The sequence below is a fragment of the Polypterus senegalus genome, chromosome 4 (assembly GCF_016835505.1).
Source record: "Polypterus senegalus isolate Bchr_013 chromosome 4, ASM1683550v1, whole genome shotgun sequence".
Classification (NCBI taxonomy): Eukaryota; Metazoa; Chordata; class Cladistia; order Polypteriformes; family Polypteridae; genus Polypterus; species Polypterus senegalus.
In genome coordinates, this window is record NC_053157.1 from 1,860,655 (window position 1) to 2,149,012 (window position 288,358).

At 42.5% G+C, this 288,358-nt stretch overlaps 3 protein-coding genes across 9 annotated transcripts; 2 read left to right on the top strand and 1 right to left on the bottom strand.

Moving 5' to 3' along the window:
- The first annotated feature begins 20,208 nt into the window (after window positions 1-20,208).
- On the top strand, window positions 20,209-52,799 carry LOC120527078. Of its 2 annotated transcripts, none has more exons than XM_039750135.1 (15): window positions 20,209-20,468; window positions 26,671-26,740; window positions 32,040-32,090; window positions 32,540-32,593; window positions 32,681-32,719; window positions 33,946-34,008; window positions 35,848-36,627; window positions 41,683-41,997; window positions 42,075-42,183; window positions 43,763-43,884; window positions 44,521-44,641; window positions 45,694-45,830; window positions 49,781-49,929; window positions 50,801-50,949; window positions 51,572-52,799. In XM_039750135.1, exons 2-15 carry the CDS (start codon window positions 26,687-26,689, stop codon window positions 51,589-51,591), a joined length of 2,163 nt encoding a protein of 720 aa, XP_039606069.1. In that variant the 5' UTR covers window positions 20,209-20,468; window positions 26,671-26,686; the 3' UTR covers window positions 51,592-52,799. The 2 variants fall into 2 exon arrangements, with proteins under 2 accessions (XP_039606069.1, XP_039606068.1); XM_039750134.1 differs by having other exon boundaries at window positions 20,209-20,446.
- Window positions 52,800-65,037: 12,238 nt separating this feature from the next.
- uso1 (USO1 vesicle transport factor) lies at window positions 65,038-193,189 on the bottom strand. Of its 4 annotated transcripts, XM_039750136.1 has the most exons (26): window positions 192,982-193,189; window positions 167,089-167,175; window positions 159,738-159,802; window positions 157,692-157,771; window positions 157,237-157,248; window positions 145,569-145,669; window positions 142,852-142,954; window positions 140,891-140,946; window positions 137,593-137,713; window positions 127,882-128,060; window positions 121,212-121,352; window positions 120,856-120,944; window positions 115,741-115,895; window positions 114,704-114,909; window positions 106,989-107,009; window positions 100,594-100,704; window positions 97,949-98,067; window positions 95,988-96,169; window positions 91,468-91,589; window positions 87,547-87,685; window positions 82,711-82,874; window positions 77,725-77,793; window positions 77,029-77,127; window positions 71,714-71,815; window positions 68,549-68,764; window positions 65,038-66,026 (listed from the first exon to the last, which is right to left on the bottom strand). In XM_039750136.1, the coding sequence occupies exons 1-26, from the start codon at window positions 193,045-193,047 to the stop codon at window positions 65,904-65,906; spliced, it is 2,928 nt and encodes a 975-aa protein (XP_039606070.1). In that variant the 5' UTR covers window positions 193,048-193,189; the 3' UTR covers window positions 65,038-65,903. The 4 variants fall into 4 exon arrangements, with proteins under 4 accessions (XP_039606070.1, XP_039606071.1, XP_039606072.1 ...); XM_039750137.1 differs by lacking the exon at window positions 157,237-157,248; XM_039750138.1 differs by lacking the exon at window positions 106,989-107,009.
- Window positions 193,190-204,146: 10,957 nt separating this feature from the next.
- On the top strand, window positions 204,147-257,682 carry g3bp2a (G3BP stress granule assembly factor 2a). 3 transcript variants are annotated; one of them, XM_039750140.1, is made up of 12 exons: window positions 204,149-204,414; window positions 227,554-227,672; window positions 229,806-229,887; window positions 233,788-233,961; window positions 236,479-236,569; window positions 236,921-237,023; window positions 243,472-243,649; window positions 244,408-244,509; window positions 245,275-245,401; window positions 250,675-250,803; window positions 254,105-254,223; window positions 254,441-257,682. In XM_039750140.1, exons 2-12 carry the CDS (start codon window positions 227,578-227,580, stop codon window positions 254,714-254,716), a joined length of 1,476 nt encoding a protein of 491 aa, XP_039606074.1. In that variant the 5' UTR covers window positions 204,149-204,414; window positions 227,554-227,577; the 3' UTR covers window positions 254,717-257,682. The 3 variants fall into 3 exon arrangements, with proteins under 3 accessions (XP_039606076.1, XP_039606074.1, XP_039606075.1); XM_039750141.1 differs by having other exon boundaries at window positions 245,275-245,377; XM_039750142.1 differs by lacking the exon at window positions 244,408-244,509 and having other exon boundaries at window positions 204,147-204,414; window positions 245,275-245,377.
- The last annotated feature ends 30,676 nt before the right edge of the window (window positions 257,683-288,358 follow it).

Genomic DNA, 288,358 nt, shown 5'->3' on the forward strand with positions numbered 1-288,358 from the left:
AAGAAAAGAGATCTCAGCCTGGCCGCCCTGTATGTGAATCAAGTGGCAAATGCCATAGGGAGGATATATGATAGACTAACGTTTAATTATTATTATTTTTTAATGCAACGCGATCTACCTGCACTACCTTTGCGATCTACCGCCTAAAGATGGAAAAACTCACATTGTATAGAACAATACAAGCACATTAGTGGGTCTTCATTGTTTGTTCGTTTATTTTTAAAGCTGTTTTTTTTAATATATTCTTCTAAAAAAAAAAAAAAACTATTTTATTTTCCTCCCGGGAAACGCCGGGTATTTCAGCTAGTAATAAATGAACAGAATCACATTAATAGAGAATACCAAATAGCACAAAGAATAAACAGATTAAATAGTGATTTTTGAAAACATTTTACTAATTTTATTAAAATCAAATTACATTCCATACAAGCAAGTCAAGTTTAACAAAACTCGGTTCAAAACAAATTGAATCTTAATGATATCAAGAGAAACGGATGGAACCAACGTCCTATGATGGCGTCCTGACTCGGCAGGAAAGCAGGTAACTCGTTTTTTGAGTAAACCGGGAGATGCAAGTGAAAGGCTGAACAATCAAAAATAAAAATACAATAAAGTGACGGAAACTCAGACGAGAGGTAAAAAAAAAAATTTTTAAAAATCACAGTCAAATAACAGGAAATGAGACAAAATGCAGAAAAAGTCAACAGACCAGAAGTCAAAAATGCAAATAGAGTTTAACCTGCAGATCAGAGGAGGCTGACCTTTATCTAGTCAGCTGATTAAGTCAAGGTCATGACCCCAGAGACCACACCTCCTAGAAATGTAGGCCTTGACCCTGACAACGGTAAACAAAATGGCTTCCATAACAGGAAAAGGCTACAAAATGTCAGTTTTCACCCTGAATGGAAAAATGAACAACAAGAATTGAAAAAAAAGAAATTAAACATAACATTGGTTCCAAACTCGAGGAGCAGGCAAAATAAACCACGAAAAGGGAGAGGAGAAATGCTGGAACCCCTGGCCCAAACGGCAAAACAAAATTAATTTAAATAAAATATTTCCTTAACAAAATATAAAATTTCAGCAAAATCGGTTCACTGAAAGCCGACTTGTTTCAATCAGCCAGACACGACAACAACAGTAAGTGCTTTTCTCATTATATGCATAACACAAGTAAAGAATTCACAGAACCCTAATTTGCACAAAACAAGAGCTGAACAAGAGAGTGAGTGGCCAGCTCATGGCCTGTGAGTCTATTAAATAGGATGGGGGGGAGAGGGGGGGTCCTACAAATGTGATGTCATGGGGCCCCGCCCCCTTTGGTTCCTTCCAAATAACACAAAGAACAAATACATTCAACAACTTAATCAAGACATACATTATATTTAATAAACAAAATAATACGCATCAAACAATAATCAAATACAAACTGAAAGGAAATGCAAAAATAATTTGTGACGGACAACAAAAAGATAGTCATGCTAGCAAACTAGAGAGGTATGTGAGAGGGAACCAGGAGATAAAGGGTTAAACACGATTAAGAACAAAAGGGTAAAACCAGAAGATGAAACTGCATGCGCATCAAAGCCAAACTGAGAGAGAAAGTCCAAAACCTGAAGGTCTGTCCTGGACTAGGGGTCCCAAAGTGCAGAAACACAAATCCAATTCCAAAAACGTCCACTAGCAGGGGATAAAACTCTCAAACCCCAGCTAGCAAGAAGGGCAAACACCAAATCTTACAGAAGGAAAACTTTTATTTCCACAAAAATGTTCCAAAACAAAAGCCAGCTCTGTAGCCTGACACCTTATATTCCAAATCGTAACCTTAGATCTTCAAATGAGTGTCTCCTTATAATTCCAAAAGCTAAACTTAAAAGAAGTGGTGAGGCGGCCTTCTGCTGTTATGCACCCAAAATCTGGAATAGCCTGCCAATAGGAATTCGCCAGGCAAATACAGTAGAGCAGTTTAAAACACTGCTGAAAACACATGACTTTAACATGGCCTTTCTATAACTTCACCTTCATTTAATCCTGATACTCTGTATGTTCAATTCTTCATAATAACTATTCATGGTGGCTCTAAAATCCGTACTGACCCCAACTCTCTCTTCTGTTTCTTTGTCCAGTGGCCTGCGCCACCACCACCTACTCAAAGCATCCTGATGCACCAACATTGATGGACTGAAAGCCAGAAGTCTACGTGACCATCATCATCAGGTCCTTCCATGAAAACCCTAAATACAAAGAGGACTGTTTGATTTATGTTAGGTAGAATGCCCAGAGGGGACTGGGCGGTCTCTTGGTCTGGAACCCCTGCAGATTTTATTTTTTCTCCAGCCTTTGGAGTTTTTTTTTGTTTTTTCTGTCCACCCTGGCCATCGGACCTTACTCTTATTCTATGTTAATTAATGTTGGCTTATGTTTATTTATTTTTATTGTGTCTTCTATTTTTCTATTCATTTTGTAAAGCACTTTGAGCTACATTTTTTTTGTATGAATATGTGCTATATAAATAAATGTTGATTGATTGATTGATAGAGCATAACAAGCAAAATGGAGCTGCCTTAAACAGGAAGCCCCCCGGGCGAACGAGGGCCCAATTCAGAAATCCAGCACAAGGTCAAAATCGAGAAATTCACAAAGCAGGCAAACTCACCGGCTCTTCAAAATGAACCACCAGGAACAGTGGGAGACCCCCCAGATTTACAGGACAGGTTCTGGTGGTGACTGGCAGGTGGTCCTGCGTTTTTGAGGACCACCGACACAACACATGAAACATAACAAAGACACTCTATATACAGGGGCGGCACGGTGGGTAGCACTGCTGCCTCACAGTTAGGAGACCCGGGTTCACTTCCTGCATAGAGTTGGCATGTTCTCCCCGTGTCTGCATGAGTTTCCTCTCACAGTCCAAAGACAATGCAGGTCAGCTGGATTGGCGATCCTAAATTGTCCCTGGTGTGTGGTTGGTGTGTGTGTGTGTGTTGGCTGGGATTGGCTCCAGCAGACCCCCATGACCCTGTAGTTAGGATATAGGGGGTTGGATGATGGATGGATGGACTTTATATACATTGACAAAACCAAAAATAAAGAATGATGCATAAATTAAAGAATCAAAAATGAACAAAAACGGGACATAAAACCCTGAATGATCTTGGATAAGGAGGTGGTTACCTGGATGACCCTTTAACCTGAAGGTCATGACCCATGAGGACACGCCCCTGACCAGGCGGGACTAACAGAGAGGACAGCAGGACAAAGAGAGGAGTCTTCATGCACATACTCTGATAGAGGAGAAATGTCTGTGCCACCTGAAATATGGGCACGCTTATGACTTCACATGTGCCACACTTCTCTGAGGATTCTGGGATGGGATCTCCATGGAAACATATGATGCTGAAGCTCTGGAATGGAGGTGTTCAAGTCAAATTAGAGATGGCTTACTGGATAGCAGTGATCATTTTCAACTGTTTAAACATCACACTCAAATGGAAGAGCCTCGGCCTTAGACCCCCAGTTAGACACATACATTGTTCACATATGTCCAAGGGAGCCAACAAAAAATGAATGAAAAGCTCAGATCATAACACATCTGATGACCCTGACCAGTCAGGAAATGCATTAATGCATGAATAACATCTTTCCCTTTGCAAATGGACCATAACTGTTGTATGCGAGTGGGCCTTGTGACAGACTGACACCCCACCCAGGGTTCCCACCAGTGCTGTCACACCTGAGGATAAGGAGTGATCACTGAGAGATCACCGAACAGACCAACAAAGCTCGCCAGTCCTAGTTGTCGTCTTCTTCTTCTTCTTCTTCTTTCAGCTGCTCCCGTTAGGTGTTGCCACAGCAGATCATCTTCTTCCATCTCTTCCTGTCCTTGTCATCTTGTTCTGTTACACTCATCACCTGCATGTCCCCTCTTACCACATCAATAAACCTCCTCTTAGTTTTTCCAAAATAACATCAAGTTGAGTTTTGAAGGTCCCTACCGTGTCACTCTCTGCCACTCTCCTCCTGTCAACGTGTCTGTGTTTTTCTACTCAAAGAAGGTTTATGCCTCCATAATGTCGTTAACAACTGGGATTCACTGGGCTAAATCCCTTCATAGCCTTCAACGCTTCAATCACGTCACCTCTTAATCTCCATTTGCTTCTTAGTCTCCTTCAGTCTCTCCTTATAGCTTAGACCTCTCAGTCCTGAATCAGCTCTCCTCTGGACCACCTCTAGCGCTGCTATGTCTGGTTTTAGTAATATGGAGACCAAACCTGAATGCAGTACTGGCAGGCGAGGCCTCACTAGTGCGTTAAGCATAACCTCCATTAACTTGTACTCCATGACAGACCTCTGAGGAACCCGCACAGGTGAAATCTTCATAAGGAGTGTGGAGCTTCGAGTGCTGAGTGACACAAAAAGGGGACAGCAAAGCTGCCTGGTGGACTCCCAGCCCACCTCCACCCTTTTAAGAAGGTCTAGCAAGGGAAAGACTGCATGACTGGGAACTGCACTGCTGGGACAACACCTCCTGCCTGAAGACTTTGACTAGCTGAGGTGTTGTCTTCCTTGGACATACACAGGAGAATCGAGATGGCAAATTAACATCTACAGCAGGACACACAGCGACCTTTGACAATTCCTGGTGTCCCTTCTGCTCTTCTTACCTTTGTGTTGTCACAGTTTCAATGAATTCAGAAACTCCTTCATCTTCTGCACACGTTACCGTCGTTCTTAAAGTGATCAATTTACAACTTTGGTCCATCAATCTCTAGACTACAACCCATAATGACCAAATGAAATCCGGTTTTCAAAAAGGATTGCAAAATTATTAAAAACCTAAAAATGGGAATCCCTCATTCCTACAACTGTTCATACCTTTTGCTGTGGAACCTCAGGTGCTCCTTGTCGGCTTTAATTCCCCTTGAGATGTTTCCAGAACTTGACTGGAGTCCACCTGTGGCAAATCCAATTGAAAGGCTGATGTGTAGGTGTGTGTAGAAGGTCCCACAACTCACAACCAGCCATGAAAGTCCAAGGAACTCTCTGCAGACCTCCACCACAATCAAACTGTGGTGAGAAGTAGACCATGACAAGGGGCACAGACCATTTGTATAGCTCGGAGTGTTCCCAGGAGCCCTTTAGCCTCAAAAACTGTAAAACAGAAGACGTTTGGAACCATCAGGATTCATCCAAGAGTTAGCCATCCAGGCAAACTGAGTAACCGGAAAAGAAGGGTCTTGGTCAGGGAGGTGACCAATAAAGTTAATGATCACTCTAACAGACTTTTAGAGTGTCCTGTGCTGAGATGGGAGACCCTGTTGGAAAGACGACCATCTCAGCCAGATTCCACCAATCGGGTGTTAGAGGGGCGAGACGGAAGCCACTCTTGATTGTCAGGCATTTAAAGTGACTCTGAGGACATGACAAGAAACGTCTCTGGTCTGATGAGACAAAAAACTGAGCTCTTTGTGCCCACCTCCGAGCACTTTGTCTGGCAAAGACCAGTCACTGATCGTCACCTGCCTAATATTATCATGGCAGTGAAGAGTGGTGGTGGTGGCGGCATCATCATGCTATGGGGACAGGGACACTGGACAAGTGCAACCCAATACAGAGACGTCCATCAAACAAAAACCTGAAGGCACATACCCTCAGACAGGGCTGTGAGGAGAAAAAAGTCAAGATGACGCTGGAACGGCTTTGTGACTTTGTGTCCTTGAGTGGCCCAGACTCAAACCCCAGAGAACATGTGAGGAATGATCTGAAGATGGCACCTTACAGATGCTTCCCATCCAGTCTCATGGAGTTTGAGAGGATCTGCCAGGAAGAATGGGATCAGCCACCCACATCCAGGTGTGCAAAGCCTGTAGAGACCAAGTTAAGAAGACCAGGAGCAGGAACTGCTGCAGTAAGGGTCTGAATGTGTTTATGAACGAGAGAGTTCAGTTTTTGATTTGTAATAAATCTGCAAACCTTTCTGGTCACGTGATCTTCACTTTGTGATTATGGGTTATTGGGTGGAGATTGATGGTCAAAAATGGCAAATGTATCCATTTCACACAATGAAAAGTGCAGACAGTGAAGGGGTCCAAAGAATCCTCAGTACATTCTATTAATGGCGTATGACCACCGGATGGAGTCCTCCTCTGACTCTGAGGTCCTTCTCATGAGATCTTCTCAGACCTCCCATTTTTACATGTGATACGTTACAATTACTGACATTCTTCTTCTTCTTTTGGCTGCTCCCATTAGTCGTTGCCACAGCGGATCATCCAAAATTGTTGTCCGCATATTGATTTGGCAAAATTTTACACCGGATGCCCTTCTTGACGTAACGTTACAAATGCTGACATTACATCCCATACATCAATGAGCCGTGCTTGTCCTACTGTAAGACTCCAGCTGATTGCCCTTTATCTGCCCTTCCACCTCCTCTGGTGTCACCAGAGGAGGCCAGCTTATTGTCCATGCTCCCATCAAAACCAGTTCCATATATTACTGTAAAAAGAGCAGCAGCTCCAGCACTGCCACCTGCTGGACACCACTGCTAACACTACTCAATTCTGATGAACTCCTTCTCACCATTACCAACCATTGTTGTGAGGTTAAGCCAATGTCGCTCCTTCTCTTGGCATGTCAGAGGACTGGGACGTAGTGAAGTGTGGCTTGTCTCACTTGCAGAGACACAGTCTGGGGGTTAGTGGCTGGGAGGGGACCGGCCATGGCTTGGAGAGAAAGCGAGCGATGCTATTTCTATTTTATCCCTTATACCCCAAGAACCGTTAGTGACAACATAACAAAACGCTTCATAGCTGCGTCACTTGGCAATAATATGAAATCTAAGTCAAAGCTATCATGCGTATGGAATGTCAAAGGTCTCAATCATGAATTAAAGAGAAAGAAAGCACTCTCGCACCTAACAAGTCTAAATGCCAAGAGAGTATTTTTATTGGAGACTCGCTTATTAAGCAAACATCAGTTTCGAATGCATAGACAGGGGTCTGGTCACTCCAGCTATACAAAGAAAACCAGGGGTGTGGGAATCTTAATACACAGAACAATCCATTTGTAGTGTCAGATGTAATATCGGATTGTGAAAGGGTGATATGTCACAATGTGTGTGTGTGTGTGGAGACAGTTGAGGAGCAGTGGAACAGGTTTAAAAATGTGTAACATGTAATGCAGGACTGGAATTAATAGGAAATAAAAAAAAACTCCACGGTGGATTAATAAAGATTGAAAAAAGAAGTTACAAGGGAAAAAACAAACAAATAAGGCGTATAAGACTAACGACTACAAGTGAATCGTAGAGCGTATGAGAACATGAGGGCAACCATTAAGAAGGATATCAGGGAGGCTAAAAGACAGCTGGAGAGGAATAGCAGATAAGGCGAGAGACGACCATAAGAGACTCTTTAAATAGTAAAAGAGGAGGTGAAGAGCATCAGGAATAGTAAAAGGGAATTAAAAGACACAGACAGTGAAATAGTGGAGGAGTTAAACTTCACAAGTGAGCAAGTGGATAACCTCAGAGTGGTAACAGGGACTACTAAGGAGGTGCTGAGGGATTTGGAAATGTAGAGAGAGAAGAGCTGTGATGATTAAATAAGATGAGATCAAACAAATCACCAGGAGAAGATCATATTTATCACAGAGTTCTTAAGGAGGCTGGCAAGTTCAGATATAAACCCTGGACACATATTTTTAGGAAGTCACTGTGCACTGGAGAGATTCTGTAGGACTGGAAAATGGCAAATATCATCATGTTATATAAAAATGGTAGAAGGGCAGATCCGAGCAACTATAGGCCAGTAAGCCTAATGGGCATCACAGGAAAATGAATGGAAGGAATTATTAAGGAGAAGATTGAGCAACACCTGGCAAGGTCAGGACAGTCAGTGTGGGGTCAGAAGAGGGAGGTCGTATTTTACTAACAGGGCTGGAATTTTATGAGGAGGAAACAAAAGGATACGACCAGAGTGGAGCAGATGAGATGATTTGTGAAAGCATTTGATGAGGTGCCACATGAGAGGGTGGGCATCAAATTAAAAGAAGTGGCAGTTCAGGGTGATGTTTTTAGCTGCAGAATTGGCTCACACACAGGAAGCAGAGGGTGATGGTGCGAGGAACCTCATCAGAATTGGCCAATGTTAAGAGTGGTGACCAGCAGGGGGCAGTGAGGGGGCCGCTGCTATGTTTAATATATAGAAATGATTTAGATAGGAATATAAAGAACAAGCTGGTTAGGTTTCCAGATGGTACCAGGATAGGTGGATTAGCAGATCATTTGGAGTCTGTTATATCATCACAGAAGGACTTGGACAGCAGACAGGCTTGGGCAGATTTGTGGATGATGAAATTTAATGTCAGTAAATGTAAAGAATTATACATAAGAAGTAAAAATATGAGGTTTGAATACACAATGGGTGGTCTGAACATCGAGAGTCCACCTCATGAGAAGATTTAAGAGTCACAGTGGACTCTAAGCTATTGACTTCCCGACAAGCTATTGAGAAGGCTAACAGAATGTCAGGTTATATAGCGCCTTGATGTGTGGAGTACAAGTCACAGGAGGGTCTGCTCAACCTTTATAACACACTGGTGAGGCCTCATCTGGGGTCCTGGGTGCAGTTTGGGTCTCCTTAAAGACACAGCAGCACAAGAGAAGGTCCAGAGAAGAGCAATGAGGCTGATTGAGGGCTACAGGGGAGGAGTGATGAGGAAAGATGAAAAGAGCTGAGCCTTTAGGGAGATGAAGAGGAAACCCGATTGAAGTGTTTAAAATGACGAAGTGAATTAGTCCAGTGGATCAAGACGGTGACTTTAAAATGAGTTCATCAAGAACATGGGGACACCTTTAGAAACTTGTTAAGCGTAAATTTCACACAAACATTAGGAAGTTTTTCTTTACATAAAGAACGACAGACACTTGGAATAAGCGACCAAGTAGTGTGGTGGACAGTAAGACGTTAGGGACTTTCAAAACTCGACTTGATGTAAATAAGTGGACAGGACTGGCGAGCTTTGTTGGGCTGAATGGCCTGTTCTCGTCTAAATTGTTCTAATGGTGATGTTCAATCTGCCAATGTTGTGCCCACCTACTCACAGCACCCTGAATGCCCACCTCTGTTCATCTGACCACTTACCATTTTTATCAAATGCCTTCTGAAGGTCATGCGCACCTCCTCTCTCTTCTGCTTTTGCTTCCTCCTCGTAGAACTCCACCATATTAGTGATACGCAGTCTCTCCTCTGACCCCATGCTGATGCTCTCTAAGGCTCCTTTTCTTGCACTGTGATGCTCGATCATTTCCTTAATAATTTCACCCATTAATTTTTCCTATTAAGTTTATCATCCCATAGTTTCTTGGATCTCCTATTTTACACACTGGAATGGCACCAGAAGTCCACACGTGTGCACTTACAGATCCCCCCTCTGACACCAAGTGCCACCCCAGACAAGCTGATTCTCCTTCCTGCCCAGCCACAGCATCCCATTGTAACTACTTTTAAATCCAAATTAAGACACATCTCTTTAAGCTTTTTATGTCTGATATAAACTTTAGTTGACGTATTTAATTTTAATCAACTGGTTTAATTTTGTATCTAGTCTATATTGTGACTATTGCTATTAATGTGTTTTTAAGGTGTCTGAGTGCCTTTAAAGGTGCCTGTAAATAAGAAAGGTGCCTGTAAATAAAATAATAATAAATAAATAATTCTAATAATAATATTAATACGCCGAGATCTCTGAACAATGCGCCTCAACACGCGCTCTGCCATTTTACAGACGGACCGTGACGTCACTTTGGCTCCGGCAGCTTTTCGTTTGATGCTAAAATGCAATGCGAAGGCCATTGTTGCCCCCTAGTGGCAAAAACTATTTTCGGTTTAAATCTGAGGAATGGGACGAGGAATTCCCAGGCTGTTGTTCAAGTTTTGCTTTAGTTTAGTGGTGGCCGTCGTCGGATTGTCCCAATGCAATGAAACTGTGACTTTCATGTCCGACCAACATGCAGCACATCTCTGCTCTCCAGGAATGTGTTATATTTTCGTTTCTATTTTCTTGCTTATCAGATGCATTTATCCAAAGCAACTTACAAAACAGGACAACATAATGAAGTGAACACCACTCTGGGTGACTGTTTGGGAACAAGTGTGACAGGACAAGGTGACTAAATTGATCGTCACAAGTGAAGGGCTCAGAACCAAATGGCAGCTCGCTACGCTTCCTTGGCGACACAAGGACCAACAGAAGCATCATGAGCTGGACAGGAATTGAGCAAACCAGAGAGTCCGCCATCCATCCATCCATTTTTTTCTGCTTATCCGAGGTCGGGTTGCGGGGGCAGCAGCTTGAGCAGAGATGCCCAGACTTCCCTCCCCCCGGCCACTTCTTCCAGCTCTTCCGGGAGAATCCCGAGGCGTTCCCAGGCCAGCCGAGAGACATAGTCCCTCCAGCGTGTCCTGGGTCTTCCCCGGGGCCTCCTCCCGGTTGGACGTGCCCGGAACACCTCACCAGGGAGGCGTCCAGGAGGCATCCTGATCAGATGCCCGAGCCACCTCATCTGACTCCTCTCTCTACTCTGAGCCCCTCCCGGATGACTGAGCTTCTCACCCTATCTTTAAGGGAAAGCCCAGACACCCTGCGGAGGAAACTCATTTCAGCCGCTTGTATTCGCGATCTCGTTCTTTCGGTCACTACCCATAGCTCATGACCATAGGTGAGGGTAGGAGCGTAGATCGACTGGTAAATTGAGAGCTTTGCCTTACGGCTCAGCTCCTTTTTCACCACGACAGACCGATGCAGAGCCCGCATCACTGCGGATGCCGCACCGATCCGCCTGTCGATCTCACGCTCCATTCTTCCCTCACTCGTGAACAAGACCCCGAGATACTTGAACTCCTCCACTTGGGGCAGGATCTCTCCCCCAACCCTGAGAGGGCACTCCACCCTTTTCCGGCTGAGGACCATGCTCTCGGATTTGGAGGTGCTGATTCTCATCCCAGCCGCTTCACACTCAGCTGCGAACCGATCCAGAGAGAGCTGAAGATCACGGCCTGATGAAGCAAACAGGACAACATCATCTGCAAAAAGCAGTGACCCAATCCTGAGTCCACCAAACCGGACCCCTTCAACACCCTGGCCCTGCCTAGAAATTCTGTCCATAAAAGTTATGAACAGAATCGGTGACAAAGGGCAGCCCTGGCGGAGTCCAACTCTCACTGGAAACGGGCTCGACTTACTGCGGCAATGCGGACCAAGCTCTGACACGGTTGTACAGAGACCGAACAGCTCTTATCAGGGGTCCGTACCCCATACTCCCGAGCACCCCCACAGGATTCCCGAGGGACACGGTCAATGCCTTTTCCAAGTCCACAAAACACATGTAGACCGGTCGGGCAAACTCCCATGCACCCTCCAGGACTCTGCTAAGGGTGAAGAGCTGGTCCACTGTTCCGACCAGGACAAAACCACACTGTTCCTCCTGAATCCGAGGTTCGACTATCCGACGGACCCTCCTCTCCAGAACCCCGAATAGACTTTTCCAGGGAGGCTGAGGAGTGTGATCCCTCTATAGTTGGAACACACCCTCCGGTCCCCTTTTTAAAGAGGGGGACCACCACCCCGGTCTGCCAATCCAGAGGCACTGTCCCGATGTCCATGCGATGTTGCAGAGGCGTGTCAACCAAGACAGTCCTACAACATCCAGAGCCTTAAGGAACTCCGGTATCTCATCCACCCCGGGCCCTGCCACCAAGGAGTTTTTGACCACCTCGGTGACTTCAGTCCCAGAGATGGGAGAGCCCACCTCAGAGTCCCCAGGCTCTGCTTCCTCATTGGAAGGCATGTTAGTGGGATTGAGGAGGTCTTCGAAGTACTCCTCCCACCGACCCACAACGTCCGAGTGAGGTCAGCAGCGCACCATCCCCACTATATACGGTGTTGACACTGCACTGCTTCCCCCTCCTGAGACGCCGGACGGTGGACCAGAATCTCCTCGAAGCCGTCCAAAGTCGTTCTCCATGGCCTCTCCAAACTCCTCCCATGCCCGAGTTTTGCCTCAGCAACAACCGGCCGCGTTCCGCTTGGCCTGCGGTACCTATCAGCTGCCTCCAGAGACCCACAGGACAAAAAGTCCTATAGGACTCCTTCTTCAGCTTGACGGCATCCCTCACCGCCGGTGTCCACCAACGGGTTCGGGGATTGCCGCCACGACAGGCACCGACCACCTTGCGGCCACAGCTCCGGTCAGCCGCCTCAACAATAGAGGCACGGAACATGGCCCATTTGGACTCAATGTCCCCACCTCCCTCGGGGCGTGGTTGAAGTTCTGCGGAGGTGGGAGTTGAAGCTACTTCTGACAGGGGACTCTGTCAGCCGTTCCCAGCAGACCCTCACAACACGTTTGGGCCTACCAGGTCTGACCGGCATCTTCCCCCACCATTGAAGCCAACTCACCACCAGGTGGTGATCAGTTGACAGCTCCGCCCCTCTCTTCACCCGAGTGTCCAAGACATATGGCCGCAAGTCCGACGACACGACCACAAAGTCGATCATCGACCTGAGGCCTAGGGTGTCCTGGTGCCAAGTGCACATATGAACACCCTTATGCTTGAACATGGTGTTCGTTATGGACAATCCGTGACGAGCACAGAAGTCCAATAACAAAACACCGCTCGGGTTCAGATCGGGGGGGCCATTCCTCCCAATCACGCCCTTCCAGGTCTCACTGTCATTGCCCACGAGCATTGAAGTCTCCCAGCAAAACGAGGGAATCCCCAGAAGGTATGCCCTCTAGCAAACCCTCCAGAGACTCCAAAAAGGGTGGGTACTCCAAAGTGCTGTTCGGCGCATACGCACAAACAACAGTCAGGACCCTTCCCCCCAATGCACAGGCTCCAGGTCGAGGGGCAATAAGTATGCCCACACCAAACAAACAGTACTGGAGGGAGAACAGACCCCCTAACATGATAACAGACTCTGACGTTGAGCTGTGAAATACGACGGCCCCCTTCACATCTTCATGACAGTCAACACTACTCCACAGTGGTGAATGCATCAATGCAGGGCTTCTTAAATCCCCCAATTATGCCCTTCTTGGTGTCATCGAGACCCTGTGTATGATGGCTGACAGGCAGGGGGGGGAGGTCCCATACTTGAGTAATGTTGATTGGTTACACACATCGGTGGTAACCCATTGTGAGAGACGTTCCCAATTTCTTCCCATTAATTATAAAATGGTGCCTCATGACCCAAAATGTGGCAACCTGCAACCCCACCCCATAATTTAAGAAACTGTGTACTAAGGATTAATTGTGCAAATAACACCTGAAGAATTTCATAAATATACCACACTGTGGCGGCCGGCCGGGACGACCCCGAGATGGATGGCAGTTTTTCCAGGACTGCCTCCCCCAAAATGGTAGATGGCAGCTCCCCTGGAGTGCAGTGGTGCCCGGATTCCCACAGGGCATCCTGGGACTTGGAGTCCGGTTTCTCAGCCCTGTTGGGTACCGCCAGGGGTAGGTTTTGTGAACGGAACCCGGGCACAGACAGGCAGACATGTTGTAATTCCACCACCACACGTTTATTTATAATATATTTACAGTTATTAAAGTGCTCACAAACCCCACAAGTCCCCAACGTCCAGGCCTCTCACACACACGTTGCCTTTCTTCGGGCCGCCTCCACTCTTGCTTCTCCTGCTTCGTCCTACTTCCACCCAACTCTAGCCTCAAATGAAGGGAGGCTGCCCCTTTTATTCACACCCGGATGTGCCCCAGGTGCTTCCCGGCAATCTCCCGCCAACACACCCCAGTGTGGCGGAAGTGCCGGCTGTACTCCCAGAAGCACTCCGGGCATCCCTGCTTCTCTTCCCCCCAGCACTTCCTGGTGTGGCGGAAGTGCTGAGGTCCAGGGCTCCCAAGGCATCGGGGCACCCCCTGGCGGTGACCACGGGCCCCTAGAGGGTTGGCCCCCAAAGCAACCAGGGTGGCGGCCCCCACGTGGTCTGAGGTGGGCACACGCCCTCTTCCAAATCTCCAAGGTGTCCCGACCAGGTCGTCGCCCCTGGCATTCCTGACAGTGTGAAAGCACCTGGGGAGTTGTGTCCCTTGTAGCCCAGAAGTGCTTGGAAGTCATGAGGACGGAAGCCCCAAAGTACTTCCGGGCTGATTAAAGACTTGGGATTCTCCAGCTGACCCGGAAGTGCTGGCAAGTCACGTGGAAGGAAGAACAGAAGCACTTCCGGGTCAGGAGTGTAGGAGGCCCAGCAAGCGAGCCGGAGTTGGGGGGTAGTAGGACAGAGCTTGCTGGGAGGAGTGGAGGAGAATTGGAATTAATTTATTGGTGTATAGTGGCTGTAGTGCTTAAATTAAAAAATAAGTAAAAGATCTTCTTTGTGCTTTTACTCTGTGTCAGCGTATCTGTCTGTTGGGATTAACAGAGCAACAGCGACCCCTGGTGTTCACAGCACAAACCCTAACCCTGAAGTTAACCCCCTCAACATACGTAACAAGCACGTCACTTGGCACTCTGGCTTGGCTCTTATGGGACACGCAGGGTGCCTGCCCAGGTTGGTTCTTCTTTTTTTTTATTAAAGATAATATTTGAAGTTGTGTTATGTTGTTTGTTTGCTTTGTCTTGGCCGTGGTGTTTCTGTGGCCTGCCTCCTGCATGTGGAGCCTAAGGTGGCGGGGCCTCCTCAGTATGCAGCCGAGTTTCTGGCCCAGCGGCACTTCAGAGAGCCGCCCCTTCAGCAAAGCTCGCGCTTTTTGACTTTTCTCTGTGATTTTGCATTTATAGTTTTTGGATTTCTGGTTTTAACCGCTGCTATCATGTAAGGCACCAATTGGATGGGATTATTTTTTCTTTATGGATTTGCCTTTGACATTAAAGTATAAATGTTTCTCTTTTTATCTGGCCTCACCTTTAAATTCATTTTTTTGGTTAATTAAATTCTTTATTATCGTCTGATGCCGCACGCACCAAAGAGTTTTTTAAGCACATAGTCCCAAACACTTCCAATAATGCCCTCTAGAGGGGGATCTCATCATCAAACCCCAGCTAGTAATAAGAGCAAGCACTGAATCTTCATCAAGTAAAGGAATCACTCTTCAGAAAAAGGTTTAACAATCAAAATGAAGCTCAATGGAGCACAAATAGCTGAAACTTTACAAGGTCCCAGTAGAGAATCCCAACAGAGTGGACAAGAAAAGGGCCAGAGGGTCAAATTCCAAAGTATACAAACGGCACCGGCACAGCAACGCACACACACACACACACACACGACTCACCAATGTCTGAGCGACATCACAATGAACCACCAGGGTCTGCAAGTGGAAGACTCTTCTGGATTTATAGGACAGAGGAGGGCACTTCCTAGCAGGGATTGACATTTGGGAGGCGCCATCTGTTGGAATGAAAATGACATCGCAATCAAACAGACACACAGATGATATACTGGAGAGGGAGGCTGCATTGGAAGGGGGGCCCACAACAACCAGAGCAAGCACTGGAACTACAGTTCCCATGAGGCAGCAGGAGTGCACTGGGGCTAATGGGAGAACACCTTTACCGTTATATTATGGGCAGAGCGGTGGCTAAGGGGCTGTGCTGGTATCTCAAACATTGCCAGTTCAAACCCCATCACTGCCACAAGGGGTCCTTCTCCATTGGGCTCTCGAGGGAGGCCCTTAACCTAATAATTGCACTAGGGGCTCTCTGTGATTTGCTCAGTGTGTGCTCGGACCCCCAGTGGTCATGTGATAAGAACCAGAGATTAATAAAGCCTGTCAAATTCAAAACTTTGTACCACCCAAAGCAGGGTCTCCTCTGAGGCCACGGCTACACCATTTTTTTTTTCCCTCAACTAACAATTTCATGGGTGGCATGGTGGCGCAGTGGGTAGCTCTGCTGCCTCGCAGTTAGGAGACCCGTCTGGATTCGCTCCCCGGGTCCTCCCTGCGTGGAGTTTGCATGTTCTCCCCGTGTCTGCGTGGGTTTCCTCCCACAGTCCAAAGACATGCAGGTCAGGTGGATTGGCGATTCTAAATTGTCCTTAGTGTGTGCTTGGTGTGTGCCCTGTGGTGGGCTGGCGCCCTGCCCTGGGTTTGTTTCCTGCCTTGTGCCCTGTGTTGACTGGGACTGGCTCCAGCAGGCCCTCGTGACCCTGTAGTTGGGATATAGCGGGTTGGATGACGGATGGATGGATAACAATTTCATTGTGTCGCTGGCTTGCAGCTTTTATCCAACAGCACATTGGTTTGACTCATGGTGGGCCGGGACAGTTTTTCCCAGTTTATTTTCATGTGGACCCTTTAATAAGAAATAACATGGTGTATGGGGTTGACAGACCCTTAAGGAGAGACGTTTCTTTCAAACTGCAGAATATCATGCCAGCCAAATGAAGTTACGCATCCAAACCCAGGGGTGCAAAACTTGTAGAGACTCACCAGGAAGACTTGAGGCTGGCCCTGCTGCCAAAGGGGCTTCTGAGTTAAGGGTCTGAATGAGAGGTCTCTGATTTGGAAGTTTTCATGATGGATTATCGGGTGCAGGCTGATTGGTAAAAATGGCAAACTCCTCCACCTGGCACACAAGGAAGTGCGCAGAAAGTGACCTGAGCCCACTCTCATTCTACAAGTGCTGCGCTTTCCATCAAAAGAGCCCCCTCTGCTGGGCTCAGGGCTTTGGCTTTCTTTCCGCTCCCTCGTCTTTTCGGCTCAGGCAGCAATCAGCGCCTCTGCAGCCTCCTAATTACATGCGAGGCCTGAACTGACATAAACACTCGGTGAGCTCTTCAGCCCGCAGACATTTTTTGTTTCTCTTTTGACCCCGTTGAAATGAGACTGCGAGTCGCTGACGGCAGCAGAAAACAATGAGGATGAGCAGCCCACGCACCGAGCCGGCGACTCCTGGTCATTAAGAAAGCCGCTGACTCATACGGCGCTGCCAGGCACGTCGGGGCAATCAGAGCAGCGGGCAAACACCGGAGCGCCAGCTTGAGCGAGACACAAAGGAGAGCCAGTGGGAGACGGCAAGCTGGGGCCTGACTGGAGTGCCAGGAGGCATGGCGGACCGACAGGGGGCATTTCTGTTTGGTTCAGTTTGAGGCTGGGGAGCCTTCTGTGCGGACCCCCTCTGTCTTCTTTAAGGCATTTCAGTCGTCCAAGATGCCAGCTTCCAAATTACCCAAGTGTGTTAAAAAGGGTCCTGCAGAGCGCCATTCTGCTATTCAGTCTGGGTTGCTCCCTTGTGAATGGTCATAGCAGAATGGGCACCCTAAAGTGGCACCCTCAAGAAGCACTACGAAGTGGCACCTTAAAGCAACTTGAAAAAACACCCTGAAAAAGTACCCTCAAGAGGAACATTGCGCAGTCTAAAGTGCCACCCTAAAATGGCATCTTAAGGTACTTCAAGTGGCACACTTTGGAAGCACAACAGGGCACCCTGAATTGACCCTCTAAAGTACCCTCTAGAGGCACATTAAGCACACTGAAGCAGCACCCTAAGGCACCCTCCGGTAATAGAAATGACACCCTAAGGTACACTCAAGAGGCATATTAAGCATTATGAAGTGGTACCTTAAACTGGCACCCATAACTCTAGATGTAAAATAAGGCACCCTGTAAAAGGACCCATCCAGAGGCACATTAAGAACTCTAAAGTGCCACCCTAAAAATGCACACTAAGGCACCCTGAAGCAGCACCCTGAAGAGGCACAATGAGGCCCCCTCAATTGCACTGTACAAGTAAGGTACCCTGAAGTGTCACCCTATGGTACCCTCTAGAGGTACAATAAGCCCCTGAAGTGTCACCCTATATAAGGGGTCGTTCCTTGCCTCGGACTCCCTTGGTGACCCCTAAGTGACTCACTTCAGCTGCTGGAAGCAGGATGGCTGTAAATGTGGGGCAGCGTGAAGTGGCAGTGCCACAGAAGGATGAATTGGTCACCACTGCCACACAGTGTGACCCAGGGGGCACCCAGTCACCTTCCAGTTCTTTAATAATGTGCCTGTGAAATATTATGGGATGTCTTCCTAGTGAATAAGCGAGTCGAGTGTTCTGTCCATTAAGCTTCACTGGATGGCAATCACTTGTGGCAAAGGTACTACAGAAAGCAGCAAACTCAAGCCCAAAATGTGCCAGCCTTTGTGACCCCCTGAGGGGACTCCTCTTCAAATTGTAAAAAGCTGGAGTGCATTTGTAAAGCATCTTCATTAACAGATTCTTGGGTCGCCTCCTTGAAGTAATCAAAAGTGACCCGTGCAGCCAAGGAACTGCAGGAACACAAAAACCTGGCTGTGCCCATAAACGACTCGGGCTGCTTTTTAGCACAACGTGGCATTGTACGCTCTGTGCAGGGGACATGTGGTTGGAGTAAATCCTCATTGTTTGAACAGGACCACAAGCGCTGGCACCCTGGCCAGTGGTTGTTCCTGCCTTGTGCCCGATGCTTGTTAGGGTGGGCTTCAGCTTCCCAGCCTCCCTGCTCTGGCTTGAGAGTTGGGTTTAGAAAATGGACGGATGGCACTTCACCAATCTTCACCACTAGATGGCACCCTTTCATTCTTTTCTGGGAGGCAGTGTGACCAACTTGGTCACAACACGGATCCTTCTAGAAGACTGGCATGGCCCCTGAAGGCACAAAGGTGGGTTGGGTGGTAGGATGGGCAGCGCCTCGAGCATTTGTGCCCAGTGGTGTTTACTGAGCTGCTGCACGCTTGTCAACATTTGTGAAGCACTTTGAGCACGAGAAAGGCACTATATAAATAATTAAGAGGCATCACTATTAATATTATTATTAAAACTGAGCAGCGATGTGAATAAGCATTGCCCCCCCACCTTGCAACAATCCTGTGATTTTGCACGTTTTACACAATGAATGGTCGCAGACCCTTTAGACAAAACACAATATTAGAAAAGAGGAGCCTGAGGTTAGCTTATCTGTGTAAAAGTAATTGCCCCCCGTCGTCACCGTCCAGCACCAGACGTAGGGGGCCGCATGGCGTCCACAGAGCTCCACTTTTGATTCGTCTTTACACAGCACTTTAGTCCCAAAGTCTCGGGATCGACCGGATGTTTCACTCTTGGAGGGCAGAGCTTCTCCTTTTGCTCTTCTCCCATGAATCCCGTCACTTCCTGGTACTGTGGGATCTTGCACATTGACCTTGGCTGTGGTTGGGGTGGCCTTCAGGGGTCTTCGGAGGTCTTTGCTGGGATCCTCAGTAACCCCTCTTGAAGGAGTTGTGGCTGCACCCTTGGAGTCATTTTGGCCTTTCTTGGTCCGGAAGTCCCTCACTGTGGTGCCACTCTGGTGACAACGTCCACCCGATTGGGAAGTTTCCATAAGCTTTTGGCTCACGTCCTTGGGGTCTCTTGTTCTTCTTCTTGGTGAGGGTTGGTTTACGTTTAACAACACAGCCAGCCGAGTCAAGTTATAAATGAACTTTGAGTAGCTAAGGGGGCAATCACTTTTACACATGGATAACTTTCCTACCAATGGCACTTGACACGCATGCGTAATATAATGTAATGACCTGCCGGGCCGATGTGGGGGGTTTGGGCGCTCTTACCAACACTGCAGCACAGAGAGACCGCCCATTGAGGGTGCCTGACTCCGCCCCCTCCGGTCCCCTCACCACCACAATGCCAGATTCCCAGAAGGAGGCGCCATTTGCTAGATGGGGCTCCCCTTAAAGAGAATCATCCTGAGTAATTTACACCAATTTACGTAATTTACTTTTGTTTATTTGCCATTTGTAGTAAACAGGACCACCCGGTTGGCGCCACAAATTTTAAGTCTGTTGTTTCTGCCCCCCTGGCCACACGCTGTACTGTATGTTCACTCAGATTTCTTTTATCGTGTCTAAAGATCTGAAGCCATTCATTGTGACAAATATTTAGGATGTCAAGAAGGGGGGCAAATACTTTTTCACAGCACTATCACCACAGTGTTACTCGTTCACATTGTCATTTATCTCATACGGCATTGCCAGGCCCCTCCAATAAAATGCCAAGTCAAATCCCTTCTCGGCCTTTGCCAGTGGGTGTTTGTGTCCCCAGGGGGTCTGAAGTGACAGTGACAGTGACAGTTAAGTCACAGCAGACGCCTTCTGTTTAGGGGAGCTTAGCCCTGGAAGCCGACTGGGCCCGAAGCCCAACTTTCCCTCGGTGCGTCGGCAGTCAGCTATAATTAGCTCTAAACACCGGGTGCTCGGTTGGTGCAATCGAGGGAAACGCAACACCTTGTGACATCAGCCGGCCGTAATCGTCTGCCAGTCTGGAGCAGCGGAGAAGAAGGCGGAAAAAAAAAAACACAGACGGGAAAGATCAGCTGGAAGAAGAGGACGTGGTGGGAAAAAAACTCGTCTCACGGCCGTTCTTTTTGGAGCTACGGACCCCCAACGCTGCGGGGGGGAAGAGTCGCCCATCTTATCCAGTAAGTCAAAACGCTCGGTTAGGTAAGGAAACCGAGGGGAGTGAGAAGAGGCAGTGGGGGGGTCACCGGGGGTCTCGTACTACTGACATGAAGTCCACAATGGAGCGGGAGAAGGTGTGTGGGGAGTTAGAGAGGGGCAAGCGAAGGCACAGCCGGGCGACTCTGAGGGGCCGCGTCGCTTCAGTTCAATGGATTCTTGTATCGTATAAGCAGTGAGTGCAGCCAGCCAGCCAGCCAGCCGGGCGACCCACCTGAGGAGGACCCCACATGCCGAATACCCCACCTAACCTCCTCTCTGGTCAACCCACCGGGTGTGTGCGCTCAGCTGAGTATACAGAATACGGTGAAAGGCAGGGCAGGGGCACACTTGGACGGGTCATGGTGGGTTCATTGGTGTGTGTGTGTGTTTATGGAGGAAGGCTGGGGTACAGGCGGGCGTGGAGGGTCCTTGTGCCCACAGGGAGGGCCGAGTGAGTGTGCGTACATAAGAGCGCATGAGCAAACGGACAAGCGAGACGAGGGTGCCCTTTAAAGGGTGGCACTTTAGAGTTCTTAACGTGCTTCTTGAGTTATGGGTGCCAGTTTGGGGTGTCTTTGAGTGCGTAGATAAGAATGCAGAAGCAATTGGACAAGCGAGACAAGACCATCCGGTCCTTCAGTCACTCGGGTGTTTAACTCGCCCAACGCCTCCTCAGGGGCTCACAAGGTTTCATGAATGGGAAGTGTGTGTCAGATTGCCACAGCTCTTTATACCAGCGTACAGTCTGTGTCTGTGTGAATATGGCACACATGTACAACATTCTGGACATCATCCGGCTCAGCTGTGTGTGTGCCTGTGGGGCATCTGCAGGGCATCTGTACGAGAGGGCCGAGAGTCCATCTGGTGGGTAGGCAACGTGCTGTGCACATATGTGTGTGTGTGACGTGCTCTACAGGGTGGTCCACGGTGTGCATTTGTGTGCCACGCCTGTGGGGTGGACATTCTGCATGTGAGCTCACCTGTGAGGGCTGTCTGAATGCGTACAACGTGTAACGTATACCTGTGCGAGTGTAAGTGTGGGCATTGGGTCACAGATGCTACGGGTTAGCTGCAGTCCCGGATGGCATTAATGACTCCTTTAGAATACAAGGGCATGGGCAGCTCTGCCATCCCAGCCAGTTTGTTTGCTGCCATCTTTCCCAACCAGGAGGCCATGAGAGGGGATGGACACAGGGAGACGGCCATTTATTACTCCAGTACTCTAGGTGGCAGTACTCTCGTCATCGAGCATCCAGATGTACACCTGCAAGGCAGCATGGGAGCTGTAGTCCCGATAGGGCAGCCCTGTGGAGGGTACTTGGGGCTCCTGCTAAGAAAGAACTTCACATCATAAGGGAGGGTCCGCCTGACCCGGAAGTGCTTCCTGGCTGTTATGTTGTCACACCAGAGGGAGTCCCGGGTCTGACGTAAAAGGCGTCGCTTCAGCTCACCCAGGAGAGTCGGAGTCGAGAAGGAGGGGAAAAGAGAAAGAATTGGATTGCTGGGATGAGTTCATGGAAAAGACGCCTTGAGCACAGGAAAGGCGCTATATAAATACAATGCATTAATAACAGTCATAATAACAATAATATTATCGAGCCCATTGAAGGTTCTTGGTTTAATAAATGAACAGGGGACTTGTGTCTGGGGCGCTCCCTGGTGGCCACAACTGGCGGTACAGAGATGCCCGAGGTGAGAGTGCCTGTCTGCATGCGGCATTACGTGTGGTAACTGGCCTGGCAGAGCTGCCTTGTGTTCGGTCCGTCTGCTCTCCGTGTCTCTAGAGGGGCTGCAGAGCGCCGATTTGTGAGAGTTGCACTCACGTGTGTGTGTGTGGAGTTTTGGGGTTCGTCCCGTTGTGTTTGTACGCAGCACTGATGGGCAACGTGTAGAGGAGCTCTGCATGTGCGGCGAGTCTCTGCCTGTCATGTGCTCAGTGTGCCAGGTGAGGTGGGCACAGACGTGTGTGGATATCTGAGAGGTGCTGAGTGGACACGAGCAGGGAGGGCTTCGGTGTGTCAGCACTGAACGTGTTTGGCGTGAGTGTCGGCCATTTGTGTGTACAGTGGGGGTCTCGTTTAATGTCGGCTCCGACCGGGGGGTTCTTAAGCGACTTGACGTATATTAATGTTACGTCCCATTTGAAGTGGGAAGTCAAATGTTGGGCTGGTCTGTCAAGTCCGAGTTTGTCCGACGTCGGATGGTGACGTCATTCCAATATGGTGACTTTAGTGACAGCTGTAGTGTCACACCGTTGATTAGCCCGTCTGTGTCTGATTACCTCAGTGGTCCACACGGTGTGGTCTCTCTGTGGACACGTTGCTATGGTGTTTGGATACGTGAAATTCCGGGGAATGTGTTGCTGTCAACTGATATTTATTCCGATGGATCAAACACACCAAAGGATTCCCTGGGCGTCCATATTGTTTTTTCTGAATGTTTTACTGGAACGCGGTCAACTCGGGTGTGACGTCATTCGCAGCTCCGACTCGGGGGTAAATGGTGGGCGGGGTGGGGTGGGGGTGTGTCCCTGGGTCTGATGTCACCCTTGGCCCTGCCCTTTTTGGATATTATGTGCCACATCTGCGTCGCTGCATTCTGGGAGAGGCACACGGCCGCAGCACGCAGGATGGGCCTCATTGTCATTTATGTAGCGATGACACGTCAAGTACACGCCTGTCCTGACATGAAACACAAGACACGCAGAGCGTCACATAAGTTAATGTAATAATAATACATGAATAACAATATTAATACTGTAATTCAACTGCTTATGACGCCATTTCAAAGCCATTCCATTTCATTTGTTGTTTTGCTGTCGTTAAACATGTGATTTCGTTAGTCAGGACCCCAGCTACCAGAGTTGTGACTGTGTCCCTCTGTCACATCCGGCCTGTGTACTCTGTGCTCGTATGCACTGGTGGTGGTCCTTCCACATGCAGCACAATACTCAGTTATTCCTTCTCAAGAGACCCCCAGTAACCCCTTCATGTGCCCCCTTAGCGAGTGTGCTGGACCGCGTGCCAAGGTGGACGTGTCAAAGTGACAGAGAGTGCAGGAGTGTGACGTGTTGATCGACGCCTTTCACTGGGGTCTGTGCACGTGATAATACTGCATGTGACCAGCAGGGGGCCTCATGTGCTGCTGTGCCACCTCAAAGCCACAAAGGGAGCAAAATAACAACAACGACATCAACAACAACGACGACATCAACATCCCAAATCGCTCAACACACAAATAATCATTTAATACTTAACTCCGATGAAAGAATCTGCCAGCACACAAATCCACAGCCAAGTTCTGTCAGAAGACACCAAATTAAAGTCGACCAGGATGACACAGCAGCCACCAGAGGTCCTCTCTGTGCCCTGCCTGTCATGTTCTCTGGGTCCTGTGGTAGGGTACAGCAGTCTGGAGTGCCAAGTTACAGTGGGGCGCCATTTCAAAGTGCCAGGGCTAAGCAGATCAGCAGTTGTGGGGCCCAAGCACTAGTGGGGGTCTCAGAGGGCTCAGGGTGTGCCGACACTTTCTGTAACCTTAGGATGATATTGTCTTGGCACAATAAAGTATGCCAGTCCTTCAGATCGAGCCGTATGTAGTTATTAGTGTGTGTTATTGTATTGTTCTTAAACATCTTGAATACGGCAGGACCCTGTATCTGTGGGTGGAGTACTGCAGATAGACAGAATGAAAGGCACTATATAGATAGATAGATAGATAGATAGATAGATAGATAGATAGATAGAATGAAAGGCACTATATAGATAGATAGATAGATAGACAGATAGAATGAAAGGCACTATATAGATAGATAGATAGATAGATAGATAGATAGATAGATAGATAGATAGATAGATAGAATGAAAGGCACTATATAGATAGATAGATAGATACTTTTACATCTATCTATAAACTTGGGGGTTGGTGGCAGAACTGGCACTCCAGCCACCATACGAAACCTCACGCTGTTCCACTCAATCTGAACTGGTGTGGTGTTCAGGTGTCACCTGTTGCATGGCTGCACTCGGGTCCTAATCTGGATTCTGAGTTGGTTTGTCGTGTGGTGGGTGCAGCAATGCACTGCATCAGTGTGTGCTCCTAACCTCGTCCTCATCCTATATACTGGATTTTGTGGCCACCAGGGGGCGCCCTGAGACCCAAACAACAACTTTCGGTACAATAAAAGGCAGTTTCATGCTCTGTGATTTCTTTCCCGTGTTCAGTCAGTTCAGCACAAGAACAACACACAATTACTTACCTTTCTCTTCTTCCTCCATTACTGCACCACAAGTATCGGCTGCTGCCTCCCGACATGGACTCCTAGATAAGAGCAGAGTCCCTGTTGGCATTTACGGGATTCAAACTGGCAACCTGCTGATTGCCAGTGCAGATCTCTAGCCTCAGAGCCGCCACTCCACTATATAACAGCTATACGGGCAGGCTAAACGCTTTACAATAGACAGAGAGAGATGAAGGCATCATATGATAAATAGAAATGAAACGTACTAAACAGTTCAAATACAGACAGACCGACAGACCGACAGACCGATGCCAATGAAAGGCACTCCGTGGTTCTTTATTCTCACCAGTGTAAGGCATTCAAGGAACAGGCCCGTGGCTTTATTATATATTATTAATTAAATCTGGATGTCATTACCCCGTTAGGTTCATTTTATTTTTATTTTTTTCAATGTCTGACATGTGGTGTCCTTTTGACGTTCTCTCTGTGCGGCCCACTTGGCTTATTCACAGCTAAGAGCTGCGGCCCTCAGTAAAAACAATAAAAGGTTGAGAACACCTGCTGTAAATAAAGAAATGGGAAATGCAAACCTTCCTAAACAGGGTGCTGAGTCCTGAGGTGTGACTCAGTAGGTCATGGGGTCAAGGTCATCGTCGGGGTCTCTTTTGCTCAGTTTTGATTCTTTTTTCGTGTTCATGTTCACCTTCCTTTCTTCTCGGCCGTGTCTGTGGCCAGGATATACGCTGCCCTGCTTATGTGTTAAGTGTTCTGTGGGTGGTCCCCCTGAAATTCACTGCCAGGAACTCCACTCTACAAATTCGGGGGGTCTCCCACGGTTCATTGTGGATGCCTCATTTGTGTTTTGGCTGCGCTTGTGCCTTTCGTTGATCTTGGAATTCGCTCCAAGTGTCCCTCAGCCTCTGAATTTGTCAGCGAAGTGCGTTTTAATGGACTTTATGCAGAGTTCAGCCCACAAAATGCTCGGGACATCTTGAGGACGAGTGAACATCTTGCATCTTGAATTTTACTATTGGTTCTGCCACTGTATGGTAATTCATTAATATTCATGAGTGGGGCGGAGCCATCAATCAAATAACACAATGGCATGTTGTGAGGGATGGGATGTTGGCCAGAACTTCACTGAGAACTTTACTCAGCCATGGGTTTGGGGTGGGGGGACAGTTTGTACCCCCAGAACACTAGATGGCAGCCTCCCAGTGTTGCAGTGTCACCACGAATGGGCATCTGGTTAGCTGGCTGAATCGAAGAGCCGCCTCTTTGCCTCACGTTACTCGTGTCACTTAACCCGCTTGTCACTAAGCCAGTTGTACGCTCTGAATGTGCAGAACGGCTGCTTTTATTTTTTGCTAAAATAGTGATGAGCAGGGCACGTGAAACTGAAACTAAAGCTCCCTGGGAGTGGCTGTTTGAGTGGAAGGCCCGCCTCTTCCCATCATGCACTGGTCAAGAGTCCTGTCTTCAACTGAAAATCCCAAGAGTGACGGTGTGAGATTTTAGTGTTGTGCGCCAGTTATCACGACTTAACGGTACCGTAGCACGCGTGTTGAGCACACAACTGGCTTAGTGACCTGTGGATTACGTGACTTACGCGAGTCACTTGGGATTTTTTTTCGTGGGTGTTTGTCACATTGACGCCTATGATGTCACATTCCCTTTATTCTGCGTGAAAACATGAGATTCAATTTTTTTTCTCTGTCACCACTACAAGGTACACGGGGGTCTGTAACATTCTTTTTGGGTTCAGATTTCCTTTTAATGCGTAGAATAATAGCGACAGAGACAAAATCTAAGAAATATAAATAGAGAACAGCCGAGGAAGCTGAGGAAGAAGTGCACAGTTCACAAATGATGAAGACCAGCGGACGGCGCGTCAGGGCCTCTCATTTGTGTGGCGCCTCTCAAACGGAGCCCCCTTTCACTAACGGCCTCTTCCTTACATTTCAGGTTGACTCGCCGAAGGATGAAGGCCTTCGTCTCGTTCAGCATCCTCGTGTCGGCCTGTCTGTCCGCGGCGGTGAGTATGGAAACGTCTTTGATGAACAACACGACGGCTTCTTCTCATTGGTCCTTTTATCTGACTTGTCATCAGGGCTTATTGTTCCTTTGACTCCCCTAAGAGTGGTCAGCTTCATTTGAGACGGACCCCTTAAAGAGAAAAGCAAAATCCTATGACCTAAAAGAAAGAAAAAAGGATTTTGTTATTATTTTATATTCATTATTTATATTAATATTATTTTTATTAATACCCTCCATCGTTATTTTATCATTGACAGATATGGTGGACTCCCTTTATCCAAGGTGACTTACAACATTTATGACACAACGGGTTCCGTTTGTTCTTTTGCTTTTCCAATTGGAGCCCAGGCAGGTCAGGTGACTCGCTCAGGGCCACACCCACTGGTGTCAGTAGTGGGATTTGAACCCACAACCTCCCTTGGGCTTGAAGTCCAAAGGCTCAGCCGGCACACCACAAAGCCTGCCACACTTTATCAGAGCTTCATTCTGGATTTTCATTTTTATTTGTCCTCCCCTCATAAACAAGTCCTAAGAGCGCCTCCTGTTGGAAGTGAGGGCCATTAACACCAATGTACTGAACGCTCACCACTCACAATGGCCGGCTTTAACCGACTTTGGCTACGTCTGCACGACTTCATTCTCGTTTTAAAAATCAGACTGTAGTCTCCGCTTTCGGCTTTCATCCACGCTGCCCCAGCGTTTGTAACTGGGCCGGACCACCGGACCACCCACACCCCCACCTGAAGCTCAGCATGTGAATGAGAGACCATCTAGGACAGGGGTTCTTAACCTGAGGTCTGTGGACCCCTAAAGGAGGGTTTCAGGGGGTCCGTGAGGGTCTGGTAAAAATGAACATTTACATTCACTATACAGCACATATACTGTACAGGGCGAGTCACAATTATGTTCACAGGACTGGAATGGATGCTTTTCATCTCGACCACACCTTTCCAGGTCGACGGGCAGGTCGTGGAGGACCACTGCTATGATTTGACACCCTGTGATTCCTAGTTATGGGGTATGGGGTATGGGGTGTGGTGAAGGAGCGCGTGGATAGCAGGAAAGGACAGAATACGGACTGTGGTGTCATCAGTTCACGTGTGTCCCTGCTGCTCGTTAGTTGTGCTGTGTTGAACGTGATGGCGAACACCTTGAGACATTCCTGTAAATCATCTTGCACAGAGGATAGAATTTTGACTCACCCTGTGTGTGTGTGTGTGTTGTCACAAGAAGGAGACTTAGACATCCTGAAGGTTTGCGGTTATTTCTAACAGAGATGTTCACAGATTCGAGTCCAAAACAGAACTGATTGTATTGAGGTAAAATGGTGGCTTTAAAGGCCACTAAAGGAAATGATGTCATTGGGGCCGTTGTCGGGGACCGGAAGTGACGTCATCATCTGCACCGGAACTGGAAGTGGCCGTTGTCTGTGACCGGAAGTGACATCATCATCTGCACCGGAACTGGAAGTGGCCTTGTCTGTGACCGGAAGTGGCGTCATCATCTGCGCGGAACCGGAAGTGACCTTGTCGGGGACCGGAAGTGATGTCATCAGTGGTGCCGGTACCCTGCAGGATTTCACGTGGATGGTCAGCAAGAGATTGAGAGAGACACCACCCTCTGGTCTGGCGTGGAGTTTCTATCATTTAGGCCCTTCAGCTGTCTCCCAATCGCACGTGTGTGACACATGAAGTTATGGGAAAGAGTAGTGGAAGGTCAGCTAAGAAGCGAGGCGATGATCAGTGAGCAGCAGGATGGTTTCATGCCATGAAAGAGCACCACAGATGAGATGTTTGCTCTGAGGGTGTTGATGGAGAAGCAGAGAGAAGAACAGGAGTCGCCGCATTGTGTGTTTGTGGACCTGAAGAAAGCACATGAGAGGGTGACTGAGAGGAGCTGTGGTATTGGATGAGGAAGTCGGGAGTGGCAGACAAGTACATAAGAGTGGCACAGGATATAAACGAGGGCAGTGTGACTGTGGTGAGGTCTGCAGTAGGAGTGACGGAGGTGGGATTACATCAGGGATCGGCTCTGAGCCCCTGTCTTATTGTCAATGGTGATGGACAGGCTGACAGACCAGATCAGACAGGAGTACCCGTGGACTGTGATGTTTGCTGATGACTTTGTGATCTGCAGGTTGAGGAGACCCTGGAGAGATGGAGATATGAGAGGAGAGGAATGAAGGTCAGTAGGACCACCAGGACAGAATACATGTGTGTGAATAAGAGGGAGGTCAGTGGAATGGAGAGGATGAGGGGAGGTGAAAGAGTTGAAATACTTTGGGTCAACAGTACAGAGTGACGAGGAGTGTGGAAGAGAAGTGAAGAAGAGAGTGCAGTCAGGATGGAGTGGCTGGAGAAGAGTGTCAGGAGTGATTATGACAGACGGGTATCAACAAGAGTGACAGGGAAGGTCTACAGGATGGTAGTGACACCAGCTGTGTTATATGGGCTGGAGACGGTGGCACAGGAGACAGAGCTGGAGGTGGCAGAGTTAAAGATGGTAAGATTGGCATTGGGTGTGACGAGGATGGACAGGATTAGAAATGAGGACATTAGAGGGTCAGCTCAGGTGGGACGGTTGGGTGACAAAGTCAGAGAGGCGAGATGTGCAGAGGAGAGATGAGGGGAGAAGGATGCTAAGGGTAGAGCTGCCTGGTAGGAGGAGAAGAGGAAGGTCTAAGCGAAGGTTTATGGGTGTGGTGAGAGAGGACATGCAGGTGACGGGGGTGACAGAGCAAGATGACGAGGACAGGAAGATATGGAAACCGATGATCTGCTGTGGTGAACCCTAACGGGAGCAGCCGAAAGAAGAGGAAGAAGATCCGACTATACAGCCCGGTCCCGATGATTTTTGCCTCTCACCGTTATTCTTCTCGTGTATTATTTTTCTCGTAGGTATTTATCTCACCTAAGCTGAATGCGTGAGTTTCATACTCGTGAGAAAAAGAAAGGCCAAGAAAAATGTTGCACAAGAAAAATAAAATCGGCCACCATACAGATGTAGGAGACGATCAAAACTCGATAAAGAAAGCACTATTTCTGCTGAAGGGGGTCCATAGCTTTCATCAGATTCTTCAAAGGGTCCGCGACTCAAAAAAAGGTTTAGAATCAGTGATCTCAGAAAAGCTTGGGTTACTTTTGGTGAGGCCAGTAGGGGGCGCTCACCCTGTGGTCTGTGCGTCGATCTCGATGGCCCAGTGCAGTGACAGGGACACCATGCTACAAATCTGAGGTCCCAACTCTCTGTGGTGATTAAAGATCTCAGGGCATCTTCCAAAAAGAGCAGAGTGTACCGCGATGTCCTGGATTAGTTGCCCACCATGACCTTGTCGATTCTGAACCCCTTAATTGTCACCTTGTCCCTTTTGAGCTGACAATCTCACCTCTTCACCAACTAATAGCTGAGGTGTGGCGAGCGTTCAGGTGCCAGAGTGGCTGCCGTCACATCGCCCAGGTGGGTGCAGCACAAAGGTGACGGCTGAAGTGGCTCCCCACCATTGACGTAAAATCAAGACTTCATTTGTATTTAATGTTTCAGCATTGAGGAACGACAGGCTCGCCATTTTTGAGATTAGGTATTAGGATATAGCGGGTTGGATGATGGAAGGATGGATCCGCCCGTTTCTGGCTTACCTTCTGGCCGGTCGTTCTCTGCCATTTTTCAACAAAACATCCCACATACAAATCAAAGGAAGGAATTTTTGGGAAGCCCTCACAAAACTATAACAATGCGTGCTGGTGATTTGAAACAAACTACAAAGTCACTGAGTTTTTAAAAGTGGAACAAATCAGGGGTGTGGCTTTGGGTGGGTGGAGTCATCTGTCCACCCAATGAAAATCCTTGGGGGTGAGGGGGCGCTCTTTACGTTATTTTTGCATTGAGTTGCCCTCCCTAAACATTCAGATGCCCACCTCATTGCAGTCAGCTCACCTCAAACTGGCCAAAGTGGTGTGAGACCCCCAAGAGCACCAGGGGGATCAGGCGAGAATCCCAGAGTGACTTGCCAGTGAGGGAATACCCAAAGGCAGCCTGAGCTCCTACTCCAGTGGCTGGCTTCACCTTACATCGTGCTAAGAGCTCAAATTATAAGTCGAGTTTACAGAATAAAGTCAAAGCCCTACAAGAGGGTGGATAACTGTAAACCTCTGGCTTGTGAATGAAAGGGCAAACAAAAAAATCTTTTTAGAAATATATACATATATTTTTTTATTTGGCCTTTTCCCCATGGCCTTTGCAGGTCAGAGCACAGGTCAGCCATCATACAGCACCCCTGGAGCAATTTTCAGGGTCTTGCTCAAGGGGGACCCCTTCTGACAACAATAGGATTTGAACCAGCAACCTTCTAGATGCCAGTGCAGATCTTCAACCACAGAGCCACCATAAACCAGAAGGTTTATTACAAAAAGGGACAATAAAGAACAAAACCTCACAAGAGCCAAAGAGGCAAAAAGGAGTTGCCTACAAGACAATCCACGGTAACCGAGTCCCAGTATGAAAAACAGAAGAAGAAATCCTTGAGCAGGGCCAAAACACGACCAAAAGCCACAAAATCCAAAGAGCTTCAACCAACACGAAGAGGGGAACTCAGCAACTCCAAGTGCATACAATGTACCGCGGGGGACTGCAACTCCCATGAGCCTTCAGGAGGCAGTGAGCAGTCCCTCAGAGGAGACTGACGGGTGGCGCCACCTGTTGATGAACCACCCCCAAAATACAGGAAACAAGGAAGAACAAACAGGAAACTCTAAAATAAAAAAAAAAAAAAGATAAATATGCATAATTAGAAAAATAATAAACACAAATAACCTCAATGATGATAAAGAAAGAAAAATGAAAACAAGGATTTTGAACATAAACCACATAAATCAGGGTACTGAGCCCACCATAAACAGAACATACCACTACCAGCACTGGGGCAAAGTAGTTATTAGCTACACCATCAAGTGCAAATCAGCCGAATACGCGAAGCTTCTTGTGTTCTTAAAAGATGAAAACGGAATTCTGAGCAGACGTGAAGTACAAAAGACAAATAGGAAAGAATTCTTAATGTCCACCACCTCACTAAGGCCATATTGGTAACTTGTGGGGACTTTAACACTGACGAGAGCACAAGAGGTCACCGGTGCTTTACCACCTCACAGTTTATCCTGAGGAGATATGCCAGGCACCCACTTGTGTAATACCACGACTGTCCTGAAGGGGGACAAACTGAACTGAGGGACTCGTCAGCCTGGGAAGACAGAAACATCAGAAAGCTCTAAACGGCGCGTTTCCCTTCTTGTTCTTTCTTCCAGACGTCGTCCTACAGGGCGAGATCTCAGAGTTCAGTGAGCGACGAAAATGCGGTAAGTCACACTGCTGCCATTTTGAATTTCTTTACTTACCTTGACAAGGGAAAAATAAAGACAGACAGATAGGAAAGGCACTATATGATAGATAGATAGATAGATAATGAAAGACACTATATAATAGATAGATAGATAGATAGAGTGAAAGGCGCTATATAATAGATAGATAGATAGATAGATAGATAGGTGTGAATGGCGCTATATAATAGATAGATAGATAGATAATGAAAGGCACTATATGATAGATAGATAGATAGATAGAGTGAAAGGCGCTATATAATAGATAGATAGATAGATAGATAGATAGATAGATAGATAGATAGGTGTGAATGGCGCTATATAATAGATAGATAGATAGATTTCTGCTGTTCCCCTAATGATCCACTGGTGGGATTGGCCCACTTTGACGTCCCCGATGCCAACACATTTTTGAACTTTTTCGACAGGTGGTCTTCACCTACGGACGTCTGTTGTACAGTAAGAGCAGGCAAAGGCCACAGGTAAGTGGAGATCTTTTAAAATGACGACGTGGTGGACACTCCTGCCCAGTCAGATGCCCCTCTTAAATTGTGATTTTATTTTTTTAGATTCGATACAACAATCCTGCAGTGCAAGGAGAACATCAGGTAAACGACACGTCTGCAGGTTTTTTTTTTTTTATCAGCTTTGAATCGGATTGTCGCAGCAGTCATGGCTGTCCATCCATTTGTCCATCACTTCCCTCCTGTGTGTCCCCTGCCAGGCAGACGGGTAGAAAGAGGTGTCTGCACAAAGGAGATGTGAGGCGGCACAATCTTCTTCCACTTCCCTCCCCTCCCTGTTGGCGGTCCATGTGTGTGTGGCATGATGTGGGACGACAGGAAGTGACATCACTTTGGCTGGCCCTCGTTGGGTTAGGGTTAAGTCAATCTTAGTCAGGGCCTCGCCTCTGAAATGTGGCCATGGGTGGTCCTACCATGGAGCCCACAACTCCAGACGGCATCGCTGAGGAGATCGCCGATCACACAAACCCCTCTGCCACGTGAAGACGTTTCGCAGTATCTGCGTATTTGGAGGAGCGGGGATCAGTCCAAGGGTTCCTCATTCACTCCACAAGCCATTTCTTTGACCTAAGCTCACTCTTTACATCTCACTTTGTAATTTTTCCGGCAGATTTTTTTCTCAGTTCTAAAGTTCTCGTCCTGCCCAGCTGGCACTGAATCGGTTACTCACCACTCAGTCTCGCCGAAGGCAGAAGTACAACACACACACAGAAACCACCAGGAGCGAAGTGTCCTGAAAACAATGAGACGGCTCACCGAGTGTCACTTTTCAAAACCAATCGCGTCTCGTGAAGGCGCCTCTGAATTTGGGGGCGGAGCTTCTTTTAAAGTACAAAGAGCAGCGGCGATCTCGTTAGTCTGAGACCTCTGAATACGATGAACCATCAAAAACTCTTCAGACACATAACACCTCAATGTGCATCACGAGTACAGAGAGAAGAAAACAAAACCTGATGAAGGGGAAAACCGATCTGTAACATCAAAGTGGCATCAGTGGACGAGTGGTAAACGTGAACGACGACGTGTCACTGTTTGAAAAATCGAGTCTCATGCAGTGAAAGAGTTAAACTGAAAGGCAGCAGAAATGTCAGACGAGAGAAGGCAAGGCCTACAGTCGCAGCAAGGAGTAGCGCGGGTGCGTCAGACAAGTCAGACCTCATGGTTGGCATCTTAAGAGACCACAGAAAGTCCGCCCATACGGCGCCTGGCACATGCTTCGAGACGTGACATTACCACAATAACTCATAAAAAGTGACAAACAACACGAATGATAACGACTAACAAGTGTGTCCCTTCTGCTTCCCTCGTAGATGACAACGAATTTGTACGGGTGGAACGAGGCTCACTACTGGCTGAGATTCTGGCACCCCACGGTAAGTGAAGAGAAGACGTCGTGCCACCGATCAGCGACTTTGACAGTTTTAATGAGTTATTTTAACGCTTACTTTACATGTTAAACAGAGATACTGTACGATACGACCGCGCCTGAGCTAATTACACGTTTTAGGTGGGATTTTGGGTCTGTGTTGGTTCATTTTTTATTTCGTTCTTTTCTTGAACCTCCGTATTCCCAGCTGGTTTTACTTATTCTCCTGATGACTCCATTCCACCGTTTCCAGATTTTAGGCTGATTTTTGCCCAGCGACACTCGTATTGAAATTCACCAGCACCGTTGCACTTTCTCGCCTCTTCTCTAAACTCTGCCGTTGTCTCCTCACTTGCCACAGTTCTACTTCAGTTTCAAACTACTAAAGGTCCAAACGTGAGTGGTGCCAATGGCAGTGGGTGTCGAGTATCACCGTGGATTCTGTTCATCTTGGAGATGGTGGCTTTGATTTTCTTTAAATCAAAGTGTGCAGTAATGTCCACTAAAATAAAAAAATAAAAAAAAAGCGACCAGAGCTCAATATGTCAATCAAAAATTTATAACTGAGGTATCAATTTCTTTAAAAATGACATTGACTAACACCATAAAATATTTTTGAGAATCCGGAAACTTGGACAGATTCGAAGTGCAGAATGTGGTCTCCGTGGTCAGTTTACGCGTCTCACAACTGTTGTGATGTCATTTTGGTTTTCATTTTTATATTCTTGAATTTTGTTACAAATTAGCTTATTCATTTTTGTGTATTCTTTACTATTCATTGTGAGCATTTTGGTTTTTTTACAGCTTTCTGGAGCCCTACATTCACAATCTCTTCTCGATTGAAAGCCCACTTTAGTTGCTGGGAATCATTTTTGCGCTGCCATTTTGGTTATCCTGTCATTAGGAGAGCTCCGTGATATCAGAGTCACAAACCGCCGTCAATAACGAGATCAGTTGAAACTTCCGCATCCGAGTTTACGGATTTCACAACCTGTTTTGGTTTAAGACAAACCTTCGCCTAAATTACGTTTTCTGCCCTCGACTTGTGCCTGAATGTTCTGGTTCTCTTAGCGGTGTGTCGGACTTCTCGGCTTTGACTTCATTCGTCTTTTCTCTTGATCTCCAATTTAAACTGAGCTGGCATAATGAGCACACGATTCGTCTGCAAGTTTATTGTTCTGAATTCTGCGGATTTCAAATTTTAGACGTTTTTTGCTTTCACAATATATTTAACGTTATTATAAATACTTTTGTGTGTTTGACGCCATATTTGTTTGTCTTGGGCCGTTCCATTTTCACACTTTTGTCGTCAGCAAAGCCACGTGTTTAACGGTCAGTACCAGCGACACGTCTCTATCCGAGATCACAGATAAGTCCTAGTAAACTAACTTTGCGTGTTTTTCTTGATTCCGTTCTCTCTGACTACGAGTGTTGGGGTTTGCTTTGGATTTGCTGAAAAATCGGACGTCGTGGTAATCGAACGACAAGCTCTACAGAAGTTTCAACTGAGGCTCATCTCCTGTTCCGTCTCATTAAGTTTGCTGTCTCCTCTCCATGACAGTACGGTGACATCTGATAGTCACGGCGTAGCAACACACAACAAATATGTACAAAATAGTGGCGCCCATAGGAAGCAAAGATGGTGGCGGGAAGGGAATGTTAAAATAAAAGCACCAGTCCAAAGCGTCCTTCAATGGAGACAAAGCTGAAATATTCTGATTCTCAACAGCACACAAAACCCCAAAGGACGTTAAGTGCTCTGAAAATGTCACCAAAGTCAATCATGACAGGTCACCTCTGCCTTGTCCTTTCAGTGTAGTAACGTTACGTTTTGTTCAACATGCAGCTAAACAGAAGGCCAACATCAACCATGGCAGCAGCAAAGACTACAGCGAGACCTGGAGTCGTCACACACCGAGGGGACACCAGCTTTTGGGAAACACGGCCGAATGTGACAAATAAGCAAGCATCAAACGGAAAAGAAAATGCCATAAGAACGACGACGACAATCCGGACAGCAACGATGACATCAGGCCTCCCAGAGAAAAGAGGAGACAACATAATGGGGGCCAACACACCGGCGCCGAACCAAAACCCGCACTGGACCGGTCAGTGGTCTGTTCTGAAGGTGGACGTGGTGACTAAAACAAGAGAGGCACACACCCCAGGGTCGAGGTCCGAGACGGAAAATCCCGGGAAAAGTCGCACGAAAACACAAACACAGAGAACGTGGCCAGCGGAGACGAGGAACGGCATGAAGCCTGATGGGAGCCCATCGACTGCTATGGCAACACTGGGCAGGGCATACGACTTTACCCAGAATTCCACTGGCGTTATTCCCACCGAGATGTCACAGACAATGCAAACAGCAGACCTCACGTTACTCTTCACTGCTGTGCCTTTCACCACAAAGTTCAGGTCCACTTTGGCCCACAGAGGAAGAGGAGGAGGAGGAGGAAGTTCACATCATGGAGGTCCCGCTAGCAGCAGGGAACCCCAAATCAGAGGAGATAACTACCTTCCCCTGAGCTACAGGAGTATGGCTGGTGACCCCGGAGAAGTGACCACTAACTGGACCGATGGACTTCAGTCTGCCACCGCATCCCAGCCTGGAAGGTCCCCAAAGGTATGTGCATGAGGGTTGGTGGCAGTTACTGTACAGGAAATGGGGGGTGGGGGTGAGAGCAGGGATGTGGAGGGAGTCACCGGACTGTCACCAAGTCTGACTACAGTGGTGTCCACTTTAAGGTCACTTAGTGGTTGTGCTCAAGTGCAGCATGGGGAACACATGTAGGTGTGTAGAAAGATTCATGTAGGAGGATCCTTTGGGTGCCCTCATCCAGAAAAGAGGGGATTAAAAAAAAAAGAAGAGTTTTAATTAGGATGAATAATGCAGGAGAGAAGGAAGATCTCATGGAGAAACAGAAATACCTTAGTAAAGTAGATTTACTTATAAGATCCTGGAATACCTTGGTCATTAAAGATAAAGATAACCCCACACCATCATCATCATCATCATCATCTTGCTCCTTGGACCACCTCCCAATACTGCTGCTCCTGTCCTGATCTTCCCCAGCTTCTTAAAACAAAGTTCCACACCTTCTCACGCGCCTCGTCCACTGCCTGCACATTCACTTGGGGTCACAGGTAACACCGTGTGCTTCACTTCTGCCAATTCCAAGCCAGGAACTTTAAGGGAACTCCCTGGAGGACGTGGATCTCCTCAGTCCTTGCAGGAAACTCCTGTTTATCGGAGGCTCCCTTCCAACTCCTGTCATGGCCAACGATTCTGCTATGTCCGATCCTGCAGATTCTACTCTCGTTATTATCTGTATTTTAGTTCCTAAAGATTAAGTATCCATGACATACGGGGCAAATTACAGTTATTGCTTTATAAAAATACTAAAATAACTCGCTCACACGTCAAATAACTGAAGTGTTTGTGTTTAATAACGGCCTTCTACAGTACGCTGGATATCAATGGCAGGATGATGGTCATTCTCGTTGAAAAGTTGCAGTTATGAAAACCCAAAGGCGATCTGCTGGACAAGCAGCACAGGCGACTCCAACTTGTTTAATTTGAGACGACTTGCCTGAACTGTAAAGCGAATGCGAGTCGACACGAGAGACAGCGGTGATAACTGGTCCAGGAGTCAAACGTGCATTCAAGAAACGAGAGGGGCCGCGGCCACAACCCGGCGAGATCAACCCAGATGGAGGTCGAAACGAGCATTGCTGGCAGTCGTCAACTAGAAGGTGCATCGTCAACAAATCCAAGATGGCAAAGGGTTGAGACGGGGAACCAAAAAGATATAAAATACTAACTGAAGTTGCTCACGAGATGAATCCGTAAACCAGAGGAGCACAAAACTCTGATCAGAGCCAAAATGAGAGCTAGCAGAAGGTGACAACCAGAAGGTGAGACACCACAAAAATGTAGACTCGAAACAGGGGTCTCTAACTCCGGTCCTGGAGGGCCGCAGGTTTTCATTCAACCCTTTTTGTAATTGGTGAGCGGTTTTTGCTGCTAATTAACTCTTTTTCCTTTCATTTTAATTGACTTGTTCAATTGCTTCATTTCTTTCCTTAAATGGCACCCAAACAGAAATGAAATGTGAAGTGAGGGAGCCAACAGAAGACCAACTAAGTCAGGGCCTCAAACTCCAACCGGTTCCTTAATTAGGCGCCGATTCTTGTCGTTAATTAAACTCGTTGCTTGTTGCTGTTCTCATTGTGCAATAGCAAACATGTCCGAGATTGTGGATTTTCTCTTTTCTAAGAGCACTGGGGACCTGAGCAGATCAACATTCCTGAGACCCCCATCTTTCTTTATTTTCAGATATTGTATGATGGGCACCAGCTGTTTTAGCTCATTTTGTATCTCGTTATTGTTTGGTTGCTAATTAAGGAATAAAAAACAATTAAGGGATCCGAGTCTTCAAGAACAAGTCAATTAAAATGGATTTAAAAGAAGTTAATTAGCAGCAGGAACAGGTCACTAACTAAGGAAAGGGTGAGAATGAAAACCTGCAGCCACTGCGGCCCTCAAGGACCAGAGCTGGGGATCCCTTCTGTAAAGGTGAGCAGTCGTCAAAATCTTAACTCGTAAACTTATGAAAATCTGAAGTCAAGCGGAAACCAAACTGATGACTTGAAACCGTACTGTGACCTGAAGGTGACCTGTCACCCAATTCCGGAACGGAAAACCTAAAGGCAAACTGTCACCAAAATTTGGACTGGAAACTGAACCAAAATTTGAAGACAAGCTGTCATCAAAAGCCTTGAAACCACACTGTGACCTGAAGGCGGACTCTCACCAAGCTCTACACTCGAAAACTGCACAAAAACCTAAAGGCAGGCTGCCGTCCAAATCGAGACTTGAGAACATCCAAAAAACCTGAAGGCGAGCTGTCGCTGAACTTCTGATGCGAAAATGTACCAGCAAAAAAACTTCTTTATAAAGCATAGAAGACTAACGACTGCAAAGTGAATCGTAGAGCGTATGAGAACATGAGGGCAACCATTAAGAAGGATATCAGGGAGGCTAAAAGACAGTTGGAGAGGAATAGCAGATAAGGCGAGAGACGACCATAAGAGACTCTTTAAATAGTAAGAGAAGAGTCAAGGAGGAGGCGAAGAGCATCAGGAAGAGTAAAGGGGATTAAAAGACACAGACAGTGAAATAGCGGATGAGTTAAACTTCACAAGTGAGCCAGTGGATAACCTCAGAGTGGTAACAGGGACTACTAAGGAGGTGCTGAGGGATTTGGAAATGTAGAGAGAGAAGAGCTGTGATGATTAAATAAGATGAAATCAAACAAATCACCAGGAGCAGATCAGATTTATCACAGAGTTCTTACGGAGGTCAGTGAGTTCAGATATAAACCCTGGACACATATTTTTAGGAAGTCACTGTGCACTGGAGAGATTCTGAAGGACTGGAAAATGGAAAATATCATCCCATTATATAAAAAGGGTGAGCGGGCAGATCAGAGCAACTAGAGGCCAGTAAGCTTAACATGAAACATCACAGGAAAATTAATGGAAGGAATTATTAAGGAGAAGATTGAGCAACACATGACAAGGACAGGACAGTCAGCGTGGGGTCAGAAGAGGGAGGTCGTGTTTTACTGACAGGCTGTTATTGATGTGGACTTTCAGAAAGCATTTGATGAGGTGCCACATGAGAGGGTGGGCATCAAATTAAAAGAAGTGGGAGTTCAGGGTGATGTTTTTAGATGGGTGCAGAATTGGCTCAGACACAGGAAGCAGAGGGTGATGGTGTGAGGAACCTCCTCAGAACTGGGTGATGTTAAGAGTGGTGACCAGCAGGGGGCAGTGTGGGGGCTCTGCTATGTTTAATATCTATAAATGATTTAGATAGGAAGATAAGGAACAAGCTGGTGAAGTTTACAGATGATACCAAGATAGGTGGATCAGCAGATAATTTGGAGTCTGTTATATCATCACAGAAGGATTTGGATAGCAGACAGGCGTGGGCAGATTTGTGGCAGATGAAATTTAATGTCAGTAAATGTAAAGAATGACACATAGGAAGTCAAAATGTGAGGTTTGAATACACAATGGTGGTCTGAAAATCAAGAGTCCACCTTATGAGAAGGATTTAGGAGTCATAGTGGACTCTAAGCTATCAACTTCCTGACAGTGTTCAGAAGCCATGAAGAAGGCTAACAGAATGTCAGGTTATATAGCGCCTTGATGTGTGGAGTACAAGTCACAGGAGGTTCGGCTCAACCTTTATAACCCACTGGTGAGACCTCATCTGGAGTCCTGGGTGCAGTTTTGGTCTCCATAAAGACACAGCAGCACAAGAGAAGGTCCAGAGAAGAGCAACCAGGCTGATTCAGGGCTACAGGGGAGGAGTTATGAGGAAAGATTAAAAGAGCTGAGCCTTTACAGTACATTAGGAGGAGACCTGACTGAAGTGTTTAAAATGATGGAGTTAGTCCAGTGGATCGAGACGGTGACTTTAAAATGAGTTCATCAAGAACACGGGGACACAGCTGGAAACTTGTGAAGGGGACATTTCATTCAAACATTAGGAAGTTTTTCTTTACACAAAGAACGACAGACACTTGGAATAAGCGACCAAATAGTGTGGTGGACAGTAAGACGTTAGGGACTTTCAAAACTCGACTTGATGTAAATAAGTGCACAGGACTGGCGAGATTTCTTAGGCCGAATGGCTCGTCCTCATCCCAGTTGTTCTAATCTGAAGACAAGCTGTCATCAAAATCTTCACTCAAAACAAACTGTGACCTGAAGGTGAGGGACCTTCCAAAAACAGACTTGGAAAAAACGCACCAAATTCTGAAGGTGAGGACTCACCAAGCTCTACACTTGAAACCGCACAACGACCTGAAGTCGAGGGGTCTTCCAAATCCCAGACACAGGACCGTCATTAAGATGAAACACAAATTGCCACGTGACCCTGTAGTTAGGATATAGCGGGTTGGATAATGGATGGATGCAAAATCAAAAGCCGCACAACGCCTAAAGACTTGTGTTGAAGTTGTTTGGCTGTTGGATCCGTAATCCCGGATGCTGCACTGAATGCCAAACACGGCTGTGACGCCGCACATTGCGCCTTTTGGCCATTTGGTGCAGCGCGTCCCACCAACCCAATCGCTAATTGTTGAGAAACGACAACCTTAAAAATAAACAATTCAAGAATTTCCACCACTTTGTAACTAAATTATTACTGGAATGCGCTGGCACTTTAATGTACCCCTGAGGTTGAACAATACAGAAATACATTTTTATTCTCTCAGAACCCCAAATTTAACAAGCTGTCCCGAGTCTTCAGAATTGCGGATCGCGAGTTTGCTCAGCGCCTGGCAGGCCATTCTAAAGGCTGCTGCTGCTGCTTGACGTTGCACGTTTTAGGCTAATTTCATCTTAAAGGGGTTTCTTGCCCAGAGGATTCGGTAAGCGAGGCGTTGCCGTATTTTAGTCATTCTGACCTTAGTTATTTTTATTTTTGTCCGCCGGTAGCACAAACGACCACATTTATACAAAATGATGAACTGAAAAAGAGGAAAGACCACCGTCAACTTCACGTCATCATTCATCTAAGGATGTGGCGGATTAAACAACATGAAACGTATTAAACTGCAGCTTTAGAAGTAGCCATTAACGAGAAACTCTTGTTTTATTGCAGCTCACGTTTGAAAAACAAGCAATTAACCGTTTCACCGGGAGCACCCGCAAGGGCACACGTAAAAAACGCAATACGAGCGGGAACAACGTCGAGAAACTGGGCGGGCTGCCCTCCCTGAAGGAGCTCTTAAAGGGGCGATCGCTTCGAGGCGACTCGGAGAGCGTGGAAGACGGGGGAGTCCTCCAGCGAAGACGAAGAGGCCTCGCTCCGTCACTCCGACCCGAAATCCAAAGACGGGAATTTATGAACAGAAATGGAGATCTCATCGATTTGCTGAAGACGGCCGAATCGCTCGAAATTGCAAAGATTAAAGTGGTGAGCATCTGTCGCGTCAATAGATGTTTGAGCTGGACGGGCCACGACGTTTATTTTCTACTCCTTCTGTTAAACAGGACCAGGACTTCAAAATGGACAGTAACCCCCCAGAGTACGACGCCGCCGGCGACTCCTGGGAACAGTATTTTAATGACAACAATGAGTATCAAGTCGACGAGTTTATCAGTAAGTAGTGTCCCCTAACTTCAGAGCAATGCCGTGAAGGCCAAACGGATCACACATGACACGATAAATACACAGGAAACGAGGGGCGGGGCCCAAAAATCCTTAAGAAGCGCTTGTAACGATTTTAACGACTATTCAACTTTACACCAATTCCATTGTAGTCAATGGCAACCTGCTCTCCTTGGGAGGCGATCCACTCGTCCCAGCGCTTCTTCCATTCCTGAGAACATTTTCCGTGCTCGTCTTTTGTTACCGTGTCCAGAGCCTCCTGGGATTTTTTTTTTTCTGGATTTTATAACATGGTAGTAAATCGTCTTCTTTTTCGTCTCAGTTTTAATTTTGGGAACAAAAGAAAGTCGCAGGGTGCAGAAATCGGACGAATATGGGAGGTGAGACGTTAACAACCAAAGTGTTTCTGGTCAAAAGCGCGGCGTGTGCAGTTGCTGAATGTAAGGTAGGGGGCGCCGATGCTCAGGACGTTCATTTGTCTGACGCTTTCCCCCACAGACACCTCAGCAGTTCCGTGTCATTTGGTTGATAATCAGTCTGTTCATTCGGAAAAATGCGATTATTGTCATCTTGATGCTCGATATGATCAGCTTGTAGAAAAATAAATTGCCGTTAGTCCTGTGCACGATTGTATAGGGTGGTCCAGATCTAATTATGCAATTTTCATTACGCTATAACTTATTACGTTTATTACATAGAAAATCACCCGGACCATTGAGACGTGTGCGGACTGACGACATGAAGAATCGTCCCCACATAAATCAAAGCCATCCAGACGATGTGGAACTGCATAATTAGATCTGGACCACCCTGTACAATAAATGCCATGCATGCACGACTCGATCAACTCGGCACAATGCCACTCAGCAGACTGTGGGCATGGGATTGCAAGCGGTATCGTCAAGAACTACATCCCCTCCCGTGCTATCGGCCGATTTTTGTGTCCTTCCTAACACAGGGTGAGTCACAATTATGTTAACACTGGCGGATTCTTTTTATCTCGACTACCCCTTTCCAGGTCGATGGGTAGGTCATGGTGAACCATTGCCATGATTTGATACCCTGTGATTTCTGGTTAAGGGGTATGGGGTGTGGTGAAGGAGTGCGTGGTAAAACTGGAACGTTCGTGATATCAGTGACCTGAAGGACAGAACACGGACTGCGGGATCATCCGAGAGTCCGGGCTTTAAATGGTGCGGCGGTCGTTGGCTCTTCTGCGTTGAACAGGCTGGCAAACAGGTTGAGACGTTCCTGTAAACCATCCTGCATATATGAAGTATGTTTTGTGAATAAACAGGTTCCGCCATTCAAATGTTAACCTAATTTTGACTCACACTGTGTACGGGAAGAACACAAATGACAAACGAACAGAAACAAAATAAAACCTGCCAGCACAAGGGGGTGACTCAAAGTTACACTCCTCACTCCCTTCCTCGTCTCCCGTCTCTATTGACCCCCATCCTCTACCTCCCAGTAATGAGACGCCGCCACTCCATTCCACTCCACTCCACTCCACTCCGGTCGTCAGCCTTTTGTTGTTGTTGTTGTTTGTTTCTTTTCTTCGTTTCAGACCCCTGTGAAAACTACCACTGCCCACGAGGGAAGGTGTGTGCGGTCAGCAAAGACAACAAACCGAAGTGCATCTGCCAGGACCCCTCGACGTGTCTACAGCCCGCCGCTCAAGCTGAGCTTGTGAGTTTCGGTAAAGCGCTGGTCAATTTCAGTGTTTGGTCAGAAAGAGGACCCCCCCCCTCCCCTTTGGTATTCAGAAGACCCCTAACTCAGCATTGCTGGTCTCCTTCTTCCTCGCAGTGAGGAGATCATTGATTCGCGTCTCGAGTTATCCCCGAGTGGAGCACAAACCGCTGTGTAAGAATTGTGTCAAGAATTATTGTTAATATTATTAATGACCTCAGAGTAGAGCCACTGCTCCTCAGGAACTAGTTGGGGAATCAGGTGAAGATCACCTGTGGCCCTTAGTGAGTTTCTCATGAGAGTTCCAGTGCTAGTCTTGTTTCGTTGGCTTTAACTATCTCTGGCTTCAGTTTCCAAGTTTGTTTTGCTCCTTGAACCCGTTTCTCATTCTCGATGCGTCTCTGGTACTTTCTGACCCTTGCTACTCCTTTTGACCCTAATTTCTTGCCTTCCTTTCCACCTCCTGGTGACCTCTAACTCACAGTGAACTTTGGGCACTCTGTGTGTCCTTAGCAGCTCCTCATGAACGCCTACAGAGTGGTCATCATGGACCAAGTGTGCCTGCCCCAAAGAGTTACGATCGTCCGCCATCATTACGGACCGACAGTCCAGCTGATTGCCTTTTCCTTTCAGGTGTGTGGCACAGACAACCGAACCTATGAAAGCTCCTGTCATCTCTTCACCGCCAAGTGCTTCAGTGAAGGAGCTCAGAGAAGACCAGGCCTTCATCTCGACTACCTCGGAGCTTGTCGGTGTAAGTTCTCGAAATTCCTGCACTAACTGGACGAGAAAAATGGAATTCTACAATTGAGTCATTGGGGCAGGCACTGTCGGTGAAGTGCCAGGGGGGTTCACACTTGTTAATTTGGGTTCGATTTCATTTTGAGGATGGGTGAAAGGCAACGGTTATTAAAATGAAGACGTAGAAGCATTAGAGCTTTCCTAATATTCCTCCTGCACAGTTCACGTTGGTTTCCGTTTTAGGGCATTCACAGTAGGGTGGCATGAGGCCTGACAAATCGATTGTCTCACACTTTGATTTATCCAAAGCTGGAGTCCATCCAGTGTTCCTTTTGAATGACACTCCCCAATTGTAGACATTTTCACAGATAGTTCATCAGTCTTGGGTACAAGAAGGCCGGGACAACCCTTAAGTACACACAGAACAATTTGGAGGCACCAGTTATCTAACACCAGGGATGAACTGGGCATTGGGGTCTACTGGGATGAATCTCAGTGGGCTGCTCTGTCTCACTCTCTTTGTGGTCCAAACTGTTGGGTCATGATCTGCGAGAGAGAGAGCGCGTGATTGGCCCACTCTGCATCCTCTCCAGTCACATGATCAGATGAACCATGACAACATGAGACACAAATGACAGGAGAGGAGATGTCAGGAGGAAATCTGAGAAGAAAATAAGGAAGAATTCCAAAGATTAACAACTTATTTGGACTTCTCCGGAGTGAGGGACAGCCACGGGGTCAACAGGGACAAGTGGTCAGTTTAACAGCCGGTTTTTGATACCACACAAGGCAAAATGATTTCATGACAGCACTCAAAATAAATACATTTAAAATGGTTTATTTATTTATTTATTTTTTAAACTAGAGAGCGCAGTGGCGAGCAGGTAGGGAAGGTCAGGGGCTTTCATACGGCTGCCCATCTTACTTCTCACATCTTCATCTGATTGAACAGCTTGGGAAGGTCACAGTAGGCTGCGGTTGATGCTTTCAAAAGAAAGGAGGCTGCCGACTTGCTGGCTGTGCACTTCATTGCGTGTCTTGGTCTCTTCTCGTCCTTCCTTGCAGACATCGCCCCATGCCAGGATCACGAGCTGGCACAGTTCTCCCTGCACATTAAGAACTGGCTGAAAGAAGTCCTGGTGCACCTCTACGAGTACGACCTGAAAAACCCGGGATTCCTGACGAAGAAGCAAAGGATCATTGTGAGTGCCGATTAGGATTACGATAAAGTAGAACGATCAGGGCGCAGTGTGGCGTCACTCCAACCTCTCCATGCCTACGTAACTGGAATGGAGATGGACGTAAACGTTTGTTAACATTGTTACAGTCTGTGTAAGTCTCTACTCATGTGTGTTTTCTGTTTATCAAGTTTTATTTGTTTGTAATTACCGTATATACTCACGTATATGTTGTAAAAATCAATCAGAAAATCAGATCCCGACTTATACGCCCGTTCAAAAACACGACACTTCGTTTTTTTTGGTTACATTTTCTTGCCTCCTCCAGTCTCTCATCAGTTTCTCAGACACATCGAATTTTGTTTGCCGTTACCAATTTCTTTTGCTACTTCAACGACTTTTAATTTAAAACCAGTTTCATATTTTCTTCTGATCGAATGCTCCATCGTAGATAAGGGATGCTCTTACGATAAAGGAATATGTGGGTGTGAGATACAAAAAAAAACACAAAACAGTGCAAACGTCACTCCGGAATAGTTTGGGTTTTACTGTGTGGTCACGTAGGCACAATACACAGAAAAAAAAAGGCCGGTGACTCCCTCAGGTGGGCGTTAGCATATCAGAATCTCTTGGACCAATAGTGCGAGTTCTCCGCATTCAACTTATACGACCGACATTAATACGTAAAATCACGTCCTGACTTATCCATGAGTATCTTTAAATGCTGTTCATTGTGCTTTGTGGGTGGAGCTCACAGGAGGCGGGGCCAGCATGGCATCACCATTGAGCGGAGAAGGCTCAGGAGCAGGAGATCATTCATTTACGGTGGACTTCCCGAGCAGTGCTATTTTCCTTCCATCTCTTACTGTTTTGATGACCGTTTCAGGGTTACGACTTCTCGACTGTGTCCTAGGACTTTTATTTTGGGCTCTTTTCAACATTTTCTTGCAATTGTCTCATTTCTATTTCATAAGTAGAGCTAGGCAATCTGTTAGGTGACATAGGCACCCACCTGGCGTGATGTCATCTGAGGAGTGCCATTGATGAAAGTTGAGGGGCGCGTGCTCCCGGGACACCAAGGACACAGAGGGCACCCACCCCGGTCATCAAACTTTGATGATACAAAATGGGTGCTGATTATGAAACTAAAAATACACACACTCCTTAAAGTCTGCAGCACACACATAAAGGGGCGCTTACTCTGGATACCGAGGGTGACCCTAAAACCACCCCCGTCATAGGTTGTCAAATTCAAATGATACCAACTACCTGCGATAGTCAACTAGGGGCAACGTCCATTCACCCAGCCTAGGGGTCCAAAGGGGCTTTGACCAAAACGGTTCAGAAGTCCTAATTCGTTGTTTGCCCTTTTGTACATAAGCCAGGGGTTTATGGTGATCCCCCTTCCTGAGTGAGCCTCTTTTAGGCTGGCCAGTGAAGTCTCTGGCGTGTTTTCCGAGTTGTGTTTGGAGGCCTCAACCCTAGTTGGCCAAATTTAAGACTCCATTTCATAACTGATCGGATTGGGAGACCCCAAAAGCAGTTCTGAGAACACTTCTAAAAATACCTGTTAAAGGGGGAACCCAGTCAAAAACCCTGGCTAGATACAACTTCAATCTTTAATAAAATTGAACATTAATTATCCCAAAGATGCTCTGTAAGTACTTGAAGCGGGGCGTCACAGTGGCACAGTGGGTAGCGCTGCTGCCTCGCAGTAAGGAGACCCTTAAGAGTTCGCTTCCCGGGTCCTCCCTGTGTGGAGTTTGCATGTTCTCCCCGTGTCTGCGTGGGTTTCCTCCCACAGTCCAAAGACATGCAGGTTAGGTGCATTGGCAATCCTAAATTGTGTGTGTGCGCCCTGTGGTGGGCTGGCGCCCTGCCCAGGGTTTGTTTCCTGCCTTGCACCATCTGTTGGCTGGGATTGGCTCCGGCAGAACCCCTTGACCCTGTAGTTAGGATATAGTGGGTTTGATAATGGATGGATGGAAGTACTTGAAGCTCCACAGAGCACATCAGGCAAAAAAGGGGTTGCCAGCAAGAACAATCCAGTGGCAAAGTCAAAATGGTCACAAATCCAATGAATCGAAAATAGCAGAGCACAGCAAAAACACAAGCAACACACACCCACTCCCTAGAGCATTCAAAATGAACGCCAGGACCCTCTGGATTTATATGAGGGTGGGCAGTCTCTAACAGTGATGGAAAAAAAAAAAGTACTGGGAAGCCCTGAGCCATTCGAAGTAGCATGAAGCTACAAGCAAGTCTTATAAATGGCCTTCTACACAACTCCCATTTAAGTGTCACAAAGCCACACCCACTTTCAAGTAGCCATAAAGGTTAAACCCACTTATTTAAATAGCCAGAAGTCCACACCCCATTTTAAAGTTGACATGCGTCAAAAAGCCACACCCCATTTTAAAGTAATCATAATAAAGCCACCCACCTTTATAAAATACACATGTATATGACTATACGTATGCTTAGTGACCATTAAACCGCGCCCCATTTTTTACTTCATCATCATAAAACCCCGCCTCATTTAAAAATAATCATATTAAGCCACGCCCCATTTTAAACTTAAATGTGGTCACCTTGTAGCATAGTGATAAAGCCACACCCCATTTTAATGTAATTATAATAAAACCCACACTTAGTGTCACAAACCCACACCCAGTTTAAAAATGATCATTATTAAGCCACAGCCCATTTTAAAATAAACTTGTAGCTTTAGTGTCACAAAGTCAAACCACTGACCATACACATGCTTAGAGTCAAAGCGCCATACCATATTTTAAAACAGGAGCTTTCACAAGGCCACAATCCGTTTTTAAATAATCTTAATAAGGCCACATATCTTTTCATATAATGCACATGTGGCAGTGTTCATGCTTAGTGTAACAGAGCCATGGCCCATTTTAAATTGGCATGTGCCCATACTTTAGCATATTATCAAAAGACCACACCCCACTTTTAAACGATAATCATAAAAGTTACATCCCCTATTAAAACAGACTTGTGGCCACAGCCATGCTTTCTTTCACAAAGTCTCACCCCTTTTAAAATGGACTTGTGGTCACCAACGCTTAGTGTCACAAAGCCATGCCTCCTTTGTAAAGCCACACCCCATTTTAAAATATACATGCTGTCTCACCCATGCTTAGGTTCACAAAGCCACACCCCACTTTGACACCACAGCCCCTATTAAAATAGGCTTGATTAGTTCAGTCTCACAAAGCCACACCCCATTTTAAATATTCATCATAAAGTCACTTCAATTTCCTAAATAAAGAATGAAGCCACGCCCCACTTTCTGAGCAGGTATGAAGCCACAGCCCACTTTTCAATGATCACAAAGCCCCGCCCCATTTTCTTACTTTCCTCTCACAAACGTCGGACAGGTAAAGCTGCAGTCATGGAGGGTTCACTGACCGCCCCAAACTCTCAGCGCTTCCCCCACTTTAAGTGACAGAGAGCTGGACCCCATTTTAGGACCACTTAGCACAAAGCAGGAGCACAGCTTGAGATGCCCCTCTCAAACACACAAACTTTCACACTGGGTGAAGCTACGGGATAACCTGCGCATGTTTGGAGTGGACAGTAGGAACAGGAAGGCCACATTCACATAGGAAGAACATGCAAACTACACACAGATGTTCAGATTTCAAGCCAGGACTGTGGAGCTCCAAGGAGGCTGCAGTGTCGCCCTCTAGTGTTTGAGCACTAAGATTACGGTAGTCTATCTGTGCTCTGACCAATCAGGGGCTGAGATTCACGTACAGGCGGGATTCTGTTGAATTCTGAAAGTGCCAAGTAGCCAGTGGGGGTCCACTTGAGAGAGTGAGCCCACCGTACTTCCGTAGGGTTTACGTAGTTTGTGAAAAATTAAAGATGCCGAAAAAGTCAAAGATGTGAATTTCCCCTTGGGATTAAAAAAACTTTACTTAATCTAACAAAAAGCGGCATTTAATTCCTAGGTTAAAAAAATCTATGACCTCCAGAGGCAGCTCAAAGTGGGCGCGTACACCTCCAGCTGGCGACGGAGCACCTTTGAGACCAATTACCTGATGCACGTCTATCCAGTCCACTGGCAGTTTGGACAACTCGACCAGAAGCCTGCTGATGGGTAAGAAAGAGAATGGGGACGTGAGAAACCATCGGGTGTGCCACTTTCATGATTAAGAGTGCAAACGGAGTACTGCGTGGCACAGTTGGGCACTGGCCTTTAGGAGATCAGAATACTCAAGTGGTCATCAGCACTGGTGGGTACCATGCCAGGGCGGGTCACATTTTCTTTTAACCCAGTTGGTGCTTATCAGTATTTTTAGATGTTCGTGCCCATAACATGGAGACAGGTGTCCTCATGCCAACAGGGACATGACGCGGGGACAGCAAGCAGTCCGAGTTCTGCCCAGACTCTCTGGAGGTGGTGGTGGGAATGCGAAGGTGATGTGGATCTGCTCCACATTTGAACTTTGCATCGGGGGGTCCCCATTTTGGTACAATGGCCCCTATAAATCATCGTGGTTATGTCAGATGCCACGTTTGTGTTGTATTTACAGCACAAAAACCCTAAAAATGAAAAATGAGTGAGTTGTCCAAATACACCTGACTCCACAGTCCCACCGCAAAAACCAGCCTGGCATTTGTCCAAATCGGTTTCCACCACTAAATCCAGCCCGTCCCACTGGGGCACAAGCCACATGCCACACATAAATGTTCTCCTCCACTGATTCTGCTCAGACTGACATGCCAATGCAGTTCTGGGGTTGGAGGAGCCAACAGGGATGGTTTAGTCCCCACATGGAGCGGCTCTACCTTCAGAAGGTGGATACTTGAGACCCCAAATTATGGAAAGGGAAGGACTGGAATAAGCGGGGCTGTGCCCAAGAAACCGCCCTCCCTTCCTATCCCCAGTTTTTGATGCCCTCACTCAATTCCTGAAGTTCCGTGAGCTCCAAACTGACCAAACATCTTGAAATTGGCTCCCCTCACAGCTACCTGAGTCACTCTGAGCTGGCCCCCCTTCGCACCTCGCTGATACCCATGGACCACTGCACCTCCCGCTTCTTCAGAGAGTGTGACCTGAACCGGGACAGACGGGTGTCTCTCAAGGAGTGGTGCTCCTGTTTTGGCACAAGGAATGGTAAGCTAAAAAAGTTATTTTACTCTGGCATGTTAAAATGTGGGGGCGGCACGGTGGCGCAGTGGTAGCGCTGCTGCCTCGCAGTTAGGAGACCCAGGTTCGCTTCCCGGGTCCTCCCTGCGTGGAGTTTGCATGTTCTCCCCGTGTCTGCGTGGGTTTCCTCCGGGCGCTCCGGTTTCCTCCCACAGTCCAAAGACATGCCGGTTAGGTGGATTGGTGATTCTAAAATTGGCCCGGGTGTGTTTGTGTGTGTCCTGCGGTGGGTTGGCACCCTGCCCAGGATTGGTTCCTGCCTTGTGCCCCCGTGACCCTGTATTCGGATTCAGCGGGTTAGAAAATGGATGGATGGATGTTAAAATGTGGGTTTGGTCGGGAGCAGACTGGCATCTGAGCGGGTACTAAAGGACACTAGAATAGTCCTGTCACAGCCCACCAACGTTAGAAAGGACAATTAAAAATGAAGGAAGACAACTAGATTGGTGGCAGAAGTGGGATTCTCTCTTTAAAACCCGAGCAGAGGACTCGCAGTCTTTGGAAAGTTGATGTTAAAAAACGACGAGTGAATTACACAGCAGGATGAAAATTTCAAACTTGACATCAATTTGTGCTTCTCAATCCCCAGAAATTGACCTTCTGTTTTAACTGCTGACCAGAGTTGCTGGTGTTGTGGAGACAATCAGCATCCAACAAAGAAGAAGAAGAAGAAGAGCTGAGGACTACTGAGCGGGTGGGGGGTGTGGGGGTCCTTCTTTTCTTTGTTGTTGTGACCTTTCAGCTCTAACTCACTACACACACAGTTTCACCATCTCCTCGATGTGGAGGTCCCCTGATGTTCTGGCCACATTATCACCCATCATTTGCACGAACGTTCTTTTCCCATTTTCAAAATGAATTTCACGCCCATCTGTGGTGGACTGGCGTCCCTTCCAGGGTGGTACCCCCTTGCCTTGTGTGTCTGCTATTACTGGGCTTCAGCACCATGAGACCCTGAACTGGACTGAGCTGAGCTGGCATGGCTGCATTTCCCTGCTTGACCACAGGTGTCGCTATTTCCCAGTTTCTCCAAAATGTTGTGTGTCAGAGTTGCCATAAACCAGACACGTTCCCCCGTGTTTTATAAATCCTGATATCTGCGTACATAAGCTTTATAAATGGATTAACACTGGGGGTCCCATTTTGGTATTAGACTGCAGAAGCGGGGTCTGGGATTTGAGGTCCATGTCTGACAGCATGCAGAGCCACACCAAGATGTCCATCGAAATGCAGCCTGTCCTGGTAACGTCTCGTACATAAAGTAACGCGGACCCTCAGAGAAGCAGCTCAACTTCAAGTCAACACCAACACGGCCCCTCACAGATCCTCACAGGACCAGACTGGCTTGGAGGGGTGGCAGTGCCAGTGCTCATCCGCTGCTCCAAAAATCCATCAATATCGATGTCCCGTAAACTGACTCTGTGCATAATGGCGACTGCTGCTCTGGAATCCAAACATACAGACGCCTCACCCTCACTGCAGAGTGACAAAGTGAAAGGGGACACTTCAGACACCTTCGCAAATTTCTAACAAACAAAGACATTGAAATATCACACTGATGAAAGCTTTCAGACCCTCCACTCTGGCTCAGGAGCATCCCGTTCTATTGAGATTTTCCTTGAGCAATGGATGAAAGTGGGAGGTGGGACTTCAGAGCTCTTAACCAAAGAATGAAGGTCTCGAGTAGAAATGCTTGAACCCTGGTCAGTTTACCAGAAGTAGTGTCTGCGCACCTGTGTGTCCATTCAGCTGCTACGTCTCTGTCATTCCAACAAACATCTACAGTAATAAAAGGCATTGCATTTGTCATTCCAACATCAAACATTTGCAGTAATGCAGTTAATCACAATCGAATGTTTGTGATGCACCACCTGTTGGAATGAAAAATACAATGCATCTTATTATGACATGCACTATAGGTGGGACACTGCAAACGTTAATGCTGAACGTGTCCCACAGAGCAGGGGCCGCCAACTCCAGTCCTGGAGGACCACCGTGGCTGCAGGTTTCCAATTCTAATCCTTTTTTAAATGAGTGCCCTGTTTGTGCTGCTAATTAACTTTCAATTTTAATTGAATTGCTTTTTTAAGATTTGTTCCCCTGAATTTCTTCCCTTAAATGGCATCCAAATAGAGAAGAAATGTGAAGTGAGGGAGCCAACAGAAGACCACCTAAGTCAGGGCCTCAAACTCCAAATAATTTCACTCCAACCAGCTGCTTAATTAGGCGCCGACTCTTGTCGTTCATTAAACGCGTTCTTTAATTCCGTGGCTTGTTGCTGCTCTCGTGGTGCATTAGCAGACATTTCCGAAATTGTGGATTTTCTCTTTTCTAAGAGCACTGGGGACCTGAGGAGATCGACCTTCATCTTCGTTTATTTTCAGATCTTGTGTGATGGACACCAGTTGTTTTGGCTCATTTTGTATCTCGTTATTGTTTGGCTTCTAATTAAGAAAAAAAGAAACCATTAAAGGGTTCGAGTCTTCAGGAGCAAATCAATGACAATGAATTCAGAAGAAGTTAATTAACAGCAAAAACAGGTCGCTCATTAAGACAAGGGTTAGAATGAAAACTTGCCACTAGCCACGGTGGTCCTCCAGGACTGGAGTCGGCGACCTCTGCCACACAGAGTAACTTGCCAGACTTTGACTCCTTTGACGGGTAGCACCACAAGTGTATCATCCTTTTATTAAAGGGTATATAAAATACACAAGTGTATGTGTGTCCATCTGGTTGCTGATGGCACATCACACATCAAATGGCATAACACAGAGATGTACGCATTGCATTTGTTATTCTAACAGATGGCACATCACAAATATTAACCCCACTTTTATCAATTCCATATTAAATGTCACAACAGACACATACATTGCATCTGTCATTCCAACAGATGGTGCATCACAAAAATTTGTAGTAACACATTTTTTATTCCACAAATACATGTGATGCACCGTCTGTTGGAATGACAGATGCACTTCATTTCATTACTACATGCACTACAGGGCACACTGACCCCTGCGGTGATTACTTCGATTTCAAATCAGTCTTAAATGGTTAGCACAGCTAGTTTGTACATAAACACACACGGCACACAAAGTCCAAATTCTACTCAGAAATGAAAAGTTTGGGAGTTTTGTTTTTAGAATTTAAAGATCAGAATTAGAACCTTCAGCTTGTCCCACAGACGGCCATTCTGTCATTGGACCCACTTTTTCCTGTAACTGTCAACTTGGGTTTGGCAGCATCAGTTATGTGGCAGGACCCAGCTGTTGGAGAGGACGCCAGTGTGCCACTGGCCAAATGGTGATAAATGCCCATCGAGCTGCCCACTGCTGCATGAGAACAGCTAAATAGCTGGGACTGCTCTGCAGCGCCACCTCCTGCCCACTTCTCTCTTAGCAGTTCCCAATAAAAGCAGAGCCAGCTTTGAACGAAATATACAAGAAATGCAAACAAAACATTATATACAAATATAAATATATATTAATAAATAAACACACCTCTCAGAGAGAGACCAACTTGGCAAGTCCTCTAATGTCTCGACTGAATCCTGGAGTTTAACATTCTGCACCCTCTCCTGTCACCCTGCTTAATGTATTCACGGCGTAATCTTCTTAAATTGTGTATAAAAAGTCAAAGAGGCTGCGGTCTGCAGATCATCACTTATTGACATTATTTGGATGATTCCCTACTTGTGCACTTTATTCCACATTTAATTTATTCATGCATAATTTATAAGTACTACATGACAAATCACTTGTGTATTTGAATATATTAAGTAATATTTATCATTGACTTTTTCCAGCTTTTTAAACATCGCCAGCCTTTCCTGTACATAGCTCATCAACCTTTTTTTTTTTTTTGTACTGATTTTGATATAAAAATTCAAGCCTACTGCAAACTGCCTGTTATGACAAACTGAATAAACGCATTCACTCAAAGCAGCCGTGGCGCCCGGCGGTGTCTTTGGTTTTCAGTTTGTGTGATGTGGTGGCTCAGAGCATCGGCTTCAAGTCCTGGCCTGGCCTGACCATTCATTGTGTCTCTAAAGGTTGTGCAGCCAAATATTCGGTGAAGGGTCCCATCATTTGTGTTTGTGTTGTCATCTGAAATATTCTGTTGAATGCAAACTCAAAAGCAAAGTCTGATTTTTGTTAAATGCAGGAATAAACAATGATGGCTGCCAATGACGATGGTCAGTTTTAAGTTATTTCAGAGGCAATTGTGGGGTCTTTGTTTTTCATGAGGGGGGCACCAACACGTTTGTCCACATCAAAGTCAAAATGAGCGCAACAACCAAACCATTAAAAGAATACAAACAAGTCAAAGCGGACATTCATCGGAGTGAATCCATGAGACCAGCGTCACACACAGCGGCCGTTACAGCAGGTACGACGACTGAGATGTTCACCCAGAAGGTCGCAGAATCCCAGGGAATGACGAGCGCACTGCCAGTGGTGTTTTGTGGACTGCATATCATGGGGTGTTTACTGCTGTGGCGGGCGGCCGGGATGCCCCCTCTACTTATGTTCCGGGAGAGCAACAATGGGCATCTCAGTACCTCACCCAGGACACTTGGTGGCAGCCTCCCTGGCTGACGATGGCACCTCAGTTTCCCGCAGGGTTCCATGGGAGAGCCCTGTGGGGATCTAGGGTGGCCACCAGGGGGTGCTGCATGGGTCCCTGAGCCAACCTGGACATCTCTACAGTGCCGCCCGGAAGTGCAACTAGCAACAGGTGATCAAGCACCTGGTGGGCTATAAAAAGGGCAGCCGCCACCACCACTCAGTGGCCAGAGTTGGGAGGAGAGGATGAGGCTTCAAGGGAGGAGTGGTGGTGCCAGTAGGGCGTGTTGTGTGTTACTGGTGCTTACCAGCACTTCATTTGGGACTGTGTACTGCCTGTGGGTCACGGGGAAGAAAATGAAAACAGTTTTGTGTTATTTTATACGTGCCTCCGCGTCAGTCTGGGTTGGGTCGGCGCCAATATAGCGCCTCTGTTACACTGTGTAATAAAATCGGAACGTTATCAGAAATGTTTTCTTTTGTAAGGATTTGTTTTTCACAGTCGCCAGTTTCCAAAAGGTCTCACGTATTCAGATTCCCATGATTTCCCATGAAAGCTGAGAATGGACGTCATTAATGTTGTACCTGCGACCAAAAACGACGACATGCAGGTGTGTCTGAATAAATTAGAATGTCATCGAAATGTGAATTTATTTCAGTAATTCAATTTAAAAAGTGAAACTCCTACATTATACAGATTGACTTGGGGGCTTCGATCATCCCCCCCGGGTTTAGTTAACTGGATATACAATTTAAAGAGATATTTATTTTATGCATTATTTATGCATTATATACTTTTACTTTAAAACTTTAGTAAGAACAATATTTGAAATGAACTTGTCTTCAAGATAGTATTAAATTTTGATTCCGTGTTTGGACTTTCATCGTGACAACTGTCACAAGAATGAGACACACTTTGTTTGGGGCAGCCACCCGTATAATCTGGTATCCTGGCTGCAAAATCGTTTTATAGAAATACAGAGCACTGAAGTGCATACAACCGAGTCCAAGACAAGACTGAGGGAAAAGGGGAAAAAGGGCAGGCTTTTAAAGGGGAAGACAGGAAGTGAGGTCATAAGGATCGGCACGTGTTCATCACTCATGGGATCAAGCCCGGACATGACATCAGAGGGGCCGGAGCTGGTAAGGTCTGTTTCCATTGGCTCGGTCCCGGAAGTGACGTCAAGAGAGCCAGGCGGAATCTCCCAGGAATGGTCTACAGAGAAGTGAGATAAAGAGTCAGTGCACTCTGCCACATCCCAGCATGCCTCAGAACTGCCTTCACTCAAGCCCTTTAGCTGCCTCCCATGCGCACGTGTGTGACACAACGCAACGTATAACTGCCCGTGAGTGAATATCGTTTCTTTATCTCTCATCAATAAACCGACTTTCTCGAATGTTTGTCCCTGCTCTTTCTTCTTCACTTAGTCGTTGACGTGTCATCAAGAACGTAGAAAATGATTGTCCTGATAAAAGAGCTGAGAGCGCAGGAAGCGTGTCTGACAAAAGCATTCACACGACTGAGAGGGTAGATGACCGCAGTCTTGTTTGAAAATAGTTGTAATAATGGCGTGATGTGAAAGAATCTCGTGTTCAAAGTCTCCGTCTCACGGGACTTCATGCCATGCCAACGTTTTTGGAATCTTTGAATTCTCGCTGGCAACACGAATTAGACGATCGACAAGTCTACAACTTAAAAGTTCAAATCCGAACAATACAGTTAGGTCCATAAATATTTGGACAGAGACCACTTTTTTCTAATTTTGATTCTGTACATTAATCACCACAATGAATTTGAAATGAAACAACTCAGATGACGTTGAAGTGCAGACGTTCAGCTTTAATTCAGTGCGTTGAACAAAACGATTGCATAAAAATGTGAGGCAACTAAAGTATTTTATTAACACAATCCCTTCATTTCAGGGCTCAAAAGTAATTGGACAAATTAAATAACTGGAAATCAAATGTTCATTTCTAATACTTGGTTGAAAACCAATGCCAGCCTGAAGTCTTCAACTCCTGGACATCACCAGATGCTGGGTTTCCTCCTTTTTAATGCTCTGCCAGGCCTTTACTTTCACTTGTTTGTTTGTGAGCCTTTCTGTCTGAAGTTTAGTCTTCAACAAGTGAAATGCCTGCTCAGTTGGGTGAAGATCAGGTTACTGACTTACTAAATAAACTCCTGGGTTGCTTTGGCTGCATGTTTTGGGTCATTGTCCATCTGTATCATGAATCAATTTGACGTCATTTAGCTGGATTTGAGCAGACAGTACGTCTCTGAACACCTCAGAATTCATGCGGCTGCTTCTGTCCTGTGTCACCTCATCAATAAACACGAGTGTCCCAGTGCCACTGGCAGCCATCACACTGCCGGACTCCAGCGTGTTTTACAGATGATGTGCTATGCTTTGGATAATGAGCTGTTACACGCCAGCCTTCTCCATACTTTTTTCTTGCCTTTATCATTCTGGTGGAGGTTCATCTTGGTTTCATCTGTCCACAGAATGTTTTTCCAGAACTGTGCTGGCTTTTTTAGATGTTCTTTAGCAAAGTCCAATCTAGCCTTTCTACTCTTGAGGCTTATGAGTGGCTGGCACCTTGCAGTGGACCTTCTGGATTTCCTTTCATGCAGTCTTCTCTTTATGGCAGACTTGGATATCCATACGCCTACCAAGCCCTGGAGAAATTAGCATTAGGGTTAGTTAGTTAGTTAGGGTTCACTTGGCTGGCTGTTGTGAAGGGGTTTCTCTTCACCATGGAAATGATTCTGAGATTGTCCACCACTGTCTTTCGTGGACGTCCAGGTCTTTTTGCGTTGCTGAGTTCACCAGTGCTCTCTTTCTTTCTCACGATGTACCAAACTGGAGATTTTGCCACTCGTAATATTGTAGCCATTTCTCGGATGGTTTTTTTCCGTTTTCGCAGCTTAATGATGGCTTCTTTCACCTGCATGGAGAGCTCCTTACAGACCCTCCCAGGCAAAGCAGTGCACTGGGACCCCTACCTACACAACCACTCAGCAAGTCCCAACACACATAGATTAGCATGGGGCGCCCGGGCAACTGCCCAGTGTGCCCATGCGTTAAGACGGCCCCGAATCTACCTACCTATCGAGGGCGGCCTGCTGGCGCCTGGGACTCGACAGCCCAAGGTGTGCATCCTAAAGCACTTTTTTTGCCGAATTTCCCCCAAGGGACAAGTAAAAGTTCTGTCTACCTAGCGGAAGCATGTTGTATTAACAGGGACACAGTTTTGCAATGAATTAATTGTTGCGCTAACCATCATACAATACAGTTTATTTTTGTAGAGTCCAAAATCACACAGGAAGTGCCGCAATGGGCTTTCACATACCCTACCCCTTGACAGCGCCCCAGCCTTGACTCCCTAAGAAGATAAGGAAAAACTCCCAAAAAAAATCCTTGTAGGGAAAAATGGAAGAAACCTTGGGAAAGGCAAGTAGATTTTAACAGATTGAACACAGGATGGCGCTTTGTGGCTAAGGATCTGCGCTGGTATCTGGAAGGTGGCCAGTTAAACCATAAATCACCGGAACTGGCTATAGTCGGTTCCCAATTCAATTTGCCAGTACGCCTGAGCAGAGCATACTTGGCGATGCACATTCTGTGACATACATTCATTGAATGCCACAACCAGCTATAGTTGTTTCCCAGTGCAATTTGCCAGCATGCCGGAGCTGATCAGTCAGTGCCGTACACTTGATGAGCAGCCAGCTCGTGACCACTGGCGCCCCCTGCAGCACTACTGTCCCATCACGGTCCCTGGGATTCAGCCGCTGCACTAGACTAAACTGCCAGAGTCAGCGTTGGCTTCTGTGTGTTTGTGTGCAGCCAGCTCAAGCGCAGTTGGTTCGGTGATTTGCTGAATTTCATCAATGGAGTCAGTTGCACCTTCTACATACTACAGTAGTTTTTTTTTTAAATAGTTTTTACAGTTCATTGGCACTGTGTAAAATGATCAGTGTCACAGGAATTGTGATGCTCTTTGCATAGAAAAAAATGTGTTCTATTTAAATTTCACTTTTTCTTTGTGAATTGTGACGTTTACTTAAAAAGTGCAGCAAAAAAGTATTTGGTGTCCAGGGGTGCATTAACCCCCAAGAATGTGGCAGTTTAAGGGTTAAAATCCTGTTACTGCCAGAAGAGATCCTACTCTGTTGGGCCACTGAGAAAGGCCCTTAACCTGACCAATTGCTCCAGGGGTTCTGTACAATGGCTGACCCTGCACTCTGACCTCTGGCCTCCACAAGTCATGCAAAAAGACAATTTCCCCTCAAGGATTAACAAAGTATATCAAATCAAAATAAGCAGTTTAATGCTCATAACTAGATCTGCTCTCTTCTTTGAGCATTTCACTTAATAGCAGTTAATAAAATGTTTTATAATTAAAGCAGATTCTGCTTTTAAAGTTAATGTTTGTCACTAACACATGGACTGGACTAGACCAGCGCTTCCCAAACTCAGTCCCGAGGACCCCCGGTGGCTGCAGGTTTTTGTTCCAACCAGTTTCCTAATCCATGACAACACCTGATAGCACTGAGCTCATTGAATTAGCTGGGATTATTTTTCTTTTATTCTACATTCAGAAAACCATAGCAGGATGATTTTTACATTTATAAGACATTTAGAAATATTTCTGCTTTTGCTATCGATTTAAATGCTCAACTCTCTTTTGTTGATTTCTTTATATTTCACCCTTTCTCTGTGCAGTTTTTCCCCCTTCACTGCATCTTAATAATGACAATTTAAAACGAGCAAAGCAGACACCCAGGCGAGCAACACGGAATAATCAAAGGCTGCAACTACTTTAGAGTCAGAGCCACTAATTAGTAAATAATTTGTTAATTAAACAATTAGAACACCTTGAAAAAGTAGAAGGTCCTCCCTGCGTGGAGTTTGAATGTTCTCCCCGTGTCTGCGTGGGTTTCCTCCCACAGTCCAAAGACATGCAGGTGAGGTGCATTGGCGACCCCAACTTGTCCCTTGTGTGTGTGTGTGCCCTGCGGTGGGCTGGCGCCCTGCCCAGGTTTGTTTCCTGCCTTGCACGTGTTGGCTGGGATTGGCTCCAGCAGACCCCCGTGACCCTGTGTTAGGATATAGCGGGTTGGATAATGGATGGATGGATGAAAAGTAGAATGAAAATCAAGATGAAAATATTGCTAAAAAGAAAAACCTACATTATTTCCATATAACTGCTTGGTACATTTTAATATACATATATACTCAGCAAAAAAAGAAATGTCCTCTGACTTTCAACTGTTTTTACTTTCAGTAAACTTAATGTGTAAATATTTGTATGAACACTAAAAGAGTCAACACACTAAGACATAAACTAAAAATGTTTCACAATGTGTCCCTGAATGAAGGGAGGCTCAAAATCAAAAGTACCAGTCAGTCTGTGGTGTGGCCACCAGCTGCTTGAAGTACTGCAGTGCATCTCCTCCTCATGGACTGGACCAGATGTGTCAGTTCTTGCTGTGAGATGTTACCCCACTCTTCCACCAAGGTACCTGCAAGTTCCTGGACATTTCTGGGGGGAATGGCCCTAGCCCTCACCCTGCGATCCAGCAGGTCCCAGACGTGCTCAATTCCTTCGACGATAAACACGAATCCGTCCATCACCCCTGGTGAGACAAAACCGTGACTCATCAGTGAAGAGCACTTTTTGCCACTCCTGTCTGGTCCAGCGAAGGTGGGTTTGTGCCCATAGGCGGCGTTGTTGCTGGTGATGTCTGGTAAGGACCTGCCTTACAACAGGCCTACAAGCCCTCAGTCCAGCCTCTCTCAGCCTATTGCGGACAGTCTGAGCACTGATGGAGGGATTGTGTGTTCTTGGTGTGACTCGGGCAGTTGTTGTGGCCATCCTGTACCTGTCACGTAGGTGTGATATTCGGATGTACCGATCCTGTGCAGGTGTTGTTACACGTGGTCTTCCACTGTGAGGATGATCAGCTGTCCTCCGTGTCTCCCTGTAGCACTGTCTTAGGCGTCTCACAGTGCGGACATGGCAATTTATTCAGCAGTCCTCATGCCTCCCTGCAGCAGGCCTAATGCACGTTCACGCAGATGAGCAGGGACCCTGGGCATCTTTCACAGTCGGTAGACAAGTCTCTTTAGTGTCCTGCGTTTTTAGAACTGTGACCTTAAATGCCTACTTTCTGTAAGATGTTAAGGTCTTAACGACCATTCCACAGGTGCATGTTAATTCATTGATTATGGTTAATTGAACATGCATGGAAAACATTGTTTAAACCCTTTACAATGAAGATCTGGAAAGTTATTTGGATTTTTAAAACATTATTGTTGAAATACACAGTCCTGAAAAAGGGACGTTTCTTTTTTTGCTGAGTATATTTTATATATATATATATATATATATATATATATATATATATATATATATATATATATATACAGTGGTATGAAAAACTATTTGCCCCCTTCCTGATTTCTTATTCTTTTGCATGTTTGTCACACAAAATGTTTCTGATCATCAAACACATTTAACCATTAGTCAAATATAACACAAGTAAACAAAAAATGCAGTTTTTAAATGATGGTTTTATTATTTAGGAGAAAAAATCCAAACCTACATGGCCCTGTGTGAAAAAGTAATTGCCCCTTGTTAAAAATAACCTAACTGTGGTGTATCACACCTGAGTTCAATTTCCGTAGCCACCCCAGGCCTGATTACTGCCACACCTGTTTCAATCAAGAAATCACTTCAATAGGAGCTGCCTGACACAGAGAAGTAGACCAAAAGCACCTCAAAAGCTAGACATCATGCCAAGATCCAAAGAAATTCAGGAACAAATGAGAACAGAAGTAATTGAGATCTATCAGTCTGGTAAAGGTTATAAAGCCATTTCTAAAGCTTTGGGACTCCAGCGAACCACAGTGAGAGCCATTATCCACAAATGGCAAAGCATGGAACAGTGGTGAACCTTCCCAGGAGTGGCCGGCCGACCAAAATTACCCCAAGAGCGCAGAGACGACTCATCCGAGAGGTCACAAAGACCCCAGGACAACATCTAAAGAACTGCAGGCCTCACTTGCCTCAGTTAAGGTCAGTGTTCACGACTCCACCATAAGAAAGAGACTGGGCAAAAACGGCCTTCATGGCAGATTTCCAAGATGCAAACCACTGTTAAGCAAATGAACATTAGGGCTCGTCTCAATTTTGCTAAGAAACATCTCAATGATTGCCAAGACTTTTGGAAAAATACCTTGTGGACTGATGAGACAAAAGTTGAACTTTTTGGAAGGCAAATGTCCCGTTACATCTGGCATAAAAGGAACACAGCATTTCAGAAAAAGAACATCATACCAACAGTGAAATATGGTGGTGGTAGTGTGATGGTCTGGGGTTGTTTTGCTGCTTCAGGACCTGGAAGGCTTGCTGTGATAGATGAAACCATGAATTCTACTGTCTACCAAAAATCCTGAAGGAGAATGTCCGCCATCTGTTCGTCAACTCAAGCTGAAGCGATCTTGGGTGCTGCAACAGGACAATGACACAAAACACACCAGCAAATCCACCTCTGAATGGCTGAAGAAAAACAAAATGAAGACTTTGGAGTGGCCTAGTCAAAGTCCTGACCTGAATCCAATTGAGATGCTATGGCATGACCTTAAAAAGGCGGTTCATGCTAGAAAACCCTCAAATAAAGCTGAATTACAACAATTCTGCAAAGATGAGTGGGCCAAAATTCCTCCAGAGCTGTAAAAGACTCATTGCAAGTTATCGCAAACGCTTGATTGCAGTTATTGCTGCTAAGGGTGGCCCAACCAGTTATTAGGTTCAGGGGCAATTACTTTTTCACACAGGGCCATGTAGGTTTGGATTTTTTTTTCCCTAAATAATAAAACCATCATTTAAAAACTGCATTTTGTGTTTACTTGTGTTATATTTGACTAATGGTTAAATGTGTTTGATGATCAGAAACATTTTGTGTGACCAACATGCAAAAGAATAAGAAATCAGGATGGGGGCAAATAGTTTTTCATACCACTGTATATATATATATATATATATTTATATTTTTTTTGTGCCAAACTTAGTTTTCTGATTTCTATATTGTTCCCAAAACACATAACTTAGGGAATAACACATCACTTAATTAGCCCAGGAGTCCAATTAAAAAAAGAAGCTGGTTGGGACAAAAAACCTGCATCCACAGGGGGTCGGCCCCCAGGACTTGACTACCTGGGTTTAGTGTGGCATCTCCATTTTCTATATGGCTCATAGTATTCACTGCTATTAACAATTTGGTCCTCCACCATAAAAGTATGCTACCCCAGCTCTGTTTGAGCCACGTTTATTTGAGGACCGGTGGTCTGCATGCCTTCTAGTCTACAGATACAATTTAAATGGAGATCAAATCCTGGTATGTCCATATATGTTAAAAAATGAGGAGTGGTCCCCCCTGGACTTTCTTGTATACTCAGATATGGGGATGGATGTTTGAAGAGTAAACCACAAGACAATGAGCATATTTTTATATTATGTACATTACAAGAACCAGCAACAACAAATCAAACCAAATTAATAACATACTGAACAATTATTATAGAAGTAAATTTGAATAAATCAGACTCTGCTGCTGCATGAATAAAAACGTTCCACTTCTGGTTAGTAGAAATAGCCCAAACGTTGATAGAAATCAATATTTTCTACCTAATAGTCATATGATAAATTTCGTTGACCTAAGTGAAATATCATGTTTACAGACAGACATAATTCCAAAAATAGTATTTTCAGACTCAGGGAGGTCTAAAACGTCGAGATTCGTCAAAATCTCGAGATCACATTTTTGGACGATTACAATACTTTCCTTATGCTTTGTATATGAGAAAGTAAAAAAAGAAACACTTCATCGAATGTGCTTACTTTTTCAGATGACCGTACGTAAGGCAAGGAGCCGTCGTCCCGTGCTGAGGCTCCTGTTTAAGTCTAAGCTGCAGACCCCACAGCAGCCTCACCTTTAGCGTTCAGCCTGGTCAAGCCGGACGTGCCGCAGGACTTCAGCAATCCAACAAGTGATGAAGCTGCCATGTTCTCATCTCCTGGTGTTAATCTGCAGTACAACACAAACATACAGAGAAGGTTAGCTTAGCACTGCTGCAGAGGTTCCAGGTGCCCATCAACAATGGACGGCATGATAATTCTTAATAACGCCATACCTCTGGTGGTGGGTTGAGGGTCTGGGGGAGCTCAGGTGTTTGCCAACAGTTCTTCTTGCACAGAGACATCAAACTTGCAAAGCTGACAATTTAACCCAACTCTGTTTTATTAATTTGAAAACACCTTTTATCAAAAATCACATCTTGGGAATAAGCATTTCTAGAAGACGTAGAGCGGAATGTGCAGTAAGATGAAATGCCACCAGTGTGCGCCTCAGCGTTTCACAAACCACCATCAGAAACGTCCCATTACCCACAAGGCAAGAAAGCTCCATTTCAGACATTTGTCTAGATACAAGTGTTTCATCATTTATTCCTCTGGGCATACAAGCCATAAATTATATAATCAAACTTTTACGCTCAGTGATACAGCTGAGCCATTACAACAACTAGCAAAAAATACGGAAATCTTCTTTCATAGAATTCCAGCAAGGCGAGCCATTTTACAGTGTTAATTTCAGAATTTGGTTCATTTCCTGGTTTCGAGATATACAGCTTGAAAATGGAGAAGGCACCTTCATTTATATTTATTTGTCACGACTGGCGGCAGCTGTCCTTTAGACCTTCACTTCCAGAAGCTCATAACAGCTACAGATAAAAACAAAAAAGCACAGGACTTTTATTTTTGTCTTAATGCAGCAATGTGACAGAACTCATCTTTTTACAAACTACACTTGGAAATTTGCCTTTCTTCAGTGTTGCATGTAAATATATTTTAATAGATGGCAACATGCTAAAAGAGGACACTGCTTTACTAAGCAAAAAAAAAAAAATAATAATAATAATAATGTAGGTGAGTCAGAAATTAAAAAAAAAATCTTTAAAAATAATCTAAACAAATATTTTACATGAAGAACCGACATATTTAGGACATTATGAACAGCTGTCCTCCTTGTCATGGAGAGAGTTATCGTTCCATTAAACAAATAGTCAAATTCTGTTATTAAAATATATTCTAAAACAAAATAGTGTATTGGGTAAGAAACCAAGCTGAAGGAAGCTGCTTGACGTGTCCCACAACAGCTTGGCAGTTTTTAAGTCCAAGGCCGGTCGGTCCTCTTCTGGTCTACGCGCCGCCACACACCGTTCAGGTCCAGCACGGGTTTGCTTCTTCTCCTTGTGTCTGTGCAATCTACTTTGCTAGAGTACAAAATTAGGAGTCATCTTCATCCTCTTCTTCATCCTCTTCTTCTTCCTCATCATCATCTTCATCATCACCTTCATCATCATCATCATCATCTTGATCTTTAGAATCTAGATCATCTTCATCTTCAATCTGCACAAAACAAACATGAGCCATGTTACAAACAGCATAGAGTGGATTCAGAAATGTCCTCAGACCTGTTGTGTTAAAATCATTTCAAGGAATCTTTTCCTTAATCAAGCACTCAATAACTCACAATGACAAAGTGACAAGAGGATTTTAGGAATTTGTACAAAATGTATTAAAAAACAAAAGTGTTTAGACCCTTCAACTGAGACACTTGACATCTGGCTCAGGTGCAATCCCAGATGATTCTGCACTTATGGGGGTGCACTGATAAGGGGGATGAGACAATGGAGAGGAATCGGGGCGAGAACTGCTTACTGACATGTGACGCAGCAAAGATTTTCTATGTCTAAGTCACTATTCAGGTAGTGGATGTTGAGGTGGTCCACACTCCTACAAGTACTTGGGGGTCCACATCAATGACAGGTTGGACTGGTCTCATAACACAGAGGAACTACAGAAGGAATGGCAGAACTGACTTTTTTTTGTCCTTAGGAGACTGCGTTCCTTTAATGTGGGTAGGGACACCCTTCTACAACTCTGTGATGGGCTGGGTTGGTGACGTCACTTCAGGACCTCCAAATCAACAAGCTAATAAAATGGGCAGTCAGTTGTGGGACGTTCTCTGGACCCCCTGGAAGTAGTGGAGACAGAGGGAGAGGGGTTAGGAGCAGGTGCTGATACCCACCACCACCCAGATTAGGACCCGAGTGCAGCCATGCGATGGCCGATACCTCAGCACCGAGCAGTGTGAGGTTTTTTTTTAATGGAGGCTGAAGTGTCCCACTGTGTAGGCTGGCAGGCCTACATACAGGGCTGGATGCTGGATAACGTCATACCCGGGACGGAGTAATTGCAAGGGCCCAACGAAGTACAGTCACTTTTGGCATTTACGGGATTCAAACCAGCAACCTTCCGATTGCCAATGCAGATCCCTAGCCTCACAGCCACCATTCCACCCTAGTGGAGGAGAGAATTAAAACAAAACTGAGTGTCAAAATGAACAATGCTGGACATCCTCTCTCCGACACACCAACATTGAGGGCTTTCAGCCAACGTATTATTCAGCAGAAGTGTGTCAAGAAATGTGACTGGCGGTCCCTTACAGTGACAGCAATACACCTTTATAGCGCCTGGCCGTGAGTGCCAAGTCAAAACTGTTCATCCTGTGGTGTGTTCAGACCAAAGTGTGTGTGTGTATATTTATTTACCTACCTATCTATTACTTATTTAAATGGCTTCTGTAAAAAGCCAAATTTCCTTCCCGGGACAAACAAAGTTCTTTTTATCTATCTATTATATAGCACCTTTCCTATCTATCTATCTATTATAAAAGAAATTCAAAAGGTAATTTTACAAAGACATAAAGCTGAAGGTGGCACGGCACTACCTAACTTTCAATGTTATTACTGGATGACAAGTAAAGTTCCATCTACGGGGGTCCTCAGGTTACAACGTCTCGACATACGACGTATCGAGTTTACAAAGCTCATTTCCCATAAAAACTTAAAAAAAAAAATCAAGACACGAGTGCTTCGGCTTACGCCGTTAGCGTAGTACTTGCAGACTAAGTGGGTGAACTAGTTTGGTTGCGCGCAGCAGAAGAATACGCAGTAACACGGCGTATGAGGGAGGGAGTTGGCGAATGTTTGGTTGCGCGCGGAGGAAGTGTTCCGTTTGTGTTATTTTGTTTGCCGACTTTTTGTCCCTTATCATGGCTCCTAAATGAAAGTCAGAGTCTTCAGACGGCAGTGCTTCGAAGAAGGGGAAAGCCATCACGATGGAAGTGAAATTAGACATTGGAAAGTAATAAAAAGGTAAGGAATTTTTTTACACTCATTTTTTCTGTTACTACAGTACAGTATATTTATGTCCTTTTCCTTTTTCTGTAGCTTAGTTGTGTTTTTATGTTATAGATTATGATTTTAAATGTGTTAGGATAGGTAAGTGACCTAGGCTAGGGTGTGTTTCGACTTACACCAAAATTCGGGTTACAATCACTGTTGTAGGAATGGAAGTGTGTCGTAACCCGAGGACCCCTGTCTCTATCTATCTATCCATCCATCCATCCATCCATCCATCCATCCATCCATCCATACTCAGAAGTAACTTTACCAGCATATCACATGCTATACTGCACAGGCATGAATAACCCACTTACCGCTTTGGTCAGCCTTGATGTTGTTTTTAAAGTGTGTTATAAATAAATAAATAGATAAATAAACAAACAAACAAACCATAAATAAGACTAAAAGAAGCCTTTGTTAAGGTCTTGTTACCTAAGAGTAAATGAAGAATAGATGCATTTTGGCCGTACCTAAACCTAAAGTGTTACCAATAAGTTTATAGGAAAATTGTCCGACAGCCACAAACTGCCAGTTTCAGTTGTTCACAACACCACAGCCAGCAGCTCCACTCCATCTTGTTATTGAATAAAGCTGAAGTGTGTTCATGAACGTAAACCAGACTTAACACACACACACCCAGACCCCAACAAATCCACGATATACACAGGAAACGCATCCTACCGGTTCTCCTAAATCCTTTAACTTGTTCTTCAGTGAGGAGATTTTCTGGTCTTGGTCAGCAAGAAGCATCAAGAGGTCATCCTGCTCCTTTTTAGATTCCGCCACTTCTTTCTGAAGTTTACTTTTTTCATTCTGTAGAATGGCAGTGCTGGAATTTGCTGTATTTAGCTGTTGCTCCAGTTCTGCTTTTGCATTTGATAAGCTCTGTACTTCACTCTGAAAAGAAAAAAACAGAGAAAATGGAAATTTGAGACAAATCACACAGTAATGCTGAAATGGACACTACAGAAACCTGAACATTTATATAGAAATTGCGTGATGAAATTTATCAACATTTTCTTTGTGTTTTATTAACACAAATTCACCCTAACCTCATTTGTCACCGTTTCACACTCCATATTTTTCACCTACAATGTCAGTCATTATAGGTGTCACTCTAGTCACATGTACACTGAAATATGCATCTGCAGACCACCATTTCAAGTTCTGTCGCTCGAGTCAAAATTGTGGCTATTTAATGTCAACACCAGGAGATGGGCTGAAATCAAAAACTCATTTTGCCAACATTCTGTATTTTGTAGCAGGTCAGTCATTTCTCACTCCAATTTAAGGATGTTCGTGCATTAGTGGGGGACTTGTGGATCCATAATCTCATTAGGAAGCATAAATGTGAAGCATCCAGTGTTCACATCTGTCAGAGCACATGTGCATATGAAATAATCCCATTTAAAGCAACCAGCTGATCACCACACTCCCAGGTGAATGGAAAGTAATTACACGTTTATAGGGTCACTAGCTGTGACACCCATCTAAGGTCCGGTCAGGTTGGGGAGCACCCACTACACAATGAAACAGCCTGGGATCCTGGTTGGCATCCCCCCAGGCAGACACATGGACCCTCTATCTGCCGCAGCCAGGTGTTATGTGGGTGACCCCTTGGCCTGGTCCAGCCACTCAGGTCCTCAACAATGAGCCGGATCATTCTCAGGTAATTGCGCCACATGGCCATACTGCTGTAACTGACGCTCCCTCACAATGCAGGTCATGTGCCTCATTTGGGACTCCGTGAGCAACACAAAGTCAAACCAACGGTACCCAAGGATTTTCCAGAGAGACACACATGAAGGAGTCCAGTCTTCGTCTCGGGTCACTGGATAGCATCCATGTCTCGCAACCATATAGCAAGACAGTGAGCACCAGGACTCTAATGACTTGGACCTTCGCCCTTTTGTACAGATATCTGGAGCGCCATACACCTCTTTACAGGGACCTCATGACCCCCCATGCTCTCCTAATCCATCTACTGACTTCACAGGAAGAGTCACCAGAGCCACGAATGCCACCGTTGAGGTAAGTAAACCTCTCGATGACGAGGTCGACACTCTCTCTGCAGACAGACTCATTGCTGATGGCTGTGCCCAAGAGGTCACTGAAGGCCTGGATGTTGGTTTTTATCAGGACCCTCACAAGCCCAGACACTCAGACTCCTCGCTCAGTCACTCTTGACAGCCCCGATCAGAGCCTCCATTAAAGATCACAGCACCGTCAGCAATGTCAAGATCAGGGAATCTCTCTTCACCAACAGATGCCCAACTGTCGCTGGAGCCCACAACCTTGACCAGCACCCAGTCCATGCAACCATCTAAGACAGGTTGAAATTTAAGTAATCGACGTAGAGCTCAGCATTCAAGTTTACTGTGCCTCGTGCAATGCATACATCTCTGTTATATGCCATTGGGTATGTGTGATTTGTTAAAGCAGTGTTAATGTTTGTGATGCGCCATCTACTGGAATGACAAATGCAATGCATTTTATTACAAAAATGTTTGTGACGCAACATCTTTTGGAATGACTGAGACACAGCAGCCGGAAAGACGCACAAACACTTACCCTTTTACTGAGGTGGATTATACTTGTGTACAGAGAACAGTGACAGTTTTACTTGTAAGTGCTAATTAATACTCTCCAGTGCAAAAATTTGTGAATATAAAGATGATTAACCAGCCACATGAAGAGAAGCTAAAAGGTGGCTAAATATAAACACATAGAGAACCCATAGACGAGTCAGACAGATAAACATCTTGTGACGTCATACTCCACTAGATTATAAGATTTAGATGATGTTATAATTAGTCATGCCTCCTGTCAAAGACCAGAAACAGAATAATTTAAGAATATTGGCTATCTGCTGCCCATCTTGGACCTTCAACACCATTCCTTGGTATCTGAGTCTCTCTGGACAGGCGCTCTTCCTCTTGAGTGCATCCTCTTAAATACTTCTTCTCAGACTCTGTCATTATTTTCGAGGTGTTCTGCTCGCCTCCAGTCTGCTTTTATACATTCAGTCTTTGCAGGCAACTCTCTCATTGGGCCCTCCTATGCCTTTTCTCCTCCTTGTGTGTCTCACACACCTGCACTTCCTCTTTCAATTATGTTACCAAAGTGAAACTGACCAATCACACCGAAGCCAAACTGACCAATCAGATTACTCTGAGAGACAAGACACACGCAGACCTTAGTGTTTCATTAAACAGTAGATCAATAATCAGTCATTTTAATTGTGTCACGATTTATATATTAATCCGGCAGGGTTTGATGCTTGTGATGAATGTACGGTAGGGGCACCCACCAACTACTTCCATGTCACATTCACAGATACCTTTAAATCTGCCCATTTTCTTTGTGAATTGCACCCACATACCCTCTTTGTATCTGCCTATGTTTAAAGCAGCTTTATCTGATCTCACAGTTTAGTCACCAATCGAGCAGTGATGTGTGAAAACCCGGCCCCTCGCAATATATTGACATAATGAACTCAAGGAATAAGTTGCTTCGGCCTCCAAGTAGTTGACAAGAAACAATGACTCCAATAACAATCACATTCTGAATGGGCACAAGAAAGAAACACGTGTGAGACGCACACCGTCAACTGCTTACCGATCCCATAATAAGGGGTCAAATGTAACATACTGTATGTGAAATGTGCTTTACTCTTCATTAGAGCGACTCTGGCACATGCGCCATGATGTGATAAATTTCCAGTTATGTCAAGAAGGAAGGTAAAATACTCACAATTACATTTTGTACACAATATAAAAAGAGCATACACTAAGTTAAAATACTGAAAAGAACCCGCTTTAAGAGCAGAAATCTGTGTACACCAACCTTTAACTTTTCAGTCTCGCCTTGCATGGATGACAGTCTTTTCTCTAGCTCTGCAATTCGAGATCCTGTTGCATCTTCTGCACTTCCGACTGCTGCTACAAGCTGTTAAGAAAAGTGAAAATAATTTAAAAATATTGGGAGTGCTCTCCCCATGGAATTTCTCATATACGGGGATGGATATTTGAAGAGTAAACCGCAAGACAATGATTATATTTTTATATTATGTACATTAAAGAATCATCAACAACAAATCAAATCAATAATAAATTGAACAATTATTATAAAAGTTGAATAAATCACACTCTGCAGCTACATGAATAAAAGGTACAGTACCATTTCTTGTTAGTGGAAATAGCCCAAAGGTTAATAGAAATCTACGTTTTGTGCCTAATACTTGTAAGAAAAATTTGGTTGACTGAAGTAAAAGTGTACTCAAGTTATTGTGTTTACACAAACTCACACACACACACACACACACACAGACAGACAGACAGACAGACAGACAGAATTCCAAAAATGGTACTTTTGGGCTCGGGGAGGTCTAGAATATCGAGAATCATCAAAATCTCGAGGTTGAATTTTTGGATGATTACAATACTTAATATATGAAAAAGGAAAAGGAAAATAAAAGTCCGGAATCTCAGTCAGACTACTGTCTTCTCACTATTGGAACAAAGAATGCATTTAGAGTTACAATAGATTTTTCATGAAAATGATCTTATTTTCATTAGTGGTCAAAAGCTTTCTGGATCTTTTTCTATAATGCCACAGGAAAGCATACATTGTATGTTAACACACTTGTGTCAAACTTTATTTAGAATTCGAAAACAGCCTGAAAAACCTACATACGAAAATATATTAATAATAAATACAAATTGGGAATAAAGTAAATTTTGTCACAAGAGGGGGCACTGACACTAAATGTTTGGTCTTTATCTTCCTCCAAAGTGCAGAAAAGAAAGAAAAGAAAAAAAAAAAATACCCAATGAAGGCAACTGGTTCCGCCCTTCTGGTCCCTCAGCCATAAAAACACGACCACCCAGAAGGAGGCGTCACTTCTTACTCAAGCCACCAGAGTGCAAAGGAGCTTGTCAAGCTTTTGATGGTAGACAAAATGGCCGTTTTTATACTGGCCATGTTACTCTGGTGGCCATATTTTTGTTTCTTTATTACAGCAGAGAGTAGTAGTTGTTCATACTGTTAAGTAAATGGGGGACAGCCAGGTCGGCGCCCCAAAATATATTCTGCTGTGAGCCTGATGTTCCCTAAGACAACCACACGCCACACTACACAAATCATTGCAAACCCTGTTGTTAACACACATTCAATTAGGTTACTGAGCACACATTAGTATACAAATGATATACACCCTTGAACATTTTGCTCTCTTACAGAAGTATAAATAAATAAATATCCAACTCTAAAATGATTTTCACCACTTGGAAGTGTACCCCAAAGCAAAAAATCCACAAGTAAACCGGAATTTATTAAAAAAAACCTACCACAAAAAAGGATGAACAATGGAGGTATAGTAACATTACAAAAGCAGCATCAATTTCTGTTCGCCTACCTCCATAATACCTTTATATTATTCTATAAAATCCAACATCTCTCCGTCTGTCCACTTTTCACGAGAGACCTACTTAATGGATTTAAATCGTTTTTTTCTATAATTTGCTGATTTTGTGACTTCTCTCATCGTGCTAAGTATCATAGTTTGCTTGCGGTGCCGATTTATTTGAGCAAATCCGCGAGACATGCAGCAGGCCGAGGGGAGGGGGAAGCAGGCAGGGGCACCAGCCTCCGTTCGAGTCGCTCTGCCTCTTGCCACGTGTTGGACCTTGCTTCCACTTAGCTAGCGATACCTGTTTGTTTAGCAGACATTCTCATCTACAGACTGTTAAAGAGTAACGTTTGACGTTTTTGAACGAGAGATCATAGCTTTGTGTGTTTTGGAGGGTAGCTGCTGATTAGCAGAGATATCACGATCACCTGCTCTTCTCCCAACACTGTGGATGCTTTCCCGTCAGAGCTGAACACCATCAGATACAGTCGCAATGTTCGGCGTTAGAGCGTACCTACCTTCTGCTTGGCTAGAATTAATTACATTTTGTTGTTTTAAATTTTTCTATTGATTATTAAAGTTTGTCCTGTTTTATTGCTATGTGAGTGGAGCCACGGGGGACAGCTGGTACTTTAATAAATGACATTCTTATTCAAAATCAAAATATGATCCCAAAGATAAGATATTTGCACACCACAGAGTGATTTTAGAACTGCACTGCAGCGCCTTTGCACCACGGCACTGTGATGAAGTGTAATACCTGGCATACACACTAATGATGTGTTTATTAACATCTAACAAAATCTAATTTAAAAAATTTTAACCTGGCATGTAAGTTAATATTCAACAATATCTAATTTTTAAATACAGGGAAGCTGGATAAACCAGTTGTTCCATTGGGCACATTTATGATCCTACTAGTTCAGATCAGAACCTTTGTTAAGTGCTGGACTTTGGGGGGCTTGAAGGTTTCACTCTGATCATCTTTTTGCCAGTTTCACAAGGTTGCTTTGCTATAAGCCCGAGCGGACACGTCGTAGGCACTTTTTAAGCTTGGATCTTAGACACTCTTCCTCTAGGAAGAAAAACTGAAGTGGAAGATATGGTCAAATGTTTGAGACTCCAGACAGATGACAAGGTTTAGCGTCCCTTCCCTTTCTAAGGCAGCAGGCTGAGGGACTAAAGGTCGCCAAGAGGAAAGGAGATGAGCAGATCTGTTTTATGCGTTTGGCTGAGCAGTGCTGAAAAGCCAGACAATAATAATTCATTAAATATTATTTGGCGATTTTCTTGCTACTCAAAGTGCTTCACATAGACCGAGGGAAGTCACTTCAACTATCCCCCAATGTGGATGGATGATGTGACGGCAGCCATTATTGTGCCAGTATGCTCACCACACATCAGCTATTAGGTGGTGAAGGGCTGAGAGAGACAGCCAACTAGGGACAAGAGATGATGAGGGGGCCAGAATGGATCAAGGCCATGGTGGGCACTTTTTTTTACCAGGCCATCGGGATACACATGGACCTTGTATGACCACGGAGAGTCAGGACCTCGGTTTTACGATCCTCCGAAGGATGGTGCCATATTTACAGCACAGTGCCCCAGTCAGTGCACTGGGGCATTGGGATCCACACAAGAACCACAGGGTAAACTCCCCCTGCTTTCTTCACCATCACCTCTTCCAGAAACAACCAAAGCTTTCCTTAGATGGCCTCCCATCCAAATACTGGCCAGGCTCGGACATGCTTAGCTTCAGGTGGAGGAATTTAAATGAAAGGCTAAGAAAGATGGAGAGCATCTCTCAACAGCTGCCTTCACGCAGAAGGCCACTCCATCCAAATGGGCAAAGTCAGACCACAAACCAACCAACACACTAAGACAGAGACATACCTGGTATTCTATTCAAGATGAACTGATTTTTAGCCATTGTCAACACTCACATCTGTAGCCTGGTTATATTCTGGTCATATTATATATAATGCATTAATAAATGTGCAACTTTCTCTTTTGCCTGTCCCAGTGCTCTGTCCATTTGCCTGGGGTTATAGAATTAGAATTAGAATTAGAACAATCTAGACGAGAACAGGCCATTCAGCACCAACAAAGCTCGCCAGTCCTATCCACTTGCTTCCTCCAAGAAAACATCAAGTCGAGTTTTGAAAGTCCCTAACGTCTTACTGTCTACCACACTACTTGGTAGCTTATTCCAAGTGTCTATCGTTCTTTGTGTAAAGAAAAACTTCCTAATGTTTGTGCGAAATTTACCCTTAACAAGTTTCCAACTGTGTCCCCGTGTTCTTGATGAGCTCATTTTAAAATACAAGTCTCGATCCACTGTACTAATTCCCTTCATAATTTTAAACACTTCAATCATGTCACCTCTTAATCTTCTTTTGCTTAAACTGTAAAGGCTCAGCTCTTTTAATCTTTCCTCATAATTCAACCCCTGTAGACCTGGAATCAGCCTAGTCGCTCTAGATGTAAAAGGAAGAGGAAGTGCTGATCTTCTCTTCAGTAGTCGTCAAGCCTAACACTGACCGCGATGGTAAGAATGAACCCACAAGGGAAGAGATGAAATGTGGGGTATTCTGTTCAGGTCTACAGGGGTGGTCTTAACTACATGTAGCTGGTGATGCACACCCTTTTAATTTTTAGATCAATGCTGTCACACTGTCTGCCATTACATAATCTGAGTCCAGGGAGTTATAGAGGACTAGCTGAAATCTCTTGACTATGAAGTGGAAATACAGCTTTTACATTAACATTCATTCACTTATCCAAAATAAGATACAAAAGAGGTCAATATGATGGGGTCTGGGGACTGCTTTGCAACAACTTAAGAGAACATGAAAAGTTATTGTTTTCTTGGCTACAAAGAACCTCTCATCAGAACCATTATCAGTCTTCAACTTCTTAAACACATTGTGAGAGTCAGCAGTTCAGATGGAGGTGGGCTACTCGTTCTACAGCTACACATGAAGTATCTAGATTGAGACTTGAGGTGGCATCTCCAGACATTGTTCGTTAGCAGGTGAGAAGGAGCACAGGACCTCAAGAGGGTCTCCATATATGCAGGCTCTGACTACTGTGTAGGTAAACATGAAGGATTTGAACTTAATGGGTGCTACAGAATCACAGCCAGTGTAGTAATCAGAAAAAGGAAGTGACATGTGTCCAACTCAGCAGGTTGAACACCAGACGTGCCACTATATCTTCAATCATCTGCAGTGACACTGCAGTACATGCAGGTACCCTGCCAGTAAATAGTTGAAAATGTCCAGACAGGACAATACCAATGCCCAGATGAGGAGTTGGGCTGCATACTCCGTCAGATCTTGCAGATGTTATACAGAGTGGACCTACAGGAACGAGAGACAGTAGCAACATGCAATCTGTCAGAAATGAATGTGGATGTCTTTGTTTCTCAGACAATACACACAGAATTCTAAATATGATATCTGTAATGTGAAAATTAGGCCATAAGAGTGACTGTTGGCAGCAGCTGGTCTGTTTTACTTCCGCCAAGTGGCATCGTAGGGGGACCACTAGTCTAAGTGATTAATCAAAGGCTGAATGTACTGCATGAGGCACCACCAAAACTGAAAATGACAGGCATGGAAACAAATCTTAATTTTAACCACTTTTTACAAATGAAGCCTCCCACAAAATCACAACAGGCTACTCTGCAATCAAATTAGTACTAGTGGACCTTCCTCTGAAAACAGCTGAAAATGGAAACTTTTCTTACGGAAGATTCTGTTTTCTTCAGCAGCTCCTCACGTTCCATTTGAAGCTGGTGTATCTGTGACATCTGCGATTGTACCTGAGCTTTTAAAGTCTCCAGCACCTTCAAAAATCACAGCAGCAAATAAGACAAATTACAAACAGGTATGTAAGGAAACTGGCATTTAAAGCAAACACACTGACAGCCGACCCCCTTGCAAGTGCAAGAGCAAAGTTAAACATATTGACGAGGGTAGAAGTCAATTTTTATCTGCACTTTTGTGATCACTTTGTGAAGGCTGGCTTGTTCAGCTTTCTCCAGGCACATGTGGAAACAAGGCATGTCTGTGGTCACAGAGGTCACTCTTAAACATGGCAGCTCCACTCTCCATCTGCACCAAAGAAAAGCAGCGAGTAGTGACCTACGGTTTATGGGCTGAAGGCATACAGGGGGCCGAAATCCACAGAAGGCTTTCTGCACAATGTGGGGACTGTTCTATCACGGCGGACAATTTACAAACAGACTGAGAATGGGATGCCATGTCCACTAACAACGACAACGCTGAACAAGTCTGTACTGCGATTCTGATGAACCCCAGGATTTCAGTTCCTGGTACTCTTTCAGGCCATAAAAAAATTGATCACAAAGTGCAGATAATTACTCATTCATCCACTGAATGTAACTAAAAAGGCAAAAATATGTTGGTTCCATACAGAATACCTTATGCTGGTCAGAATTAGGTTCCACATTCTCAGCTGTGCTGCCTGTGGGTTGAGCTCCTTCCAGTTTCTAAATAAAAACAAAAGTAAAGCTTTAGTAACACTTGACAAAGTGTAAAACAAAATAAACACACCATTAGATATAACTAACTAACTGCTACTGATTGAAACTACAAAAGAAAATGAGTCATTGTCAAAATGGAGGTTTAAAGGGAAGTATTTATAGAAATTTTATATATTTTCATTTTGTTTTCACGTTTTATGTATTTTCAGTTATGCTCATGATTGTGTATTGTCTCCTTTAACTGCACTTCCATTACCTGTGTTTTGTGGGTGGAACCTTAGGAGGCGGGGCCACCCTGACATCACTCCTTCTGAGCCCTCCTACTGGCCAAGAGCTGTGCATCCTCAGATCAGGAAATCGCTGCACGCTTGTCTGAGGAGTTTGTCGGGTTTTTTGTGACTTTCTTGCTTCTGCTTAAGAATTTTGCATTTCTGGATTGTGATTTGGACTTTGCTGCACTTGAACTGCCTTTTAGGCAACTCCTTTGGTCCATTTTTGCTCCTTCCTTTTGTTTTGATGAATTTTGTTAATACATCTTTTATTTATAATGATTCTTTATTTGCCCTTTTGTACACAATCCGAGGGTTTATGGTCATCGTTCCTCTTGTGGGAGTTTTGATATATTTTGGGAGTTTTGTAGTTACTTAAGCCAGTTCACCAATTTTGAGGCCTGTTAGATAATAAGCAGTTGGAGTAACCAGACAGGCTGGTGAACCCGAGAGCTAAAATCTAGTTTGTCAAGCTAAGCACTGAGTCAATCTGAAGGCAGACAAGCATCACTTCAGGAAGGCAACTTCAGCACCTAAACACTTGTGCCAGAACGACTGATACTTTTTGCTATAATGTTGCAGATGACACAGCAAAGGGCCCAAACGGCAGAAAGTGAACACCATAAGCAGAGGATCGTGCAGTAAGGAGAAAGACAGCACTCCTCCAATGCAAGTAGAATCCTCTGCTAGGACCTAAAGACACGACTTCACAGAACATCAGCCATCATCCATAAAGACTTGCTATTGTAAAACTAATCATCATGCCAAGATAAAATAAAACTCTAAAGAGCAACTAAGCAGCCAGTCTTTCTATGTCATAAGCTTGTCTGTCTACGCCGCGTTTTATATGTAAACACACTGGATATATGCAGTTATCATACACTGTGTGCACAATTATTAGGCAAGTGAGTATTTTGACCATATCATCATTTCTAATGCGTATATTCCAACTCCAAGCTGTATTAACTTGAATGCTTATTGGATTTAAGCACGTCAGGTGATGTGTATTTGTGTAATGAGGGAGGGTGTGGCCTAAGGAGATCAACACCCTATATCAAGGTGTGCAGAATTATTAGGCAGCTAGTTTTCCTCAGGCAAAATGGGCCAAAAAAGAGATTTAACTGACTCTGAAAAGTCAAAAATTGTAAAAAGTCTTTCAGAGGGATGCAGCACTTTTGGAATTGCTAAGATATTGGTGTGTGATCACAGAACCATCAAACATTTTGTTGCAAATAGTCAACAGGGTCGCAAGAAACGTGTTGAGAACAAAAGACGCAAATTAGCTGCCAAAGATTTGAGAAGAATCAAACGTGAAGCTACCAGGAACCCATTATCCTCCAGTACTTTCATATTCCAGAGCTGCAACCTACCTGGAGTGCCCAGAAGTACAAGGTGTTCAGTGCTCAAAGACATGGCCAAGGTAAGGAGGGCTGAAACCCAACCACCACTGAACAAGAAACATAAGTTGAAACGTCAAAACTGGGCCAAGAAATATCTGAAGACAGATTTTTTTCAAAGGTTTTATGGACCGATGAGATGAGAGTGACTCTTGATGGACCAGATGGATGGACCTGTGGATCAGTAATGGGCACAGAGCTCCACTCCAACGTGGAGGTGGGGTACTGGTATGAGCTGGTATTTTTAAAGATGAGCTAGTTGGACCTTTTGCATTGAAGATGAACTCAAAATCAACTCCCAAACCTACTGCCAGTTTTTGAAGACACTTTCTTCAAACAGTGATACAGGAAAAGACCATGATTTTTATGCAGGCCAATGCTCCATCACTTGCATCGAAGTTCTCCACTGCGTGGCCAGCCAGTAAAGGCCTTAAAGATGAAGGAATAATGACATGGCCCCCCTTCCTCATCTGACCTAAACCCTATCGAGAACTTGTGGGCACTTCTTAAACGCTAGATTTACGGGGGAGAAAAACAATCCACCTCTCTGAAGAGTGTCTGGGAGGCTGTAGTCACTGCTCCACAAAAAGCTGATCGTCAACAGATCAAGAAACTGACAGACTCCATGAATGGAAAGAAAGGCTTATGACTGTTATTGGAAAGAAGGGTGGCTATATTGGTCATTGATTGATTGATTGATTTTTTTTTAAATGTCAGAGATGTTTATTTGTAAATTTTGAGGTGTTTGTTTATTATTCTCACTATAACAGATGAAAAGAAACAAGTGAGATGGGAACATTTTCATTTTTCCTTTAGTTGCATAATAAATCTGCACACTAATAGTTGCCTAATAATTGTGCGCACATATGTATTCCCCTGATGATGTTCACACTCACATTTCCGTTGTGAAACATTCAGGTTTCAGGTTTATTAACATTTTGGATTGACTGATAGCACTGTGTTTGTTCCATATTAAAATTAATCCTCAAAAATACAACTTGCCTAATAATTCTGCACTCCCTGTAGTTATATAATCTGTGTGTTTATCAAGAAATTGTATTATTCTGTTCCTTAAAATGAGTGGGCTTCAGTTACCGAGATACAAGTCTAAAGGCTGGTGACCCTTCTTACAGCAGAAAAAGATGAGGCAAATAAAGTTGCTGCCTTGCCATATTATTCGATTAATGACTGGTATTGCTGAAGGTAAAAGCGATAATTACCCAAGTTAAAATTTCTTTTTCAAGTCCTACAATGTCTTTACTTGGTCCATACCTGAATCAAGATGAAGCTTAGTGGAGTGTTGTGGATGGAGGATTCATGAAATTCCCACCCGAGGAAAAACAAAACAAACATCTAAAAAGGTTCCAAGGATTTTTTTCTAGCATATGTTTAATGTTGCAGAATTCTCATTTAAATTAATCTTACAACACGTTCATCACAAAACAGTAAACCTCAGCTATCCATGGAAAATAAACAGCATTTATATTGTCATTTGTAACCAACTCTTTTGTCAGAATAGACTTTTTTTTTTTTTGCATATTTAATGTTACCGCATTCTTAGTTACTTTGTCATTTAAATTAAGCTGATATAAGCGGCAAAGTGGTAAAACATTTAAAGCTACAATTCCTTACTGAAAAATGACAATAATTAGTAATATTCTCCATCTTTCTAGTCAGTGAGAGACAAAAGGAAAAGGTATAGTAAAAAAAAAACAATCGAGTAAATATTTTATATTAAAATCGTCAGTTATAAAAAGTGTCAATTCTGAGCCAGTAAACCCATCCATTATCCAACCCGCTGTATCCTAATTACAGGGTCACATGGGGTCTGCTGGAGCCAATTCCAGCAAACACAGGGCCCAAGGAAACAAACACCGGGCAGGACGCCAGCCCACCACAGAAGCCGGTAGACCTCTAACAATAAAGTAATACAAAGACATTCATAGCAATATGTTACGCCAATTATGCCAGCCTGCGTAACTACTCTCTCAGAGAGAGGTGAGGTGGGGTGATATCAAGCATATCCTGTGGTCTGAATGTGAATCCCAATGCCCCAGTGCAATGGCCGGGACACCGTGATGTAAAAATGGTGCCGTCCTTCACTCCACTTCACCACCTAACAGCTAATGTGTGGTGAGCGTACTGGCACAAAAATGGCTGCCGTTGCATCATTCATATGGGCGCAACACATTGGTGGTGGCTGAAGAGGCTCCTTACTAACTAAATCACGTTGAGTAGTGAGAAAAACGCAAGATAAATGTAAGTAATTATCATTATTTATTATTACAAGTTAATGATTTATTTGTAAGCTAGACAAATGTAATATCAGATATATAATAGCGCTTTAGGAGGCCTGTTTTACTTTATTGAGGAGAACTTTGGTGCTTTGATGTTTACCTAACCCTGCATCTCCTCAAATGTCCCACACATTTATGACATTGAGGGATGGTACATGAATCAAACCAGCTTGGTAATGGTGACTGTGGTTGGACTTGCAGTACATGAGCCTATAAGTCACCCCCAGCTAGAAGGCCATAAACTGTCTAAACAAAGCAACTGGGGGATGAGTTATACCCGAGTGCTTTCATTGGTTTGACAACCCAGGAAGGAACAGGTAAATTAATTCTATTGGTCTGCAGTACGGCTGTTTACGATTGGTTTTGAAATTGGAGGCCATTCTGTATCACGCCGCCACTTTGTTATGCGATTTGTGGTAAGGATTGTTTAAAGTTGGGTCACCTTGCCTTCACCTCCCTCTCTCTCACCTCATCTGGCCAAGAAGAGACCACAACTAAGACAACTCCATCTCAGCAACCATAGCGAGATCGGCATGTGGCCTGACTCCAGTCAAAGGCAATGTGGTAGCAAATCAAACAGAAGCCGAGAGCTGCCGATGGACGCAAGATGCACGGCTACTTAGGCTGTCATCGTGTGGTTTACTAACATTCTGCTTCCTTCAAATTTTCAGTAATATTATCAACAAAGAATTAAATGTGTCACTTAACTCCTGCCTGTTCCTTTACTCCGTCTAATTGCCTGAGGTTACAGATGTAGAAGGGATGAGGACAGCAGGATAAAGTACATAAGGCCCGGAGTATACAGAGTGCCAAGTGTATGGAATTTAAAAACAATTTATTAAGGTCTACATAATAAAGAGTGTAAAGGGAAAAACAGTGTGACCACGGGACCCTACAGGACAAAACACAAGCAAAATGTGAAAAGAAAAAATAATAATTCAGTGCTAATGCAGGACATACCATTGTTTCAATGAGAGACTCTTTTTCCGTTAATTTTGCTTGCAGCGCTTCATGTTGTTTCCGGAGTTCACTCATCTCCTCGTGCAGCCGGCTAACCTCTTCACACTGAATGCCATTGATTTGAGCTCCATCACTGGAGATGTGCTGTTGCTGGTTTTCCTTCCCTGCACCGTATAACACAGACAAACAGAAATTAATATTTTGCTATGATTTACTTGCAGGCCAATTAAGCCAGGTCAGGACTCCATTGCTACAGTGTCTCTCTGAGGAATCCTTGGGTACCACTGGTTTGACTTTGTGCTGCTCGTGGAGCTCCGAATGAGGCACATGACCTGCACTGTGAGGAAACGTCTGCTATGGCACTACGACCATGTGGCGCAATTCCCCGAGGGTGATCCAGCTTGTAGAACCCTGTGACGATGTGGGTTCTGGCTCCACACTCCCTTTGATGTTTGGGAACCCTTGAACCCAACACCGTCGATAATGTTACCGAGTGAGCTAGTCAGTGGAGGCAAATAAACAATTGAGCAAAGGGTGGTGCAAAAAGTGCAATAGTGCTTTTATTAAAAACAGTCAACAAAAACAGTGTTCCATAAATAGTGCAGTTTCAATAAATAATCCAATAAAAAAAAAAACGTGGAGGTTAAAACAATAAGAAAAAAACAATCCTTTAAAACGAGAGGTTAAAATCTTCTTTAGGAAGCTGTCTTTAAAAACCAACAACAAATCCGGTGCATCGTTTATTAGCGTTTTCTGTTAGCGTCTCACCTGCTTATCCCGTTTGGGCTTAGCAGCAGGCAAGACGCTCTCTGCAGCTGCCCTCCTACAACACACGCGAGACTGGAGACCTCCCGATCCCTGGCTCCGGTATGGTACTCATCCCAGTCCCCGAGACTTGATGTCCACCAATGACCAGGACGCACACATTTGGGGACTCCACCACCAAGCCTCCCGACTTCCGCTGCCTTTCCGCGGCTTCTCTGCGGCCCGTCGCTTTCCTCTAGGCACTCCCGCTACATGGTCGCTCAGCGGGAGCAACCTCAACTCAAACGCCTGGGTGTCGGCCTAACACCCAGCTTCCTCGCAGCTGCCCACGGGCGCTCGATCGCGCGCTCACCACACTCACGCACCGCCTGTTTCCTCGCTCCCTGTAACCTCCGTCCTCTTTCCTCATCTCCTTTTTCTTTACCGAACGTTTCTTTCACCCCTTCAACCGACTTGCGTTTCTTTTTAAAACGTGAGGGGCCATCACAGCTGTAGCATTAGCCACGGGAACAATCACGGATGTGGGCAGTTCCTCACCTGTGCACTACGCGAGAAACACCCACATCACCGACTGCCCCGCGGCTCGCTACAACAACGCCCCCCTCAAGAAGCCGCCCCGGGTGCGGTGATTATTTATTTAAAATGAATGGCCTTTTCTCAACGAGCTGTGGACCCATAACACCAAAGACCCTCATTGTTGGGGAACCGAGTGGCTGGACCAGGCCAAGGGGATGCCCACGTAACACCTGGCTGCGACAGATAGAAGGTCATTTCCGGAGCGTGGGACTGGACCGTGCGTGAGTCTGGGGGGTGGCTAACCAGGATCCTAAGCTGTTTCGTCGTGTAGTGAGGGCAACAACTCCCTGTACCAGTGCATGCTCCCTAACCTGACCTGACAAGCAATTCTGAATGTGTCAGTTTTCAAAACAAATAAATAATGCTGCCAAAACTCTCAACATCTCCACATTCCCTCCACTCATTTCTTAAAAAAGTAGGGCTGGGTGAAGGGCTGCTTATTTCATTGCTTTATCGGTTGCTTTACCTTATGTTGTTTACAGTAATGACAAAGACAACAAACTGAATTTCATGTCTTAATGGAGAAGTGAAGTTTCTTATATAATGCGCTTCAATGGGGGCCAATGCTGAAGAATCACAAACGCTGTTAAAGCATCAAAAAAAAAAAAAAAAGTCAAATTACCCATCTTCATATATAATAGGCTACCGTGGCTGTCCGTGTGTCTGTCCAGTATTTTAAATCACCTGTAGCTCATAAACCGTTTGACCTGAAATTTGGTACACATATACTATGTGATGTCTACTGTCCGCGGTGATGATTGATCTCCAAGGTTTTATTTTTATTTTACTTTATAGTAGAATCAGCTCTCTGCAGTGGCCAGCACCATCCTATGCTGCTTAACTACACTTTCCCCTGCCACCACTTTGCAGTCTTCAATCTCCTTCAGATCGACTCTTCTGCATAGGATGTCATCTACCTGTGTGCATCTTCCTCCACTCTTGTACGTCACCCTGTGTTCCTCCCTCTTCTTAAAATACGTATTCACCACAGTCATATCCACTATCCTCTGACCTTCTTCATTCCTCTCCTTGACACCATACCTACCCATCACCTCCTCCTCTCCACTGTTCCCTTCACTAACATGACCATTGAAATCCGCTCCAATCACCGCTTTCTGTTCATCACTTCCTCCAACTCACTCCAGAAATCTCTCTCACCCACTGCACACCCAACTTGCGGTGCATATGCACTAACAACATTCATCATCACACCTCCAATTTTGAGCTTCATAATCCTCACTCTGTCTGACACTCTTTTCACCTCCAAACACTCTTGACATGCTGTTCCGTCAGAATAACTCCTACCCCCATTTCTCCTCCCATCCACACCATGATAGAACAATTTGAAACCCCCTCCGATCCACCTGGCCTTACTCCCCTTCCATTTAGTTTCACCTTCCTTCTCTCCATCATATCTGCTAACTCTCTTCTCTTGCCAGTCATACTGCCAACATTCAAAGTTCCTACCCTCAGTTCCACTCTCTTTACCTTCCTCCTCTGGACACGTCTCCATCCTCTTCTTCTACTCCTTCGGCCAACAGTAGCCCAACTTCCGCCAGCACCCTGTTGGCGGTCATTGTTACCCCGGGGCTTGACCGATCTGGTATGGAAATTTGTATTGCTGTCTGCATATTGATTTGGCAAAATTTTAAACCGGATGCCGTTCCTGACGTAACCCTCCTCATTTATCTGGGCTTGGGACCCCACAAAGAAACACACTGGTTTGTGCATCCTCTGTGGCTGTATAAAGTGTATTTGAAATTAGGGAAAGTTCACATTACACCAATAACAGAAAGTACAGCACTTTATATACAAGAGAGATGACGCACACGTGTTGCACACGGGATTGCGTAGAGAAATAGTGTGACAGCTAAACTCATGTTCAGGCTGTTGATTTGGGGTGGGGGGGCTCCCTTGAAGTGATGGGACTGTGAATTACAGAAAAATTCAAGGGTAACTTTGACAAACTCCTGTTTTAAAAAAATACATAATTCAGCCCAATGAAGGAAGTCCATGACACACCCCAGTGTGCTGATCGATCATGTTTATTTTTGATTTAAAAGTTTAGTTTTAAACACACAACCAAACTAATATTATATTAAAAACAAAGTAACAAATCACCCAGTAAGCAAACTGACAATGAGTGTGAAAACGGCTCGACAGTTTGGGCTTCTCTTACCTCACACCAAGACTGTACTGAAAAAGCAAATTCTGCACCACAAGGTTGTGTAGATCATTAATAGTCTTCTAATGAACAATTTATTGAACAGTAATTAATAAGACATGCAGAGAAAGGTCTAACCTGGAATGATTTCCTAATAAAAACAAAGACGTATCCTTCAAGTGTCACAAGTTGAGTCTTAAGAGTCCTCACTTTACTCTTCAAAGCCCTGGGAATGCTGGTGTGGTTATTGCGACCAGTACGTCTGACACATTAATAAATCCATACTATTTGGGTCTCTTATGGCGCTTTTCCACTGCATAGTACGGCACAGCACGGTTCAGTACCGCTCACCTTGGTTCGGCTCAGTTCGGCTCGGTTTACGCTTCGACTGCAGTTTAGTACCGCTTTAGAGTGGGCGGGATTATTCACATGTCGTTATAGTTGCACAGCCTCTACTGCCGTGACATCATCGTAAACGCGCCACAAGCGACTTCCTGAAAAACTTTTTCATTCTGCGTCGCCCCATCCAGCTCTCGCTGGATCCGCTCCTCGGCTACCAACGAGAGGAACGTCTGTACTTCCTCAATAGACCACGAAACAGCCATCTTTGGTTAAAACAAAATGGTGCGTCCGAACCTTCGCTGGCTGTGCTAAAAATCTAGCGGGTCTGTTGTGTCTCGTGTCGCAAGTTCAGTGACGCAGTAATGACGATTTTCTCCGGCCAATCAGTGACTGGCAGAGTTTACACGTCACGTTTTGGTAACGGTTCGGCGCGCTTGGAACCTCGGCTGAGGTGGTACTAAAAAAAGGACCAGGTACCAGGTACTGTTCCCAGTGGAAAACCCTCCAAAAGTGAGCTGAACTGAACCGTGTCGTGCCGTACTATGCAGTGGAAAAGCGCCATTATTGTTTTCAGGAAAGGCTTTTGTACGATCAATGAGCTATCAATCCAAACCGACTTTTACAGGCAGCTTTTCAAAAAATTTCAAGACCCTTATCAGTTGTACATCATTACATAATGCACAAAAAGAAGTCCGTTGGGCCTGAACTTTCAAAGACTTTGGAGGTTGACGTCTCACAAATTTACATTACCAGGCAACCCTTCACCTCATCAGTATGCGGTGGATTTAAAATGTGGTCTTCTTTTGGGCTCTTGTTATTAAATGTACAGTACCCCTGTGCAATATGATTGGCCATTTAGACAACATCCTATTATTTGCAATATTTGCGCAGTCACTTTAAAAATGAAATTCAGGTGTTATACGGAATATGTTTATCTGCAAAGCTCCTGCATACAATGTCCTGTTAAAGCAGCACAAAGAAATCCTTACCCAGCTTCAGCTTCAGGACGTTGTACTGGTCTTTGTGTTGCTGTATCTGAGAGAGCTGCTGGGCCAGCGTAGACTGCAACTGTTCATTGTCTCCCCTCAAGGAGGTGACCTGCTTCTTCAGCTCATTTATCTGAGAATCCTGCACAAGAACACAAGCATTCAGCTAAACATGCAATGACACCTAACAGAGGACAGCACACAGGACTATTTCAGTGCCTTCAGAAATTCCTTTTGTTTTTGTTATTGTCACAATGCCAATTTCAACTCCTATGCTTATCTAGCTAGCTCAACATTTGGAGACATCCTTGGGGGGGAAAAGCTTACAATTTATTTAAAAATGTTTGAAGCAGATTAGTTGTTATCTTTGAAAAGATCATCTCCCTACCAGAAAGTTATAGAGTGCAACCTAATAGGACTGCAGTTCCCAGCAACGGCGAGAGTACTTCGCCAACGGGCACCTTTTGATTTTTGCGAGGGGTTCTGGGAAGAAAAAAAAAGAGGGACCGGACTATTTGGGGAGTGTGTCACAAGCCCTTACCGTATTGTGTTGTCAGATTTCATTTGTTCAGCAATAATAATTACTGTCATTGAGGAAATTGGGTGGGATTTTCCATGTGCGTTGTTCATTTATGGTTTTTAACCTTCATTACCAGAATGTTGTTAATTTCATCTTTTCATGTACAACAGAGATAACAATTTTCTTGGCCATCGCTACAAACAAGGCAGGGTAAGCATCACATAAAAAAACTAGCTGTACCTCATGGCTACGCGCCTGTATTAGTGAATAGGTACTGGAGGACGTCCCTACCCAGCTCCCTACTCCTGATGTCACTCTTCCTTCTCCCCTCAGCCCACAGCCTCTGTCTTGGATTTGAGCGAATATATCGCTCCTGCAAGCGAACTACGACTATTAGCGTGATGAGAGAAGTCACAAAATCAGCTGGAACATTCAAGCAAATTATAGAAAAAAACCTGATCTAAATCTGTTAAGTAATTCTCTTGTTCGCTAACTAAGCGAAGGTAAGCACCACGCCCTGAGGCCGACGCATGATTGAGGAGGACCCTGCACCCCTCCCCTCAGCCTGCTGCGTGTCTCTCGGATTCACACAAATAAATTGGTACCGCAAGCAAACTGTGATACTTAGTGCAACGAGAAAAGTCGCAAAATCTACCAGAATGTTCAAGCAAATTAAGCAAAAATATACACATACATATGTACTAGGGGGCTCCGCTCTCTACTCGCAATGCTCGCCCACTCCCAGGTTAGGTTAACTAAATACACAATTTAAAGAAATTGTTATTTTACTGAATGAGTTAGTCCAACCCAGAGGCTGCTTGTGCCGTGCTGCATGATCTGCAAGTCACGGTGGGCGTCGATCATTTAAAAGCTTGGACAGCAGCTGCTGCTACTTGTGAAGTGCTGCGTGATCTGCACATCGTGTTGTGTCCTTTAAGCCAGCTGCTGCTTTAAAGCCTTACATTATCTACATACTTCTGACATACAGTATCATCTATCTCCACATATTTGATCTCTTTTTGCTGTTCCGTTATTTCACCAAGTAATAATTCTGTTTGTTTGTGCTAATGCGATCTTTATTATCTTTTTTTTTTTTTGATACTTTCAAATTTTACTACTTTCATATTTTTTAACTTGCTCTGCATGTGTATTGCACCAACGTTTTTGAAAGTCATTATGGAATCTTTTATTTCTGACCCAGATTTGACCTATGAGCTTTTCAATTCCTCTTGATTCAGGCCGATTATTACTTTCCTTATTTTCTGAATTTGCACATAGATTATTATTGTTCTCTTGTGCATCCTTTTTTGCCTTCTTTACTCTCCAACGCTTTTGTGTTTCTTTTCGACGCACTGCTCTTTCTTCTTCGCTTAGTCGTTCACGTGCCATCTAGAACATGTAACATTTTTAAGAGCTGGGAGCACATGAAGTGTGTCTGCCAAAGGCATTCCAACAACTTTGAGGTCAGATGTCCGTGAACTTGTTTTAAATTGTTTGTAAGTTGGGAGTGGCGTGCAAAAGTCACCGTCTCACGGGTCTTGCTTCCTAAGGTTGTAATGTCTAGTCTTGCGCAAAGTGTCTCTCCGAGATGATCACGTCTCGACCCAAGATTTTTTCATATATATATATATATATATATATATATATATATATATATATATATATATATATATATATATATATATATATATATATATATACACAGTAATCCTCGCTATATCGCTTCGACTTTCAAGGCTTCACTCTATCGGATTTTAAATGTAAGCACATCTAAATATATATCACGGAGTTTTCGCTGGTTCGCGCTTTCTGGACAATGGGTCTTTTAATTTAGGTTACATGCTTCCTCAGTTTGATTGCCCAGTTGATTTCATACAAGGGATGCTATTGGCGGTTGGCTTAGAAGCTACCCAATCAGAGCATGTATTGCATATTAACTAAAACTCCTCAATGCTATAAGATATGCTTCCCGCGCGGTGCTTGAGATTGTTTGCTTCTCTCTATCTTTCTCGCTCTCTCTGCCTGACGGAGGTGGTGTGAGCAGAGGGGCTGTTTGCACAGAGGACACGGACGCTCCTCTACAAAATGCCGCTTTATCGCAGTGCTTCTGTATACTTAAAAGCACGTATTGATTTTTGGATTGTTTGCTTTTCTTTGCGAGCGCTCTCTCTGATATTCTCTGCTCCTGACGCTCCTTTATGACGCTCCTTTGAAGATAAGATATGTTTGCTTTCTTTTAATTGTGAGAAAGAACTGTCATCTCTGTCTTGTCATGGAGCACAGTTTAAACGTTTGACTAAAGGGTGTTATTTCATGTCTAGAGGGCTCTAATAATGTTAACAGTTTGGGAGAGTTTATAAGGGCTTAAAATATATAAAAATAACCATACAAACATATGGTTTCTACTTCGCGGATTTTCACCTATCGCGGGGGTCTGGAACGCAACCCCCGCGATCGAGGAGGGATTACTGTGTGTGTATGTATATATATATATATATATATATATATATATACTGTATAATAGGGACTGCAAAACATGTGTCTCTTTTTCAAAAGTTTAAACTGTGCTCCATGACAAGACAGAGATGACAGTTCCGTCTCACAATTAAAAGAATGCAAACATATCTTCCTCTTCTAAGGAGTGCGCATCAGGAGCAGAGAATGTCAGAGAGAGAGAGAGAGGGGGAGAGACAGAGAGAAAAGCAAACAATCAAAAATCAGTAGGTGCTGTTTCGGCTTTTAAGTATGCAAAGCACCGCGTGACAAAGCAGCCGCATGGAAGGGAGCTATGTGAAGGTAGTCTTTCAGCATTTTTTAGAGAAGCGTCCGTATCCTCTACGCCAGTGGGCAGACAGCCCCTCTGCTCACACCCCCTCATAAGGAGCAGAGAATGTCAGAGAAAGTAAGAGAGACAGAGAAAAGCAAACAATCAAAAATCAATACGTGCTGTTCTCCACTTTGACGTAAGAGAAGCACCGCGCGGGAAGCATATCGTATATCATTGAGGAATTTTATTTAGTACGTAATACGTGCTCCGATTGGGTAGTTTCTCAGCCATCGGCCAATAACATCCCTTGTATGAAATCAACTGGGCAAACCAACTAAGGAAGCATGTAACATAAATTAAAAGACCCATTGTCCGCAGAAATCCGCGAACCAGCGAAAAATCTGTGATATATATTTAGATATGCTTACATTTAAAATCTACGATGGAGTGAAGCCGCAAAAGTCAAAGTGCGATATAGCGAGGGATCACTGGGTGTGTGCATATAATAGATATATAAAAATATATATATATAAAAATCTAAATATATATATATATAAAAATAATAGATATAGCACTGAGATCTAAAAAAAAAAAAATAATAATAATAGAGCACAGCTTTGCTTCTCCAAACACTCACTTGTTCCCGAATAAGCTCCTTGTACCGAGTCACAATGCTGTCATGTTGCTCCAATGTCTTTTTTACTTCTTCTTCCTTCTTATCTTCTTCACTGGACTTGTGCACTGCTTTCGTTATCACCACTGAAAAAGTAGGCAGAAATGAAATGTGAGTGATCGCCAAAATACAAACACAGGAGCAGAGGGAAAAAATGAGTTTCATGAAAAGGTTAAAGCTCATTCCAAAGAATCTCACATGGCCAATAAGGACCAACGCAAGACTAGGAGTAGAAAGCTATGCAAAAACTACTTTGTGGGAAAACTATTCAGCCAAGGACTAATTAGCCTTTCATTGGGCCAAAATTAATTATCGCCATCATGATACCTGCCAATTATGAAGCCAACCAAAAATAACAAAGGGGACCATATTTATTTCTTTTATTCTTAAAAGATTTTTATTTTCACTGTGATTTCCATTCACGTTTTCTCAGTCATTATTAACTAATAACTAAAAGCCTAACACAGGTGTAGCTGCAGCCTTGCTGCATTCCGCATAACCTTCCCAGGTGTACTGAAGGAGGCCGCTAAACTCCAACTGGCACAACTGCAAGACTTTACAGGATGTTGGATTCAGAAAGTATTTGGACCCCTTCACTTTTTTTCTGTTACAGTCTTCTGCTAATATCATTTCAACTAATTTTTTTCCCCCCTCGTGAGGCAGCACTTGATACCTCAGAATGACAGAAGTGAAGATTTTCTAGTTTTGAGCGGATTTATTAACACTTTAAAGGTGGATGTCGACATATTATTTAACAAAATGTAGGCGTGTCTTCACGCAGCTGCCGGCCACTACACAAACATGATCAACACTTCAGTCGGCTGGGGAACGATCAGCTGATGCTAGTACATCACTTTGTTTACGATTTCCATATCGCTTGCATCAAAATCAGAGTCCAATTAAGCAATAATACGCAAAACGTTGTCTGAGGAGTATATTGCTTTGTGGCTTCGCTTTGCTCCGTCACCAAATCTGCCTTTAGCTCTGACGTCTGGCATCTACATAAAGACAACTTGGGCGGTTGGCAGCTGCTGTGCTGGGCATTCCTGCTAGAAGTCAAAAAAAAAATATTCAGCCCTGAAAGAGTGAAAAAATCAAAAACTGAAATATCACATTGATACAAGTAATCAGCCCCTTTGCTATGACACGTGGAATTTGGCTCCGGCGCATTCGATTACCGAGATGTTTCTACAGTTGGTTTGGAGCCCACCTGTGGTGAATTCAGCTGATCAGACACGTTTAGGAGAGGCACACACACCCACCTATAGGTCTCACGGCTGATCTGCTGCATTTTGTCTTACCCTTGTCGTTTAGTTAACTGCACACTGCCTTGCCTGTTTGCACTGTATGTTGTATTTGCACCAAATGGTGTCCACTATCATGTTCCACTATATGCTGTATATCTGCACCCTGAAGATGGTCCTGAAGATGGGTTGACAATAATCAAACTTGAACTTGAAATTGATAATGTGCATCAAACAAAAAAGCCAGCCAACTGATCAAAGGACTTGCCTGCAAAGTCTAGAGATGCAATTGTGTCGAGGATAGACAGACAGAAGCCTCTGGTCAGCAGGACACACACGAAAGCCCACTTGGATTTGTAAAAGGCACCCAATGAATGCTGCGACTGCAAGAAACAGATTCTGTGGTCTGATAAAACCAAGATTAGTGTCACGCCTGGAGGAAAAGACTCACTGCTCATCAAAAGCAGAACACTACTCCAGGGGTGACGCATGGTGGTTGCAGCATCATGCTGTAGGATGAATTTTCAGCAGCAGGTACTGTGAGACTAGACAGGGTTGAGGGAAAGGTGAATAGAGCAAAAGGACAGAGATATCCTTAGAGCACTCTGGACCTCAAACTGAGGCAAAGGTTTACCTTCCAACGGAACAGAAGTGGCTTAAGGTCAATTCTGGGAATGTCAGAGTGGCCTGATTTGAATCATCTCTGGAGAGACCTGAACAGAGCCATCCACCAACGAGAACTTGAGGGGCTCTAAAGAGAAGAATGGCAACAAAATCCACAAATCTATGTGTGTGAAGCTTGTGATGTCAAACCCAAGAAGACTTCAGGTTGCAATCAATACCAAAGAGACTTCAACTACGTTCTGAGTTGAGGGCCTGAACTACTTGTGTCAATTTGATGTTTCATTTTTTTTATTTTAAATTTGCAAAAATTTCTCAGACCCTGTTTTCACTTTGTCATTTTTGAGTTCTGAGTGTTGATGAGGAAAAAATAAATTGTGATGATCTTAGTATAATGCTATAACAAATCAAAATGTGTAAAGGGGAAGGGGTCCAAATATTTGATGAATCAGCTCCAGTATATAATTTAAATGTCTGAGGACTGGTCATCAATTGGTGAAACTGTCCAAGAAAACAAAGAAATATGCTGAAGATGTCCAGTGGAAGCGGTTGGATAGATGGCTTGCAAAACCATGCTTGAACATACTGATCTAGAGCTACATTTTAGGGGGACCAAGATGCAGGTTTTAAAGAGGACCACTGCTCCAGAAGTTACAGGAAAGACAAGTTGAACATGGCTTATCTGAGGGAAGTTCTTATTTGGACGCTTGAAGTCAGATATTGCTGAATGAGCAAGCCTAAGTCAATATTAACATTGGAATTTCGGGTCTTTGTGGATACCTGACCCACTAAAACTAATCCTTTCTTATTTACTCCCATCTACAACATGAAGCAGCAGCATATGCTGCTGGGTCAAATAAACACCTTGACTGCCACTCACCACCTCAATATATAGGATGGTCCAGATCTAATTATGCAACTTTTAATGCAATGCAGGAAAACAATACAAGACAAAAGAATTGTTTGAAAAATCTTGTAATAAAACACAATTAATCAATCCTCCCCCAACACTATGTGATTCTTCAATTCCACCCATGGGGGCATCACTTGTACATATTTTTCCAGTAGTTTTTTTAAAAATAGTTTTTACAGTTCATTAGCAGTGTGTAAAATGATCAGTGCTGCAGTAATTGTGATGCTCTTTGCATGGAAAAAAATATGTGCCCCATTTAAATTTCACTTTTTCTTTGTGAATTGTGACATTTACTTAAAAAGTGCAGCAAATAAGTATTTGCCGTTCAATTTGGACATAATATGCCTTCTTTAATTGGGAACTTAAGGTGAGGAAAAATCTTGTCTTGTGGGACTTGAAACAAAATCTCTTCAGAAAAGTCATGTTAAAATTTATAAGAGTTGAGGGAGCAAGAACTGTGTCTGTCAAAAGCATTCACATGAATGAGAGGTGAGAGTACTGTGTGCGTGGCTGAATGTGGTCAAGAGGAGGGCGCGACTTCAAAAAAATCTCATGGCCAAAGTTTCTTCTTGCGGGACTAGAAAAAAATCTCTTCAAAAAAGTCTTGTTTTGTCACGGGATTTTTTTTTATATAATAGAGAGATGTTAAGATTTCTACCACAATATAGCTCTAACATTAGAAACATCACAAGAACCTAGAGAAGAACAGGCCAGCCAGCCCAACAAAGTCCACCAGTCCTTTCCACTTAATTCTTCCAAAACAATATCAAGTCAAGCTTTGAAAGTCAGTAGAGTCCTGCTGCCCACCGCACTACTTGGTCACTTATTCCAAGTGTCTGTCGTTCTTTGTGTAAAGAAAAGCGTCCTAATGTTTGTGTGAAATTTCCCCTTCACAAGTTTCCAACTGTGTCCCCGTGTTCTTGATGAACTCATTTTAAAGTCACCGTCTTGATCCACTGGACTAACTCCTTTGATAATCTCAAATGCTTCAGTCAGGTCTCCTCTTAAATCTTCCTTTCCTTAAACTGCAACAGCTCAGCTCTTTTAATCTTTCTATAAAATGTATGATGACGCAGTATCCCTAAATCAGTGGTTCTCAATCTGTGGGGCGGATCCCCCAGAAGCAACAAAAAGGGGGGCACGAATATGTGAAAAAAAGAAAGATGAAAAATACATCTATTGAAACCAAAACAAATTAACTTAAACTACATTCTGATACTAGAAAAATAAATATAGAGTTAGATAAATGTCGATAAAAGTTAAGTAGGTGCAATAAAATATGCATCTATGATATATCATTAATTAAAAAAGAACAAATTGGTATTAGTGGGCTCCTTTCAAAAAAAAAACGTTAGGGGTGGTGCAATTAAAACTGTTATGAAAACCTGGGGCGTGAAAAAAATTGTTATGAAAACCCGGGTCGCAAATACTTAAAGGTTAAGAAACGCTGCCCTAAATAGAGAATTCCACCTTACCAACATATACTTAAAAGAACTGCAGATTTTGTGTTAGTAATCCATGTGACATCTGAAGATGGCTCATGCCCCAAAATCATCAACCACGTCTAATTGAAATGATAGGATAGTTTTAAAATGCTGCTCATAATCCATAAATATTTAGATATTATTACATGAACATCTCTTATGTGCATCTATGGTACCAACTGACAACCTTTTTAAAGAAGTTTCTAGATTTGGTTGGCTCACCTTCCAGTTCCTTCACCAATTTCGTAAACTCGTGATCAAAGAGCATTTGCTCTGGGCTAGAAAATATGGGCTGTGGTTTCTGAGCTGCTCGAGAGTACAGTTCATGCTTGTTGATGAATCCCAATTTCTCAATAAAGATCTCCTTGCCGATTCTTTTCTCAATTAGCTGTTTAAGTTTTTCTCTGTTTTGGAGGAGACAAGGACAAAGAAAACAAAGTTAGGAAGACATGTCAGTTTATTCAGGATCAGCCAATACACGCGGACAATCTACCAATGTCAATCTGTGGAAAGCAAAAATAAACACGCAGCTCACATTTATTATTCTAGATTATTCATGATTTATTATTCATTTATTATTCTAAATTATTACTCTTATTCTTTTTCTGTTTTCGATTCATCCTTGCAACATCTTACAGATGAGAATCTTTACTGTGACTATAAATAAATTTGTATCCATGTTAGCAATAACGCACCAAATTTCACTCTTGGGACAATAAAACTGAATTAAATTAATATTCTGCCCTGACTGGTAAGGCATTTGCCATTATTACATCAGCAAATGTATTAAAAACAATACAGATTTTTGCCAGAATTCTTCAGATATCTACAACCCACAGCAGGATTTTCAGCACTCGTGTGTTATAACCCAGACAGCACTTCTCCACATCGATGACCCTTTCGATGTTATGCTCAACGACATTAGAAACTTTGCGACAGAAGTAATGTTTCACAAATAATTAAAATAAAATTTTTACGTATTCTTGCTTTTATTTTTCTCTTGCCTGTGACGGGGTTATAACACGAGTACCTAATTTTCTAATATTTTATATTAGCAATTCATGCATTTCTGGATTCTTTTAAGCCTTTATGAGTGGTGCAACCTCCACTTTGACAAATGCCTTTTCCTCCTTACAATATTATAAAGACTATTTGTACTGCACACCATTTTAGCCACACAAATCAAACCGTATTCAGAGAGTGGTGGTCTTGCTCTCCAGTCGCAGGGTACCACTATAGCAGCAGACAAAAGACAAGCCGGAAGAGCTGACTGGCTGCATATGACTTACAGTGTGTAGAACGTCAGAAGGTGACTTGTCAAGTCCAAATGCATTGTTGTATTAAGTTAATGGGGAGATAAGCTAAGAAAAGAGAAATGACGACATTGTGATCTGTAGTGAGAGTAGACAGCAGGTTGAGGTGAACCTGGGGAGCTGGAGGTACACACTGGAGTTACAAGGGGAATGAGAGTCAGTCTTAGTAAGATGGAGTCCATGTGTGTGAACGAAAAGGAAGGTGGTGGAAGGGTGTGACTGCAAGGAGCAGAGATGGTGATGGGGGGTTAATTTAAATACTTGGGTTCAACAGGAAAAGGAGAGTGAAGCAGAGAGGTGAAGCAGAGAGGTGAAGAAGAGAGTGCAGGCAGAGTGGACAGTGTGGAGAAAAGTGATTTGGGATTGAAGAGTACTTGCAAGAGTGTAAGGGAAGGTCTATAAAACGGTTGTGAGACTAGTAATGTTGTATGGTTTGGAGACGGTGGTACTGACAAAAAGACAGGGGGAAGAGATGGAAGTGGGGGAGTTTAAAGATGCTATGAACTTCAAGAAAGTAGACAGGATTAGGAATGAGTATATTACAGGGACAACACAGGTATGACAGTTTGGTGACAAAGTGAGAGAAGCTAGATTGAGATGGTTTGGGCAGGTGCTGAGGAGAAATGAGGGGTACATTGGGAAAGAATGTTGAGGATGGAACCACCAGGCAAAAGGAAAAGAGGAAAGCCACAGAGGAGGTTGATCTATGAGGTGAGGGAGGACATGAATGCAGTCGGTGTGGCAGAAAATGATGTAAAAGATAGAGAAGGATGGAGACGGATGATCTGCTGTGGCAACCCTAAATGGGAGCAACCAAAAGGAAATAACATCCAATGCACAGAGACAGGAGCTTTAAAAGCATAGCATTACTTGGTATAATTTTCCAGCGAGTTGTCGTTGTAGAAGATACAGATGCCCAACAGAAGAGCACATAAGCCCTGGACCAACTGCTCATCTTCACCCAGGTTTTCTGCTATCTGGCCTGTGAGCTAACATTAAAAAGCTAAGGAAATCAATGCCAAATTATGAAGAAAAACACAGCAGTTTTAAAATCCCTGAAATCAGATTTTAAAGTGGCTGAACCAAACAAAAAATATTTAATAGGAAAGATCTTGCTTTATGTACAAATTCATTATGTTTATCCTCTCCCACTCAATAGACAGAGAAATAAACACACAGTGCATATAAAGAGTGTCCACCTCTGTGGAAGATGAACCATTGAGTTCACAGTGGATTCAAATAATTTGGATGTTTCGATTATCGATCAACTGAAAAAGTCAAAAAGTCAACATGAAAACAAATCTGCACTGAAAATGCACTGAAAAAGTCATCAGTATTTTATACAATTCTCTCTTTAGTGTGGCATGTAATTGCACATTTTAGTTGTTTCTGAGATATATGGGATCAAATGTATAACCTTTAAATATTTTGTCATTTTGTTTAAATTTGTTGGTCATACTATAAAGCCATTTCTGTAATGCACAGATTTGGAACAAATAAAAACTTTAAAATACATCAATCTATCACTCTCGTCTCTTGTCGTATGTACAGTGTTAGCCATTCCACAAGAAAACCCAAATGTTTGGCAGAATCCAGGCCAGATTTATTATTAGTACTTTTTATAACGCAGTATGTCTATCTGCCCAGTAACGTTCAATACTCTAATATTCCCACATGCCAGATTTATGACAGGAAATGCGAGAGTTTCAACCCAAAGGCTAATTTTCATTTTCTAATACTTACCCACGGTGTTCTCCTACATGACTGTTCAGAACAGTTAGCAGAACCCCCAGGCCAGTGTTTCCCAACCTTTTTTTTCTGTGGTGGCAAACTTTTTGTAATCAAAAACACCCCAAGGCACATAATATAATAAGGTTCTACTAACCACAAAGAGACTTTACGCATATCTCAGACACATGTTCAACTGTCCACAGGGCAGGACTACCAGAGAGAGCGGTTAGGAGCTGGCACTGATTCAGCACATTGACGCACCCACCACATGACAAACCAACTCAGTATCCAGATTAGCACCTGAGCGCAGCCATGCAACGGGGGACACCTCAGCACCACACTAGTTCAGAGAAACCGGTAAAAAAAGCAGCTTCAAGATCAGCGTTTGCAGACATGGCACTTAGTAAGCACTTTGGTGGCATCTCCCAGCTGTTTCATCCCTTTGCCAGCCTCTCCTTGCCTCACAGGCAACTCATATGCCCACTATCCACCAGCCCTGTGAGGCTCACTGGTGACCTCACACGCCACCCTGGTAGATGGACTCTAGCAGCAAGGAAATACATCAGATGTGTTCTAAGTGCTGTGTCGTGCAACAGAGCCATCACAAGGCGGCTTAGATGCCAGCTTCTCCAGGTAGACCAGTTCTCCACCACCTGCGGAGCTTGTTCAGATTCGGACACAGGTGTGCAACTCTATATATATCATATACACTACACACCTGGGTGGCTGTCACGGTACACCACTGGGCCACGGCACACTGGTTTCAAAATACTGTCTTAGGTGACTGACTATTCACATTTACAGCCAGTAGCCACACCATCTGCACTTCAGGGCAGGTCATCCCCCTAAAGCAAAGCACGATAAGGCCCAGCCAGTACTTGGATGGGAGACCATAATGACAAAGCTTGGGTTGCTGCTGTAAGAGGTGTTGGTCAAGCCAGCAGGGAGCACTCACACTGTTGTCAGTGTATGAATCCCAGTGCCACGACGGGGACACACTGCAATATGAATTGGTGCCACCCTTCAGATGAGATGTAAAAGTGTGGTCCTGACCCTCTGTTGTCATAAAATATCCCTGGACATCTTTTGAAAAACGTAGGTTGTACCCGATGTCCTGGCTAAAATGCCCATCTCTGCCACATCAGTTCCTTTCTGTCTCTCAGCTAATGTGTGCCGAGTGTCCAGGTGTAAATAGGCTGGCACTACATCATCCAGGTGGATGCTGCACAATGGTGGTGACTGAAGTGGCTCCTTCTCTGTCACAGTAGTTTGACAAGTGCAATATAAATGTGATTCATTATTATTAAAAGCTAAAGCATCTGAAAAAAGTGGCTGAAAACATTCTTAAAAATAACAGTTAATGCCCAGATTGTGCCATAGGTGACAACAAAATTATAAGCTCTTCTATTATGATTATTTATTGATTCAATTAGTATATTTTTCTTTGCCCAAACTAAAATTGTAATTTAATTATTTGAATGTTTTTCAGGATCCTCCAACAAACATAATAAAAATTAATAAAAGTATTACGGCAGTAGATACCCACAAACATACATACACATATGATTATGTTAACACCTAGGACTGCTTGAAAGCTTTACATATTGATAATTAAAGTGCCAATAACATCTGAATAATTATATTCATGCATTTGAAAAGTTACATAATTGATGTTAAATTCAGTACAGAAATATCTACTCATGCACCCCCAATCACAATACTGTCCTCCTTAACTGAACTCAGTCACAGACCTAACACAATGTCACTTCTTTCACAAAGGATACAAAAGGGACGTTGGGCTGATTGTGCAGAAAGTGGGTGACGGCGATGGGGCAGTTAGTCATCCAGGTGCACAGCAGCATAAGCAAGCCCACCCTTGTCTGGATTTTGCTGCCCTAAAAGAAATTAAAAATAAAAACAACATGGAAACTACTGCATTGTGCACATTTCATCTCATGCTTGTCAGAACATTTTCCAGAAATACAACACATTATCTGAAAAGTTTTAAAATTATTGGAATATCCAAGCTAAGGATACATAAAGCCATTTGAAATGTCTTTAAAAAAAGTTAACTTTAGTGTCACACGCAGATGGGGGTACCAGAATAACAAGTTAGTAAGGGTGCCAAAGGAAATAAAAGGAAGAGCGCCAAGAACAACCACCTGAATTTGAAGAAGATACCAGAGTTAAAATAAATAAGATGGCATATTACCTTTGCACTGGAAAGATTGTAGCTACACACGTTTCAATTAAAGGAGACATTTGGTATTTTAAGTCAAAGTTGCTTCTTCACGAACCCGGTACAGTCATTGGCCACTTTATTAGGTACACCTGTTCAACTGCTTGTTAACACAAATATCTAATCAGCCAATCACACGGCAGCAACTCTGTGCTTTTTGGCCTGTAGACATGCTCAAGGCAACCTGCTGAAGTTCAAACCAACCATCAGATTGGAGAGGAAAGGGGACTGAAGTGACCCTGAATGTGGCATGGCTGTTGGTGCCAGACGGGCTGGTCAAAGTATTTCAGAAACTGCTAATCTACTGGGATTTTCACACACAACCATATCTAGGCATTACAGAGAATGTTCAGAAAAAGGAAAAATATCCTGTGAGCAGCAGTTGTCTGGGTGAAAATACCTTGTTGCTGTCAGAGAATGGCGAGACAGGTTCAAGCTGATAAAAAGGCAACAGTAACTCAAATAAGCTCTAGTTACAACTGAGAAGAGCAGCTCTGAACACACAACATGTCAAACCTTGAAGCAGATGTGCTACAGCAGCAGGAGACCACTGCGGGTGCCACTCCTTTCAGCTAAGAACAGGCAACTGAGGCAACAATTCACACAGGCTCAGCAAAATTTGACAATGGAAGATTGGAAAAATGTTGCCTGGTCTGACGAGTCTCAATTTCTTCAGCGACACTCGGATGGTAGGGTCAGAATTTGGTGTCAACAACATGAAAGCATGGATCCATCCTGCCTTGTATCAACAGTTCTTGCTGGTGGTGATACTGTAACAGTTTTGTTGATATTTTCTTGGCACACTTTGGGCCCCTTAGTACCAATTAGCATCATTTTAATGCCACAGCCTACCTGAGGAATGTTACTGATCATGTCCATTCCTTAATGACCACAGTGTCCCCATCCTCTGATGGCTCCATCCATCAGGATAACACGTCATGTCACAAACTTTAAACAATCTCAAACTGGTTTCTTGACAACGAGTTCACTGCACTCAAACGGCCTCCACAGTCACCAGATCTCAATACAACAGAGCACCTTGGGTAAGTGGTGGAGCGGGAGATTTGCATCATGGATGTGCACCCGACAAATCTGCAGCAACTGTGTGATGCTATCATGTCAATATGGACTAAAATCCCTGAGGAATGTTTCCGGCACCTTGCTGAATGTATGTCATGAAGAATTACGGCAGTTTTGAAGGGAAAAGGGAGTCCAACCTGATACTAGCAAGGTGTACCTAATAAAGTGGCCAGTGAGTGTATACAGGTAAAAATACACTACAATAAATTCCCAGGGACCTACAAAATATTTTGTTGTAACGAGATTCTGTGTTTGTTACTTTTGTGCTTTCTTTAACTTGCGTCCAGGCGTTTGCAATAATTTCAGTAGCTTCTTTCATGTTAATAATAATCTCCTCCTGCCTACAAGTTATGCTGACGAGAATTTTTTCCTTGCCACAATGCACTTTCAGGGTGCGAATAATGCCCAAATCCAGTGGCTGAAGCACTGCCGTGCAATTGGGTGGGAGGAATTCAACACGAACATTAACTAAATGTGGAAGCATGTTGTGGGCAGCACAGTTATCAATCAGACACCGAATCATCCTTTTCTTCTTCTTCTTCATATTGTGAGGTTTATGATGACACGCCGAAGTACGTCCAGAAGTGTGATTGCTGTGTCTGTGTAAGATTGTTTGGGGCAGGGCAATAGCAGGCTCACAGCGGTGCAGTGAGGCACCACAGAAACGAATCCTAAAAGATCAGGGTTGTGCTATATGTCTCTGTCTTAAACCGCAAAACGCGAGTCTTAGTCTCAGTACTTTAGCAAAACCAGCTTTATTCAGCTTGAAACGGGAACGGCACAGTTATTTATTGTAGCGGGGTCTGCCACTCTGCTATACACAGGCACAGCAGTCAGGCAGGATCGTGGCCAGATCAGTGACCAAGTAATCCTGTCACCTGCATTTACAATGTACCTTGCATCACCCATCGAGATCTTTTCTGTTTGCTTTGGCGGAGAGATGCAGCATACCTGTGAGCCAGCTGTTTGCCCCGGCAACTGAAACGGTCTTCCACAGACGCGGAGATCGGACTTTGGGACGCTCTTCGGCATGCTGTCTACTTGGGAGAGGTCCCAAGAGAGTTTACAAACCTCACATTTTCTTGAATGAGTGCTGCATTACTAGGAATGTTTCTTGAACAAGCATCATTGAACCATATCAAAACTGCTTTTTCGACATCTTCAAATGCAGCAGTTCACATGTGTTTTGCAACCCGAGATTTTTCTTCTTTTTTTGCCTGGTCTTTCAAGAAAGTTGACAGTATCGATGGTGAAATTCCAAATTCACTGGCAGCATCTTTTTTCTTTTTGCCGCAATAGTGTTTTTCTAACATGAACTGTTATCGTTTTTTCGTGCCTGCAGTTTCTATAGGAGGGTGACAATGAGTTAAGTTCCAATGGATGTTTTTCAAATGTCGATGAGCGATAAGCAAAAGGTATCACTGAAAACCGCAGGAAACAAAAAAGTCAAAAAAGTACGAGGAAAGTTAGAAGAAAGAAAGGAAAAATTACAGTGTTTGCGTTTGGGGATCATTGTGCACAACTGAGCTGAGGCCACAGAACTAACTGCTCTTTGGATGATTCATTCGGGCATTTCAAGGTTTTTTGTGCACTTTGTTGTAATGAAAGTATCTGCTGAATGGACTTTGTAGTAACCAGATTTCTATAGACTCGTGTCATATATGCTGTAATGAACAATTCGTTGTAAAGATATTTGTTGTAACGGAATTTAACTGTATATGCATTTGACATGCAAAATTGTGTTCTGAAATTGAGAACCTTCTATAAATTTGTGTAAGAATACTGTAATTATGTGTCTCTATTTGGGATTGGAATTCTTCTCTGTTAACTTTCAAGAAGTATCACTAGCAACATGTACTTTGTTGGCTAACAAGAAGTAGTGAAGCGGGTTTCATGTACGTTACTTGTTCATACCACTTTATTTTCTTGTCGGTCTGAGCCAAATCCGTATCTTTATAGGTAACTTGTTAAATATATCATATACACTCAAAATATTTCCACAGGTGGTCATTCATGTTGTGTGAAGGTGCCGTTTTTTTAAAGCAGTATCTTAGACTTTAAAGATAGACAGTTATGGATAAGACAATTAATGAATGAATGATCCCTGTAAGCAATAAAAACTAAAAATTTGTTTGCTAACTAACTAAGGGTCACCAAAAAGTCGCCAGACATGACACAAGTCTCATTTGGACTGAAGTACGCACATGACATTGATTACCGACATAGCTAAGAGAAGAGAGGATGATTTTTAAGCTATATAGAGGGTGCACTGTGTTATTTGGGTATTCAGGACTTTAACATTAAGAATCAGCATTAATGCTCCTATTGTTAAATTCAGATATTGTGGCTTATTTTTCTTCCATAAGTTAAAAAAAAAAAAAATTGCCATCACTGACACTTTATCCATCCATCCATTTTCTAACCCGCTGAATCCGAACACAGGGTCACGGGGGTCTGCTGGAGCCAATCCCAGCCAACACAGGGCACAAGGCAGGAACCAATCCAGGGCAGGGTGCCAACCCACCGCAGGACACACACAAACACACCCACACACCAAGCACACACTAGGGCCAATTTAGAATCGCCAATGCACCTAACCTGCATGTCTTTGGACTGTGGGAGGAAACTGAAGCACCAAGCAGACACGGGGAGAACATGCAAACTCCACGCAGGGAGGACCCGGGAAGCAAACCCGGGCCACCTAACTGTGAGGCAGCAGCGCTACCACTGCGCCACCGTGCCGCCCCTGACACTTTATAATTAAGTCTAATGGAGCACCAGACACCCTGGGAAAATAAAAAGCTTAAAAACATACAGAATACGACACAGTTGTTGAGTATTGATCAGTGTCTTGTGAATACAAATACATTGTAAAATAGCTTATAAGTAACACCAATATTATGAGATTCAGCCATTTTAAAGGATGGACCACCCGTGTGTGTGTGTGTGTAATCTTTCACCCCACCACCATTTAGCGTGCTTTCCTTTTGAAAGGCCAAATCACAGTCAACTTTTCATGCTACGTTTGATGGTTTTGTTTTAATTTGCTTCCGTGTTTATGTGAGAATTCACACAAGCGAACTGAAAATGTATCCTTACCACGAGAAAAACAGTACCAGGAATATGTGATAAAACAATTCTATCCATTTTGAAACTTCGCTGTTAAGTTTTTAAACTTTTATTTCATGGTGGTGGCCATGCCCCATTAGCCACTAATGTAAAGCGTCTGTGAAGTAAAGACTTTTTTTTTTTTTTTAATTTAAAAAACACAATTTCGCATGGCAAATACATATATACCATGTTGGAGACTAAACAATTTTGACTTGAAAAATAAACTTACCCTTTGTGTCAAGTTTTTAAATAAAAAAATTTCTTTGTTAGAATAAATTATTTAATTAAACGCCTGATCTCTTTGTAATGCTTAACAAAACCAAAAAATTAAGATCTAGTCTACGACAAATGGATGGATGCATTTTCACCAAAGGTACTAAAAATGTTTCTCTTTACTTTAGTCTACGTTACTCTTGTTTCTCAACTTTGTCGTCCTTTCTCAGTTAGTCGCCAGTTCAGAATGAAATGACATCACCTACAGTTGAAGTGAGACGTTTACATACACTAAGGGAGAATTCTTCAAAATTCACTTTCTAACCCCATCCACAGATTTTATAAATGTCGTAACAGAACAAGATGACAAGGACAGAAGGATATGAACGAAGATGATCCGCTGAGGCAACCCCTAATGGGAGCAGCCGAAAGAAGAAGAAACTATAAATCTCACATATCATGTAAAGCCTTTACTTTGTGTAGAGCAAGAGTCGTTTTTTTCCAACAATGTTCTCGGAGTATTTCACTTTTTACTGACTCGGGGGTCGCCAGGTCCGGTCCTGGGGGGCCACAGTGGCTGCAGGTTTTCATTCTAACCCTTTTTAATGAGTGCCCTGTTTGTGCTGATGATTAACTTCTTGTGAATTCATTTTAATTGAATTGCTCTGTTAAGATTCGTTCCCCTGAATTTTTTTTTAATCTTCTTCTGGCTGCTCCCGTTAGGGTAGCCACAGTGTATTATCCATTTCCATATCTTTCTGTCCTCGTCATCTTGCTCTGTTACACCATCACCTTCATGTCCTCTCTCACCACATCCATAAACCTTCCTCTTCTCCTCTTCCCTGTCAGCTCTATCCTTAGTATCCTTCTCCCCGTATACCCCTCATCTCTCCTCTACACATCTCGCCTCTCTGACTTTGTCTCCCAACTGTCCAACCTGATCTGACCCTCTAATGTCCTCATTTCTAATCCTGTCCATCCTCGTCACACCCAATGCAAATCTTAACATCTTTAACTCTGCCACCTGCTTCCTGATCAGTGCCATTGTCTCCACTGAATTTTTTCATCATTCCTCTGAATTGTTTCATTCCTTTCCTTAAATTTAAAATAAACATAATTGCACTATAGTCAGCATTATATAATCAAGGCTTTTACTAAACAGAAAATGAAAGCAAAAAGCTTTAATCCAACAGTAAGCCATGTCCACGACCGTTAATTTGATACCAGAAGCATTTAAGCGATTTGAAGGATCCAAATGTCACCAGCTCTAAACTGTCCATCATTAAGAAAACCAAATGAATGAGACTTGTTACGGTGAAAGCAAAAGAGTTACAACCATTGAAAATGCAGAGCTCCTCTCCCAGAATCAAAAGTTAAATGCTGCCACAGTGAAACATAAAAAAGTGTGCCCAGAAAGCCAAGCAGGTTAGAAAAATAATACCACAGGCAGAAATTAGTGCGGCCAAACCAAACCACAAAGGAGCACCCTGCTCATTGTAAGTTCACTCAGGTGTTGCTGCACAAACACAAACTTACCTTCCGGGTGATCTTATCGCCCTGAAAATTACAGAGAGATTGCTGTTTAAGTTGTGCACTTAAGCTCATCACACATTGACAAGCCTGCTATCGTGTCTCACATGGCAAACAGAATCTACACTGCAGACACTGAGAAGAGGCCTGGCATTGAGAAGGCCACACTATAAGCATGAAGGGCAAAGAACTTCTGACACAGACTTACATGGAGCTGCAGACAGATACTGGTGAGCTCAGACTCCTGGAGTAATGTGGACTGGCCCTGTTAACTTGTGCAAAGAGGGCAGTCGATGTGAATCCACGTTGCCACCGTTTGTCTGCACATTTAGTGACAGGGACACAGGGAGCCAATGCCATCCAAGGCAAGAAATTCAGGATTAACACACACTCACACGAGCAAATTTACAGTCACCAATTAACAAGTATATTTTGGAAGGAGATAAAATCTGACAAACGCGGGCGCATCAGTGACAATGAGTCGGGCATTGCGTCTTTTACTATATTTTAGCAAGAGAGATTACATTCCGTCATCACTTTGTTTAAGCTTATAACCAAATCAGCATCATAAAACTGGCCAGTGCATTGCATTGGCATGTTGGGTCGACGGTGGTTGCACTACAAGTGCCCGCAGGTCGCTATATGGTTTGCAAATTCTGACTTCAAATGCAAATGAGTTGGATCAACCGCTGACTTTATCTGAAATTTTAAACGTATAGTTTCACTGCAAAGGAGGAAAAGGACAGATCAAGGAAGGTATCAGACAGAACCTTAGGAAAAACGCTTTCCTCAGGTGGCGTAAGTGGGTCCGGTGATGGACTGGCACCTTCTTTTTCAGGGCTCTTTCCAGAGGTTAAAAATAGCACTTTAAAAATAAAGGAGGCGTCTCTTTAATTGGGTACCTGCTTAGGCGAAGTGGTGGCTCTGAGGTAGGGACCTAACTTAACATCCCTACTGTTATGAAGGGACTTGTGATGGTATTATAAGAAGTGTTCTTTGTTCACGGATTAAGTTGAAAGTTCTGAATGGTGGAGAGATTACACTAAGGACTCCTCGTTTATGAAATGAAATAGTTGTGTTCAGTGTAGAGTTGAATCGGCACTGACATTTTGACTTTGGTATCGATATCAGCTTTTGGACTTCAGCAACGGTACCAAAATGGCTCCAGTCCAAATCCCCAATTCAAACCCATCTTTCTCCAGCCTTCCTGGTGTGCTGCCCGTTCGCGTTTAACTACGTGCCGCTTCATTCTTGATTCTTCATGTAGTTCCAATCGCAAAGGGGGCACAAAGCACTAAAGTATGATACTCGGCCTCCCTACTGATAGCCATGAACTCCAGATCTCAATAAGGGGTTATTATCCCCTGTCACAGAAGGGTGGGAGATCTCTATGAAGTTCTGATCAAATTGAAGCAGTGGGGGAATTTTGGGGGTCAAAGCAATATACCCCTGTGAAGTTCTGACTTCTCAAAACATGCCATTTAATAACAGTAATAATGCTTGTTATGGATGGGGAAAATGATTGAGCAGAAAACCGACATTTACTTACGGTACCAAAAATTCCAAAATGCTGGTATCATAATATTTGGGTTGCTCTGTACTTTTCAAGTGCCAGTATACCACACGACCCTAGTCCAGCGACTGGCATACAAGTTAAGCTTACCTTAAAAGAAAAAGAGTTGGTCGGTGGATAGTTTGGAGTTTCTTTTCAGGTGCAGTTAAATACAAGGCTTCCCTTATACAGTGGAACCTCAGGTCACGAACGTCTCTGAACACGTACAAATCGGGTTACAACCAAAAAGTTTGCCAAACTTTTGCATCTGTTCACGACCACACACTCTGGTGACGAACAAGCCAGTTTCCCTTCCGGTTCTTATGCGCCGATGATTTCCGCACGGGTTCAGTCTCTCCCTGTACATTGTTCTCGGTCAGACGCGCGTACATGCGACGTTAGTTTTCTGGGTTGTTTATGGTTAGGTTTTGTATAAATTAAGGATTTTTCAAAATTTCATTTTTTTCCCTGTGCTTAAAACTCATTAAAAAAAGTGTTTACAGCGAGCGGTTCATAAGGCTGTAGCGTGAACTCTTGCAATGTTAGTTTTCTCAGTGTTATTTAATGTTTTTACATTTAGTTTACTATTGCACTGTGCATTCTATGGTATAATTAACTATTTTTGTGCTTAAAAATCTTTAAAAATATATATTTACATACAGTTTGTACGGTTTGGAACGGATTCATTCTATTTACATACAATCCTATGGGGGAAATTAGTTTGGGTCACGACCAAATCAGGCTGCGACCAGAGTTTTGGAACGAATTACGGTCGTGACCTGAGCTTCCACTGTACTTCTTATCAGTGAGACACAAGCATATACAGTAGTAAGTAAAGAGAAATGGACAAAATGTGTTTTCTGCTTGGTAGAGAACCTGGGAAGCCTGATGCCAGTATGGTGTTATCCGTCTAATGCTCATTGAATTGACTTGGGTTTTAGTTCGGGTCCCGACCAAATCGGATTGCGAACAGAGTTTTGGAACGAATTACAGTCGTGACCAGACGTTCCACTGTATTGCTGAGGTTTAGGGAATGACAGTATTGTGGTTAGCACTGCTGCCTCATGGATCTAGAATCCTGGCTTCACATGTTGTACCGGTAGTCACCCATGTGGAGCCGACATATTCTCCTAGTGTCTATCAGCATGGGTTTTTCTCCAAATGTCCTGGCCTTGCGCCCACACCAAAATATGGTTAAGTGGCAATTCAAAATTAACTCTGTGTGGCTGTAATGTGAGAGTCACAGAGCGCTGAAGCCTGAGCTTGACTAAATGCACTTGTTACCCTCCCCACCACTCCCATTAACTCTGCCATTGTTAGATGAAGCCAAAAAGGAGAATTCCATACTTAAATTTCTACAAGAGGTCTATCCCTATATTTCTATGATAAAAAATATATGCTGTAATAGTAAATCTGTAAATCTTACTGCTTAATGCTGAAGATGCTAATACAGGTTTGTAGGTGCCTAGGAGGTTGGACTAACATCCCAACCAGGAGGAAGGGTGGTCCCTTATCCAGATGGGAGGCCATAAGGGATGGATCTAGATGGACAGGCGTTGCGGACAGGTTGGTTGCAGGTACTTTTCCTGGCCAGGAGGATATACTAGAAGGACAGGGCAATACTGTCTCTATGAGCCATGTAGTTTCCCAGTATGCCAGGTGGCAGCACCCCTTGGATAGAGTGCCCATTTCTACACCTGAAGGACACCTAGGGAATTGTAGCTTGTAGATAGATTGATCAATTGGCTGTATTAGCTGTTATGTTGGACTGTATCCTTACTTTTTATGCTTCTACTGCTGCATGCATCTCAAATTCCCTGTGGGACTTATAAAGTTTTTTCTAATCTAATCTAGTCCTGATGGGCAGGCCTGTTGGGGTACGTGGGTGCCACCAGAGGGAGCTGTGGGAAGAGGATTCAAACAATTTAGGGAGGTTCCACCTGACCCAGGAGTTTCCAAGGTGTAATCACGTGGCACTGGAAGTACTCCCATGTCTGGTATTAGAGAAGCTGCTCGACCTCACCCAGGTGAGTTGGAGGACAAGGCTTTCCTAGAGGGAGTAGAGGAGAATCGCGATTGAATTGTGCGTGAGAATACTTATGTTAGAGAAAGAAGCCGCAAAAGATATTTGGTGTAATACAAGTTCACTTGATTTGAATCTATGATTATATTTGTGCACCTGTGACCTAAAAGGGGGCGCTGATGAGCCCCACACTCCAGACACAAGTCAAACCTTTTAAGATTTCATCCTAGGCAGCTGCAGACTTGTTGGTCTCAGGTATTGGTTATGTCGCATTAGACGATCGGCTCCACTGGACCTGTGACCAACTGCCCCTGAATGGGTATGAGATTATGTAAATGAAGGTTATGGCAGAAATTCATTGGAAAAGTCACCTAATGTGACATGGACTTAAGTCACCAAAGTGCTAGCATGGCAGTGAAAACGCCAATAAAAGCGAGAAGGCCAGGCAGAAAGAACCACATGATTTGACACTAACCTATCCAGTTAATGGATGCTTTTGGTGAGATTCCATATACAATAAAGATAGATGTTTCAGTTTCATCTTCAAATAAAAACAACAAAACAATCCTATATCGTGTACTTCCATTTTTTTGCTTAAAATGCAGACATTCTACAAGTGGCACCATAATACATCTGTGCATCTTAGATTTTTATGTATAACTGTGCAAAGGACAATATTTCAACCAGAAATGGGAATACCAATTAAAAAAAAAAAGTGAGTATTTAGAGATGAAGAGAAATAAATATTAAATTTAGAAGTTCAGTCTGTGCCATGAGGTAACAGGTAAGTGTTGTAACACAGAACAATTTTGGCTTTGCCAGAAAATACATAATTTGCAGCTCCACCATCGGCACCCAGTTCTCTCCACAGATGAGAGCAGGTTCGAACTGAGCACAGATGGCAGACATGAAACAGTCCGGAGATGCCACGGTGATCAATATGCAGCCTGAAACATCACCCAGCATGACTGGTTTGTCGCTGGGTCAGTGATGGTCTGAGGAGGCATATCGTCAAAGGGTCGCATAGACCTCCACATCCTAGGCAACGTTACCTTGACTGTAGTTAGGTACCGGGTTAAATCGTCAGAGCCACAGTCAGAGCTTTCACTGGTGCAGTGGGCCCCGAGTCCTTCCTGGTGTAGGACAATGCCCAGCCTCATGTGGCCAGAGTGTGTAGGCAGGTCCTTGATAATAAAGGCACTGATGCCAATGAGTGACCCACACATTCCCCAGATCTTAATCCAATTGAGAACCTCTGGGACAGTATGTACCGATACATCAGACACTGCCATGTAGCACCACAGACTGTCCAGGAGCTCACTGATGCCCAGATCCAGGTCTGGGAGGAGATCCCTCAGGACGCCGTCTGCAATCTCATCAGCAGCATGGCCAAACATTGTCGGGAGTGCACACAGACATGGTGTGGGCCATACTGAGTCACACGAGGAGTTGCCGTGATGAAATTCACGTTAAGTTTGATCGGCCTGGGATTTCAATTTTTGACTTTGATGTTTGGTGTGATGTTGAATCGGCCCTCAATGTGTTTGTGATTTTGGTTTCCACTGACCGTTGTTACATCTTTTGTTCTCAACAAAATACACAGGATTACTTGGTTAAAAATTTTTCACTTGAATATTGTTGTCATGATCCGATGTGTGGTTTAAGTGTTCCCTTAATTTTTCTGAGAAGTGAAAACTGCAGCAAAATGTATATGGACCGCTACTGTTCTGATCAACAAATTTTTATGCTTTATACAAAAACTCAATAAATCCAACGACGTCAAATCAAGTGAAAAAATCTGAACAAGGGGCTCTCGGTCAGAACTTTATTTCTATAAAAAACTAAACAGAGCTCACCACAAGTAGGAGTATGCCGACAGCATACTCACCCCAGCGTTTAATGTGCTCTCTGGCGTGCATATGTGCGCACAGACGTGTACGTGGCTATTATGTTCGTCTCTGTCAAGTTTCATTTGTTAATCTACCTATCCATTTCACAAAAACATTGCATCAATTTTCAGGTCAGAAACTGTAAGTTGTTGTACGGTGAAGCGAATGAGCAACTGAGAAATGATGTAGGGATAGTGGTAGCCAAAATACAGTCAAAGTAAAAAGTATGTGAACCCCTAGGAATTCTCTATTTATGTCTAATTCCCATATAAAACATGGCTGTATCTTCATGTCAGTCAAAATAATGAACAAACACAGTCTCCTAGAACTAAAGATACGCAGATTTTCAGAGAATTGTGGACCATATTGAATAAATCATTCAAACTGTGAAACTGAAGGTTGGAAAAAGTAAGTGAACCCTAAGCTAACGACTTTTTAAAAAGCTCATTGCAGTCCGAATTTAGCACACGTAGAGTCCATTTAATGAAACGAGTTCAGAGGTGTGGCCAAGAATGACTTTGATTGATAGAAAACACTATAAAGTTTAAGTGTGAGCTTTTGACAAGAAGCATATCCAGATGGGAATCATGCCTCGCACAAAAGAGCTGTCTGAAGAGCTACGATGGAGAATTGTTAGAAGGCTGGAAAAGGTTACAAAGTCATCTCAGAAATTTTAGATATTCATCAGTCTACTGTTAGACAAGTTGTCTATTAATGGAGACAAGATGGTATTATGGCTACTCTGCCTAGAAGTGGCCGTCCTGCCAAGATGACCCCAACGCAAAGTCAGCAATGAGGTAAAGAAGAACCCTAGAGTGACAGCAAAGGACTTGAAGAAGTCATTAGAACTGGCTAACGTCTCTGTTCATGAGTCAACTATACGCAAAAAACTGAACAAGAAAGGAGTCCATGGCAGGGCACCAAGAAAGAACATTACTGAATGCCTGAAGTTTGCGAAAGAGCACTTGGACCCTCCACAACGGTACTGGGAAAATGTTTTGTGGAGTGATGAAACCAAAATTGAACCATTTGGGAGGAAGAAGCAAAACTTAATTTGGCGTAAAAAGGGCACCACATATCAACATCAAAACATCATCCCTACAGTAACGTATGATGGAGGGAACATCGTTATTTGGGCCTGCTTTGCTGCATTCAGGGCCAGGACAGCTTGCCATCACTGAGGGGAAAATGAATTCACAAGTTTATCAACAAATTCTCCAGGATAATGTGAGGGTGTCTGTCCGTCAACTTAAGCTCAGAAGAGGCTGGCTGATGCAACAGGACAAGCCCAAATATTCAGCAAATCCACAGCACAATGGCTTCAAAAGAACAAACTCTGCCTTTTGGAGTGGCCCAGTCGGAGCCCAGATCTCCATCCTATTGAACGACTTGAAGAGAGAGCCACACACAGAAGACAACCAAAGAATATGGAAGAGTTCAGGCAGTTCTGCAGGGAAGAGTGGGTTCAAATTCCCCCCACATGATGAGCAGGTCTGATCTGCAGCTACAGGAAGAGCCTGGTTGAGGTCATTGCTGCCAAAGGAGGGTCAACCAGTTATTAAATCCCAAGGTTCAATTACTTTTTCCACTACCACTGTGAACGTTAATTGCGTTTATAAAATAAAGACATGAAAGAGTAGAATTTTGTGTGTCATTGGCGTAAGCTCATTGTGTATATACAATATAATTTATTTTTTTGTAGTGCCCAAAATCAGACAAGAAGTGCCGCAATGGGCTTTAACAGGCGGCCTCTTGACAGCCCCCCAGCCTTAACTCTCTAAGAAGACAAGAAAAAACTCCCAAAAAAAAAAAAAACCCTTGTAGGGAAAAAATGGAAGAAACCTCGGGAAGGCCATACCTTAGGTATATCAGTACCTGTGAGTTAGATGAAGATCACATCACTTTTTATGACCAATTCATGTAGTAAACCAGGTAATTCCAAAGGGTTCACATACTTTTTACTTGGACTGTAGTTTTTAGGGACATCACAACAGTCTAGACGAGAGCAGACCATTCAGCCCACCAAAGCTTGCCAGTCCTGTCTACTGAATTCTTCCAAAATAACATTAAGTAGATTTTTGGAGGTCAATAAAGTCCTACTATTTACCACACTACTTGGTCACTTATTCTATGTGTCTGTGATTCTCTGTGTGAACAAAAACTTCCTAATGTTTGTGCAAAATGTTCCCTTACAAGTGTTAAGTGTTCACAAAATTCATGGAGGTCCCTCTTTGTGACGCGGTGTCAGCACACGTACCTGGGACAAGATGTTGGTGCACTGCTGCAGCAGCGATACCGGTGGGTTGCCAAGACTTGTTGCCAGCTGTACCCTCAAGAGCTGCTCTTTCTGTGTCAAGTTATCTTGCAGTGCGTGTGCCAGCGCCACAGCTGCACACCAGTTGGAGAGCGAGTCATTGGAAAAAAGACCACCGCAAAGCAGCTGGCCTGCAGATATTGAGTTGGCTGTAAAACAACAATCCGCTGATTACATTTTACATTTTCCTAAACAGTACAAAAAAAAAAGACACACAAATAATATAAATCAGGGGTCGCCAATTCCAGTCCTGGAAGACCACTACAGCTACAGGTTTTCATTCTTAACCATTTTTGTAATGAGTGCCCTGTTTGTGCTGCTCATTAACTTCTTGTGAATTCATTTTAATTGAATTGCTTTCTAAAAGATTTGCTCCCTTGAATTTCTTCCTCGTTCCTCTGCTTCATTGCTTTTCTTAAACGGCACCCAAACAGAAATGAAATGTGAAGTGAGGGAGCCAACAGAAGACCACCTAAGTCAGGGCCTCAAACTCCAACTAATTTCACTCCAACCAGCTGCTTAATGAGGTGCCGATTCTTGTTGTTAATTAAACGCGTTCTTTAACTTTGTGGCGTGTTGCTGCTCTCGCGGAGCATTTGCAGACATTTCTGAAATTGTTGATTTTCTCTTTCTTAGAGCACCGAGGACCTGAGCAGATCAACATTCCAGAGACGCTCATCAGTCTTTATTTTCAGATAATGTATAATGGACACCAGTTGTTTCGGCTCATTTTGTATCTCATTATTGAAAAAAGAAACAATTAAGGAGTCTGAGTCTTCAAGAGCAAGTCAATTACAATTACTTCAAAAGAGGTTAATTAGCAGCACAAACAGGGCACTCATTAAGAAAAGGATTAGAATGAAAACCTGCAGCCATGGTGGTCCTCCTGGACTGGAGTTGGCGACCCGTGGTGTAAATTATCTTGTATTGGCGCATGCGCCCAACCTTTACAATAAAATAAGTGGCTAGAGTAACATTACCATCTATGGTTGATGGCAGCAGAGTTGAAACAATCTCCCCCTGACCCTTTTGGTTCTTATACAGGAAGCACTGGAAACAGTAGAGGACAGCACAGCGAAGAACAAATGGTTGCCGTTCATTCACCATGGACATCAGTAAAACCACAATCGCAGGTCTGTGAAGAACAAAAACAGCAGATGAGCTCTTTCAACAATTGAAGATTCTCATTTTTTAGTATATCTGGGGAGAAATGGAGAGTCTGCCTCTTAACCCTTTAAAACTTCAGAACAATTAAAACAGGCCATTCATCAAATCTTGGCCAGCAATTTGGTAGTGCTGCTGCCTCACAGTAAGCGTGTTCTCCTCCCAGAGTCCAAAAGACAAGCAGATTGGGTGAACTGGTGACACTAATTTGGCCTGTGTGTGGGTGTGGGTGTTTGCCCTGCCATGGAATGACACCCTGTCCAGGGCTTGTTCCTAACTTTGCACCCTATGCTAGCTGGGATAGGCTCCAGCTCCCCAAAAGCGACCCTGGTGTGGGTTAGAAAATGACCTGACACTTCTTCTGCCATGAATCTGCCCACATCTGAATGCTATGCAGATCCATCTGTAACGACGAGGCTGTCTGCCATTCCACCTTCTGTACTTTAGTATCAGCAGCAAACACAGCCAGCTTTTGTGTTAACTTCATTTAAACATCACTTTCACAAATCTTTTAACCTCCTTAGAGTTTCTCTAGAAAGTTGATTCTGTTCATCTGTACAGTCAGGTTTGGAGACTGAGGAAGTCACTTGATTGAGTGATGAAACGTATCGGGAAAAACAACACTATGTCCAGATGAGCAGAATCAACTTTCTAGAATTCCCTTACCTGGATTATTGAGCATGCATCGAGACACTCCCCAGGAAAAACGGGGGCAAAACAGCTGAATTTATTTTTAACAAGAAAAAAAAATGTTATTATGCGTAACAGAAACCTGTAAATAGTAAAACATCACTAGAAACACAGCATGAAAGATTGTGTCGAGTGTTCTTCGAGTGTAATCGGTGCAGATTAAACACCTGTTTTTCATGTGATTAGGTTTTAAAAAGTATCAACGCACAGCCCCAAGTTGTAATCAGAACAGAAGACGCATGTTTCTTTGGCACATTTCTTATCATTTTTTCTGTTGCTTACATATGAGAGGGCAAAATGTCAGTTCCTGATCTACACGATCGATGCACTCCTTGTCCGATGGTATGTTACTAAAGCATGAGGCTGAGTGACTATCAGATTTTTGAACATTGACAGTTGCCTCATTGTGAGCAGTGCTGAGGGGGCTAAAGGTTTGCTTGTCCTTACACTCGATTGTAATCATTACACTGTGTGCACAATTATTAGGCAAGTTGTATTTTTGGGATTCATTTTAATATGAAACAAATACAGAGCCATCAGTCAATCCAAAATGTTAATAAACCTGAAACCTGAATGTTATGCAAAGGAAATGTGAGTGTGAACATCATCAGGGGAATACACGTGTGTGCACAATTATTAGTTAGTGTGCAGAATTATTATGCAACTAAATCAAAAACTTACATTTTTCCGATCTCTCTTGTTTATTTTCATCTGTTAAAGTGAGAATAATAAACAAATAACACATCATTTCCAAATAAACATTTCTGACATCAGTGCCCAATATAGCGCCCCTTCTTTTCAATAACAGCAATAAGCCTTCCATTCATGGAGTCTGTCAGTTTCTTCATCTGTTGCCGATCAACTTTTTGTGCAGCGGTGACCACAGCCTCCCAGACGCTCTTCAGAGAGGTGTGCTGTTGTCCTTCCCTGTAAATCTCCCGTTTAAGAAGGACCCCCAAGTTCTCAATAAGGTTTAGGGTAGGTGAGGAAGGGGGGCCATGTCATTATTCTGTCATCTTTAAGGCCTTTACTGGCTAGCCACGCAGTGGAGTACTTTGATGCATGTGATGGAGAATTGTCCTGCATAAAAATCAGGGTCCTCTTGAAAGATGCTGACTTTTTCCTGTACCTACCACTGCTTGAAGAAAGTGTCATCTAAAAACTGGCGGTAGGTTTGGGAGTTGATTTTGAGTCCATCTTAAACCTGAAAAGGTCCAACTAGCTCATCTTTAATAATACCAGACCATACCAGCACCTCACCTTCTTCTTACTGGAGTCTGAGTCGAAGTGGAGCTCTGTGCCCGTTACTGATCCAGCCACAGGCCCATCCATCTGGTCCATCAAGAGTCGCTCTCATCTCATCAGTCCATAAAACCTTTGAAACATCCGTCTTCAGATACTCCTTGGCCCAGTCTTGACGTTTCAGTTTATGTGTCTTGTTCAGTGGTGGTCAGGTTTCAGCTTTCCTTACCTTGGCTGTGTCTCCGAGCACTGAACACCTGGTACTGGGCACTACAGGTAGGCTGCAGCTCTGGAATATGACAGCACTAGATGATAACAGGTTCCTGGTTGCTTCACGTTTGATTCTTCTCAAATCTGTGACAGTTCATTGGTGTCTTTTTTTCTCAACACGTTTCTTGCGACCCTGTTGACTATTTGCAACAAAACACTTGATGGTTCTGTGATCACGCTCCAATATCTTAGCACTTTGGAGGGTACACCATCCCTCTGAAAGACTTTTTACAATTTTTGACTTTTCAGAGTCAGTTAAATCTCATTCTTGGCCCATTTTGCCCGAGAAAAAGAAGCTGCCTAATAATTCTGCACACCTTGGTTGGTCTCCTTAGGCCTCACCCTCCCTCATTACACAAACACACATCACCTGATATGCTTAAATCCAATAAACATTCAAGTTTATACAGCTTGGAGATGGAATACATGCATGAAAATGATGATATGGTCAAAATACTCACTTGCCTAACAATTGTGCACACAGTGTATGTATGCCCTTTTTCTCACACAGCTACTGTCCCACCACAGTAATCATACAAAACAAATTCACCAGGCCTGTCAGGGCAGTCTGGCCGTACAGTGCCGAATCATCAATTTAACGTGCTGTGTCAATGTCTGATGACCAGTTCACGTCAACATCACTATTATTCGATTTGAAAGATGGTTCATTATCAGTATTTACTAAAACTGCCTTTACGGCTTTTCGTTTTCCATCGGAGGCTCCACCTCAATTGCGAATATCGATGAGTTACCATAAAGTTTCTGAAAGTATAGAAAAAATCTTCTTTTTTTCCCCCAATATGATACAATTTCCATCAACTAGATGGCAACACAACGAGAGAGAAAAAAGAGAGGAGGGAGCAGGTTGAGGAGAGCCTGGCAAAGTGGAGATATGAGAGGAGAGGAATGAAGGTCAGTAGGACCACCAAAACAGAATACATGTGTGTGAATGAGAGGGAGGTCAGTGGAATGGTGAGGATGAGGGAGGTGAAGGAGTTTAAATACTTGGGATCAACAGTACAGAGTGACGAGGAGTGTGGAAGAGAAGTGAAGAAGAGAGTGCAGTCAGGGTGGAGTGGCTGGAGAAGAGTGTCAGGAGTGATTTGTGACAGACGGGTATCAGCGAGAGTGACAGGGAAGGTCTACAGGACGGTAGTGAGACCAGCTGTGTTATATGGGCTGGAGATGGTGGCACAGGAGACAGAGCTGGAGGTGGCGGAGTTAAAGATGCTAAGATTTGCATTGGGTGTGATGAGGATGGACAGGATTAGAAATGAGGACATTAGAGGGTCGGCGACAAAGTCAGAGAGGCGAGATTGTGTTGGTCTAGACATGTGCAGAGGAGAGATGTTGGGTATATTGGGAAAAGGGTGCTAAGGATAGAGCTGCCTGGCAAGAGGAGAAGAGCAAGGCCTAAGAGGAGGTTTATGGATGTGGTGAGAGAGGATATGCAGGTGACGGGGTTGACAGAGCGAGATGATGAGGATAGGAAGATATGGAAGAAGATGATCCGCTGTGACAACCCCTAATGAGAACAGTGGAAAGAAGAAGGCGGCAACAAAACGCTGTACGGAGAGTGATTCTGGTTTAACTCTATAAAGCAGATCATCACACGTCACCCCGAGTCAGACTCTGGTTTAACTGCAACTGAATAGAATTCCAAGCCCAAGTCACGTTCGGGGTTAACACCAAGGAGGTTAAATGGGACAAAGTTTATTATACCATAACTCTTGTCAAGTTCAACTTCACTGCCATGTGCATACGGGACAATGAAATTCTTATTTGCATGTCTCTAAATGGTTATAATGCCTTATCTCTTTAACCAAAATGCAAAGGCACATTGAAACCTACCACAACCCCGAGTCAATAGCTCAACCCTGCATTATTCTGTTTTCTTTATTTAATTCAGTTGATGTGTGGTTTTGCATATGATTTGCTGTTTTATTCTCATTGCCTGTTGCATCCATCTTAAAATTTTCACTGTTGACTGCACTGTCCATTGCTGATCATCAGTATATAAATACAATTAAAGCAGCAACCTCTACAGAAAAGGGCAAATTCGCTAGAAATACTCGTACACCTGAGAACTAATTAACAAGACAAATTAAGGGCAAAAAAGAATAAGAGATAAAAGCCTACATCCATGAGGGACCTTCAGGCCTAAACTTCAAAACCACTGAATTAAAAGATCTTTGGTTGATGTGACTCTCCATGTATATTTGCTTCGACACATTGGCATAAAGAACATCCATCCATCCAACCCGCTATACCCTAACCACAGGGCCACGGGGGTCTGCTGGAGCCAGTCCCAGCCAACACAGGGCGCAAGGCAGGAAACAAACCCCGGGCATGGCGCCAGCCCACTGCAGGGTGCGCACGCACACACACACATACACCCACACACCAAGTACACACTTTTTAGAATTTAGGATCGCCAATGCACCTAACCTGCATGTCTTTGGACTGTGGGAGGAAATCCACGCAGACTCGGGGAGAACATGCAGACTCCACGCAGGGAGGACCTGGGAAGCAAACCCAGGTCTCCTAACTATGTAGCAGCAGCATTACCCAATGTGCCACTGTGCCGCCCGCATAAAGAACAAAAAAGTGGAAATATCGCTCATTACAACAACATTAAGGGCTGAAGAGTCACTTCTTACTAACAATTCAAAGGAAAAACCAGACTGATTAAGACACTGCAATAGTCAACTAAAACGTCAAGGGCTCACCTTGGAGGATTTGAAGGTGCGTTTACTGAGGCAAAGTAGTCCTGGTTTAGTTGTGATCCTCGAATGACCTCTGACACAGTGTTTATCGTCTAAAACAACAGAAGAAAACACAATTACTATTTATTATACGCCAAACAAAACAGAGAGTTGCTCCTCCTGCCAATAACACTCATCACATCTGTTTACTGCTATTTGCTTGTTGACAATATTCTAAATTACACTTAATACGAGTTATTCAATTGATGGTAGTCAACGGTTTCCAGTGGATGTCTATTCTGCTGTTGTCGATGTTTTGCTTTGTTTTTCTTATGGCGGAGATGAGGAGTTTAAAGATAATAATTAGAGTCTAGTCTCACCTCGGTAAGAATGTCTGCGGGGACTCCGGTAGCCATGAGGATTGTGCACAGCTGCTGCAGGAGACCACAGTGGTACATAAACTTTTGGCAGCTGCTGGTGGCACCAGGGGGATTGACTGGCGAGACCATTACTCGGACCAGCTTAAAAAGACAACATTTAAAAAGCCATTACTTCATGTATTTACTGTAAGGTAAACTGCAAAATATAATTAAATCAGACAACAAACACTGCAATGCAACATCTCTGGTTTTACAATGTAAAGGTAATGAATGTATAGGCCCCAAACATAGGATTAGAATGCAGAAGATCCAACTAACATTATTACATCATTTTCCATGCTAATATCTTCTGTAAAGTTCAAATTTTCTTCTTTACTTTAAGCAAAAAACAAAAAACACATAAGACTGCAGTTTTTTTAATTTAATTTTTTTTTTAAATAAGAGATTATTCTAATGGAAACTAAATGGGAAAGAACACCAGCTTGTAACGAGTGCTTATGTGAGCTCCTGTTGCCTTTCTGTCAGCTTGAACCAGTCTGGCCATTCTCCTCTGACCCCTGGCATCAACAAGGTATTTTTCACCCAGACAACTGCAGCTCACTGAATATTTATCGAACCATTCTCTGTAAACCCTAGAGATAGTTGTGTGTCAAAATCCCAACAGATCAGCAGTTTGTGACCAGGCCGTCTGGCAACAACAACCATGTCACATTCAAAGTCACTTCTGTCATCTTTTTTCTCCATTCTGATGCTCAGTTTGAACTTGAACAGGTCTGCCTTGACAATGTCTACATGACAAAATGCATTGAGCTGCTGCTGCCATGTGATTGGCTGATTACTAACAAGAGGTTGACCTAATAAAGTGGCCGGTGAGAGAGAGAGAGAGAGAGACACACACACACACACACTGTGGTTTCAGAAAGTTTTCCGACCCCTTCAATTTCTACACAATTTAGTGTCAAGTTAGTCAAGTTGGGCAGCAGGCACTGGTACAGCGCGTTGCCGCACCCACTGCATGGCGAAACGACTCGAGATCGCGTTTGGCAACCCCCCTGGCAGACACGCAGCCCAATCCTACCCTCCAGAAATGACCCTCCATCTGCCGCACCCAGGTATTACGTGGGCGGCCCCTTGGCCTGGTCCAGCCACTCGGGTCCCCAGCAATGAGGATCTTATGAGCCACATGGCCGCTCCCTCACAATGCAGGTAATGTTGTAACAGCCGACCCCTTTACCCAGCCGGCAGCTACACCTCCAAGACCTGTGGCCTGGATAATTTACTGAGAAATCTAACTATCAAGCCGTACTTCTACACAATTAAACTTTTCCCCACAATCGACGGTATAAATGCAAGTACACAAAAGCAGGATGTAAAATTAAACGGATTAAATGTATTAAATGAAACAAGACATGCCACAAAACAGATATAAATATAAATATCCCTCCACCCCAGCAACAAGACAGCACCAAATATAAATACAAAAACCCTCCCTTGTCCCTGTAACATATAACACACAACACGAGCAACAAAATGACTGATAAACAGAATGATTGTGAACTTGAGTCCGAATATAAAAAATGTCCTGAATACGGATGACTGAACTAGCGGCAATTGTGGTGTTTGATTTTCCCGGCGATTGGAGCAACCTCACCGTGATTCCTCGGCGTATGGTGGATGGTGAATCGACCCCGGGGTCTCAGCAGATGCAGGTTGAAAGACAGTCCGGAAAATGAAAAGCAAACTGGTGAAAGGCGCGATGTGAAGAAACAGCAAGCAAGTTGAAGTGGTTGAAACACAACGGTCTTTTTTTCTTCTCCTCCCTCTTTCCTCTTAAGTAGGCTGTGATTGATTAATTAAGAACAGGTGTTTTCCAGATTTGCAGCTGTGGTCTCCTTCCATCATCCGTCCTCCTTTACGGGGACGGCATTAACTGATACACATACAAACAGCAAACGGGACAATGAAACGAGACGCACTCAGAACTGACATTTAAACACTAACTATGTGGCCCCGCTACAATGTGCCTCATTCGGGACTCCATGAGCAACCGCTCATTCGACACAAAGTTAAACCAACGGTACCCAAGGATTTTCCGGAGAGACACAGTACCAAAGGAGTCCAGATTTTGTCTCAGGTCACCAGATAGCGTCCGTGTCTCGCAACCATATAGCAAGACAGGAAGCACCAGGACTCTAAAGACTTGGACCTTCGTCCTTTTGCAGAGATATCAGGAGCGCCACACACCTCTTTCCAGCGACCTCATGACCCCCCATGCTCTCCCAATCCATCTACTGACTTCATAGGAAGAGTCACCAGAGACTTGAATGTCACTGCCAAGGTAAGTAAACCTCTTGACGAGGTCGACACTCTCGCCACAGACAGACACACTGCTGATGGCCGTGCCCAAGAGGTCATTAAAGGCTTGGATCTTTGATTTTTATCAGAACCTTTGCATGCCCAGACGCTCAGACCCCTCGCTAAGTGTCTCGAGAGCCCCGATCAGAACCTCCATTGACTCCGCGAAGATCACAGCATCGTCAGCAAAGTCAAGATCCGTAATCTTTCTTCACCAACAGATGCCCCACAGCCGCTGGACCCCACGACCTTGCCCAACACCCAGTCCATACAAGCACTGAAGAGAGTAGGAGCAGAACACACGCCTGATGAACCCCATTATTAACTGGGAAAAACACAGTGGCCCTGCCTCCTCCACTCTGCACAGCACTCACAGTACCAGTGTACAGGCCAGTCAGGATATCCAGCAACCTCGATTTAGTGTGTAGTAGATTTAATTTGAAATGTATACATTAGCCATTTTGTGTGGATGGTAATTGAGGTCCTCATGCAAAATCAAAGACGTGTTGGAAATGCCTCAGGCAGACGCTCACTGAACGTCTAGCAGACTGCAAAATCGATGCCCTTACAGCTGGGATGTTTTCAGGCGTTCGTACAGTCCGAGGATGACCTGGAGATATTTTTGTTCAATGTTGTACACCCGTCTTTCTAAATTTAGTCACCCACCAAAGAATTGTTTTCCAATTTGAGACATTACCGTTAGGAGGAATGCTGAAGTGCGTTGCGTAGTGATGATGGATTTCTTTTTTTCCCCCGACAATGAAAGTAAGGAGGTGCGCACAAGACCAAGGCATGCTGCCGACTGCAAAACTACAAGGGATCGCCTATCAAAGGACGTCCAGCCCACCCCAACCCACTGGGCTGCCTCTACCTCACACAATGACCTTGAGAAATGTGCTATTTCATTTTCGCTCACCATGTACATACACATAAATATTAGGGCTAGGCAAGTTAAAGCGTTATTATTGCATTAACGCCTTGATGAATTAATGCAGACAATTATTTTATTGCGCGTTATGCAGTTTTTGTTATTATTATTATTTTGGAAGCCTCAGTGATCTTCTTGTTACTTTCCTAGAAGGAAAGTTAACTCTGTTGATCTGACCTCGATTCCCTGCATATGTGTGAGTAGCGAAGAGCAAACAGCTTCCAAAATGGCCCATGGAGAGATACCAAAGTGAATGCTCAAACCAAAATAATCCGTGGATGACTTTTTTCGTATTATCGCCGAACTGGACTCTGATTTTGACGCAAGTGATCTGGAGGTGTGGATCGAAAACAAAAGTGAGGTACCGGCATCGGCTGATCGTGGTGCTCAACACGTTCCTGTAGCTGAGCAACCAATGGCAACGTTCGCCTTGGAGGACGGACACTTACGACGACAGGAAGTACAAACCATATTGCGTCTCACAAAGACAGCCAGCCTACCGTGCATTCCTGCTGGCCGTCAAGCCGCCCCCCCACAAAGCTGCTGCTGCCACAAACTGCAAACAGGCGCCGACAGCGGGCACAGCTGGCAGCAAAACACTTTTTATGTGTGAAACCATCGTTTTGTGCACTTTTCAGAAAACTGAGTTTTTTGGAAAAAGTATTAGCCCTCAAAGAGTTGCTTCTGAACATACAACTGTTTGTGCTGCTCAATGGTAAATGAAAATGTTTCTGCTGGTATCTACCTGTTCAGATAAAAAAAGAAAACCGATTTAGAAATGTGAACTTGCTGTTGCTCAGAAGGTGCCAGTTATAATGTTGTGATCGTGGCTCTCGACTCTGAGGTACAAACTAGATTGGTGATTCTCAACATGGGGTGTACGCCCCACTGGGGGCAATTTGATTTTTTAGGTACGTTAAACAATTTATAAAATGAAAACACAGAAATTCACTCTTAAAAATGATAGAAAAAAGTAAACAAATAATTTTTATTTTTACAGAGACATTTATATATTTCTATAAACATAGAAGGGATGGGCCTTGTGCCCTGTGTTGGCTGGGATTGGCTCCAGCAGACCCCCGTGACCCTGTACTTAGGATCTAGCGGGTTGGATAATGGATGGATGGATAGAAGGGATGGTGAAGAACCCTTTAATTTATTATTTTACAACCGGCTTGGGTTTTTCTACTTAGAAATCGTTTTTATCATTAAAATAATATGAATTGTAGCAATGTTTATAAAACTTTGCAATATAGCAAAAATATAAAATGATCAAAATATTATAGAAAAAGCTGTCATTAAAGTTATTTTATATTTATGAATATCACATCTCTTATTATCTGTTTTCAAAACTGTATTTTCTGTATTTTCATATTACTTCATATTATATATATATTTTTTAAATACAGTCAACCCTCGTTTATCGCGGTTAATCCGTTCCAGACTCTGCTGTGATAAATGAATTTCCGCGAAGTAGGATTCTTTATTTATAAATTGAATATTTTCGCAGTTAGAGCATAGAAAACCGGTTTACGGCCGTCTAAATACAGTAATCCCTCCTCGATCGCGAGGGTTGCGTTCCAGACCCCCCCGCGATAGGTGAAAATCCGCGAAGTAGAAACCATATGTTTGTGTAGTTATTTTTATATATTTTAAGCCCTTATAAACTCTCCCACCCTGTTAACATTATTAGAGCCCTCTAGACATGAAGTAACATCCTTTAGTCAAACGTTTAAACTGTGCTTCATTACAAGACAGAGATGACAGTTCTTTCTCACAATTAAAAGAATGCAAACGTATCTTATCTTCAAAGGAGCACCGTGAAGACCAGATAATGTCAGAGAGAGCACTCGCTAAGAAAAGCAAACAATCAAAAAATCAATACGTGCTTTTAAGTATACAGAAGCACCGTGATAAAGCGGCATTTTGTAGAGGAGCGTCCGTGTCCTCTGTGCAAACAGCCCCTCTGCTCACACCCCCTCCGTCAGGCAGAGAGACAGAGACAAGCAAACAAAACAAGCGCCACGCGGGAAGCATATCTTATAGCATTGAGGAGTTTTAGTTAATATGTAATACATGCTCTGATTGGGTAGCTTCTAAGCCAACTGCCAATAGCATCCCTTGTATGAAATCAACTGGGCAATCAAACTGAGGAAGCATGTAACCTAAATTAAAAGACCCATTGTCTGCAGAAAGCAGCGAACCAGCGAAAAATCCGTGAGATATATTTAGATATGCTTACATTTAAAATCCGCGATAGAGTGAAGCCGCGAAAGTCGAAGCGCGATATAGCGAGGGATTACTGTCATTTCTTAGTGATTTCTTTGTCAGCTTGTCAACTATCCTTTCCCTCTTTTGTTTCCATGTTCTTTGGAAGCTTATTTAGACCAAATTAATGACATTATGGGCTTCCTCCACATGAGTAGAAGTTAACTTTTTGAAGAGACAATAATAAGAATAAGGTACAGGCGGCGCGGTGGCACAGTGGTAGCGCTGCTGCCTCACAGTAAGAAGACCCGGGTTCGCTTGACAGGTCCTCCCTGCGTGGAGTTTGCATGTTCTCCCCCGTGTCTACGTGGGTTTTCTCCGGGTGCTCAGGTTTCCTCCCACAATCCAAAGACATGCAGATTAGGTGCATTGGCGATCCTGAATTGTCCGTAGTGTGTGCTTGGTGTGTGTATGTGTGTGTGTGCCCTGTGGTGGGCTAGCGCCCTGCTTGGGGTTTGTTTCCTGCCTTGCGCCCTGTGTTGGCTCGGATTGGCTCCAGCAAACCCCCCATGACCCTGTAGTTAAGATATAGCGGGTTGGATAATGGATGGACATATGTTACAATGGGGGACATCATGATTTTAGAGAGGTCTACGTGTGACATGGCCAAAATCAGGTTGGGAACCACTGAACAAGATAAAATGTTAATGCTCTGGCAGTGACAAATAGCTTTGGTTTCATATTTGATTTGATGACATTAACGTTTAAGTTGAGATTTATAAGAAACTGCTACTATGTAAAGGGAATACTGCTGTTAAAAAGCACCTTATTTGTGTAAAGTGCTTGCAAACCAAATACACACAATACACTACTTTTGAGTTCATTATTGAATTTTGCACATAATGTGATTGTCTGTGATTAACTGCAGACAATCATGTGCTTAATCGCAATTTAAAATTTGAATTGCTGCCCAGCACTAATAAATAATAAAGTGTTTGTGTGTGTATGTGTACTAGCTGTGAACATTTCCTGAAAGAGAATCAGTGAAGATAGTCCATCATTAAGTGTCCAGTACCTGGAAAAAAAAAAAACTATGGCCACTATGGCCCCCCCAAGGCTAGGTCTGCCCACCTCTGCTATAAATGCAATACATTTTTGAACTCAATGTATAAAACTAACCTGAAGCATCAAATGGAGATTAGTCACTTTCTGTGCAGACCACCCTGAATTATCATCTCCCACTTCAAACCACGGCTTCATACGCTGAATATAAGAGCCTTCTTTGAAAAAATTCTGATTGGAGCTGTTGTTTTTCAGCAAATTCAGTATTAAAAGTAGACAATCTTCAACCACTATGCCTGCAAAAGAAAAGAGGAAAAAATCACGGGCAAAGCTAAAAGATCCGAGTCTTTGCAAGGCAGCAGTTTTATAGACCACACCACATACAGTGGAACCTGAACTCCCCCATAGGATTGTATGCAAATACAATTAATCCGTTCCAGATCGTACAAACTGTATGTAAATATATTTTAAGCACAAAAATAATTATACCATAGAATGCACAGTGTAATAGTGGACTAAATGTAAAAATACTGAATAACACTGAGAAAACATTGAAGAGAGAAAATTAACATTGCAAGAGTTCACGCTACAGCCTTACGAACCGCTCGCCGTAAACACTTTTTTTATAATGAGTTTTAAGCACAAGGAAAAAAATGAAAATTTGAAAAATCCTTAATTTATACGAAAACTAACCATCAACAACCAAGAATACTAACCTTGCATGCATGCACATCTGACCGAGAACAACGTACAGGGAGAGACTGAACACGTGCGGAAATCATCGGCGCGCACGAACCGGAAGGGAAACGGGCTTGTTTGTCACCCGAGTGTGTGGTCTTGAACAGATGCAAAAGTCTGGCGAACTTTTTTGGTCATAACCCGATTTGAACGTGTTCTGAGACGTTCGTGACCCGAGGTTCCACTGTATTTGAGATTCCCTTTTCTAATACTGTAATTCGTCCATCCTTTTTCTATTTTAAAAATGAATTTGTTCCACTATAGAGAGCAAACTATGGCCTATTCCAGCACTAGAAACTAACTGTGGAGGAGAAGCAAGTCCAAAAAAAAGGACCATTTGATTGCAGGAACGCATACTTACAATAAAGGCCAAGTTTAGATTTGTAATTTACCCTACAAAGCAAAAGGTGCCCAAAAAAACAGCCCACGGAATCTATTAGCTCCATCCAGGAATCAAAAGCAGGTCCTAATGACAGTGAGTGATAAACAGAGTAAAGCCACTTTGCAAATTAAACGGGTGTGGTGGATGGCCAGGGCCCTTGCCCAGCCGGGACGCCTCTCCTGTATATGGTCTGGTGGAACAAGCAGGGACTGAACAGTACCTCCCCCGGGACGCTAGAAGGCAGCCCCCCTGAGTGGCAGTGTTGCCTCGGATTCCTACAGGGCTCCATGGGAGGTGGATTTCTCTACGACCCTGTTGGGATCCGGGGGTGCAACCAGGGGGCGCTGCAGTAGTTCCTGAGCCCATGTGGGTGGTTCTTCCGCCACACGCAGAAGTGCAGCCGGATAAGGGTCATCAAACACCTGGAGCACTTCCGGGTGGGCTATAAAAGGTGCCAGCAGTCAACACTTCGGGAGCCAGAGTCGGGACGAGGGAGACAAAGCTTTCCGGAGAGAAGCGGAGGACAAAAAGAGAAGAATAATTGTGATATTGTGATATGGGAACGGGGAAGGCGTTTCCCGCAGGCAGAAGAAAAGAAAAATAAACCATTTGTTTGTTTTTATTAGGGTGCCTCCCATGTCTGTGGCGGGTCAAGCGCTGGTATAGAGCCTTTGTCCAGGGCCAGATTAAGGTGGGTGCTATTGATGCTGCAGCATTAGGCCCACTCCTGAAATAGGCCCAGATGAAAACAGATGAGAATTTTCCAGAAGCTGAACAGTTTTCCTTTGCTATATTAACCTCAAAATAAATCTTAGAGTGAAATTTGGAGTCCCACTTTCGGACGCCTAGACACAGCATTACTTATCATACAGTTACTATTGTTCTTTGCGCTGTGACATAACTATAACATTGTTGTTTCTTGTTAACCGAAGATTTCAAGTTAATGTCATTTTACGTTAAACTGTTTACTTAGTAATTTAGCTGCGTTTTTTGCAATATCTTGGCGTTTCTTGCCACTTCATTATTGTTTGTTAAGTGCCACGTAGGAAAATTTTAACCTTGAAAGTTAGTTGTACAGTAAAAAATCGATGGCTATTTAAATGGTTATCTGTAAAGGTAAAACTAAAAGCCGGCCCGGCTTGGATGTTTAAAATTTTTTAAATCCTCGACAGCTTTCTGGTCTATTGTGAAATTTAAATCATGGACAAACTTTTACCCTCAAGAGCCTGAACTGAGTCACTTTGACCCGATGTCTCTGCAAATTCATTTTTTCTTACTCTGCTTCATAAGAGAATTGCAAAATTTGGTGTATTTCATTGTTAGGTTTTTGGAATTAAGTGCACTTTTCAGACAATTGCTATTGAATGTTGATGTTATATAGTTTGATGTTAATCTCAAGTTGTTACGATACTACGTCATTATTATTCATGTTCAATAAAGGCTGGCTGGTTGCGTCACAAGCAATTAAGGCTCCTTGGCCGGTCCAAGAGCGCATGTATGGTGAGTGTCGAATGCAGAGGCAGCAATGGCGAGAAAAAATAGGCCTTTTTTGCACTGCAGCATCAGGCCCAATTTCGTCTTAATCCGACCCTGCCTTTGTCACACATGATTCTACATCTTGTTCAGCAATTAATACGAGGGCAAATCAAAATTTAAATGCAGTTTGAAAAGTATGCAGTAACCACAATGGATAAAATCCAAAAGAACATGTTTGCAATGCGTTATGGGTAGTTTGAACACACACAGCACTGCGCTCTGCCATTAGTCTTGTTAAAGCCAAGGTCAAATGAACATGGACGCTCCGCTGTGGGACTGCTCCAATACTGAACAACACACCGTAGTGAGATTTCTTTATTTAGAGAGAATGAAAACCTGTTAAAATTCTCTGAAGGATGTCCGCACATTTAGGACTCGCCAGATCAAACAGATAACCTGAGCCAGTAAATGCCGAGCTCTGCATGCCGGTGTTTAGCTCCTAAGCTGAAATGAAAATGCTGTCAGGACCTAACATGAAGGGACAAGCAAGTCTGTGCTGGATGGGGCTGAATAATTGAAAAATACACTGATCACTGATCCACGAGGCCTGTCAAGGACTACAGGACAAGCTTAAATTTAGGCCATGCAGTCCCTCCATCTTCCCATCATACAGCAGTCATGGCATATCTCTGCTATTCTATCAAGAGACCACGGTGTGCTAGAGATCAGCTAACATACTAAGACAGACAGCCAACGGATAGTCTAAGCATGCTGGGTGTTTTAAAACTCCAAGGAGGATTAAATGCCTATTATCCACGCTATATTGTCACACTCATTTTACTCTATTGTGGGCACAATTAGAAACCTTAAATAAATCTATTCTTGAATAAAAATATAACTATAACCCTCTCTCCTGCCTGTTTTGACACTCGGTTATCCTGAGGTTGTAGATATAAAAGGGAGTGCACACAAATAAGGCAGGGCTCTCAAACTCCAGTCCTGGAGGGCCGCAGTGGCTGTAGGTTTTCATTCCAACACTTTTCTTAATTAGTGATCCATTTTTGCTGATAATTTACTTTTTTAATTCATTGTAATTGAGTTGCTATTTAGGACTCAGACCCTTGATTGCTTCTTTTTCCTTAATTAGCAGCCAAATAATAATGAGATAGGGTGGCACAGTGGGTAGCACTGCTGCCTCGCAGTTAGGAGACCTGGGTTTGCTTCCCGGGTTCTCCATGCATGGAGTTTGCATGTTCTCCCCGTGTGTGCGTGGGTTTCCTCCCACAGTCCAAAGACATGAAGGTGAGGTGCATTGACGATTGTAAATTGTCCCTAGTGTGTGCGCCCTGCCACTCGGTTTGTTTCTTGCCTTGCGCCCTGTGTTGGCTGGGATTGGCTCCAGCAGACCCCCGTGGCCCTGTAGTTAGGATGGATGGATGGCCAATAATGAGATACAAAATAAGCCAAAACAACTGGTGTCCATCATGCAATATCTGAGAATAAAGAAACCTGAAGGTCTCAGGAATGTTGATCTGCTCAGGTCCACAAAACATTTCACCAGTGCTTTTAGAAAAGAGAACATCAACATTTTCAGAAATGTCTGCTACTGCACAATGAGAGCAGCAACAAGCTACAGAATTAAAGAATGGGTTTAATTAACGACAAAAATCAGCGCCTAATGAAGCAACTGGCTGGAGTTTGAGGCCCTGACTGAGTTGGTCTTCTGTTGGCTCTCTCACTTCACATTTCTTCTCTGTTTGGGTGTCATTTTAGGAAAGAAATAAGGCAATTCAGGGAAACAAATCTTTAAAAAGCAATTCAATTAAAATTAATTACAAGAAGTTAACTAGCAGCAAAAACAGGTCACTCGATTAAAAAGGGTTAGAATGAAAACTTGCAGCCATTGCGGCCCTCCAGGACCGGAGTTTGAGAACCCCGATATAAGGGTTGTAGCTGTGATTTGGGGTGTTCTGTTCAGGGCTATCTAAGGGACTACAGGGTCACCCCTAGGACCCCACCATGGTAAAACGTGCACATCAGTTGAGCCAATGAAATGCATTTAAAGAGAGTATAAAATGATTACTGCTCGTAAAAGTCGCATCCTAGGACAGGGGTATTCAATTAAAAGTCACTGAGGTCGTTATTAAATTTCGTCCAAGTAGAAGGTCCGAACCAAACTCCATCTTGTGTCTTGCAGCCTTCCCCTTATAGCAAATAAATTCAAGGCCTTTATTTTAGATTAAAGAACAGAAACATAATAAAATAAATTTTAAAAAGTGCAAACAGAGTGGAATAACTCCTTTTCTCTTAAATTAAAGAGGTCCCAACCTGAAGAATTGAAGGCCTACACTTCAAGTAAAAAAGTCAACTCAGAAAACAATAACTAAAAAGTGCAAACATAGCATTGACTTAACATTTTCTCTTCTTTGTTCTTAAAATAAGGAGATCCCAGCCTAAAAACAATTGAGGGCTTACTTTTCAAGAAAAAGAAAAATATTTCTGACTTTCTGGTTGCTGTTGTAGCTGACATCGGGATTTGTTTTATTTTTTCGCACATCTCGTCTTTTTGTTTTCCCTCAAATAATGTCTCAGCACGGCGTTTAAGCACTCCTTCACAACTGTCCCATCACTAAAAGTTTTTTTATGTTGCCCCAAAATCCACGCTACTTTTAAGGAACATTCGTTTGCACGTTGCTGGGTTGTAAATGTATGTGTGATGAGTCGGGTAGATCTGTCATACTGGGCTTGCAGTTCGGTTATTTTGCGTGCCCTCAGCTCGGACTTCAGGGGATAACTTTGCTCAAAAGAGCTGGGCTTTGTTTCGTAGTGGCGCTTCACGTTGCCGCTTTTAATTAATGCCACGTTTTCGGAGCATATGAGGCACACCAGTTTTGAACTGTTCGCCGGAAGAATGAACATATATTTCTCCGTCCATTCATCTTTACAACAACGATTTTCATCATCTACTTTCCACCTTTTGGAGCAAGCCATGTTGTCTCTTAACTTAACCCTCTTCCTCTCTGCTGTTGTAAACTAACGATTTTATTGGCTCAACTGAGTGAAGCTATTGTCGTATTGACTGGAGTAGCAGCGCCTGCTATCAATAGCCACGACCGTCCAAAATAATGCTCCATGAAAATTATTTAATGTCGTGAATTTACCAGACTGGTCACGGGTCCGGACAGAACCACCACTCGGTCCGCCATTTGGTGATGCCTGTCCTAGGACAAAGTAAAACCTAAAACAGAAATTATAAATAAGACATAATAAGCATTCAAGTGCCGCTGTCTGCAAGAGGGAACTGCTCATTCTAACGTGCAATGATGAAAGAATACTTGATTTTGAAACAATAGCATGAAAAAGGCATTTTGTTTCAAAATCTTCAAGAGTTATGCTGTACTCCATTTGCACTGCACTATAATACCAAACTAGGGGGCTCTGCCCCCTGCTCACTTCGTTCACCAACCCCTGGGTTTGATTAACCGAATGCACAATTTAAAGAGATTGTTATTTTCATGGAAATTGTTACATGTACATTATTTTCACTTTTACTTTAAAACTTCAGTTAAAACAACATTTGGAATGAACTTTTCTTCAAGATCACATTGAATTTTGATTCCGTGTTTGGACTTTCATCGTGACAACGCAATGTATAACTGCCCGTGAGTGAATTTCGTTTCTTTCTCTCTAATAAATAAACCAACTTTTTCAAATGTTTGTCCCTCTGATTTGTGAATTATATCAAAAGCTATTCTAATGGGAAACTGTAAACGTTTTAATACGAATGGCATATCAAGATCTCCTTTGGTGTCTCATGTTAGATGGACTGCATTACCTTTCTTGTCACCTGTTAAAATTTTACATGTCCGAATTGTTTGACTAATTTTGAATACAACTAATCTTGTCCTATTGCACAGCATATCCATCACTCAGACATTCAAACAATCAATCAATCAACATTTATTTATATAGCTCAAAGTGCTTCACAAAATGAAGAATAGAAAAATAGAAGACACAATAAAAAATAAACATAAGTCAACATTAATTAAAATAGAATAAGAGTAAGGTCCGATGGCCAGGTTGGACAGAAAAAACAAAAAAAAAAAACTCCAAAGGCTGGAGAAAAAAAATAAAATCTGTAGGGGTTCCAGACCAAGAGACCGCCCAGTCCCCTCTGGGCAATCTACCTAACATAAATCATAAAGTATTTAGGGTTTTCATGGAAGGACTTGATGATGACATTAATTACGCAGTAACATTACGATCCTTCTATCAACAGTAATTCGGCCGGTGGAAGACCAGGCGGTGTTGACAGTTGTAGATATTCTACAGTGGGTACGGAAAGTATTCAGACCCCCTTCAATTTTTCACTCTTTGTTATATTGCAGCCATTTGCTAAAATCATTTAAATTAATTTTTTCCCTCATTGATGTACACACAGCACCCCATATTGACAGACAAAAAAAAGAATTTTTGAAATCTCACCTGGTCCTAAGTATTCAGACCCATTGCTCAGTATTTAGTAGAAGCCCCCTTTTGAGCTCATACAGCCAGGAGTCTTCTTGGGAAAGATGCAACAAGTTTTTCACACCTGGATTTGGGGATCCTCTGCCATTCCTCCTTGCAGATCCTCTCCAGTTCTGTCAGGTTGGATGGTAAACGTTGGTGGACAGCCATTTTTAGGTCTCTCCAGAGATGCTCAATTGGGTTTAAGTCAGAGCTCTGGCTGGGCCATTCAAGAACAGTCACAGAGTTGTTGTGAAGCCACTCCTTCGTTATTTTAGCTGTGTGCTTAGGGTCATTGTCTTGTTGGAAGGTAAACCTTGGCCCAGTCTGAGGTCCTTAGCACTCTGGAGAAGGTTTTTGTCCAGGATATCCCTGTACTTGGCCGCATTCATCTTTCCCTCGATTGCAACCAGTCGTCCTGTCCCTGCAGCTGAAAAACACCCCCACAGCATGATGCTGCCACCGCCATCCTTCACTGTGGGGACTGTATTGGACAAGTGATGAGCAGTGCCTGGTTGTCTCCACACATACCGCTTAGAATTAAGGCCAAAAAGTTCTATCTCATCAGACCAGAGAATCTTATTTCTCACCATCTCAGAGTCCTTCAGGTGTCTTTTAGCAAACTCCATGCGGGCTGTCATGTGTCTTGCACTGAGGAGAGGCTTCCGACAGGCCACTCTGCCATAAAGCCCTGACTGGTGGAGGGCTGCAGTGATGGTTGACTTTCTACAACTTTCTCCCATCTCCTGACTGCATCTCTGGAGCTCAGCCAAAGTGATCTTTGGGTTCTTCTTTACCTCTCTCGCCAAGGCTCTTCTCCCCCGGTAGCTCAGCTTGGCCGGACAGCCAGTTCTAGGAAGGGTTCTGGTCGTCCCAAACGTCTTCCATTTAAGGATTATGGAGGCCACTGTGCTCTTGGGAACCTTAAGTGCAGCAGATATTTTTTTGTAACCTCGGCCAGATCTGTGCCTTGCCACAATTCTGTGTCTGAGCTCTTCAGGCAGTTCCTTTGACCTCCTGATTCTCATTTGCTCTGACGTGCATTGTGAGCTGTGAGGTCTTATATAGACAGACAGGTGTGTGGCTTTCCTAATCAAGTCCAATCAGTAGAATCAAACACAGCTGGACTCAAATGAAGGGATCTCAAGGATGATCAGAAGAAATGGAAAGCACCGGAGTTAAATATATGAGTGTCACAGCAAAGGGTCTGAATACTTAGGACCAGGTGAGATTTCAGTTTTTCTTTTTTAATAAATCTGCAACAATTTCAACAATTTTTTTTTTGTCTGTCAATATGGGGTGCTGTGTGTACATTAATGAGGAAAAAAATTAATTTAAATGATTTTAGCAAATGGCTACAATTTAACAAAGAGTGAAAAATTGAAGGGGGTCTGAATGCTTTCTGTACCCACTGTACGTGATATTGTAAGTTGATGTTTTAATCTTCCTCACCACCAACTGCTTCAGCATAGTCTATCCATCCATCCGTCTACTATCCAACCTGCTATATCCTAACTACAGGGTCACGGGGGTCTGCTGGAGCCAATCCCAGCCAACACCGGGCACAAGGCAGGAAACAAACCCGCGTGGCAGGGCACCAGACCACCGCAGGGCGCGCACACACACACACGGGACAATTTAAAATCGCCAATGCATGTCTTTGGACTGTGGGAGGAAACCCATGCAGACACGGGGAGAACATGCAGACTCCACGCAGGGAGGACCTGGGAAGCGAACCCAGGTCTCCTAACTGCGAGGCAGCAGTGCTACCCACTGCGCCACCGTGCCGCCCATACCTTATTCTTATTATTACCTATTCAAAAAGTGAACTCCTACTCATGTGGAGGAAGCCCATAATGTCATTAATTTGGAAAGCATAGTCTACTGATATGTATTTAACCAATTTACCGTGTAATTGATTGACAATTTTCGCATTAATATGTTTCATGTCGTTTCTCACGGTCATATTTAGATGAATGGGTGATTCTAAAGTGGATCTTTGTAAGTGAGTGTGTGTGTTCATAAGTAAGCCCTTTAATGGAGTCTGTCCAGGTTAATTGCCGGAATGCACCTGATGACCGTGGTCTTGTTTGAAAACAGTTGTAAGTAGGGCGCGACTTGAAAGAATCTCATGGTAAAAGTATCCGTCTCGTGAGACTTCCTTCCAAAAGGTCTCGTCTTGTTGCAGGATTAGTCTCATCTTGCCCCAAGACTTTTTTTTTTTATTATAAATAGAAAGATAGGCTGAAGGAATTCATTTTACTTCTTTAAGACGTTGGCAGCATGGAGGCGCAGGAGTAGTGCTAATGCTTCACAACAAGACCACCAGTTTGTGTAAAGTGCGCATGTTCTCCTTGTGGCTGGATGAGTTTTCTCCTGGTGCTCCAGTTTCCTTCCACGGTCCAAAGACAGGCAGGTTAGGTGATTTGCCTTCACTAAATTGGTCCGTGTGTGTGTGTGTGTGTATATGTGTGTGTGTGTGTGTGTGTGTTTTCACCCTGTGATGGATTGGTGCCCCGTCCAGAGACTGTACCTGCCTTGCATCAGATGCTTGCTGGGATGGCCCCACCTTCCCTGCGACTCTGCCCTGGACAGACAGGCTAGGAAGATGGATGGTTTAAAAAAGGTCATCTGCTTGAATTAAAGGAACAGGCTTCAGTAAAATAACTGCCCCTACATGTATTACTGCTTAATCAGATTTTCACATTTTCATTAGCGGGTTTTACCTCCATCGCTGTTGCCTTCTTCTGTAATAATGTCCAGCAGCCTCTCAAAGGCATTTTCAAAGGCTACAATTTTCTGGATGGCTGCATTGCCTTTTGTCAGTTGTTGCAACAGCAGCAAACCCTGTACACAAAACAGAAAGACAGAAAAGGCCTTATGTTCACACAGGAAAGGCTTAATGAAATATTTGTCTTGAAACATTGTCTCAAAGTCTACAGTATTTTTGAAATTCAGCAAAACTATACATTTACTACATTAAAATCATATATAAATAACTCAGGCCACAGATGACACCCCAACAAATGTCTAGCTTATGAACAAAAAAAGCACAAAAAGTCCAAGGGCCGTTCAAAATGTTTCCACACTTTTATATTTTTGTTGGAAATGGTGAAGGCAGGAGTCGTCGTCATTGGTCCTGTCTGAGAGTGTCATGTGACTAGTTCTGTCTGGCAAGCCGGCTGCCCTTGTAGTTTAGTATCAGAGTCGTCACCCTGTGGTGAAGATGGCTGCCAAACTTATACAGAGGAACAGCGTTCTGTCGTACGCTTTTTGTGGGCAGGTGGTATGCCGGGAGTACAAATTCATCTCCACATGTGTGCTCAGTATGGGGATAAAGTTCTCTCTCGTAGAATCGTCTATGAGTGGATTGAAATGTTTGAAAATGGCCGTAACTAGTGTGACACATGCACAGGGTGCTCTGGACGTCCAGCTACGGCCACGAGGAATGAAGAAAGAACCCTGATGTGAAAGCAGCGGTGCCTCAGTGGATACGCGCTCAACCAAAAACATTTTTTGCTAATGCCGTTAAAAAGTTGGTACGACGCTGGGAAAATCACATAGTAAAGGAAGGTGACTGCGTAGAAAAGGGATGTCATTTGTTTTTGAAATTCTTAATAAACATAGTTTAAAAAAAAAAAAAGAAACTTTTTAAACGTCCCTTGTACATGAAAGCCTACAAGTCATGGCCAAATATACTGTGTTTGAAGCCCTGCACGTCTCCCGGAAAAAACGTTGCAATTCCAAATGCTTTAGTTTTCACACATTTTAATTTCTTTTGTTTGCATTGCAACCACATAAAAAAAGCAGAGAAGTCCAATTTGATCTCATTCCACACAACAAGGGAGGCTGAGAAGAGTGATGCCTCAACAGGAAAAAAAAGTACATTTTGTGGACACTAGGTGGCACTGTTGCCCCTTCAAACCCAACAGACACTCGGGTCACAGGTTTAAAGATCTTTAATTTCTTTTCTTCTTTAAACAATGCTCACTAAGCACCACCGCCACACTAACACAGGCAAGTAACAAGTAAACACCACGACAACCACAATTCTCTATCTCCTTCACACCTCCCAGCAAGCTTTTTCCACCTTAACTCGACTCTGGCTCACTCCTTTAAATAGTCCTTGACCTGGAAGTGCTTCTGTTCTTCCGTCTATGTGACTCTATGGAGAACTCTAATCAGCCCGGAAGTACTTCGGGGCTTCCGTCCTCGTTACTTCCAGGCTATAAGGGAAGCATGACCCAACCCGAGTCCTTTCACAGCACCCCCTGGGCTGAGAAACCGGACTTCAAGTCCCATGATGCCCTGTGGGAGTCTGGGGCAGCGTTACACTCCAGGTAAGCTGCCATCTAGTATTTTGGGGTAGGCAGTGTCCACAAGCAGCTGCCGGCCATCTGTTACAATTTCCATCGGAATAAAGGAGCCCCAGTGGGGTTTCTTGACACACTTCATTGGCTGAAAGTTCTCAATGCTTGCATGCCGTAGAGGGGATGTGCAGCTTTGTTCATAATAGCCATTACATTTGTCTTCATTCTCTCCTCCAGTGGGCCCAGTATGTGTCATAACGGACCTGGCTTTCTAATCAGCTTGTTGATTTGGTGGACCTCTCTTGAATTGAAGTCACCCATGCACCATACCACTCCAGCTATCAGAGACTTACAGAACACATCAAGGATATCAACTACCTACAAAGGAGTTGGCTTTGGCCTTTCTTCTATAGTTCCTCTGTGTTACAAGACCAGTGCAGCTTGTCAATGACGTGGACCCCCAAGTGCTTGTGGGAGTGTACCACCTGCACCTCCACTCCCTGAAAAGCGTCTGGGAGTAGAGGCTCTTTGGTGCAGCGAAAGACAACAAGCAGTTCCTTGGTTTTGAGGATGTCATGTTGTAGACAATTCTCCATGACCCCACAACAAATCATCCCCCTTTTTCAATACACCCATAAGTCCTCTAAGAAGTTCTGTAAGTGATATTTCTGCTGTTATGTTGATAAGCAGGACGTGTACACAGTGAAGAGTAAAGCAGACACGACTGTTCCTCGTGGTGCTCCAGCATTGAGTCTCACAAACTGCGGTCAGCTCGACAGACAGTCCATCATTCAGGACACCACAGGCTCATCCACCTGCGTATTTCTGAGTGTACCCCTTAACGGGGATGGCTGCTTGATACTGGAGAAATCAAAAAACATGCTCCTCACAGTGCTGCCAGGTTTGTCTAGCCTTGTGATGCAGACAGATAATTGCATCTTCCACTCCTATCTTTCTCTTATACACAAACTGCAGCAAATCCAAGTGATCTTTAACAAGAACACTCCTGTAGCCCATGATCCAACCTCTTGAATGTCTTCATGATGTTAGGGCCACTGGTCTGAAGCCATTAGGTGAAGATGTGCCTTATTTGGGACAGAAACAATGCAGGAGGTTTCCCACAGCAGTGGCACTTTCTGGAGCCTCAGTGACAGACTGAACAGGTGACAGAGGACATTCCAAAGATGGTCAGCACGGGCCTTAAGACCTTGTGGGCTAACTTCCTGTCTATGGCCTTTTCGGTCTGAGGAGTCGTCCCTGTTGAAGTGGTAGGAGTTGTTGATTCAGTATGGATGGTGTATGGGGGGGATTTGTAATTGGAAGAAGATAGAAGTGGAAGAAGGGGAAATTCTATTAAAAAATTGTTTCAGGTTCTTACCTTATTTCACATTTCCCATTAGCACCTGAGCTCTGGGGTGCTAGAGCGCAGTAATGACACCCAGTCCGTTCCAAATATCCTTAATGCTATTCTGAGTGAGCTGGTTTTCTATTTTTAGCTCCTTCATTATCCGGAATAGAAGCTATACAAGAAGAACTCCACTTGAGAAGCAGGATATTAGGGAACAGCTGTATGAACCCCTTCAAGCTATTGCCACCAACACCAATTTGCACAAAATTCTAATTTCATTACTCACACTTAACAAAAGTTGAGCGCAGTCCAGATTAAAACGCAACAGACTTATAAAATGTGAAGGAAACAACTTAAATTACTTACATCATTCCTAATGACCTCTCTTGAATCTGCCAACAGATCCATTAGGCGAGACACTCCTAATGAAAGGAAAAAATGTTTTACTCCAATATTATATTATTATTGTATTACATCATAAAGTTTATCTCCATTCTGCATGAAAACATGATTTTTTTTTCTCAGCTATCACTAGAAACTACACGGGTTTTTCCTCTTCTTTATCGGGTCGATGACTACAAACTACTGTACATGAGGTAAGGAACAAAACATTTTTTGTGGAGTATTTCTTTAACTCTTTGAGGGTTGAATATGTTTTCTGAAAAGCACATACAGCAATGGTTTCACACATAAGTCAACATAAAACATCTGTTGCTATGTGCTGTGGCTGCTGTTGGCGTATATTCGGCATCTCCGGCGGCAGAGGCTGCAGGGGGGCACCTCAATGGTCGGCAGGAATGCACGGTGGGCCAGCTGCCTGGCTGTCTTTGCATAGCAGGTGGGTAGTGGCTGCAGTGTGATGCAATCTGGTTTGTACTTCTCGACATCATAAGTGGTGGTCCTACCAGCCAAATGCTTCTGTAGACGCATCAACTACACAAAAGTGTTCAGCGCCTATCAGAGTCCTATCCAAAGAAATTACGTAAAACGTCCATGTAATATTTTGCTTTGCACATTCGCTTTGGTCTCTCGCCAGATGTTGGTGCCATTTTAGAGGTCGTTTGCTCTTCGCTACTCATGCATGCGTAGGGAACCGCAGGTTAAATCAACAAATCTTTGTAACTCCCCTTCTAGTAAAGAGAGTCAAACTAAAACATAAGGGTGAGTTTTGTCACAGTTTACAGCTGATTACCGTCCCCTACTCCTAAATTTTGACAAAAGTCGACATCAGCCCTGAAAGAGTTAAAGCACAGTTTCTTCAATTGGGTCATGACCCATTCGCTGTAGCTGGGTCATGTAACTGAACGTTGTATTTAATGGAAATGGGTTGCGTACGGTTTGCAAAGAGGCTCACAATGGGTTGCCGCGAGTTCATTAAACAGTCACAATCACTCTGCCTTGACGTTGGTGGCGCTACTGTAGGGGGAAACCCCACTGTGACTGTCTGAGGCGATTCACCCCCTGAATCCGATGGTCACCATGGGATGGGTCTCAAAGACACCAAAAAGGCCAAGATTAAATCGAAAGAAAAAAAAGTTTAAGAATCGCTGCTTTAAAGCATAAGTTTGCTGTTTTTCATGTTGAAGTTGCTTGAAGAAATGAAAATAAGTCAGAATACAGGAGGGTGACTACCCTGAGAAAACAGTACCAAGAATGTGTGATAAAATAATAATTTCCAGTTTCCTTCTGCTACCACAAGAATGCCTCACAAACATGGGAGGCACGTTTTCTTCAATTGACCCATGAACCTTGAAACCTCATTGTATGCTGCAAGAACAGACGCGGGATTTTTTTAAATTTATTAAAGAAACGCTTAACTTTAGAAGTGGTGGCCCTGAGGCGAAGAATTTGCACTAGCAATCAGAAGGTTGTCGGTTCAAATCCCGTAAACGCCAAAAGTGACTCTACTTCGTTGGGCCCTTGAGCAAGGAAGGCCCTTGACCTGCAATTGTTCCGTCCTGGGTATGACGTTAATCTGCATCCAGCCCTGCATGTAGGCCCTCCAATCTGCAGGGGAAAAATCTGGAGGTTGGTGCAGAGTTGGCACTCCAGCCACCATAAAAAAAAAAACTCCCACTGGTTTCATTCCATCTGAACTCGTGTGGTGCTGAGGTGTCACCCGTCGCATGGCTGCACTGGGGTCCTAATCTGGGATCCTGAGTTAGTTTGTCATGTGGTGGGTGCGAGAATGCGCTCCATCAATGCCTGCTCCTAACCTCCTTCTCTAACTTTTGAAAATGAATATACAGTGAATACAGAACTTCAATTTGAAAAATAACAAACTTCTCTTTTTAAGTTTAACTTAAAATGAAAAGATTTACTCTTACCCTGGGGGCTTTCAAGAATTATACTCTGGACCTGGGGGCACTGGTTCTTCAGCATGGCTGTAAGAAGTTTCACTCCGGGCCAACGGACATGAAAGTCAAACTCCTGAGAAGATAAAGCACATATTTACTGATAGTCCCACAAAGCTCAAAAGGCCTCCTTCTTCAATATGATAGCCCTCTTTAACGCTGGTGTCCACCACCCTGATTCAGAGATTACTGCCAGGACAGGTACCAATGACCTTAAGTCCACAGCTCTGTGTAGCTGCCTCAGCCACCAACTATGGCCCATTCAGCTTCAATGTCACCTGCCTCTCTCAGAATGGAGGTGCAAGTTGAAGATCTCCTGGATGGAAATGTCTGCCAAAAACATTTCCAGCACCCGCTGGCAATCTGATCCAACTTGCAACCAGATAAAGATCAGACGACAGCTCAGCCACTCTCGCCACTCGCGTGTGTGGTATAGCGGGTCCACAGCTCGTTTAGCAAAGGCCATTTTAAATAAATAATCACCGCTCTCGTGGCGGCTTAGCGAGGGGGCGTTGGGCCATAGCAAGCCACGGGGCGATCTGTGGTGTGGGCGTTTCTCACAGCGTGCACAGGTGAGGGACTGCTCACGGCTGCTATGGCCCCTCGCATTATAAGAAGCGCGAGTCGGTTTGGACAAGGAAGATCAGAAACAAAAAAGAAAAAGGAAAGTAAAGAGAGAAAAACGGAGGTCGGAAGCAGGAAGCAGTGAGGAGAGAGAGAGAGAGAGAGAGAGCGCGAGCAAATCAGTGCAGCAGGCGAGCAAACGCTTGCAGGCAGCCTGGGTGTTTGGCCAACACCTGGGAGAAGTGGTTGTGGTCACTCCCGCAGAGTTTGTTTTGCAGGGCGGGAGTGACCGGGAAGGCGCAGGACTCTCTGCAGAAGTTAGCGGGAGTCGGGACTTGGGACGTGGTGTTGACTGCGTGAGAGCCTTGGTCGTAGGGAATTCCCAAGTCGCTGTCCGGAGGAGCCGACCGGAGCCAAGGATCGATAAGGCAACTGACAGCAGGGCAGGCACAAAGGTCAGCTGCAGAGAGAGAGCGTCTCTCTTGTTGAGGGGCCCAGATGAGCGAAGCAGGAGAGACGCTAGTTTAAAAAGAAGGCATCGGGCTTGTTAATAGACTGTTTCCTATTGGATGTTTTAACCTCGTTTTTAAAGGATTGTTTTTTGTGTATTGTTTTTACCTCCACGTGTTTTTATGGATTATTTATTTAATGAAGATTTTTGGGACTCACTGCACTTTATTTGAACACTGCTTTGTTGACTATTTTAATAAAAGCACCGTTTCACTTTTTACCATCCCCTTGCTTAATTGTTGCCTTCACTGACTAGCTCACTCGGTAACATTATCGACGGTGTTGGGTTGAGGGGCTCCCAAACAGAGATGGGAGCATGGAGCCAAACCCACATCGTCACAGCGTGTCCATGACATATGGTGGCAGATCTGATGACATGACTAGAAAATTGATCAGCAATTTACAGCCTAGGGTGCTCTGGGATCAAGTGCACTTATCAACACCCTTATGCTAGAACATGGTATTCGTTATGGACAAACCAATAACCTCAAGCCAGTGGGTGCACATCAGTCAGGCCATTCCTACCAATCACACCCTTCCTGGTTTTACTGTCATTGCCCATGTAAGTAATAATAATAATAATGCATTGTATTTATAGGGCACTTTACATTAGTAGTAAATCTCAAAGTACTACATTAAAAGTTTAAACAAAGGCAAAGCAAGATAAAAACGGAGATAAAACAACAATAATTAGTACCATACTTGTTAATAAGCTTTCCTAAATAGAAAAGTCTTTAGCCGTTTTTTAAAACAGCCCACAATCTGCTGTGCTCCACGGCTCTGGAATGCCCTACCACAGTGGCTGAAAAGGCTTGGTCACCCATTGTACGAAGTCTGGTCACAGGGGGGCGAAGGCGGTAGGTATTTGCAAAACGGAGGTTTCTTGTAGTGGATTGTAATATAAGAAGTTCCTTAAGATATTGTGGAGCATTTCCATGGATACACTGGTGAGTAAACAAACAGAGTTTGTATTCAATACAGATGTGAATAGGGAGCCAATGAAGTGACCAAAGGATTGGTGAAATGTGTTCATATTTCTGCACCCTCATCAGGATGTAAGTGTTAAAAGACCCCCCAGTAGAGCGACACAGTCCCCAGTGGACTCCCACCAAGGTCTCCAGGAAGGCTGAATATTCTGAACTTGTCAGCGTATAAGCATAGGTAAGAGTCAATGCCACGCTCCTGACTCAAAGTCGCAGGGAGGATAAATGCCAACATACACGTGCCAAGCCAGAGTGATGTAAGGTATGTAATTAGTAAAGTCTGGAACTGCTTTTTGCCCAAACTCTTGTCACAGAACTCTGGCTTTGCACTCAGACCACATTCCTGGGTGTAAGTGCATTGCCACTGTGAACTGCGGATCCCCAAAGGTTGGTAGTGAAAGAATAAGCGAACAAGAGCAGCCACTGAGGTGTGACAACTGTGGGTCTACGGGAAGAGAGTCTGGGCAGTTGATGAAAGGGGATTATGTTTTAAGGAGAGGTGGCCTCCAAAAGCCGTTTAATGATAAAACAGCAAGCATTTGTAGAGTGGGTGACAGGGACTTAGCTAAGCCAGTTATATAAAAGCATACAACATACACAAAAAGAAACGGTTGCCAATTCCACATTACTAACCTCTAACAGGGACAACAAAAGGGTCACATTGTCTTGGTTTTTGATGAATATCTCTGTAAACTGGTTGCCCAAATCATCAGGCTGTTTCGGTGAACTCTCCTCTGACAAAAAAAAAAAAAAAAAAGTTTAAAACAATCGTATAAAAAAAACAAAAAGAAAGGAGACATCATTGACAATAAGAAATAAAGGGAACAAACTGAAGCACCCAACCACACGGGATTAAAAAAAAACCAGGAGCCCCCAGCCCCTTCTGTGCACACAACATATTGGGTTTTATTGACAGTTGTTAAGTAATTACAGACATTTAACAGCCTCATGTCAGGTAGTGTTTGTAACATTTCACATGGCCCTCTCAATCCTACTCGACTCTTTGTCAAGGAATGGGGCAGAACTCTTTAACGCTGGAGGATTCATGACAAGGCGTAACGCAGTGAGCTGGTGTCTACAGTTAGCAACGCTGAATTTCTAGCTGGTGGGGATGTCAAACGTGATGACTGCAGTGGCCGATCCCATCACTGGAGTATGTAAGATTGCATGAATAGAAATTGCAGGGCATGTCAACTTAGACGGCTCTGCGAAGACTTTCCAAAGCAGTTTGGCAAGCAGACCCCTTTAAACTGATAGCCAATAACATGCTGCCTCATGGAGCCTGTAGCCATGCAAAGGTTTATGCTAGTGGGAAGTTTAGCTGTAACCTGTGCTTTTACCTCCTTTTCTTATTAATCTTTTCCATTCTGTTGTGGTGCATAAAACATCAGACAAACCTCTGTTTGCAAGGTCCAAAATATCAACGCTTGTTGAATTATATGCATTGTACTTCCAGATGTGCACTCATTGGCTAACTATTCTCGTGCACAAAGAGCCTGTCACTACAGTGGGTTTTGTTGGGACAAGTTAAGGCCATTTGGACTGAATTGCTGGGTATATCAGACTACACGACTGCTAAGGCGACGTAATTGAAGTCTGTGACTGAGAAGTCATGGAATGTGACATAACTGAGCACAACAGTTTTTCTCTTGGTTCGTGAAGTGCTGCGGAAACCGGACATAGCAGGCACAAACTTAGAGAGAAGTTATTATGATGACCGTTGGAATCATTCTCTACTTATATGGCACGGAGAGATACATAGAGACTAAGGGTCAGGCATGTGAAAGCAAATCCATGAAATAGTCAGCCATTTTCACTTCCAAATAAGCCTACCTAGAATTGGAAAGTAAAGAACCTGCAATGGAATGTGTAAGAGACATAAACAAAGGTTTAAAGACCTGAGAAGAGACAGACAGATACATAGTTCCTTTCATATTTATCTAACAGACAGACAGACAGACGGATATGAAAGGAACTATATAACAGACAGACAGACAGTGTGGCATAAGGCTGGGCGTCATACCCAGCCAGGACGCCTGGAAGGACCGGGAGAGGGACTATACCTCCCCCGGACCACAAGAGGGCAGCCGCCCTGGTTAGTATGGGGACCACAAGAACCGAGCTCGGAAGCTCATCCCTATTGGAGCCCGTGGTCACCGCCAGGGGGCACCCGGAGAATCTTAGAACTCTGGAAACCAGCACTTCCGCCACACCAGGAAGTACTGGCAAGAGGAATTCCAGGGTCACCCGGACCCGGGTGCTCGTGCAGCACTTCCACCACACTAGGAAGTTCATCTGAGGCACCTGTATCATGTCCTGGTGGGGATAAAAGGGGACTGCCTACCTGCAATCAGAGAGCCAGAGTCGGGTGGAAGAAGACAACGCTTGGGAGTGAGGAGGAAAGGCGGTCCAGAAAGGACCAGTGAAAGGGCTGAGGCAAAGGGTGCTTGGTGCTGGAGCACTGTGTGTACGTGGGGACATTGTGTTTCAGGACTATGTCTATAATAAAACGTGTATGTTTTAAGAACTTGCCAGTGTTTGTCTGATGGTGTTCGGCTGCCTTTCTAGCTAGCTAGGGAGGGGATAAATTATGGACCACAAAGGGTAAAGGGTTATGGGCACATAAAGCACAATGGCAGGTTGAAGTGGTGCTCTGTGATGAAATCATGGAAGGCATACAGTCGATGTGGGCAGTTTACCTCCATCCAAGTATGGTCAGTTCTTTAAAACTCACTTTATAAGGCCTCCACAGATTTCACACTAACAAACTATAAATCTGGCATATCATTTAAGACAACTACTTTGTGCTGGGCAAAAGTTTTTGTTTTTTCCACCAATGTTCACAGACCTCAGAGTTCTTCACTGTTCTCAATTCCAGTGGGTCACAAATTTACATACACTTTCTTAATATCTGGTAGTGTTGCCTTAAAATTGTTTCATTTTGGGTCGCATTCCACAGGCTTCTTATAAAAAGTTGCTGGAATTTTAGCCCATTCCTCCAGATGGGACTGGTGTAACTGGGACAGGTTCGTAGGCCTCCTTGCTCACACACGCTTCTTTTGTTCTGCCCACAAATTTTCAATCACCTTGAGGTCAGGGCTTTGTGATGGCCATTCCAATACCTTGACCTTGTCCTCCTTAAGCCATTTTGCCACAGCTTTGGTTTACCGGAAGACCCACTTGTGACTGAGCTTCAGCTTCCTTGCTGAGCTGTAGAGATGTTGCTGCAGTATGTCTCCCATTATTTTCCTTCCTTATGATGCCATCTACACTGCTCACAAAAATTAAAGGAACACTTTAAAGAAACACATTAGATACATCAGATCTCAATATGAAGTTGGATATCTATACAAATAACGACAGGGCAATGTCTTAGGAACAAAAGGATGCCAAGTCTTTTAATGGAAATAAAAGTTTTCTGCCTACAGAGGGCTCAATTGTGTAGACACCCTAAAATCAGAGTGAAATGAAGATGTGGCAGGCTAGTCCCTTTTTTCAAAAACTTAATTTCTGCTACTCAAAATGCTTTTCAGTATCTTGTGTGGCCCCACAGCTTGTATGCATGCTTGACAACGTCGGGCATGCTCCTAATGAGACGACGGATGGTGTCTTGTGGCATTTCCTCTCAGATCTGTATGAGGGCATCCCTGAGCTGTTGTACAGTCTGAGGAGCAACCTGGAGGCGCCTAATGGACCAAAACATAATGTCCCACAGATGTTCTATTGGGTTTAAGTCAGGGGATCGTGAAGGCCATTCAATTGTTTCAATTCCTTCATCCTCCAGGTACTGCCTGCATACTCTTGCCACATGAGGCCGGGCATTGTCATGCATTAGGAGGAAACCAGGACCTACTGCACCAGCGTAGGGTCTGACAATGGGTCCAAGGATTTCATCCTGATACCTAATGGCAGTCAAGGTGTCTTTGTCTAGCTTGTAGAAGTCTGTGCGTCCCTCCATGGATATGCCTCCCAGACCATCACTGACCCACCACCAAACTGGTCATGCCGAATGATGTTACAGACAGCATAACATTCTCCATGGCTTCTGCAGACCCTTCAACGTCTGTCACATGTGCTCAGGGTGAACCTGCTCTCATCTGTGAAAAACACAGGGTGCCATTGGTGGACCTGACAATTCTGGTATTCTATGGCCGATCGAGCTCCACTGCGCTGGGTTGTGAGCACAGGGCCCACTAGAGGACGTTGGGCCCTCAGACCACCCTCAAGAAGTCTGTTTCTGATTGTTTGGTCAGAGACATTCACACCAGTGGCCTGCTGGAGGTCATTTTGTAGAGCTCTGGAAATGCTCATCCTGTTTGTCCTTGTCCAAAGGAGCAGATACCAGTCCTGCTGATGGGTTAAGGACCTTCTATGGTCCTGTCCAGCTCTCCTAGACTAACTGCCTGTCTCCTGGAATCTCCTCCATGCCCTTGAGACAGTGCTGGGAGACACTGCAAACCTTCTGGCAATGACACGTATTGATGTGCCATCCTGGAGAAGTTGGACTACCTGTGCAACCTCTGTAGGGTCCAGGTATCGCCTCATGCTACCAGTAGTGACACTGACTGTAGCCAAATGCAAAACTAGTGAAGAAACAGTCAGAAAAGATGAGGAGGGAAAAATGTCAGTGGCCTCCACCTGTTAAACCATTCCTGTTTTGGGGGTCATCTCATTGTTGCCCCTCTAGTGCATCTGTTGTTAATTTCATTAACAGCAAAGCAGCTGAAACTGATTAACAACCCCCTGTGCTACTTAACTGACCAGATCAGTATCCCATAAGTTTCATTGACTTGATGCCATACTCTTGATTAAAAAGTGTTCCTTTAATTTTTTTGAGCAGTATATTTTGTAAAGTGCAGCAGTCCCTCCTGCAGCCCCCACAACACGATGCTCCCACCCCCGTGCTCGATGGTTAGGATGGTGTTCTTTGGCTTGCAAGGCTCATCCTTTTCCTTCAAAACAGAACGATGGTCATTATGACCAAACAGTTCAATCGTGGATTCATCAGACCAGAGAGCATTTCTCCAGAAGGTAAGATCCTTGTTCACATGTACCGTTGCAAACTGCAGCTTGGCTTTTCTTTGGCGGCTTTGGAGCAGTAGCGTCTTCCTTGTGTTCAGGTTATGCTGATGTCGGACTCATTTTACTGTGGATTGAAATACTTGTCTACCAGTTTCCTCCAGTATCTTCCCAAGGTCCTTTGCTGCTGATCTCGGATTGATTTGCACTTTTCGTGCCAAAGTCTGTTCTTCTCTAGGAGAGAGAAGGCTGTGTGGTGTTTATACTTAAATAGTTTTTGTACAGATGGATGTGGAACCTTCGGCTGTTTAGAAATTGTTCCCAAAGATGTACCAGATTTGGGGAGATCCATAGTTTTTTTGTTTTTTTTTTTTTCCCCTGAGGTTTTGGTCGATTTCTTTTGATTTTTCTATTATGCCAAGCAAAGAGGCAGGGAGTTGATGGTAGGCCTTAACATACATTCACACGTTGACTCCAATTAGGCTAATTGACTATCAGGAGCTAATTGTCTAAAGGCTTGACATCATTTTCTGCAATTCTCCAAGCTGTTTACAGGCACAATTAAAGTGTATGTAAACTTGTGACCAACTGAAATTGTGATATGGTCAATAAAAAGTGAAAGACTCAGCTCCGTGAACACTGCATGTCTTAAGCAATATACCAAATTTATAGTTTGTTAGTATAAAATCTGTGGAGGGCTTATAAAGCGAGTTTTAAAAATTCACGCTATGTGGATGGAAGCTTCTGAATTCAAATGTAAGGCCAACAGAGAAGTAGTAGTTGACAGATCAGGTGGGGAGGTAAAACTAAAGAACAGGAATGTGAAGGACAGGAACCCACCTGGGTAACCCCAGGTAACGGCAGTTAAGTTTGGCATTGTTTTCATCAGAAACAAACACTTACTGTGGGGGAAGATTCTAGACCACAGTTTAAAAAATAGCTTTTGTTATATTAGCATATAAGCAGGCCCTCAATTACAGATGTAAAAACGAATGACAGCATCTCATCCTAAAACTTTCCAGAGGAATCTAATGCTCCACTCTAAGACCCTGTCCACGATACTCTGGTTCCATTTTATAACTGCGTTTTTAAAGCAAAACCGATCTCTGTCCACACTACCGTTTTCACGTCGATTACAAAATTATTTCCGACAGGACTAAAATAACTATTTGTCTACACTGGGCATGTGAGCATCGGCAGAAGAGGACGAGTCATTCATTTACACATGAAGGAAAGCGATGGCAATGATGACAAAAAATAAAAAAACAGATTGAAATACGCAATGCACTATTGTCAACTCTCTCACATTAAGTCATTAAGATAGATAGAGATAGAGAGAGAGATAGAGAGAGAGAGAGAGATAGAGAGATAGAGAGAGAGATAGAGAGATAGAGAGAGAGATAGAGAGAGATAGAGAGATAGAGAGAGAGAGATAGAGTCAAAGACACTATAAGATAGATAGATAGATAGATAGATAGATAGATAGATAGATAGATAGATAGATAGATAGATAGATAGATAGATAGATAGATACTTTATTAATCCCAAGGGGAAATTCACAAGTGAAGTTATCAGTATTTGCTATCAGCTATTATTGAATTTATAATTTTACTATCCTATAAATGATTTGGATAAAAATATAAATAATAGGCAATTCTAAATTGTCCCTAGTTTGTGCTTGGTATGTGGGTGTGTGTGTGCGCCCTGCGGTGGGCTGGCGCCCTGCCCGGCGTTTGTTTCTTGCCTTGTGCCCTGTGTTGGCTGGGATTGGCTCCAGCAGACCCCCGTGACCGTGAAGTTAGGATATAGCAGGTTGGATAATGGATGGCTGGATATAAATAACAAGCTAGTTTAGTTTGCAGATGATTCCAAGCTGGGTGGATAGGCAGATAATCGAGAATTTGTTACAGTGGGATGCAAAAGTTTGGGCAACCTTGTTAATAGTCATTATTTTCCTCTATAAATCATTGGTTGTTACGCTACAAAATGTCAGTTAAATATATCATATAGGAGACACACACAGTGATATTTGAGAAGTGAAATGAAGTTTATTGGATTTACAGAAAGTGTGCAATAATTGTTCAAACAAAATCAGGCAGGTGCATACATTTGGGCACCACAAAAAGAAATGAAATCAATATTTAGTAGATCCGCCTTTTGCAGAAATTCAGCCTCTAAACGCTTCCTGTAGGTTCCAATGAGAGTCTGGATTGTGGTTGAAGGTATTTTGGACCATTCCTCTTTACAAAACATCTCTAGTTCATTCAGGTTTGATGGCTTCCGAGCATGGACAGCTCTCTTTAACTCACACCACAGATTTTCAATTCTATTCAGGTCTGGGGACTGAGATGGCCATTCCAGAACGTTGTACTTGTTCCTCTGCATGAATGCCTTAGTGGATTTTGAGCAGTGTTTGGTCGTTGTCTTGTTGAAAGATCCAGCCCGGCGCAGCTTCAGCTTTGTCACTGATTCCTGGACATTGGTCTCCAGAATCTGCGGATACTGAGTGGAATCCATGCGTCCCTCAACTTTGACAAGATTCCCAGTCCCTGCACTGGCCACACAGCCCCACAGCATGATGGAACCACCACCATATTTTACTGTAGGTAGCAGGTGTTTTCTTGGAATGCTGTGTTCTTTTTCCTCCATGCATAACGCCCTTGTTATGCCCAAATAACTCCATTTTAGTTTCATCAGTCCACAGCACCTTATTCCAAAATGAAGCTGGCTTGTCCAAATGTGCTTGAGCAGACCTCAAGCGGCTCTGTTTGTGCTTCCTCTGCATCACTCTCGCATACAGCATCTCCTTGTGTAAAGTCGCGAATGGTTGAACGATGCACAGTGACTCCATCTGCTGCAAGATGATGTTGTAGGTCTTTGGTGCTGGTCTGTGGGTTGACTCTGACTGTTCTCACCATTCGCTTCTGTCTATCCGAAATCTTTCTTGGTCTGCCACTTGAGCCTTAACTTGAACTGAGCCTGTGGTCTTCCATTTCCTCAATATGTTCCTAACTGTGGAAACAGACAGCTTCAATCTCTGGGACAGCTTTCTGTATCCTTCCCCTAAACCATGATGGTGAACAATCTTTGTCTTCAGGTCATTTGAGAGTTGTTTTGTGACCCCCATGTTGCTACTCTTCAGAGAAAATTAAACTTACAATGGACCCCTTAAATACTCGGATTCACCTGTGTATGTAGGTCAGGGGTCACTGAGCTTACCAAGCCAATTGGAGTTCCAATAATTAGTTCTAAAAGTTTGGGAATCAATAAAATGACAACGGTGCCCAAATGTATGCACCTGCCTGATTTTGTTTGAACAATTATTGCACACTTTCTGTAAATCCAATAAACTTCATTTCACTTCTCAAATCTCACTGTGTGCGTCTCCTATATGATATATTTCACTGACATTTTTTATTGTAACAACCAACGATTTATACAGGAAAATAATGACTATTAACAAGGTTGCCCAAACTTTTGCATCCCACTGTAAATCATCAAAGGACGACATAGACAGCAGACAGGCTTGGGCAGACTTGTGTCCGATGAAAGTTACTGTCAGTAAATGTAAAGGATTACATGTAGGAAGTAAAACTAAGGAGTCGTAGTTGGCTCAACACTCTACAGTGCCAGACAGTGGGCGTGGTGGCTCTGTGGCTAAAAGACCTGGGCTGGTAACTTGAAGGTTGCCAGTTTGAACCCTGGCAGTGACAGAAGGAATGCGACTCCATTGGGCCCTTGAGCGAGGCTCTTAAACTGCAATTGCTCCAGGGGCCCTCGCTGTACATATAGCTGACTCCGCCCTCTGAACCCCCAAAAAAAAAAAAAAAAACCTATCTGGAGAGTAAGTAACAAATTAATACTAAAGAGAAATTGTATATGGTGATTAAAGGATTAAATAAATAAAAAGATATCAGAAGAAGTGCAAATACTGAATTAATACAACAAAACTTAGCCATCCTAATGGCTTCTGTTTTATTTTTATCTTATGCCGCCAACTTTGGCAAACTTGAGGTCATAGTGTACTTCAGTGCTTCCCAAACTCTGTGCTGGAGACCCAATGAAGCTGCAGGTTTTTGTTCCAATCAGCTTATGGACTTCCCGGGCTAATTAAGTGATGTGTTATTTCCCAAGTTCTGTGTTTTGGGAACAATATAGAAATTAGAAAACTAAGCTGGGTAAAATTAAATAAAATAAATATATTAAAATGTACCAGAGTTCTATGGAAATAATGTATTTTTAATAATATTTTCATCTTGATTTTCATTCTTCTTTTCTAGGTGTTCTAATTGTTTAATTAATCCATTATTTACTAATTAGTGGGTCTGATGCTGAAGTAGTAGGGTCCACAGCTCCAGTCAACAGGGCCACTTTTTAAAATAAATAATCGGACCACTCGCAGCTTACAGAGGGGGCGTGGCAGTGTGGCCAGAGCGGTTCCCGGGTGAACTCGCGATGCGGGCGGTCCTCGCTTGAGTGCACAGGTGAGGAGTCGTCCGCATCCGTAATTGATGCCGGGAGCTGCTAATGGCCACACCTTATCCACGTCCCCGTAATAAATAGAAGCGCGAGGCGGATGAGGAGAAAGAGAAAAGAAAAAAGAACAGGAGGTTAATGGAGAAAAAGGAAGCAGGATGGAGAAAGCAGGTGAGAGAGAGAAAGTGAGCGAGCGAGCGAGTACAGACTCGCGGATGTTTGCAGGCAGCTGGGAGATTTGGAGTGGAACCCGCATATTCAAATTTGGTGGCAGCGGTGGGATGAGCTGGCATTGGGGACCGAAGATTGGTGCCAGACTTTAAAAGAACCTACAGAACCAAGCCGGGGGAGGACATTTTAAAGGGCGGAGCTTTTTAATGGACATTTATATATTGATTGTTTTTATTGTCATTTTAAAAGTTCTTATTCTTTTATGTCCTGTTTTTACAAGGGGGGCTTGGGTTGGTTTTAGTGCTTTTATTATCGTTTTTAGTGCAGTGGTAGTGTGGCCGAGCTGTGGACCTGGGATGCCAGTTGCACAGGGTTGGTAATGGCATTGAGCTTATGGGGGAGGAGTGTGGTGTAGTAGGGTCCACAGCGCCACTTTTTAAAATAATAATCGGCGCACTCGTAGCTTAGAGAGGGGGCGTGGTAGTGTGGCCGGAGTGGTTCCCGGGGGAATTCGTGATGTGGGCGGTCCTCGCTTAAGTGCACAGGTGAGGACTCATCTGCATCCGTAATTGATGCCGGGAGCTGCTAATGGCCACACCTTAACCACGTCCCTGTAATAAATAATAGAAGCGCGAGGTGGATGGGGAGAAAGAAAAAAAAAGATTGGGAGGTTAATGGAGAAGAAGGAAGCAGAACGGATAAAGCCGGTGAGAGCGAGTGAGCGAGTGCAGACTCGTGCCGTTTGCAAGCAGCTGGGACAGGCAAGCCTGAGTGGGGTGTTTGGCCGGCACCCGAGGGCCGACGGTAGTGGTCACTCCTGCTAAGCGCTTGTCTGGAGCAGGAGTGACTGGGAGAAGGTTGGCTCGCTGCAACGAAAGCAGTGGGAGTCGGGGACTTGGGAAGTGTGAGCGTCCTGGTCGCTGGGGAGCCCAAGTCTCGGTCTAGGTGAGCAGAACCGGAGCCAGGGATCGGAAAGGCCACCAGACCCGACAACTGAAGAAGGTCAGCTGCATGTTGGTCGACTCCCCTGGTGCATAGCCTGGATGGGAGAAACAGGGGAGTCACCAGTAAAAGAATGCACCGGGCTTTGCTTTAAAAGACTTCTTCCTGCCATTGTTTTAACAGATTTTTTTTCTAGTGTGTTTTTAACCTCCACAATTCAGTTTCTTTTGGATTATTTATTTATTAACTTTGATGCACTGCACTGTAATTTGAACACTGTTTTGATTTTGCCTTTTTTTAATAAAAGAACTTTTGCACGTTTTGCACCATCCCCTTGCTTCATTGTTGTGCCTCACTGTCCAGCTCACTGGTGACATTACCGATGGTGAGGGGTTCAGAGCTCCCAGAAGCTGGATGGGAGAATGGAGCGGAACCCGCATCGTCACAGTTGCAGCCTTTGATTATTCGGTGTTGTTTGCCTGGGTGTCTGCTCTGCTCATTTTTAATTGTCATTAATAAGATACAAAGGGGGAAAACTGCACAGAGAGAGGGCAAAATAGAATGAAATCCAGCAAAAGACAGTTTAGCATTTCACTCAAATAGCAAAAGCAGAAAAATTTCTAAATGTCTTATAAATGTAAAAATCATGCTGCTGTGCTTTTCTGAATGTCGAATAAAAGAAAAAAATACCAGTCAATTAAATGAGATGACTGTGATCAGGTGTTGTCACTGATTATGAAGAAGGTTGGAACAAAAACCTGCAGCCATAGGGGGTCCGCAGGACAGAGTTTGGGAAGCACTGCTGTACTTGTATTGGCAAAGATATTTAATATTTATATATAAGATTCTGTATTTCATGGACAAATGTCTATGCGTGGAAGTGTGTGTGTGTGTGTGTCTGTCCGGCCCGAAAGTGCGAGGCTACAGTGTGAAGTGCAAAGAAAGTGACTGTTGCCAAAGTGAAACCCCCGGCGCTAATACACAAGCGAGGTAAGCACATCGGCAAAATGAAACCTCAGAGGAGAGAGAAAAACTCGCTTAGCCACTGATAGACAACGGAGGTGAGCACGTCAGCAAAACAAAACCGACGAGGAGCCAGTACACAACTAATGGGATTGATTGATGGTTTCTAGGAGCCCGGGCTTTTACAGCTAGTTAGCTTATATTTATCAACATATCGTCTAAAGAACTTGCATCACAAAACAGCTTCACTTGTCCTTGTTCTAGGTGCTACTAATCTGGTGGTCTTTGCATGTTCTGTATTAGTTATACTTTTTGCATATACCGCAGCGACACGGTCTGTTCACCATTTTGATAAAAGCAGTATGATGGAAAGTAAAATATAAAAATATTAGTACGGCTTACTGACAATTGATGGCTTAAAAGAGGCTGATTATTTGTCATTTAGTATTAGCTAACTACAAATGTCCAGTTTTCACAATCGAGTTAATGAAATGAGGAAAAAAAAAAAAACTGATGACATCCAAGGGACCATGGCCTAGAATTAGGTTTACCTTTAAAAACTTGTTTGTTTAGCATTAAGTCAGGTTAATCTGAATTTTAAAATTGTGTTAAAACTCCCACGACCCTAAAAAGGCACACTCACAAGTTTATCACGCTTACAAACAGCCATAGTTATTAAAAAAAAATAAAATAAAAATAAAAAAAGGTCATGCACAATTAAATGAATTACCTTCAGATTCATCTGCAAAATTATACATGAAAAAAAGAAACAGAAAATCAGAGAAATTATTGAAGTAAATCACAAAACGATGAAATGCATTCATGAATTTTGTTCTCTCTTTTTTTTTTTTATAACAATTCATTTTCTGAGCTCGTTTACTCCATCATATAGTTGAGGGAACACTGGATGGGGCGCAGTTCCATAAGGGTCACCCAGTCGCATTTCAGGTCAATTTTACAAAGTTGACAATACACCCCAAAGTGCGCACTGTGGGTTTATGCAAGGAAACTGGACTCGGCATAGTACACCAGTACAGAGGACAAGGTCAGGGTTTGAGGTACAAGCAAGTGACATTCCCATTTGATTCACTACTTCAATATCAAGTGTTACAAAACACAACAACAGCTTTTATTTCTATAACAGATGGTGCATCTTCTGCCACAATTTTAATAAAAATCAAGTACCTTGTTCCTCCTCTTCACCGTCGTTTGAGATTACGTTATACAGAGTGTCCAACGCATAGCCAATGATCTCCGAGTCTGATCTGAATTAAATTAAGGAAAGAAAAAAAAAAAAAAAAAGACTCCATTAGTGCTATCAGCGGTGTCTTACTGACGTACTGTATGGGTATAAAGGTGCTCCACCCCCCCAGCCACATCACCTTTATATTAAAATGCGACAACAGGCTGGTTTTGTTTTTTTTTTGTTTTAATAAAAGCTAGGGGGGGTTTGCCCCCTGCTCGCTTCGCTCGTCAACCCCTTTATTGCCCAAGCCAGCGGCCGCTTTTTCAAAGCCCCTCTTAAATGGTGATACAGTGGGAGACGCATTGCGTCATCTGCAATTCACTCGCCTACCCCTCCAAACCCCCGCCCAATTGTGAAGAGGGGGGGCTGAGCGCACCCCAAGGAGATGCTGCCGCTCCTCCGAAACCCCTCTTGAAGGGTGATACATTGGGAAACAAGTAACAGGTGTCCTTATCACCTCCTCTTTGCTGCGGAGCTGCGAACGTTTAAAAGCCTGTACAGCACCTGAATATTCGATCTCTTTTCACTGTTCCGTTACTTCCCCGAGTAATATTTTCAGTTTGTTTATGCTAATGCGATCTTTACTCTCATGTTTGGAGACTTTCAGAGTTTTCCTACTTCCATTATTACCTCCATTATCCATTATGGTGTTTCCTGTCTTGCTATATGGTTGTGAGACATGGGCGCTATCCAGTGACCTGAGACGAAGACTGGACTCCTTTGGTAATGTGTCTCTCCGGAAAATCCTTGGGTACCGTTGGTTTGACTTTGTGTCAAATGAGCGGTTGCCCATGGAGTCCTGAATGAGGCACATGACCTGCGTTGTGAGGGAGCGTCAATTACGGCACTACGGCCATGTGGCGCATTTCCCCCCCCAACCCCCCCCCCTGAGGGTGATCCAGCTCATAAGATCCTCATTGTTGGGAACCGCAATGACTGGACCAGGCCAAGGGGTCGCCCACGTAATACCTGGCTGCGGCAGAGGGTAGGATCATTTCCGGAGGGTAGGACTGGACCGCATGTCTGCCTGGGGGGGGTTGCCAACCGGGATCCCGAGCGGTTACGACGTGTAGTGGGTGTGGCAACGCGCTGTACCAGTGCATGCTCCCCATCTTGAACCTGACTTGACTTGGTGCCTTGGTTTGCGAGCGTAATTCATTCCGTTAATGTGCTTGTAATCCAAAGCACTCATATATCAAATCGAATTTCCCAAAAAGAAATAATGGAAACTCGGATGATTCGTTCCACAACTCTAAAATATTCATCTAACAATGATTAATGCAAAATATAAAGTAAAAATACATAAAACAAATTAACCTGCACTTTACCTTTGAAAAGAATCGTGGCTGGTGTGAGGGAGACGAGAGAGAGAGAAGAGTTATTGTGTAGGACGACTTTCCCCGTAACTAACGGAATCTCTGCTATCTTGTTGGCTCACTGGAATTTTTTGGGTTTTTTTTTTTTGCGACTTTAACAAGGAACCTATCCAATGAGAGTTGCCTTTGCCTCCTTTTGAGGACTTCACTGTACCAGTGCATGGTCGCCAACTTGACTTGACTTGATTATCTCTAACCTGCTCTGCATGATGCATTCTGCATGTGTATCATGGGACTTGCGTCTGTAGGTTGTAAGTATGACGTGACTTTCCCATCTCGTGGGAGGTGAAAGTGTTTCTCTGTACATCTTTTTCTCTTCAAAAGATCACATCTCGTCCCCGGGAAAAAGTCTTGTCTCGTTGCAAGTTTTTATTTTTTTTTTATATAATAGAGAGAAATGCTTCACTTTAGAACACAATTTTTCATTTGGTAAATTAGTATATACCACGATTGTGAAGAAATAACTGCAACATGAAAAATAAACTTATCCTTTCATAATGTAATATGACTACATAAAGTTTATTCCTCCATACTTGTGTCACTGGTACCATGATATGCACTCAACTGTTAGGTGGAGTGTTCCTTGAAATTAAAAAGAATAAATCTCACCTGTCTGTCTGTAATATCTGCAACAGGTAACTCATAGCTTGAGTGCCAACTTCAATTCGATATTTCTGCAAGAAGAAAAAGGACTCATATTAACTTTGCCGTCTAGAGTATTTAAGAGTTCTGCTAGATGACTAATAGTCAAGAAGAAATATGCAATATGTTCAGAAAGTATTGGACCCCCTTCACTTTCTACACACTTTATCGTGTTGGTAGATTTCACTTTAAATTGATAAATTTGCCATCCCCACCCCATCAATCCATCCACAGTCAGTAATGCATAATGACAAAGTGAACACGTCTTCTGAAAGGTTTATAGATTTATTAAAAATCAACTGAACTTCATTCATACGAGTATTCAGACCCTTAAATCAATGCTTTATAAAAGCCCCATAAGCAGGTTTGGGTCTTCTTGGGCAAGTCTCAAAAAATGAAATCTCTCATTCCTAGAATTACTCAGACCCTTTGCTGTGGCACTCCAGATTGTGCCCAGGTGCCTCCTGTTTGTTTTAATTCTTCTTGAGATGTTTCTACAACTTGACAGGAGTTCACCTGTACAGCAACTGAACTGATTGGACATCATTTAGAAAGGCACATGTGTGTATAGATGGTCCCACAATTCACATTCCAGGTCGGGACAAAAACCAAGCCACGAGGTCCAACAAACTTTCTGTAGACCTCCGTGACTAAATTGTAGTGAGGCACAGATCAGGGCAAGGGAAATCAATCCATTTCTAAAGCTTTGAGTGCTCCCAGGAGGAAATGGCTTCAAGAAATATGAAAAAGAAGAAGTTTGGAACCACCGAGGCTCTTCCTAGAGTTGGCCGTCTGGCCAGATTGGAGTACCCATTTGCAGATGCTGTCAGACGATTCTGCACATACAGGGTGTATTGATACAAGGGATGAGACAGAGGAGAGGAGTCAGGTAGAAAAGTGCAAAGTGAATTGTCAACAATCTAACATCAGTAAAACCAAGGAACTACTTACATGGAACCTTGGGGCACGACTGTAATTCGTTCCAAAATGAACTAATTTCCCCCATAGGATTGTATGTAAATACAATTAATCCGTTCCAGACTGTACGAACTGTATGTAAATATGTTTTTTTTTTTTTTTAAAGATTATTAAGCACAAAAATATTGAATTATACCATAGAATGCACAGCGTAATAGTAAACTAAATGTAAAAACATTGAAGAACACTGAGAAAACCTTGAACAGAGAAAACTAACATTGCAAGAGTTCACGCTACAGCCTTACGAACAGCTCGCTGTAAACACTTTTTTTTTTTAATGAGTTTTAAGCACAGGGAAAAAAATGAAAATTTGAAAAATCCTTAATTTATACAAAAACTAACCTTAAACAACCAAGAAAACTAATCTTGCAGCAAATCGCCATTAATCTTCCAGGCTTTCTCGCATATGATCGCCTCGCTTACGCTATCCACTGCAAGTTGCTTCTCGTTCAGCCACACTAGTAACAGTTTTTCCACCTCTTCCAGCACTTGAGGCCTCTGATTGGTTAACACTGTAACTCCCTTTGCAACATCAGCTGCTTTAATGGCCTCTTTCTGCTTTAGAATAGTCGAAATCGTAGATTTTGACTTCTTGTACTCGGCGGGAAGATCAGTAACACGAACGCCACGCTCATACTTTTCAATAATTTCTTTCTTTAAATTTGATTTAAATTTTCTTCAAACCTTTCTACTCACCAACACTACCACACTTCACTTGCTTAGAGGCCACGGTTAATTGCAAAATTAATGCAAAAGTACACGAAATAGAGCACAAAGAGTTCACAGCGAATGCACGCATGTCTGACTGAGAACAATGTACAGGGAGAGACTGAACACGTGCGGAAATCATCGGTGTGTACGAACCGGAAGGGAAACTGGCCCTGTTCGTGACCAGAGTGTGTGGTCGTGAACAGATGCAAAAGTTTGGCAAACTTTTTGGTCGTAACCCGATGTGTACGTGTTCAGAGACGTTCATGACCCGAGGTTCCACTGTATTGACTTTGGCCACACCAAACAACATCCATGTCCGGTCACTATTCAAGGAGATGGTCCACTCCTACAAGTACTTGAAGATTCACTTTAATGACAGGCTGGAGTCGACCTCAGAGGATCTATATAAGAAAGGACAGAGCTGGCTCTTTTTTTTTTTAGGAGACTGCATTCCTTTAATGTGAGTTAACATCCTTAACATCTTCTACAACTCTGTGATGGCCAGTCTGTGGTGTACTTGACTGATAACAGCACTCCAAGAGAGGCCCACCAAATTAACAAGCTGATTATCTATCTATCATTATAAGGGTAAGTGCAGTTATAGGATGCACTCTGGCCTCCCCGGAGGTAGCAGAGGAGGAGAGAATTGAAACAAAACTGAGTGCCATTATCACAATGTTGCATATTCTCTCTCCTGTATTATGCACCAACACTGAGGATTTTCTGCCAACAAATTATTCACAGGACTGGGGCTGCTATACGCCTCTACAGTGCCACTCTGGGACTGTGACAGTCATTCCAGTATGTGTTCAAACCAAAAAGTGTGTGTATATTTATTTACTTACTGTATCTATCTGTTTAAGTGTTTATGTATTTAAAAAGCTTCTGAAAGAGCCAAAAATCACCCTGGGGACAAATAAAAGTTCTATCTACTGTGGCAGGCGGGCGGCCGGATCCAATGCTCGGCAGGGACGCCCCTTCTACTTATGTTCCGGGGGAGCATCCAGGGGCTCCTCAGTACGTCCCCTGGAACGCTTGATGGCAGCCCTCCTGGGTTACATTGGGGCCACAGGTGTTGGACTTCAGGACTCCACCCGGAGGAGCTGCATGGCTTAACGAGCCTACGTGGGCTGGAATGCAGCCACACCCGGAAGTGCAGCCTAATTAGGCCAATGATCACCTGGAGCACTTCCGGGAGGGCTACAAAAAGAGCCACTACTCAGAAGGCAGAATTGGGAGGAAGAGGACGAGGTTGCCTGGGAGGAGTGGTGGTACAAGGAGAAGTGCAGAGGTCTGTTAAGTGCTTTTTGGGACTTTGTTGGGCCTGTGGGACACGGGGAAAGCGTGCCCCACGGCTGAAGAGTGTAAATAAAACATTCATGTTTAAGACATTGGTGTCGTGTCTGTCTGTGGCCGGGCTATACTTTACACTACCTACCCAGGCAAGAAATTAGGGAACACAGGGAAGTAAACAAGAACACAATGGCCACACTAACAAAGCTTGAAAGAACCTGACAGATCATCTCAGCAGCACATCATCAATCTGCCAATTATGACAGCGTGGGTAGACGGAGGCCAGCTTTGAGTAAAAGGCATATGACAGTTTACAGGACTCTGGCTATATGAGGAGGAAGATTTGTGGTCTGATGAGATAATTTCAACAGTCTGGGCAGAACCTCCAAGCACTGTGTCCAGTGAAAACCAAGCACTTGAGAATGAAGGCCTGAGGGAAGCACGAAACAGATCTCACCTGCTCCATTCATGCAGAAGGTCATTCCGTCCAAGGGCCATGCCAAACCACATCAGACCAAAGACAAATCAACATGATAAGACATGGTAGCCTGTTATCCAGGCTCTATTATTTTATTACACTCATTGTGCTTTGCGTAGATTTTGAGCATATTATCTAAAATACGTGAATAAAATACGTGAATGGTGTGTTTTAGGTCTCTGTCCAATTGTCTGGCGTTACAGATGTAAAGGAAAGAGGGACATATTGAACTACAACAGCACTCAGGGCTATGGGATTTGGGGCTTTCTATTAACCCTTAGACCGGCAATAGTCGGTTCCCAGTGCAATTTGTCAGCACGCCGGAGCTGATCAGTCAGTGCCGTATATTCATTGAACAGCCAGTGTATGACCACTGACGGCCCCTGCAGCATCACTGTCCCTGCACTAGACTAACCTGCCAGCGTCAGCGATGGCCTCTCTGTGTGCTTGTGTGCAGCCAGTTCAAACACAGATGGCTCGGTGATTTACTGAATTTCATCAATGGAGTCAGTTGCACCTTCTACATATTGTTCCAGCAGTTTTTTTTTAATAGTTTTTACAGTTCATTGGCAGTGTGAAAAATGATCAGTGTTGCAGTAATTGTGATGCTCTTAGCATGAAAAAAAATGTGTTCCATTAAAATTTCACTTTTTCTTTGTGAATTGTGATGTTTACTAAAAAAGTGCTGCAAAAAAGTATTTGGCGCCCGGGGGTCCATTAACCCCCAAGTATGTGGAAATTTAAGGGTTAAAGTCTACTAAATTAGGAGTCTAAAATGGAAAATAGGGTCACACTAGGGGACTCCACCACAACCATTAAAAAGAGTCATCAGGCCATCCAGTAGTCTCAATCACCTGCCAAGGTCTCAGCTACAAGCATAAAGTTACAACTACTGCAACATCCTATCTGGAAGACAAAATTAATTGCGTTATTAAATTACAGTGAATTTCTCAAATGGGCAATAAGAGTTGTCAATTGGGTTTATTTGTGTACATTTGCTTGGTGCTGTTGTTCTTAGTCAGGTGTTCTTTACATCAATCGGGTACCAGAAAGACCCCTCCGCTTGTGCTACGTACAACACACAACTTGGAATCAGTGAGAAAACTCGGATGCTGGATCCATTTAAGATGTCAACTCTGGTGACTGAGGAATTGCCAGAATTTTGAAATGACAGTGATGGGAGATGCCTTCTGTGTTGTTTTGAGGCCTAAATCTGCCACTGCTTTTAGGCAATAACATGGGATCTCATTATTGTGGCGCAGCCTTTAGGTTTCGAGACAACCTGCAAACAGTTTCAGATGGAAGTCCTGTCCCAATACTATAATGCCCCCTAAAGAAAGTGCATTTCTGCAGTTATCAGTGCTTTTTAATAAGTAAGCTTATAACGCAAAGCAAAAGTGTTATGACCTTCTACTTGTTAGTTCAAATTAGAAAATGGGACTAAATTAACACTAGAATCCCTGAAGCCTACCAAAAAAAAAAACCTCATAATCCTGGGCTACCTTAAATTCCTTCGCACCTCTCAATTCAGCATCTTTTGTTTTTTAAATGTGTCAATCCGCGCAAGCAGCCTGCTATTCCATGCAAACAGAGCTCAACTTGGGCAAATAAACTTTTTATCTGGGCATGAGGTGCCTGGAGTTGTACAGTGTAAATAATACATCGTTATTTGGAACACATACAGTGGGTATTGAAAAGAATCACCCACCTCCAAAATATTCCCATTTCTTTCACTTGGATGTTATAGATTGCATTGAGTAAGTAAAGCTGGAAAAAATATTGGTTTGTGCATTTTCATTTAAGGCTGTAAAACAAAAAAAAAAAGGGAATATTTTGAACGGGGGGATTCTTTTCTACACCCACCGTACAATTCCTGTGTGTTCTGCGTCTACAACGATCTGTGAAAGTGTAGGATGAAAGAAAATGAGAGGCAAGAAATGCTGAGCGTATACCTAAAGCAGAAACGTTTTCCATGTTATACTAATAATGACGTGAAGTGTATAATGTGTGAAGATTTTAATCCAAATATCAAATAAACATGTGCGCTTTTATTCAAGAATATTACCAAAGGAAAAAAAAAATCATTCCATTTACATGTCAATGAGTTCAAAACCCAAGCATAAAATGTCAATCGACAGAAAGCTGGTACGCATTCTTAGATGGTGCAGAGGTAAGAGCTGCTACCTTATAACCAAAAGGTTCCAGGTTCGAGTCCAGCCACTCCGTATTTTGAGTAGTGAGCTACGATTATCTATACTAATAAAAGGCAAAGCCCTCACTCACTCACTGACTGACTGACTGACTCATCACTAATTCTTCAACTTCCCGTGTAGGTAGAAGGCTGACATTTGGCAGCTCATTCCTTACAGCTTACTTACAAAAGTTGGACAGGTTTCATTTCGAAATTCTATGCATAACGGTCATAACTGGAACCTATTTACGTACACATATATGGCCATAGCCTGCAGCTCGGTCGCCATGTAAGGCGGAGTTGCATCCTCCATCAGCCCGCCTCCCATGTAATTGACTGTCTGCCCATATAAGGCCGTCCGTCAGCGGCAATCCAATAAACACGCTGCCGCTAAATATTCGTGGGTGAAGGACTGTGCTTATGCAAACGAAGATGAGATGGTCAAGGATAGAATAGTGTTTGGCACAAACTCAGCAAAAGTGCGAGAGAAACTTTTAAGTGCCGGGTCATAGCTAACATTAAATAAAGCCGTGGACATCGCGAGATCGCACGAGACAGCACAAGCACAGCTGAGAACCTTCGATGCATGTACTCCGAGCGGCTCACGTCAACTGACTTTGCAGGACTGGGAAAGGTAAACCCGTGCATGCAGTGTGTGATGTCTCAGATAAAGAGGAAGACAAGCTGTTTATTGATGCAGTAAGAGAGGAACAACCCTCTGAATCTGAACAAGCCTTTGTAGACATATCAATAGGAAAGCAAGGTGTAAAGCTTAATTTTAAATTACGTTCATAGACACGCTGCTGCTAAATATTCGCAGGCAAATCCACAACTTAATAACAGGAATGCCTGTTAAACATCCTAGATTCACGAGTAGCGATTTGCGTAGTGAACACTTCGATGAATGAAACCTGTTATCTTTACAACGGTTGACAAACACGGAATGTAACTTGAACACAACACGTCCTCCAAATACGAACCTGATTGAAAGAAATAATGATAATCAAATCCTTGATGACAGCGACACTCATAACAGTCACAAAACAATTACATTGACAATCATGTTACGTTATTTTTAAAATTTTTCCTTTTCTTTTTCATAACTTCTTTAACACACTACTTCTCCGCTGCGAAGCGCGGGTATTTTGCTAGTTATTACTATAATATAATAAAAACATACATTTGATTTGAGTCTGTAACACCCGGTGTAAATTATTGCTACTTGCAAAAGTTAGTGCCGTTTTTTTTATTATTCAGTTTTACTCTGTCAGTGATGTTCATGTGGTACAACAAACTTGCCTCTCCCTCCCCTGAGTTGATGACGTTCATCTCCATTCTTTTCACAGGAGCAGCACTGTGGCCGATGCCTACTCAGAACTACTTGCTGTACTGGCAATCAAAGATACGATGTCCTGTGACCGCTATCAGAGTATCTACGCTAGTGTTTAGATCTGGCCAGAAACCAGTAACATTCAGAGGTTTCTAGTAGAAACACTACATGACTTTATCACGTTTTAGTGATCAACATTGAGAAAAACTGATGCTAAAACTTCACTACTAAGATAAGGACGTGAAAGAGGCAGCATTAATCTTTTTAGAGTATAATACTGTCAATACTGAACTAAACAATTAATCCAGCATGCTATTCTGGGTAGTCCATAACTTACCTTAGATAAGGATTTCAGGGCCCGTACTGCATCCCTGCGGTCTTCAAGTAAAGTAGAGGAAGCAACTCGGTCACACAGCTTCTGAATCTGTCAGAAGTAAAAAGAGGAAAATGCAAACTTAAGATAACACCTCAGAGCATTAAGGGAAACAAAAATGGAAAAAAGGCTCACTGTCTACCACTGACCACAATCAAGCCAAGTTCTGAGCTAATAGAGACAAGCCTGTCTGCTGTCCAAGTCCTTCTGTAATGATTTAAACGGATTCCAAAGTTTCTACCAATCCACCTAACTCGGTACCATCTGCAAACCTGACAAGCTATTTATACTTCTATCCAAATTATTTAAATACTGTATATTAAAAATCTCAACTGCATTATCTATGCAAAAGAGAAACAAGGCACAGATTCTCCCCAAAATAAGGCCAATTACTGTATGCCAGAGCTGCCTGCCGAGGATTCAGGCTACAGCAGTCAGCACAGAAAATGAAAGAGCAAGCGAGCAACTCTTTTGTTTGGATGTAAAGCCACATAATAATATGCTTTCATCGTCTGCACACTAAGTACGTTTTTACGAACCTGCCACGCTTCAGCACTGCATCATGTCAATCAGGTTATCTTCACGTTTATATAAAAAGGTATGCATGCCCTATTTAGTGTACAGTAATCCCTCCTCGATCGCGAGGGTTGCGTTCCAGACCCCCCCGCGATAGGTGAAAATCCACAAAGTAGAAACCATATGTTTGTGTAGTTATTTTTATATATTTTAAGCCCTTATAAACTCTCCCACACTGTTAACATTATTAGAGCCCTCTAGACATGAAATAACACCCTTTAGTCAAACGTTTAAACTGCGCTCCATGACAAGACAGAGATGACAGTTCTTTCTCACAATTAAAAGAAAGCAAACATATCATCTTCAAAGGAGCGCCGTCATAAAGGAGCAGAGAATGTCAGAGAGAGGCTCAAAAAATCAATACGTGCTTTTAAGTATACAGAAGCATCGGATAAAGCGGCATTTTGTAGAAGAGCGTCCGTGTCCTGTGTGCAAACAGCCCCTCTGCTCACACCCCCTCCGTCAGGCAGAGAGACTGAGAAAGATAGAGAGAAGCAAACAAGCATCGCGCGGGAAGCATATCTTATAGCATTGAGGAGTTTTAGTTAATATGTAATACATGCTCTGATTGGGTAGTTTCTAAGCCATCCGCCAATAGCGTCCCTTGTATGAAATCAACAGGGCAAACAAACTGAGGAAGCATGTAACCTAAATTAAAAGACCCATTGTCTGCAGAAAGCGGCGAACCAGCGAAAAATCTGTGATATATATTTAGATGTGCTTACATTTAAAATCCGCGATAGAGTGAAGCCGCGAAAGTCGAAGCGCGATATAGCGAGGGATTACTGCAATAATCTTATATATAAACATCTATGCGTGGAAGTCCGTCTGTCTGTCAGTCTGTCTGGCCCAGAAGTGCAAGGCTACAGCATGAAACTCAAAGAAAGGGAAACCGCCAAGAAAAGAGAAAGTCGCTTAGCCGCTACAACACAAACGAGGCGAACACATTGGCACAATGAAACCACAGAGGAGAGTGAAACTCGCTTAGCCTCTGACAGACAATGGAGGCAAACACATCAGCAAAGTGAAACCTCGCTTACCCACTAATGAACAACCGATGCGATTGATTAATTGAATGATAAAAGTGCCAGAACCCATGCTGTCTAGGAGTCCGGGCTTTTTACAGAACAGGCTTACACAGCTGGCATAGTATAACCATGTAAAATCTGCTCTGTGGTCCTTGTCACCAGAGATCCGATTTAACCAGTTTTGGGTCATGTGAGGACTAGATCAGTGTATCTTAACCTTTTTGATGTCACAGCCCACTTTTTCACATGTAACTGCATCATACATTGCCCACATTGTCCCCTTGATGAAGCTAGGATCTTCAGAGTAGGAGTCAGGGGAAGTCCTTCCTTGGTGACTTCAAGAAGACTGTCCCCCTCCTTTACCCCCACCTAGGAGAATCCAAGATGATCGTTACGTATTACACAGCAATGGCAATCGCTTAGGCAGTTCACCACAACTCAGTGCGTAGCCTGGTACCTTTATAAAGAATAGAAAGTTGCCAGAAATGGGTCACAGCACAGAGGTTGAAGAAACACTGGACTACATGATTGTCCGTTACATCTTGCTATGTTAAATCACAGAAGTGAAAGAGGAGATGGCTTATTTCATATGACTGTGTATAAGCACACATATTTCATCCACCTCAGCTAAACAGTCTCATGCACTTTAATTACACACTTATTCACAGAAATCCAGTTTTAGAAATGCCATGTAGATCCTTATTCTGGGCAGCTTATTGGAGAAAAAACCAGGGGGTTAACAGATGTTAATTTCTCCACAAGTAACCCAGTCAGTAATGCCATGTAGACCCTAAAAGGGGTCACAGTGAAGGATTCTGTGTTCTGCACGTGCCCACAGCCACCAGTCTTTAACTTCACATGTCCATGTGGTATAGCGGGTCCACAGCTCATGTCAAAGGCCACTTTTTAAATAAATAATCGCCACACTTGCAGCTTAGCGAAGGGGGCGTAGTGGTGTGTGGCTGAAGCAGTTCCTAGGGAATTCGTGATGCGGGTGTTTCTCACCTAAGCGCACGGGTGAAAAACAGTCCGCATCCGTAATTGTTCCCGGGAGCTGCGGACTGCCACAGTTGCCACATCCCCATTATAAATAGAAGCCCAAGGCGACTACGGGAGGAGGGTGAAGAGAAAGAAAAGGAACATTAGAACACTCTAGAAGAGAACAGGCCATTCAGCCCAACAAAGCTCACCAGTCCTATCCACTTATTTCTTCCAAAAAAACATCAAGTCGAGTTTTGAAAGTCCCTAACGTCTTACTGTCTACCACACTACTTGGTAGCTTATTCCAAGTGTCTATCGTTTGTTGTGTAAAGAAAAACTTCCTAATGTTTGTGCGAAATTTACTGTCCCCGTGTTCTTGATAAACTAATTTTAAAATAACAGTCTCGATCCACTGGACTAATTCCCTTCATCATTTTAAACACTTCAGTCAGGTCACCTCTTAATCTTATTTTTCTTCAACTGTAAAGGCTCAGCTCTTTTAATTTTTCCTCATAACTCAACCCCTGTAGCCCTGAATCAGCCGAGTCGCTCTTCTCTGGACCTTTTCTTGTGCTGCTATGTCCATTTTTGTAGCCTGGAGACCCAAACTGTACCCAGGACTCCAGATGAGGCCTCACCAGTGTGTTATAAAGGCTGAGCAGAACCTCCTGTGACTTGTACTCCACACATCAAGGCGCTATATAACCTGACATTCTGTTAGCCTTCTTAATGGCTTCTGAACACTGTCAGGAAGTTGATAGCTTAGAGTCCACTATTACTCCTAAATCCTTCTCATAAGGTGGACTCTCGATTTTCCGACCGCCCATTGTGTATTCAAACCTAATATTTTTACTTCCTGCGTGTAATTCTTTACATTTATTGACATTAAATTTCATCATCCACAAATCTACCCAAGCCTGTCTGCTGTCCAAATCCTTCTGTGATGATATAACGGATTCCAAATTATCTGCTAATCCACCTGTATTGGTATCATCTGCAAACTTAACCAGCTTGTTACTTATATTCCTATCTGAATCATTTATAGATATTAAACATAGCAGCGGCCCTAGCACTGACCCCTGACGGTCACCACTCTTAACATTGGCCAGTTCTGATGAGGTTCCTCGCACCATCACCCTCTGCTTCCTGTGTCTGAGCCAATTCTGCACCCATCTAAAAACATCACCCTGAACTCCCGCTTCTTTTAATTTGATGCCCAACCTCTCATGTGGCACCTCATCAAATGCTTTCTGAAAGTCCAGATAAATAATCTCATAAGCTCCACTTTGATCGTATCCTTTTGTTGCCTCCTCATAGAATTCCAACATGTTAGTAAAACACGACCTCCCTCTTCTGACCCCATGCCGACTGTTCAGAATAACTCCTGTCCTTGCCATGTGTTGCTCAATCTTATCCTTAATAATTCCTTCCATTAATTTTCCTGTGATGCACGTTAAGCTTACTGGCCTATAGTTGCTCTGATCTGCCCCGTCACCCTTTTTATATAATGGGATGATACTTGCCATTTCTGAGTCCTTCGGAATCTCTCCAGTGCGCAATGACTTCCTAAAAATATGTGTCAAGGGTTTATATCTGAACTCACTAGCCTCCTTAAGAACACGAGGATAAATATTATCTGGTCCTGGGGCCTCATGTATAAACGGTGCGTATGCATAGAAATGTTGCGTAAGAACTTTTCAACGTTCAAATCGCGATGTATAAAACCTACACTTGGCGTAAAGCCACGCACTTTTCCACAGTACCTCATGCCTTGTCGTACGCAAGTTCTCCGCTCGGTTTTGCAGACTGGTGGCACCCAGCGTCACAGCAATGGTACTGTTCCTGTGTGATTACTCATTAATTTCATGACGCGGCTTTATAAATACACAGAAACTAACCGCATATTGTTTATTAGTATAACGCATCTGATTGTAATGAACTCGTAACAATATAATGAATGGTCCAGGGAACAGCCATAGTATACCAAATACCAGAACTGCTTCAGTGTTGTTACTCTCACTTTTTCTTCTTCTTCTGCTGCTTCTTCTTCTTCTTTCAGCTCCTCCTATTAGGAGTTGCCACAGCGGATCATCTTTTCCCATATTACTCTCACTGCACCACTCGGAGTATTTATATCACTGTATCTGAGTGGGAATCACAGCAACAGCTGATCGGAAAGAGAATTATCGGTATACAGCTTCAAGGACACGCTGTCTCAGCCACTGCAAAACGTTTTAAAGCCTTTCCTGTACGGACCTCGCGGTTCACAAACAGTTTAATCCCAAGAACTTTAAATGCACTCAATCAATTGCTCCTTGTAGAACTGTTAGGACTTATAAGTACAATCACCTCACTGTAAACTTGCACTACAGTTATAATATCTCACAACCTGAGCCACTTTATAAAGCGCGTATTTACATATGATGACGATATCATTTTTAAGGTGAAATGCAGCAAAATATGTTTATTATATTATACACATAAAACTTTAACTTCATTTAAATAATCTATATTCTTCACTGGGAGTGTCGTTAAGGATAGAATAATTAAACATGTACTACGAAGATATTTCAATGTTCTTTAAACGTTTTGAAGAATCGACGCTAAGCTTACAGATGGATTAACGTCTATTACAGAGCTGATTGTGTGGCGATCGGTTACTTGGGGAAAGAAAAGCACTGACTGCAGTGAGGCTACGCCAATATATATTGAATATAAAACAGAAAGAGAAAATAACAACACAGCTAAAAACGCAGAGACAAATTTCAGCAAAAGTTAAATGCTTGTGTCATGAGTACGAGGCGGCTATCCAGTCTCTGCAACGGACGTGGCCATCCACCGTGATAAGCTACTTTACTGACATTGGCGGGCGAAGGAGCCACCGATTCTTCCTCTGCCCAGTGCCACCACAAGCCTAGAGCCGCCCCGATTGTACTGCTGCAATAAATTATTTCATCGAAGTGAAACACATGTTTAATAACGTACGATTTTTTTTTTCTATTGGATTTTAACCTCCACTTCACAACTGTTTTATTGGATTATTTATTTAAGGAATTAATGCACCGCACTATTTAGTTGAACGCTGTTTCGTTTTGTTTGTTGATTTGAAATAAAAGCACTTTTGCACTTTTTGCACCATCCCCTTGCTTCATTGTTTGTGCCTCACTGCCTAGCTCATCGGTGACATTACCGACAATGACGGGTTCAAGGGCTCCCAGAAGCCAGATGGGAGCGTGAAGCGAACCCGCATCGTCACAGTCCATCCCGCGGCTAAGGATAGGAAACAGTAGAAGTGTCTTCAAAGACAACATGCATTACTAAAAATGCTTGCGACTGCCATGTTTTGGACAGATAAGAGACACAGCAACTGGATGGCCACACAGACACGTCTCCTTTCTGGAAGATGGACTACTGCTCTTTCTTAATAAGAGTCTCATTCCCTAGAGCACCTGCACACACACAATCTTCTCTACATACATCAAGTTAATGACCTCTAAACTTAGAATTAGCCTGAAGGATCACGCGTATCAAGGGTGACTCAGATCAGATCATCCGGTGATGAACAAGTAATCTGTGGTTTAGCAGAGTCAAAAAAAAAAAAAAGGCTGAAGGCAGCTTCACAATCAGGCCTAAAATATTTTGATCACAAACATGAAGGACTGCATGTTTTTCCTGTAATCTGATCTACATTTTCACCCTCAGCAGCTACTCGAGCTATTGTGAGTGAACTAGCATGGTAGTCATTTTGAAAAATGAAACGAGTTACACACCAAGAGATTAATGGCTATGGGAGCTGAAGGGATGTGGAATGAGGCAATAGCAGAATATAATTATCAACACATCATAATCACCTTCGCCCTGTAATATGTATGTCAATCACAAAATGAATATTCTCACCTAACAGTTTTACCATTATGTTTGGCCTCTAATCTGAACCACAAACGAAAAGAATCCATTTCTAACTCTAACGAATGCTACAGTCATCTCTAGGTAAAGGTGATACTTCAATTTCAACAACAGTGAAGCCTCATACTCCGAACATTCCAAAGTTTGAACACCAAGTTCGAGAGAAATTTGACCCCTTCCGTGAGAACCCTAAATACAAATACAAAGAGGACTGTTTCATTTATGTTAGGTAGATTGCCCAGAGGGGACTGGGCGGTCTCATGGTCTGGAATCCCTGCAGATTGGTTTTTTTATTTCTCTGGCCGTCTGGAGTTTTTTTTTTGGGTTTTTTTTCTGTCCTCCCTGGCCATCGGACCTTACTCTTATTCTATGTTAGTTAAAGTTGACTTATTTTATTTTCTTACTGTGTCTTTTATTTTTCTATTCCTCATTATGTAAAGCACTTTGAACTACTGTTTGAATGAAAATGTGCTATAGAAATAAATGTTGTTGTTGTTGTTGACCCCGAGTACAAACAATGCTTCTATGTTCGAACTGAACATGCAGTGGAAAAAAATGCAGCAAGAGATGGCGCTCAGTGACACAGAGAGCCTAAACGTCATCTGTTGTGCGCCCAAGTCGTCACTCGCTCTCGCTGTGAAACCATCTCTGGCATTACGCTCCTGTGTTTCAGTGCTTTTTTCACTTTATTTTTGGTGTGTTTAGTTTCATATAAAACCTCAATCTATTAACCAGGACATCCACATGGAACATCACCCCTCCTCAATAAGGTACAGTAAATGCAATTTTTATTATATAGAATTTACATATTTTATTTGTTTTCATGTTTGTTTTAATTTTATTATTTAGGGCATTTAATTGTGAGATTGCGCTGGTTTGGACATGTGCAGAGGAGAGATGCTTAGTATATTGGGAGAAGGAAGCTAAGGATAGAGCTGCCTGGGAAGAGAAAGGCCTAAGAGGAGGTTTATGCATGTGGTGAGAGAGGACATGCAAGTGATGGGGGTGACAGAACAAGATGACGAGGACAGAAAGATATGGAAGAAGATGATCCGCTGTGGTAACCCCTAATGGGAGCAGCGGAAAGAAGAAGTAACTGCGGTGTATTACATAACCCGAAACTATACAGATATAATATAAAAAGGCGATAACACTCCCTTAGTGATACAGCGGTAAGAAATCACATAGGAGAAATAACTTTGCTTTAGATAGATAGATAGATAGATAGATAGATAGATAGATAGATAGATAGATAGATAGATAGATAGATAGATAGATAGATAGATAGATAGATAGATAGATAGATAGATAGATAGATAGATAGATAGATAGATAGATAGATAGATAGAGTTTACACTGCATAACAGATGAGGAAGCCGTGACAAGAACCCAGTTCGGGAGTGGGAGCCCGATGTATAGAGTCTGCCATTTTCGTCGCTGGATTGGAAGAATTTTCAGGATCGGATGATGTTATCTCCTATTTTCCAAGGCTTTATACACTTTCTTCACATGCAGGCCCCTATTTAGGTGAATAATACAATTCCAAACAACACAAAGAGAGGATACAATTTCATGCTGACTCTGACACACAGAAATAGTACACGTTGCCCATTTCGTAGTTGTCCTTAACTTGTCTTGTCTTAAAATGCTTGCCTAGCAGTTTTAATATGGTGAACCCCTGTGTGCTAAATCTGGCTTTGTGTTAGCTGCACATGTCAGTAGAAACAAAATTAGATTTAAAATATTTGCACAGAGCACAGTGACATATTAAACTTATATTCTAATTATAATCAGACAACTTATAAATGAACCACATTTTATAGCATCAACGAATGAAATCGAATCATAGGCCTGGTCTTCGTTTGTTCTTGTTGTGAAAAACTTTCTTGGCAACAAGAAAGCAGACAAGTACGCAAAATCAGTAGAGGATATGCCCTTTCATTTCAACAGGCTTGACTGTAACACGAGCGTTAAAGTCCATTATCTACAAGGTCACTTAGACCGCTTTCCAGAGAAAGATACTGGGAGCCCTGGACTCAATGGATAGAAAGGTATGGTCATCAGATTAGATGGAACACCCCGCCAGTTGGCCGAAGTCACCACGGGGCCTCATGTATAAACAGTGCGTATGCACAAAAATGTTGCATAAGAACGTTTCCACGTTCAAATCACGATGTATAAAACCTAAACTTGGCGTAAAGCCATGCACATTTCCACGGTAGCTCATACCCTGGCGTACTCAAGTTATCCGCTCAGTTTTGCAGACTGGCGGCACCCAGCGTCAAAGCAGTGCTACTGTTCCTGTGTGGTTATCCTTTCTTTTTAGATCAACATCCCTGACGCGGCTTTATAAAGGCACTGAAATTTACCTTCATAATGTTTTTTAGTTTTGTGCATCTGATTGTAAGTAACCTGTAACAATATAATGGTCCACAGAATGGTCAAACTATTCCAAATACCACAGCTGCTTTAGCGTTGTTACTCTCACTGCACCTCGGATTGCACAATGGATCATCTTTTTCCATACTACTCTCACTGCACCACTCAGAGTATTTATATCACTGTATCTGAGTGCGTACAGCAGCTGATCAGAAAGAGAATTATCAGTATACAGCATCATGCACACACTGCCTCAGCCATGCTGTCTATTTAAACTTCTCCCATACGACAAACACTTCAAACCCTTTCCTGTACGGACCCCGCGGTTCAGAAAGAGTTTCATCCCAAGAACTCTAAACGCACTCAGTCAGTCCATCAAGTGCTCCTTGTAGAACTGTTTGTGATTGTGAGTACAATCACCTCACTGTAAACTTGCACTACAGTTATAATATCGCACAACCTGAGCCACTTTATAATGCGCGTATTTACATATGATGACGATATCATTTTTTAGATGAAAGGCAGCAAAATAAGTTTATTATATTATACAGATAAAACTTTAACTACACGGTGCCACACGGTGCTAGCGAGCCGCTGGCGCTCCGTTCACGGATTGTTCCTGCCTCGCGCTGTATTCTTGCTGGTGCTGACGCGACACTAGAAGGATAGATGGATAGGATAATTAAACACGTACTATGAAGATATTTCAATGTTCCTTAAAAGCTTTGAAGAATCGCCGTTCTAAGCTTACAGATGGCTTAACGTCTATTACAGAACTCATTGTGTGGCGATTGGGTATTTGAAGAAAGAAAAGGAAGGACAGGAATTGGAGGCGAGTACGTTTGAAAGAGGCAGGACTGCTACAATAAAGTATTTCATCAAAGGTCACGCATGGCACAGCAAGCATCTTGCGTGAGACATGAACAATCACTGCGCCACCGTGTTCCCATGTTTAATAAAATGCTTTAACTCCTATCATCATGAAAATGTTATCACGTATACATCTCAGTATTTTAATTATTCAGAGAGCTGTAATATCACGAATGTAATGGATTCTGAGTCCTGTCGGAGGAAGAGAAAACCCAGAAGCACGTACTGATTCACACAGAGCATATAGAAGATCAAATACAAAACAAAGCATTTAACGTGCTACTTTAGTTACGATGGAATTGAGAAACAAGTAAATTAGATAATTTAAAGATGAAGTTTATGATGTTGTACTTTAATGACAAAATGAACTACGTGATTAAAGTGGAAATTTCGAGATTAAAGTTGACATTTCATGTTTTTTTCCCCACTGTGTACCTATTTTTTTTCTCTGTACCCTAATAAACTTTCATATGACACTCAGACGGTGGGCTACAACTCGCCTTTTCATAGCGACTTTGATATCTGACAACTTCTGTTTTATTTCAGGCACTGTGCGACTTTGTGTACTTGAGCTTTTGAGTTTCTCAGACACACAATGTCACTCGATCAGCTTCCTTTTGTTGTTTATATCACGGTTCACGGTTTAAACCAACAAATAGTATGTTTTTCTGTGCCTCCACTTGGTATTTGCTGAAATTCTTCTATTTTCCTATCTTGCTTTGGTCATTGCCTTTTCACAGAAGGCTGAGCTTAAGGGCTATTTATATAGATTTGCATATTCAAAGCGGCATAATTCTGGGAGGAGTTGGGGCGGGACAGCAGGAGCATGGACGTGCGTTACTTTTCACGCTGACCGGGATTTATTTAGCGGAAGAACGTGGAAGTTGTCGAATGCACAGATTTATGCATCTGGATTTTTTTGTGCGTGAGCACATTTCTGCTTTTGTCCGTACGCCATGTTATAGTGTGAATTCTATGCACGCCATTATACGCGAGGCCCCAGGTCTCTGACTCTGTCCAACTTTGTCTGCTCTCACTGACCTTGGACCCCCAGGGCTTTATTTTTTCCCCCCACTAATGCTGCAGACTGGAGTTTTTGTTTTTCTCCTCTTCCGATGTCACCCGACCAGAATTGAATAATTAATGGATAGATAGTCCCAGGTCCACATATGTTCAGCAGTTGCATTCTACAAGGTAACCCTGTGTGCAAATAATGTCATCAGTGAAGCTTGTATTTGCATTTTATTTTAGAACTTGTCACAGAGTTCTGCTGCTGTAGTTGAACAGCGCTTATACAGTAAAATGTCGGATTGCGAGTAACTTGGTCTGCAAGAATTTTGTAAGATGAGCGAAAATTGTTAATAAACTTTAACTTGATAAGCAAGCGAGGTCTTGCAATATGAGTAGTACATATACGCTTTGTCTGCCGAGCATCACATGATCACAACTGAGCTGATGGTGGTTCTCTCTCTCTCACTGCGGGATTGTGGGTAATCGTCTCCCCTGCTCATTCTCAGTCGGCGTGCCTCACTCATATAGTCAACATTCATATGAGCATATAATGTTTACTATAGCATTGTGACCACGTGTGTGTGTGTGTGTTTGTTGTAACAATCGAGTCCCTGTTGTACACCCCAAAACACGAGGCTGAGTCTCAGTACTTTAGCGACACCAGCTTTATTCACCTAGAAACAGGAGCAGCACGGTTATTTATCGCAGCAGGATCTAATGCTCTCTTATACATAGACACAGCAATCCGGCAGGGTCGTGACCAGGTTAGTGGCCAAGCAATACTGTGCCCTGCACATTTATAATGTTCCTTGCATCACTCATCAACAGCGGGTGCGTATAGAGTGACCACGATCCTTTTGGATTCGCTTTTACGGCAAACTGCTACAGCGCTTGGAGCCTGCAGTTGCTTCTGGACACTCTTCCGCATCCCGCTGGTGTTGGTGGGATTGGGGAGATCCCCCAAAGAGTTTAGAAACCTTACAGTGCATACAGCATTTTGTTTTTTGTTTTTTTATTGCGCCCAAGTGTAGTGACTGTACTAGATTAGGGAGATGTGTAAAATGTGGGAAAGAGTGCAAAATTTTATAGAAAAGCACCACCCGAGTAAGGCTGTGGCAGTGCGAGCAATGAATCTCTTTAACGACAATGCAATGTCACATTTCCACGAAATCCTCAAAAGGAGGCAACGGCAACTCTCATTGGATAGGTTCCTTGTTAAAGTCGCAAAAAAAAAAAAAAGAAGAAACAAAGTCCAGTGAGCCAACAGATAGAGATTCCGTTAGTTACGGTGGAAGTCATCCTACAAAATAACCCTCCTCCTCCTCCTCCTCCTCTCCTCTCTTTCGTCTCTCTCACACCAAATTCTTTTCAAAGGTAAAGTGCAGGTTAATTTGTTTTATGTATTTCTACTTTATATTTTGCATTAATCATTTTTATATAAATATTTCTGAGTTGTGGAACGAATCATCCGAGTTTCCATTATATCTTATGGGGAAATTCGATTTGATATACAAGTGCTTTGGAATACAAGCACATTAACAGAACGAATTACGCTTGCAAACCAAGGCACCCAGTCAAGTCAAGTTCGGGAGCCTGCACTGGTACAGCGTGTTGCTGCTCCCACTACATGTTGAAACAGCTCAGGATCCCGTTTGGCAACCCCCCAGGCAGACACGCGGTCCAGTCCTACCCTCCGGAAATGACCCTCGATCTGCCGCAGTCAGGTGTTACGTGGGCGACCACTTGGCCTGGTCCAGCCACTTGGGTCCCCAACAACGAGGATCTTATGACCCAGATCACCCTCAGGGAAACGCGCCACATGGCCGTAGTGCCGTAACTCACGCTCCCTCACAATGCAGGTAATGTGCCTCATTTGAGACTTCATGAGCAACCGCTCATTCGACACAAAGTCAAGCCAGCGATACACATGGATTTTCCCAAGAGACACATTACCATAGGTGTCCAGTCTTCATCTCAGGTCAATGGATAGCGTCCATGTCTTTACAACCAAATAGCAAGACAAGAAACACCAGGAACCTAAACACTTGGACCTTCATCCTTTTGCAGGTATCAGAAATGCCACACACCCCTTTCCAGTGACCTCATGACCCCCCGAAGCTCTCCCAATCCGTCTACTGACTTCACAGGAAGAGTCACCAGAGACATGAATGTCACTGCCAAGGTAAGTAAACCTCTCAACAAGGTCAACACTCTCTACATAAACGGATACACTGCCGTTGGCCATGCCCAAGAGGTCATTAAAGGAATGGCTCTTGGTTTCTATCCAGGACACTCGCAAGCCTAGACACTCAGACTCCTCACTCAGTCTCTCGAGACCCCGAATCAGAGCCTCCATTGACTCTGCGAAGATCACAGCATCTGTTGGTGAAGAAAGATTCATGGATCTTGACTTGCTTGACTTTGTAAGGCACCACTGTACACAAATAAACTGAACTGAATCTAAACAGATTCAAATCATATTATGGGATATCATCTACGGTTTCTGCTCCATAACTTGTAAAATTTTTATTTTGATACTGTATTGAGGATTTGTTCTGTTCTGTGTATTGTGTTGTATTGACCCCCTTCTTTGTGACACCCACTGCACGCCCAACATACCTAGAAAGGGGTCTCTCTTCGAACTGCCTTTCCCGAGGCTTTCTTCCATTTTTTCCCTACAAGGGTTTTTTTGGGAGTTTTTTCTTGTCTTCTTAGAGAGTGAAGGCTGGGGTCTGTCAAGAGGCAGGGCCTGTAAAAGCCCATTGCGGCACTTCTTGTGCGATTTTGGACTATAGAAAAATAAATGGTATTGTATTGTAATTAGACTGAACAAAGGAATTGTTAGGAATCTGAAAAATGACCTCTTTGTACTGTGTTAGCCATAGATTGATACAGGAGAAGGTAGGGTGAAATGACATCTTTTATTGGCTAACTAAATAGCTTACCAATGCAAGCTTTCGAGGCAGCTAAGGCTCCTTCATCAGGCAAGGCTTGCATTTGTAATCTATTAAAATTAAAGGTGTCATTTCACCCTACTTTCTCTTTAGAGCCTGAAATTAAAAAAGAAAGATACCCAATTAGCTCTGGTGTCATCTTACTATGCCATGTAAAGTGACAAAATACGACTATGAAGCAGATATAAAAACAAAAAGCTGTCCTGCAGAGACCACAGTTCTATGCAAGGCTCGCTCTAGTTGCGTTTATTGCACTGTATCAGTGGACAACCCGAGATCCGTTTATCAGGATAGTAAAGTCTAAGGTGCATCATAGATAATAACTGTGATGTAACTACTTGTAACACTTGGCAGGAATACCGAAACTCTGTTAGGACTTGACCCATGCTGTAAGCAGGCCTACTTTTTATCTTCTGCTTAAATACACAAACATGTTTTCCTTAAATACCTTCAATCCCTCCCTTCAAAATGGAACTGCTAAAAGAAAAACACTGAAATTTGTCAAGTAGTGGAATAAAACTCCCATATCTTGAGCAAGAAGGCTAATCACCTCGCTACACCACCATTAGCTTTGCAACTCCTGCTCTCTCTGCCCAGGTTAGTCCAGAAAGTTCAATTGTAACAAATAAGTGAAAGGCAATGAGGCCTCGTTTCTTCTCTCCTTCTGGTACGAAGACAAGTCCTGTGTAAAATCATTTGTTTAGGCGCTGCACATCGCTCTCTTTTCTTGATGTTCACAGAGTTCTTTCTGGTGTCTGTTAGCAGTCAATATTACAGTTGTATGCAAACATTAAATTGCTTCATTTAATCTCTGAGGGGAAAGGCAGTTAACACAACTCTGGCAGAGGATAAACCTAAATACGACATATTTTTTCACTTTATAATACATTTCTGAGGATAAATCAAAAAAGTAAAAGCAATTTGAAAATTACACCATAAACGGCAATGGACCGAATCTGACACAATACAGCATGTTGCCAGTTTCTTATGGGTAGTTTGAATACGCACACCTCAGCGCTCTACCCTTAGTCTTGTCGAAGTCAAAATCAAATGAACATGGACACTTCACTATGGGATTGCACCATCATATTTCACACATCAGGGTGCTACAAAACTCAATATACAGTCTTGATGTAGAGAGTGAGCAATCCACTACAAAAGGGGTACTTTCACATTTCAGACCCCTTATTGTGTACAATAAATGTCATTGTCCACTTATTTGCCCAATAATTTAGTTTATTCCACAGTATCCATGGTGACCAACGCTACATAACAGCTAATTTCAAAAAGTTATGAAACAAATCTTGTCGTATAAATGTCGTATAATCTTCATGTCAAGTTATTCAGTCATGTGCTCATAACATCCCCAACACAAATGCATGGAAATAGATGGGAAACTAGCAAAATGAGTCGAATCCTACAAATATTTAAGGGTAGAGACAGATAACCAGTTACATTTCAATGGTAGTGCTGAACTCCTGAAAAGGTGGTTTATGAACCACAAAATGAACAACTGTAGCATCAACTGCCACATTCCCTTAATTTTTACTAATCTGTTCTACACAGCATTCTTTAGTTTGGGTCAATCTGCATCTTTGCCATTATGTTTGCCCAAGACAAATTGAAAACTCCAACTACAGTTGTGGATTGAAGTAGCGAGTCAGGACACTGGGACAGAACAAATGTCAATGCAGCAGCAACTCCGAGGATCTGGTGCTTAAAAGGCTCCCACCCAGTCACTACACTGTAAATTGGATTTCAGCTCCTTGGCATTAAAGAGATTCTTACAATGATGAATAAAAGCTTCCAAATATAAGAAAAAACGTCTGTGCCATCGGCAATTCAGGAAACTGGAATAAATGCCCATCACCAACACAGCAGAGTCATGACAGGCTGAGAGATCTTTATCTACTAGGCGGCTTACCAACTGCTCGCTTGCTGACCCCCCCCTGCCTACGCTACGCGCCTGCCACTTTGCGTCTCTGCCCCTCGTGTTGTGAAGAGGGGGGCTGAACGCACCCCAAGGAGACGCGGTCGCTCCTCCGAATTTCCCTCTTAAACGGTGATACAATGGGAAACAAATACAGTTTTGTTTTTACCTCCTCTTTGCTCGATCAGCAGCTGCTGCTACTGCTGCCGTGCTGTGTGATCGTCATCTCGCTCGGCGTTTCAAACATTTAAAAGCCTGTACAGCAGCTGTCCTACTCTTTGTCTTTCATTTCCGGCCCAAGGCCTGGTTAAATCTGTTGGCACAAAGTCACATCTCGCAGGGTATGAGTTTTTGATATTTTAGTTTATAATTTAAAAACAGAATTAGAATCTGAAAATCTAACAACATCACATTAAAGTTCGATATATGTATATATAGATATATATATATAGATATAGATATATATATATATAGATATAGAGATATATATATATATAGAGATATATATATATATAGATATATATATATATAGAGATATATATATATATATATATATATATAGAGATATATATATATATAGATATATATATATATATATATATATATATATATATATATATATATATATATATATATATATATATATATATAGAGATATATATATATATATATATATATATATATATAGAGATATATATATATATATATATATATATATATATATATATATATATATAGATATATATATATATATATATATATATATATATATATATATATATATATATATATATATATATATATATATATATATATATATATATATATATATAGATATATATATATAGATATATAGATATATATATAGATATATATATATATATATATATATATATAGTAGATTTGTCTGCAGGGGGAAATTTAACTTTTTATCTTGATAAACAGACAGAAAGACTGAATACACACAAGAATGACTAAAAAGAATGAAAAACATCTGATTTGTCAGGCCCAGTGAGATACTCTACAGACATATTGCTGTTGATATAAAGGAGCCCCGAGTTGCATTTCTTGACACACCTCTGCTGAATAATCTGTGGGCTGAACGTCCTCAGTGTGGTTGTATCCAGGGCTGTGGAGTCGGTAGATAAATTCTTCGACTCCGACTCCTTAGTTTCCGGTACTTTGGACTCCGACTCCTCTGTATTTAATATGCTAGTGTATTTTCCATGTTGATTGAAGGAAGGCAACATACACGTCGTCATTTAACCAGAGAACTACAGGCTAGGAAGCCGACTCTCTACCGTATTGGCCAGTTTAAACCCCTGAACACCCATCAGGCCATAGCACACACCTCCACCTACATCATTACACTTGTTTACACTCAAATGAACTTGTTAAACACATTAGATCTGAAATGAAATGAAAACACTATTTGTAACGTACCATAATTCAGATTACAATATGTGAATGTATAATAGTTCAGCTGAACTTCACACTAGTAGTAAGTAACACAACTTTGCACTGGGCTTTATTCTTACATCAGAGAAGTACTTAATTATGATTATTGGTTGTGAAATGGGATATTTCAACTTGCTGCATTTTTTTCTGTTACAATTTAAATTTATTAGGACTTGGAGTCTCTGACTCCGAGACCCCAACTCCGACTCCACAGCCCTGGCTGTATCACAGAGAGGACAAGTAGCATTGTTCATAAAGGCACTCAGGATTGTCTTCCCTCTCTCCTCCTCTATGACCTCTAAGGGGTTTACAGTGAGTCCAATGACTGAGCCTGCTCCTTTTATTTAGCTTGTTGACTCAGTGGGCTTCTCTCAAAGTGATGTTACCAGTCTAACACACCACACACTGGCCATCACAGAATTGTAGAAGAAATGCATGATGTCACTACCTAAATTAAAGGAACACCGTCTCCTAAGGAAAAGGAGACCTCTCTGCTCTTCCTTATGCAGTTCCTCTGAGTTATGAGACTAGTCCAAACCAGTCATTGATGTGGACCCCCAAATGTTCGTAGGGGTGGACCACCTCAACATCCACTCCCTGAATAGTGACAGGACACGGAGGCTCTCTGGTGCAGTGAAAGTCGTGAATATGCAGACATTTCTCTTTGCATCAAGAAACAACCTCACGACTCATCTCCCCCATTTCATCCTCCGTTATCAATATACACTATAAGACAGGGGTCCTCTGTCACAGTCCTGGAGGGCCGCAGTGGCTACAGGTTTTTGTTCTAACCCAGTTGCTTAATTAGAAAGCAATTCTTGCCAATAATTTCATTTCATGGCTTGCTAGTGCTTTAACTCTGCTATGTCAGCTCATTCTCATTCTTCCCCTTTTTTAAGGATATCATCCAAATCAGGGGTCGCCAACTCCTGTCCTGGAGGGCCGTAGTGGCTGCAGGTTTTCATTCTAACCCTTTTCTTAAGGAGCGACCGGTTTTTGCTAATTAATATCTTATGAACTAATTTTAATTGACTTGCTATTTAGGACTCAGACCCCTTCATTGTTTCCTTTTGCTTAATTAGCAGCCAAACAGTAATGAGGTACAAAATGAGCCAAAACAACTGGTGACCGTCATACAATATCGGAGAATAAAGAAAGATGAAGGTCTCAGGAACATCTATCTGTTCAGGTCCCCAAAACATTTTAACAGAGCGCTAAGAAAAGAGAAAATCAACAATTTCAGAAAAACAGAAAGCGCTCAAAATCAACCAAGCATTTCAGTTACAGACCTGCCTAACTGCCTTGTTCACTGGTCAGGAGTCCAGCCCAGTAATAAATTATGCGCTTCACGCGAGGTCAACAAAAAGTATGTCCTGACAGAAGAGCACAATTAAAATGTTAAAAAACAAAGAAAAGCGAGTAAAAATTTTAGGAGAATAATAAACCTTGTGCCGTGCAAACTAGAAATGCAGAAAGAAGCTGAAGATCAACTCACCCAAGCAGTTTCACAGTCTGATGCCAAATACAGCAGCATGGCTTTCTTTCCCAAATATTCCCAAGTCACTCTGCAAACGGTCTGGGGTATATATACCGTACACGTTTGTTCATTAAACGGCTTTACTGGGGGGCCAGCAAGTGAACTCTCTGGTCTACATTAGCCCCTATGAATACCACAAAGACATTCAGGATTTTTAAAAGACCAGATATGGATCAACAGCTAACAAGTATTTAACCATCGGTGGGCAGTTACTGGAGAAGTCAGAAACTTAAAGTGCAAAACAAACTAAGCCTTGTTTGAGATGAGGCTAAACCAAATTATCTTTTGCTATAATAGCAACATACATGGCTATGCATACAGTATGTATACTACTGACCGGGGTCCCCAACTCCGGTCCTGGACGGCCCCAGTGGCTGCAGGTTTTCATTCTAATCCTTTTCTTAATCAGTGCACTGTTTTTGCTGCTAATTAAGTTTTTTTTTTTATTTTAATTGACTTGTTTTTACGATTTGTTCCCCCAAATTGCTTCATTTCTTTCCTTAAATGGCACCCAAACAGAAATGAAATGTGAAGTGAGTGAGCCAACAGAAGACCACCCATGTCAGGGCCTCCAACTCCAACCAGTTGCTTAATTAGGTGCTGGCTCTTGTTGTTAATTAAACTCGTTCTTTAAATTCCATGGCTTGTTGCTGCTGTCATTAGGCAAAAGCAGACATTTTCTCAAAGATTTTCTCTTTTCTAAGAGCAGTTTTAAAATATTGTGGGGGACCTCAGCAGATCGGCATTCCCGAGACCTTCGCCTTTCTTTATTATCAAATACTGTACGACTGACACAGTTTGCTGGTCATGTTTTGTATCTCATTTTTGTTAGGCTGCTAATTAAGGAAAAAGAAACAAGGGGTCCGAGTCTTCAAGAGCAAGTCAGGTTAATTAGGAGTAAAAACAGGTCACTGATTAAGAAAACCTGCAGCCACTGGGGCCCTCCAGGACCGAATTTGGAGACCCCTGCTATAGACTTTATACACAGTATCTACCTTAATAAAAGGATAAGCGTCTGTCACCGTGTGTGTGTGTCAATGTATCCATCCAGTTGCTATGCCTCTGCTATAGGTGATTTGGTACAGGATTCAGAAAAGCAGTGCTAATGATGTTGGGATCTCAAACTCAATTCATTTTATTACTAAATTCATTACAAAAAAATACATTCAAATAAATGGTGCATTGCAAATGTTACGCGCTCAATATGTCGTGGTCTACAGGGATTACTTCGATTACAACACATCACAGATGGACGCACACCAGAGGTGACTGCTCGAGGAATACAAGAGAAGCTCCGCCTCCTCTGAAATATCACAAAAAATACTGTCAAATATGTACCGTTGTATTTATATCGCTATTACAAAGAGTGTGCTAGAACGTGTTCAACTTCATTGGCTAGTTCATTCAGAATTTGCAATAATTTCTCGCAGGTCATCTAACGTGATTTTTTTTTTCTCCCGCATACATTCTATGGCAGCACATTTCCAATAAAACCCACTGAAGTGCAGCTCCACTGGATAAAAATAACACTTCACAACAGGCTTTGGTTTCAGACCAGCAAAGCTAGACGTTTATCGGACAAATGCTTGAAAATGTCATTTCCAGGGAAGCTCAGCGTCTCTGGGCGGCTGCAAGATGATTGGAGGAACTGTCAAAGAGGCTGGACCTCTTTTTTTTTTTTTATTAATTTTATTACAATCCATACAAAGCAATCAAGTTTTTACAAAAAAAAAAAATGAGTTAAGAACAGATCGATCCCCACCCCTGAGAGAGAGAGAGCAAGGCAAACGGCATGAAATTTAAGACTTGTAAACATACCTACATTAATAAATTCTCTGTGCTTTATGAACTTATTTTATAAATATCTGATTAGATCCTGCCATGTTTTGAAAGTCTGTACAGATCCTCTGAGTATTTGATTTTTTCCAACTTCAAATAGTATAACACATCGGTTTCCCACTGACTTAAAAGAGGAGAGTTTGGGTTCTTCCAGTTTAGCAGAATAAGTCTGCGTGCCAAGAGTGTAGTGAAGGCAATCACAGTTTGTTTGTCCTTCTCCACTTTAAATCCCTCTGGAAGACCCCCAAACACAGCTGTTAATGGGTTAGGAGGGATTGTGAGTCCAAGGCGGTCTGAAAGGTAATTAAAAATGTTTGTCCAGAATAATGTTAATTTGGTGCAGGCCCAGAACATGTGACCCAGTGAGGCTGGGGCTTGATTGCAGCGTTCGCAGGTTGGCTCTCGCCCTGGAAACATTTTGGAGAGTTTTAGGCGAGACAGATGTGCTCGATATATAATTTTGAGTTGTATAATTGTATGCTTTGCGCATATGGAGCTCGAGTGAATTCTCTGCATTGCTACTTTCCACTCCTTTTCTGATATATTAATTGAGAGATCTTTTTCCCAGTGTCCTCTTGGATCTTTGAAAGGGAGGGATTGTAGAATGATTTTATATATTGTAAAGATGGAGTCTAAGTCCTTGAGATTGAGCAATATTTTTTCCAGCATGGATGAGGGTGCAAGATGAGGAAAATCTGGAAAGTTCTGTTTAACAAAGTTCCTGATTTGAAGATAGTGAAAGAAATGTGTAGCTGGAATGTTAAATTTGGAATGTAATTGTTCATAGGATGCAAAGACGTTGTCTATATAAAGATCTTTATGCAAGTTAATTCCTAATTTTTTCCCAGATATTAAAAACTGCATATGTTTGTGAAGGTTGAAAGAGGTGGACCTCTTTTTGATTGACAGCGTTTTGACATTGGAGCATTTCAAGTTCAGTGTCATGCTGATTTTTAGCAAGTGAAGTCGTGAAGATAGTGGGTTATGCTGCTTATAGTCTGTTATTTGTTAGCAATGTGACCCGCTGTCTTCACTTGCACAATTCCTACTGTGAGCGTTCTTGAGTTTGCTTGTTGTTTCAGTTTAGTGAAGTTCACTCATTTATTTCAAACTTGGTCACAGATGGGGAGGAATAGCTAGGCAGCTAGCTTGCTGTGCAAAATGGCAGACAGTGCTAATATTTAACATATACAGAACATGGGGCACTAATTGATTAATCTCATGATGTAGGACTAAAATGTGCTTCTCTGTTTGAAAGACCACCAACTGCTCCTAATGCACATCTCATACATTTATAAAAAGCCAACATCTGTCCACCTGTCCCACAATTCCTCTCAAACAACTGGGGCTAGAACCTTGACCTTGGTCTTGGTTAAAAGCTTATGATCAGAAACATACTGGTACTCCAATGAATGGGAGGTAGTGGCAACCTGGCCAAACTCACCTTACATTTTCTTTCACAAGAACGCTTTCCGGAAGTGCTACATTTTACAATATTTTAGTAAAAGTGGATGCCTTTTGCATGCTGTGAGCATATAAACTGGATGACCTGGTAATTGGATTATGTGACAAGACTAACCAGAGATATTTTTTTCATTGACGTTTTTGATATTTGTCCAGCAGTGGTCACCATAGATATATCTATTCTGGTAATAAGCTTAGTTATTGCCGTTCTGCCTGAAACCATGAGATTAAAATTTCTTCTTTCCTGTAACAAACATTTTTTGGATGGCATAATCCTTTAAATGCAACAGCTGGGACCGCAGGACACAATACTGTCAATAACTCGGAGTCTTCAATGCGCCTAAAAGAACAAATCCTAACAAACAGTCTATATTTTCTAACATAGGCCACAATTTTTTTTTCTTCTAAACCTGCTTAAACTTTGCAATTAAACAGTAATCATCCATTACATGCAGCAGAAAATGAAACTGACAATCTGACTAAGGTGGGGAAATGTTTATCCTACAACTGTCTATTCTTTTATTCATTTCATTATGGACCACTGTCAAATTGAAACATAACTCCATAAATCTGCAAAATGCTTTGATTGTATTGCTTATATATATATATATATATATATATATATATATATATATATATATATAAGCAATACAATACACACACACATACAGTAGGGGGTTCCCCCCACTCGCTTCGCTCGCTAAGCCCCCCATCCTGCAGTATGCGGCAGCCACGTCTCTGCCGCTTGCATTGTGAAGAGCAGGGCTGAACACTTTTTTTTACCTCCTCTTTGCTCAATCAGCGGTTGCTGACGTGCCGTGTGATCTTCATCTCGCTCTGTGCTTTGAACATTTAAAGGCCTGTATAGCAGCTGTCCTATTGTTTGTCTTTTATTTCTGGAGATATTTATCTCTCTCTCTCTCTCTCTATTTTATATATACAGGTATATGTCCTTCTATATAAAAGCGGTCGGGATTGTCCTTCCGTCCCATGAGTGCTACGCAGGCGCGGAGTTTCACACACGCCCCGTCCATTTTGCAATGCATGATGGGATTTGTAGTTTCGTTTTTCCAGGTAAAAGATGATTTTCTACTCCAGACTGTGCAATATCTTCTTCTTCTTTCTTACTATACAAAAGCGGTCGGGATTGTCCTTCCGTCCCGCGAGTGGAATGCGTAGCGATATTCCGCTTATCACAGACTTACTACTTGCAGCTTGCGGTACGAAGCGACGCGATGTGAGCAGAGTTCTGGTGCTCCCATCGTTCCCTTGCTTTTGTGTGCGATGCGCTGGAAAAATAGACAAACTTATGTCTCTGGAAATAATTAATGTTGATGGAGTACAAATGCCTCACCGCGTAGTAAATATCAGGGGGGTTCAAAAGGGCGACCTCAATATAGAAAAAAGTTTAAATTTCATCACAAAAATAACAGAAACTACGAGTATTAAAGTAATACCGCTCAAATGCAATATAACCAAATTAATGAGTTTGTATAAAATATCAAATTGATCTACATATTGAATTGCCTTAAGAAGTGGTCAACTTAAAAGGAAGGTCAGCCTAGTATGTATGTTTATATATATATAGGGGTTGAAAGCTCAGGAATAAAAAACAACTTTTGACACGTGATTCATTTTCTCCCTTTGTGGATCTCCAGCTGCAAATTATATATATATATATATATATATATATATATATATAGATATATAGATATATAGATATATATATAGAGAGAGAGAGAGAGAGAGAGATACACACATGCATACATGGTGTAGGAAGCACAAGTGATTATGTATCAGAATCACCTGTTTTTTCAGTGAAAATACTTCAAAAATAAAAAAGGAAATGGTTTTGCAGATGGTGGCCACAGACAGTTGATCTTTCCTTATCCTTCCTGACTGATTCTTCTCTAATTTTGCGTTTTGCTAGTGTCCTTGTCACTACTGGTAATATGAGGTGATACCTGCAGCTGATTCAGGTTGCACAGGTAGTCCAGCTCCTCCATATGTGCCATCCCAAGAAGGTTTGCTGCGACTCCCAGCACGAGGAGAGCTGGACAGGCCTGTAGAAAGGCATCAACCCAGCAGCAGGACCAGTATATGTGCTCTTTTGTGTAAGGAGGAACAGGAGGAGCACTGCAAGAGCTCTACAAAATGACCTCCAGCTGGCTACTGGTGTGTATGTTTCTGACCAAACTGGCCGAAACATATTCCATGAGGGAGGCATGAGGACCTGACATCCTTCGGAGGACACCAACCAACACCACAACTGGCAGCCCTCCCACTGCCGCTCTGTCCTCTTAACATATGAGAGCTGGTTCACACTGAACATGTGCAACAGACGTGAAAGAGTCTGGAGACGTTGTGGTGATCGTTTTGCAGCCTGCAACATCATCCAGTATGTCTAATATGGTAGTGGCTCAATAATGATCTGGAGAAGCATATCCTTGGAGGGTGGCACAGACCTACCTTGCCCTCGGTAACGGTACCCTGACTGCTGTTAGGTACTGGGATGAAATCCTCAGAGCCACTGTCAGGCCTTACGCTTGTACAGTGGGCCCAGGGGTCGCTCCTAGTGCGGGATACTGCCCAGCCTCATATGGCCAGAGTTTTTAGGCAGTTCCTGACTGACAAAGACATTGATGCTATTGACTGGCCTGCACGTTACCCAGACCTGAACCCAAGCGGGACTTTATGCATCAGTGCATCTGACACTGCCAAGTAACACCAAAGACTATTCAGGAGCTCACCGATGCCCTGATCGAGGTCTGGGAGGAGATCCCTCAGGACGCCATCTGCAATCTCAGCAGGAGCATGCCCAGATATTCTCAGGAGTGCATACAGGAACAATGGGGCCATACAATCTACTGAATCGCCCCGTGGAGATTGTAGCAAAGGAGAGAGTTATAACAAAACTGAGTTCCATTATGAACAATGAAACACATCCTCTCTCTGACACTGCAACATTGAGGACTTTCAGCCAATGAAGTGTGTCAATCTGTAACTGGCCACTCATTCATTTTTTAACCTACTTATCCAGGGCAGGCTTTAAGGTCATCAACAGCGTGTGATTAAAGGCGATATTGAGTAAAAACGACATGGCCACACAAAACTGGATGCCGATCCCTAAATGGGTTGGCAGAAACCAAAAGACCAAGATGGACTGAATGGTCAGCTCTCTCTCTCTCGTTTGCACAGCAGATTCTTCACTGATTGTAAACACAGACATGATCCTGTAGTTTCTAGTATTTTCACCTTTTCTATGGGCCAGTTTATTGTGCAATGGTGTTCATTGAAGTTGATCTTCTCTACTCCAGGAGATATCGTGGTGGATGAGACTCCTTTGGCAGCTTCAGCTCTATCTACTCTTGAAGAACATGACACTTCCACCACTACAAAACGAACCGGCTACATGGCAATGTCACCGACTCAGGCAATCAGAACAAACGGAGCTCGAGGTCGTTTCGTCCCTCACGTTGAGCCACAGGGCAGGTGGACACAAGCAGACTTCAAACACCTTATGGCTAACGAGCACAGTCCGCTCCTTTCCTCCCCACAACACTAACCAAACTCAAACAGCGTGCACACGACATCGTGCTAAGAGATGATGCCAAATAAATGAGGCCGGGACAAGTAGCTGCTGTACATGCAGACCTTAACCGACCCCCACACACACCCACCCCACATTGGGCCCGGCGACATCATTGCTTTCGGCATCGTTGTCATTCCCTCGCGGTTTTGCAGAAGACTTTATTCCAGTTTCGACTCGGTAGTTGCATCGTCACCGACCACCACGACGACTAAAGCTGTACGTCCCTATCCCGACAGTATAGCACAGAACACCGAGGCCGAGACTCTTTCGGTCGGCCGCCCCCGAAACTGCGGCTGCTGTCTTTAGCCCCGCGATTCCACTTCCAAACTCACCGTCTCCGCTCCGGAGGGCTGCGGTCCCGCCGACTGGCCTCCCATCACCCCGCGTAGGAAATTCATCTTCTCCCACTTAGATTGTAAAGAATCCGCCACACTCAGGAGTTCTCAGTCGCCAGCTGGGCTAAGCTTAGTGAGCACGGCTCTGTTTGCCGTGAGAGATCAGACAAGCGTCGACCCCGGAACAGCGCTGTCAGGGCATGGCGCATGCGCGAAACGTGGCGAAACGTGGCGGCTCCACAGTTCTTAAAGGGACCGCGGCGCGCGCTTCACGACTGACTGCGAGCTAACGGGTCGATGGCGATGAAAAAAAAAAAAAAAGAACAGCTACGTGACGTTTTATTAGTGGCTTAAAAAAAAGATTATATTCATCATGTTACCTCACCTTGCTGATAAAAACCAGAGGGCTCACTACGTCATCAGAACCTCTTCGGACAGAATGGCACCTGAAACCGAAGTCCTCTTCACCTGCCGCAAAATCGGAGGCCATTCAAGCGGACCAGGGAATAAAACACAAAGAAGCGTGGAACATAGGAGGACTTTAGGGGCCTTCAAATCGCGACTTGATGTTTAGTAATGTTGGGGAAATTCGGTGGATGGGATTGGTGAGCTTGTTGGGCTGAATGGGCTGTTTCTCTCACAAACAGATGATCAAACAATACAGGGCCTTTGTCACCTTACTTTCATCGCCAGCCCACCCTGATTTGTAACTTTGCTTTTTAAATGCATTGGTTTTTCTTTTTACAAATGAAAATTGGTCTTTAGTGCATGCATACATTTTAATATTCATTTCTCTTGATTAAAATATCAATTCATTATAACTCGCCAGTGTTACTTTATGACTGTTATGTTGAAGCCGTGGCTTCTGCCTTAACTTCTGTTTACATTTCTTTTGTTTGTCTTATTTGTTCGTTTTTAATGCTGTGATTACCATTGTTTATGTTAATAATTTTATTTATTTTTCATCAAGTTTCCTTTTTACAGAAGTTCCATATTTCCCACTCCACCTTCATTTTTCTCTGAACTTATATACTGTTTATTTATTTAAAGAGCTTTTGTAAAACGGCACCAAACGGTACAAATAAAGTTCTATCTATCTATCTATTAAATAGTGCCTTTCACATCTATCTTTCTATCATTTATTATGGAATGTATGTATAATTAAGTACATTTTTCATTTCAACAGATGACATATCACAAAAATCTGTAGCAATAAAATGCATATATATATATATATATCTTCTTCTTTTGGCTGCTCTCATCTATCTATCTATCTATCTTCCTTAGAAGGCTGGCGTCTTTCAACATCTGCAATAAGATGCTGCAGATGTTCTACCAGATGGTTGTGGCGAGCGCCCTCTTCTACGCGGTGGTGTGCTGGTGAGGCAGCATAAAGAAGAGGGACAAACTGGTGAGGAAGGCAGGCTGTATTGTAGGCACCGAGCTGGACAGTTTGACATCCGTGGCAGAGCGACGGGCACTGAGCAGACTCCTGTCAATCATGGAGAATCCACTCAACAGGATCATCTCCAGACAGAGGAGCAGCTTCAGCGACAGACTGCTGTCACCGTCCTGCTCCACTGACAGACTGAGGAGACCCCACACTATGTGACTCTTCAATTCCACCCGGGGGGTAAACGTTAACATTATATAAAGTTATTGTCTGTTAAACCTGCATTGTTATCACTCTTTAATTTAATATTGTTGTTTATCAGTATAGATTAATAGGGATTAATAAAGTATCTATCTATCTATCTATCTATCTATCTCAGAGAACCATGTGGAATAAGTGACCAAGTAGTGTGGTGGACGGTAGGACTTTGAGGACCTTCAAAAATCAACCTGATGTTATTTAAGAAGAATTAAGTGAACAGGACTGATAAGCTTTGTTGGGCTGAATGGCCTGTTCTCTTCTAGATTGTTCTAATTATTAAAGATTTTTTAATTTATTAAGAGGTGGTACAGTGGGTAGCGCTGCCTCCTCGCAGTTAGGAGACCTGGGTTCGCTTCCCAGGTCCTCCCTGCGTGGAGTTTGCATGTTCTCCCCATGTCTGCGTGGGTTTCCTCCAGGTACTCCGGTTTCCTCCCACAGTCCAAAGAAATGATGGTTAGGTGCGTTGGTGATCCTAAATTGTGCTTGGTGTGTGTGTGTGCATGCCCTGCGGTGGGCTGGCGCCCTGCCCAGGGTTTATTTCCTGCCTTGTGCCCTGTGTTGGCTGAGATTGGCTCCCGTGACCCTGTCGTTAGGATATAGCGGGTTGGATAATGGATGGATGAATTTATTAAGTTACTAGCCATCCCCTGTGGCTACACCCGCATAGTAGTGAAACAGGACAGTGAGGAGCGCCCTTCCCTCAGATTCGCACAAATATATCGCTCCTGCAAGCGAATTCTAATTCTTAATGCAATGAGAAAAGTCGCAAAACCAACCGGAATGTACAAGCAAATTCTAGAAAAAAGCGCAATCTAAATCCATTAAGTACAGTAGTTCTCTCGTGAAAAGCGGATGGACAGATAGACAGACAGATGTTGGATTTTAAATATATAGAGATGTATTGTTATTGTCCCCTTATATTCATCTCAATGCACAATCATAGGAGTTGAGGAGCCAAGCATTTCACTGCATATCATACTGTGTGTATAATTTTTATTTGGCAAATACAATTTAATTTGATTGTCCTAATGTTCTAATAATACCCAAGTTGTGCACTGATTCAGCAAATCTAATAGTTTCCATCTGAGTTAAAAAGTGGCAGAATGTTGTTGTGTTCTCATCGTCCCCTCCAATAAATTAGCATTTTTGTCTTTTTCTGTAAACAGACACAAGTAGTTCACATCCATCCACTCTTTTAATTTGCTGACACAAATCATTAAGGACAGCACCAGAGAAGTGGCATTTGGTCCAAAAGAAAGGTGTAATTGGGTGTCATTTGATTAAAAGTGAAAAACTAAATTTTTGTTTTTAAAGGAGAGATCCCAGTGGAAGTACATAAAGTGAAAACAGTAAAGGTCCCAGTATTGAGCCCTGCGGGACACCATATTTAACTTCTGAATATAAAGAAGACATCTTGTCAGCACATTTCCGTGTGTACTGAAAAATCAATTTGATAAATAAGAACTAAACCACTCAAGCCCAGTGCCTGTGAGCCCAGTGTCAGTTTCCACACTGGGTAGTAAAAGAGAATGGTCAATGGTGTCAAATGTTGTGCTTACATCAAGCAACATGATCACTGTGGAATTCCCTTCATCAGAGGATATCAGAATGTGGTTTTGTGGTTTAGCGGGTCCACGGCTACAAAAGATTGGCGGGTTTTAAATAATCCATTCGCCGTGTCAGTCTCATGAATATCATCCTTCTAAATATTTTAAGTTACATTATGAAAATATTTTTATATTTCAGAAAACTTATTGTAAGATACAAAAAGGGCAATAATTTATATATTTTACAATGTGTTTCAGTATATTGCACAATACCATATTTTAAACTATGTTCATATAGGTAGTAATATATCTCACTATTATAAAAGAAAATCTTGAGACTTTTTCAAGTCCTGCGAGAAGAGACTTTGGCCATGAGATTTTTTCAAGTCCCGCCCTCCTCTCAAACCACGCCCACGGTCCTCTCACCTCTCATTGGTGTGAATGTTTTTGTTAGACACACGCAGTTCCTGCACTCTCAGCTCTTATAAATTTGTACGTTTTCCTCACTTTACGTTCCCAATAAAAGAAGACTTATTATGTCCAATTCCTATTGATGAATTTCATCCCGAAGGGTTATCAACAGAAGAAATGAATACATGAACAATCCTAGAACAGAAAAACGATGAAGTCAAATGAATTAACACAAACATTGTCGATCAGTTACACAGCAACTTAGTTAAATGTATATCGATAGACTCTGCTGAACCAGTTGGTGGTGATGGTGCAGAAGTTGAAAACATTAACTTACAATATCATGAAGAATATCTACATCCGTTAATACTGTCTGGTCTTCCACCTGCTGAATTACTGTTGAAGGAAAGATGTATCGTAATGTTATTGCGTAATTTATGTCTGAGTGATGGGCTATGCAATTGGACAAGATTAGTTGTATTCAAAATTGGTCGAACAATTCTGACGTGTAAAATTTGAACAGGTGACAAGAAAGGTAATGTAAGTACATGAGACACCAAAGGAGATCTTGATATGCCATTCGCATTAAAATGTTTACAGTTTCCCATTAGCTTTTGCTATGACAGTTAACAAATCACAAGGACAAACATTCGAAAAAGTCATTTTATTTAGTAGAGAGAAAGAAACGAAATTCACTTACGGGCAGTTATACGTTGTGTTGTCACGATGAAAGTCCAAACACAGAATCAAAATTCAATGCAATATTGATGAAAAGTTTATTAAAAAATTGTTTTTACTGGAAGTTTTACAATACAAGTGTAAGTTTAAAAAGTATTTACGAGTTAATTTCAAAGCCAAACAGTACAAAATTGTATAACGCAACGAATACAAACAACACAACATTTATCACGTTTTACTTTTTTTTACTATGGTTAATTACTTACTGTAATGCAAAATAGTTAGTTCTATTATGCATATTTAACAATCCCCATGAAAATAACAATCTGTTTAAATTATACATCCGCTTCCCCATACATGAGCGGCAGATCAGCGAAAGCTAGCGTGTAGCGCCCACCCAGGGGTTGGCGAGTGAAGCGAGCAGGGGGCAGAACCTCCTAGTATTTCAAAAATATATTTTAAACAAATTTCATCTTTGTAAGGGTATCTAAAGCCTATTTCAACTTAAAATAACCGTGAAAATTTGTTTGTAAGTTTGTAAAGTAATGTTGTATTATTCTTCAGCTGACTGTGCTACTTGTCTAAGATGGGTCGAAATCTACATAATCAACATAGACCTCTGGTGTACTTTATTTGGAACTAGCAAAATACCCGCGCTTTGCAGCGGCGAAGTACTGCCTTAAAATTTTTATTAAGAAGAAAATTAAACATTTTTACACTGAGGGAAAATATACCAATAATTATTTGTTAAGGATCTCTTTGTACACCACGTTGTGAGTTCGGCCCTCCGGTTGTAATCTGACCAAGCTGTGCGCTGAGCTTACTCTGATCATGTAACGTACAGTCGGCCATGTGAACAGTAATCTTGTCTCAAATCTCACAGCTTAGATTGCTGCTGTCGTAATCGGTTTGAGTTTCATGGTTTGTTTCAATGACGACAGTATTTGTAGGACTTGTGTTGAAGTGACATTCGGCATCTGTCAAGCGTTGTAAGCACACAACCAGTTTCATTGATAACTTCACATCCAGCTTTTGAGAGTTTAAACATTCATAAACATCAAAGTGTCCACTACTCAAATCGTCACCTGTCAGTCTAAGATGTTTAAGAGGCATTGGCGGTTGTCCAAAGGTGTAAAATATTTGGCCATTTCGGTACACTTGAAAGCGACAACCAAACAATTCAGAGGCAGCCATCAACTCACATGCAGATCCATAGGTGAAGGGCTTAAGCATTTGACTCTTCTAGTGCTCCTGTGTAGTCTAATTATCTCCTGTGCCGTCATCAGTCCACACCTTGAACCTGTCCAGTCATTCAATACATAAGACACAATGGATATCAAGAGTGAGCCTGATATGGCCGTGCAATATGTAACACAGAGAATGGAAAAGGCAGGTGGCATCTCTGGGCATGGAAACCACTCGGTAAGTGACAGTTCTTTGATCGATGGTGATCACCTTGATAGACATGTTAATGGGGGTACGGTTGGAACGATAAAGGAAATGGGTATCTGAACAATGTAAAGTAAGTCTAAAATACCTACACAATAACTATAATCGTAATAAATGAACAATAAAACAGCGGAGAAGCCGTGGATTAAATTAAAAGGCTGTAGTTCTCAGCAGGGAGACATGAATACCGTGGCGAAGCAAGGAAGGGAATGTAGAGACTGGAGCGACGGACGGCCTTATATAGGCAGGCAGCCAACAACGTGGGAGGTGTTAAGATGGGGGACCCAACGCCGCCTCACACGGTGACTGAGCTGCAGGCTATGGACGTATATATGTATGTAAGTTGGATTCAGTTAGCGTTGGGAACCTGCGTACCAAATTTCTTGAAGATGGGCCCATAAGTAACAAAGACTGTTGGAAAGTTCAATATGGCGGCCGACAGTGGCATCATACCACCGAAATAAGTACGTACATCGGTTTCAGTTAGCGCAGGGAAGCCACCTACCAAATTTCGTGAAGATGGGGCCATAAATTAGAAAGTTCAACATGGGGAATGTTGTAAACCGTTATGACCGTTACGCGTAGAATTTCAAAATGAAACCTACCCAACTTTTGTAAGTAAGCTGTAAGGAATGAGCTGCCAAATTCCAGCTTTCTACCTACACAGGAAGTTGGAGAATTAGTGACGTTGGAAAGTTCAATATGGCAGCCGACAGTGGTGTCATACCACTGAAATAAGTACGTACAATGGTTTTGGTTAGCGCAGGGAAGCCGCCTACCAAATTTCGTGAAAATGGGGCCGTGAATAAGAAAGTTCAACATGGTGGACGTTGTCGACCGTTATTAACCGTAATGAAGGTTACGCATAGAATTTCGAAATGAAACCTGCTTAACTTTTGTAAATAAGCTGTAAGGAATAATCCTGCCAAATTTCAGCCTTCTACCTACACAGGAAGTTGGAGAATTAGTGAGTGAGTGAGTGAGTGAGTGAGTGAGTGAGTGAGTGAGGGCTTTGCCTTTTATTAGTATAGATGTATTTTGTGGTCTATGTAATAAAAAAGGCTTTGCAATTGTCATTATAACAGAGGGTGCATAACAAATGTGTAGTGATAAAATGCATTAATAAAAATGCCATCAATTGGAATGGAAGATGCAAAGAATGTTATTATTAAAATGTTTAGAATGTGCCATCTGTTGGAATTACAAATGCATTTTATTATTAAAATGTTTGTGATGTATCATTAGGGTGGCACGGTGGCGCAGTGGTAGCGCTGCTGCCTCACAGCTTCCCGGGTCCTCCCTGCGCGGAGTTTGCGTGGGTTTCCTCCCACAGTCCAAAGACATGTGGGACTGTGGTGGTCCTAAATTGTTCTTACTGTGTGCTTGGTGTGTGTGCCCACTCTGTGGTGGGCTGGTGCCCTGCCCTGGATTTGTTTCCTGCCTTGTGCCCTGTGTTGGCTGGGATTGGCACCAGCAGAATATAGCGGGGGTTTCCTCCGGGCGCTCCGGTTTCCACCCACAGTCCAAAGACATGCAGGTTAGGTGGATTGGCGATTCTAAATTGGCTAGGGCGTGTGGGTGTGTTTGTGTGTATCCTGCAGTGGGTTGGCACCCTGCCCAGGATTGGTTCGTGCCCTGTGTTGGCTGGGATTGGCTCCAGCAGACCCCCGTGACCCTGTGTTTGGATTCAGCGGGTTAGAAAATGGACGGATGTATCATCTATTGGAAAGGCAAATGCAATGCATGTGTTCTTATATATGCCATTTAGTACAATAATATCCATCTGCAGAGCCACATCACCACAGTTCTACATGCTGGATGTTAAGGTTACGGGATGGTGGGGTTAGCATGGAGTATAAATGGTTAAGATTGGGGGTAAATTATGGTTAGAGATTAAACAACAGCAACATTTATTTCTATAGCACATTTTCATACAAAACGTAGCTCAAAGTGCTTTACATAATGAAAAAAAGAAAAATAAAAGACAAAATAAGAAATTAAAATAAGACATTAGTTAACATAGAAAAGGAGTAAGGTCTGATGGCCAGGGTGGACAGAAAAAACAGAAAAAAAACTCCAGACGGCTGGAGAAAACAAAAAATAAAATCTGCAGGGGTTCCAGGCCAGGTTCAAGAAAGAGAAAAAAGACAAAATAAATAATTAAAATTAGGGAACACTAATTAACATAGAATAAAAGTAAGGTGGTCTGATGGCCAGGGAGGACAGAAAAAACAAAAAAAAAGTCCAGATGGATGGGGAAAAAAATAAAATCTGCAGGGGGTGCGAGGCCACGAGACCACCCAGCCCCCTCTAGGCATTCTACCTCACATAAATGACCTCAATCAGTCCTCATTGTATTCAGGGTTCAGATGGAAGAATTTAATGATGATAGTCATGTGGACTTCTGGCCTTTAATCCATCAATGTAGGAACATCACGGTGCTTTGATCAGGTGGTGGTGATGCAGATCAGCATCACAGAAAACCAGAAAAAGAACAGAAGAGAGAGTTGGGGTTAGTACGGAATTTTGCAGCCACCGTGAATAGTAATGATAATTAATTGAATACACAGAGCTTCAGGATTTAACTAAGATGAAGTTATGAGAGAGCCATGTTACAGTAATGTGTTTTCAGCAGTGTTTTAAAGTGCTCCACCGTATCAGCTTGGCGAATTCTTACTGGCAGGCTATTCCAGATTTTAGGGGCAGAACAGTAAAAGGCCGCCCGTCTCACCACTTTTTTTTAAGTTTAGCTCTTGGAATTCTAAGCAGACACTCATTTGAAGATCTCAGGTTACGGTTTGAAGTGTAAGATGTCAGACATTCCGAAATATAAGATGGAGCAGATTATGTAAACCATCAGCAGTATTTTAACGTCAGTTCTAAATGCCGCAGGTAACCAGTGTAGTGACATCAAAACTGGGGTGATGTGCTCAGATTTTCTTTTCCGAGTTAGGATTCTAGCAGCTCCATTCTGCACTCATTGCAATCGATTAATGTCTTTTTTTGGGTGGTCCTGAGAGGAGTGCGTTACAGTAATCTAGTCGACTGAAGACAAAAGCGTGAACTTATTTCTCAGCATCTTTCAAGTGATATAAGAGGTCTAACTTTTGTTATATTTCTTAAGTGAAAAAATGCTGTCCTAGTGATCTGATGAATATGTGATTTACAATTCAGGTTAGAGTCAATAATTACCCCTAAATTCTTTACCTCCGTCTTGACTTTTAATTCCTAATGCATCAAGTTTATTTCTAATAACCTCATTATATCCATTAATTATAATAATTATTTGCATTTATATAGCATTATTGCCAATCACTAAAATTTCTGTTTTCTCTCCATTTAGTTTGAGAAAATTACGACTTATCCAATTGGTAACACAAGTGAGACATTGTATCAGTGAATCAAGAGAGTTGGGGTCATCAGGTGCTATTGATAAGTACAGCTGTGTGTCATCAGCATAGCTGTGGTAGCTCACGTTATGCCTTGAGATAATCTGACCTAACGGAAGCATGTAAATCGAAAAGAGCAGCAGACCCAGGATAGAGCCTTGTGGACCACCATATAGAATATCATGTGTCTTTGAGATGTGATTACCACAACTAACAAAGATTTTTCTACCTGCCAGGTAGGATTCAATCCAATTTAAGACCCTGCCAGAGAGGCCCACCCATTGACTAAGTCGATTTCTAAGAATATTATGATCAATGGTGTCAAATGCAGCACTCAGATCTAAGAGGATGAGAACAGATAAATGGCCTCTGTCTGCATTCACCCGCAAGTCATTTACTACTTTAACAAGTGCAGTTTCTGTGCTGTGATTTGTTCTGAAACCCGACTGAAATTTATCAAGAATAGCAGGTTTATTGAGGTGATCATTAAGCTGCATAATGGCTGCCTTCTCTAGGATTTTACTTAAGAAAGGCAGGTTAGAGATGGGTCTAAAATTTTCAAAAGCAGAGGAGCCAAGATTATTTTTCTTGACCAGGGGTTTAACTACAGCGGTCTTAAGACAGTCTGGGAAGACCCCCGTATCTAATGACGACTTTACTATGTCAAGAATGCCATCAATTAGCACGCCCAATACTTCTTTGAAAAAACTTGTCGGTATTGAGTCAAGGACGCAGTTGAGAAATTATTTTATGTAAATCAGGTAAATCTATCCTGGTGAAAGAATTTCATTTGTTTATAATGGAGTCATTAGCGTGTACTAAAGATATGTGGTGATGTCACTTTTGCCTTGGAACCACTGTTGTAGGCTTCTGCTGTGGCTCTGAAATTGGATGCCTTTCATTTGGTATTGGATTTGTAAAATCAGTGTTAATGTCTGAGATGTGCCATCTATTGGAAAAACAAATTCCAAAGCACTTTATTGCTAGAAATATTTGTGATGCACCATCTGTTGGAATACCAAATGCAATGTGTATGTCTCTATGATACGCCATTTGGCATGGGATTCATAAGATTGTTAGTGTTTGGGATGGGGCATCTGCTGGAATGGCACATGCAATGCATTTTATCACTGCAAAGGTTTGTGATTCTTTAGATGTACTTTATTGGCCCCCAAGGTGAACTTTATAGAACCTTTGAGGGAGAGAGGAAGAGAAATATATAAATAATATATAAATAATAAAACTAACAATGGGGGGCACGGCGTGTAGCGCTGCTGCCTCGCAGTAAGGAGACCAGGGTTCGCTTCCCGGGTCCTCCCTGCGTGGAGTTTGCATGTTCTCCCCGTGTCTGTGTCGGTTTCCTCCCACAGTACAAAGACATGCAGGTTAGGCGGACTGGCGATCTTAAATTGTCCCTAGTGTGTGCCCTGCGGTGGGCTAGCGCCCTGCGTTGGCTGGTATTGGCTCCAGCAGACCCCCGTGACCCTGTAGTTAGGATATAGCGGGCTGGATAAAACAAACAACAGTCCACTAAACACACACAGACACGTATCCTTGTATTACTTTGGATGATATGTATTTGGAGAACAATTCAAATTCTATTTCTTTACCAAACAGAAACAAGTTTCTCTTAGATCAGATTAGACCAAGATGCCTTTGTCCATCCAGATTCTGATAACAAACGATTCACGTTTATGAGCAATGTATACTTATGTGCCGTAAAGTTACATTTCAGATACCAAGGTACATTTTGAGGAAATGAGGAAGGTTTACTCGGCATTTCAGCTCGAAAGAAAAAAAGTGTACACCACCCAAACGTTCAAAAATAACTGAATGGAGCTTCGAGTAAAATCCTGTTGAATTTCGATGTTCGCTGACTTCGCTCCTTTCCTGGTTATCCAGCAGCGGCACGGACGTTTTCTCTGGTGCACCGCTCCACAGGAAACGGCGGCGCGAGAGGCGGGCGGGAAAGCGAGCGCGCTGACGTCACAATAGCTATTGTTGATGACGGTCGCCCGATTGGCTGTTCGCGCCGTGACGGGGATTCCCTGCCCTGAAGAGCAGGGGTGAGACAATAAGACAGATCTGTCTCTTTAAATCCCTTTCTGTGATAAAACGAACATCACAGAGTCTTCGTGAAAGGTGGGACTTATAATACCGTTCATATTTTACACATTATTTTCAATGCAATACCGAATAGAAGCGAAAAGAGAGCAGAAGTAAGACCTCACAGCTAATCCGAGTCCTAGAAGTTCGCGGCGCCTCTCCTGTCGGGTTTCTCCACGGTGTTTGAAGACTCGAGGTGAGTGCTGGCCGCGGTGGCTTTTCTGTCGCTTTTTATAAAAGCGCGCTTTCGTCTTTGTGGTAGTCCGCCTTGCCACTACGCGGGTGGGAGTTTCGTTTTATGGTGGAGTAAACGCGTGTGGTGAAGTTTGGTCGTAACGATACTGAATTAACCTTGCTAGTTGCTGTACTCATTTGTTTTCGGTTTGTTTAATTTTTTTCCCAAACCCGTTTTGCACGGCGTCTTCGTCACGCGCGCCTCTGTTCCGGGTTTGTATGTAATGCGTGAGCCCGGGCGTCGAAGGGCCTTCACGACCACAACTCGACACGCTCGTGTCCGGGGTTTTGTTCGTGCTTGGCACGTTTTCCTGAATTTGCGTTTTCCTTTGTGATTCGGACAAGAAGGAAACGTAGCTTGGCGCAAGCCAGCGTTTATCGGATACCGATCCGCTCGCAGGTCTCGTCAGTATAACGATCGACGCCACTGCCGCCATGGGTTCAGCGCGTCCCCGAAGCTCCTCTTGACGCCCTGATGGGAGTCGCGGAACACACCTGCGAGCTGGCGTCGTCCACGGCTTCTAATTCGAAGTCGTGGTTGTACACCCGGGAAGAGAGGGGAAAGCATTGCATTGTGTGGCTGTGGGGGGATAAGCCCAGTGGCGTGTGCCTGGAATTGAGCGCCTGGAAACGAAGCTTAACGTTTCAGAGGGCGACTGGATGGTCAAGTTGATTTATTTATTTTTTAAACGGGCGAGCTCGTTTTCTTGCGGCTGAGTGTTTAGCAGGGTGTCCTTTTTGATTCTAGCATAAGAGAAAATCGACTTGTGTTAATAGATGGTGCCAGATTTGCAGCAGCATTTCGCCCCCTAAATTAAGGCTCCCCGAGCATAATGGACAGTGTGAGCGGCTTTCACGATGTCCTTGTTTGTGTGACGGCTGCTTCTAATCCCAGCCGAGGCCTATATGTCGCGCGCCTGCCCGGCGCGTGTGCGCGCATTCTTATATAGTCAGATGCGTGCCTGGTTTCCTGGCAGAGCCTCGTGTTGTGTGTTTTGTGCGGTGTATTTTAGAGAGGCCTTCTCCTTTCAGAGTAAACTGAATCTACGCCATGCGCCTTCCGTCCCGTGTTCGAGATCATCGTTTGGGGTGATCTATTTCAACAACGTCATACTCAAGATTATTATTCACTTTGTGTCCGTTTTTTACGTTATCACGTTTGTTTTAACTTCATAGTAAGGAGGAGCCATTTAATGTACTGTAATTTTAAATATTCAAGTATTAGCTAGTGATAGGAAAATATTAGGTAAAGGGGAGATTTAGATGCATACAGCTGCAAAACAACCGCAGATTCTTTTTCTTTTGGCTGCTCCCGTTAGTGGTTGCCACAACGGATTATCTGTTACTATCTCTTCCTGTCCTCTGCATCTTGTTCTGTCTCACCCATCACCTGCATGTCCCCTCTCGCCACATCCATGAACCTTCTCTTAGGCCTTCATCTTTTTTCCTCTTGCCTGGCAGCTGTATTCTTTCCCAGTTTAGGCATCTCTCCTCTGCAAATGGCCAAACTAATGCAATCTGGCCTCTCTGACTTTGTCCCCAAACCATCCCACTTGAGTTGACCCTGTCATGTCCTCATTTCTAATCCTGTCCATCCTCTTCACAACCAATGCAAATTTTAGCATCTTTAACTCTGCCACCTCCAGCATATCTAAAATAGCTGGTCTCGCTACTGTCCTGTATACCTTACAATTCACTCTTGCTGATACCCGTCTGTCACAAATCACTCCTGACACTCATTCTACTCTGCCTGCACTCTTTTTTTTCACCTCTCTTCCACAATCTCCATTATTCTGTACTGTTGATCCAAAGTATTTTAACTCCTTTACCAACTCTACTCCCTGCATCCTCACCATTCCACTGACCTTCCTCTCTTCTTCACACACATGTTCTGTCATGGTGGTCCTACTGACCTTCATTCCTCTCCTCTCTAGAGCAGATCTCCAGGGTCTCCTCAACATGCTCCTGCTACAGATCACAATGTCATCGGCAAACATAGTCCAATGGGACTCCTGTCTAATCTCGTCTGTCAGCCTGTTCATCACCATTGCAAATAAGAAATCCCACCTGTCACTCCTACCGCAGACCTCACCACTGTCACATTTCCCTCATACATATTCTGTACAATGCTTATTTCTCAGGAACACAAAGATACAGACTTCTAACAAGTACAGTCCGTCAAAAGGTAGATACAGTGAGTTATTTAGATGTTTCATCATTTGACAGTGTTCAGGACCCAGTGTACCGTAGACCATCTACACCAGTGGTTCTCGACCTTTTATTCTTTCAAAATCCAACGAGAAACCCCAAGAATGCGAGGGCCCACTCATATGGACCATGATGCCTCCCCCCACAGTACTTTTTGCTGTTGTCTTGTCATTTAACTTGAATTTGTTACGAAATGCAGATTTGCTGCTAGTGCTGTTGTATCACCTGTATATTTTGAAATCATATTAAATTCAGCCATTTTGAACACTTCACGTCTTTTCATTTTATTTTGTTCTAGTGGCTCTTATTCATAACATGAGTTGATATTTTTAGGAATAATTACAAGTAATTGCCAAAATACATAATTTGTCACTGCAGATATCTTTTGATGACTAAAGATGTTCACTATTTAAGTATTGTAAAATTGTCTACAATGATTAATAGTTTTATTTTTCTAAAATATGTAAACTTAAAATGCAGTATTACTTGGCACAGACTTTTTTTTCTTTTTCATAACCTCATAATAGAAGCTACTTGCTTCATGCTGAAGCCAGAGCCATTTCCATCACTGATCGCCATGAGTGGAATTGGTAATGTGCTTTCTATCCACATACAGCAGTCAAGTCAGTGGAAGAGCTTTGTATAGGACTGTCGGAGCAGTCTGGTATTTCACACCAGTATAATTTTAACCTTTTGTAAGTGAACTTCCCGGTTCCCCAATATACAGAAGGTTTGTGATGAGTGTGCGTGCAAGTAAGTATTTTGATGGGGCCAAATTTTGAATTGGACCTTTCAAAGTATTTACACGTGTTAGCTGTAAACGTTTGGATGATTCAAGTAAAGCCTGCTTCTCTTGACATGACTTCAGGTTGGAGGGGATGTCAAACTTGATGACTGCTGTTGCCGATCTTGTCGTTTTTGGGGATGTCTGATCACTTGTCAGAATTGTAGAGCACGACAAATAGGAACATATTGTGACAAATGTCCAGTATGGCTTCACATCAGTAAAGTATTCCAAGCTTGCCCCATTTTATGACAGCAATAGCATCCTCTCTGACTGATGCCGTGCTCCTATATAGGCTCTCCAATTTTTTCGTGTTGCATAAAACATGCAACATCAGAGAGGGGAATCTCTCCAATTTCTCCTGTTTTCGATGTCCAAAATATCTGCCACATTCCTTATTCTTTGTAGTTGTATTGTGTGCATTGTGTTTCTGGTTGAGGGGTCATTGGTTTTCGGCTCTTGTGTACACATGAGCCCTCTTACGACAAAAGCAAGTGGCAGAATGGTCATACCGAGTAGTTTGTCAGGCTACATGACTAACCATCGTTTATAGAAATACGACTGTCATTGACTCGATAAAGATTATGTAAATAAAGTCTAACTAAAAATAGCCAGGGAGGTTATTTAAATTTGGGGAAAGCAGTGGTCAGATTGAACTGAAAGCTGTTTGTTACAAGATGTGGGTTCTAAATTTCAGTTTTGATTGATTATAGGCAACAACCGGGTCATTTTTATACATTTGGGCAAATATACCAATGACAATATTACACATTCATGATTAATTTTAACATGTTCTTATTTTGCTTTAAATAGTTAAATATTACCAAAATATAAATATTGGTGCCACATGATCCAGTAAAAGCTGAAATGACTTTGAATACCTTCTGTCTTTGAAAACATTTTTTGCAACGGGGCTTTTCAAATCAATTTGTCTGTGTCTTAGTGCCAAGTATCTGATGTTTGCTGCTGAACATTTGTTTGAACCTTTACGAAACATTGAGCTGGTTATAATGTAGAATGTACAATACAATATGCAATCAACTTTCAGGTGTCGCTTAGTGATGTTTGGAGTTTTCCATTTTTTACATTTCTACCTAAAACTTCCTCTTGAAGGTTATCTACCTGTATTTCATTGTTCCCAACAATGAATCATCTTACAGGGTGCTTAATCTAAGTGACGAGACATTTTTTGTTTCCTGTGTCTGAAGTGTTTCAAAACCAACCTTCCTTGTCAAGTTGAACTGCAATCCAAGCATAGCCAAATAATTGAGCCTTGTAGTGTTTATTAAATATCCTTTGTATCTTGTTGGGCACTTAGTCACTTAACAAAACAGCAAACAGATTCTGTGGCTTTAAGCAGTAGTGCGTACTGCTGCTAACACATTAGCTAATATTATTAGTGTTGTAGGTTGAGCCAAAGTATTGTCTGCCGATTATATATTTAGGGTTAGGGTTATATATATATATATATATATATATATATATATATATATATATATATATATATATATATATATATATATATATATATATATATATATAAAAAAAAGTGCCAATAGCTGAACTACTTCGAAATAAACACACAAGTATCTTGCACTTCCTAAGCGTCTATTTTTGTTCTTAAACTATATTAAATATCTTTAATCAAACTAAATGTTTTTGCCTTAAGTAGTTTTAATGATGTCTTTTGTCAATTTTACTTTAAGAAAGAAAATGGTGTTAGCCCTGTGAACAATGCTGGCCCAGTTCTAAAGCCTTGGTCTGAGTGTGTGCTAGTGATGGGCTGTAAAGAATTGTTTTGCCAGGTAGTTTAAGTAGGAAATATTATGTTTGAAAATATGCCTACTGATGCCTGGTAATATTGCAGTGCTTTGTATTCATTTATATATATATATATATATATATATATATTTTTTCCATTTTTATGCAATAAAGTTTCATCTTTGTGGAGAATGCTGATTCTTTGTGTGTGTTCTCGTGTATTGCACCCTAATAAGTAGTGTGTATGAGCTGCTGTTATCTGTGAATCAATGCTTTCACTGTACAGTAATGGGCATCTGCAAGAGGACCTCGTGGAACAAAAAAAATATTTGGGTTGTTAAGTAATTTCAATTGTCATTTATTACCTTTGAATGGTAATATGGACTGAATTCTCATAATTGAAAGTTTTAGTTGATGTGGTGCTGCATTTCTACATTCAGTGTGTTGCTAGGTTTTACTGTTTTTCTCTTGTATGACTTTGTCAAGCAACTTTTTTTATTGGTTGGATAGTTTGTTGTCCATTTATAATTTACATTTATAGAGTGCCTTTCACAAACCCGAGGTCACTTTTACATACAGAGTAAATTAAAAAAAAATACACAGATGACAAAAGTTTGTAGAAGAGGAAAGTTTTCAGTTGAGATTTAAAGGTGCAGAAAGAGAAGCAATCTGCATGGACTGTGGGCTGCTCTGTGGAGCTCTGATGAAGCATTGGGGGGTACCGCATAGGGCTTTGATCATACCTTTTGCTATCATTAATAGTATCAAAGTTTTTACATTTATACAGTGCTTTTCTTGCTAATCAGAGCACTTTGCAATCTCCATGCACTGAAGATACAGGAAGCAAGGCCTGTGATCTCCTGTCAGTGAGGTTCTCTCTCTAGATATAGATATATTGAGATATAGATCTACAAATGGAGAAAGCAATTCACGGGTCTCGATTTTTCTATCTCTACCTGCAGGAAGTTGTCAATCATAAGCCGCTATATACTCCATGTTCATTTCAAAGATATTTACAAGTTGATGTTTTAAAACTCGCACACGTGTGGCACAGCTAAAGATGCTGCTTTTTAGTGGAAGTATGTGGCTGCTCGTATGAGACTGTAGATAATGTGTTGGCTGCCGCAGAGTCTGCAGCACTGCATTTGAGTTGTTTGCTGTGTGTTTGGAGACAGTGGAGTGTTGGTTAATAAAAACACATTACCCACATTTGAATAATATGACCAGATTTAAATGCAGCTTTCACTTGGCCTTAGATGACATAATTACTAAGGTTCAGGCCAGTTCTTTTCTAACAAGAATTCTGGAGCTTACAGGTGCAAGCAGTCGTAGCAAACATTTTAGCCCCTTTTGTGATGTACCTTGAATATAAATGGACTGTACTCAAACAAATTTTGAAAGGATTCATGGGTAACCTAGGCTGTTTTGCAGTAAATGGTATCATCCATCCATCCATTGTCTAACCCGCTGAATCCGAATAGGGTCATGGGGGTCTGCTGGAGCCAATCCCAGCCAACACAGGGCACAAGGCAGGAACCAATCCTGGGCAGGGTGCCAACCCACCGCAGGACACACACAAACACACCCACACACCAGGGCCAATTTAGAATCACCAATCCACCTAACCTGCATGTCTTTTGGATTGTGGGAGGAAACTGGAGCGCCCGGAGGAAACCCACGCAGACACGGGGAGAACATGCAACTCCACGCAGGAGGACCCGGGAAGCGAACCCGGGTCTCCTAACTGCGAGGCAGCAGCGCTACCTCTGCGCCACCGTGCCGCCCCGTAAATGGTATCAGTAGTTTTTTTTTAAATGTACAAATTATAGCAGAAATCAACATTATTTATAATATTGTAATTTGTTGCTAAACATTTCTGTTATCCATTTATTAAAGTGTCTCTTCACACAAACCTTCAACTAGAGGTCTGTGTGGGACTGATCTTTTTGAGCCAAGGTGTTAAAGGCACTTAAATCACGATTACGATTGCTGACCAGTGTGAATGATGAACATGCATGGAACAATATGACATATTTTTTATTTATTTATTTACATTACATATATATATTTTATTACATTACACCCTTTGGGGTGCGAGCAGCTATTGCTGGGGTGCCAGAATCCATCGAGAAAGAAAACAGAAAAACATTATTTGTACAAATTCTTAATTTATTTATCCATTCCTAAATAATTAAATGGCAGGCTGTTTTGTATCAGTGCAATACGCTGCTTGTTAAAACGCTCTTACGTGCACGTAGTGTTGCGTGGGCATTATGAACTATCATATCTGTTCAAGTTCTATTTAAATTTTAAATATAAGTAATTTTTTAGTCGGCAGAAATCTCTTTGGTAGGAATGGAAGTTGAATTTAGTCGTCATTGCATAAATTTTCTTCACCATAGAAATGTAAAGACTAAATTCAACTTGCATTCCTACCAAAGAGATTTCTGTCGACTAAATAAAACCTACTTGTATCCAAATAGAACTTTTTCAATCTGAGCGCACATTTTAGATCAACATAACGCGTACTACATCGAGCCCCGTGCTGTTGTGCTCTGGCCTGCCTGCCTCAATAAGTCACCGTCGCTTCGCTCTTACTTTTTTACTATTCATTTAATCATGGGCCTCTCTGCAGTTTTGTTTATTTTCAGGTTGTAATGTTCATTAAATTTACGTATCATCTGGTCCATTGGCAGGCCATGCATCTCACACCTAGGCCTTCTGTACTGCTCCGTCAGAATCAACCCGCCCCTAAAAAACGAATTTATGGTTATAAAAACCATCTTAATATGCAGAAATACAGTTTAAAGAGCCACTGCATCGTAGATAACTCCTGTAGCCACAATAAATGCCTTTATTGAACAGACAAACCGGGGTCAACAAGTTCCTCTCTACTGCAGCCACAGCTGCGACACACACAAAAAACAACAATAATAACTCAAACTTGCACTATTATTTAGGAAAATCGCAACATTTTACTCACCAAAAATTCGGATTATTTGTAAACAAAATCCATCCTCCTCTCTTTCCTCAAAAACAGTTCAGTCACTCTGTTGTACGGATTATCCGTGAGCCTCAGTTCCACCAAAAGTCCCTTTCTATCGCCATCGAAGCTAATGCTGAAAATCGAACCTGCGGCTTCTATCCAATCAATGGGTCTGAATACGGTGACGTCGCCGTACACCTGCTAGAGGGCCGTACTGACACCAACTCAAAATCTGATTGGTTGAAGCAACAGGTTAATCAACATTTATTCTGTGTTAGAGTGCCTGCACAACGGATTGTAAAGTCCTCTCTGCCTGGCAACAAATGATGGCTGAAATGTGATTGGTTAAATGCTTTAATATGAAACTACATGCCTGGATGCAGCACAACCATCGGAAAAGCTATGAAAGGAAGCGGACAGACTATTTGGAATTAAGTATTCATGGACAAAATATAATTAACATCAGTTTGTGATTCAGGTATTTTTACTTATGAATATGCTAAGCACAGTCCTTGACCCGCGAATATTTACCTAATATGGGCAGGCACTCAATTACATGGGAGGCGTGATGATGGGAGACACAACTCCGCCTCCCACAGCCATCGAGCTGTAGTCTATTACAGTATATGGACGAAAAAATAGGCTCCAGTTATGACCATTACGCGTAGAATTTTGAAATGAAACCTGCCCAACTTTTGTAAGTAAGCTGTAAGGAATGAGCTGCCAAATTTCAGCCTTCTACCCACACGGGAAGTTGAAGAATTAGTGATGAGTCGGTGAGTCAGTATACATGTATTTAGAGAGTAGAGACTGTATAAAATATTCTGTGTTGGGTTATTTGAACTTGATTCACAAATTAGATCATTAGAACACTCTAGTCAAGAACAGACCATTCAGTCCAACAAAGCTCACCAGTCCTCTCCACTTATTTCTTCCAAAAAACATTAAGTCGAGTTTTGAAAGTCCCTAAAGTTTCTGCCTACCACACTACTTGGTCGCTTATTCCAAGTGTCTATCATTCTTTGTGTAGAGAAAAACTTACAAATGTTTCTGCAAAATTTACCCTTCACAAGTTTCCGACTGTGTCCACGTGTTCTTGATGAACTCCTTTCAAAGTCACCGTCTCGATCCACTGATCCACTTCTTTTACTTAAACTGTAAAGGCTCAGCTCTTTTAATCTTTCCTCATAATTCAATTCCTGTAGCCCTGGAATTTTGACATGTTGACGTTTCTTTATTATAGTTAATTGGGTAGATTGAGACACCAGCCTCAAGATCTGGAATGTGAATTGTTTGAATGCTGCACTAGCTCTTCAGTAAAGGTGAAGAAAAACACAACACCTGTGTCTGTATTTATCAAGTGTCCTGGAATTACTCCTAGGAAGGCTGGCATAAGAACTTGTCCTACCTCACAGCAGGACATAACGTAGTTGTGAAGTGTCTTACTCCGCTCTCATTGAGGAAAAGCTTACGTTTGAGAGTGAATGATGTCTCCAATTTTTGGCACTCTGGCACTAAATGGCAGTCAAAAAGGTGTTTTATGGTTTCCTTGGAAATTGTGATGTTTTGTGATACTACCTCTAAGTCGTCACTATAAAGATAGTAAGAGCAGTAAAAGAAGTTTTCCTTCTCATGCTACTTTTAAATATAAGATATGCTAAGCTGCATTTAATTCTTGCCACTTTATAACATGAAGAATAATAGTTGCATCCATGGCCACCTGTGTGTTGACACTGTGATATCACTTGGATGCTCATCCACACTTCGAGCAATGATCTTTATGTTCTTGGGCAATCATACCAACAAGTCCTGGGAAAGCAGAAGTTTGGATAAATGCAGCTCGCTTTTATGTTCATTCATGTGGAGTGGTGGAGAAACGCATAAATCTGCGTATTCACACGTTGTAAGGATGTTCAAAGTTTAAAATGTGGTTGGCTGTGACATACCTAAATCATTGCTTTTGCAAGGCTGCATTTTACATGTAAAGTTACCAACACTTCTATTTTAGCTGAAAGTGCAGGACTTCTTCTTGTAGGTAGAGCAATCCTATGATGTATGAGATTTGTTATGGATGATATTCCATATATGTCAAATAGCTCTTTATTTTCTAAAGAATTTATCTAGTATTTCCTATACATTCTGTTCTTGGAATGTGCTTATCCCTGCCTTCATGTCCTCGTCTGAGCCCCTGGGCTTTCCTAAAACCTGGTGGTGGTCTCTAAATCAGGAATGTTTAAAAAATGCTGTTACTCATCCTAAAAGGTGGACCAAATTGGAATCCTCCCGAGATCCCAGTTAGGACTGCTTTCCTCCACTGAGATGATTGATAACTTAGGGTACTAACTTCTATTGTTGTGTGGCTGGTCAAATAAGTCCACCAAACCTGAAACATGATTTAATAGATAGCAAACTTCTCAAACGGCAATTTTCAAAACCTGCTTTATCCTGATTAGTATTGTGGGGAAGCTGGGACCTTTCACAGCAAGTGTAGGGTGAAAGGCAGGAATACTCCCTGGACAAGGAGCCAGTCCTTCGCAGGGTGGACACACAGACCAGCAGGGCCAATTTAACATCGCCAATCCACCTTCAAAGTTGCTGGGTCATCGCATTGCCCTTGGACCCTTGCGTCCGTGCACACAAATTTAGAAAAGACATTGAGATGTAGCCTACCGATTTGATGATGTGACCTTATGTGCGACCTTGACGGAGAGAGAGGATTCAGTAAAAGATGTCACTTTTCAAAAACAGTTGGCTTATTTTTTAAAAAAAAAAAAAAAAGTCCTCCTTTAAAAAGTTTTAATGTTTTTATTGATCTCGCCACAGAACTTGTCTCTTCTCCATAGGAGCACCTAGACGATTGTATACAGCTAGTTGTCTAGCAAAATTGTCTTGAAGGTATTAAGGAATATTAGAAAATAAGTACAGCTATGAAATATTAAAGAACAAAAAATGTGCACCTCCTTGCATTATGAGCAAATAAAAGCTCAGAACATATTAAGCACTTTTTTGGTAAATGAATGCATTAATAAATTTCAACATATGTAAATATGATGGATGTATGTATGAATTGTTGTAATGGCTATTGGGTCCAGTAGCTACCTGTGAGCTTTGATGTCCATATAATGTCGTCTTGTGACTCGTGATTAGCTGCTGTTCACTCCTTTTCTTCCTGACAGAACAACTCTACAAGCCTCATTTGAATTACCAGTTTAGTTTGTCCTTGAACAACAATTCATTAACCTTAAGAAAAAAGGATTGTCATATGCAAGTTTTCCCTTTGTTTTGATTTAATGAGTTTAAAATTAATGTATATACTCTCGTATAAGTTGGGTCTTTGAAACCCGAAAAATCGATCATAACTTATACGCCCGTTCAAAAATACAATTTTTTTTTAACAATTTCTTGCCTCCTCCTGTCTCACTCCAGTTTCTCAGACACATCAAATTTTTTTGCAGTAGCGCAGTTAACATTCTTTTGCCACTTAATGATTTTTAATTTAAAACCAGCTTCATATTTTCTTCTGATTTTAACGGTCCTTAGTAGAGAATGGTTGCTCTTGCGATTAAAGGTGTATGAGGGTGTGAGATATACAGAACGGTGAAAATGTCGCTTCGGAATAGTTCGGGTATTACCGTGTGGTCACGTAAGCACGATACATTTAGGGTGTGGGGTTGGGAAGGCAGCGTGCTCTGTGGTTACTCTCTCAGGTGGGTGTTTAACATATCATCTCTTGGACCAGTAGCGTGACTTTTCCACATCCGACTTTTACGACCGACATAAAATACCAGAAATTATATGGTAAAGTCAAGCCTGGAGAACTTAAACATGAGTCTACGGTACAATTTTTAAGAGCCTGTTGCTTGTCAGCAGTACACTATTAATCTCTGGCAACACATACATACATACTTACTTATTTGATCATTGAAGCAATAGGTAGGCCTCTGGATATAATTTATAGAGGCCATAAGTTTCAAATAAGATGGTTAATTGCTTTAATTCACCCAAATAATTGGCTCTAAAAGATTTTTGCTGCAGCCCTGATGTGAGTACTGCTTCTAAACAGCATGTGTTGGGTATTTAACAGTGACTTGTGGACAAACTTGATTTGTAAAGTCTTTTAAAAAACAAAGCATAAAAAGTCTTATGAATTAAGTTGTAATTGAAGGTATATGAATAATGCTAGTGCTTAATAGGTCTTGTGACACTTGTAATTGTGTAAGGGAACTCTCAAAGAATAATTGTAAATAAATCAATCTGTGATCAAAGAATTTGTTCAAAAGCATATTTTGAAATCTCATCAGTTGTTTAAGTGGTATAAATATCTTAGTTCAGTTTTAGATGAAACCTTTTCATGAATATCTAAAAATTTAGTGATTTAAAGCAGTACATGCTTTTACTGTGTGTCTATCTATCTATCTATCTATCTATCTATCTATCTATCTATCTATCTATCTATCTATCTATCTATCTATCTATCTATCTATCTATCTATCTATCTATCTATCTATCTATCTATCTATCTATCTATCTATCTATCTATCTATCTATCTATCTATCTATCTATCTATCTATCTATCTATCTATCTATCTATCTATCTATCTATCTATCTATCTATCTATCTATCTATCTATCTATCTATCTAGATCAAAAAAATGAAAGGAACACTTTGAAAACGCATCAGATCTCAATGGGGAAATCTGATATAGACTGGGTAATGTGTTAGGAACGAAAGGATGCCACATCGTTTGATGAAAATGATCAACCTACAGAGCCCTGAATTCAAAGACGCCCCAAAAATCAGAGTGAAAAAATGATGTGGCAGGCTAGTCCATTTTGCCAAAATTGAATTGCAGCAACTCCAAATTGTACGCAGCACTTTGTATGGCCCCTGTGTTCTTGTATACATGCCTGACAACATCGGTGCATGCTTCTAATGAGATGACAGATGGTGTTGTGGGGATCTCCTCCCAGATCTGGACCAGGGCATCACTGAGCTCCTGGACAGTCTGAGGTGCAACCTGGTGGCATTGGATGGACCAAAACATAATGTCCCAGAGGTGTTCTATTGGATTTAGGTCAGGAAAGTGTGGTGGCCAGTCAATGGTATCAATTCCTTCATCCTCCAGGAACTGCCTGCATACTCTCACCACATGAGGCCAGGAATTGTCGTGCACCAGGAGCCACTGCACCAGCATAGGGTCTGACAATGGGTCCAAGGATTTCATCCTGATACCTAGTGGCAGCCAAGGTGCCTTTGTCAAGCCTGTAGCGGTCTGTGTGACCCTCCATGGATATGCCTCCCCAGACAATCATTAACCCACCACCAAACTGCTCATGCTGAATGATGTTACAGGCAGCATAATGTTCTCCATGGCTTCTCCAGACCCTTTCACTTCTGTCACGTGCTCAGGGTGAACCTGCTCTCATCTGTAAAGCACAGGGCACCAGTGGTGCATCTGCCAATTCTGGTATTCTATGGCGAATGCCAATCGAGCTGCATGCTGCTGGGCAGTGAGCTCAGGGCCCATTAGAGGACATGGGGCCCTTGGGTCATCCTCATGAAGTCTTTCTGGTTGTTTGGTCAGAGACATTCACACCAGTGGCCTGCTGGAGGTCATTTTGTAGGGCTCTGGCAGTGCTCATCCTGTTCCTCCTTGCCCAAAGGAGCAGATACTGGTCCTGTAGATGGGTTATGGACCTTCTATGGCCCTCTCCAGCTCTCCTAGACTAACTGCTTGTCTCCTAGAATCTCCTCCATGCCCTTGAGACTGTGCAGGGAGACACAGCAAACCTTCTGGCAATGACACGTATTGATGTGCCATCCTGGAGAAGTTGGACTACCTGTGCAACCTCTGTAGGGTCCAGGTATCACCTCATGCTACCAGTAGTGACACTGACTGTAGCCAAATGCAAAACGAGTGAAGAAACAGTCAGAAAAGATGAGGAGGGAAAAATGTCAGTGGCCTCCACCTGTTAAACCATTCCTGTTTTGGGGGTCATCTCATTGTGGCCCCTCTAGTGCATCTGTTGTTAATTTCATTAACACCACAGCAGCTGAAACTGATTAACAACCCCCTCTGCTACTTAACTGACCAGATTAATATCTCATAAGTTTCATTGACTTTATGCTATACGCTGATTAAAAAGTGTTCCTTTAATTCTTTTGAGCAGTATATATAGATATAGAGAGAGAGAGAGATATAGTAATCTGACTATAAGATATGGAATGCCAGATGTAGTGTGAGTGCATCAGTTACAGGTTATGGTGAAGGAAACTTTTTTCTAGATTGGGTGATGTTAAAAGTGTTGTGCCCCATGGATCTAACCTGTTTGAGTGCCTCTACTACTTTGTATAAATGACTTGGGCAAAATGCAATTAGGAAATTGGTTAAAAAAAAGGGGGTGGAGAATTCAAGAGTAGATGGAGCCATCGGTACCCTAGCGGGATACAATCACTAAAGATCAAACCAAACAGATGTCAGACTTGTTTGAAAGCTGGGAAATATTAAATTTAAATACAAAGTGGGAAATCTGAAATTCATTCATTTTAATTCCACAGCTTGCTTTCTGCATCTGCACCACCATCTCCACTCTGAATGTCACCATATTAGCAGATCTTCCCTACTTTATCCAAGACCACTCCTTTAATGATATCTAAATGTACAATTATATTACCTAACAGATGCCTTTATCCAAGTCTATTTATAAAGCAAGTTACGATATATATGAGAGTGAAGGTGAAAACATCAAGGCAACAGAGAACAAGATAGTGAGACCAAGGAAATGGAGCTACTATATAATCATAGCTACAGCTAGATTAAGGCAAAGACACAAATCATTATCCTTAACTCTGTCAGTGCGATAACAGCACCTGTCCTGTAGGAGAGAAGCTAAGCAGATTCAAAAATATTTAAAGAAAAGGTGTGTTTTCAGAAGACACCTAGACTGAAGTAAATTTGTGTGCAGTACGAATAGATAAAATGAGATCACTCCACAACTTTATAGCAAGAACTGAGAAACCTTGTCCAGTCTTCACACATCTAGCAAGAGGAGGGACAGTTGGCAGACATTGAAGAAGCAGAATGGAGAATCCTTGAAGGGACATAGGAAGAGAACAAGGATTGGAGATCTTGACAATTGGAGTACTGAAGGCGAAGGCGAATTTTCAGCTGGATCCTTGTAGCAATGGGATGTCACTGGAGAGGCCATAGAAGAGGAGTAGTAACCGTGAAATGAGGAGCCTGAGAAGTCTAACCGCTGAAGGAAGTCCTGCCAGGTAGGTGAGAGTTGCAATAGTTCAGCTGTGAGTGAACCCGTTTTTTGAATAAAGAATTGTGTGGCATGAAAATTTGAGGAAGGGTTGAATCATCTGGCTATTTTATAAAAATGGGTCTTTGAAGATATCTTTGACTGAAAGCGACGAGTCTGCAGTCACGCCAAGATTCCTGATTGTGATCTGATGGTGAAAGGATGACATCCTGAAGGGCGGCACTTGTCATTGATTCTTCTTTCTCAGAATTGGGTTAGGGTTAGGTGTTTGATTTTTGAAAGGTTAAGTTTTATCCAGTAGGAGGCATAAGAGGGAAATGAGTTATGTCATCAGCACAGAGGTGGTAGTAGAAGCCGTGAGAAGAAATGTTCATTGCCTTAAGAAAGAATGTAGAGAGAAAAGAGAGAGGTGGACATAAAACTGATCCCTGAGGCACCCTTTTTAGAGAGCATCTCTGAAGAAAAATAGTGCTGTGCTGTACACTGTGTGCACTGTTAGGCAAGTTGTATTTCTAAAGATTAATTTTAATATGGAACAAATACAGTGCTATCAGTCTGCAAAATGTTAATAAACCTGAAACTTGAATGTTTTACAAAGGAAATGTGAGTGTGAACATTCTCAGAGGAATACATGTGTGCAGAATTATTACTCAACTTAAGGAAAAATGAAAATCTTCCCATCTCAATTGTTTTTCATCTGTTAAAGTGAGAATAATAAGAAACTCAAAATTTACAAAAACATTTCTGACATTTCCCAAAAAAGTGACCCTTTTCAATAACAATCATAAGCCTTCCATTCAGAGTCTGTCAGTTTCTTGATCAACTTTTTGTGCAGCAGCAATCACAGCCTCCCAGAACACTGTTCAGAGAATTTAAGAAAGGCCCACAAGTTCTCAATAGAGTTTAGGTCAGGTGAGGAAGGGAGCCATGTCCATTATTCTTTGGACCTTTTTAAGGCCTTTACTGGCTAGCCATGTAGTGGAGTACTTCGATGCATGTGATGGAGCGTTGTCCTGCATAAAAATCATGGTGGTCTTGAAAAATGCAGACTTTTTCCTGTACCACTGCTTGAAGAAAGCGTCTTCTAAAAATGGCAGTAGGTTTGGGAGTTGATTTTGAGTCCATCTTCAACCCAAAAAGGAGCAACTAGCTCATCATTTATAATACCAGTCCATAGCAGTACCTCAACTCCACCTTGCTGGTGTCTGAGTCGAAGTGGAGCTCGGTGCCCATTACTGAACCAGCCACGGGCCCATCCATCTGGTCTGTCAAGAGTCCCTGTCATCTGAGCACTGAACACCTTGTACTTCTGGGCACTAAGTTGCAGTTCTGGAATATGACAGCACTGGAAGATAATGGGTTTCTGGTAACTTCAAGTTTGATCCTTCTTAAATCTTTGGCAGTTAATTTGCGTCTTTTTTTTCTCGACACGTTTCTTGTGACTCTAACTATTTGTAACAAAATGTTTGGTTCCGTGATCACGCCACAATGTCTTAGCGATTTCAAGAGTGCCGCATCCCTCTGAAAGACTTTACAATTTTTGATTTTTCAGAGTCACTTAAATCTTGTTTTGGCCCATTTTGCCCAAGGAAAACAGGCTGCCTAATATTTATGCACACCTTGATATAGGGCAGGGGTAGTCCAATTATAATTTAAGGAGGTCCAAATAGAGAGAATTTCCTCATGTACAGGTCTGCAGCATCATGTTTAAGTTGCATTATACTTTTCACATTACAATTAATTTATATATCTTGAAGTAGCATTGCCATTGTATCATCATCTGCACTGTGTGAAGTCAATGACTCAAATCAAACAAAAAAAGTTCAATGCTATTTCAATATTTTCAGTACAACTCTGGAGGGCTACATACAATAAAATAAGAAAAAATTCAATAACAGTAAAAGCAAGGTAACTTTGACATTCAACTGAGAATTATAAATAAGTACTTTCATAATAATAAGTTTTAACGTTTCAACAAAAAGACTTACCCTCGGATAAAAATGAAATATATGCGAGTTTTTAATATGTGCACAACTAAACAGGCATAACCAGTTTCACAGTAAATCTGCCTACTTTCTCTTGTTCAGTGAGAGAAATGAGCTTTTGCTTGATCGGCCAGCATTTTAAACCTGGGCTGGAATGGTGTCAGTGCCATCTTCATGCATGTGTGAAGATTGTCATCACTGAATGTTTTTTGTGATATCCCAAAATCCACGCATCGCTGAGGAAAGACTCATTAGCGAGTTGTTGGCCAGTAAATGAATGTGTTAAAATCCTCGTTGACTGATCATTAGTTGGCTTTAAGATCGCTTGTTTTCTGTACCCTAACTGGTGAATTTAGTGGGTAATTTTTTTTCTCAAATGTAATTTTGTGCTTAGTTTCCTAGTGGTGTTTCACATTTCAGCTTTTAACCACTGCCACTGTCTCGGAGCAGACGAGACACAGCGGTTTAAAGCTTCCTACGGGAAGTATGAACATAAACGCCTCGGTCCATTCCGGGTTAAAAGGCCGGTTTTCAGTGTCAAGCTTCCGCCATTTAGCAAAAGCCATGGCACATTGGCTTTTTCGTTGCTTTTCTCTCTCTTGTCTTCTCACTCCTGTATATTTTTCTCTCCATGTCAATGCCGCTGCCACAAGAGTGCCAGCTGTTTTCACTCAGAATGCAGGTTTTCCGCTCCTCTATTCGGTGAAGGCCCGCCCTACTCTGCCTTGTGATTGGCTGACATTCTTACCTTCACTTTGACCAATATCAGTATTCATGCTTAAACCCAACCAACTTGAACCCACGAAGGCAACAAGTACTGGCCAATCGGAGACACGGAGGTCCCTTTCACCGAGTAGCGATGCAGAAACACTGTCAGAAAAAAGTTGCTGGTAAAAATGTAATCTCTGCCAAAACTAAATGAAACTCGGATATTCTATTCGGGGTCTGGACCCGGACCGTGGTCCACCTATTAGTGACATGTGATTATAGGGTGTTGATCTCCTTAGGCCACACCCTCCCTAACTACACAAATACACATTACCTGATATGCTTAAATCAAATTAGCATTCAAGTTAATACAGCTTGGAGCTGGAATAAAAGCATAAAAATATGGTCAAAATAATCACTTGCCTAATTTTGCACACGGTGTATACTAGCATTAACCGTATCAAAAATCTAAATCTTTTAAAATGTATGGTATTAACATTTAGACATTGTGGTCACGAAAGTAAAAGGCAGGTTTTTTTTTAAAAAAAAAAAAAAAAAAACCCTGGTGTGGACATTATGCTCAGCTCTTCATCGTTCTGCTGTCTGATGTGGTTGATGTTCCACACTCTAGCCTTCGATGCACTGGAAAATTAAAAGGGAGACTGAAGTTTGGGTAAGTGAGGCTTGTAGCAGTTATCTGGTATTTGTCTTGGTACAGTATTATAGTACTGATCCAATACTACAATGGTATCATACTGACAACACTGGGAATGCAACACCACAAATGAAATTCAGAATCGGATGAGGAATAGGAAACGCAGGTTGGGTATGTTTGTTCTGTGCGATGTCAAATGGCTAATAAACAACTGCTTATACTGACATCTGCACAAAGCTTTTTGGATTAAATATTTTGAGGTTGTTTAAGTATACGTGCATGCTGATTCTGTTTGGTTATACTTGTAGTACTAGCAAAATACCTGCGCTTTGCAGTAGAGAAGTAGTGTGTTACAGAAGTAATGAAAAAGAAAAGGAAACATATACATACACACACATCTACATATTTTCATGTATGCATGTACTCTACACCTTTTGAGGTGCGAGCAGCTGTTGCTGGGGGTGCCAGAATTGATCGAGGAAGAAAAACATTATTTGTACAAATTCTTAATTTATCTATCTATTCTTAAATAATTAAATGGGCAGGCTATTTTGTATCAGTGCAATACGCTGCTTGTTAAAACGCTCTTACGTGCACGTAGTGTTTGGTGGGCATTATGAACTATCGTATCTGTTCAAGTTCTATTTAAATTTTAAATATAAGTAATTTTTTAGTCAGCAGAAATCTCTTTGGTAGGAATGGAAGTTGAATTTAGTCGTCATGGCATAAATTTTCTTCACCATAGAAATGTAAAGACTAAATTCAACTTGCATTCCTACCAAAGAGATTTCTGTCGACTAAATAGAACCTACTTGTATCCAAATAGAACTTTTTTTCGAATCTGAGCGTACATTTTAGATCAACGTAACGCATACTACATTGAGCCCCGTGCTGTTGTGCTCTGGCCTGCCTGCCTCAATAAGTCACCGTCGCTTCGCTCTTACTTTTTTACTATTCATTTAATCATGGGCCTCTCTGCAGTTTTGTTTATTTTCAGGTTGTAATGTTCATTAAATTTACGTATCATCTGGTCCATTGGCAGGCCATGCATCTCACACCTAGGCCTTCTGTACTGCTCCGTCTGAATCAACCCGCCCCTAAAAAACTAATTTATGGTTATAAAAACCATCTTAATATGCAGAAATACAGTTTAAAGAGCCACTGCATCGTAGATAACTCCTGTAGCCACAATAAATGCCTTTATTGAACAGACAAACCGGGGTCAACAAGTTCCTCTCTACTGCAGCCACAGCCACGTCACACATAAAAAACATAAATAATAACTCAAACTTGCACTATTATTTAGGAAAATCGCAACATTTTACTCACCAAAAATTCGGATTATTTGTAAACAAAATCCATCCTCCTCTCTTCAAAAACAGTTCAGTCACTCTGTTGTACGGATTATCCGTGAGCCTCAGTTCCACCAAAAGTCCCTTTCTATCGCCATCGAAGCTAATGCTGAAAATCGAACCTGCGGCTTCTATCCAATCAATGGGTCTGAATATGGTGACGTCGCCGACGCCTGCTAGAGGGCCGTACTAACACCAAGTCAACATCTGATTGGTTGAAGCAACAGGTTAATCGACATTTATTCTGTGTTTAGAGTGCCTGCACAACGGATTGTAAAGTCCTCTCTGCCTGGCAACAAATGATGGCTGAAATGTGATTGGTTAAATGTGAAACTACATGCCTGGAAGCAGCACAACCATCGGAAAAGCTATGAAAGGAAGCGGACAGACTATTTGGAATTAAGTATTCATGGACAAAATATAATTAACATCAGTTTGTGATTCAGATATTTTTACTTATGAATATGCTAAGCACAGTCCTTGACCCGCGAATATTTACCTAATATGGGCAGGCACTCAATTACGTGGGAGGCGTGATGATGGGAGACACAACTCCGCCTCAGGCGGCCATCGAGCTGCAGTCTATTACAGTATATGGATGAAAAAATAGGCTCCAGTTATGACCGTTACGTGTAGAATTTCGAAATGAAACCTGCCCAACTTTTGTAAGTAAGCTGTAAGGAATGAGCTGCCAAATCTCAGCCTTCTACCTACACGAGAAGTTGAAGAATTAGTGATGAGTGAGTGAGTCGGTCAGTGAGGGCTTTGCCTTTTATTAGTATAGATGATGACCCCTGCAAATGCAGTTTGAGACGGTTGATAACCTTTTATAAGCCATTCTGTTGTGTATAGAGTGTTTCTCAACCTGTGAGTCACTGGGCACCCCATGTGTGTGTTGGTTTTTTTTTTTTTTTTGAGTAAATATTAAGTCTTGTCACTTTTGAGAGTTGCTGATTGCAGATTTCCATTCTGCACCTAGTCAAATGGAAACACAGCACTTTCAGCCAATGGGTTATTCAGAACATTTGTTGTCAAGAAATGTGACCGGGGCTCCTTTATACCAACAGCAATACGTCTGCTTAATAACTTACGACTGTGACCGCCAAATCAGAATTTTTTTTCTTTTTGCATTTTTCTTGCTTTTTAGTAATTGCAATGTGTGTGTTTGTGTACCTATTTATGTATTTATCTAAAGAGCTTCTGTAAAAAGCCAAATTTGTCCTTGTGGACAAAATCGTCTGTCTAGACAAAGTCTAGTTATGTGCAAACTTGAAGAAAGCTGCTGAACACAAGCAAATTCCTTAAATGCATCTGATCTGAACTCTTCCAATTCTGTATTCACCTTGTAAGATTCATCCTAAAAACCTGAACCAAACAGGAATGTTAAAATAAGGCAACTTGGATTTTCTAGTGTCTAGCAATGGTCTCTGTGTTATCTGCAGTGTACTACTACAAAACAAAAGCATGAAGCCTTCGGGTATATAAAGGCATTTGGAAAGAAAATGTTACAGAAATTTTTTAAATGAAAAACTGAATCTTATGGCTTCACAAAAAGCACTCAAGTATGTTTGTACAACAAGCCAGCAGGCAAGCTGTCTCGTTGAATATCAATTGCAGGACAGCTTGTCTTGCCTTGTGCAGTACATGTGTGCACAAATACTAGAAGAGTCCCCTGCTTGCAAACAAGTGTATTCCCCTTTGCGTTCTTTATTTAATCCTGATTTCAACAAAATTTGTGAAAAGTAGGAAAGCCTAGGTTAACCTATTAAAAAGACAAATGGAAATGAAATCTGACTCAGTATTAAAACGTCAGTGTCAGGAATCAATATTGGGGTTGATTCCAGCATTGTGTCTGGTAGTCCTGCAACTAACCAACATTAGGCTTATCAATTTATTAGCCAGTTTTATTCGGCTTTTAATTGGGATTGTAAAAATACTTTTTCTGGTGCAAAAGTCAAGCTTTTTATTCAGTAAATGAAACGTTCTATTTCTTGCGTAATGCTGCACTTAACAATTGTACAAATATGCTCTACAATTAACTTTGCCAAAAAGTGCATAGCAACTAGTCTTGTTACCAACTGTAGTCTAGCTTCACACTTTCAAGGGGGCAGGAGGCCGAAACCATTGTTAAAGCATCCGCAAAACTTGCCAAGAGTGAAACATTTAATTTTATCTGCTAAATGACAGCAAAAACTGCAAGATGAATGGTCGGTACCTTATTAAAAGAAGTGATCTGCAAGAGAAGTTTTGCATTTTTTTTTTTTAAACCACTTGTGTTCTGTTGTATACTTCTATGAGCAAAGGAAGACATGAAGCTACCTGTGCTTGAGAATTACTCGCCCAGTGTAACAGAGAGGAATCGTACTTGCTCCAAAGTATGTTCTGGTCACGTGCTCAGTTTTATGGACCCAGAAAGACAGATTTCCACACTTTTAAAATTCTTTGGTCTTATCTGAAAATATGCTTGTTACTCTTGTCAATATGAAATGTACAATAATATGTAGCAAGGCAAGTTTTTCTTTTTGTGCATGTGTATACAGTATGTATATATAATATAAAAAAAAAACACTTGGTTCTGGATGGTAACCTGCTGCTGTCTGGGAAGGAGAATTTTATTAGGAAAAGTTTAAGAATTTTTAATTTTAAAACTTGTGTAGACAAATATCAAGTTTAAAATATTTTTACCTATTGATGCATGTACAAGAGTTTTTTATAACAGCATTTCAGTTGTCCTTCAAGATGTCTGATAACTTTGAGCTACACATTAGGTCTCGTTCCAAAATTTCATTCTATCCTCTCCATAACATTGCCCGCCTCGTCCATTTCTGTCCTTTTAATGATGCTCAAACTCTGCTTCACTTTTTCAAAATGTCTCGTATTATTATTGTAATTCCATCTTCTTTGGCCTCCCTGCAAAATCTGCACATAAGCTACAGCACACACCCATACAAAGCGTGTTGCTCATCTCCCCTGTTCTCTCCCAGCATCACAGGTTACCGGTTCCATCAAGGATTAAATTCAAGATTCTGCTTCTCACCTTCAAAGCCCTACATAACCTTGCCCACCACTACCTCACTCAGCCACTAGCTCCTTGTCACTCTCTGTGGTCCTCGAGCAGTAATCTCCTTACTGTCCTAAACACCAGGCTCTCCACCCTGGGAGGGTAGGCAGGTCCTTCAGTGCTATGGCCCCTCAACTCTGGAACTCTCTTTTAAATCTCAACTGAAAACTTTCCTCTTCTATGAACTTTTTTCATCTGTGTAACTTTTTTTTTTTTTTTTTAAACTCTATGTAAAGTGACCTTGGGTTTATGAAGGGTGCTCAATAAATGTAACTTATTTTATTACCTCCTTTTATTTGACTAATGCTTTATTTTTTTCCCTCCTACTTAGCCCTTTAAATTGTTTACCAAAGAAATGGTGATGGAGAAGCCAAGTCCCCTGCTGGTAGGGCGGGAATTCGTGAGGCAGTATTACACATTGTTAAATAAGGCACCGGATTTCCTGCACAGGTAACTTTTGAAATGTTTGTTTTGCATCACTGCAAGTGATAACTTAATAAACAAAGTTCACCGAACAGTTTAATCAACTTGCTCCTAACTTGAGTTTTTTTAAATGTTTGGTACAATATCTGAATATAATCTGGTAAATGTATAATGTTGCTTAAATGTTTTTCCATTGTATGTTGTTGTGTATTTAGTTTATTTTAAATATACAGTACATTGCAGTCTGTAGTTTTATATTTTTGTAACATACTATTCAGAATATAAACTTTTTTTTTTACTATTGTCAACATACTGCTAGATACTCCAACATAATAGCCGTGTATACTGTATTTACATACAGCATGTAGCTAGATTCTACAAGTGAGCAGAAAGTCATGTTCAATTAAAAACTGTTTTTGAATGTAATGATTTTTCTGCATTTAGTGACTTACGTGGCTAGTGTGTCCTATAAATGCCTTTCTGTAGGGTGTGTGGTATGTTAACTCCCGTTTCCTTATTGAACATTTTTAATGGAGTGCATTTTAGTGTTTGTTGTTTCTTTTGTCTTATAAATGTATCCACGACAGTTGCTATTTTACTGTGTCAATGCTGATTTTTAAGTAAATGAAATGCTGCACAAAAATTAATACTTTTAAAGTTTACAGGGTATTTTTGAATGGTTAGTCTGCATCATTAGTACATTAGGAATCTCTTTCTTAAACACAACACTTCACTGCACATATTGGGATTGATTTTTCTATCCCACTCTCTGCCAGTGGAGTTTTACATAATTTCTGGCACCTGAAGTATTGCAAAAAATCAGTTTCCCAATTTATATTTAAAGACCTACTAAAAATAATGTGTGTTTAATCAATGTGTTTGAGAAATCTGCAACAATTTAAAAAAAAAAAAAAATTAAAGTTCACTATAGTTATACAAATACATTGTGAACTGTGGCCTATTCTACTTCCTCTCTGATTACTTGTCTTTATGCAAATAGCCCTGTTTTGGTAAAAGTCTGTATTTTAGTGTTTGTTTGAAGGCTTCGATTTTTCACCCGCTACTTTTCACCAACTATTCACTAGTCTGGAGAATGTCGTACTTTTTATTCACAGTGCTAAGTGACAATCTGTGTATGTTTTTAGACAGAGAGAGAAAGATACACTTCTAGATAGTGTGCATGTATATATTTGAGAAAGCTCTGTACTAGAATGTTGTATGTACCAATGTTCTGGTAGGATTATAAGGTTGGTCTTCTCCATGAATAAGATTCGGCTGCTAGTTGCATCAGTAAGGCTATATGACTAGACAAGTACACTTTTATATTTTTTTTAAAAAAAGGTACAAAACACCTTTTTGCAAAGCACATAATTACAAGAGGAAGAAAGGCACTTTTGTATTCTTGACTGAGACTAGACATTCAACACCGTTGGAATAATTGGTCACCTTTGTCCTCATGAAAAACCTTGTGCAATAGTACTGAATAAGGAGCATCTCTTATTGGACTTTGATTGAATAAAAATAGGATGAATTTGGAAAAACTTAGAAAGGGAAGGAAGAAGCTCCTTATTCTTGCTGTCACGTGGCGTCACTTAAAGCATGTCCAAATCACCTTGAATTATACAGTCATTTGCTTTGTAAGTTGCATTGTGGTAATGTGCTATGTAAAGATGGAGTGATGTCGACTGATATACAGTATACTATCTGTCTGTTAGTGACTGATTTGACCATTTTTTATTTTTATTTTTTTTTTTCCCCAACCCCAATCCCCCACTCCCCAAACCAATCTGGACATCATAGAAATGCCAGCCTTCCATAACTGGATGTTAACTTTTGTCTCTAGCTGTACTTGGAAAAACTAAATAAAGCTTTGTACTTGCAATCTCCCATTTTTGTAGCGTTATCAATGAGATGTAGCTGAAAAAAGGCCATTTGCTCCAGTGCACTTCAACATATCCCTCCATGAACTTTTCAAGATTTCATGTGAGAAGGAACCTCCACTCATTGGCAATAGCACTTCTAGTTTTAGCTTTATAAAGTGGTGGTGTCCGTTTTTTTGTTTTTTGGGGTGTTTTTTGTCCAGTATAATTTTAATGGTATCTTTGTTATCCAGTCCACTTGGGAAGAGTAACATTGTTTTTAATTTTATTTTATTTTAAGGTTTTATGGAAGAAATTCTTCCTATGTTCATGGAGGATTAGAAGCCAATGGGAAACCAGCAGAAGCAGTCTATGGCCAAGCTGTAAGTATTGTTAAAGGTGGATGTCTGCATTATACTTTAAAGTACTAATATGGTGACTTAAGTCCAGTCCCAATCTGTATTTGCTTAAATTATGGGCAAGGTGAAAAAAACACCATAGTACTGTTAGATCCCCTTGAGATCATGACACTTAATCTTCAATTCACATCTCTTCCAATGTATCTGATCTTTAACCAACAAGACACAAATGTGAGTTTAGAGGATGGGAATGTAGCACAGAAGGGATTTATGTAACATCCTAGATGAGGTGTGTGTGTGTGGTGTGTTGATTCCAAAAAAACCCACTTTGTGCAGTGATGGTTCCTGCAATTGCAATTTGTAGGGGACAGTGGGGTTTTATTGGGGTCCTTAGCCATGTTGTACAGACACTCTCTACATGCGGTTTTCTTCTTAGCATTATGTCTACGACCAGAAAAAATGAGTGAAATGTTGTGGTTGCACTGTGTAAAAGGATCAAGTAAATACCGAAACATCAGCCTACCTACTTTGCATTGATTCAAACTTAGTACATTACCTTTTGTATGGTAGGTTTTGAAAGAGTCTCCAGTGCACTGCCCGACTTTACAATAGGGACAATACAAGAGTTTTTCTTTGTACATGAGAGGATAGAAAGTCTGTTCCAGCCGGACTCTCCTTGGGTTATTATGGGTTATAACCGTGCAAAACTTTGTGTCTTGCACGTTTCCCCTGACCCAAAAATTGATAGTTGCTACGTTTGTGGACAGCGAGTAGGAGGGAAAACATGTCTTTGTCTTGTCCTTCTACTAAATCACAATCATTTTACTTTTTTTGCCATGTAGATACAGCACCTGGTCGTACTGAGCTGTATGCCTCAGTTTTACTGCACGTTAACATCTAATGATGAATTCACGTTGTCCTCTCTATCATTAGATTGTTCCAAAACTGGTTTAATAGCCTCTTGTTTTCTTGCCATTTATATTTTTGTTTAATGGTTGAATATTGATGAGACGGATACCTTAGTGGGAAAGCTTAAACATCACCAAGAGTCTGACTGTGGATGGGTTAACTAGAATTACATAGAATTCCAAGCTCAAGTCATGCTTGGTTAATGCCAAAGAAGTGGAGTTGGGAGTGTACATTTTATATCCAGTAATGTATCCTTTTAGTTTTCTGAAACTTCCCTTATTTCCAAGGTGTTGTAATCTACCCTGGCAGCATCGGACTTGAGGAAAAACTAAACTTCAATTAAAGGTTTACAAATACAGTGGTGTGAAAAACTATTTGCCCCCTTCCTGATTTCTTATTCTTTTGCATGTTTGTCACACAAAATGTTTCTGATCATCAAACACATTTAACCATTAGTCAAATATAACACAAGTAAACACAAAATGCAGTTTTTAAATGATGGTTTTATTATTTAGGGAGAAAAAAAAAATCCAAACTTACATGGCCCTGTGTGAAAAAGTAATTGCCCCCTGAACCTAATAACTGGTTGGGCCACCCTTAGCAGCAATAACTGCAATCAAGCGTTTGCGATAACTTGCAATGAGTCTTTACAGCTCTGGAGGAATTTTGGCCCACTCATCTTTGCAGAATTGTTGTAATTCAGCTTTATTTGAGGGTTTTCTAGCATGAACCACCTTTTTAAGGTCATGCCATAGCATCTCAATTGGATTCAGGTCAGGACTTTGACTAGGCCACTCCAAAGTCTTCATTTTGTTTTTCTTCAGCCATTCAGAGGTGGATTTGCTGGTGTGTTTTGGGTCATTGTCCTGTTGCAGCACCCAAGATCGCTTCAGCTTGAGTTGACGAACAGATGGCCGGACATTCTCCTTCAGGATTTTTTGGTAGACAGTAGAATTCATGGTCCCATCTATCACAGCAAGCCTTCCAGGTCCTGAAGCAGCAAAACAACCCCAGACCATCACACTACCACCACCATATTTTACTGTTGGTATGATGTTCTTTTCTGAAATGCTGTGTTCCTTTTACGCCAGATGTAACGGACATTTGCCTTCCAAAAGTTCAACTTTTGTCTCATCAGTCCACAAGGTATTTTCCCAAAAGTCTTGGCAATCATTGAGATGTTTCTTAGCAAAATTGAGACGAGCCCTAATGTTCTTTTTGCTTAACAGTGGTTTGCGTCTTGGAAATCTGCCATGAAGGCCGTTTTTGCCCAGTCTCTCTCTTATGGTGGAGTCGTGAACACTGACCTTAATTGAGGCCTGCAGTTCTTTAGACGTTGTCTTGGGGTCTTTTGTGACCTCTCGGATGAGTCGCTCTGCGCTCTTGGGGTAATTTTGGTCGGCCGGCCACTCCTGGGAAGGTTCACCACTGTTCCATGTTTTTGGCATTTGTGGATAATGGCTCTCACTGTGGTTCGCTGGAGTCCCAAAGCTTTAGAAATGGCTTTATAACCTTTACCAGACTGATAGATCTCAATTACTTCTGTTCTCATTTGTTCCTGAATTTCTTTGGATCTTGGCATGATGTCTAGCTTTTGAGGTGCTTTTGGTCTACTTCTCTGTGTCAGGCAGCTCCTATTGAAGTGATTTCTTGATTGAAGCGGGTGTGGCAGTAATCAGGCCTGGGGGTGGCTACGGAAATTGAAATCAGGTGTGATACACCACAGGTAGGTGATTTTTTAACAAGGGGGCAATTACTTTTTCACACAGGGCCATGTAGGTTTGGATTCTTTTTCTCCCTAAATAATAAAAACCATCATTTAAAAACTGCATTTTGTGTTTACTTGTGTTATATTTGACTAATGGTTAAATATGTTTGATGATCAGAAACATTTTGTGTGACAAACGTGCAAAAGAATAAGAAATCAGGAAGGGGGCAAATAGTTTTTCACACCACTGTAGATCGTGTGTGTGTGTGTGTGTGTGTGTGTGTGTGTGTGTGTGTGTGTGTAGGTGATCCCTCTGAGTTAATAAAATTATTTACCGATTCTAGATGCTGTGTAAATAAAGGACTTTCTTCTCATTGCTTGAAATTAACTTTTTTTTTATGTTCAGGTTCACTTAGTTTATGAAATGTAATTTATTTTGAAAAATCAATTTTGTAAGTACAAGCTTAAAAAAAATTGAACTGTTCAATAGTGGTACTCCTCATTCATGATAAAGCTGATGAAACTATTTAATTTGTTCATATGAATGTTCAGTGATTTGCAAAGTTCATCAACAGTTTTAGCTGTTTTAAAGTTATGGATGAATCAAACATCATAAGGACACATTTTAATTATGGAGTAGTGCATTGGAGATTCTCATTTTATACTTAAACTGCTGAAAGCACAATTTGTTTTATTAAATTGGTGTCAATTTTTGGAGACTTTTGTCACTGTCTTGCTCCACTGACAGACTGAGGAGATCGTTCCTCTCCCACACTGTGCGACTCTTCAATTCCACCTGGGCGAGTAAATACTAACATTATTCAAAGTTATTGTCTATTTTTTACATGCATTTTTATTACTCTTTAGTATTTGTTTTTGTTTTTTTTTTTTTGTTGTATCCATATACTGCTGCTGGATTATGTGAATTTCCCCTTGGGATTAATAAAGTATCTATCATCTATCAATCTAAGGATTTTAATTGTTTTCTTAGTTTAAAACCAATTGATTTGAATTTCTGTCTATTGCCTCCCAACATTTCTATAGCACATTTTCACCCCCCAGATGTAGCTGAAAATGCTTTGCAATATGTCAAATAGATAAAATAGATACAAACTCTAGTGTCTTGTGTTAATGTAATATTTTTAGTGTTTATTTGCTTTCTTAGTCTTCTAAAATTTTCAAATGTCAGTCATGAGCTGCACACTCTCTTCACAAGTAGTATGCCCAAGTTAAAGACAATGGTCTTGGATAATGAATATGGAAATATTGCTTTATGTAATCTGCAATTTTGGCTTTATTTATCACAGGAAATCCATAAGAAGGTGATGTCCCTTCTCTTCAGTGAATGCCACACCAAGATTCGCCATGTTGATGCTCATGCTACCTTAAATGATGGGGTAGTAGTGCAGGTGATCGGTGAACTTTCTAACAATGGTCAACCAATGCGGAAATTTATGCAGACTTTTGTTCTTGCCCCAGAGGTAAGAGACTACATGTTTGTGATTTTATATGTTCGTGCTCTTTTACTGTATTACTTTGAATGTATTCCATTCATGCTTAGGTACACTTCTTTCATAGGTAAAAGCACTATAGCCCTGCCACATTTTATAAAAATTAGGATTTGAGTGCTCATATTAAAAGTTAACATTGTGAAGATGTACCGTTTATGGTTGGGAGAAGTTGCTCAAAGTTTGGCAAAGATCACAGCCATGAATAAACAATGGTACCAAAACATCCGCCAAGAACAACTTCTCCCAACCATCCAAGAACAGTTTGGTGACCAACAGTGCCTTTTTCCAGCATGATGGAGCACTGTGCCACAAGGCAAAATTGAGAACGAAGTAACTTGGAGAACTAAACATCAAAATTTTGGGTCCATGGCCAGGAAACTCTCCTAACCTTAATCCCATTGAGAACTTGTCAATCTTCAAGAGGCGGGTGGATGAACAAAACAACCCCCACATTCTGACAAACTCCAAACATCGATTATGCAAGAATGGGCTGCCATCAGTCAGGATTGGGCCCAGAAGTTGATTGACAGCATGACCAGGGGGAATTGCAGAGGTCTTGAAAAAGAAAGAAGGGCCAACGGTGCAAATATTGACTCTTTTGAAATGCTCGTAATTCTACTTCAGTATACCATAGAAACATCTGAAAAAAAGATCTAAAAACACAGAAGCAGCAAACTTTGTGAAAACCAATACGTCATTCTTAAAACTTTTGCCTACAACTGTAGTTCACTGTGCTTCAAGATATACCCCAGAAACACGACGTAACAGTATATTCAGTATTATATTTGTATCAGTATACTTCTGCACTTTTGACTTCTAGTGTTTTACAGTAATATATTTTTTGGCCAAAAAATGCAACTTTTTTATGCATGTTTTTGAGAAAAAAATGTACTGTTACTGTAGAGAAGTTCATACTTTTCTCCTTTGTTTTAGGCATTTTGTCAAGTCTGCAGCCTCCAAAATACGTTGGCAGTAGCCAAGTATTTTTTTCCTGACACTGAAAATACTGTGTAAAATGTTGATTTAAATCCATTACAATAGTTAAAGTCAGAAATATGCTATTTATTTCTCATTACGTTTAATCAGAAAGGCAGCCTGCAACAGTCATACCACCTATGCTTCAGAACTGGTCGTCCACCTAAAACAAAACTGGATGGGAGACTATCTAGGAAAAGATAGGATTGTTGATGAACAGGCCAGCAGGGGTACTTAACCTGTGGTCAGTGTGTGAATCCCAATGCCCCAAGTGTTGTGTGCTGTAAAAATGGAGACATCCTTTGAGCCAAGGTCCTCACATGCTGTAGTCCTTTAAAGGTACCTGGGCATCTTTTGAATACATAATTGTTTATCACAGTGTCCTGGCTAAATTGCCCATCACAACCTCTTCCTTTAATGGCCCTCTAATCATCCCCTTTCCCTAATTAAGCATTTCCCTTATCCCTTGACCACCTAATAGTTAATGTCTGGTCTAATGTACTGGTGCTGTAATAGCTGACTTGCATCATCCAAGTGGGTGCTATGTGTTGATGGTGGTTGAAGTGGTTCCTGTCTGTCTACGTAAAACACTGAGTAGCCAGAAAAGTGCTTTCTAAATGCAATTAATGAAACAAAATATGAATCTGATACACATTTTAACCAAAAAGCGCAGCTGTATGGTAGGAAAATCTGTCCATTTTAAAAATGATGGTACAAACTATTAAATGCTGTTCATGGATGTGCAGCATAGTGTCTGAAGTAACATAGTGCTACAAAAATTGTATACATTGATGTTTCAAAAAGGTTTCAAAAACTCCAAATTCTCAACAGTTTACAAAATGTTTGAAACGTTTTGCTGTATTTTGTTTGAAGTGTGATTACCTCCTTTAAGCAGTCTGCACTTTAGTTTGATAGTCATACACAATATGACCAAAATGTTGCCCAACAAATGCCTGACATTTATATAAGCTTGTTGAAATTGTATTCCAAAACATGTGCAATGTATTTGGTACTGATGTTTGGGAAGAAAACGTGGCTTTCATGAGACATTCCAAATCATCCTAAAGTTGTTCAGTATAGTTGAGGTTAGGGTTCAGAGGAATTGCTACAATCTTTGTCATTAGCAGACCTTTTTGATCTCTTTGATTTATGTTTCAGTTCTGGTAGTATGAAGCCAGCTTTTCCAGTTATGATGTCAATTGCAGAAATTACATTCCTAATGATGTATTGTTGAATAGGAGGATTTTGAGTACGTTCCTCCACTGCACTCCACAGGAAATGGATTAGTGGGCGGTGGTGTGTTGTTACTGCCAGGGGAAGGCTTCTGGTACAAAAAATTCAGAATGTTGTGGGTTTTTTTTTATTATAATTATCTATGTCCTCAACCATGGTAGTGTAAAGTGCCAGTCCTACTGTTATGCTATGTTGTCCTACTTTATGCAAATGTGGTATCACTTGGAATGCAGACCAGTGAATGAAGTTTAACAGAATTGTTCAATGGATGTTTTTCAGGGCTCGGTGGCTAACAAGTTCTATGTTCACAATGATATTTTTCGTTATGAAGATGAGGTTTTTGGAGACTCTGAAGCAGAGCTTGATGAAGGTATGTATGCTAAGTAAATAAATTGGTTTACAAAAGCAGTGCCAATACAGGCTAAGCATTAGGGCATACACTGTAAGAGTGTAACCAGAAATGGTGGACTGGGAAAAAAGAAATGCAACAATGTGTCCATTTTAGCAAATGAAAACGAGCCACTATTTTAGGGGTGGGTTATTTTTGGTTTGGTAAGTCACCAGTTGTGGATATGGGAGAGTCATGCTGTACTTCCTAACAACAAGATCTTTGCACTCCCGTGCATTTATATGGTTGGCACTTTGTTTGTGTTGACACATATATATTCAACTCATCCAAACTGTTTTATATTTTCTGACCTAGTACTTTACTTCTCTGTAGAGTCTGAGGAGGAAGCAGAAGAGCAAGAGGAGGAGAGACCACCTTCACCTGAGCCTGTGCAGGACAGTCCCAACAGTACACATTTTGATTCTCACCCTGTCCCGTAAGTATCATACTTTCTATATTTACATTTATTTGTTAAGCAGAAGCTTTTATCCAAAAGCAACTTACTTGATTGTTTACCTCTATTGTAACATACATAAGGGTAGTCTGTCAGTTCTGCGATCCAAATTCAAAGAGTTAGGTACCAAGCTGAGGAGCAGAACTGACAAGGTAGTCTTCTCCGAAGTTCTGCCTGTGCCACGCGCCAGTCCAGGTAAGATTGAGGAGATTAGAAGGCTTAACGCGTGGCTCAAATCTTGGTGCAGGGTAGAAGGGTATAGGTTTATGGGGCATTGGGACTCCTTTTGGAACAGATGGGACCTGTTCCGCCGTGACGGGTTACATCTGAACCGGAGGGGCACCAATGTATTGGGGAGGCGTATGTGTAGGCTAGTCGAGGATTGTTTAAACTAGGGAATGGGGGGGCAGGGAGTTTAGGACAGGCCAGATTTAGATCTATACATGGAAGAACAAACAATGGTGTAGAAATAAAAATGCATAGTAATGTAAATTTTAAGCAAACACGTAAAGATAGAAGGATTAACACATTAAAAATAGCTTGCCTTAATGCTAGAAGTATCAAAAATAAGGTAAGTGAGTTGGAGTTGTATGTAGCAGAGCACAATTATGATATTATAGCAATAACGGAAACCTGGCTAAATAACAAAGATGGGGATGAGTGTAACATAGAGGGATACACATTTTTTAGGAAGGATAGACAGAACAGAAAAGGAGGTGGGGTTGCTGTTTATGCCAAACAGGAATTAAATGTAAGTCATCTTCAGTTGGATGATGAGCCCCATCTTAGTGAGGACATGTGGCTTCGCCTGGAAAATATTAGGGAAAAGGTCTCATTTTAGGAGTGTGTTATAGACCACCCAATTCAGACAGTAATTTCAACACACATCTTTTAGTAATATCAAAAGGCAAGTTTACAGGGGATATTATAGTCATGGGGACTTTAATTATCCAAATATTAACTGGGATAACCTTACAGATGGAGGAGCACAAGAGCAGGAGTTTTAGAAGTAATCAGCACTGTTTTTAACACAGCATGTTAAAGCACCAACAAGGGGTGAAGCCTATCTGGATTTAGTATTCTGTAATAATCAGGATAGAATTGAGGGTGTAGAGGTGATTGAACCACTAGGGTCAAGTGACCATAATGTAATACAATTCTCAGTATTTTGTAAGAGTACAGATGCAAAGACTAAAATTGTTAAGTTGAACTTTAGTAGGGCTAATTTTGAGCAGATGCACAAAGTCTAAGTAGGATAGACTGGGATAAGCTTTTAAATGTGGAGACAGTCGAGGAGCAGTGGAACAGGTTTAAAAATGTTTTACATGTAATGCAGGACAGATACATACCTAAATTTGGAAGTAATGGGAAACTAAAAAAATCTCCACGATGGATTAATAAAGATTTAAAAAGAAGTTGCAAAGGAAAAACTGCTGTATAAGGCATATAAGACTAATGACTGCAAAGAGAACCGTGAGCGTATGAGAACATGAGGGCAACCATTAAGAAGGATATCAGAGAGGCTAAAAGACAGTTGGAGAGGAATATAGCAGATAAGGCAGAAGAAGACCCCAAGAGATTCTTTCAGTATTTTAGTAGTAAAAGAACAGTTAAGGAGGAGGTCAAGTTCATCAGGAATAGTAAAGGGAATTAAAAGATACAGACAATGAAATAGCAGATGCCCTAAACTTACATTTTTCTGAGGTGTTTACAAGTGAGCAAGTGGATAACCTGCCAGAGGTAAACACAACTACTAAGGAGGTACTGAGGGATTTGGAAATTGTAGAGGGAGAAGTGCTGCTCAGATTAAATAAGATGAAATCAAACAAATCACCAGGCCCAGATAATATTTATCCTCGTGTTCTTAAGGAGGCTAGTGAGTACATATATAAACCCTTGACACATATTTTTAGGAAGTCACTGTGCACTGGAGAGATTCCAAAGGACTGGAAAATGGCAAATATCATCCCATTATATAAAAAGGGTGACAGGGCAGATCCAAGCAACTATAGGCCAGTAAGCTTAACAAGCATCACAGGAAAATTAATGGAAGGAATTATTAAGGATAAGATTGAGCAACACATGACAAGGACAGGAGTTATTCTGAACAGTCAGCATGGGTTCAGAAGGGGGAGGTCGTGTTTTACTAACATGTTGGAATTCTATGAGGAGGCAACAAAAGGATACGATCAAAGTGGAGCTTATGATATTATTTATCTGGACTTTCAGAAAGCATTTGATAAGGTGCCACATGAGAGGTTGGGCATCAAGTTAAAAGAAGTGGGAATTCAGGGTGATGTTTTTAGATGGGTGCAGAATTGGCTCAGACACAGGAAGCAGAGGGTGATGGTGCGAGGAACCTCATCAGAACTGGCTGATGTTAAGAGTGGTGTTCCACAGGGGTCAGTGCTAGGGCCGCTGCTATTTTTAATATATATAAATGATTTAGATAGGAATATAAGTAACAAGCTGGTTAAGTTTGCAGATGATACCAAGATAGGTGGATTAGCAGATAATTTGGAATCCGTTATATCATTACAGAAGGACTTGGATAGCATACAGGCTTGGGCAGATTTGTGGCAGATGAAATTTAATGTCAGTAAATGTAAAGTATTACACATAGGAAGTAAAAATATTAGGTTTGAATACACAATGGGCGGTCGAAAAATCGAGAGTACACCTTATGAGAAGGATTTAGGAGTCATAGTGGACTCCAAGCTATCAACTTCCAAACAGTGTTCAGAAGCCATTAAGAAGGCTAACAGAATGTTAGGTTATATAGCACGATCTGTGGAGTACAAGTCCAAGGAGGTTATGCTCAACCTTTATAATGCACTGGTGAGGCCTCATCTTGAGTACTGTGTGCAGTTTTGGTCTCCAGGCTACAAAAAGGACATAGCAGCACTAGAAAAGGTCCAGAGAAGAGCGACTAGGCTGATTCCAGGTCTACAGGGGTTGAATTATGAGGAAAGATTAAAAGAGCTGGGCCTTTACAGTTTAAGCAAAAGAAGATTAAGAGGTGACATGATTGAAGTGTTTAAAATTATGAAGGGAATTAGTACAGTGGATCGAGACTTGTATATTAAAATGAGCTCATCAAGAACACGGGGACACAGTTGGAAACTTGTTAAGGGTAAATTTCGCACAAACATTAGGAAGTTTTTCTTTACACAAAGAACGATAGACACTTGGAATAAGTTACCAAGTAGTGTGGTAGACAGTAAGACGTTAGGGACTTTCAAAACTCGACTTGATGTTTTCTAATTAGGCTAAGGCCTGTTCAGCAATTGTAATAGGACAGGTAACAAAAGTTGATTGGCACAAGTGAAAAGATGTAATGGCTTGTACCTTTACAGTCAGTAAAGCAATTACTTTACATTCTTGCTTATTTATGTGTATCGCAGCACAAAGTTTTTTGTTTTTCTTTTCAATTAGAGAGAGATTCACAAAACAGATGGGTCTTCACTTACTACTTGAGTACACTGAGGGAGTCAGCAGTATAGATGGAGGTGGGCAGCCCATTCCAACTCTGAACTACACACTAAAAAAGACTTGAAGCCATGTAGAGGTGGCATCAGCAGACTCTGTTTCCTTGCAGACCTGAGTGGGCAAGAAGAAGTAGTACAGCATCTCACCAATGTCTCCATATACTCAGGTGCTGACACATTGAGTATTCTGTAGGCAAACATCAGGGATTTGAACTTGATGCGTACTGTTACAAGGAGCCAGTATAGTGACCAGAAGAGACATGTGCCTGTCTCAGCTGGTTAAGTAAAGACGGGCTGCTGAATTCTGGATCTTCTGCAGCGGCTTGATAGCACGTGGGTGCTCCTGCCAGAAGTGAGTTGCAATAGTCGCAACAAGACCAAAGCCTGGACCTGAAGTTGTGCTGCGTACTCTGTGAACGTGAACCTGCATGAACGGGAAATAGGAGAAATGTGGTGAGATAAAGAGTGCTGTTGTTCAATCACCACCTCAAGGTTGAAAATTGACCTGGTGGGTGTTCACGACAGTGAGCCAGGCTGTACAGAGAGAGGGAGTTGAACAGACTGGTAGCTAGAATTGCAAGAAGCTCAGTTTTTGTCAGTTTGAGCTGTAGGTGGTAGTCTTTCATCCAAGTTGAGATCTCAGTAAGATATGCAGACTCTCTCTGACGCTATATTGTCCTCTCTCGGGGGGGTTTAGGGGGAGGACGGAGGGAGGGTGGTAACTGGTACAGGGATGTATCATCGGCTTAGCATCAGTAAGAGAATCCATGTGATTTGGATTATGGAGCCCATCAGGGTGGTATACAAAGAAAAGAGTAGAGGAACCAGCACCGATCCTTGGGGTACACCAGTGAATGACTGCTGTGTCTTTGACAACTGCCCTCGCCAAGACATATTGTAGGATCTGCCCGAGTAGGACCCAAACCATCTGAGAGCAGTCCCAGTGATGCCAAGGTCAAAGAGGGTTGCAAGAAAGATGTTGTGGTTGACTTTGTCAAAGGCAGAAGAGAGCTAGCAGAATTAGGACTGATGACCTGTTCTCTCTTGCACTGTGTACCTAGTCAACCACAGTCAGTAGAGCTGTCTCAGTCAAGTGGTTCCTCTTGAAGCCCGACTCATTTTGTATTCAGCAATTCTTTCTGTACAGCTGGTTCAGCTGTTAGTAGGTATGTGAACAAAAGATTTTGATAACCAAAAGAACACTTAAGGCCACCAAGCTCGTTTTGTTAGCTAACAGTTCATTTGTCTCAATACCTCATAAAGAGTGTTTTAAAAGCAGTCAGTTTTCTATTCATAGACGTCCAAGAAATGAATTGTTTGTTGCCGACTCTGACTTTTGATGTGAATAAGTACATCCTAATTTGCCTCAGTGCTGTTCTTAGTGTATGTATCAAAGGGATCAACGGAATAGCTAGTGGATACTAACGATGCCTTCCCCGGGTCTGCAGAATTTTCAAGCTGCAGGTAATTGAGCCTTGTATTGACTTTAGATTAATAATTCAGAGTTTGTTTCAAGATGTACAAGAACTACTGAAATGTCACACGTGGCTTTTTTGTTTAGGAATGTTTTAGTGTTTATCCAATAGATTACAATATAATGTTGCAGTAACACTATGTTGGTGAGGAAATGTACTTGTTTTGTATATCGCTGAAACACTAACAGGCATTCGATTTTTCTTTTAGGCATCATGTATAGGAATCTGTCTTGCAGTGTTAATGTTTTCAGTACCCCCAGTTAGAATGAAAAAAACACTGCATTTTAATCACACACGACACAGCCGAGGACATACTGCAAGCATCAGCATTGCTGCAGCGGTTCATATGCCAAATGATATATCTGTGGTTACCATGTACATTTTAGGTTCAGTGTGTTACACAGACGAAAGAGCTTTATTTAAAGAATAGTGATAAAATATTCCTGTTCATACTCTAAAGCAAGCAACACATACCTCCGTCCGTTTTCTTAATTCCATTTTTATAAATCAAGTTTTTGTTTAGGAATAATATTGCCTATACAGATATTTTTTTTAACTTCGATTATCGTTAAATTAAAAAGATGAATTGCAGTAGTTCCCAGCATTGAACTGATGGGGTTTGAGAGAGTGTCAATTTTAACATATCATGACCCAGGTATTGGGATTATGGATTTTTTGTCTCTAAAATTGTGAACTTGAAATTTGAAGGATACTGGTTGTATGTGTTTGGGGCTGTGTAGCTCTACATTTACCTTTCTGCTCAAATGGTTTGGAAAATATGCATGTTCAGGATAATGGGTTTATAGTTCCCATCTTATCCGTTTTGTTAATGTTAATCCCTTGAAGTTGTCTACATCAGGCTCAACCATTAAAAGCCACAACTCATTTGAAGGCCAACAGGATGCTGATCTAAGCATTTGTAGCAGTCAGTTTTATAAACTAAGATCACAAACGGCCCAAGAGGGAAGAGTTTTTGTTCTTGGTCATCTGCTTCTTTAGCCTACTTGTTGGTCTCAACATCTAGTCCTTGTATTGCAACTGAAAGTGAAATGTGGTTTAGAAAAGTAGTAGCAAATTAGCTGTTGAGTGATACATTACTGCTACTGTTTAAAAATCTCTCCTTAGCCAGATCCTCCTACTTAGTCATCTCTCTTGGAGATATTCTTATTCATATACAATGCTGTCACCCAGTTATTATATATATTTATAAACACAATTTCCCAGAGGAAATGAATGTTTGTCATCCTTGTGGACAAAAGGACTGTCCTTACATTTCCAAGTATGCCCTTAAAGTGGACAATATCTGATTCCTGTTGGTCTTAATGAGCATTAAATCAGAAATAGCTTTTTGTTTAACTGAGTGATTTTTGATTCTGATTATATTGCTAAACTTTTCCTAAGGGGGTGTTTTAGGTTTGATGGGAGCCCAAGGGCTGACTTTATTCTCAATATTTTTTGGGAGTATAGCAATGGTGTAGCTGAGACACTTGAAGAACCTACTCCAGAAATGGACCCTGAACCTGAACCTGAGCAAAAGAGTGAAGAACTGAAACCTGAAATTGAGGAGAAAGTTTTAGAGGAGTTGGAAGAGCGAACACCTTCACCCCCTTTTGAACCTACATCTAGCACCCAAGAGCCTCCCAAGGTCTGTTACTCAGTTTAACTCCCGTTTGTTTGTGTGTGTTGTGCTTATTTCCACTGCCAGCCTATGTATTTTTGTAATATGCTGTGCTTCAAACAAAACAAAAAGGGTTTTAAATGCATTTGCCAAATATGACCAATCTTCTCTGCTTGGTTTGTGATTTGTTTGTACCTATTGCGACATGGTAAAAAAAAAAAAGTAACGTAATTCAGTAGACCCCAAATTCATAAGTCTTTATCAATTGGTTAAGAAATGCTTTTAGATTCTTGTTTTTAAGTATGAAATATTGACAGTTTTTCCCCATTCCCCTTCTATTGTGTCAGGAGTGTCTGAGTAGCAACTTCTGTCATCCTTGAATTACTGCCTATAAATAATGCTACATTTTTCTGGATTAACTTTACCCTTGATCCAAAAGCATCTTTGCTTCATTTCACCAGTCCAGTAAATACAATTTGAGTGCTTATTGTAATTGTCATCTCATCTGGTGCACAGATGAATAATAAGGCAGTTTTGGTTTTCTTCACTGGCACATGGCAACCATCAACTGTGCTGAGCTTTCATTTTGATCTTAAATTGTCATTTTACTACCAAAGAGGGGAAAGGTCCCCAAGCCTTTTGAAATTCTCCCAAACCCACTCTCCACTTGGCAAGAAACTGCTAAAACTGTCTTCTCCCACACCTTATGTTTTAAAAGGATGTTTATGTAAAGGCAGGTTATGAATGTCTTGATTAGTAGCCTAGGTTTGTTGCATTCCCTGCAGGCTTTCTCCTGGGCCTCAGTAACCAGTAAAAACCTGCCTCCTAGTGGTTCAGTCCCTTCCTCTGGAATTCCACCCCATGTTGTTAAAGCACCAGCCTCACAGGTAATCAATCTGTGAATGGATTGGCATTTTTCTCTTACTTTTACACCTCAAATAGAGCATATACTAGAGCTTTGTAATATAATTATTTGGGGAGGGGGGTAGCAGTATGCATGTTCTTGTGTGGTGCTTTTCATTTTTAAAAAACAGAACCACATTGTTTAGGTTTTTGTGTGTATAACACAAATCCCTTTTGTTTTTTTAACTGACAGTTTCTTGCAGTGTTTTAATTTTTTAGATTTATTTTTTAACACAAGTATACATATAGAATAGCTGCACACAGATAAATACTGTTTTAATTCACTTCTCATTTAGAAATATTGGCTATATTGTCTGTTTTGGTTAATACACAATCAGCATATGGCAAACAAATCTGATTTTATTTTTGGGAGGGGTTGCAGAGTGTGTATTTATGTGCATTAATTATATCAAAACTTGATCCAATGGACAGTGTTGATTTCACTTGAGTTCCTGATTTGGGAATTGTTTTATATACACTGTAGACGTCAAGGGTGTATAGTGTATATTGTGTTCTCTCAGCTATGATCTTGCTGAAAGATATATATATATATATATTTTTTTTTATTAAAACTGCACTTTGAATGTTTTCAAACATCAGTCTTTGTGTGAATGACGAGGAACATTGCTTCATATATTTGTCAGCTACTGTTTTTGTTTTCTGTTCTGTAGCATGTCTCCCGAGTACCTATTACTTTATTAGGTTTCTTACTGCTTTATTTTTTTTTTTTTTTTAAATTGATGTTACAGCCAAGAGTTGAACCTAAACAGGAAGCCCAGGCACCACCACCCAGGGTCCGTGATCAGCGTACTAGAGAGAGACCAGGATTTGTTGCCAGAGGACCCAGGTCTGGTATGTGGACAGCCGACTATAATGGTGAATTTCATAAGTTTTCACTGATCTCAAACTGACTCTGGTACATGTTCATCTGTCTATTGATGTATATTTATAAAAAAACAAACAAAAAAAATGCGTAAACTGGTTGTAGGCTTTTTTTAATTCATTAACATTTTGAGAACTAAGTTAAAGGTTAAGGTGAGACCAAATTGTACAATTTATATAGAGTGTTATATTTGGAAAAACAAATACAAAATTAATACTTTTGAAACCACATTTGTCAGTTACTCTGCTTAATTTTTTTGTTTGAGCTTTATATTTTAATCTAGAATAGTTAACATGTGAAGGCAGAGGACGTTTAGAGTTGGTTTGTATTTTCTAATCCATGTACATGTTGGGTAGGAGGTTAGCCATGAGGTCGTTCAACAGTTTATTAAAACATGTCCAGCAACATTCATGTAGTTAAGGCAGGACAAAAGTGGATGCCAATGGAACAGGTGGTGTTCTGGCAATCTTGAAGCAGCTTAAAACATATTTCAAACTGTGACAACTAGTACTAAGTTGTGAAGTGTAAATGTAAATGCAAAATCATGTCTAGATGCGTTTCTGTTTGTTAAAGGCAGCCTTGCCTCCTACTCAATAGTATTACCAAAGGCACACGTCTGCTTGTTTCACTTCATCTTGTACATCATAGATTTTAAATATTTTGTCTGGATGTGAATTGTCATCATTTAATCTGGTATATCTTTTTTTTGTTTACTTGAACATCCACTACCTACAATTTTACCTCCTGTATGGAGTTTGAAGTTTTACAGCTATGTTAAAAAAGAAAATGTGAAAACTCATTTAAATGTAAAAAATACAAATGAAGTGTTAGCGTATTTATTTGTATATCTGCTGCGTCTAATAAGAGAGTATAACCCTTAAAGAATATTGTTTGAGTTATGTGGGCCCGTTTGGTTAGTTGAGGCAGACGGGAAGAAGCTGTGTCCGCTTCAAGGAGGTGGCATGAATGAGGCGAAAAAAGCTATACATTTATAGGCGACTGCCTACTATTGTCTGTATTTGAGCTGAGTATTAACAAGCATGAGGCTGAAAAGGCCTAAACCCAATTTGCACAATTAAGAAGTAGTACGTTTTTGTAAATACTTCTCAGTCTGAAGTATCTACTGAAACAAAAATTTCTTAATTATAGCATGTTTTTGTACATGAATCTTTGACCTTCCTGCCCTCTGTAAACCCCCCCCCCCCCCCCCCCCCCAAAAAACACACACACGCGCACGCTTCCCTTCTTGCTCTTGTGCTTATGTTCAGCTTTGGTTTAATCGTTTTAAGTGTTTTTGTGACACAAACTATCGCTTCCTCCTCCCAACTGCATTTTTATTGAATAAAACATTAACTTAATACTGTATCTTTGTGTAAGTATTTAGACTTCAAAGTTTGTACAGAAAATGCATACCCTAAATTGAATAACTTATTAAAGTTCTGGTCCTTTTAGAAACACTTGTTAACACAGTGAACATAATGAAAAGGTGTGAAAAATTAATTTGAGAACATTCTGTGGAAGTCGGGTATAGCAGTAAAACGTAACACTGTTAGAAAAATCTAAGTCTATATAAAAGTGTGTAGGCCTTCCCTTGTAGCACAATCAAAAAGTGGAGCCTGCATCACAACAGCACTACCTTGAACAATTTCAACACTTCAGATCCTAATACAAATAGACTTTTGAAAACTGACTGTAAGGCCAAATATCCTTAAAAGATCTCCAGAGATCACTTTGCTGAGAGTGGGTTTAGGTGCGGAGTCTGCAGTATTGGTCAAGTTCCATGTAAAATTGGAGTGTGTGATAGTGTGGCCAGAAAGAAATGGCTAATAAAGGAACCAAGTTCCTTCAGGCATAACGATAAACTCAAAGTTCTTGGAAAGTAATTGTGGTATGGCAAGGCCATACTAGAAGTTTTTCTTCAACCTTATGCCCCGGGAAACACCCATATTCTGAAGCACAGCATCTCAGTAGCACAATTTCAAGCATAGTCCAAGTATTACTGTAGCTGATTCAAATTTAAATATCCTTTTCTTCAAGTGGCACAGTAAAAATCCTTGCCCGATTGAGACTCCGTGGCACAAATTGAAAATAAAGGTCATAAACTATGAAATGGAGCAAATCTGCCAAGAGACCTGCACAAAAATCACACCTTAGCATTCTGCCAAACTGGGCACTGAACCCAAAAAGCCTAAAAAGCTGTTGTGGCAAAAATGGCTCTGAATATCACGTATGGCTTTTTTGATACTGGTGTTTTGGTCTATGTATATTACTACAAAGAAATTGGCAAGCTAGAGAACTGTGAGATTTTGGTGTATGAACTGCAAGGAAAGCTGGAAAGATCTAAATAGTTTTAGTTTAAATGCCTGAAGGATAAAAGGACTGTTGATATACAGTAAATTATCAGGAGTTGGTATGGTGGGTGCCATCTGTTTATGACATTTGCTCTTTAACTTGAGCGCAGGTTATAGGTGGATGTTAGTTGAGGGTAATGCACACAAACATCTCAAATTCTATTGAACTTATTTTACATATCTATGCATCTCTGGATGAAGGAAAAACTCTTGTGTAATATGGTAGATGGCAATGTTTTAGGGACCATCTGATTATTATAAAGGTTAAAGGAATATTCTATCCAAAAATGCATAAATATTTGGTATTTTAATGTTACTTACCCCATGGAATTTGTACTGGTAGCTGAGACTTTATCTTTTTTTTCTTTAAAATAGACATTGATTCAAATTGTGTGAGAACCAATGGTGACCAACTCTGGGCTGCCACAAACAACGTGGAAAAACATGTGAAAATGCATTTTTTTTCCATGGAGATGTAGCATTATCCACGTCTGTCATCCACTTGTATTCTCAGAATGTGCAAAACGCATGCTTTGTTTTGCTAAAATATTAACACTTCTGGAAAGCTCAGCCTAAAAGATAAACGGGAAAAGCCCATTCCCGTGATACTGTGTGTGTTTTGAGTTGAAAATCTGCCTTTCCCCCTCAATCTAATTGCTTATGCTTCCTAACTGGACAGATTGATATCCTGAAGTTTAATTAACATGGTGTTAGACTGAGATGATCAAGTCTTCCCATAAGTTTTTGAGCAGTGTAGTAACCATTTATTGTTGTTAATGAAACATACATCCACATTGATTTTAATTGACGGACTTGCCTTCAAAATTTAGAACCCTGTTATTTTTTTTTTTTTTTTTAACTAGCAGCCAAACAGTGAGCTGTTAAGCTAGCTAGCCTGTTCTCATTTACATCTTCATGTCTGTCATGCAGTATTTTGGTTCAATAAAATACCTTTAAAAAGTGGTATAAGAAATGTGCATCTTCTCCAGTCCATAAACAGTTTAATGGGATTCTCGGAAAATGAAAATCAACAGATTTAGAAATGTCTGTTGTGGCAACAATCGATAGAATTATTGAGCATATTTTATTAACATCAAGAATTGGCTTCAGATTAATCTTTTGGAGTGAAAATGGTGGCTTTCCAGGAACCAAGTTTGAGACCCCCCCCGAGTTAGCTGGACTTGTGTGCTTGGTTTTCCTATTGCTAAGTTTCATAAGTGGTGCCATTTTGAATGAGAGAAAATTTTTCATTTACTTGAAAGACTCCCTTACGTTCTCCAGGACATTATGGTCCTCCATATAAGATTCTGAAAATTGGCAATACCAGTCAAGATCAAGCTGTCTCACTAGACCAATGAAATGTACTTTTGCATACTTGGAAAATGTACCAAACAAATTAAAACATTCCCTAGAGCTTACTCATACAATCTCATTTAAATTGGGAGTAGTCACATTTTTAAACCATGTATAATATCTGGAACTATTATCATAATTGTGGACTGAAAGTGTTATTTTGTACTAAATGTGGGTACCCCTATACAGTTTTATCTGCCCATTGAAATGTTAGAATCCCCAAATTTAAAAATGAAGAAATTGCATGACAGGGCAAGGGTAAGAAAGCCATCGGCCGTATGTCTGCATAATGCATCACTGTGACAGCCAAGTCAACTTTTCTTTCTTTTGAATTGTCTTGCTTTATATTCATTCCAGTATGCTCAGAACAAACGGTATATACATTTATCTACATATTTATGTATTTAACTATTTAAAGAGCTTTTTTAAAATGCCAGATTTTCCCCCAGGGGACAAAAAAAGTTCTATTTATCATTTTGACAAAGCAAAGGTTGTTAGTCCAGTTTTGGTAGCCATTGTATCTCTCTCTCAGTATGTCAATCATTAGGAAAATTCCATGCAGATCTTCGTTAAACATACCAGCCTCAGCTAGGGCTTAGATGAAGTTAAAAATAATAAATAAAGTTTTGAGCCAAACTGTGCAGACAGAGAGGGGAAAGCTTTGGTGTGCAAATACTGACAGCCGTGCTAGTATCCCTGTAAGCCTATTCCAGCTGGAAAGTTTGTCTTGCCCTTCACTGTTTAAGTGACTTTATATTGATATATAAAATAAACTGTTTTTGGTATTTTGACGTTGAGCTGTGGCTTTCTTACCCGTACATAATGAAGCAGCAACCCCCAAGTGGACCAGCCTAAATGTCAAGGAGCAGCCTGTACAGCTGATGCCTTTTTTGCTCAAACCGCCCAAGTTCCAGCACTGAACTTCTCTCTGGTGTGCAAAAAGCAATGTGGCATTCATTACCACTGAAGGAACACTTTCTAGCTGTACAGTCTGAGGCATTTCATTACTGATTATAACAACTCAACAGAAAGCACAGTTTGAAAGAACGAGACTCGGTGATAAAGGAGTATTAGTGTTAAAAATGCAAGTCCGAGTAGTCCATTTTTAGTAAATGCTGTTTAAAATGTAAAAGCTATTTTTTAACAGTAATGATGTGCTAAGATTGATTTGGTAGAATATTTAACCTTAATGCCAGCAATCAAATGATTCAGTGCACTGCTTTGCAAAAAAATATTTTGAGCTCTTCCTGAAATGGTACACTGTAATCATAACTAGTGCGGATGCTTCCACTTTTTTTTGGTTAAAGTCTGGTCTAAAATTTGCAAATACAAAATGTTAAAATGTAATTTTTACTCTTCCCCCAGGTTAACTACAGATTGATAAGTAATTGCATTAAAAATATAATTCCTGCATTAATGTTTAGCTGCTTTAAAGCTGTAAAAATGCAAATTTACCTTTTTGTTTTTTCTCTCAGTAGTATAATACTCAATGTTCTTAAAGTGTTTGTTTTTTTTTTCTCCCCTCCTTTCCCATTTCCTTTATCGTAATTCATTACTCCTAGGCCGTGGAGACGCTGAGCCAACTGAAATGGACACCAGACGTATAGTGCGCTATCCAGATAGTCACCAGCTCTTTGTTGGAAACCTGCCTCATGATATTGATGAAAGTGAACTAAAAGATTTCTTCATGAGTAAGTTGCATGTTAGCCTGTCTGTGGGCAGAAAAATGGAAGTTTGTGGGGTTTTTTACATTTCAGTAAAGTCTGCTAAATAGCACATTATTTCCTCTTAGCTTTAAAACATGCACTCCAGGTTTTATTCTTTATTGCATAAAGTCCAAATTGTGTGAACAAAACCATAATTAGGTATGCTACTCCAACCTGGGTGTGCGCAGTGGTATAGACCCAAGCACTCCCAGAATACTTTGTAAGGAGGTGGGGCTTCAAAGGGTACCTGTACAACAGTTGGATGGGACCAGTGTTAATTATGGGAAGCTTGTTTCTCAGGTTGGGAGTGAGTTTTGCAAATTGTTCAAATTTTATTTGTGAGGGAGAAAAGGGGCAGACAACAGAATGGGAGAAAAAACCTTTGAGTGAGGATAAGTGTGATGCATTGCTGCTTGCTTAGAAACCCCTTCTTCCTCAAGAGTCTTTGGCAGATGGTTGGAAAAATTTCATCTTCTACCCATAACACTTGCATTGCATGGGACTGACCTTTTTAAATGCCAGTTTAATATGTATTGAAGTGTGTGTCGTTACAAAAGGTGTCTCTAAATGTGTTCATTTTTACATGTTAAAAATGCTGTGTACTGTCCCTATAGTTTGTGGTCTCTCCTATGATTTAAATTTGAATGACTAAACAGATGCAAGATTGTATATTCTGGTACAGTCTAATTCTAGGGCAACTTAATACTGTTAATCGATCTAAATGCCATACAGTTTGGCAGTATATTCAATGTATAGGGTGGGCCATTTATATGGATACACCTTAATAAAATGGGAATGGTTGGTGATATTAACTTCATGTTTGTGGCGCATTAGTATATGTGAGGGGGAAAACTTCAAGATGGGTGGTGGCCATTTTGAAGTCGGCCATTTTGGATCCAACTTTTGTTTTTTCAATAGGAAGAGGGTCATGTGACACATCAAACTTATTGGGAATTTCACAAGAAAAACAATGATGTGCTTGGTTTTAACGTAACTTTATTCTTTCAGGAGTTATTTACAAGTTTCTGACCACTTATAAAATGTGTTTAATGTGCTGCCCATTGTGTTGGATTGTCAATACAACCCTCTTCTCCCACTCTTCACACACTGATAGCAACACCGCAGGAGAAATGCTAGCACAGGCTTCCAGTATCCGTAGTTTCAGGTGCTGCACATCTCGTATCTTCACAGCATAGACAATTGCCTTCAGATGACCCCAAAGATAAAAGTCTAAGGGGGTCAGATTGGGAGACCTTGGGGGGCCATTCAAGTGGCTCACGACAACCAGTCCACTTTCCAGGAAACTGTTCATCTAGGAATGCTTGGACCGGACACCCATAATGTGGTGGTGCACCATCTTGCTGGAAACTCAGGGAACGTGCCAGCTTCAGTGCGTAAAGAGGGAAACACATCATGTAGCAATTTCGCATATCCAGTGGCCTTGAGGTTTCCATTGATGAAGAATGGCCCCACTATCTTTGTACCCCATATACCACACCATACAATCATTTTTTTTTTTTTTTGTTCCAACAGTCTTGGAGGGATCTATCCAATGTGGGTTAGACCAATAGTGGTGGTTTTGTTTGTTAACTTCACCATTCACATAAAAGTTTGCCTCATCACTGAACAAAATCTTCTGCGTAAACTGAGGGTCCTGTTCCAATTTTTGTTTTGCCCATTCTGCAAATTCAGTGCGCCGATCTGAGTCATCCTCGTTGAGATGCTGCAGTAGCTGGAGTTTGTAAGGGTGCCATTTGTGAGTAGCTAATATCCGCCAAAGGGATGTTCGACTAATGCCACTCTCCAGTGACATACGGCGAGTGCTATGCTGTGGGCTCTTGCTGAATGAAGATAGGACAGCCACTGATGGATGTTCATTAGTGACAGTTTTCATGCGTCCACATTTTGGCAAATCCAACACTGAACCAGTTTCACGAAACTTAGCAAGCAGTTTGCTAACTGTAGCATGGGAGATGGGTGGTCTCGTAGGGTGTCTTGCATTGAAATCTGCTGCAATGACCCGGTTACTGCGTTCACCAGACATCAACACAATTTCTATCTGCTCCTCACGTGTTAACCTCTGCGACATGTCAATGGCTGTAAACAAAGAGAAACTTGTAAATAACTCATGAAAGAATAAAGTTAAGTTAAAACCAAGCACACCATTGTTTTTCTTGTGAAATTGCCAATAAGTTTGATGTGTCACATGACCCTCTTCCTATTGGAAAAAACAAATGTTGGATCCAAAATGGCCGACTTCAAAATGGACACCATGGTCACCCCCCATCTTGAAAAGTTTCCCTCCCTCACATATACTAATGTGCCACAAACAGGAGGTTAATATCACCAACCATTCCCATTTTATTAAGGTGTATCCATATAAATGGCCCACCCTGTAGTTTAATGGTGTGTTAGTTAATGCCAGTGTTGGGAATAAAATAGTTTTGAACATGGAGGTTACTGATAAAGCTGTACACTCCACTAAAACTTACTATATGGGCTGTAGTACTAGAGTGTTTACATCTTGAGAACTCGAAAGCTTGCATGTTGTAATCTTTTTAGTTAGCAAATAAAAGGTGCCGTTTTGCCTGACTTTTCACTATATGGGCTGGAAAGAGCATTCTTCACTTTTCTGTGTGTCCTTGTGTTAAGTGTTTTTGGCTGTAATTTATTTTTTCATTATATTCTATCTCTTGAAAGCTTAGACTAAAGTGCCCAGTTCTGAAGACTGCAATATAAAAGTGTGCCTCTTATTTTCTCGTATATTTTAAGTTCTTTAGTTTTGAACTACAAAAATAATCCTGTCTTTGTGTACTGTTATTGCCTGAAAATGCAAATTGTAATACTTCCCAGCCTTTTAGGTGATATACTGTGTATAGAAGTTGCTATATGTATCTATGGGTGGATGTATATATGTGCGTACAGTATATGCAGTAGGTATATGGGTGATCATTTATAATGAAAAAAACACACATATATTCTGTAGAGTGTTGAAATTATTACTGACACATTATAATTTTGTTTGCCCTAATCTATCCCCATTGTTTTTAGATTATAAAAATGCCAGTTTTAATTTTTCAGAAGGTTTTTTTTTTTCTTTTAGTTTTGAAAAGTCAAAAACCATCACGTTTACATGTGAGATATACAGTAACAGTCCAGCACTTTGGTCAAAAATACTTAAAATATTTTGGTAAATTGGTTTCTATGCAACTATTAGTAAAATTTCCTCTCTTCATCCCACCCCCTCACCCCCAACCCCCTTCCTCTCTCCCTTTGGCTTTGACAGGATTTGGAAATGTTGTTGAATTGCGGATCAATACCAAAGGAGTTGGGGGCAAATTACCTAACTTTGGATTTGTGGTTTTTGATGACTCTGACCCGGTTCAAAGAATACTCGCAGCAAAGGTATGTGTCTTCCATTTCAGTTGGTACTTGTGTAGTCAAGGTCATTGTCTTCTCTCAACAGCTGCTTATGCCATCTATGTAGAAGGGAGCTATATATGCTTTTTTCTTGTTTGGGTTATTAAAATGACCCAGTTTTTATTCTGTTAAGTTTTTATTTTTAATGCATAATCTTGAAAAGCTAATTTGAGTTTCCCCCTCCCCTATTTTAATTGTTCAGCCCATCATGTTTCGTGGAGAAGTCCGACTAAACGTGGAGGAGAAGAAGACCAGAGCAGTTCGTGAGAGGGAGACACGGGGAGGAGATGAACGGAGAGACATGAGGCGCAATGATAGAGGCCCTGGTGGACCCCGAGGTATCGTTGGAGGCGGGATGATGAGAGACCGAGATGGAAGATGCCCACCATCAAGAGGAGGCCTGGTGCAAAAGCTAGGCCCTAGCTCGGGAAGAGGGGCTGGTCAGGGGGAGAGTCGCTTTTCAACACAGCGTCGCTGAGAACACCAGTTACAGTTTGGAAGTAGTTCCATGTTCTTCATCTTTACATTCTTGTTAATGAATTCTACATATAAATATATATGAATACATTTTTTTGGCTTTGGAATGTGACACAGCCTGTCAACCATTTCTTTGATGTGAAAACAAAACATGCGTTTACCAACTTTGAGCTGAACATCCTAGTCCAGTTTTTCAACAGGTTTCATGAACATAAAAATCTGAAAGAGAAAATCTGCAATGTGAAAGAGGGACTGAAAGACTAAACTACAATAGTGCAGCCCATCAGCATTCGGAGAAGAGAATTAGTTTAAAAACACAAATTCATGCCTCAAGTCTAAAGGGTAGGGGTTTTCATTAAATCCCTATGCTGCACATTTTTTAGAAATCAGATTTGCCCATTATTGTTGGAAACAAATGGTGCAAAATTGTGCAATTGGGGGGAAAAGCTTGCCTTTAATTTTCTTTAAGAACACTTTTGCTAATCAAAAACTTGCAATTATGCACTCATCAATATGCACTAATGGGTACTCTCGTCATTTTTACATGCACTGTGGGGCGAGGCAGGAGGACACCTCGTAGTAGATTTGTCCTCTGGCTGATGGGCAGAATGGTGAATCCTCAATCTGCTTTTCACATCCTTAACCCTTAAGTAACTTTGCCTCAGTACTGCTGGATTTGAAAAAAAAAAAAAAAAAGTCAGAATCTTTATTTTCTTGAATCTAAATTAATATGGAGCAGCCCTGGACTTCGGAGGGATAAGGAAATAAATGCCAACCTGAACACTAGTGGAGTTTGATTCACTGTTACAGAAAGTTTTCAGTCTGCTTGTTTGAGTTTTTTTCCCCCCCCTGTCTACCGTACCCCTGGCAAATACATCCTAAGAAAAAGACTCCTAAGCACCCCCCCACCTCCACACCCCCCGTCCTTATACTGAAAGTCAGATTCAAATTGTACAAGAAACTGTTTTTATTGGACGGTGTTGGCGTTCTTTTTCTTTTTTTTCTTTTAAACATTTGACAAAACAAGCATGAAGGTGCCTTCTTTTTCCATCATTCCTGTCTTGCTGCTTACAGTGCTGAGGGGGTGGCACTAAGTGAGTTGTGTGAACCAAGTGGCTACAAAGGTATTGTCGGCCATTGATGAGCAGAATTTTTATTCTAATAACAAACAGTTGCAGGTTTTCAGTTTTTTGTTTTTTCTTCTCTCCCTTCTTCCCCCAGGAGAAAAGGTGTTGTAATACATCCTTGCTCCCCACCATTATCCTTGCCTCGCCAGTGACAATAACACAAAAATCCATAAAAACAAAAAATTTTATATATTTTTTTTTTTAATCCATTGAATGGGTTTCTGTTTAAAAGGGCAGTATTGCATTAATGCGTCTAGCTCAGTTCAAGGTGCCTAAACATTTTAAATACATTGCATAGTATTTGCTTTAGTGGTGTTCACCTCGGCTCCCATTTAAATATCGATGTGTAACTTAAGTGTCTAGTGTTCAGTGTTAATGTTCCCAACTTGGATTCATATTGTACATTTTGTGACCAGGAAAAGATTCGGTTATCTTTTTGCACAAGAACTGGTGGCTTCAGATGGTCATTTGACCTTCCCATTTGTTTTGAAACTTGAGTAAGCTTGGTCCTCCATACTGTGATGCAAGGAAGGTTCTAGAGTTAATTTTACTGATCAGCACTTCATTGTAACTTGAGACGGTATGAAATGTGCGGATAATGCCTTGGTGATACTGATACTGAGGGGGTGGGATTCCCCATTGTTTTTCCTTGCCAGTGCCCTAATTATGGAAGGGAGTCAAGTGTTTTGACTTTGCTATTGCCTGTACTGTGGTTGGTTTGGGGGTGGGGGGGTGGTAGGGGATTCAAGAATTTGAATAAGATAATGTTAAAATACTGTATTTGGTTATTTTGTGGTTTCCCACCTTTACTCATCCTTTCCATGTCACTGCTTTATGTATTTAAAGGCATTATTTTGTGTCTTAAGGCCATGTGTTATGAGATGGTTTTTCTTGCAACTTTTCTACAGTCTTTGTGGAAGCATCTTGAAGCTGCTGTTTGAAATGGAAGACCTCTTTTGGCTGCAGCTTGCAAGGAGCAGAAATTGCACAAGTAGTTTTTCATGTTTACACATCTGCAGCTGTTGCTTACTAACTGGTGGTCTTGCGCTATATAAAGTTTTACTTGACTGTAGCGCACTTTATTAAATGACTCTTGGGGTCTTCCTTGTTTTGAAGGTGGTCCTTGCACTTTTTCCAACATTTCTGGGACACAAATTAAATACTTGCATTTCCATAATATTAGAGTGTTGGATTCATTTTGTGTGAGTTGATGTCGTAATCTTTCCAGCTGTTTCTGTAACTTGGAAGTAGATGAACTGTTTGCCTGGCATGGGGAGTGGTACAGTGAGTTCCCCTCCATATCACACTTAGTCTTCTGTTCTCTACCTATCTGAGTTACTTTTCATCTTGACAATTTATTGGATCCCATTTATCCTTAAGGGGGTTCTGATTTGCTGTCATCCTAAACTGGGAGAGATGGCAGATTGCACTGGAATCAAAGCTGTGGTACCTTTTTAATATTCAGGAGTGTTGTAATTTTTTTGTCTACCATTAAAATATAAATTCTTAAGAAATTTGTACTTCTGTACTGTGGAACCCACTTCCACTTTTTTTTGTTTTGTTTATTTAAATGGTTTTTCCTATGGTACCTTCCAAAGCACAGTCTTATCAATGTGTCCACTGTTACAAGTGCAGTGAATTGTCAAAACTAACTGTACAGCAATATGTATCATTCCAGTTCTTTAGCAGGTATAGTGGCAAATTATCTGAATCCGGTCCTTAAGTTTTTGTGGTAGACGAAAACTACAGCATTGCATTACAGGTAGGGTATAGTTTCATTTTTTTCCCCATTTTGTTTGTGTTGAACTTAACATACAATAAACTACTGATGTCTTCATTATTCATTTCTGTCCTTTTGTTTTGAGAATGTGCTGCTTTGTGATGAGTTCAGAACACTTCAGGCTGAAGGCCACAGTGTGGAGCAACAAGTGAGACTATGGGGAAACTAAAGCTTGGTGGGGTGTTTTTGGTTTTTTTTGTCCATATGGCTGTTTTTTTCCCTTTATTGGTCGTCATTTAGAAAGGAAATACCTTTTTAATCCCTGTTCATAATCTGTTCTCTTCCTCTGAAACTTGCTCCTTTTTTGAAAGTTAAGAAATACCGTTTGTTTGGTCCTGGTAGGTTTTTTGATGCAATTCCGGTTGCATGGGCCTCTTGTCTGTCTTAGAATTTCTGGCTACTTTTCTGCAGAGAAAGTAAATGACATTTGTGGTTTTACCTCTTGGAGTGGATATAATCCAGATTGCTTGGATATGCTTAGTTGAATTGAGGGCACATTTTCAAATTGTAATAAGGCAAAAATGGCAAGTTATGGCAATAAAATATGAATGAGTTATGTGTGTGTATATGTTGATATAGAGATGTTCACCACTGAACACTGACTGCTTGTGTTTTTTTTTTTTTCTGCAATTTTGTTTTTGTTTATAGATAAATGTTTGTTTTTGAATCTTGTTACTCACTCGCTGTCAGAGCCGTTCACGACAGTTATGCTTGGCAGTCAGTCACTTTTTGGTTGCACTGGACAACAAAGCTTCTCGGACATATTGTTTCCTGAAATGCCTGGTGATTTTATAATAGACCGATTCAAGCTAAACACACGTTTAACTTCAGATTGACTGTCATTTAGAAATTTGGAGAAACCTGAAGTAAAATTTTATAAAATTGTGTTTAATAGCTTAAATATGCTGACACTTAGTTGGCTTGAACTAATGTTTTGCTGCAGATTTGCATTTGTACTCTGTGTCTGATGCTGCTTATCTTCAGTGTCCAACACTCTGCCATCATGGATGGATTCCACTTGCCTTGATTCTGCTTTTCAATTGTTGAAATGTCCTGCTGAACCTTTCATGTTTGGTACAGATTGCACCAAAATTAGCATAGAGGAAGTCTCAAGTGTGACTGCAGAACATGAACAGATGCAACAAGTTACACTTCATGGTTTTGTATGCTTAAGTTGTGTTGTCAACCAGCATGGACTTTGCCTGGTGCTTTATAGTTGACAAGAAAAGTCTCAATAACATTCATGCCTTCCATGTAACTTCCTCCCAGCCCACTAGCATATCTTCAAACTGCCTGTCCTTGATTTGTAGACCAACAAACATTCCTTAAACTTGGCATCCATTATCCATGGAAACACTTGTCTCGGATATCTAAATCTTTCATCTTCATCACTTTCACTAAATTATTAATCAACTCAGGTTTTATATGTAGAGGAGGCAAAAATATTTTTTGGTCATCAAGTGGTTCATGTGCCATGCTTTTTGCCAGTTCTTTTGAATGCAGTGACTCTTTAGCATGGCTGTCATATTTACAAATGAAGCAGGACTTGGTACCTGTGAGCTGCAGTGTCACTTTTAGACCTCTACAGATATTGCAGCTGGAGTTGTATTTGTATATGAATATTTCTAATACAACTGTATTGCAATAAAACGGTAAGTGATTTGTATGATCAGAAAGCCAAAAATCTGAGTCTTCATGAAGCAAAATCTTTGTTGTCCAGTGTTACGGTTCATAGGCTTGTTGTGTGTGGTTTTTTTTTGGGTGGGTATCCTTACCGGGCTGCCATACAGTCTGCCAGCTTTAAATGAATAGATGGCCTTGCATTACATTCAATGTTTCAGCTGTGCTAATGAAGGCGAGAGCTTATACCTATAGAACTTTTCCTTCCATATTTTGAGTATTGTGAAGTTGTATAGGTGTATTGTGGTGTTTTTTTTTTCCCCCCTTTTCTTGTCCCTAGTATCTCACGAAAGCAGCAGTCGTTTGTTTTTCCTTTTTTTCCTCTCCATATATTTTAAACCAGATTTGTTTCTGATCTCAAAACTTGTTTTGCCTGTCCTGCTGAAAGCTGTGACTCTGTCCAATAAGTGTTTGTGTACCTGAGTGCATTTTACCTTCCTCGCAATGTACACCCTTGACCCAGCTGATGATAAATATTTTCTTAATGAGTTTTTCTAAATGATGTGCTGTGGTGTGCGTATGTATGTATATATTTGGTTTATTAGTTTTGTAAATCTGAATGTGGTTTCTGCTATTAGCAGTCATAAGTGTACTTGTTAAAAACCAGCCTGCCTCCCTAATTTATTTTCCAGCTGTATCAAGATAAAATGCTTGTCCATTAAAACATGGCTGTCTTACCAGGCCATGTGTTTTGGGAATTCCTTACACTTAAATATTTATACCAAAAGAGATTTTGGATAGCTTTGGATTAAAACAAAAAATACTCCTAGCTCCTTAATTGGCTGTATTTGGAGTAACACAAGATGGCTTTATGTGTGCTGTGAAAAGCCAGCTGTCCTCTCCTATGCCACACTACTTGAGTTTTTTGCTAATTTTGTATGAATCCTCAACAACCTTCTTTGATTTGGTGGGAAACCCAATTGTATAGAATTTCTCAAGTTGGAAAAGTCCAGTTTTCTCCGAGGATCCATACAGAACTTGGCACAATTGTTAATGTAATTCTAAAGTAAATTGCTGTGCTGTATATTTTTATTCTACTCGCTGCTTTATCATACGCAGATGTCTTAGATGGACACTGTTTGTGGTGTTCTTTGAGTAGGGCTCAGCTATGGAGTTCTTTTGACGCTCTTCACCATTTGTTTTTCCAAATTTAAGAGCACGGACTCTAAAGTTAACACACATTCTTAGGATACATCCACACAACTAAGTTTTTGTTTAGAAGTTTTCACCTTTTGTTCACATTACCCTAGCATTTTCAGTCACAGAAAATGGAGAGTTGGAGATGCTCATTGATGCTAGACAGGTTGGTGGAGTGGTGGCTCTGAGGCTAGGGATCTGCACTGGCAATCGGAAGGTCGCCGGTTTGAATCCCGTAAATGCCAATTGGGACTCTGCTTTGTTGGGCCCTTGAGCAAGGCCCTTAACCTGCAATTGCTGAGCGCTTTGAGTAGTGAGAAGTGCTATATAAATGCAAAAAAGTATTATTTATTATTAATACTTCAATTGCATTCTGATTGGCTCATTCTCGCATCGCAGCCCTTCCACGTAGGTGTGTGTTGGTTATATATAGCAAGTTTGTAGATTTTTTTTCACAGAGAGATAATTGAAATAGACTGAAAAAAAATGAGGTGTATTGAATGCAAATAGTGTGCTGGCTTAGTGAGATTACCGTTACACAGTGGATCAAAGCACCAAATTTTGCGTGGCTGATCATTAGGGTCTTTGAAAAAATTTTAGCCTAGGAGCCCAAAAAAATTGCTTGAATAAAAATCCAAAACTGCAGATATGTGGATATTAATGAAAATTTTTGTCAATGATCGTACATGCACTAAAAGAACCAGACTTTAAAGTGTCAAAGTCTTTGACAGAATCGCCAAGTCATTCACTAACACTTGTGGTTTATTCAACTGCAGATTTACCAATAGCAATGAAAATTGTCAAAATGTCCCAAAAATTACCGCCCATGCACTATAAAAAGCAGACGTAGATTCTCGAAACTTCACAGTCTTTGTCAGAGTCACCAAGTCAATCACAAATTATTACATCACTATGAAATAGTTATCAGATTAATTCTATTTGTTGCACTGGCATTTAAACAAGTGGTGAGCAGTCCAGATTTGCATTACTGCATTTGCATCTGATGCAATCGCCTTTACAGAAACATTTGCTCGGCTCACTGCAGGCCCTGGAGACTTCCGGGAGAGTGGTCCATTGTGGCACCCATGATCCTGATTCTGTCACCCATGCATAGCCCAATAGAGAAGGAATCGGTTGCTGAGTTTGTAAGCTCGTCGTCCAGATTCCTACTTGATATACGACCCCTAGTATATGCAGCAGTAGTGTGTCCTGTGCAGGTGCTGGTTTCTCCATTGATGGGTTTGCATGACTGAGAGTTCTCTTCTTAATCTGTATGATAAAAGCAGCCCTTTGAGGTCTGTGAATCAATTAACAGTCAGTATATCAAGTGTTTTGAATTGTGCAGAATCAGAAGTTAACTGCTGAAATGGATGGCAAGGTTTAAAAATGTCTCTTGTGACAAGCAGACTTCTTACCTCTACTAGTTAAAGCTGAAGTTGTACCGCAGCTAGAGTATGCATGGAACACCGGCAGCACTCTTGAGTTTGGCTCGCCCAAGATTGCACGCATTTCGTTAAAGTGGCAAAATCTGTAAAGGCCACCAAATAGCAGCAGCAGATTGTGTGATGACTAGGTCATGAAATATGCCTGCAAGGATGACTACCATGTCGGTGTCTACAGTACACACTACGACACTTTTTGCTCTGTCTTCTAGTGCATGCTGTACGTGTACAACAATCCGAGTTTCAGCCTCCTCGTGGTTGCAGTCATTCATGGGAGAACCAGAACCAAGAACTGAAACAGCATGTCCTGATGTGATGTGTATATATATATTTTTTTATTTTTCTGGTGACCACTTGAGCTCCTTGTCAAAAAAGAAAAAAGCTCCTCCTCATTGGTTGGGTCACGGAGATAATCCATCCAGTTATGTGGCAATTTTTCTGCTTTCTTCTTTTCCCCTCTTTTCTCGTGTTGTCTCTTTCAAACCGCCTGAGATGTAGCTGTCCCAAACGACGTCGAGCCTGTTGCAATTTTGCAGCAGATTGTCAAGGTGAGTAATGAAAACACCACTTGCATACATGTCAAACGTTTTAATGGGCAGGAAGTGGACGATAACAGCTCCATCCAGAACCTGCCAGTCGTATACAACAGGTGCATCACACTGATCACGCTGTTCAAGGCACTGTAGCCAAGGCCATGACTGCATTTCGTGTGCAAAAAACCCTTCCAAGTCACCTTTGCGGTTTTGCATAGCAATGTAAAGCTGCCCAAACAGTTCAACATTGTTCTTCAGTTCTTTAATCTTCTTGCCCTGCTTTGGAGTAGATTTGTGTTTAGGGGTACTGAAGAGGGCCAGTGAATTTTCTTTTTATAGGATCATTAATTGAGTGTGTTCGCTCATCAAGAACCCGCTTAACAAAGTCTTGGTCTTGTCTCTCACCTGCGTCCTCCAGGCACCAGCGTGAGTAATCACCAGTTGACCTGTACAGATATGGCTAGCAGAGTAACTAGTCCTGGGAAATTAACCAAGAATGGATTGCCCATCTCTCCCATAGCTTCACAGAGGCTTGTCACTGGTGTGTGGAAAGTCTTCTGAACTGTGAAACCCTGTTGATGGTGTAGCAAGTTCTTACTGTTGTCAGAATCCTCATCATGGAGGTGTTCTTCCTCAAATTTCTCTGGTCCTGAAATCATCCATCGGCTGAGGGCATTTGGATTTTCTGTGATTCCCACTGCACCACCTGAACCCATCACGATCTTCTTCATCTGCTCGTGTGCCTGGTCAAATGGAAATGGCAGAGCATTTGTTACATGTCTTTGAAAAAACCCAGTGTGACTTGTTCTGAAACTCCTCTTTGACTATAACAGGCGTCTATCTTTCATAATTTACATGGTCTAATGCAAAAACGGGTTAGTTCTTCCAAACCTTCAACATAAAGTGGGAAATTTCTTTCTCTGTGAGCCCTGACGAAAATTAGAATTAGGGTTTTATAACTCATGGTCCTGTCCCAGAACATGAAAGTTGGACTTTTTGATAGCATGCCAATTCCCCCTTAGCCTCTGGTGCTTCATCATTTTTTGGGCCTGTACTAAGCATGAAAGCCTCCTTTAGAAGATTCTGCAGGGCAAGCACAGTGACTTGATAAGCATGCCTAGTTCAAGTTAGGTTGGCAGCCTTCAGAAACGAGTCAGCCATGCCAGGTGATTCTACTTCAGCTGTGGTGAATCCAAGGACTTCACCCAAGGTATTCCACAGAGCCATTTCAGTATGCAAGCCTCCAAGCGTAACCACATGCACTTTCTCACCATGAGTGTCAGGCCATTTCCACTGTACCAATTTGGCAAGGGAAAGAAGAGGCTGATCAAATGTTGTAATGGGAATCTGTCCAGGATTCAAAAATTCAATCGCCTTTCTTACTACATACAACTCATGTTGAATCCTGGCAGGTGTAGCAGACTTTTCGTAGAACAAAAGAAGTGTGGCACATATTGCTGGGGATCTTCCACAATTGGCTGTATAGAGGAATGGTAGGCTGCCCATGCAATAGCATCACCACTGGTAAATTCTTCCTTATCTAAAAGTGACGATGTGTTCTGAATCCAGTTGTGAACCTGCGCTTTGCCAGCATCCAAACTACTGTCCAGTTTGCTTATCTTGCACTCTGGAACAGCAAAAGAAGAGTTCTTCAAGTCAACCGCAGCAGGCACTATGGCATAGCTATCACGAAGAAACTTGTCCTTGTTTCTTCTCTCTTGAACACTACTGGGCAATCTTTCTGTGCCAGGTTGCATCTTAGTTGGCAACTGGAACAAACTGATTCCAGTCCCATGGAATGAACTAGTCGCTGTAGTCGAACTTGGGTTGTAGTCTAAATTGTCAATAGCACCAACAGTAAAAAGCCCTTGCCTGAGACAACCAGGAGCCACCACACCATCTGCTGAATACTGCTGACACGCCAAAGTGGCAATTTAGTCTTCAATTTGGAGAACTCGCTCAAAAGAAATGCTGAAGCCTATCTCATATAACTGCTGGATTAGTGTCTTGCTTCTGCTTAATGCATGCAGGTTAATGCCAATGGAGACAAGAAGAGGCGGCTCACGTTCTGAAGTATGTCTTGTCTTCATGCCAGTAGTAGACGTCCATTCATCCATCCATTATCCTAACTACAGGGTCACGGGGATCTTGAATACAATGCTCTGGCCAATGGTGAGACATACCTGTGAGTCGAGCTTATCCTGATCCTTGAGGTTCAGACCATTCAATAGCGATGACACAAGATATTTCACGCTAGACGGCAATGACGTCTCTTGACATTCTGCTGTGAAGCTACCAGCAAAGGTGGAACCATTGTGACAGAAGATGTCATGTCTGATTATTTTAGCAGCCCTTGCCAAAATGACTGCATCTTCATCAAAAACACGTTGCTTCACAGCCTCCCTCAACATTTTAATCATTCCCTCCTTAAAAACAATAATTGCATTTCTACCGTCAAACTCATCTTGTGCATCTGGGAAGTGCTCTAGCAATTGCTCCTTCAACCTTCTTCAAGACGAGTTGCGTGAAGAGAATGAATTTCAGACAACTTGACAGATAGATACTGTACTTTATAGAGTCACATACTCCAGCAGCAGCATACTGATGAACACAATATTAAATATCAGAGTGATAACAATGCAGGTATAACAGACAATAACTTTATATAATATTAACGTTAAGGGGTGGAATTGAAGAGTCGCATAGTGTGGGGTCTCCTCAGTCTGTCAGTGGAGCAGTACGGTGACAGCAGTCTGTCTCTGAAGCTGCACCTCTGTCTGGAGATGATCCTGTTCAGTGGATTCTCCATGATTGACAGGAGTCTGCTCAGCGCCCGTCACTCTGCCATGGATGTCAAACTGTCCTGCTCCGTGCTTACAATAGAGTCTGCCTTCCTCACTAGTTTGTCCAGGCGTGAGGTGTCCCTCTTCTTTATGCTGCCTCCCCAGCACACCACCGTGTAGAAGAGGGTGCTCACCACAACCATCTAAAAGAACATCTGCAGCATCTTATTGCAGAGGTTGAAGGACGCCAGCCTTCTAATGAAGTATAGTCATCTCTGTCCTCTCTTGTACAGATCATCAGTCTTGGCAGTCCAGTCCAGTTTATCATCCAGCTCCACTCCCAGGTATTTATAGGTCAGCACCCTCTGCACAGTCACCTCTTATGATCACGGGGTCCATGAGGGGCCTGGTCCTCCTAAAATCCACCACCAGCTCCTTGGTTTTGCTGGTGTTCAGTTGTAGGTGGTTTGAGTCTCACCATTTAACAAAGTCCTTGATTAGGTTCCTATACTCCTCCTCCTGCCCACTCCTGATGCAGCCCACCATAGCAGTGTCGTCAGTGAACTTTTGCACGTGGCAGGACTCCGAGTCGTATTGGAAGTCTGATGTATGTTGGCTGAACAGGACCAGAGAAAGTCCAGTCCCCTGCGGCGCTCCTGTGCTGCTGACCACAATGTCAGACCTGCAGTTCATGAGACGCACATACTGAGGTCTGTCTGTAAGATAGTCCACCATCCACCGATGCCACCAGGTGTGAATCTACTCCCATCTCTATCGGCTTGTCCCTGAGGAGCAGAGGTTGGATGGTGTTGAAGGCGCTAGTCCAGAAACTTAATTCTTACAGCACCACTGCCTCTGTCCAAGGGTTATACCAGATTCCACTGATTTTTTTCAATGTAGGTTGTTAGTTCTACAAAAGTTCTAGACTCGTTCATTTTTTGATCTGTGTTTTCACATTTCTGGTTTGCCTTCCTTGTAAGGCTGCGATCTCGGTTTCTCAACCCAACTAAGCATGGTAAGTGGTATTTAGCCTCCATTGCCATTAAATCTCCTCCAACTACCCTAATCTGAACCTTGGTGTCATTGAGTTCATTAATCATGGTCCGGATATTCTTGTCAGCATCAAATGTCGACACTTCATGCAGAACACCTTCCTCTTCGTCTTTTTCACACAAAAAGCATTTCTGCTTATCTGTTGCTTGGCGCTTGATAGATAATTTCTCTTCAGCGTTTTCTGTAGTGCGTATGCTCCTTTTTCTGTGCCTTTTCAAGCTTAGATCTGTTAAACTTTAGATAGCAAGGCTTGTGCCATGAAGCAGAATGTGCAACCAGACTGTCACAGGTCTCATCTGGTTTGACATGCACTTCAACGGGCAGAGCTTCTATAGCCCTGAACTGGTCAACATTGGCCAAAAAGGAACGATGTGCACCTGTTTTGTCGCCACTTGTCCCAGGTGTGTGCAGTGGACACTTGAAAGGTTCAACAGTGACTTTCTGACAAATAATTCATCGATCCCAGTTCATCTCCATCTTAAATTACTCGAACCTGCAATAAGCAGAGGGCGGCATGGTGGCGCAGTGGGTAGCGCTGCTGCCTCACAGTTAGGAGACCGCTTTCCGTGTCCTCCCTGCGTGGAGTTTTCATGTTATTCCCGTGTCTGTGTGGGTTTCCTTCCACAGTCCAAAGACATGCAGGTTAGGTGGATTGGTGATCCTAACTTGTGTGTGTGTCTGCCCTGCGGTGTGCTGGCACCCTGCCTGGGGTTTGTTTCCTGCCAAGCGCCCTGTGTTGGCTGGCATTGGCTCCAGCAGACCCCCGTGATCCTGTAGTTAGGATATAGCGGGTTGGATAATGGGTGGATGGATGCAGTTAAGCACAGACGCTATATTACTATTGTATTTGATTGTTCCTCCCCCACACTATGCGACTCTTCAATTCCACCCGGGGGAGTAAATGCTAACATTAAATTTATTTTTATTTTTTTCATTTTTTTTTATTACTATTTAATTTAATATTGTTTCTTTGTATCAGTATACTGCTGCTGGATTATGTGAATTTCCCCTTGGGATTAATAAAGTATCTATCTATCTTATTGGTACTAAACAATTTTGAAAAAGTCAAAATCCTAAATGCAGTAATGTTTTAAACTATCATCTACTACAATATATTTAATTTGGTTATTTTTATCACATGCTGAGTTATTGACATTCCCATCAGGGTTATGTTAGGCCGATCTGAAACAATTGCAATATTTCAAGCCTATTAATTCCTTTTGTGTTTTATACTGTTTATTGTACACCCCTTCAGGGCTCCCAGTCTAAAATCACTCTATTGAACTTAAGGGAGCACTGTGCCGGATTTGTTGCTTTTATCTGCCCTGTTAACGGTACCCTTGAACCGGGTCACTAAGCCACCACACTAAAATGAAAAGAGTGGATCCATTGAAATATCTCGAGTCAGTGGCAGCTCAAGATGGGAATTAGAGGCAGAGTACCGGCAAAGTGCAGAGTGGATCGTTTTTACTGTGGGGTTTTTAAGATTGGGGCAAGACCAGTAATGATGTGGAGAGCTGAAGTGGGATATGCTGATGGATGGGTGGAGTTACAAGAAAGGACAGAATGAGAAACGAGGCAGTCAGAGGTGCAACACAAGTGGGAAAGACCTCTACAAAGGTACATAAAGGTTAGTTGAGGTGGTATGGACATCCACCTGTCCATTATCCAACCCGCTATATCCTAACTACAAGGTCATGGGGGTCTGCTGGAGCCAATCCCAGCCAGCACAGGGTGCAAGGCAGGAAACAAACCCCGGGCATGGCGCCAGCCCACTACAGTGCACACACAATTTAGATTCGCCAATCCGCCTAACCTGCATGTCTTTGGACTGTGGGAGGAAACCCAGGCAGACATGGGGAGAACATGCAAACTCCACACAGGGATGACATGGGAAGTGAACCCTGGTGTCCTAAGTGTGAGGCAGCAGTGCTACCCATTGTGCCACAGTGCCAGTTGGTATGGACATGTGGTGAGGAATACAGTTAGGTCCATAAATATTTGGACAGAGACAACTTTTTTCTAATTTTGATTCTGTACATCACCACAATGAATTTTAAATGAAACAACTCAGATGACATTGAAGTGCAGACTTTCAGCTTTAATTCAGTGGGTTGAACAAAACGATTGCATAAAAATGTGAGGCAACTAAAGCATTTTATTAACACAATCCCTTCATTTCAGGGCTCAAAAGTATTTGGACAAATTAAATAACTGGTAATAAAATGTTCATTTCTAATACTTGGTTGAAAACCCTTTGCTGGCAATGACAGCCTGAAGTCTTGACCTCCTGGGCATCACCAGATGCTGGGTTTCCTCCTTTTTAATGCTCTGCCAGGCCTTTACTTTCACTTGCTGTTTGTTTGTAGGCCTTTCTGTCTGAAGTTTAGTCTTCAACAAGTGAAATGCCTGCTCAGTTGAGTTAAGATCAGGTGACTGACTTGGCCATTCAAGAATTTTCCACTTCTTTGCTTTAATAAACTCCTGGGTTGCTTTGGCTGTATGTTTTGGGTCATTGTCCATCTGTATCATGAATCAATTTGACGTCATTTAGCTGGATTTGAGCAGACAGTATGTCTCTGAACACCTCAGAATTCATTCGGCTGCTTCTGTCCTGTGTCACCTCATCAATAAACACTCGTGTCCCAGTGCCACTGGCAGCCATCACACTGCCGGACTCCACCGTGTTTTACAGATGATGTGCTATGCTTTGGATAATGAGCTGTTACACGCCTTCCTTCTCCATACTTTTTTCTTGCCTTTATCATTCTGGTAGAGGTTCATCTTGGTTTCATCTGTCCACAGAATGTTTTTCCAGAACTGTGCTGGCTTTTTTAGATGTTCTTTAGCAAAGTCCAATCTAGCCTTTCTATTCTTGAGGCTTATGAGTGGCTGGCACCTTGCAGTGCACCCTCTGGATTTACTTTCATGCAGTCTTCTCTTTATGGTAGACTTGGATATCGATACGCTGACCAAGCCCTGGAGAGTGTTGTTCACTTGGTGGGCTGTTGTGAAGGGGTTTCTCTTCACCATGGAAATGATTCTGTGATCATCCACCACTGTTGTTTTCCGTGGACATCCAGGTCTTTTTGCCTTGCTGAGTTCACCAGTGCTTGCTTTCTTTCTCACGATGTACCAAACTGTAGATTTTTCCACTCGTAATATTGTAGCAGTTTCTCGGATGGGTTTTTTCTGTTTTTGCAGTTTAATGATGGCTTCTTTCACCTGCATGGAGATCTCCTTTGACCGCATGTTGTCTGTTCACAGCAAAATCTTCCACATGCAAGCACCACACGTCAAATCAACTCCAGGCCTTTTATCTGCTTAACTGATAAGACATAACGACGGACTTGAACACACCTGCCATGAAATAGCCTTTGAGTCAATTGTCCAATTACTTTTGAGCCCCTGAATGAAGTGATTGTGTTCAAAAAATACTTTAGTTGCCTCACATTTTTATGCAATCGTTTTGTTCAACCCACTGAATTAAAGCTGAACGTCTGCACTTCAACGTCATCTGAGTTGTTTCGTTTAAAATTCATTGTGGTGATTAATGTACAGAACCAAAATGAGAAAACAGTGGTCCAAATATTTATGGACCGAACTGTATGTGGACAAAAGAGTGATGGAGAATAGAAGGTGAATGGAGGCCAAAGTGGAGGTGGCTGGACGAAGTTAAAGATTTTGAAGGAAAAAGCGTCAAACTTAGGAGGAGGATCAAGAGCATTGACCCCACATATAAGTGAGAAAAGACGAAGAGACCAATATTTGAGTAGAACTTGTCCAGCTTGTAATGCCCACAAATGGGATGTGCCGATTGATGTTTTGTTCCCTTTTAGAGTGACACGTCATTTAGGTATTGGTAACCGAGTGAATCGTTTCTGTTGAGCCAGCCATGATGATGTAACTTATCTCCCTGGTCAATGATGTCGACCGATTCATTCAGCATTTCAATGTTTAGGTTGCAGTACCAGGGTGTTGTACCGTGTTAGCCATTGTGAATGTAGTATGAAGCCAAGCAGAATGACCCCTTTTATTGGCTAACTAAAAAGATTACAATATGCAGGCTTTTGAGGCGACTCAGGCCCCTTCTTCAGGCGAGATGTAATGTTTAGGTTGCACATTTTAGTTTTAATTGTAATGTACTCCATTTTTCTCCATTAATTATTCACATAAATATTCAATTAGAATTAGAACAATCTAGACGAGAACAGGCCATTCAGCCCAACAAAGCTCGCCAGTCCTATCCAGCAATTTCTTCCAAGAAAACATCAAGTCGAGTTTTGAAAGTCCCTAACGTCTTACTGTCTACCACACTACTTGGTAGCTTATTCCAAGTGTCTATCGTTCTTTGTGTAAAGAAAAACTTCCTAATGTTTGTGCGAAATTTACCCTTAACAAGTTTCCAACTGTGTCCCCGTGTTCTTGATGAGCTCATTTTAAAATACAAGTCTCGATCCACTGTACTAATTCCCTTCATAATTTTAAACACTTCAATCATGTCACCTCTTAATCTTCTTTTGCCTAAACTGTAAAGGTTCAGCTCTTTTAATCTTTCCTCATAATTCAACCCCTGTAGCCCTGAATCAGCCTAGTCGCTCTTCTCTGGACCTTTTCTAGTGCTGCTATGTCCTTTTTGTAGCCTGGAGACCAAAACTGTACACAGGACTCAAGATGAGGCCTCACCAGTGCATTATAAAGGTTGAGCAGAACCTCCTTGGACTTGTACTCCACAGATCAAGGCGCTATATAACCTAACATTCTGTTAGCCTTCTTAATGGCTTCTGAACACTGTTTGGAAGTTGATAGCTTGGAGTCCACTATGACTCCTCTCGTGCTTTTTGCACTTGATCAATTATTGCAATTGCGTCCTCACAAAGAGCTTGACGTTGCTTCTTCGCTGTACCCAAACATGTCACGGTACCTGAACTCTTCCGGATTTGTCATACAACTTCATTAATATCAATCCGACATTTCTCATTCTGTGGAGTCAGGCCAGGTCTGAATCCTGTCCTCCTTACTTTTCTCATCTCCAAATCTTATATATTCAGATGAGCTCATCCAGTTGGGTCCATAAGTGTTTGGACAGTGAGACAATTTTCACAATTGTTGGCTCTGTACACCACACGGTGGATGTGAAATAAAGCAAACGTTATGTGATTGAAGTGTAGACTTTAAGGCGTTTAGCAAAAATTTACAAGCCATCTTTCTGCATAAATTCCAGGAGCTCAAAAATATGGACAAACTACTCAAACGATTATTTTCAGTATTTGGTTTACAATCCTGTGCAGTCAATGGCTGCTTGAAGTCTGAGCCATGTGCTGCTCTGCCAGGCCTTTACTGCCGCGGTCTTCAGGTGTCGCTTGTTCGTTGGACTTTCTGCATTCAGTTTTGTCTTCAGCGTGTCCAGTTGGGTTGAAGTCAGTTGGTTGACTCGGCCATTGAAGAATCTTCCACTACTTTGCATTGAAAAGAACTTGGTTTGCTGTCGCAGTTTGCGTTGGCTCGTTGTCCGTCTGTACCGTGATGTGTCGTCCTATTAGCTCTGCGGCACTTGTGTGAATCTGAGCAGACAGTGTAGCACCCTGTACACTTGTGACTTCTGCCAGCAGTCAAATCGTCAATAAACACCAGTGACCGACGTCCATCGGCAGCCACGCATGATCAGGCCATAACACGGCCTCCATGTTTCACAGATGCTGTGCCATTCAAGTTCATGTGCACAGCAAGGAAACACGTTTACCTGTACAATGAAATTCTTTCTTTGCTGTCCACACCAAATGACAAAACCAACGTATAAAGATAAATAATAAGTAACAGAGGCAGCATAAAGTATACAGGTGCCGGTCATAAAATTAGAATATCATGACATATAAAGTTGATTGATTTCAGGAATCCCATTCAAAAAGTGAAACTTGTATATTAGATTCATTCATTACACACAGACTGATGTATTTCTAATGTTTATTTCTTTTAATTTTGATGATTATAACTGACAACTAATGAAAGTCCCAAATTCAGTATCTCGGAAAATTAGAATATCAATGAAGACCAATGTAAAGAACAGATTTTTTAGAAATGTTGGCCAACTGAAAGGTATGAACATGAAAACTATGAGCAGGTACAGCACTCAATATTTAGTTGGGGCTCCTTTGGCCTGGATTACTGCAGCAATGCCACGTGGCATGGAGTCGCTCAGTCTGTGGCACTGCTCAGGTGTTATGAGAGCCCATGTTGCTCTGATAGTGGCCTTCAGCTCTTCTGAATTGTTGGATCTGGTGTATTGCATCTTCCTCTTCACAATACCCCATAGATTTTTCTATGGGGTTAAGGTCAGGCGAGTTTGCTGGCCAATCAAGAACAGGGATACCATGGTCCTTAAACCAGGTACTGGTAGTTTTGGCACTTTGTGCAGGTGCCAGGTCCTGTTGGAAAATGAAATCTGCATCTCCATAAAGTTCATCAGCAGCAGGAAGCATGAAGTGCTCTAAAACTTCCTGGTAGATGGCTGCATTGACCTTGGACCTCAGAAAACACAATGGACCAACACCAGCAGATGACATGGCACCCCAAACCATCACTGACTGTGGAAACTTTACACTGGACCTCAAGCAACGTGGATTCTGTGCCTCTCCTCTCTTCCTCCAGAATCTGGGACCTTGATTTTCAAAGGAAATGCAAAATTGACTTCCATCAGAGAACATAACTTTGGAGCACTCAGCAGCAGTCCAGTCAAGACGCTTCTGATGCTGTCTCTTGTTCTAGAGTGGCTTGACACGAGGAATGTGACAGCTGAAGCCCAAGTCTTGCATACGTCTGTGCCTGGAGGTTCTTGAAGCACTGACTCCAGCTGCAGTCCACTCTTTGTGAATCTCCCCCACAGTTTTGTTTCACAATCCTCTCCAGGGTACAAGCGGTTATCCCTATTGCTTGTCCACTTTTTTCTACCACATCTTGTCCTTCCCTTCGCCTCTCTATTAATGTGCTTGGACACAGAGCTCTGTGAACAGCCAGCCTCTTTAGCAATGGCCTTTTGTGTCTTGCCCTCCTTGTGCCAGGTGCCAATGGTCGTCTTTTGGACAACTGTCAGGTCAGAAGTCTTCCCTATGATTGTGTAGCCTACAGAACTCGACTGAGAGACCATTTAAAGGCTTTGAGTTCATTAGCTGATTAGAGTGAGTGTGGCACCGGGTGTCTTCAATATTGAACCTTCTCACAATATTCTAATTTTCCGAGATACTGAATTTGGGACTTTCATTAGTTGTCAGTTATAATCATCAAAATTAAAAGAAATAAACATTAGAAATACATCAGTCTGTGTGTAATGAATGATTCTAATATACAAGTTTCACTTTTTGGATGAAGTAAATCAACTTTGTCATGATATTTATGACCGGCACCTGTAAAAACAGAATAGAAGTATAAAGTGTAACGTGCAGGTCGGTGTGTGATGGACACGTCCAATCCAGTTGTGTGAGGTCGATAGAATGAGGTGAGCCGCGATTATAAACTCCAGTCAGTTATTCAGGAGTCTAATGGCCTTGGGAAGAAAGAAAGAGTTCTTTAGCCGGGAAGTCCTGCGTTTCATACGTCTGTACCTCCTGCCTGAGGGTAGAACGGTGAGCAGTTCGTGTTGAGGGTCCCTGAGGATCGAGGCAGTTCTCCTGTGGACTCTGCAGAGAGGGCAGTGGAGTCCCGGTGATCTTCTCAGCAGGCGTTTGTGGTCCACTGCAGTGGTGTTGCCGGACCCCACGGTGATGCAGCTGGTCAAGATGCTCTCAACAATGCAGCTGTAAAAGTTGCCGAGGATCTTCGTCGACATGCCAAACATCCTCAGAAAGTACAGCCGCTGTTGAGCCCTCTTGCCATTTCTTCTCTTCTTCATACTCTTTGTCGATCATTCAGCTGTATGTTCTTAGTTTACATTATCCAAAGACAATTGTTCCCAAACTGGACTGGTTTTTAAAAGAATTTCTGGCAAAGTCTAATCTTTCCGCTGTTATGTGTGAGATTTACTAGTTGATTTCACGCCCTTTCTCTTTACTTTCATGAAGTCTTCTCTTGATTGTAGACTGTGACAATGATAGGTCGACCTGCTGGAGGGTGGTCTTGGTTTGGCTAAATGGTGTGAAGGGGTTCGTCTTCACCCAGGACAGAATTCTGCAATCATCCAGCACAGTTGTCTGCTGCGGTTTGCCAGGCCTTCTGCTGTTGTTGAGCTCACCAGTGTGTTTTAAGAAACGAACCAGTTGGTTGATTTGACCACTCCTGGTGTTTCTACTGCCACTCGGATGGGATTGTTTGGTTTGCTCTGCCCGGTTGATGGTCTGTTTTGACTTCATATTGAATGTTCACAGTGATGGGTTCTAAATGAACATCCCACACTATGAACTAACTGCCTCCTTTCTACCCGCTTAGTAGTTAATGAAATGACCAGGCTGTGGGACCAGCTGGCCAGTCAAATACCTTTGAACCCCTGGAAAGGGAGGCTTGTGGGGGCTATGGAGACAAATGGCAGTCATTGCTTATATGATATTGTTTGGTAACCCCCTTAAGTTAAAGCTGAAAAGTCTAAACTCCAGTCACATACAGTTGTGCTTGAAAGTTTGTGAACCCTTTAGAATTTTCTAGATTTCTGCATAAATATGACCTAAAATATCATCAGATTTTCACTCAAGTCGTAAAAGTAGATAAAGAGAAACCAGTTAAACAAATGAGACCAAAATATTAGACTTGGTCATTAATTCATTGATCGAATCTACTGTATACTAATTAAAGGCAAAGCCCTCACTCACTCACTCACTCGTCTCTAATTCTCCAACTTCCAGTGTAGGTAGAAGGCTGGAATTAGGCAGGTGCATTCCTTACAGCTTACTTACAAAAGTTAGGCAGGTTTCATTTCAAAATTCTACACGTAACGATCATAACGGTCGATAATGGCCGACAACGTCCGCCATATTGAACTTTCTTATTTATGGCCCCATCTTCACGAAATTTGGTAGGTGGCTTCCCTGCGCTAACCGAAACTGATGTACGTACTTATTTCAGTGGTATGATGCCACTGTCGGCCGCCATATTGAACTTTCCAACGTCACTAATTCTCCAACTTCCCGTGTAGGTAGAAGGCTGAAATTTGGCAGGCGCATTCCTTACAGCTTACTTACAAAAACTGGGCAGGTTTCATTTCGAAATTCTACACGTAACGGTCATAACGGTCAACAACGTCGGCCATGTTGAACTTTCTTATTTATGGCCCCATCTTCACGAAATTTGGTAGGCGGCTTCCCTGCGCTAACCGAAACCGATGTACGTACTTATTCCAGTGGTATGATGCCACTGTCGGCCGCCATATTGAACTTTTCAACGGTCTTTGTTACTTATGGGCTCATCTTCAAGAAATTTGGTACACGGGTTCCCAGCGCTAACTGAATCCTACTTACGTACATATATACGTCCATAGCCTGCAGCTCGGTCACCGTGTGAGGCGGCATTGGGTCCCCCATCTTAACATCTCCCACGTTGTTGGCTGCCTGCCTATATAAGGCCGTCCGTCACTCCAGTCTCTACATTCCCTTCCTTGCTTCGCCAGAGGATTCACGTCTCCCTGCTGATAACTACAGCCTTTTTATTTAATCCACGGCTTCTCCGCTGTTTTATTGTTCGTTTATTACGATTATAGTTATTGTGTAGGTATTTTAGACTTACTTTACATTGTTCAGATACCCATTTCCTTTATCATTCAAATCGTACCCCCATTAACATGTCTACCGAGGTGATCACCATCGATCAAAGAACTGTCACTTACCGAGTGGTTTCCATGCCCAGAGATGGCGCCTGCCTTTTCCATTCTCTGTGTTACATATTGCACGGCCATATCAGGCTCACTCTTGATATCCATTGTGTCTTCTGTATTGAATGACTGGACAGGTTCAAGGTGTGGACTGATGACGTACAGGAGATAATTAGACTACACAGGAGCACTAGAAGAGTCAAATGCTTAAGCCCTTCACCTGTGGATCTGCATGTGAGTTGATGGCTGCCGCTGAATTGTTCGGTTGTCGCTTTCAAGTGTACCGAAATGGCCAAATATTTTACACCTTTGGACAACCGCCAATGCCTCTTAGACATCTTAGATTGACAGGTGACGATTTGAGTAGTGAACACTTTGATGTTTATGAATGTTTAAACTCTCAAAAGCTGGATGTGAAGTTATCGATGAAACTGGTTGTGTGCTTACAACGCTTGACAGATGCCGAATGTCACTTCAACACAAGTCCTACAAATACTGTCGTCATTGAAACAAACCAAGAAACTCAAACCGATTACGACAGCAGCAATCCAAGCTGTGAGATTTGAGACAAGATTACTGTTCACATGGCCGACTGTACGTTACATGCTCAGAGTAAGCTCAGCGCACAGCTTGGTCAGATTACAACCGGAGGGCCGAACTCACAACGTGGTATACAAAGAGATCCTTCACAAATAATTATTGGCATATTTTCCCTCAGTTTAAAAAGGTTTAATTTTCTTCTTAATAACAATTTTAATGCAGTACTTTGCCGCTGCAAGGCGTGGGTATTTTGCTAGTATTACATATTTGTGAGTGGCAAAAGTATGTTGTGGCACGCGGCTGGTGGTGGGGCGTCCAGGAAGACGGGAGGAGGGCTCAGGCCTCCTCCAGACCACGAGGGGGCGACCGCTCTGGTTCCTTTGGGGGCCACGGGTACAGAACTGGGAAGCTCAACCCTGTAGGGGCCCGTGGTCACCGCCAGGGGACTTCCCCATGCCTGGAGAACCCTGGACCTAGGGAAGATGAGTGGGGACACCCAGAGTGCTTCCGGGTACGCTGCCGGCACTTCTGCCACACTGGGGCGTGTCGGTGGGAGATCGCCGGGAACACACCTGGAGCACATCCGGGTGCTTATTTAAAGGGGCTGCCTCCCTTCATTCGGGGCTGGAGTCGGGTGGAAGACGGATGAGGTCTGAAGAAGAGGCAGTGTGGTTTGGGCTGGACTTGGGTGAGATTGGGGTTTGTGGAGCACTTTTAGGGTTAATAAACGTGCGGTGGTGACTAAGAACATGTCTGCCTGTCTGTGTCCGGGGCTCGTGCCGCAATGTGAACCTCACGGATTAGCTGTAAGTTTGAAGGTGGAATTCGAGTCTGGTGTTTTCAAACAATGGGATGCCAATCGGGTGTGAGTGGGCACCCTGTTCATTTCCGGAGCTAGGACACAAAACTATTTTAAGTGGACAGCTGGAATCGTAAAACATGCCTCAAAGAATTAAATGAAATTGTAATTAATAGCACATTTTTGTTCAGACCAAGTGAAAGACTTGAACCCCTGTCTGAAACTGTCTTGTGTTTCTGATCAAGGAGACGCTGTCGTCCATCAAGTAAGCTTTGGTCACCGGCCTACCTGGCACTGTTTCTGTACAGGACAGTGGTGACCAAACATGGTCGCCATCTCATCTGGCTGCCTATGCGGTATGTAAAATGGCACGAATGGGACACTCTGAAAGTCAAGTACAGTCTGCTGGTTTCGTGCCCGTCGGCGTGTGTCACCTCCCTGGAGGCACAATGCTCTGTTGGCCGCACCCTCGGATACCATTTGTCACCCAAATAACTCCACTCTGTGACACACTGCCATTTCCAATGTCATACACTCTGTCGGGGCTCTGCTCTTTCAGATGGAGGCGTATTGTTCACAGACATTGTCAGGAGCTGCGTGGATTCCCTCCGGCGTGTCGCTAGTGTGTGCACCACGTGTAGCAACGGGCTGGCTAGGAAAACGCAGCTCAGTAGACCATTTTGGATCCTGGCAGTGAAGCAGGCGGATGCGTTTTCAAGTTTAATTCTGGATGTGCCCACAAATATCCAAGATCAGCCTAATTCTGTTGTGTTGTAAAGTAAGGTGGAGTCCTGACTGCAATCTACCGTATGTCGTTGTGTTTAAGTATGAAAGGCACTATATAACAGATATCATGCAAGTTACTAGTTTCTCCCTTCAGCCTCGCACTCAACTTTCACCTAAAAGCGTCCCAAATGTGCTCAGAGAAGGCAACTCAAAATGACAGACAGGAAAGGCTGTGCTACTGGTTAGGCCAGTTAGGGACTCACAACAGCGAGCAGTGCCACCTTTCACACGTTTGGCTTGGTGTGGGACTCTAGTGCTCTCCTTTCTCCTTTTGTGTTCTTTATTGCAGTGATTCTTAACCTTTTTTTGACTCACGGACCCCTTTAAGAATTTGATGAAAGCTATGGACCCCCCTTCACCAGACATATTCACATATTCAAACACAACTTTACGTGCAAAGAATATAATGTACTTTATTTATCGAGATTTGATTGTCTCATACGTATATAACATACACAAAGTATTATTAAACTTTAAAATAATCTAAAACAAAAAACATGCAAAAAGTAATGGCCACTCATTATTATGAAATGCTAGCTGTGTACGCCTGTTGTGGGGTACAAAATCTGTACATTTTGGTTTGTAGTTCCATTATATTTTGATCACGACAACAGATGAACTTCATTCAGGACAAACCAAAGCAGGTCTTCTTCCCAGTTATATCTCACTTTTAAAACAGCTGATCCGACAAAGAAAGGAAGACATGCTGGTGGCTCAATTACTTTATAACCTGAGAAAGGATGGACATCTAATTATTTTATAGCCTGGGAAAGGAAGACATAGCGACGCCACAGAGAACATAAAAAGTTTTATTGTTTGAGAAAACGGACAGTGAATTAATTCTTCATAGTGACAGCCAGCCAATCCGAATATCTAACAATCATATCTGGCAAAACTCCCTGGTAGAATTTTTGAATAAATATGCCACATCCGAGGAGCGATATAGTAAGTGAGTAAGGAAGGAGGGAGGAAGACATCAGAAGAGAACAGAGCGACGTCAACGTGCGGCCGTTTCCATTTGGTCGTCAGAAAAGCATCATGAGCAACTACGAGTCCTCGATCACAAGCCGTCTGCGACATTCATCCTTGTCATCTTTAACTTTTCATAAACTTTTTCTAAAGACTACATATATCCAGACTTTTCTATCAGTCCTATTTTCTATTATTCTTTATTCTACTGGTACAGTGATACCTTGAGATACGAGTTTTAATTCGTTCCGTGACCGAGCTCTTAAGTCAAAATGCTCTTATCTCAAATCAATTTTCCTCATTGAGTGAATTGAAATGCCATTAATCCATTCCGGACCCCCAAAAAACACTGCAATTTTTTTGTTACATGTTTTTAAATAAGAAAAATGTACTTATAAATAATGAATAATGTATAAAAACACAATACAATAGAATGTACTACAATAAACTGGTTTTATGAAGTACAGTATAATGTACAGCATTTACCTTGGAGATCAGACGAGTTGAAGATGCTGACGGAGGTGCTGAACTGAATAGCTGAATGTTATTCACTGATTTTTGCCCGTTTTCGCCGCACCTTCCTCACTTTCATCTTCAGGGGTTTTCGATAAAAACCTGTCCAATGAGGTCTGTTTCATCCTCTCTTTCAGAATGTTTCTAAAATACGTTGGGCAGGTGTCATTAAATACAGCTGCTGCGCGATCAGTTGTAACTTTTTCAGGATGTTTCTTTTCAATAAAGTCAAGCGTTAGGCAAGTGTTGTTAAATAGCATGGCTGCAACTATCTGTTGCAATTTTTTTCAGGGTTATCTTTTAAATAAACTCAAGTGTTAGGCGAGTGTCATTAAATAGAGCCGCTGCGCTTTCAGTTGTAACTTTTTCAGGGTGTTTCTTTTCTTTAAAATTCGAAACTTTTTTCCCAAATTGCAAACACTTCCTTTATCTCACTTTATGAGGTGACCTCCTCCGCCTCTGCCTTCTCTGCGATACTGATCTCCTGCATGCGTATGTTGCCGCGTCTGTAGTTCCGTCAACTCCTCCGTCGTCAGTTCCTCTGAATGTGCGGCGACAAGCTCTTTGAAGGCTCATATTTCAACTTTTGGCTCGTAACTCAAGGCAAAAAATCAACTTAGTGACGGCTCGTATCTCAAAAAACTTGTACGTTGGGGCACTCTTATCTCAAGGTACTACTGTATTATTATCCATCCATTTTCCAACTCGTTGAATCCGAACACAGGGTCACGGGGGTCTGCTGGAGCCAATCCTAGCCAACACAGGGCACAAGGCAGGAACCAATCCCGGGCAGGGTGCCAACCCACCGCAGGACACACACAAACACACCAGGGCCAATTTAGAATCGCCAATCCACCTAACCTGCATGTCTCTGGACTGTGGGAGGAAACGCACGCAGACATGGGGAGAGCATGCAAACTCCACGCAGGGTGGACCCGGGAAGCAAACCCGGGTCTCCTAACTGTGAGGCAGCAGCGCTACCACTGTGCCACCATATTATTATTCCTGTAATAAATACCATTCTGCTTTTAACTTTCCATGCTTTGTCTTAATGTCTAGGGTGATTGAAGTAATAAGGTAGATTCCTTTGAGCACCTGGTGCAGCCGGAGGTTTGCCATACACTCCTTGCTGTGAGGTTTATTAAGGCTGAGGGTGTGAGCTCTACTCAATAGTAGGGAACAGGACGTAAAGTAAGGCATTCTTGGCTGATAAATGGCCGATAAATGGCCGATAGTCAAGAGTGCTGAGCTTTTGTATGATTAAATGTATTCTTGTAGACCGAAACTAATATTTAGGTCTGAGATATCTTTAACAATTCCAGTATGTAGTTCGTGCCAAAAATAAGCAAGTCTTTTGAAATGTTGAGAGAGTGACAGGCTGTGTTATTCCTATGGCACTTGTGTGGTTTAAAGTGCTAGAGGTTAACCAGCTGTGTGTGTGTGTGTGTGCTGTTCATAGGTCACTGCTGAGTTTCTGTGTGTATGTGTATAGCTATGTGTGTGTGTGTTGATCCTAAAGTGCAATAGTAGATCAATCTGGTGACAAACTTGACGAGTACACTTACCCTTGAAGAAAACAGGTAAAGGGTAAGTAGAGTGAAGTACTACGATAATACAATGCCCATACTGTAAAATGCCCGGGCTCCTAGAAACATGGATTCTGGCACTTCAATCAATCAATGGCATCGGGTGTGCATTAGCAGCTAAGTGAGTTTCTCTTTTTGTCGGTTTTATATTGCGGATGTGTTCGCCTCTGTTGTCTATCAGCAGCCAAGCAAGTTTCTCTCTCCTCGGAGGTTTAGTTTTGCCGATTTGCTCGCCTCTGTTGTCTATCAGCAGCTAAACGTTTCTCTTTTTCTCAGCAGTTTCACTTTGGCGACAGAGTTGCTTTCTTTGAGCCTCATGCTGTAGCCTCACACTTCCACGCATAGACGTTTCTATATAAGACCATCCTCTTCTGCAAATTAAAACAGATCTCCTACTACTACGTTTTCTACTACCATTGCTACTACTACATCTACTCTAAATCAATAGTAGTGGGCTGTATAGTGAATATAAATGTAAATTTTCACCTGACCCTCATGGACCCCCTGAAACGGGGTCCACGGACCTCAGGTTAAGAACCCCTGCTTTATCGTGTAGACTTAGTTAGAATGACTCAAATCCTGCAGGCTGTTTATAAGTAATTGAACTTTATAACTTCTCTCCATCTTCCCTTCTACATCTGTAACCTCGGGCAATTACAAAGAGTAAAAGACAAGCAGGAGTTCAATTACAGCTTTAAATAATGTACTATTGATAATGTTCATAAAATAAGAACAATAAGTGAATATTGGCAGCCGTACCACCTGATAAATGCTGATGTGTAGCTTCAGGCGACACACAGACTTGTCGTTACTCAAGTCTCCATTTCTAGTCCGCGTTCTTCAGGGCCGTCTGCATGCCTGTCTCAATATGGCTGCTGAGCTGTGCTCTTCATTGTGGTCTTCTCTTCATGGCCATGGCGTGTAAGAGAGGGGGGTTCGGTAAATCAAGCACATTTCTACATCCTCTGTCCAAATCCAAATCCACTAATAGGGCATCATGGTACAGAATGGCCTCTGATTCGAAACCAGTCCTGAGTGTCCACACTTCAGGCCAATGGGGGGCACACCTGCCCCCAAAACCATTTGTTGAGCTGATGCTTGCCAGCCAGGTAGTTTGGCTTTCCTATGGGGTTGATTGAGAGGGTCCTGCAAGAAAATCACCTGCCAAACTGGTTTTAGGAAGTTGTCATACAATTCACCATCCAGACTTGGTCCTGAAGGGGGTGGTAGTTAGTTAAACATCAAACAATTGCTGTTCTTATCAGTGCTATAACATAATATTATATTGCTTTGTCTAAGTTATAAATAAAGATGTACAAAATATTTATCAACTTTGATACAAAATCTCACAGCACAACACTCCTGTTAGCTTGCGGCAGTCCGAGCCTCTGGTGTTGCATCCTGTCTGCTCTGCTCTGTGGCTTACACGCTCTCCCTGGAATCGAAAATAGTGTGGGCTTAATTTGTCGTTTTAATCGGGCATTCGCTCCCTTGTGCCCTCCTGTTGAATATGCCCTGGTCTAGTCGCACCCTCCTGAAATGACCTCAACAATGAGAATCCTGTAAGCCGGATCACCCTCCGAGAATGGCACCACATGGCCGCAGTGCCATAACTGACGCTCCCTCACAATGCAGCAAACACTCGTTCAACACAAAGTCAAATCGGCAGTCCCCAAGGATTTTCTGAAGAGACACACATGAAGGAGTCCAGTCTTCATCTCGGGTCACTGGATAGCGTCCGTGTCTCATAACCATATAGCAAGACAGGAGGCCCCAGGACTCTAAAGACTTGGACCTTCGTCCTTTTACAGAGATATTGGGGGGGCCACACAGCCCTTTCCAGCGACCTCATGACCCCCCATGCTCTCCAAATCCATCTACTGACTTCATAGGAAGAGTCACCAGAGTCACATGAATGTCACCGCCGAGGTAAGTAAACCTCTCAATGACGAGGTCGACACTCTCTCTGCAGACAGTCACACTGCTGATGGCCGTGTCATTAAAGGTTTGGCTCTTGGTTTCTATCGGGACAATCACAAGCTCAGACACTCAGACTCCTCGCTCAGTTTCTCGAGAGCCCCGATCAGAACCTCCATCGACTCTGCGCACAATCACAACATCGTCAGCAAAGTCAAGATCAGTGAATCTTTCTTCACCAAGAGATGCCTCCCCAGCCGCTGGACCCCATGACCCTGGCCAGCGCCCAGTCCATGCAAGCATTGAACAGAGTAGGAGCAGAACACACCCCTGACGGACCCCGCATAGGTTCTGCCCGCACACTGCAAAGCACTCCCAGTACCAGTGTACAGGCCGGCCACGATATCCAGCGGCTTTGGGAGGATCCTGTGAAGTCTCAGGATGTCCCACAAGGCAACTTAATCAACTGAGTTGAACGCTTTATGAAAGGCTGCCAAAAAGCTCCGCCGATATTAGAGTTTGTGCTCCATGAGAACCCTCAGTGCCAGGATGTGGCCGATGGTAGACTTCTTAGGCATAAAACCAGACTGATCCGGTCGCTGGTAGGTGAGCAAGTGATCGTGGATCCTATGGAGGAGACTCTAGCAAGGACCTCACCTGGCATCAAGAGAAGTGCTATCCCCCTGTAGTTGCCACCCTTCCCTTTCCAGATAGGGACGACAAGTCAGTCTCCCGAATGGAAGCAAAGTTTGCTTGCAATGCTAGGAGGACAGCCTGACCACCAGCCTGGAGAAGTTCACCCTGGATACCACAGATCCCTGCAGCCTTTCCACCCCTCAGCTGGTTCACCATCTGTGCCATCTCAGTGAGGCTGGTGGGTTCACAGCTAATTGGAGGATCAGCCTCAAAAACCGTGGACCCAGGGATATCCAATGTTCTTGCTGGAGGATCGGCTTTAAACAGCTGCTCAGAGTAGCCAGCCTGGCGGGTCACAACTGCAGTATCATTGGTAAGGACCATTCCATCACCCACCCTGATTTTGACTGTCTGAGGAGCAGTTTCGGATGTGTGTAATGCTTTGATTCCTCTGAAAGCAGGATGTGGGTTGTTAGACCACAGATGGTGTGTCTCTTGCTCACAGGTTCCTCTAACAGACGCCTCCTTATCTGCCCTCAGAGCCCTCCCAGCCACCCTTGTCAGTTCCCGGTGCAGACTGGAGTTGTCACCAAGCCATGCGCTGAGACTGCTCTCGATGACATCCAGGGTGCCCTTATGAGATGGAACACCAACACCACCAACACGACCCTCAGCAACCATCAAGGTCTTGTCACAGATGGTCTCCCACATCACATTAGGATCGGCAATCGTACTCAAGTCTGTAAGATCCTCACACAAACTACATGCAAACTCGTCAGAGACAGCCTGATCTTGGAGTCTGGCCCAGTGCAGCCTCATTCTCCCAGTAGGTGGTACCCTACTGGAGTTAAGCTGGATCTTCAGAGTAGCAACAACAAGTCTGGGGTCAGAATTCACAAACTGGGCACTTCTGTAGACCCTGCAGTTTTATAAGAGCCCCCAGCGTCTGCCCACGAGGATGTGATCGATCTCTTTGACTGCTCCACCAGTATTGGAGTACCAAGTCCAATAATGCGGCTCAGGGCTCAGGACACCAGGATCCAGCGATCTGCAGCCCCTGGCCTTTTGCAAAGTCAAGGAACATGGAGCCACTTTCACCACAGTCGCCAGACCCACAGGGACCGAGACAATCCTCATAGCCAGTCCTGTCACTGCCAGTGGCTGCATTGAAGTCACCCATGACCAGAGGAGTGTCACCTTGTGGGCACCCATCAACCACTAAGTGAAGTTGCAACTAAAACGTCTCCCTCACTGAGACATCAGTCACCCTGGTTGGAGAATACACTGAGACAACAGACAAGACACCCAGGGAGTGCCGTAATCTGAGTCTCATGATGCGCTCGTTGAAAGGAGTGACATTACACACCATTGGAAGGAGCCGATCTGTCACAGCAACAACTACTCCCCGAGTATGACAGCCATGAGAGCGAGCAGACCAATAAAACGTGTACCCACCTACAGAGGTCTGGCCAGACCCCGGTCTGCGCACCACTCAAATGCCGAGTTACTCAGCGCCTACAACAGCAGAGGAAGATGGCCATCGTGCCGGAGAGACGAGATGTTCCACATGCCGCCCCAAATTAGGACCCGAGTGCTGCCATGCAGCGGGCGACACCTCAGCACCACACCACTTGGCTCTCTGACTGATTTGACTCTTCCAGGGATGGGGATCCCAAGGGCTTTCCCCCCATCCCCTTCCTATGGGGGGCTGCAGCAGAGCTACTACCGCGGAGAGCAGAAAGGAGTCCTGTCTGCTGTTTCAGTGCTACGTGCTAAGTTTTTTAGAGTGCCAGTCCTGCCACCAAGCCCCAAGTTTTAAGTAAGCTGGAGGACCATTTGCAGGGTGGATGCAGTTTGACGTCATAGCCAGGACCCATCTCTGCTCACAAACCTCTTTATCAGGATCCCATATGCCCTTCTTTGCCAGGCTAATAAGAAGCCATCATCAGATCAGATTTCTTCCTCACCTTCGGCCCCGTTGGTGACTTTTCCCGTGTCCAGTCAAGCCAATTCTGGAGGCAATGTGCCGTCTACAAACTCAGCAGTTGAATGGTGCCAGGTCTTTGTCAGTGCCAAGGCTCTTTGTTTATGGCACTCGCTCTTTTTTGCTCATTGATTGGCTATCGAGTGACCTTGAAGGCAAGTCATCAGTGATGGATAAGCTTAAGCCACTCTAATCTATCGGCAGCGAGGATTCTCCTCTTTCCGAGTGGAATGTCGAATCTGCTGAGGACATTCCTCATTTGACCTTTGAATTTGTGTTTCTGAGCACCAGTGCTTCATATTCCACTTCTACTGAAGGCTGTCCGTAGAGTACTTGCTTCGGGGATGCGGGTGTCACAGAGCTGAGTGACGTGGCCAAGCCAGCAAAGCTGATGGCAGCAGATCTGAGACTCGATGCCATTTCAAAAAGACTTTCTTGGAACTTCTGCCATTTCCAGCAAGACCCTCTCCATTCAAAATTAAACCGTATGACAAAACAGCTGAATCTTTTACCATTTTCAATAATCCTTCCACATTCACCCACACTTAGGTGGAGTAACCGATAATATGGAATCCATTATATCCGTGGTTCTCAATCTGTGGGGCGCGAAGTAACAAAAAGGGGGCGCGAAGATGTGAAAAAAAAGAAAACAAGAATCAAAAATATGAAAAAACACATCTGTTGAAACCAAAAGAAATCAACTTAAACTACATTGTGATACAAGAACAATAAATTAGAGTTAGATCAATGTCGATAAAAGTTAAGTAGGTGTAATAAAATATGTATGTACATTTCAAAAAAATGTTAGGGGGGCGCGATTAAAACTGTTATGAAAACTCGGGTCACAAATACTTAAAGGTTGAGAAACGCTGAATTATATCATCACAGAAGGACTTGCTTTGTGGACAATGAAATGTAATGTCAGTAAATGTAAAGAATTACACATAGGAAGTAAAAATGTGGGGTTTGAATACACCTATGGGGGTCTGAAAGTTGGAGGTCCACCTTATGAGAAGGAGTTAGGAGTCATAGTGGACTCTAAGATATCGACTTCCAGTCAGTGTTCAGAAGCCATTAAGAAGGCTAACAGGATGTCAGGTTATATAGCGCCTTGATGTGTGGAGTACGAGTCACAGGAGGGTCTGCTCAGGCTTTATAACACACTGGTGAGGCCTCATCTGGAGTCCTGTGTGCAGTTTGGGTCTCCATAAAGACATAGCAGCACAAGAGAAGGTCCAGAGAAGAGCAGCTCGGCTGATTGAGGGCTACAAGGGATGAGTTATGAGGATGAAAAGGTGAAGAGCAGACCTGACTGAGGTGTTTAAAACTATGAAGTGAATCAGTCCAGTGGATCGAGACGGTGACTTTAAAATGAGTTCATCAAGAACACGGGGACACAGCTGGAAACTTGTGAAGGGTGAACTTCGCACAAACATCAGGAAGTTTTTCTTTACAAAAAGAACGACAGACACTTGGAATAAGCGAGCAAGTAGTGTGGTGGACAGTAAGGGACGTTAAGGACTTTCACAACTCGACTTGATGTTTTTTTGGAGGAAATAAGTGGATAGGACTGGCAGTGGCGTAGCTAGGAGGGGGGTTGTCTGCCCCGGGTGGCACATTTTTGGGGGCGGCATTATTGGCCACAAGGCTCAGTACAATTTGTGTGTAAGCAGCAGGGTTTGGAAAAATATCACCATGTATGAAAAAAAGTCAAATTCCCTGATTTTTTTAACCACAAATGCTTGAAAAGTAATGTTCAGACGGTCCTTCTGCATCAGACACAAAAATAAACACCGATAATAATTTCTAGAATTAAATTAGAATTAGAACAATCTAGACGAGAACAGGCCATTCAGCCCAACAAAGCTCGCCAGTCCTATCCACTTGTTTCCTCCAAGAAAACATCAAGTCGAGTTTTGAAAGTCCCTAACGTCTTACTGTCCACCACACTACTTGGTCGCTTATTCCAAGTGTCTATCGTTCTTTGTGTAAAGAAAAACTTCCTAATGTTTCTGCGAAATTTACCCTTAACAAGTTTCCAACTGTGTCCCCGTGTTCTTGATGAGCTCATTTTAAAATACAAGTCGCGATCCACTGGACTAATTCACTTCATCATTTTAAACACTTCAATCAGGTCACCTCTTAATCTTCTTTTTCTTAAACTGTAAAGGCTCAGCTCTTTTAATCTTTCCTCATAATTCAACCCCTGTAGCCCTGAATCAGCCTAGTCGCTCTTCTCTGGACCTTTTCTTGTGCTGTTATGTCCTTTTTGTAGCCTGGAGACCAAAACTGCACACAGGACTCCAGATGAGGCCTCACCAGTGCATTATAAAGGTTGAGCAGAACCTCCTGTGACTTGAACTCCACACATCAAGGCGCTATATAACCTAACATTCTGTTAGCCTTCTTAATGGCTTCTGAACACTGTCAGGAAGTTGATAGCTTAGAGTCCACTGTGACTCCTAAATCCTTCTCATAAGGTGTACTCTCGATTTTCCGACCGCCCATTGTGTATTCAAACCTAATATTTTTACTTCCTACGTGTCATTCTTTACATTTACTGACATTAAATTTCATCTGCCACAAAT

Coding starts and splice junctions, on each gene's coding strand:
- LOC120527078 (XM_039750135.1), top strand. CDS start 26,687: ATGAAGGCCTTCGTCTCGTTCAGCATCCTCGTGTCGGCCTGTCTGTCC. Junction 26,741..32,039: donor CGGCCTGTCTGTCCGCGGCG/GTGAGTATGGAA, acceptor TCTTTCTTCCAG/ACGTCGTCCTACAGGGCGAG. Junction 34,009..35,847: donor TGAGATTCTGGCACCCCACG/GTAAGTGAAGAG, acceptor TTCAACATGCAG/CTAAACAGAAGGCCAACATC.
- uso1 (XM_039750136.1), bottom strand. CDS start 193,047: ATGAATTTCCTACGCGGGGTGATGGGAGGCCAGTCGGCGGGACCGCAG. Junction 82,875..87,546: donor CGTCCTGAAGCTGAAGCTGG/GTAAGGATTTCT, acceptor TATACGGTGCAG/GGAAGGAAAACCAGCAACAG. Junction 66,027..68,548: donor TAAAGGATTTAGGAGAACCG/GTAGGATGCGTT, acceptor TGTTTTGTGCAG/ATTGAAGATGAAGATGATCT.
- g3bp2a (XM_039750140.1), top strand. CDS start 227,578: ATGGTGATGGAGAAGCCAAGTCCCCTGCTGGTAGGGCGGGAATTCGTG. Junction 227,673..229,805: donor GCACCGGATTTCCTGCACAG/GTAACTTTTGAA, acceptor TTTTATTTTAAG/GTTTTATGGAAGAAATTCTT. Junction 229,888..233,787: donor AAGCAGTCTATGGCCAAGCT/GTAAGTATTGTT, acceptor TATTTATCACAG/GAAATCCATAAGAAGGTGAT.